Raw genomic sequence first — 274132 nt, 5'->3', positions numbered from 1 at the left:
GATTTTTTGAGGTAGAGTTCCTCCTCTTGCCTCCTGCCCCATTGAACATTTATTGTGGGGATCTCACACCTCACTTCTGCAAGCCAGGGATGAAAGATTCAGTCCCTGAAGAGGCTCCAAGGAGTGCTAACACCTGACTGCTCAGATGGGAAGCCTGGATGCCAAGAGCTGCCTGTGACAGCAGCCTTGCTGCCCTGCACAGGTTCTCCATAGGACCAGGTTGGCCTGGCCAGGTGAGCTTGGGCAGTCTTCATGAGTCTTATTTCATTTGTCTCTTCTGGTGTCAGGCTGGAGCCAGAAGAATCCTGTGGGCTCGCAGACTGCTAGAAGCAGGGCTGCCTGACCCAGCTTTTTGCGCTCAGGCAGAACCCTTTCTCTCTGAGGCCTACAATTCACATCCAAGGCCAAGAGAGTATCCACTTAGGTTGTATCTTGGAGGCTCTGAGGTGAGCCAAAGGCTGCAGGAGAGATAAGCTGTTTGCAGTTCTTCCTGGAAGGCTAAGGGACTCTTGGATCCGCCTGTCTTCAATTCCCCTCTCCAACCACTGAGGTGGATTCCACATCTCTCGTTCCATGGTTCTCTACTCCATCTAAGACTCTTTATATGAAGGTGTTAAGGAGACAGGATCAGCCAGATTCCAGATCTGTCCCTGTACCATACGAAAGTCAGGTAGGGAACAAGAACTAGGGAGTCCAAGCAATTCAGAGATGGATTCCAGTTCTGGTTCCTTTCTCTCTATATTCACCTAAATTTTAGTCTAAAGTAAAATATAGTACCTAAGCCTTTTATGACTCCTGCATAGAGATTGTTATGCCCCTAAAACTGAAATAGAGTCTTTTCAAATGGAATTTGGGGTTCACAAGTTACTAAGAAACTATGTGTGAGTTCCTTGGTTAGTTACCACTAATGCCCAGATCCTTTCACCAAGCTTAGACAAGGAGGCTCAAGTTAAATCATTGCACATCAGGCAATTCCAGAATAACCCTAGGACATGACTTGGTGGCAGGTGAGCAATGAATCATGGCATCTCAGAGCTGGAAGGAGCCTCAGAAAACATCTAGTCTGTTTTATTCTAGAAAAAGTCCCCTTCTCCCCACAATATCCTCAACAAGTGGGCATTCAGTCATTGACTTAATTTCTCAAAGCAGTTAATTCTACTGTTGGTTAGCTCAAGTGATTAAAAAGATAGTTTTGGGGTTCCCCCCCTTAAACTGAATCTAAATTTATTTCTCTGAAATTTCCAGGCATTAATTCTGATTTTGCCCCAGGGCTCAGAATAACTAATCCTTTTTTTTCCATACAGTCCTTCAGATAAGTTGGAAAGAACTATTATGTCTGTCCTTCCCACCCTCTACCACCATCCTTCTCTTCTCCAAGCTAAACGATCTTCATTCCTGCACCCAAATCTTCAAATGATCATTGAGACCCTTCACCATTCTTGTTGCCTTCTGGGTGTTCTTCAGCTTGTTATCTATGTCTCTTGTAAAATACAGCATGCAGAATACCAAATGAAGTCTAGCCACAGCAGAGTGTATACAGCCAGACTAGATTATCACCTCTTTCTTTCTATAGATTGTTTCTCTTCATGGAGCTCAACGGCACATTCCCTTTTTTGACTGTCATTAACTCCTATGGCTTGAAGACCACTAAAATCCTCAATTTTTAGATATACTGTGATCTATACATGCCTCCTCCATCTTGTACCTTTGAAATAGATATTTTTAATCTACATGTAAAACTTGACATTTACACCTCTTCAATTTTTATCTCATTAGAGACTAGCCCATCAGATCTTGATGCCATCATACATGCTAACTAGTCCCTTCAGCTTTTTGCTATTTGCAAATGTGATAAATGTCATCTATGCTTTTGTTCAAAACATTTTTAAAGGATAGCTAAATTAAGGGGCACTGGGATAGAGACTCCCCTCCAAGCTGACATAAAACTCTTTCTGATGATTCTTAGAAATGGTCTTTTAACCAGTTCTTAAACTTCCTAGTCATACTTTCACCTAAACCATAGCTGCTCACCATCTTCTCCAATAAAAAGAGCATAAAAGAATTTGTTCAATAGAAAAACTTTCTTTCTGATAAGTCTCACATATTCACCCTGCTGCCCACATGCCCCACAACTCTTCTCTCTCTCTCTTACCTGGGTATTTGTCTGTGAAACTGAGTACTTCACCCAAGTTTGTCTGGCTTTTACTGAGGAGGAAAAAATAAGACTTCATATGTTTCTTGTCTGTTTGACTTTAATTACCGTGGAATGAATCCCAGATACTCAGGTCTGGACTTCCAGGAGTTAAGGCAAAAAAAATTATAGACACAGGGTATGGTAGAAATCTGCTACTACATTCAGCTCAACTTCCTTCAAATAAACATGTATTTGTTGGCAGCTCCCAGGGTCTGAGTTCCAAAGTCCCGCTCCCTCAGAGATCCAAGCAGCCAGTCTGAGAGGTTTCCTCCATGACACTGCTTTGCTTTCTGGGTTTAGACAGCCCTAAAAGCCATGCATAAGATGAGAACTGGCTGATATAGTAAGAGTGCCCCCAAAAGACAGAGCACCTTTTTATATCCATTCTACCCAGTGGGGTGGGATTTGCAAACATTTACTGTGGCCTTGAGCAGGACCACCTCTTGTCTTCAGAAATGGGAAGATAGAGCATAGCCAGTGATGCTCCCTAAATATACTAACTTCCCAATTCCTCAATTCTTCCTCTAAGGCCAGCAGGGGACAGCAATAACCTTGTTCCCCAAAGTCACAGATTGATGGAAAGGATATGAGGAGGATGCCTATGTATTTGTTCAGTTGATTTTTTAGTTTGGGGTATTTTTTTTGGTGAGGCAATCAGGGTTAAGTGACTTGTTCAGGGTCACACAGCAAATGTCAAATGTCTGAGACCAGACTGAATTCGGGTCCTCCTGACTCCAGGGCCAGTGCTTTTTTAACTGTGCTATCTAGGTGCTCCATATAGTCAGCTAGGTTCACAACTGGCTGTCATCCTTTTTTTTTTTTTTTTTTAAAGGCAATTGGGATTAAGTGATTTGATTTGTCCAGGGTCACACAACTGACAAGTGTCTGAGGCAGGATTTGAATTTGGATTCTCCTGACTCTAGAGCCAATGTTCTGTCCACTGTGCCACCTACCTGCCTTTAGATGGTTTTGCTATTGCCTAAAGATCTCTTTCACTCCCCAAAAAAATTTTTACTAAGAATAATAAATATTAACAATTTATTGTTAATAGTAACTCATCTGTGGCCTATCAAAGGTTGTTATAAAGCACTGTCCTTAAAACAACCCTATGAGGTGAATACCACAAGTATTCTCCACATTTTACAAATAAAGAAATTGAGGCTCAAAGAAATGATTTATCTAGTCATAGACATTGTGTTGTAAAACCTCAATTAGAATCAATCAACAAACACGAATGCACTTACTATACACCTGGCATCATACTAAACACTGAAGATACAAAGATAAAAATGAAACAATTCTTGTCCTCAATGTGCTTATATATGTATATGTATGCAAAATATATACCCCCAAAATCCATAAAGACAAGGTAAGTGAGGGATCCTAGCAATTGCAGGGATCAGGAAAAGCCTCCCATAGAAGATAGTACTTAAAACTGAACTGAACAGAAAATAGGAATTCTAAGAGTTACAGGTGAGGAAAGAATGCGTATGTGGCATTCCTAATGAAAAGCATGGAGTTGGGATATGGAATGTCAGGTATGAGGAACAGCAAGTTTGAATGGATTGTAGTACATGTAAAAGGAAGTAATGTACAGCAGGGCTTCTTAAACTTTTTCCATTCTCAACCCCCTTTTACCTAACAAACTTTTACACAACCTCAGGTATACAGATATACAAATCAAGAATTTACTGATATAAATCATAATTTCACAACCCCCCCCTTCAGTTACCTGATGTTATATGGGGTTACATGTATGGTAAGCCTAATAAAAGGTAGTTTGGAGCCAGATGGAAAAGAATTTTAATTGATAGATGAGTTTGGTTTTGATTCCAAAGGTATTAGAAAGCTATTCCAGTTTGTTAAGAAAGGAAGTGATGTGGGCTTTCTCCAGCATTCCAGAGACCAGACCCCAAACCAGATCCACCTCACGTGGCCCACCTGCCCCAGGACATACCTAGTCCTCCATACTGTGAGTCAGGCTTCCTGGGCCTTATAAAGTACATGAGGCTGAACCTAGAAGGGAAAACTTTTTATAATGTAACCAGCTTCCTCTTTCAAATGGGCCTTTCTCCAGCTATTCTCTAAGCCTAGATTCATTTCTCAGTAGTTAGCATACTTTCAATCCCCCCCTTTCCCCATACCAGTGATTTTGAACTCCAGCTGCCTTTCTCATCCTTCCATCTTCTGGCATTCTCTAAGACCTGGCGACCCTCCTGTTGACCATTCATCCCTGGCCACCCTTTCCAGTACTGGTTGAGCTTTCATTCAAGTTTGCCAACTGACAAGAAGACTCCTTGCTTCCTACCGTCACTTCCAGATTCTCTGCCCACCTTCACTCAGCAATCTCTTCCCTTGAAGTTCACTAACCAATGCAGATCTTGGTGGCAGATCTATTGACCACCACACACACCTCCCTTCCCACCTGCTTCAGGACATTCTTATTCCTTCCTTAGTGAGTTCAATGTCTGGCTCATACGTTCTTTTCACCCCAACTCCTCTTTCATAAAAGGGAACTTCAACATACAGAGTGATGTTCCCTAAATACACTAACTTTTCAATTCCTCAGTCTATTAAATTCCCATGACCTAATCCTCCATTCCATTTTGGCTACACACAGAGATTGTTATACCATTGATCTCACCATCACCCACAAGTCTTGAATTCTGATGTGTCTTCCACCTTATATAATTTCAGGCCCTCATCACTTCTCACCTGGAGACCTGGAGACAAGAACCTTCTAAGTGACCTCCCTGCATCATTTCTCCTCATTCTAAGCTATTCTCCACTGAGCTGCCAAAATGTTTTTTCTAAATCACAGGTCTAACCATGTCATCACTTCCTCAATAAGCTCCAGTAGCCCCTATTTCCTCCAAGATCAAAGACAGACTCTTCTGTTTACATTTAAAACTCTTTATAACCTAGTCCCTTTTCTTCCTTTCTAGTATTCCCATACTTTACCTCTCTCCTCTCACTCAACAATCCAGTTCCAACAGCCTATTTTCAGCTCCTGGAAAATGGCATGTCATCTAAGTTCTTTATGCATGGGAAGCTCTTCTCTCCTTACTTCTGCCTCCTAGCTTACCAGCCAAGGAGACACAGCTCAAATACAAGAGACATTCCCAGGCATCCTTCCCATCCCAACCCATTCCAACTCCTTCCAGTGTTTTCCCTCTGTTTACATCCCACTAATGTTGTATATATTTTTACATACAAAAATTGTTTGCACATTGCCTCCCCAATCAGACTGCAAGCTCCTCAAGGACAGAGTTTAGCCTTTGCCTTTCTCTGTATTCTGCAGTGTTTAGCAAAGTACCTGGCATAGAGGAGGTGCTTATTAAGCACATAAGTGGTTGACTGACTGACCAAAGCATCTCCTTCCAAATCCTGTGTTCAGAACTTCCTGCTTACCATGCCCATTTGCCTATTGGACTCCAGAAAACTCTGAACAACTTGAAGAATTATGAGTTTAAGTTTCTTCTGTTTCCATTTCCTAATTCTTGAGATCTCTAGGTTTGTATCTAAACTCTGTGAACAATTCCCAGAACAGTATTGCTAAGTACATAATGAAACCCAATTTTCTTCAGATTTATAAAGCTCCATTTCTTAACTTAGACATGGAATTCCAGTCTCTACCACCACTGCCAGAAAGTCTCACTCCAGAGAAGGTCAGGGATGGTGCATCTTTGTTCTGGACAAAAACTAAGTGTAGGTGGAATTCAGACCAGGCAACACAAAAAAGATCTCATTTCATTAATGCTGACACTGGCCACCACCCTGAAGAAAAGCTAGAGGGGGGAGAAGGAAAATGCCATCTAGAGAGACCATGGCCAGCCTGTGGCTTTGTGATTCTGAACAGTATTATATGTGTGTGAGTAAGGGTACAGAGAAAGTCGGGTTTGGGAACAGCAAAACAGGGAACTGAGGAAGCCTCTTTCCATCCCATTTTCCAGTCACCTGAATTCCTTTTTCTCTTCTCAGTCTGTCCCAATTTTCCATGGCACTCAATGATCATACATTTTAGTCACTGAATATGACTCAAGATTTACTTTCATTTTGCTTAGCTTCCTGAAACTACCACCCCCCATTCCCCATGAGCAGTTATAACCTTTGGATATACAAAAAAATACTCTTCCTTCCAATTTCATGGGTTTTTTCCTGCATCCCTGGCATCAAATAATTATACTTTAAAAGACCAAGACTTTCTGCATTTCTTGACATTTCTTGACCAAAGACATTTGGTCTTCAGACACCCAACTTCTGAGATCTTTTTCAGGGATAAGAAGAGCCTTTGAAGTATAAGAAGATCATCCATTGTTATATTACTAATAAAACAAAAATTCAAAATTATGAAAGTTTATTTTCCAGGCTCCAGTCCTTGCGGTTAAAGGTAATGGAAGAAATATCGCTTAAGAACTGTAGGTAATGGTGAAAGGATGGTGATTAAAGCACTAAGTGTCTGCAGAGCCTCAACTTTAAGTAATCGGAAGCTGTAGAAACTTTCAATTTCTCAGCAAGGCAGAAGAAAAGTCCTTGTGGCTTTGAGACAAACTGGCATCTATCCCCACATCTTCATGCTTGTCCATGTAACCCAGCAACAGTTTGAGGGGGAGTGAGATACACAAAAGCTCACAGGATGGGGGGCTGTTTGCTCTCCAGCAAAAGGGCACTGAGAATCCTCAAATATTTTAGGGCATCTGCCTAAAGGGGACAGGAACCAACTGACTGAACCAATCTTCTATAATAGTAGAAGGCCTTGGAGTGAAGCCTGAGGCTAAATATCTAGGCTATATGTCCACAAGCCAGCCCTACAGCTGGGCAGGGGAAGGTAACCAACTGCCAGGGTTACAAGGCATTGGGCATCTTGCAGATGAGAAGGGAAAGGAAAGCCTAGACAAGACCTGGGGCTTGAAAGAAGTATTTGGCCCAGCCAAGAGATCCTGTGCCCTTGACAAAGGCATGTGTCAGCTCCTATGGTAGATAGCTAGGAGAGAGCTCCAGAGCTTGGGTCAGTTTTCAGATTCTCAGTCATGAGATTTCACAGTAGCTCAGACTTCACATTCCTTGGCCTGAATGCTGCTACTCTGCCAGGTGAGAGAGCTGGCTCCAACTTCCCTTGCTCAGTGTGTCTTTTCTAACTATTCCAAGGTCTCAAAGGGCTGCGGCTGCTGGTGGAAGTAGCAGTGGTCCTCTTGCCAGGGACTGCTCTTTTTCCAGTGATGTCTGTGGGGACCAGGTGAGAAGCAGAGCTGGTGGACTAGAGGGTGCTCTCCCCAGGGCTCTTGAGCTCTTGGCTATCTCCCAAATCAAAATCAAAGAATCCCGGGATTGGTGAAACTATGTTGGAAGACATCTCTATAATAAACGCTACTAGAATTTCCCCAGAATTGACTCTATTCTCTTCCCATTTTTAACTTCCCTATTAGACTGTGAGCTCTTTGAGAATGAGTACTCTTTTGCCTCCCCAGAAAGGTTTGCAGATTTGACCTGAAAATCAAGACATCTGCCCATCTTCAGTCCTTTGACTTCCCATAATCCTTCAAATATCATCCAGAACAGCTCACCAATCTCTAATAATGTTCATCGTGGGTGACTTGAACTCACTGAGGAAAGCAGTATGTCCTGTTATGGTCCCCTTGCTTCTTAGTCACCTCCTCTGTAAGCTAAAGGCATTGGAGCAATAATCTCTTGAGGTTCTTTTTCAGCTCTAAATCTTTCAAGGCACTGTGGGATCACTGTGTCATGACAAGGTTCCCCAGGGCCAGCTCCCTTCTCTCCTAACTCTGGAGGCCTCCTGAATGATCAGGGCCAGGCTAGGCCTGGAGGTGATTCTGGTGGAGATTCCGAAGGTAGGGAATAAGATTACTGAGCAGTCGGCTGGCAGCACCAATCACAGGAACGGGAGGCAAATGGAGTCTGTGGGTATCCCACTGGGGAGGGGAGAGAAATGACACCACATCTTCCTGCTTAGTTCTACCAGGGGCTCCTACAATCACCTACTTCTTCTCTTGGTGGTCCAGTGTCCCTGGGTAGGGTGGCAGGTATTGCTTTGCCTGTGGACTCTGCCAGTTGAGACCCAGGACCTCCTCATTATCTTTATATTCCCTTCTAGTTCTAAATCCTATGGTCCTACATTGTTCTATGTGTTCACCTAGCTGCAAAAATGCTTCTCCTTGCAGAGACAGTCCTAGTACCTTGGTGAGAGAAAGGATAAATAAAGGTACTTGAAATATCCCTCAATCCACCAAAAATTCCTGGAGATAAATTACGTCTCCTAAAGGTGCTGTCTTTAACCACAGCCAATCCCGGCAATGATGCTAGGAAGAAGATATATAGGGTAAATGATTAGTGGTTTTTTCCTATAAAGCTAGGGAAATAAACAAAGCAGACCCTCAAAGAAGCCTCTCTCTCTACCTTCCCTGCCAGCCAAAACCACTTTTGCATAAGTGTAATGTCCAGGCTAGCTCTCTAGAGGTCCTCGGGATCAGCCTGAGTCCTTGGTCTTAGTGGGGGAGTGAAGGAGGCAGGAGGGCTGTGTGGCTGGTCAAAGATAGAATGAATCATTTCCAGTCCTTCTTAGCCCTTATATACTTTATTGTAATTACATCATTACAGCATACTGATTATGTGTGAACTAGAGAACCATTGCATCACCATACTAAGTATCTATGTGAACTAGAGAACCATCATCTCATTAATTCCACTGAGTTAACACCTTGTTTCAAGTATACTTTTCCAGAGTTCTGGCCCTCTACACATAAGAATAGCTGAGATAGACAGGTTAGAGGCTTATCCAGACTGTAGTTCAGGTTAAATTCAGCTTGGACCTTGCAACTGCCCTCAGCAAGAAGGCTGTCTCTTCTCCCTCTCTCATCACATGTACAAGATGAGGTCCCTCCACACCTGGTCTGTTCTATTCCAGACTTAAAATGGATATTTAGCAACACATCTTAATTAACCTCAGCTGATGGTTTGGTATTTCCTTTCTCTGCCTCAAAACGATGACCAAGGAGGGCTATTCAAGCCATTCTGCTCTAGTAATTCTCTCCTTCAAATGAATTTCACTATGAGTGATCTCTTTGTTACACTCACTCATAGCAACAGAGAGATCACTCATAGTGAAATTCATTTGAAGGAACTGGAAATGTTTAGTCTACAAGAGAAAAGATTTAGGAAAGCACATAATACCTATCTTCAGATATCTGAGGGCGCCTCTAGAATGAAGAGAAATTAAATGAGACTTGTTGAATCCAGGACACTGAACCAAAAGCAATGAGTGGAAGTTGCAAAGAGACAAGCTTAGGCTCCATGTCAGACACAACTTTCTAATAGTTACAGCTGCCTAAAAGTAAGATGGGCTGCTTGGGAGGTGATGGAAGGCTCCCTCTCTACACTGAGGGCTAAATGACCACTCATTTCTTAGGAATGCCATTGTGAAGTTCATTTTCAGGTAGAGGTCAGAATTGATGACTAATGATTTTTTCCAATTCTAAAATCCTGTGATTAACAAGTATTTGGCAAATACCTATTGTGTGCCTATAACCACTTCAAGTGTTCAGGGAACAGAGGTAATGGCAACAATCCCTGTACTCAGGAAACATAATAAATAAGATTTAAAGTTGGAAAACACTTTAGATGTCATTTAAGGCAAAGTCTTTTATATGTGAGGAACCTGAAGCACTGAGGAATGAATTAATTTGCCCAAGGTCACAGAGTCAGTAAGCAGCAAATTCAAAATCATGCCTTTTTTCATTCATTCATATGACAAGTTTTTTTAAAGTGCCTACTGCATGCAAGTATTGTGCCTGGATCTGGGCACAAGAAAAATAATCCTTTCCTTCAAGAAGCTTAAATCAGGAAGAGTTACAACATTTAAGCAACAATTTACACACAGTATAATTTGAGGAGGGACAGAGCACTGGGGAGAGGGGAGCACACAGGAAGAATAGAAAAAGTCTCCAATAAGGGAATTTAATAAGTTAACTCATTTAAGTTAAGCCTTAAAGTCTTAAAGCCTGGGATTTTTAGAGGCAGAAATGCAATGGAAGTGTATTCCTGAGCTTCAGAACAGCCTGTTAAAGATTCAGAGTTAGAAATTGAAATGCCAAGGTCAGGAAACACCAAATAGCTCATCTTGTTCTAAATCTTAAGCTCCAGGACCCTTGCCAATTCAGTCGGAATACAAGCAATACATATGAACCAGTACTATAAAATGACTAATGTTTATACATTCAATAAGCACAGGTACTAGGCACTAAGGGGGATTTCAAGATGATTAAAATTCAATAGATTATTCTTTTCACTTTGGAGTAGAAATGAGCTGGAGGGCACCAAAGTAAGTAGGGAATCGGTGAAACTCTTCCATGTTCACCTCAGGACAACCATAAAATAGGCCTCACGACAGGCACTGGAACAGCAGAAACAGCAGAGTTGGGTGAAGTGATATGGTTATCCAGGAAAGTTAGAAGACCAGCAAGAGGGATTCCTCTCACTCCAATAAAAGTGGAGTCACGGTCTAGGACAGCAAACATCCCAGCAAGCCCCATCTCAGCAGATCAGTGGGAAATCGGGAGCCTAGAATACCAACACTAGGACCCCTCAAAAGCCTTAGCATAGTCAACAGAGCCTGAAGACTCTGATCACAGGCTTCCACATAGCCTGGAGCAAAGAAGTAGAAGCCAACCCTGTGGGTACAAAGAGGCAGTCACCAAAGGCCAGATTTTCCAGAACACCTGCCAGGCCTTATCCCAGCCAGACAGCATCCCCTAGGACTCAGATTAGCACCTTTGGAACTCTACAGCCTCCCCCCACCACCACCCTGAGATCAGATCCAAGGAGTCTCCCATGACCCAACATCAAAACCTGGCACAAGAAATCTGAGCAGTACTTCTTCCACTCTGGGAGCAGGGCTCAAATTTAGAAGGAAAAAGCGGGGGAAGGGGGAGGAAAGGATGAGCAAAAACAACAAAATCTATTATGATGACGAGGAAAACCAAGACACAAACTCAGAAGAAGACCACAAAATACCTATGGACAAAGCTCCAAAGAAAAACAGGAAGTGTTCTCAAGCTCAGAAAGAACTTGTGGAGCAGCTCAAAAAAGAACTAAAAGATCATATGAGAGAAGTAAAAGAAAAATTGGGAAAGGAAATGAGAGGTATGCAAGAGAATTGTGAGAAAAGAGAATTTTAAAAATTGCTTAAAAAGTAGAATCGGCCAAATGGAAAAGAAGATACAAAAATTCACTGAAAACAACTCCTTAATGAGTATAATTAGTCAAATAGAAAAGAAAGTTAATTGAATTAACTTTGAATTGAATTGAATTTGAATTGAAGCTAATTGTAGAATACTATTTTTACTTTTCTTTGCTTTTGTTATTTTCATGGCTTTTTCCTTTTCCACTGTTACTTCTTTTGCAATATATAACAATTAAATAATAATGATAGCAATGTAGAAACATGATTGCACATATACCTGTTTGTTTATATCCATATCAGATTGTTTGCCATCTTAGGGAGGGAGGAGGGAAGGAAGGAAGGAAGAAAAATTTGGAACTCAAAATCATAAAAAAATGAATGCTGAAAACTATCTTTACATGTAATTGGAAAAAAATAAAATACAAATTGCAAAAAAAAAAAAAAAAAGAAATAAAGAACAAGATTCAATATCTCCTTCACCTAGAAAGTTCATAATCTAATAAAGATTCATTCATCTCTTAATAAGAAATAAATCTTAATATGCATTTTAAAAGGTTTTAGAAGAAGGGAAGGGGTCAAATAATATCTAGAACAAGAGTTTTTGATCATTTTTGTGTCGTGATCTCCCCCTGCCTTGGTAGTTTAAAATCTTGGGATCCCTTCTCAGAGCAGTCTTTAAATACATGAAATAAAATACACAAGTGCATAAAGGATACCAATTCCACTGAAATATGATTATCAAAATATTTTTAAACAAGTTCAAGAATTTCAGATTTAGAATCCTTGATCTTGAGTATGATGTTCAGTTCTAGTGGTTATATTAATTTAGGAAGGTCTCTGATAAGCCACAATGTCCACAGGAGATTTGACATATTGATGAGGGGACTAAGATCATGCTACACTAGGACTAGTTGAAGGAACTGAGACATATCCATGAAAAGAAGAGTTTGCAGGAGGACTGATAGCTATCTTCAAGTATGTGAAGGACTATCATGTGGAAGGGGTACCACTATCCATTTCCCTAGATTCACTATTTCAGAGTCATCCTCATTCGACCTCAGCCCCCTGTTTTCAATAAGTTGTCAAGTACTGTTCATTCTTCCTGCCTATCTCTCATAAATATTCTCTCTTCTCTCTCCATACTCTACATTCTTTCCACAGCACATAGCCATAGACACTCATTCTTCTTTCTTTTTTTTTTATTATAGCTTTTTATTTACAAGATATAGGAATGGGTAATTTTTCAGCATTGACAGTTGCAAGACCTTTCGTTCCAACTTTTCCCCTCCTTCCCCCCACCCTCTCCCCCAGATGGCAGGTTGACCAATACATGTTAAAGTATAAGTTAATACAATACATGTATACATGTCCATATAGTTATTTTGCTGTACAAAAAGAACCGAACTTTGAAATAGTGTACAATTAGCCTGTGAAGGAAATCAAAAATGCAGGCAGAAAAAATAGATGGATTGGGAATTCTATGTAGTGGTTCATAGTCATCTCCCAGAGTTCTTTCCCTGGGTGTAGCTGGTTCAGTTCATTACTGCTCTATTGGAACTGATTTGGTTCATCTCATTGTTGAAGAGGATCACGTCCATCAGCATTGATCATCATATAGTATTGTTGTTAAAGTATATAATGATCTCCTGGTCCTGCTCATTTCACTCAGCATCAGTTCGTGTAAGTCTCTCCAGGCCTTTCTGACATCATCCTGCTGGTCATTTCTTATAGAACGATAATATTCCATAATATTCACATACCACAATTTATTCAGCCATTCTCCAATTGATGGGCATCCACTCAGTTTCCAGTTTCTAGCTACTACAAAAAGGGCTGCCACAAATATTCTTGCATATACAGGTCCCTTTCCTTTCTTTAAAATCTTTTTTGGGATACAAGCCCAATAGTAACATTGCTGGGTCAAAGGGTATGCAGTTTGATAATTTTTTGAGCATAGTTCCAAATCACTCTCCAGAATGGCTGTATTCACAATTCTACCAACAATGTATCAGTGTCCCAGTTTTCCCACATCCCCTCCAATATTCCACATTATCTTTCTCTGTCATTTTAGCCAGTCTGACAGGTGTATAGTGGTATCTCAGAGTTGTCTTAATTTGCATTTCTCTGATTAATAATGACTTGGAGCATCTTTTCATATGGCTAGAAATAGTTTCAATTTCTTTGTCTGAGAATTATCTGTTCATATCCTTTGACCATTTATCAATTGGAGAATAGACTCTCGTTCTTCACTAAATTACTATAATGATCTCCTTACTGGTTTCCCTGCATCTTCTATATAACTACTAAACTTATATTCTTAAAACACAGATCTGGAACCAAATCAATTCCAATTGTTCAATAATGAAGAGAACCAGTTACACCCAGCGAAAGAACTATGGGAAATGAGTGTGAACCACAACATAGCATTTCCACTCCTGTTTCTGTCGGCTTGCATTTTTGTTTTATTTCTCAAGTTATTTTTACCTTATTTTTAAGTCCAATTTTTCTTGTGCAGCAAAATAACTGTATGGATAGGTATACATATATTGTGTTTAACATATACTTTAAGATATTTAACATGTATTGGTCTACCTGCCATCTAGGGGAAGGGGTGGGGAGAAGGAGGGGAAAAGTTGGAACAGAAGGTTTTGCAAGGGTCAATGCTGAAAAATTACCCATGCATACATCTTGTAAATAAAAAGCTATTTAAAAAAAAACACAGATCTGACCATGCAACTCTAACTTAAAAATTTTCAATGGCTCTCTATTGCCTCTAAGATAAAATACAAAATCCTCCCTCTAGCACTTAAATCTCCCCACTATATCACTCCCATCTATATTTCTTGGGTCTTAGTTCATATTACTTCTTGTACTTTTTATTTTAGTCAAACTGGCCTTCTAGTTCTATACATGACACTCCATCTCCTGCCTCAGTGCCTTTAAATAACTGGCCCTTAATAGCTGAAAGGCACCCCTCCCTGATCTGGATGCAGGTCACATACATCATGTACAATACTATTCCACCACACAAGACCTCCGAATGATCTCCTTCATGCTCATCTACAACCTCTTCCTCTTGAAATTACTTTATATTACATGTTTTATATTTATTTAACTGTATGTTTTATCTTAAACTAAAGCATCTTAAACTGTGGATCATGATTCCAAATGGGGTCAAGTAACTGAATGTGGGAATTGAAAAATTATTATTTATTATCAATAAATGTTTGACTTGTATACACATTTTACATACCTATATACCTGGGGTAGAGTATAAATTTTTCTGGCAAAAAGGGATTTAGAGTGGGAAAAGTTTTAAAATCCCTGCCTTAAACAAAGTAAATACTTAATAAATGTTGGTTGAATTGAATTAAATTGAAATGAAGAGATATGAGATTAGATTAGCTCTGCTTAGCCCCAGAGGGCAGAACTAGAAAGAATTGGTACAAACTTCAAAAAGGCATATTTGATTCCTCATAAGGAAAAATTATGACAATTTTGGAACTTTCCAAAAGAGGATTAGCTACCTTAGAATATAGTTGGTTTCCTTTCACTGGAATAATAATAACACAAATAATAGCTTTCATCTCTATAGCACAAACTATGTGCCAAGGCTCAGTGTTAAAGCACTAAATCATTATCTCTTTTGAACCTCACAACAACTCAGAGAGTAGGTACAATAGTATCTCGATTCTCATCATTAATTGATCACAAAAGGTATGATGAGTGGTGAAAACAACCAGTATGGAATGAATTTTTCCCCATAAGAAGAACCTATTCAGTCTGCAGCCTAATCATTCCTGCCCATTCAATTCCCCAAAGAAGCAAAGGAGGTTTTCTAGCTTCAGAGAAAACAAGCCAGCCCGGCCCCGGTCAGCCAGGCTCCTCTCTTCTTGACTCACCTTACTTTCTGAGAGGAGCCATGAAACCCCCCACTTCAGTCTGTCCAAGTTTCCTGGGAGGGCAGGTGGGGGAGTGCTGGATGTGAAGGGGCCAGCTATGCTCCCTTCCCAGTCTGCCTTCCAAGAGGTTCCCCCATCCCCACCCCTGCCACCACTACTCCTGCTACTTCTCCTCCAGGGCGCCCCAGCTGCTCTGTGTCCCTTCCATGGGAGAGCCATGTTTTGGGAGCCGTGAGGCTGCAGGAACTGCCGACTTGTACAACTTCATTGTGGGCTCCCAACCTGACAGTCCTGCAAATTACTGCCTTCAATGGGGAGACCAAAAGCAGGTAGGGCTTCTGGGCAGTGTGCCTGGCCAACTTCACATCCCTACTGCTCAACCAAGGCAACAACCAAGTGCTGAGTAGGAGTCAAGGTGATGAAAGCATTTTTTTTCTCCTCAAAATGAGTCAACTACCAAATTTGGGAGTTTTGAAGCAAATGAGTGCCAAGGTACCATTGTACTATTGTTATTCCCATTTTACAGATAGGGAAACTGAGGCAAAGAAGGATTAAATGACCTTCCCTAGGTCACAGAGCTAGCTAGATTCATAAATCCTTTGCTTCTGAAGCTACCAAATTTCAACTCGGATTTTCCTAACTCTGAGTCCAGAACTCTATTCAAACAACTATCCAGCTGCATGTAAGATTAGCTCTTCTCAAGACTATTCTTCAAGCAGAGGTGGAGTGAACTTTTGTTGTGGCTATCATCAAGAGCATTCTGATCAGGCCCTCAGCTGCCCTTTTGACTCTGGGACTCCTTCAAGCAGCTTCCATCTGAGGAGCACTCCACCAAGCACCGGGGAGACTCTCAAGTCTCTTGAGAGTACTCTGAAGTTTAGTCCAAGGGCCTTAAGACCAAATGCCAACAGGAAGGAATGCAGATGGCATAGGAGATGGGACTTAAAGAGGGCAAACCCAACAAACTCTAGAGCCGACACAGGCTAGAAAGTAGCGGTTCAGAGGAAGAAAGATCAGGGTAAGCATCACTGGAAAAAGCCTCCTGAAGGAAGTAAATTGGATCTGCTGTTGAAGGAGGTGTTGGATCTGAATAAGAAAAGAGCAGAAGGAACAAAGAGGTAAAAGTAGTGACAAGAACAAACAAGGACTATTAAAAGAATATATAAGGGAAAAGAGTACTCCTAGTTGTGTGGAGAGAGAGGTTGGCCACAGATGGGGAAGCAGTGAGGTGGGGGGAGTGATGTTAAGTGGAGATAGTTTGACTTCAGAGGGTTTGGTTTAAGATGCCAGTGGTCTATTCCACTGGATACTTCTCCCTGTCAGTCAGGGACCAGAAATCAAGAGATAGAGGTCTCAGGCTTGAATGAGATGTGAAACTCATCTGTATAAAAGTGATTATCATGACTATAGAGACAGGGAAACTCTGAGGTAAATCGAATAATAGTTTAGGAAAATTTGAGGAATACTGGACCCTTTCAGGGAAAGTCAGCAAAATGAAAAGGGGAGGAGTTGGGGGAAGAGAAGAAGCTTGGAAAAGTCACTGAAGGACTACTAGGGACTCAGAGAGATAGTATTACATTCCAGCCTCACATTCTTAAATTATTTTTGAGGAAACTCCTTAAACAATAAAATAAAATATTAAAGATTAAAAAATAAAATAAACAATAAAAACTTTAGCCTCCATACACTTTTCAGCAATTTTCAAGAATAATTTGAAATAACTAGAGCAATTAAAGTCAATAGCACCTCCTAGTGGTCTCCGTGTATTAATTAAAAACACAAACTCCTAACCACTTCTTAAGCATAATCAGAAAAGAGACCCAAGCCTTATTACACTTAGAGAATGGACAAAGTGGTCTTCTATCTTCTGTCTCCTAGGCTTAGATTCAACCTAAGATTTTTAACTTAAGACAATACCTTGGGAATAAGGCAGAGGAAAGGGACCATACTTGCAAAAAGAAATATAATTCTTTTTAATAAAATATGAGAAACTGATGGCAAAAAAGAAAATTTTGATCCAAACTTAATAAAAGTGAGTCACAGTAACAAGAGCATCACATCAATTTGGGCCTGGCCAAGCTTTTTAGGTTAAAAAAGACTGAAGTGGACCAGATATAGATAATTAAACACTGTCAGACCTTTAGACAATTTGTCTGTCACAGACCCTATGACTGGACATAGCCAGAAGAAAAGTAGGATAGTAAAGTGTGGAAAGAGTACTGGATTTACAATCACAGTTGAGTTGACCTGGTTGACAGTGTTCATATCACATACTTTCCTGCAGTATGATTTTTTAAATAAGTGAATCCCTTCCCCTTTCAGGATCTTAACATCTAAATCTAAAAAATCAGATCATCAGATTATCTCTAACTTTTAACTCAATCCTATGATCCTACCTTGAACTTCAATGAGTATCTTTTCTCCAAAGAACAGAAAGCAATAGAAGTCCTGTCTTTTTTAATAGCTATCACATAAGATTGCGGCCTAGATGATAATGCTGTCAGGTAGACAGGTAGTTGAATGAATAATTGTGCCCTGAGAATAATGATGAATGGATTAAATGTCAAGTAGGAGAGAAATGTCTACTTTAGAACTCTATCCTTAATTTTGGTACTGTTCCAATAATTAACTTGGAGTAATCTGAAGGAAGGCAAAAGAGATGCTTAAAAATTTACATATGATACAAAGCTAGAGTGTAATAACTGAGCTGTTGACAAACAGAGTTCAAAAGGATCTTGAAAAGTCAGAACAAGAGAAATGGATAAAGGCAGACACTCGGTTCATTCATAGGTTAGGGAACAGGGCACTCTTTTTGTCTTACCTGCATTCTAGCAAAGAAATCTGTACATAAATATCAATAAACGTTTTTCAAATGAAGCCAATCAGAAAGGAAAGAGTAGATGACAAGCCTTTTCATGGCCTCAAAATGGATTTTATATGGACCTAGAAAGTCTCAAGTCAGTAAGAAAAGATCCCAAGAGCAGGGAAAAACCAAGTGATGTTGCATACCAAGCTGCTTCTAATATGAAGAATAAATAAGAACTTCATCTATTCTTTAATTTCTATAAATGACTAATTTTTGTGAAACCTGGAAATCTTAGGAGAAAGAAAGTAGATCTTTAAAAATAGCTCCAGAACCAAAGTATGCCTAGATGACAGCCCACACGTGCCAGGAAATCTTTATATATGAATAGTGAATTAACAGACCCATGTCTCTGTCTTGTCATTCTTGCTAATGTTTCAGAAATTCTTTCTCCTTTGCTCCCCACCCCCTGAGCTGATTCTATGAGGTTTATTTTTTATTTTTATTATTAAAGCTTTTTATTTTCAAAACATATGCGTAATTTTCAACATTCACCCTTGCAAAACCTTGTTTTCCTTCCCTTTCCTTTATCCCCCAGATAGCAAATAATGCATATACATGTTAAACATGTGAAATTCTTCTATACATATTTCCACAATTTTCATACTGCACAAGAAAAACCAGCTTAAAAAGGGGAAATGAGAAAGAAAACAAAATGTAAGCAAACAGAAAGAGTGAAAATGCTATGCTGTGATTCAAACTCCGTTCCCGCAGTCCTCTCTCTGTAGATGGCTCTCTTCATCACAAACTCATTGGAACTAGTCTGAATCATGTCATTGTTGAAGAAAGCCACATCTATCAGAATTGATCTTCATATAGTCTTCTTGTTGCCATGTATAATGATCTCCTGGTTCTGCTCATTTCACTCAGCATCAGTTCATGTAAGTCTCTCCAGGTCTCTCTGAAATCATGCTGCTGGTCATTTCTTACAAAACAGTAATAATCCATAACATTCATACACCGCAATTTATTCAGTCATTCTCCAACTGATGGGTATCCACTCAATTATCAGTTTCTTGCCACTACAAAGAGGGCTGCCACAAACATTTTTGCACATATGGGTCCCTTTCCCTATTTTAATATCTCTTTGGGATACAGACTCAAACAGTAACACTGCTCGATCAAAGGGTGTGCACAGTTTGATAACCCTTTGGGCATAGTTCCAAACTGCTCTCCAGAATGGCTGGATGTATTCACAATTCTACCAACAATGTATTAGTGTCCCAGTTTTCCCACATCCCCTCTAACATTTGTCATTATCTTTTCCTGTCATCTTAGTCAATCTGAGAGGTGTGTAGTGGTACTATGAGATTTCTTTGTGAATCTGAAGTGGCAATTAAGTGTAGAACTTGACTTGGTACCACAAGATCCTAAAGCATTCTCAAAGGCAATAGTTCCAGTCCTCTAGTTCAAGTTCTAACTAAATAGGAGTTCTCTCAGACACCCTTAATTAAATACTGACTCAGCCAACCGATAGCCTCAGGTCCCTTCCCCCCTCTGAGACTCAGTTCCCTCATCCCCGGTTCTAGAAAACCAGATCAGATTTCTTTTTTTGTTGTTTTGTTTTATTGTATTTTTATTTATTTTGCTGTTTCCCAATTACATTTTATTTTTATCTTTGTAAATAATAATACCTTTAATTTTTTTTAAATATGTGCAAAAATAGTTTCCAGCATTCATACTTGTAAAACCTTGCTTTCCAAATTTTTCTCTTTTTCTCCTTCTCCTTCTCCTTTCCCTTTCCCTCTCCCCTAGCAGCAAGTAATCCAGTATAGGTTAAACACATGGAATTCTTCTAAACATATTTCCACGTTCATCATGCTGTATAAGAAAAATCATGTCCAAAGAGGAAAAATGAGAAAGAAAAAAGCAAGGAAGTAAACAGCAAAAAAGGCAAAAATACTATGTTGTGTTCCACATTCAATCCCAATATTTAGTCCTCTTTCTGAATGCAGATGGTTCTCGCTTATCACAAGACTATTGGAATTGCCTTGAATCACTTCATTCTTGAAAAGAGCCAAATTCATCATAGTTCAGATCAGATTTCTTAGGACTCTTCTGAATCTGAAGTTTATGATCCTATAAATAAAGAGACCCAGGAAGAAAAAATAGTTTTAAAAAAATTTATTACCTGCTGACTTTAGTCAAAATATTGTGAACACTAGAATCAAACCAATAGTTCAGGCAGTAATCTAAGAAGGTCACAGTTTAGTAGGAATACAAACATAATACAAGTAAGGTGTGCTAAGGAAGAAAACCCAGACAAAGGGTTCTAAGACAATTTGAAGAACACACTTTCTGCTGGAGGAAGAGGAAAAAGGGAATAGGAAATGGCTCCTCTCCCAATCAAATCAGCTAAAATCAAGGCAGATTTCAGAGTAGGCCACAGAAAGCTGGCTAGTGAGAGAAAAGCCGGAGCAGACGATGCAGGATTCTCCTCAAGCAAGGCTCGGCCCTCAGGGAAGTCCAGCTACTGCCTCCACCTTGCCTGCCTAAACAACATTAATGCAAGAATGCCACCAGAGGGCTCAGCCAGCCTCAACCCAGCCGTGCCGACACCACCTGTCTGAACTTGCATTCGCTCTTCTTTCTCCACATGACAATGAACCAGGATAATGGAAGCATTCATGCAATCACAGAAGGGGAGTGTTGGAAAGGGACCAGAGGGATCAGTTAGTTCAAACCTTTCATTTTAGTCCAGCAGTGTTACTACTGGGCTTATATCCCAAAGAGATCTTAAGGGAGAAAAAGGGACCCACATGTGCAACAATGTTTGTGGCAGCCCTTTTTGTAGTGGCCAGAAACTGGAAATTGAAAGGATGCCCATCAACTGGAGAATGGCTGAATAAGTTATAGTATATAAATGTTATGGAATATTATTGTTCTATAAGAAACAATCAGCAGGATGATTTCAGAAAGGCCTGGAGAGACTTACATGAACTGATATTGAGTGAAATGAGCAGGACCAGGAGATCATTATATACTTCAACAACAATACTATATGATCAATTCTGATGGACGTAGCTCTCTTCAACAATGAGATGAACCAAATCAATTCCATGTGTTCAATAATAAAGAGAACCAGCTACACTCAGCAAAAGAACTCTGGAAAATGAGTGTAAACCACAACATAGCATTTCTACTCCCTCTGTTTTTGTCTGCTTGCATTTTTTATTGCTTCTCAGGTTATTTTTACCTTATTTCTAAGCCTGATTTTTCTTGTGCAGCAAAATAACTGTATGTTTATGTATACATATATTGTATTTAACATATACTTTAACATATTTAACATGTATTAGTCTACCTGCCATCTAGGGGAGGAGATGGGGAGAAGGAGAGGAAAAGTTGAAACAGAAGGTTTTGCAAGGGTCAATGCTGAAAAATTACCCATGCATATATGTTGTAAATAAAAATCCATAATAAAAAATTAAAAATTAAAAAAAAAGAATTGCACATATTTAACCTATATTGGATTATTTGCTGTCTAAGGGAGGGGGAAAGTGGGGAGAGAGAGAAAAAAATTTGGAACACAAGATTTTGCAAGGATGAATGTTGAAAACTTTATTTGCATGTATTTAAAAAATAAAAAACTATTATTTTAAAAATTGTTTTAAAAGAAAAAAGTCTATTATTTTAAAAAATAAAATTAAACTGCCACCAAAAAAAGAAATGAGGAATTCGAGAGCTAGTCTAAATGACTTGCCCAGAATCTCACAGATGTACAGAGACGGAGTTGGAATTAGAACCCAGATTTCTTGACTCCCAGTTGAATTCAAGACCTTCCACTACCTGTACAAGTTGTAATTCTTACTTCCTCCACATAACCACTATTTTTGTGTCTTCTTCCCTCTCTTCCCTCTCCCCCAACTGATATTCCAATAAATAAATATTAAGGAAGAGAATGCTTCAAAAATCCATTCCAAAATTGAAACTTACCAAAGACAAAACACAAAATGCTGATCAATATAGGGCTGAAAAGAGCCTACAAGGAAAAACTAACCACAGATCTTCCTAGACTATATGGATAAATTAAGAGCTTTTAGAAATGGTCTTATTCCCCTCCCCAAGGCATTTCTTCAGACTGTCAACAAAAAGCAAGTAATGAAAATCACTGTGGAGTACATAGGCCACCATGCAGAAAGCCCCCTTGTCATGTATGCTTCTTTGAGTAATTCCTCTATGATTCAGCTGCACCACAAGCGCCTCGGATCTGATCAGCCTAATTTCTAAGAAAGGATATATAGTTCCTTGTCTAAATACAGAAAGGGGAGGCTATAGAAGAAAAGAAGGGGGGAGTGAAATGGTAATGGAAAAGGAAGAAAAAGGAATTATTTAGTAAGAAAGTATAAGAATCATGAAAAGACTAATAACCAGTTCAGTAGTGCTAGATGACAGCACTGGGCCCCCCTAATATCTGACTGTAAACATCCTGCCTTCAAGGTTACTCCATGGTAATGGAACGTTTTCTTGTTACAGTTAAAGCCTATGCAGTTTACAAACTATCAGGGTGGCCCCTGGGCTCTGGGAAGGCTTTAAGTAGGAAGGGATGACAGGCCATCACAGTCCCAAGATGGGAACCCCCTTGCTCCTCCCCCCACCCCCACATCCGCCTCCCACCCCATCCCATGTAGAACTACAATGAGACAACACTGACTCCTCGGATAGCACATGCTGAAGACTCATATCTACCTAAAACCAAATGCTCAAACCAACATTTCTCAGCAGGGGTACTGACCCAGCATTAAGAAGTGAAACTTTAGAACCATACTTAGAACATTTGTCACCTGAGAAGATAAGGAAATTTCTGAAAATCTACCAAGACACTGGTGGGACCAATATCCTCCTGCAAGAGGTACATGGAATAATATGCCTACTATTAAGTCAGAGGCCTCTTTACCAATTTCAGGGAAAAGTCTATACTCTCTGGCATCAATCATTATCCTAAACTCCCCTTTAGGCCATTATAGTAGCTAACAAATATAAATCGGTTTGGAAATGGAGGAGATAAAAAGGTGCCTGCAGGTCCATACCATTTTACAGGTTTCCCTACTCAACTTCATTTCTGCCCATTAAAAGATTAGTCCTTATCCCCAAACTTCTGATTTTTCCTGCTTCAAAAAAATTGCCAGATCTTTGCATTCCACTTGAAAAGGGGGCAGGATACCTTCTGTGATGTTAGACCTTTACAAGTAGGTGACCTGACTTGCTCCCCATCTTTCAGGCTGGAGCTTGGTACCCGGATGGCTGACCCCCATATACTCTTCCTTTGGCTAAATACATTCCTTACACTGTATTCATTTCCGCCTTCCTGCCCTGGTCTTAATGCCAAGAAAAAAACCTCCCTCCCACCTCCAGTAAGAATCTGTGGAGTTCCTTGGAATGTAGCTTCCAGGACCCTGATCCTCTGAGGGAGAAGGAGAGCATGTGGGGACATGATCCCAACCCCCTGAGCGTGCTTCTCTCCCCAAAGTGCAGCAGTAGCTTCTCATGAACTACCAGGGCGTTACTCCCAATTCCAGGCAACTCCCGGCACCAGGCCAGGATTTCTGAGGGAGGAGGAAGGGAATCACAGGGTGTGGAGAGACCTACTTTGGCCTCTGGTTCCTTGGTTTCTCCACACCCACAAACAAGAGTCTTCAAAAACAAAATCATATACACAGAAGGGAACAGAGACATTATGGGAATCTAAAGCCAGGAAGGTGGTTAGGGGAGTCCCTCCTGAGGGCCTCTAGCTGCAGAGTCCAGAACAAAAGCAAGACTGCTCTCCCATGGCCTTTTCCTTGGCTCACACCTGCCCGAGGAATGTACAGAACAAGGCATCACAACCACTGCTTCACTTCAAGTCTCTAGAGACCAAAGGTCTCACCTGATAAAATGGGGAAGTTGGGTCATGCTTCAGGGTCTTTCCCAGGCCTCGGAAGGAAGAACCCAATGGCAAGAGCCTTTGCAATGACCTTTGGAAATCCTCTCTATGGGTGACTTCTGGCTCTGGATTCATTTTGCTGTTGTATTTGTGAGAGATAACACAGAAAAACACATAGGTTCAATCTACCAGGAAGTTGTTGAGTATCACTATGATCTAAACACAAGGAGATACGGAAATATAAAACATGTCCCAGAGCACAACAGGAATTCAAAAGAATCAGAGAAATAATAACTAACACTTTTGTAGTGCTTTAAGGTTTCCCAGGTGCCTTCTACACATTGCCCCATTTTTATCTTGAAAACACTCTTCTGAGCTAAATATTCTATGAAGCTGAGATAGGCAAAGTGTTTTACCTAGTGTGTTAAAGGCAAGAGTTGAGCCTCGCTTTCTCTCCTGAGCTTATCTCAAAAGATCAGGTGCTCAGAAGTTATTGGACCACAGTGCCAGAGCTTGGTCTTTTAGAGTTGGAAGACCTGAATTCAAATCCAGTCTCAGATACTTACTAGCTATGTGATCCTGGGCAAGTCACTTTACCGCTACCAGTCTCAATTGTCTCATCTGTGAAATGGGCTCATAATATCTACTTCACAGAGTTGTCATGAAGATCAAATGAGATAATATTTATAAAGTGCTTAACACCGTGTCTGTACACAGAAATTTAATAAATGTTTGCTCCCACCCCCCCTCCAAGCCCCGTCTCGTCTGTACTGTGCCATACTACCAAGGGATGACTGTAGGCTATAGGAGTTAAGTAAGGCATGAGGTAAATCTTGAGCTGAAATCTTTAAAATGAGGAAGCACAGAGGAAGAAAGAAGCAGGAGTCAGGGGCATGAAAATGCCTACAGATTGAAGGGAAGGGTGCAGGTAGGGGGAAGGGGAACACAGAATCTATGCCTTCCCTCAACAATCATTTACTGAGCATCCAGGTCTGGTTCTTTGCTGGGCACTCAGTAAGAAAGTTTAGATTAGACAGATGTCTACAGTCATGGAGATTAGAGTCCAGCAGGAAAATAAAACAGGTAACAACATTACTCCTGATCTGCTAAGGGCACTACTGGGCTATCTGACAAAGTGTTTTGTAAGATCCAAGAAGCTTCTGATGGAACTGACATTTAGGATCTAGAGTACACGTAGGAATTCAACAGAAGAGGGGAAAGGAATGCATTCTATAAATGCTGGCACACACCCTGGAGTCCTGATGAGGATTTTTTTCCACCAAAGCTCTAAGGCAGGGGCAAGGTGGCACAGTGGGTAGAGCACCAGCCCTGAAGTCAGGAGGACCTGAATTCAAATTTGACCTCAGACACTTAACACTTCCTAGCTGTGTGAACTTGGGTTCCTTGACTTCACTTAACCCAAATTGCCTCAGCAAAAAACAAAACAAAACAAAACAAAACAAAAAAAACCTCTAAGGCAGCGCCTGAAGTCCAAGCAAAATCAGGCCAAAAGGATCTGAAGAGAAAGAAACACCACAGCCTCTGCATATATAAACCAGAGATACAGCATAATCAACACAAAGCATAGTGGGAAGCAAAGTTATTCAGTATAAAATCAACCTGGAGGCAGGAAAAGGATGACCTCTGAGGGGCCCCTTTATGTAAGTCAAAGAGAACTCAGGTAAGAGCCAAAAATTCTGCCTTGGTCCTTACTCAAGCTCAGAACAAGCTCAATTCTGCCAAGCTCAGAAGGGTCAGTTCACTTCATTCTCAAGACTGAGAAAGAATGAAGAAATGGGCTCTCAAGTCCTCCCTTGGGACTGCTGGCTATAGTCAGAATGCAATTTTTTAGGACACCAAGTAAGCCCACAAACACTTATGGAAAACTGATTTTTAAAAAGGGGGGTCCCCCCTCCACAAAGAAGGAGGGTGAATTACTTCATCTGAGAATGAAGTAATTTCAGATTTTTTTTTCTCAGCCAGAAAAAGTCCATTCTTTTATTTTTTCTTACCAAACAAAACTATAAAAGCTAACAAAAAGCACGTGTCTACAAACTTCCCAATATAGCTTGTGTGCCAAACCAGTCAAGAAGAAGGGTACCTCTCTAGCACTAAGTTCAGCAAAGCATAAACACAGATAGTTAAAACATAGATTATGAGAAGCCTCCTTTAATCCCGCCACCTCCTGGGAGGCCAAGGAACACATGGAGAGGGAAATAGCAATGTAAAGTCACAGTCTCAACCTTTACTAGTTGTATGGCTATTGGAAAGTTAGTTGATCTCCTTCAGTCTCATTTTCCTAATTTGTGAAAATGGAATTACTAATATTTGGAATCACCTAATTGTTAGATTATATCTAATACTAATATCTAAATGCTATCTAAATCTTAAATTATTTTAGAAATAAAAGTTATTAAATAACTTGTAATACACCACCACTTGATTAACCAAAGAAATCAATATATAAGGACCTTCCAAAGCAATCCCAGTAGATTTTGGGCAGAAAATGCCATCTGCATCCAGAAAAAAAACTATGGAAACTAAATCTAAATCAACACATGTTATGTTCACATCTTTATTTTTTTGTTGTTGTTGTTTTGTTTTTCTCTCCCATGGTTTTTCCCTCTTGTTCTGATTTTTCTCTCCCAATATGATTGACAAAGCAATGTGTATTAAAATAAATATTTTTTTAAATATATAAGCACTTTCTCTATCAGACTCATTTTCTCCCCAGGGATCGTTCTATTTCCCCCTCCGCCCCCCCAAAAAAGAGTTCTGCTAACAGAGAACTTACAAGAATTTTTAAAGCATCAAATATCAGAGAAGAAGGAAGCTTTGTTTTGAGCTTCAATTTCCACAGAGGAAAGCTGCACTTTTTCTTTTAAGCTGCACTAAGTGCATATATAATAGTGCCAGGGTGGAATTCTAAGAGCAAAAATGCTTGTACTGATGGATAATCTCAACATTCACTTACTGAAGCCCAACCATCTTCAGGTTCCCAGGGCTTCCTCCCACCCCAGCTATCATTAAAAGAAGACTTGGTGACCACTTGTTTCAGAAACTATAAAGGAAAATTCTTTTCAGATACAAGTGGTAGAATTTATCTAGCCACTAAGGTCTCCTTTAAATCTGAAATTCTGTGATTCCTGCCAGCACCTTGACTAATGATTTGGAAACTGGGAAAAGCTGCCAGTGACCTAGAAGTGAGTAAGAGTGGCTTTGCAGCATTCTCAGACCTGCTGCAGGAAGCCAGGGCAAGGTTCATCCAGGAAGGGTGTGCCTCAGGGAGGGGGCAAGTCTGCCCGGGTTAGGACTTGTCTGCCTAGCACCACAGCCTAGGCTGGCGCCAGGAAGCCAGAGACAGAGCTAAATTCAAACCTCTAATGTTCCCTGAGATGAGTGGTTTGCTCTCTAATACCTAATACTAGCAAGAATCTCAAAATATTCTGTCAACAGTACTTAGTACTCTTGTTAGACTCTTTCTGGCTCTATGAAACAGTTTCTGTACTGTTACTAAAAAATATGAAAGGCAGTATGTATGATAGATTAAAGAACAAAGATCTTCCAGACATTCATGTAGCTTCTTTTTGCACAATAAATAATAACAAAAACACTTTGGTGCTTCTCTAGTATCTGGATTCAGCAAAAATCCCAGAGAGGTTTTGTTATGAGCCAATGAAACAGAGACGGGAAAGATATTCAAAGCCACACAGCCATGAAATAACTGATAAGAAAACCAGGAGTGCCAGCTCTATAGCCACTCCAAACCCCACCAATTTGTGTGATCCTGGAGCCTCATACCTGCCATGTAGTTAACTTAACTAGCTTTTGGTCCAGTGGTTTGCTGTTTGATTTCCATGGGACTTTTAGCATTAAAAATTACTGTTGTTTTCCAAGGTCAGACTCTCTTAAGATGATAATTTGAATCATCCTGGTGAAGACAGGGGAGGAAAATAGATTAAACTTCCACTAATATAGCACCTAAAACAAACATCCCCTCTCCTAAAAGCTGCCCCCAACACAAGCCCTCAAACTTTAAGCCCTCAGAAATCACTAACACATAATTTTGCCTTTATTCTTTTAAGTCATTCATTTAATACTATAATTATTCTTTTTACAATAAGGAAATTGAAGCACAGCTCATGGAAATAATTTTCCTGAATATCTGAATATCTGTCACAGAAATCATAGGATTTAGAACTACAAGGAGCCTTCTAGGTCATCCAGTTCAACCTCTTTATTTATAGATGGAACCTGTGGCCCAGATAAGTGAAGCCCAAGATTACACATAGAATAAACAACATAGTTAGGATTTGAATCCTGGTCCTCCAATTCAAAATCCAACACTCCTGATTTATATAGGAATTCTAAGTCTCTGCTGCCAAAAGTATTGACAAATGGCAGTGATGGTGTCCCTGCATATCAAAAATAAGGCTGGAAATGATACCACGAAGCAGTTCTGACCTTCACCAAAACAAGCACAAGAATGTAAGTGTACAAGTGAAAACTGTTTCCATTTAAAGGTATATTAAGATACCCAGAATTGATTCTCTCCATTGTCTCTTACATTCTTCTCCCCTCAATCTCCAGCCTACGCGACTTGAAGAGATACAATTTACACCAGTGAAAGAAATAGAAGGGTTAACAGGAAAACTTCTTTCTTCGGTACTGTGATACATTGTTCTGAATTCTTACCCTACGTTTCTCTCTCCTCGCTCACCCCCAACCCTCTAGGAAGATGCCCACCCTCCAGGGAGCCCCTTCAAAGCAGCTGTTCCCGTATCTACAAGCTTCAGGCCAAAGGGTGGCTGCTTGGCACAAAGTCAGAAGATAGTACAGGAAAAAGGAAACCCTTGTTCGGCCCCAGGGATGAGGGGAAACGGAGCCGCCACTACCTTTTCTCAGGGTCTCAGAGGAAGGGAGGAGAGCCACATCCATCCTACCCACCCCCACCCTACCCTCCCTCACATACTGCAATAGAAAGCAGACAGCTTCCTGCAGCTAGCTCCCTTTTCCTTTCCACACCATATGGGACCCAGAAGTGCTTTGATCTCAGTTCCATTAAGCACATCCCCAGCTTCTTTATTTCATTATGTTACCTACTCCGCCCCACTATGATGGTTCCAGTCTCCACAGGAAAAAAGAAAAAAAAAAAGACTGGAGGGGTAGGAGTGAGGGGAGGGACCTATGAAAGGTACAGTATTCTCCTGGCCAAAGAAAAAGCATTATCTTTCCTACTAACGTCCTCCCCTCCCCCAAGTCCAATTTCAGAGCCTTCCTCCGGTGTCATAATCGTCGTCTTTTACTATCACGGTCTCCACTCCTATTTCACATCTGCCTCTGCAGTTGCAGCTCGGGGTTGGAAGGGTGTCTCTGTGGTGGGGGCTGGAGGCAGAGCTATTAAAAATTCCCTGAAACCTCCTGGGGGCGGGTGAGGAGGGAGAGCAGCTGGCAGCCAGATGTGGGTGTAGGATGCAAGCGCAGTGGAGGGGATTAATTGATGCCAGTTGGACTAGAGGAGGACGGGAGGGGGTGCGGCTAGCCTTAGCCTCGGCCGGGGGGGAGGGGGAAGGCAGACAATTACCGCGGTGATTATTTTAACATTTACGGAGTGCCAACAATGTGCTAGTTGTGCTTTCGATCCGGAGGCCGGGGGTTGGCTGCAGGAAGGGGCCCGCAGTAAAATGTCGGGGCGGAGAACGAGGAGGAAGAGGGGAGGAGGGAAAGGCAGGAACTAGGGGAGAAAGGATGGGGGAGACCAAAGGGGAAGGACGGGGGAGGGGACCAAGGCGCGGAGAGAGGGAACGAGAAAGGGATCTGGGGAGAAGGGAAGTGGGCCAGGAAGGGGGAGGGGAAGGGGGACTAGGAACGAGGCAGGGGGTGGGCTCTGCAGCGTAGGCAGCCGGACCTCCCGGGTGGTGGCGAAGGCTGGAGAGAGGCCCTAGAGGGGCTATCAGCTGGGCCCCTTTACCTTTTTACTCTCCCCTTTCCTCTAACCACAAGGCCCAGAGGGCCAGACCCAGGCGAGGGGCGGGGGTGTAATAGGCCCCAGACGCCGCCACCGCCGCCACCGCCGCCGCCGCCTCCTCCCCTGCGGAGACTTAAGTCTTAGCTTAATGCCTCCAGCTCCTCGAGGGACGCGGTGGGGGGAGGGAAGCGTCCGCCAGCGGAGCAGATTGAGGCGCATGCGCCAGCTGGAAGCGAGACTCAGGCACGCGAGCCGGACCGGGAGCTACCCTTCCCGCGCATGCGCCAGTTGAGCCAGTTATCCTTAACTAGTACTAGAGGTCGAGCAGGGGACTACCCACAGTTAAACACGGTATTAGTCTAGGCGTGAAATGGCCCGGCCCCTCCCCCTGCACCCCAAAGAACGGAGCACCCCGCCCCTAGTAGGAGCACTCAAGCCAGAGAACCAGCGTTCTAATACCACCTAGGCGGTTCCTTACTTAACCACTACACCTAGACCTCAAATTTCCTCTTCCGTAATTAGCCCCTACCCCCCAGAGTTGTTGAGAATCAAAAGTGCTCAGCATAGTGCCCTGGCATGTTGTAAGCCGCGTAGATAAGTTAGCTAGTATCGTTATCTCTGGGACTCAGTTTCCTCTTCTGTAAAATGAGAGAACTTGGATTAGTTGACTTGAGATGTCTCAAGCCACCAGCAGTAGCACTGCAGAGCCGCCCAGGTGAGGGCCACGGGGAAAGGAGAGGGGCAATGCTGAGGCTCCTTGCCCTCTCTTCCCCTCTCCAAGGGCCGGTGGAGACGTTCACCTTCTCTGACCCAAGGCTGGAGAAAGAATAGGACTCTTTCCCCTTCTTTCTTTTCTTTCTCACTGCCCGCCTACGTCTCCTAGTTTAGAATCTTCCCAAGTAACAAACCCAGACTTTAGGAAATAGGCTGCCTTCCCCCGCCCCCCACAAGAAGGCCCTGAACATTTGGGTTTCATTGGCCGTGTCCCCACCTCCTCCCTCACCAGCGACTTCGTTTGCATACTCCAATTTCCACTTTCCTGGGATTATTTGCATAGTTGAAACCCCACCCACTTCTCCCCCTAATTCGCTTACTTTTACTTCCCCGGTAGTATGCACCCATGGAATTCCCCAAACTTTCTCACGCCTGAGCCCCTTTTCCTGGTCTGGGACCTGGCCCTAGGAGACTGGTCTCCTGACCCAAGGAAAGGGCCCGGGGTATTGAAAACCGGCAAAGCCGGTTTGATGGAGCTGTCATCAAGAGCTCATCCTCCCCCAAACGCCTGGAAGTTCGCCAAGCTTGGGGCCAGTCACTGCCTCCACCTGCGCTTGAAGCAAAGGTGCCTTAGGCCTGGGCTGGAAGAGCATTTAAACTGACCACAGCCCATGAGACTCTTTCCTCAAACTTGCGTTCTGGACACGACTCAAGGGTCAGCAATTTGGCCTTGAGAATCTGGGTTCTCTACGGTAAAGAAAAGTCAGTCGTCCTAGCTTCCCCGTCCCACTAGACTGGAACCGGAGGCAATGCCAAAAATTCATTCAGAAGGCTGTGAGCTCTTTGGAAGCATGGTCATTCATTCAGACTCCTTGTCCAGCAACTGCTTGCTAATTCCTCCCCTTCACTTTCTCCATCCAACTTCCCCATCATTTCTTTCCTCAGCCTCACCCCTCCTAAGAATTATTCTCCAGCTCTTCTAGCGCCACGTGGTCAGTCCCCAGATGACCGCCTCCACTAACTCAGGTGGTGAGCACCACAGCTGGAAAAAACCTGGGAGCCCGAGAGTCCTCCGTATGGAGGGAGCTAGAGCATCAGGGAAGAGGAGTACCTAGGACTGCAGCTAGGCCCAGATAGCAACCCTGAAGGGAAAGGAGCGGAAGGGCACCTGACTGAATCTGGGGGAAAGAAAACCAGGCCTGGGGACGGCTGGCAAAGCATAAGTTTCCTTCCCCCGGAAGGAAAGGACTTGATAGTTCCTGCTACAGGATGTGAAGCCACAGCCGAAAAACTGGGGGCCTCTTTGCTGGAGAGATGCCCCGGCCTCCTCGCTCCCCATCCCCGGAAACGTGAGGCCTTACCCGCCCACGTACCTTCCTCTCCGCCCCCTCGAGCACGGAGTTCCCGGGACTGCAGGGAAAGGGGTGGGGGGTGGGGCCGGAGGAGCAGGGGTTCATTTGCAGCCTATGCTGTCCGACCAGGTGCCTAGCACCAGAAGGGACAAAAACCAAAGATGGAAATCCCTCGCGTCTCCTTCTCAGGAGCTAGAAAAAGGGGAGGGGAAACTAGCACTAAAATCTCAGTAATCCTTCTGACCCCTCCCCCATCTATTCACAGCTCTATTTCTCTGCACAGGATATGTGGGGGCGATCAGCAGGGTTCCTCGGGTAAAGCTGAAATGGATGCGGGGCTCAAAACAGAACTCTTCCCCTCCCCCCACCATGATTCCCAAAGGCAAAGAGAAGGTGGCTGAGACACTAAGAGCACAGGAAGCCTGTTACCGGAGGGGATGGGGGAAGGGACTCGGACTCCAGATGCTGTCCGGTAGGGCTCAGGGGAGGGGACGGAAGTGAAGGATGAGGTATGAGAGGAAAGAGGCTCCCTCCTCCTCCTGCCCTGCTCTTCCTGCTCTTGGGTCACCAAAGGGGCCGGCTTTACCACGCACGGTGAGGGCGGGCCCAGACCGGATAGGATGCCCGAGTGAAAACCCAGACTTAGATCGGTTTTGGCAATTCCCCAACTCCCCGGGCTGTCTCCTCCCCACCCCCACTTCCCACGGCTGCCTACGCTCAACCCCACCTGCGGTTGTGCTGGCGGGGCCGGCGCCGCCCCGGGCCTCCCACGGATGGAGCCGAGGGTTGGGAAGGGAGACTAGTTGGCCCTGGGTCTAGTCTCCTTTATAACCCCACCCTCTCCAGCTCCTTTTGAGCTCAAAGACCCTAGCCTTTCCTGGGGAGATTGGAATATGACTTTCCCGTCCCTCTTCCCCCTCAAGCGAAGGCTTGAGGCACGCTGAGTGTTATTTTCCGTGAAGAAATCTATTTGCTATTAGCTATAGTTGTTTAAATCCGACCCTCTGGCCTTTAGAGGCCCCATTTCAATCAGTCAACTGCCCAGGGAAACTATTTCTTTCTAAAGGGGATGCTGAAGCACACTTCAGAACTTAGATAAAGCTATGGAAGGTAAAGGGAATTTCCAGGAAAGGGAGTGGAGAGTAGTGACTATATTGGTGGAAACTGCCAGTACAGGCTCCCGCCGCCACCCCCACCCCCACCCCCACCCCCCGGGTAAGTAGCCTTTTTCACTCCCTCCCTCAACATAATCCTGCCCAACCAGTTCCTCAGGGCAACCAGCCAGGAGCTATGTGACGGAGCCCCACTCCCGCTCCCATTAATTCTCCCTCCCCAGGGAAAGCAAAGAACAAGGCCTGCAAACAGGAGCTTGAATAGAAAAGATCTTTTTATTTTCAGTTTGGCAATATTACAAAACAAAAAAAAAAAAATTCCTAAGGCTGATTTAAACAAACAAAAAATTCAAGCAAATCTTCAAAGAAAGAGGAGGGTAAACAGTACATGTTTGTAGGAAGACAGTTCTAATGGCTTAATAGAACTAGGAGACCCAAATTGAGTCTCAAGACTAGTGACTATACTCACTGCTCTAGGTCCCAGTTTTCTTGGATAAGAAAAACCAGTGGATTGAGAGTAACCAACAAGCATGTTTTTTGTTGCTTCTCCAGGACCTCAAAAAGCAAGCAGACCAAGTTCTTTTTGTTTTATAAACTCCAACCCTACAGGAACAGGAGCTATAGCTATGTGGGATGCTAACATCTTCATATATTTCTAGTACTTCGTTTCTCCCTCCCACCGACCCCCTTCTTCCAGTATGACTCAGACATAGATGACCAATCTAGTCTGTATCCGACATGGACAAGGGAATGGAATTCCAAATCTCTATTTCCTGACCATCACTAATAAGGAATCTAGTTAGGAATCACTTCCCTTTCTAGGTTAGATGACTCATAAACCCCCTAATAACTCCACACCCACACTTCACTCCTTCAACAGAGCCACTCAACACCCCTGAAGAGCAGTCCCCCACCACTCCCTCCCAACTCACCACCCAACACTCACACTGAGTTCATAAGACAGCAAACAGGAAGTCCCCTGGGCCCATGATGTCAGTGTGACCATATGAACAAGTGTGTCATTGTAGGGGTGGCTGAAATTTTTTTGAAGGGAAAAAAGGAGGCCAGTGATACTCTTGAAACATCAATGAATTTTATATAAAAAGCTTTAATGGGACAGAAGTACCGCCCCCAATTTAAAAAACTTTCAACCCTGAGAAAGGAGATTCTACCCAGCCTCCCCCACCTCACCTCCCACCCCAGCAAACGCCCTCATATCCAGCACTTGCTGCTCCCACCACCGCCTCCACTGGCGGCCAAAAACAAGCATTAAGTTAGGGAAGAGGAAATAACCAAGTCATGTCAATAGCACCATCATATATATATATGTGTGTGTGTCTCTTTCCTATAGAAAGGTCTGAGGCAGATCTCTTAAAGGGAAGACCACCAGGGTCCCCCCGTGAGTCTCTGAAGTCTGGATGAGTGCTGGCTGGTTTCACCCGCATTCAATCCGAGTCGCGGTCCCTTCCACCTCAGCCTGGAGGGTGACTACTCCCGAGGTCAGAAATAGCGTCCCATCTTCTCTCGGACCAGCCTCTTAGCAGCGTTATGGAGCAGATTCTCCAGATCAGCAGCTGCTCTCTTGTTCCCCCACCACCACTCCCCTCTGCCACCAAAGCCGTCACCAGCGCCTGGGGAAGGACAGGAGCGAGGTCAGTCTTCCCTCTCCGGGAGGTGAACAGACCAGAGCCTAAGGCCCCCCCCAGTCGCTCAGGGCTGGACAGCGGCCTCGACTTAGCTCGGGCCAGCTAAAGGTACGGTCACAGTCCGGAGTCCAAGGCTTGTGTTAGAAAGCCACCACCGTCCGCACCAAGATGTTTATCATGTTATCTGCCTGGCGGCACCCCGGCTTGAGTTCACAGGAGGGAGGAGGGGCAGTGGGCTTTGGTGGCCCCCCGGTGTTACTCAGGATGCCGGAGAAGCGCTTTTGTAAAACTCGGGCCAAACTGGGGAAGGGGCCCTCCTCCACCTGAGACTGCCGCTTCTCCAAGTCCTCAGCCTCGACCTCAGCCTTCCCTTCAGCCGGCGCCGTTTCTTCCTCCAACCTAGCTTTCTTGCTGGGGACCAGCCCGGCTTCCCCACCCTGGCCCAAGGTACTGCTCCGGCGCTTGCGGTTGGCTTTCAACGAGCGCTGAGGCACTGGAGGCAGGTGGCTGCAGGCGGGCGCCGACTCGGTTTCCCGAGCTTCCTGCGTCTCCATGGGCTCTGGGGCCGGGATCGTCTCTTCAGCCCTAGGCGGAGAGTCCGCTTCGGCCTCGGCTACGGTCATGGGCTGGGGCAGGCTCGAGGCGGGGGCCAGGGCAGCGGCAGGGAAGGCTAGTTCCGCCTCGTCTGTTTCTACCTTGGCGGAGAGGTAGAGCTCCCTGGCGCTCCGCATGACCAGCGATAGCTGAAGGCTCCGGTGCAACCTCAAGCCGCCGCGCTGCATGCGTGAATGGTACATCTTCCACACCGACATGGTCATAATACGCTGCGCTTCCTTCTGTGCTTCCATGCCGGGGCCGGGACGCAGCAACACAAGAGAAAAGGGAGGGTCGTTTAGAGGTCGGGCCGGGGGACGACTCTTGGGCAAAGGCCTGTAAGAGACGTGGGCAACGAGTGATCACGCCCTCTTCTCCGTTTGTCTTCACCCCCCCAATCGCCCACCTCAAACTGGAGACAAATTCTTCCCTAAACTCAGGAACAAGGTCGAAACGGTTTACACAAATGAGGCAAACCCGGCCCGAAACCGAGCTCTTTATATCTCTAGTTGCGTCACCGAGGAGCCGCCCCACCCAATCAGAAAGCCGTATCCCGGCTTTTCGACCCGCCACCGGAGGGCCTTTAAAGCCACAGGACGGAAATGCCAGACCTAATTCAAAGCTCTAGGGAGAGTGGGGGAGGGGAAGAAGGCTGAAAGAGACTGGACTGGACAGAGTTGGGGGTGGGGAGAAACTCCTCTTCCCCATTCTCCGAAGAATTTCCTTCTGGTTCCCGCAGTTGGGCGCGTATTGTTCCTAAGCTCGAAGTGAGCTAGAGGGAGGGAAGAGCCACTCAAGCGCGTGTTGTGGGATATCTCAAGTCAACCTTTATTTGCAGTCAACGGCTCGGAGACAGACCGCTCGAAAGAACTTCAATCCTTCCAGGGCATACCTCGGTTCCATCGTGGGGCCGAGACAAGCTCCCCATTTGCACCTTGGGCAAAGCGGTCAGTTTTTGTCTAAGCATCGGGAAAAGGCCGGTGTCTGCCTTACAACATTCGCAATTCCTAAAAGCTAGGTAAGCCCCCGCTCGCTTCGAGGCTGAGGGGAAAGGATGGGGAAGGGGACAGTGAACTAGATACAAACATTAAACGTGATATGGCACAGATTCACTCCTGTTTTCCACGCCCGTGACGTCTCATGATATCTGCTTCACTAAAAGGAAAGACTGCGAGTAACTTAAGGAAAAAGGAAGGCGTTTCAACCGTACTCCCAACTTCCCTAAGTCCGGCCCCTTTAAGAGGAAGGCCCCGCCTCTTGCGATGCTTTCGTGCATTCCCGCCACTAGTTCTCGTTTCCATGACTATATTAGGTAACCGTGACGTCCGGCGGCCCGGGGACCGTTCCCCGGTGCAGGCTCTACTTCCTCTTGCCCAAATTAGGGCAGAGGCCCGGAATCATCAGGTCAGTGAATGGGAAGCCTCCTTCCGGAACTCCAACCACGAGCCTCGGAGCGGACCCGCCTCCCGGAGGAAGAAAGGTTATTTAGGAAAGATCGGATTTGGAGCTGGAACTTTTCATATTACTAATAAGAAAGTTGAGAATTAAGAAAGGAAATTGTCCAAAGGTACGGTGCTGTCACCAGCAAGGTTTAAGAGTTTCCTACTCATGTTCTCTGCGTTCGTTCTTCCTTTCTCTCTAGACTCCCTGTAGGTCTCGGGATTTTCTTCCACTTCTCTCTCACGTGGGCATAATTTTCCTACTCCCTTTCAAGCTTTTTTTTTAATGAGTTACCATCCCCATTAGAACAGAAATTCCTTAAAGGCTGGGATTGTCTTTTTCCTTGTTGAGGAAAGATGCCTATTTTAAATGTTTAATAAAAGTTTGTTGACTTGGCTGGTGTTCTCCGGAAATTTCCCTCCACTTTTCTCAGAAATGACTGCCCCCTCTTCCTTCAGCCACCACCCCCTGCCCGGCCTACGTTTTTCTCTTTCACCCCCTTCCCCTCTCCCACACCGTCCCTTTGTATTCTTTTTCCCCACTCTGTGTTCTTCGCGTAGGTGTTCTACTAGTGGTCAGTGAGCAGTGGGTGGCCGCACCCCCGCCCCTTCCTTTCTCCCGCCTTCCCTCGGAAGCCGAGGGCTGGTTTCCATTTACCACCCACTTTTGTTGGGATCCCTGACCCGTAGGGGCGGCGCAAAAGGGAGTCCCCTAGGCAGCTCGTTGTCCTTATACCTAGATTTGCACGGAGGACTTGATTCCAGTTCCTTTCAAAGCGGGCAGCTCAGGGAGATGGCTCATGGCCACGGGCCAGAGACTCGGGGAGTTGCGAGTGGAAGAGTCCGACATGTACTGAGGAGAGCGGCGAGCTGGTACGTGTAGTGGTACTGGTGTCTGAGGATCTGAGAGTTAGGGAAGATTTGGGAAGAAGGGGGAGGGGGTACGGGAAAGGGGTAAAGTTGAAGAGTGTTTAGAGAGTCCTATCCTCTGCCTGCCAGATTTCTGGAGCTTTCTCCGGCAGGAAGAAAGGAAGAGATTTCTTAATCCGGGCTCCTTTGCTTAGCACACCCAGCACAAGGAATACAAAGTACCTTGTTTACACACGGTGGTCTTTCTGATAGCTCTTGCGGTCGTTCTCCGGGAGATTCCTCTCCGCTTTTCCCAGAAGCCACTGCCCCGCCATTCTTGAGGGCAGGAACTAACTTTTGACTTTCTTGTAGCCTCATCCCGGAACACTGCGGCCACTTAAACGTTTTTTGCCTTGGTGTAGGGCCGGGCCGGGGAGGTTAGAAAGCACCGCTTTGCAGCGAAGGGCTGTGCACGCACAGGGACACGCGCACCACGCGTCCCCCCCCCTGCCCGGACTCGGCATCCCGGAAGAGAAGCCCTTTCGGTCCCCGGCCGGGAGTAAGCAGTCCGCCCGAAGCCCATCCGGGAAAGTCAGGTCCCCAATTCCTGGCAAATGCCCAGGGAGCACCTCCTCTGACGGAGCCGCACCCCGTGCCACCGGCTTCTCCGAGACTTTCTGTCCGGGAAATGAGAATGGGGCGCGGACAGCTACCTGGAGGCAAGAAGCCGGCTCTGCCCCTAACCAAGATGGTGGCCCGGATGAGGGGAGGGAGCTGAGGTGCCGGTGAAGCCACAGGGAAGGCGGAAGTCCCTGGGTCCCGGGCTCCCGGGACCTTTAGCTCCTTCCCTCGCGGGGTATGGGACTCGTCTGCTAGGTGCCGGGGGGGCTGCGTGGCGGGGGCGGGGCTCTAGTTCGATCGGGGCAGTAAGTCTCCGGAAGACCCTTTTGCTTTTTGTTTTGTTTTTTGTCGGGGGGAAGGGGCGGGTTACGGTCCGAGGTGGCTGAGCGGGGGCTGGAGGTAGGATTCTTGTCGCCTTAACCCTCCCGGTTCCCTGTGCCTTCCCGGGCCTAGCGAGGGGATGTCCCAGCGGAAAGGAAATGGAGGGACACTGGTGCACCTGCCGCCCCCCGCCCATCCCCGGGTGAATGACGCCCCGTCCTCTGCACACACGGCCTCTGACGCCTTGAGAGTCAATTTAGAAGCCTGAACCCATCCCCGGGGGGCTGTAGTAGAGACCGTGCGAGCGCCTGCGGGACACCAGTCACGGTCAGTAAAGGCGAGTTGCTTTGGGCCGGCTGTGAGCTGCACAGCAGCCTTCGGGCATGGAACGTGACCTGCAGGAGTCCCCCCCTCATCTAGGAGGAGGAAAGTGGGCGGTGGAAGAGGACATACAGGGTGCTGGATTCTGCCTTCGAATCTGAACTTGGACACTTAGCTAGCAGGGTGATCCCGGCAAGTTCTCATCTCTAAGATGGGGATTCCAGCGCTTCAGGGGGTTGTAGCGAAGAACAAATGAGAACATGGAACAAGTTCATGCACACAAATAGTTGTCGCCATGTAGAGAATGGCAGCTAGAAACCGTATGAGTTAAGAAATGCAAACTTTTTGTACACAAAAAAAATTGGTGATTCCCCCCAAAATTATTAGAATGAAATGTTTGTTGTTTCCCAGAAAGATTATCGTATATTTTGAAAACTACTGGTCTAGCTAGATAGGGGTAGTTATAATAGAAGGGAATAGGAGATAATCATCCTGGGGAACTTATGGTCTATATATGGAGTGATAGAGTACCAGAGAGAAATGGGAAGGTAGCAGCCAAGCCCCGTGGGTATCTTACCCTTATTTCCAAAGGAAAATGAAGACTGCCATGAGGGATATCTTATTTCCACTTAACTGGCCCGTGATTCTACCTACCCAGAGTAGAGTTCAATCCTAAAAGATTAATGATTGAAGTTTCAGCCTTGCATACTTGGAAGAGCCTTTGTGGAGAAAATGCACAAATGCGTCCAGATGAATTACCCCTCTCCGGAGCACAGGTGTGCACCCCCCACCCCCCCTGGTTCTGATGCCCTAAAAGGCAGGTTAGAAGGGTGATTTGGAACTTAAAACATGAAGAAGTGCTCATGCATTTCCCTCTCCAGGATGTAAGGGGCAGTACTGCCTACTCAGCTGCTCCACTTTTTTCATTAAGAGGACAACTGAAAAATAACAAATGCACCAGGGATCCCTGTCCTTTCATTAATTACTCATTTCAGTAATGCTTTGTGGTTTACAAAGGCTCTTTCCTGGAAACACCCCTGTTACAATAAGTATTATCTCTCTCTCTCAGTGAGAAAACCACTGTGCTATGTCTCGCCTTACCGCGTTAGAGCCAGGTGTGCAGGGACCTGATTCTCCTGCCTGGATGCCCACCTCTCCATGGGTTTCTCAGGGTGTTTAACCTCCCTCCAGATGCTGAGGTAGGACACTCCCTGCAGACCTGGACACTAGCTACAGTCACACATCTCAGCCAGCCCGACCCGTTCACACGGCTACTCACAAGGCTGAGATGCAGCAGTTAAGGAGCTTGGGCTGGCCCACGAGCTTCAGCCTGCGGAAATGGGCTGCCTGCACCAGTGCCTCCTCACAGCCCTCGGCTGATTCCGGACCCACAGACTCAGTCCAAGGGCCAAGAGCTAGGCGAGCAGACCACGAGGGATGTCTCCTGGGCGAGCAGAGGCCTCTCAGGGCTAACATGGCTTTTGGCTGACAGCACATCGAGCGACTTCGCAAGAAATGGATGGCATCCCAGGAGGATGGCCTCAGTAAATTGGCCAAGGTGTCCCATTGAGCAGCCCTAAAGGGAAGGCAATCCTCAGACCTCTTCAGGGGGTAGCTAGGGGGAAAGACTTGGGCCTAGGTCTCCTTCCCACTCTCCTCAGAAACTAACCCTGTTGTGTGCCATCTTCTTGCTGCTCATTATGATCCCCAAGAGGGGCAGGGAAAAGAGGGGGGGACTTGACCAGAATAATTGGGCCTTACAGAGTTTTGGCTGCCTTGCCACCACTCCCAACTGGCTGTTTAGCTTGGAAGGAAAAGATTAGAGGGGAAAAGGGGTTCAACTTCATCTCCAAGTTTACCCACTTTCTATGCCATGGATAGAGTACCCAAACTTTATGCTGGATGAAAAACCCCAAGAGGACTTAATCAATTTTAAAATAAAAATCCAACTTTTCAAATGATTGCTACAAGCTTATCTCTGGTTTCTGGATTTTTAGAAGAAAATTCAGCCAAAAAGGGAAATACAAGTTACTGAAGTGCTATCTTGAGACTGTCCTTTATGCTTTTTGAATGGTAAGAAACATGGGGTCTATGAGTATAAAGGCAATACCTCCTCCCCCTCAAGTAAATAAATGGAAACTTGAGTTACAAATGCCATTATTTATTATTCAGTATTATTATTCACATTTCTCCAGCTCTGCTCCTCTTTACAGTAGTTAATGTGCAAGCCTCATTACTGGGGTCACGGGGGTGAGGCGGGCTGGGGACTGGGGAGCCTTGTGTGTGTTTTCTGAAGGTCACAAGGTCATTGGCACTTCACACAGACAAATCCTGGCAGCCCCAGGGTCTGGGGAGATTGTTTTTTGTCTTTTTTCTTCCTTTTTTTGTGGAAAACTTGATTTTGGGCCTGACTTCTGAGGGTGGTTGGTGGAGAAGCAGCTGCAGCATCAGCAGAAAGCACCCAGCATTCCTGGGCCATGCAGCTCAGCAGAAAGGCGAATGGGGGGAAGAGGGAAGGGGTAGATGAGGGATGTTTGAGAAAGGAAATTGAAGAGCAGGACCCTGGGGAGGAGGGAGGAGAAGGAAGGGGGCAGCCCCCCTTTGGTAAGGCACAACCCTTGTCTTTGGCTCTCCTGGGAGGAGCTGACTCCCCTCCCCCCCTCCTCAGCCCACTTCAGCACAGTCCCTCAGGCCCCCTCCAAGCTCTGCACCTTTTGGCATCTGGACAAGGTGATTCTAAGTCGTTTTCAGCTCCAAGTCTAGGGTTCTCGGGATCATGGAACAAACATCCGCTTACAACCATGGAATTTGGAAATGCACAAGTCTCCTCTCTCCATATTCCCCTCGCCTTTAGCTGCCTCCTTTATTGCTAAATGACACCTCCTCTCAAGCTTCCAGGTGTATGAAATAGAGGATCCTAGGGAAGCAGAGGCTGCAGCCTAAAGGGAGGAACTTGGGGTCCAATTAAGGGTTGCAGAAGGGAGAGGGGTAGACACTCTGAATAATGATCACACTGGGGGGAGAGCTCAGGCTAGGTGGGGCTGAATCTCAACGCTCTGAGCTAGTGATAGTGTTGGGACAAAAGGCTCCAGGGCCTAAGCTGGAGCAGGGCAGGAATGTGCTGACGCAAGGCTGGCAGACAACCCAATTTTAAATTTTAATGCCGGCCTACCCCCATGATCTGTTCTCCCCCTCCTATCCCTCATTAATGACAGGCAGCTCCACAGGCTACATAATTCACAGCTGGATTTTGGGGACACAATACATAAGGGATACACATACTGTCCTTCCTCTCTTCGCCAGGCACCAAGATGAGAAGGGGCTCTCCCACTCTGCCTCCCTTCCTTACTGATATCTCCTCCCCCAATTTGGTCCCAGAACCTCACAGGTGACTCCAGTTAGAACACCTTGAGGGGCCTTGTGCTTTGGGAGATTTGGGGAAGGGGAATTAGGACAGTTTTAAGGGTGGGAGGGCAGATAAGGTGCTTGTATTTTAGGGCAAGAAAGATCTAGTGTCCCTCTCAGGGGCTTAGGAAAGTGACCGAGAAGTGGACATATAGAATGTGACACAAGAGGGCTCTGGTGCTGTGGGGTACACAACTGGAGGAAAAAAATTCGCTTGTTCCCTCTCTTTCTTAGCTTACACTGAGTAGACTAGTAGGGTCATTTAAAAAGGGTTTTATCCTGAGGAACTAGGAAAGATCAGACAGACAAAACATAGGCTAGCTTCAGGAAACTGGCAAGGGGGGAACATTTTCTTCAAATGGCCTCTTCCAAAGTAATGCAGCCTCAATTAATGAGCGGGGCGGGAGGAGGGAGTGAGAGTGGCTCTCCTAGGTACACTGTGCCAAAGTCTTGAGGTCCTGGGACGGGAGCTCCTTCAAAGTGCATGTGCCCCTCACTACTACTCCTGGTCTTACAGGGCCAGACTCACAGGTGACCCCTCAGCTATCCTTATGGATAGCAGAATAGAGCATGCTGGGCCCAGAGCAAGGTCCTTAGAAAGCAGAAAAAAAGGCCAGAAAATGAGAGGGGAAGGCCTCCTATTATTCTGCCTACAAGTCGACCCCAATCCAGAAAAAACAGACAGATCGGGGCCAGCCCCACCGCTGGCTCCATCCTAAACAGTGACACCGGGCATTTACAAAGAGGACTCCTGGCCAGCAAGTTGGCCAAAGAGGAGAGGAGAGTCCCAGCCATTCAGACTCTCAGGCAGCCCTTGCTTTGCCCCTTCTAAGGAACATAAATAAAGCAGAGAGAAGGCTGGGAATTACTGACATTCAAAAGTAAACTCCTCATGGGGGCAGGGACTGTTTAGTTTCCCCTTTTTTCTTTCTGCAGCACATAGGCCTGTTTCTGGCTTGTAGTCAGCATGTAAATACTTATGACTAGCTAAAGAGCAGAAAGAATGGATGCACCCACCGTGGCAATGGACAGAGCTACTGACAAAGCTAGGATTCTGAGGGGGTCCAACAAGTTTGTGCTCTTCCCCCCAATCCATCCCTGATCCTATGGCACCACTCCAATGAAGTCCGAGGAGGAGGTAGAAGTGACTCTGCAGGTAGCTCAGGTCTGAGCACCTGTGTTGTGCCCAGCCCCAGCAGAGACAGTGGTGGAGAGAAAATAACATGAAAGATAGTCAGCTGCTCGTCCTGGCCCTGCTGGGGGGAGTCATGTAACTTCTGGGGGCCTCAATTAAACCAGATGACCTCTCAGGTCCCTCCCCTCCACCTCTAAATCTCTGAACCAATGAGACATTCAGAAAGAATATAGGATTTGGCCTAAAGGAGCACCCTAACTTTGGGAGAGAGGTCACCCAGGATCTGAGGATGGGGGAGAGAGAAGAGAGGCAAACAAAAATGAAATAAAGATGTCCCCTCCTCCCCTATCCATGTTCACATATAACAAACTAGAAAACATCCTTAATTAAGGAAAGGGAATAGCCACAACTCAGCTTATTTGAAATGAGAACTAACCTTTAGTAGGGCCTGACCAGGCTGGACATGTCAAGAGTCTCAGCGGGAAAGCCATGGATTGGCAGAAATGAGGACCAGAAAAGACAGAAGGGCTAGTTTAAAGAAAAATTGACAAAGCCCATAGAATGTGGATAGATTTCTCTCACACTGTTCCCCAACACCTTCAAGACCCCAGGAACAACTAAGCCCACCAGGCCTACAGGCTTGGGAGGTAAAGAGGATCATGGGAAGTCATATTGGTTGAAAATTCTATAGGTCTTGACATTTCCATAGGACTTGCTACATTTTTAAAGTCTGTCCACAGGGCTTCAGGACGGGTAGAGGAAAGGACTGGACAGGGAGGAGAGCCACAGGGTTGCTACCTCTCAGGAGAGGTTCATGTGACACATAAAGGAGTCCAACTTCAGCCTCACTGCTCCCCTTCCTGCCTGTCCTACTCCACTATCCCTAGGAACACTTCAGATTCCATCTTGTTTTGCCAAAGCAAAACCATTCAAGTCATTCCTACTCTAGTGATGACACACACTCACAATCACACTCTCACAGTCTCTCTCTGTTTCCTCTCTTCCTACATAAGACTCCTGATTCAGCACCTGTTCCTTCCTCCAAAAAGAACAAAAATGAATTAAAGATCCGAGGCTGCTGGAGTCTGGTGGAACAAAGATCACTGGCCCATCAGTTTGGGAACTTGTTCTTGTTCTTCTCGTTTTTGTCCACACCCTGCCACTCCCTTGCTGTGACACTGGGCAGATCACTTTACTTGAGAGGCAAAAATTGGGGGGAAACACTTCAATTTCCTCTCTGTTAAGTGGCATTACTGCCAGTTGCCCTTACCATCCCACAGGATGTCCCAATAATAAAATTAAATAGATGGGAAGATGTTTTGGAAAAGTGGGCTAAGAATGAAGGTGAAAAAAGCCAGAAGCTCTATGAAGGAAGAGGAAGAACGGCAGAAATGCAGACTGGAGGCCTGGAAGAACAAAGTATAAAGAGAGCCAGAGGCCAAGTCTAGCCTCCAAGGGCAATCTTCAGGAAGGGCAGGGAGAAAGTCCAAATCCCTGATACCCACTCCCAAAGGATACTACTGGGGCACTGACTTGGGAGTTTGGGGGTGGGGAGCATTTGCCACTGAAAGGCAATTTGTTACTCATTTTCTCTTGCTTGTAGGACGAACATGCTTTTCCTTTCCTGGTAAATATTTTTATAATATATATATTATTTCTAGGTCTATAGATTTCTCTCTCTTTATATATATATAGTTAGATCATTCTGAGTGTTTGTTTAAAAAAAAAAAAGTAAAGGAAACAAAATCATGTTTGACACTTTCCCAACCACTCTCAGTGCCTTTCAAGAAATGGTAAACAGGGTGGGAAGAGACCGGAGAGATTTCCCACTTCAACCCACCCCACAGGACCACACAATCCACCTGGATTTCTGCTCCTTGGTGCTATGTGCCCCATGGGAAAGAAGTGGTGCTGTTGGGGGGAGGAGGGAGGGAATGGGACAGACAGCATCGTGCAGTGATCACACGTCCATTCTGGCAAACTGGACCAAGGACAGGAGGGGATGTTAACCAAAGAATAACAAAGTCCAAAATGAAAGGCAGAGGGAACCCCTTGCCAAAGGGCAGCCTGCGACTGGGGAAGAGGAGGAGGAGTACAAGCCAGGAAAGGCTAGGTCAGACAGGGCAGAGAGGGGGGGAAGGGTTATTGGAGGGCTTCGGCTGAGGGCCCAGCATCCCCATCATGGCTGGCCGTCTCAAAGCCGTGCTCCACACCCATCATGTCGGGCTCCATCTTGCCTGTGTCATTGATGAAGGTCGTGTACGTATCGCCCTCAGCCATGAGGAGCTTCAGCTTGGGGATCCAGCTCTTACGCACCACCCTTCGGGCATTGGTGCACATGTCCGCTGCGATGGCATTCATCTCGCTCTCCTTAAAGTTCGGGGCGAAGTTCTGGCAGTAGACTTGGGGAGAGACGAAGGGAGAAGAGGGAAGGAAGCCTTAAGAACCATGGCTCGTTCTCTCTTCCTCTCACACAAAATATGCTAAGCACTAGAACGCACGCAGACTATTTTCTCAGTGGGCGAGCGCGGTGGCACCAGCCCCGCGTCCCTCCAGGGGACTGGCTCTGTGCTTCCCGAACCCTGGGCGCCTTCCCTCCCCACCGTGCCCCACGTCCTTACACTTGACAGCATGGAGGACCCGGCTGTCCAAGGGTTTTCGGGTAGGGTCATTGGTGGAAGATCGGATGCCTGTGCCACAACTGTTGGCCAGAGTGTTCCTGGAGGGAGAAGTGGGATCAGAGCTCAGCTGGGCAGGACTCCGGAGGGGCAGCCAGGGACTAAGGGATGCTTAATTTCAGGGGCCCTCGGGCTAGATCCCACAATTGCAGACGCACACAAGGCATGGGGGGGAAGACCGGGCCTCACCTGTCAAAAAAGGAGGCCAGGAGTCGACGAAGGAGGACTTTGTGTCTTGTGCCCGCACTGACGTGACAGTTCATGAGCTGTGCCCTTGTGATGTATACATTGGTGCCTGAGAGGGGAGGGGGAAGATCCACATGCTGAGGAAAGGCCAGGCCGATGCCCAGAGGTTCACCCCAGCAGCCAACCCACAAGCATCCACTTAGCTCCCTTAACCCCACCCACCACAGGCCCTCTGACCCAGGGAGGAGCTTGGACACATTAGGGACACACACAATGAGAGTCAAGGAGCCAAGATAACCAGAAGGAGCTTGAAAAAGTAACCAGGATTGGAAAGAGATTTTGGGAAACATCAAAGGCAGTCAAGCTCCTCCTCAAAGATTTCCACCTAGTCTAGGTGGTTCCCCTAGCTTGGAAAGACTCCCAGCTCCTACCTTTCTTATCTTAAAGGCCCTGCTCAAGTCCCACTTACTCTAGTCTTTCCTGACCCTTCCAGCCCCCCCTCCATCACTTGCCTCAAGAAAGTTCTGAGCACTTGCCGACATTATCACTCCTTTACCACTCAAATAATTTTTCACAGCATATGTCCTCTCTCCAACTAAACCGTGACCTCAAGATCAGGAGACCTGGTGGCCTCGTTCAGCCTTCTAGCTCCCCCACCCCCAGGGACTGAACACACAGCAGGCAGGCCCTCACAGACTCCCGGGCCCACCTGTTACCAGCTCCAGCTTCTCAGCAGGGTCACCCTCGTCGTAGAGCTTTGGATGGCATCGATTGCCAATCTGGTTGATGAGCTCGGCTGGCAGAGAGGCCAGGTCTTGCCGCACCCGGATTCGGTTGCGGGACTCAGAGGCCACTTGCTCCGGCAGGGCCTCCACCTTTTCAGCTGGGGAGAGAGTGGGGAGGGGAGGGGAGGGGAGTGCCGATGGGGGCTGTAGGGCCTCCCCGGGGCTAAGCCCCTCCCTCCCCCGCCCCAGGGGGCTCGCCCGCTCACCTGTCTGGCCTACATTCATCATGCTGTACATCGTATACATGTTGCAGATCTGGCGGTACTGCTCATCAGAGCCCTCCTCCCCTGCATCCTCCTCCTCATCCTCTTCATTATGGTAGGAACTGGGGCTATCACTAGTGTAGGCGCTGGATGTCCCAGGACTGGTCCGTTCTGATGTGCTGGGCCCGCTCCCCATCCCTGCTGCCCCTGCTGGCACTGGGGCGGGTGCCATGCCCTGGGGCACCTGCTGCTGCTGAGGCTGCTGTGCTAGGGGCTGCGGCTGCTGGGATCGGTTCCCTCCCAAGTCTGGGCTCGAGAACTTGGCCATTTTGCGGCTGCCATTGCTACCACCCTCTTTCTGGCCACTGTCCCATAGCCGCTTGGCTACAGGCGTGCATTGAACTGAGTCTGACTCTTGCTGCTCAGTCTTAACTCGAGAGACAAGGGGAAGTGGGGCACTGCAAGCTGGCCAGCTGGAGGTCTGGGCTACGGGACTCTGAGGCTCTGACGAGGGTGTTTCCTCGACGTGGAGGCCCTGTGAGTCACAGCTGGGTGAGCTCACCTTGAGGAAAAATTCTGTACCCTTCTCCATGATCTCCTGGATCTGGAGGAAGCCAGCAGTGTACATGAGGAGGAACTGGTCACCCACATTCATGCTGAGGCGGCCAGTGTAGCAGAAGCTAAGGATCTGTTGGAAGGACTGGGGCTGCACAGCGGCGGGCAGCTCCACCACTGCACTCTTACTGCTGTTGAAAAGGTCCCGGAAGTAGGAGCTGCTGGCAGCCAGGACAGCACGGTGCGCCTTGAAAGCATGGCCTTTTACCACCACTGACACATCGCAGTAGAGACCCTGCAGCCTCTGCTCATTCAAGCATTCCAGGATACTGTTGCCAAAGTTGGGGATCTCCATCTGCAGGGTCTGAGCCATGATGGTAGCAGCTTGAGGAGGGATGGGGGAAGCCCCCCTTCCCTCCACCCAGGATGTCAAAGTCCTCACACAATGAGTCTGAGCAAAGCTCAGGGGCGAACCTCCCTGGATGACAAGAGGGAGAAGCTGAGGCACCAACTGGAAAAACAGGCCTGGAACCTAGGGATTCTAGCCCCAAGTATCCAGGCCTAGGCATTAAAAGATATGCTTGAATGAGAAAGGAAGGATCACAGGAGAGTGGAAGGCCTACATAGGAGAGACCATGGGTATCAAACTAATCCCACTGTTGGGGGAAGGTCATGGCCCTCCCTCTCCACCTTTCCAAAGCTGAGCTGCCACTGCTATCAGAGAAAGGACTTTCCATAATGGGAGGAAATATGAGGCCTGACAGGTCCCCAAAATGGTCCATGTGGGAAGCTATGTACTGACCTTGTTAAACTAGGTCTCTAGACTATACAGTTCCTCTGCCCCAAGGGCCCAGATTTCCCAAAAGGGATTGTGGGCCACATCGAGCCTGGTCTACCAGCTCTTAGAATGCTAAATATTAAGGTAGGAAAAAAACACAGGGTTCTTAACTTGGGGGGACTACTTTAAATATATATATAATAATTAGATTACAATATAATTGTTTTTCTTTGTAATTAATATATTTTTATGCATTTAAAAGACCTTACTCTAAGGAATCCATAGACCCCAGGAGATTCTTAGAAGAGTCAAGGACACAAAAAAAGGTTAAGAGCCTCTGGTCTGATCTAGGCCAAATCTCTTCATTTTACAGAGAAAGAAATTAAGCCCCCAGAAGGCCTTGTTCAAGAATACACATTGTAATCTATAGGTTGGTTCTGGACCCTTGGTCTCTAGTTTCCTCACCATGACTTTGGTGAATGGCGCATTCCACTTAGAAGAAAAGTGGCCAGGATAGCTGAAGTCAGAAGCCTATGGACAGACCCAGATAATAACCACCCTTATGCAGGAGATGCCAGTTGTCCCCAAAGGCGGAGGAGGGCAAGAGCAAGGGTTCAGTGGGTGATACTGAGAAGGGGATGGGGAAAACTAAGGAGGCAACAAGAGTTAGTTAGAAGGAATGATACAAAAACTGACATTTATGTAGCACTTTAAATCAAAGCACTTACATACATTATCTCATTTGATTCACATTGATTTTGAAGACAATCTCATCACCCAACTAGCCTGGAAACACCTGAGGCTATGGGCTGGGCAAAGGAGGGGAGGTTCAGCCTCCAAGGGGCTTTTAAAAAATTCAATTAGCAATTCTTGGGGGGAAAATTATAGCAAATAGCTCTGCTAATCAAGCATACATACCCTTCATACCTGGTTAATTACAAAGCAGTTTTATGGGCTATGGAGACCTAATTGACTAGAGAGAAGAAACCAGAAATGTATACAGCTTAGGTCCCTATGTGACTTCTACTGACTCCCCCACTTCTTCTAGGAGCTTGAGTCTGGGCAGTGCTGATGCTTAAGTAGGGGATGGGACTTTCTGGGTTCAAAGACTCAGTCTGCACCTCCCCCACCCCAATCTGTTTCTCCTGAGTCACTTTCCCAGACTGGCTGACCTTCAAAGGAAGTCAAGCAGTCAGTTTGGGCATTAGCAATGCTACCTAGACCCCCACCCACCCTATTCATCCCTTTCTCAGGCTCCAGATGGAGAATTCTACAAGTAATACAGGAAGTATTAAAGGCTGATGGAAAGGGAGAGATAGGGAAAGCAATAATAATACATAGTATCTTTAAATTCTATTAACATTTTCACATGTAAAAAGCATTTTCTCCCCCACAGCAACCCAGTAGAGGTAGATAGTGTAATTCTTATTTCCATTTTCCAGATAAGCAGTTGTGAGGGGAGGCTCTTAGATGTCCCACAACTTACCCAAAGTCCCTATCTTAGATTCTACATCCAGAGATCTTTCCAAAACACCAGACACTCGTAGTCCATGGAAGACTGAGCATCAGAACCTGAACTACAAACCTCTCACTACAATTTAGCATCATTGTTGGAATGAGCTCATCATAATCCTCTCTCCATTAGCCCTCTGACTGGGGGAAGGGAGGAGGGGATGTGTGTAGGGAAGGCAAGGGAGGTTTCTGCTAGAAAGCTAGCCCTCAATTCCCTCCTAAAGCAGCTCCAGTACTCTCGAGTCCCCTCTGCCCCCAAGATGACACAGGCCCCACAACCTCACCAGGGTAGTGGTACCTCACATTCTTCCAGGTTTGCCTTTGAACACCCTTCTTTTGCCACCCAAAGCAAGTCTTCCTAGTCTGACATTGCTGACCCATGTTCCCTAGGGGCTGGCTCTGTACACTGCTTCTCTCACCAAGTTGCATGCTCCTACTGCTTCTGGCCTCTGCCCAGGCCATCTCAGCTATTTGAGGAACGGGGTTTTTTGGTTTTGTTTTGGGGTGGGGGGTAGCATTGCGCCTCTAGAACCTTCTTTTGGCCTGATGTTCTTCCCAATTTCAGCTCCACAGAACCCAGAGGTTGATGGTCTTTGTTGCAACCACCATTCTTGAGGGCAGGACAAAACCATCCTATAGCATAAACAAAATGAATACATAGAAACCACTGTGACTCTGAACATATCTTGAACCTACAACTTTCCTTCTTTGAAGTAACAGAAATAGATACAATCTTTTTCCTTGACAGTCCTTTCTAATAAGGAAGGAAAGCTTTCTACTTCCCTCTAGCACTCCAATCCTTCAAAAACCCTCATTTAACCCCGTCACCTTTGATGACTAAATGTGTCTCTCTCTACTGCTACTTACTGTCAAAAAGTCCAGCCAATCCAGAGATCCAGTTTTATAATGCATGCAAAATTCTGGACCCATAGTCCCCCACAATTTCCACTTTCTCAAATCAATTACCAACAATGATCACTTTTGAAAGTGGAAAGATCATTAAATTTGGAGTCAGAGGACCTGGTTTCAAAAAGCAACAATCTGTTCCTTACTCCTTATGGGACTTTGGACAAGTCATTGAAATCTTTCTGGCCCCACTCATCCATCTATAAAGAGAGATGGTTCTCCCTCCTAACTCTTAAGGCCTACAATGTAGCTCCTAGTCCAACTCCTGTCAGCTAGGATCTCTCTGTAGCCATGAACACTGGAATCACCTCCTGTACTACTTCTTTAATGTGGGGTCATCTTGCTTTTTTGTCCTGCCTCCCTGACTTGACTGGGCCTTCTCATTCTGTGCTGGCATTTGTGTATAACCATTTTGATAGACTTGGAAAAGCGTGACACCCATTCTCTATCACTTTTCTGAGCAATTTAATAAGAATTCCATGGTGTTACCTTCTGTTATCCTGTCTAGGTCTTAAAAAAAAAAAATGTTATGGAAATCATCTCTCATATTTGTGGTTTTGGAATTCCTTTGTATTTTATAAAAATATCTCTTGCCTCTGGGGTCAGAACCTTGAGGATCAATTCAAGAATTGCCCAGCTACTCTATTCCAAAGTGAGCTCCCCTTTCTCTTAGCACCCATATGGTTGGCATCTTATTCTTGTGTGTCTTTCCCATTTAAGTCAAGAAGCATTATTTATTAAGTATTTTATTATGTGCCAGACACTATACACTGAGCCCAATGAAAAGGACAAAAAAACAAAAGAAACAAATAAGCAAAAAAGTCCCAGCCCCTGCTTTGTAGGAGCTCAGTCTAAGGGAGAGAGAGACTACACAAACTATGTACAAATCAGATATATTATTTATTATTATTATAGCTAACATTTATATAGCACTATTATGTGCCAGGCACTGTGCTAAAACTTTACAATTATTATGTCATTTGATCCTCAAAACAATCCTGGATGGTTTAGTAGGTGCTTTAATTATTCCCATTTCACTGATGGGGAGAGAGAGGCAAACAAGGGTTAAGAGATATGCCCAGAGAAATTTAGAGACACAGATACTTGCTCAGTTAAGTGTTCGAGGCCACATAAGAATTCAGATCTTCCTGACTCCAGGGCCTAGTTCCATCCACTATTCCACTTAACTAATCTAGATCTCAACAGGGAAATTGGAATTAATCTCTGAAGGCTGCCACTAACAATTAGGAGAACTAGGAAAGGTTTCCTACAGAAGGTGGCAACTGAGCAGAGTCTTGAAGGAATCAAGGAAGGCAGAAAAGAAGAGGGAGAATTCCAGGTCAAAGAGATGTCCAATCAGGAGATGGAGCATCTTGTTCAAGAACAGCAAGATAGACACAGTAGTGAATCTAAGTGTGGGGAGGGAATTAAGGCTTAAGAATGGAAGGGCAAGAAGGGGTCAGATTATGAATGGCTTTAAAAGCCAAACAGTGGTTTACATTTGACTCTGGAGCTAACAGGGAACCACTGAAGTTTACTGACCTGACCAGACCTATGATTTAGATTAAAGATCAATGAACAGCGGAGTAGGTAACGGACTAGAGGCATGCAGACCATCCAGCAGGCTACTGTACTAACTAACCCAGGCTGCAGGTGACAAGAGCCTACATCACTGTTATTTATGGCAGTCCCAGGAGAGAAAGGGGTGGACACAACAGAAGGCAGACATGACAACAGATTGGATTTGGGGTGAGAGAACTGAGGAGTCTAGGGTGATCCCTAGGTTGTGAGTAGAAGGGACTGCAAGGATAGCAGTGCTCAACAGTAATAAGAAAGTTAGGGAAAAGGGAGAACTTGTGGGGAAAGGTTATGACTTCCACTTTGAACAGGAGCATGTTCAAACCCCGTGTTTTTTATGCGTCTCTGTGGGCTGGCTTCCTCTCCCTCCATCTAAGCTCTGAGAAAAAGGACCCGTCTTTTCTGTTTTATCTCAATAGAGAGGTTTGCAAAGAATAAGCACTTAATAAAAGCTTTTTCATTCAGTTAACATAATAAATTGGATGGAAGGAAAAACATCCTATCAATTAAAATGATGTAAAAGTAGAACAGGGTTCCCACTTATCAGAGGCTTTCAAGTGAAGACTTGGCACCCATGTGTTGGGAATGTTGTAGGGTATCACCCTGTTCTAAGACAGACAAAAGTACTTCAGAGGTGCTAGACAGCTCTGTGCTTCTCATTAGCTAGTTCTTTTGCCATTACCTTAGAAAAGGACATACCCATATGTACATCTTTCCATACTAATTCCTTTTCTCAATTTCATTCCTACCAATCATGGCAGCAGCACTTTTCCTCTCTCTCCACATCTATTAACTTTTCCTTCACTGCCTCTTACATCTGTTCTTGCCATTTTGCCCCCAATGCTACCAAACATATCCATGACCCCATGGCCTTTGCCTCATTATCACAGCCTCCTAAACAAATGTCTCTGTCCAGGGTCTCCATCCATCCTCCACTAACTGCCAGACAAATCAATCTAAAGCACAGATAGCTCTGATCACGCCACTTCACCCACTAAGAATCATTCAGTGGCTCCCTGCTGTCTGTAGGATAAGCCAATTACGGATGACTTTGAACAGCAGGCGAAGTCATTTTAACTTGATCCTGTAGACAATTGGTAGCCCCGTGAAACTGAATACCTCTGTATGTCTGTCAATAGTCCCCCCACCACTCTCCTATTTGCCCAAGCTCAAAAGTCAGAAATCAAACTGGTTTCTTCTCTTTTCCAAGGTCCCCATATACCATCAATCACCAACTGTTCTTTTTCCTTCTCCAGTAAAACTAGTCTCCACTAACACACACTGATCTCTGGCACTTTCCTCCCTTGTCTTCCCTTTGCTTGGAATATGCTTCCTTATCTCCAAATCCACCACCCTCTTACTTCACTCCACCCCATTCAAAAGCAGCTCAAATATTCCTCAACTTTTCTACTGTCCAGTGCTCTCCTCCCTCCTCTGAGCCCTTCTGTGGTCCAAGCTCTTCCTGGATGTGGCCCCACCACTTACCAAAGTGGTTTGAATCCAGCTCTTCTACTTTATGACAGAGACCTTGAAAAAGGCCCTTTTGACCTCTCTGGGTCTTAATGTCCTCATCTATTAAATAAGGATGTCACACTAACTAATTATAAGACCAAAGAGTTATCTCAATGGGATAAAAGCAAACTGTTGAAGAAAAAAGAATTCTCAGTTCCCTTTCCCAACTTCCTGTGTCTATCAATGGCATCATTTTCCAGGTTGGATGGAAATGTCAGTCACCTTAGACTTCCCCTGCCTGCACCCTAGCATCCAAGATATTCAAGCTGTTCCCAAAACCTGATCATTCTCTCTTCACAAAGTCTCTGGGAATAAATTCAAACAACAGCTTCTCTATGCCAGGTCCTAGATAGTGCTCCCTTGTTGCGATGACAAACATAGCCACAACTCTGTGGTCCCCACCACCTTGGAGCTTACAAATCCAATAAAAGAGCAGAGACCAATAGACAGACACCTCTTCTTTCACCATTACAGGAGTAACCCTTCAGTCTAACCTATCCTCACCTCCTCTTGGGAACCCACAACAGCCTGCCACTTAATTGCCCTCCAAAGTCACCTCCCCAAAGCATTCCAATTCAAATCTTTTCCTTCCTTCATGGGAAGGCCTTTATCACATCCCACCTTCTCTGGACACACCCAGGGAGGTAGCCGCCAAAAAAAACTCCGATTGCCCCTTATTCTGTATTTCAAAACCTTAATCTGAACTTCCCACTCCGGATTTTCTGCCTCTGCCTCACAAATCAACATCATCACTGACTGCAGAAAGGGTCTGTCAATGGACATTGATCCAGTCACCACCCCTGAAAGTTCCTAGAACTCCATCTCTGTGAATGTAATCTGGATCATTAGAACAATGGGGTCCTAGAAGGTGAAGGGCTTTTGTATTTGTATCCCTTCTACCTAGCACCAATGTAAGTGTTTTAAGTTTTCAACTTTAATCTATTGTGATTCCCTTTGAGACAAAAACTCACACAGCTCAGGTCTTCAGAGCACAGCTTGAGAAGGGCCTGCTACTCCAAACTCTGCCATTCACTAGCTGCACATCATTGTGCAAAGTACTGAAGAAGCCTCCATTGCTTTCCCATTAAATGGGGAGACTTAGTCACCCTTAAAAGAAGGAAGGTTGGGAAGGAGGGAGAATTTATTAAGGACCTACTAAGTGCCAGGCACTAAGTTAAGCACTTTACCAATATTATCTCACTTGATCCTAACAACAATATAGAGAAGCAAGTGCTTTTATTATTCTTATTTTACAAGTCAAGGAAATGAAGCAGACGTCCAGCTAGCCAAGGTCATACAGCTAGTCAGACCTGAGGATGAATTTGAATTCAGATCTGCATGACTCCAGGTCTAGGACTCCATCCACTGTATTGCCTGGCTGCCTCACAGGGCGTCTGATTCTATCTCTACTTTACTCAGACTCCCCAAGGCAACTCCACATAGACCTGCTCAAAAGCGTAACATTCATCTACAGGGGAGAATGAAGCAGGAAGGGGAAGATTAGATTCTTTAGGAGGCATCACAACACAGGGAAAGGGGAAAATAGGAATGCTGAATTAGGAATATGATGCAAACTGTCACAGCCAAACTGTATGCTGCTGAGCAAGCCTTTCTCTGAGCCTCCTTTTCCTTATCTATAAAATGGAAACGAACACACTTGCCTCTCTTCTCCAACAGGATAGCTAAGTACTCAGTAAGCAATAACATACTATACACATCTAAGAGAGGATTAAAATCAAACAACTTTGCCCTCGTCATTCAAAGCCCTCTACAATCCGACACCACCCACTTTTCAAATTCTCCAAACATTCCCTTAGTACACAGGCCAAATACAGGAACTCCCACCCAAAACACACCCTGCTGCCCGCGAGTCTGGGCTTCATTTACACTGACCCTTAAACATGAAATGCTGTAGCTTCCCACTATCTTTGCATCCTTGATTTCCATTAAAAAACTCAAATACCATTATCCCTGTGAATTCTTTCCTTTCTGCCCAGTGTGATCGCCTTTCCTCTCTAATCTCATTTTGCTTTGCATCTCTCTTGGGCATATATGTGGTAATGTAACTATCTGAGCTATGTGTGCTTTCATATGTTCTCTCTACTGATTTTTAAGTTGTGTGAGGAAAGCCAGCCCAACCTGGTTGAAAACATTAGGCACTTAAAGTCATTGTTATCACAACTTCAGACAGTCACCCCCTCCCCCGGGACCTAACATCTTAAAAAATCTCTGCCCCCATTGCTCCCGTACATAAAGGTGGAGGGTGACCACCAGAGCTCTGGCAATAGAACAATGCTGCCCTGACCAATTGCACCCTAAGCAGAGACTCTGAGGTCCTAGAGAGGCCACCATACCCCCAAGCTCCAGCTACTCCCTGGCAGTGAAAAGAACAATTCCTCACCTCCTAGAAGGGACTAGATCATCCTAGCCCAGAAACAAGATGAGGGTGAAGACAGATTACAGCTGTTCCTCAACAGGAGAAGAAGTCTCAGGAGAGCCTCCAAAAACAGGCCACTTAGCTGATCATCATGTAGAGGATGCTGGGCATAGGTTTCCAACAATCAGATTTTTTTTTTTTTTTGGGGGGGGGTGGGAGTTCAGGGAGGAAGGGTTCTAACCTTTCATTAAACCTGGAAGAACTGGCCCAACCTGGCATTTTGCTCAGGCCTTGAGGCTCCCAAAGCTCCTTTCTGGATAACAGCCTGAAAAGATCATCAGCCAAAGGAGGAACTAGGAAACAACTAAAAGAAAAAACCCAGTGGATGACTAAAGTTCTGAATGAATTATCCCTAACCAAGCAAATTCATTAGTCTTCTAACCTGAGGCAGTATGGCCATAAGTACAAAAGCCCAGGTACTGATGGATCCCTTCCAGAAGCAAACATAAACACAAACACATACACTAAACCTTATTCCCACATTTCCTCAGGCTACAGCTTCTTACAAAAACCAGAACTTGGAGACAAAAAAAAAAAAAAAAGTTCCAATCACTCAAGTTGGGGCTCTCTGGGCTTTTCAGGCTTCTCTGGGTCAAGAGAAGGCAGAGAAGCCTTCTCTTTGGACCTCTTCTCTCTTCCCAGGACAATTCCTTAGATTTCCAGGGTGACACCTTTACTCTCAGCTGAAAGGCCTAAGTAGATCCCTCCTCTGCTTCCTGATAGACCCTCCCACCCCAGCACAAGTCCAAGGTGAGCAATATTTGGAAGGCTATGGCTTCACAAGGCAAAGGACAAACTATGGTAAAGTGAACCTGCCTGACAGCTTATGCAGTGGAGATGAGACTCAGCTGCTTCTCAAGAGAAACATTCTTTTCTGCTTCCTTCTAAGATGTAGGGAATAGACCTCCATCCCTCTCCTTTGCAGCCCTTCAGCCGCATATCGGCATGGCCCGGAGATCCACTACGAGACACTCACTGATCAGAGAAGGTCTTTCATGTTTTCTATGTATTCTATGGCCCTAGTCTGTGAGCTCCTTAGTTGGTGGTGGTGGAGACGAGAAGGCACAGAAATTAAAAGTACTTGGAAAACTTTCCTTTGGGGAAAGGATCCAGTCTTCTTACTCCTTGGTCATCCCCATTTCTTACACAGCAAATGTAATTTGGTGAGATCTGGGAGAGCTCACTGGGTCTTGGAAAACATGCCAATGGTGATTTCCCTATCTTCAAGCCATGATACAAAACTGTCTAGCTTCATTCCAAGGAAGCTGTGCAGGGAAGAAGAAAACTTAGCACCTTGAATCACTAAAGAAGGCAGAAAGGGGGCACAGTATCCTATGATCTCAGCTAAAATGGAGCTCTGAGATGAGCCAACCAACCCAGACAAGAATTTCTTCTATGATGCTTCCATCCAACACCAAGACAGTTCTCCGGTTAAGAGGAAAACTCAATAGACAATTTTTGTATTCTCTAATCCCTGTATTTTTTCCTTATATCAAACTTAAATCTACCCTTCTGATCATACCACACAGTACTTCCAGTTTTGCTCTTTGGGCCAAGAATAAATCCAATCACTGTTCCTCAAGGTAACCAGAATCAGCCCAAGGTTGATGATGCTCAGTGTCCGAGTGGGCCGTAGCTGAGAGCCAGCCCCAAGCCCTGTTCAGACCCAGGCCAGTTAGGAGAGACTCTCCGGGAGGCAGCTAATACAGCCCGCACACGAAGCTCTTTGCCAATTTCAGAGGGTGACCCTCTGCTGCTTGAGGCGAGACTGTCTCTCTGGGACACAGACTCACTCTACTGGGCGGGAATCAGTCACCACTACTCATAACTAAACAATACATCCATCTCCCCATTTCTTATCCTGCGGTTTCCATGGAAAAGGCTGAAGCTTAGGCTGCAAGGGCAAGCAAATCTACACACACACCCTTCCCCCTGCCCCCAACAAGAAAATTCCAAGAAATCAGAGCTGAGGAAGGAACTGCAAAGCACACAGAACATGCTGAATGTTTGCTGAATGAAACTGAAGGCCCTGACACTGGGCAAAAGATGCCCAAGCAACTGCACTCCAGCCCTCCAATCCCAAGGCGGGCAGGAGGGACAAACTAGCGCTCCTTTGCGGGGAGACCAGGCAGGCCCTCCCAGGAACCTTTTCTATTGGGTGGGGGTTGAGAGAAGGGGAGGGCCAACCACCCTGGGGCCACCCCCTCAGAAAACAAAATGCCTTCCTTAGGTGTTCCAGGCTGTTTCTAAAGCTGCCCACATGCCACCCACCCAACCAGCCGGCACCCGGCAAGGCACAGAAACACAGCTGAGAGCTAGCAGAGCCCCAACCAGAGCCAGACTCAGCACCCAGCCGGGAAGCGGGAAGGGCAGACCCAAGAGGCTACACCTGGGAAAGGGAGTGGAGGAGGAAGAAGAGGTGGGCAAAAAGCCTGCCCCAGTGCCCTGCCACCTGGATTCCAAGGGCTCTTCATCTCTATCAGGGATGTTCCTGCCTCGTCGTCTCCACCACCACCCCTCAGTGCATTCTAGGCTCCCCCCACCCCAAAGGCTTCAGACAATTGGGGGAAGGAGTCTCCAGTGCCTAGAAGGCCTCCCAGCCATCTCTGGAAGCACATGGCCTAGATGGCCCCCACCCCTCCCCTCCACAAACACAGCTGCCCAGCAACTCCCAGAGGGGAAGGGAAAGAGGGATCACCGGGGTGACCCCCCCTCCGGGAAGGCTGCAAGTTTGCTTTAGCAGGCCCCTCCCTTGAACCTTGTTTGTCAGAGGGGGAGGAGAGGACCGAGGAAGAAAGGAGAGGGAGGAGGAGGGATGGATCTCCGGGCCTCCTCCTCGGCTGGGGGGAAGGGAACAGGAAGGGGGGCTGCCCAAGACTGCCGGCCCGGCCAGCTTTCGGAGGGGTGGAGCTGCCGCGTTTGGGGAGGGTCCAGGAGATACCTGGGGACGCGGCCGCCTATCGCATCCCGTTTGCCAGAGGGCAGGGTAGAGGTGTCGGGGAGGAAGGGGAAAGCCCTGGGGCTAGAAAGAGGGGACTCTAGGGCAGCCCCTCCCCCAAGCCCCAGGGAAGAAAGGGGGAGTCGGGGGAAGCACTTTCGAAGGGAGACGGCTCAAGGGGGAGGGGGGAGCTGCAAACACCGGACTAGCAAGGGGGTGGTCATTCCAAGAGGGAGGGGGCAGGGAGAGGAGCTGGGGCTCGGTGGGAGCCGGGTTTACCCGGAGAATTAGGTCGGAGCAGGGGGGCCGGGGATGGCCCGACATAGGGCAGGGCTAAGTGTGGGGCCGGGGCTGGTCGCCAACGGGGGACGAAAGTTGGGCACCGGACCCGCCGGGACGGGTGTGAGGGTCCGGGCCCGGGCCAAGGTCTGGGGCCGGGACTCGGTGCCGCGCTCGCTCGTTCGTTCGCTCACCTGTCCGGGGCCGGGGCCGGGGCCGGGGCCGGGGCCGGGCCGGGGCGGGCGGCGATACGCTGGGCCGGGCCCTGCGCCGGCCTCTCTCGGCTCCCCGGCTCTGGGGCCACGGGCCCGTGCCCGCCTCGCGACCGCGCCTCGGCCCCCGCAGCGGCCGCCGCTGCCTCGGGCTCGGTCCCGGTCCGGGTCTCCTCCTCCTCCTCCTCCGTCTCCTCCTCCTCAGCAGCAGAAGCAGCAGCGGCAGCCGCGGCGGCCATTCATTGTCGGCCCAGGCCGCCTCAGCGGAGCCCAGAGCGCACGATCGCCGCGGCGGCAACGGCCCAAAAAAAAAGAGCCACCCCAAAAAACGGCCGCCGCTGAGACGGCGGATGCGATACCCAGAGGGGCCGAGCGTTCCCGCCCCCTTCTCCCGCCCAGCCAGCGCTCGGCGGAGACCTAAGCAGCCGAGCGCCGAGAACCCGCCGGTGGGGGAGGGGGAGGGGAGGGGAGGGGAGGGGGAGGGGAGGGGCGGGGGAGGGAGGAGCTTGGGGAGCTGCCGCGAGCTAACTCTCCCTCCTCCGAGCTCTGCGTCTGCGACCCCTTCCCGGCGGGAGGGGGATTTTCGGGGAGAGGATGGGAATCGGCCCCTAGGCGCCCGGCCAAAGCGTCCTCTCCGAGGGCAGACAGGGATGGCCGGCCCCGGCGCCCTCCTCCCCGGGGGGAGCGCTGTCCAGCTTCAGTCACAACGAAGGCGCCGGCCCGGTCCGAGCTTAGGTCGCGTCTCCCGCCAAGTGGAGGAAAGCCGGGCACCGGGCAACACGGGAGACACGCGGGGACTCTGGCAGGCGGGCCCTTCCGGAGGACGGCAAACCCGGGCAAGGCGGCGCCCCGTCGGAGAGGGGCGCAGGCTCAGGGACGGCGAGAGGGGCTTGTGCCCCCGGAGCGGCGGCTCCGCCTCCTGCCCCGAGAAACGGGCCACACGCGCCCAACTTAGCCGCCCCCGCCCCTCCCGGGGCCCGGGGCTTCCGCAAGGGCCAAACAAGGCGGCGCGTAAGCGTTCCGCAAACCTGGAAAGCCCTAACAAGTGCTAGCTGTTTCCTCTTGCGGGGCCCGCCGGGACTCCGAGGGAGGGGTTTCAGGTCTGGGCCTCGGGGCCTAACCCCATGAAAAGCAGAAATGAAGCTGCCTGTCCCCGGCGGTCTCCCGGGTTTGCATTTAGCCCCGGGGGGAGGGGGGAGGGGGGAGGGGGAGGGGGTCCGGGAATACTCTTTCCCCATCTTTGTGTCTCCGGTGCCCGGGGATGAGATGCGTTTAATCCGCAAACAGCGCTTGCAGACGGGCATTGATTGCTCCGTAGTGTGAGCGCTGGATGGTCGGAAACTAGCGCGTGAAGGCGGGGCATAACTGGCAAGCAGAAGGGGCTCCCTAAGTTTGCCTGGGCAAGCACAGGGGCGAGAAACTTCGTTTCAAAACTCCCTCTTTCACCAAAACGTCCGTTTCCACACCTGGGAAATAACGCTTGGGGGAACGGGCCTCACACTCCCTTTCGGTTCTGAGAGTCGGCGAAGAGCAGAAGCTCGAGCGGCGGCGCCTGAGGGACACATCAGACACTCGCCAGAGAGCCTCCGCCCCTCCCGGCCCCGCAAAGTCTCCAGGCCTCCGAGCTGTGCAGTTTGTCCCTTCCCTCGGCCCGTAGGCGCCGTTCGGGATTGGCTGATAGGGTCACCTGAGCGTTTCTTCTCCCGGGGCAACATGGCGACGCCCGCGCCGTAACTTCGGAAGCGTGTTCCGCCCCGGGTCCCGGCCGTCGTTGCCCCGGAAAAGGTGAGGCAGGCCCCCGCGCGGAGCGGCGCGCGCGGACGGGGAGCCGCGGCCCATGTCAGGCCCCAAGGTGGCCTCCCGTTTGAGGTGGGCGCCCGCCGGGAGGGAGGTCTCGGGGCCCGCTGCGGGTGTGAGGGGGCCGCCCGGCGGCCAAAGCCCCCCTGCCGCGCTGCGGGAAGCCCGAGCCCCGCCGAGATGTAAGCGATGCAGTTTCCCCTTTTAAATGGGCTGCAGCAGGAGCCGCGGCCCTGCGCGCGGAGGGGGGGCGGGGGGCAGCCGCGGCTACAGCTCCGCGCCTCTCCCTCCTCCCTAGCCAGAGCGCCCGTCGCTGCCCACGGGGATTGCCCCGCGGCCCCGGCTTCCCACCCGCGGCAGCCAGAGCGCCTTGCGCAGCTTCCGAGCCCTCGGGATGGAGGGGACAAGGACCCCGCCCCCCCCGGGCCCCGCCGCCGATCCGGAGAACGGGGCCCGGCCCGAGGCAGAGCCGGGGGAAACGGTGGTCTCGGAGGGAGCGGCCAGCATCGTTTTTCCCAGCAGCAACGAAGTGTTTTACAACCCGGTCCAGGAGTTCAACAGAGACCTAACGTGAGTGTACATCCCAGCAAGGGCGGGGTCAGGGGGAGGGAGGGGGTGAGGTTCCTCGCTCACTGCCCTAACCCATCCCTCAGGTGTGCCGTCATTACAGAGTTCGCCCGCATGAAGCTCGCCACCAAAGGGATTCAGAGTGAGACCCTGCCTGTAACGCTCCCCTCCTCTAGCCCCCCTGCCCGGGGCTGACCAGAGACAGCTCGTTCGTGGGCTTCTCCCATCTCTACCCGGTTCCTTTGTGGGTGGATGTTGAGCGGGTCTGGGGCTCCCATGCCTTCCCCGAGTCTGGAGTCTGGGTATCCGTTGGCAAGCTGGGAAGCCTTCCTGGAAAGTTCTGTGTCGCTGGGAGACAGGTGTCAGGGGGAGGGTTGGAGGACCCTCCCTTGCGGGTGGGCCTCCCTGGGAGGAGAGATGTGGGGACTTCCTTTGGGGGAAGGGGAGGAGGAGCGGGAGGCAGATGGTTCCTTACACCAGGATGGTTTGGGGTGGGTGGCTGTAGTTGAGGTGCCAGGTGAGGAGAAGCTTCAGAAGGTGGTTGTGAACCTGGCTGAATCGGAGAAGGAGAGCATGGAGCCCCCTCCCAGGGACCAGCCTCAGACAGCGGCTGTGGGGAGTGTCTGCGAGGTGGGTCTTTATGGGGGTTGGGAGGGTCTGGTCGGATTGGGAGGGAGAGTTGACCTCCTAATTTGACCTCATTTGTCTCTCCCTAGGGGGGCTTGCGCGTGCTGGAGGGCTTGGCAGCATCGGGCCTGCGCTCCATCCGCTTTGCCAAGGAGGTCCCAGGCCTCCAAGCAGTGATAGCAAATGACGCCTCCGCCCGGGCTGTGGACCTCATACGGTGCAATATCCAGTTGAACAACGTTGGTCACCTGGTGCAGCCTAACCTAGCTGATGCTCGGTATGGATGCCAGAGGGGGGAGGGGAGGGCAGCAGGTCTGGCTCGCCCTAGTAACCCCCGTGTGCTTCTTCCCCCAGCCTGCTGATGTATGAGCACCAAAGGGGAGCTCAGCGATTTGATGTCATTGACCTAGACCCTTATGGAAGCCCAGCCACATTCCTAGATGCTGCAGTGCAGGCTGTGTCTGAAGGAGGTAACAAAGCGGGGAAAGGCCCTTTCTGGTCTAGAAAGTGACGGGGCTGGATTTAAGGGCCTCTAAAGGCCATGTCAGTTTTAGAGCCAGCCTCTAGCTCCTGTCTGTGACCCTGCGCTCTCATTCTCCCCGATACTCTCAAGGCCTGCTATGTGTGACCTGCACTGACATGGCTGTGATGGCAGGAAACAGCAGCGAGACATGTTACAGCAAATACGGAGCCATGTCCATCAAGAGCAAAGCCTGTCATGAAATGGTAAGAACTCCAGGGTTATCCACCTCATGCTGTGCTTCTGGTCCTGGGAATGAATCAAGAGTCGGAGTCAGTAAATATTTACGAAGCACCTACTGTTTGCCGGGTACTGGGTCATAGCTGGGTAAAAAGGAAGACCTGATCAGATGGGAGGGGACAACCCAGAAAGAGAAAACAGAAGTGTCAGCTGAGGGGATGAAGTGGAGTGGGTCCCAAAAAGGCACTGCTATCTAGAAGGAACAGCCTTAGGTTCTGACTGGAGGAGCTGAGTTCAAATTCTTCCTCTGCTCCTTACTTCCCTTCTCCCAGCCTTAGTAGGAGGAGCGTGCATGTAGAATTCAGAAGGCCTCAGCTGGAACGTCAGCTCTGCTAGTTACTACCTATGTGACATTGGACACATCCTCAGCATTCCTGAGGACTTGGTCTCCCCTTCATCCAGTCATCTCATTAAGGGAAAGTGGAAGTCTGCAGAAAGGAGGTTGGCTCAATCCCCTTTCAGCATTTTGTGGTTTTAGGACCCTTGGTATCATAAGAAAGAGTGCTAGGTGGATATTGATGTCTTGGCCTAGAGGACCTGGACTCCAATGCTGACTGCCGTTTGCTTCTTTTTTCGCAAGGCATTTGGGGTTCAGTGACATGCCCAGGTCACCAGGCTAGTGTTCAGTGTCTGAGGTGCTCCTGACTTCAGGCCGGTGCTCCTGACTTCAGGCCGGTGCTCCATCCACCTCACCATCTTGCTGCCCAATGCCATTTTTTCTTGGTGTGATGTGGAAGTCATCCTCCTTCTCTATAGAAGAGAAAGGTTAGGTCCAGTTAGTTTGTGATTTGCTGGCAATCCCACAGTCCTTTTGATAACCTCTCTCCAGGCACTAAGAATTGTGCTGCACAGCCTAGACCTTCGGGCCAACTGCTACCAACGCTACATCGTCCCCGTGCTCAGCGTCAGCGCCGACTTCTACATCCGGGTCTTTGTGCGTGTATACACAGGCCAGGCCAAAGTCAAAGCCTCAGCCAGGTCAGGGGCGGCCTAGAACTCCTGGGGCCACAGGCACCGTCCTCTGTGCAGAAAGTGCAGGGTGGCCCAGTGTGAACCAAAGAGGGCTTCCCAGAAGTGGGCAGTCTGGGCTGGAAAGGGAACTAGAAGGGGCAGGGCGGCCTGGCTGAGAATTCCCCCCCCATACTCCCCCCTTATCTGTTCCTAGTAAGCAGGGATTCGTGTTCCAGTGTGTTGGCTGCGGTTCCTTCCATTTGCAAAGACTGGGCAAGGCAGTGAACAATGGTGGACGGTAAATCAGGAGGCTTTTGTGGAGGGTTGGGGCTAGAGCAGTTAGGGTGTGGAGAAAAAAGCCATGGCCATTGTTAAAGACCAAGTAATTAGGGCTGGGGGGCACATAAAGGCCAGAGTGGGACAGCTGAGCGGGGGCCCACAGGCCCAGAGCAGCCACCAAAGGGAGAGACCCGCCTGGGCGGGTGGAGGAGGGCCAGGAATCTGGCTCAAGGCCAGGGCCAGAGGCAGGTACATCTGGCTCACCACTCTCTCTCGTCTGCTCACATCCCCACAGGGTGAAGTTCTCTGCGGCCACAGGCCCCCCGGTGGGCTCTGAGTGTGAGCACTGTGGGCAGCGCCATCAGGTGAGCGACCGGCTGGGCTGTGCCAAGGGCGAGGGCAAGGCGCCAGAGCGGTCACGGTTCTCATTCCCCACCTGTTTGTGTGTCCACAGCTAGCCGGCCCTCTGTGGGCAGAGCCCATCCATGACCTGGACTTTGTGGCTCAGGTCCTGGCTGCTGTCAGCAGGAACCCGGGGCGTTTCCGGACGTCTGCAAGGATCCGGGGGGTCCTGAGCATGGTCACTGAGGTGGGGGTCCCAGGCCACAGCTGGGGTGCTTAGGGAGAGCTGGAATTCACATCTCCCGCGACCCTCTCCTCTATGTGTCCCCTCTGCTTCCAGGAGCTGCCGGATGTCCCCCTGTACTACACTCTGGACCAGCTGAGCAGTACCATTCACTGCAACACACCCAGTCTTTTACAGCTCCGGTAAGGGGCACAACCCAGCCGTGCCCAGAGGCAGAACCAAGGGGATAGGATGGTGGGCACAGAGCATACACCCAAATGCGTATTTAATCCCAGCTGCCCGTGCAGACAGGCAGAAACAGGCACGCAAAACTTGGGCACCCCCAGAGTCCCCCGTGCGATGCCCATGGGCCCAGGGCTGGGGGTCGGGAGCTTCAGGCGGCTGTACTTCTCCAACTCCCAGCTCTGCCCTCCTACACGCTGGCTTCCGAGTGAGCCTCTCTCACGCCTGTAAAAATGCAGTGAAAACAGACGTCCCGCCCTCGGTGCTCTGGGACATCATGCGCTGCTGGGTGAGTGTTCGGGAGGAGAGCTAGAGGCCGGGACGACCCAGGATCCGCCTGGCCCTCACCTCCCCCTTCTCCCACCCCCTAGGAGAAGGAGAACCCTGTGAAACGAGAGCGCCTCTCAGAGACCAGCCCGGCCTTTCACATCCTCAAAGTTGAGCCCAGGTATGGGGGGCATGTGGGCAGACGAGCACGCAGCACCCAGACATGCCTTCGGCTCGGCACACATCCCATGTCCCCGAGGAGGACATGGGATGACCAGGCAAAACTGAACGAGCCCCCGAGGATCTCGGGTCCTCTGTGAGATGCTGTGGCCACTGACAGACACATGGGCGGAGCCATACACACACTCACACCCCTGACACACCCCCACACCCCACACTGTCCCCAAGACTCCAGGCGAACTTCTCCATCCGGGATGATGCTAACCCCAGCTCCCGGCAGCAGGGACTCCAGCGATTCCAGGCAAATCCTGAAGCCAACTGGGGGCCAAAGGCCCGAGCCCGGTCTGGGTAAGAGGACCTTGGGGGCCAGAGCAGGAGGGGTGGGAACAGGGCTCGGAGTGAAGGGCCCTGCTGAGGAAGTTACTGCCCCTAGGGGGAAGGCCCCCTTCGAGCTGGCGGAGAAGCGGCGACAGCTCCAGAACAAACGGAAGGAGCCCAGTAAGGACCAGGGCACTGAGAAGCTCAAGGCCTTCCCTTGCAAGAAGTTCAAACAGGTGGTGCTTTCCTCCTACCTGTGCTCTCCTTGTTTATAGGCAGCTTCCGTTAATCTTCCTTCTCCCTTTAGTCTCTTCTTCCCTTTGGTATTAGGGTTGGGGAGGCTCTGCCCTGGCTAACCCCATTCCTGTCTCCTGCCAGGGAACCTGCCTTTTGGGGAATGAATGCTGTTACTCGCACAGCCCTGAGGAGCCCCGGCTTGAGCCTGAGCCCAGCCCGGATTCCTTGCCTTGAGGTCCTCTACCTGACCCTACTCTCTTTGGACTCGGATAATAAAGTTAAAGGACTCCCCCCTCCACACAAGCGAGGCGCCAATTGATCTTCCTGGGGGTTTGCCGGGTTTAAAGGGTGGGAGGAGTCTGCTAAAGTTGAGGCTCTGGGATCCGGGGCTGGGGAGGGAGGGCCCTCTGTCAGTGAAGAGATTCTGGAGACTGAGAAATGGGATTATATGAGTCTTAGAATCTTTGTGTCTTAGAGCATAGGGCTGTCTTTGTCTACTTAATAGTAGTTTATTTGTTCCAATTATATGCAAAGATAGTTTTCAACATTTGCTTTTAGGAGATCCTGATTCCAGGTTTTCCTTCCTCCGACCTTCCCCAAGACAACCAATATGATATAGGTTGTACATGCAGAATCACATTTAACATTCTTGGTCAATCTAGCGTCAGCCACCGCTACTGGGCTGACAAGTTCTCTTACAAACAAATCCAGAATTGTTTCAGAGAGCACTGAGCCAGGGGGAAAATTGAGCCTTGAGGAAGCTGGGCTTATTTGTGGGCAGTTGTGAATGATTTAAAAGATGGAGCGAGAAAGAAGATTAGAGAGGTGATTTTGCAGGCAATTTGCGGTAGAAAGAGCCCTGGCTCCTTATAAAATAAGGAGTTTCATGTTTTTGGAAGAGTTCCTGGAAAAACCAGGAGAGGATCTCTTCAGACCTAGTTCAGTCTGCCTCTAGATTCTCCATGGACTTCCAGATGTACAGTCCTTGTGATCTTAGGGGACAAACGGAGGAGGCATCTGGCGAGGCCAAGATAGGAATGGCCTCTTCCTCAGAGATGAGGATGTTGCGGGTTTTCCCTGAGGCAATTGGGGCTAAGTGACTTGCCTTTGCCGGGGGTCACCCAGCCCGGGCAGATTTGAACTCGGGTCCTCCTGACTCAGGGCTGGTGCTTTGTCCACTGTGCCACCTAGCTGCTCCTGAGAACGGGGTTTTTAATGACTTCTTAAGTGTGAAGCTAGGTGAGAGAGAAGACCAGAAAAGGCAGTGTGGGAAATTTGGGTAGACGGGCTGGGGAGGGAGGGAGGGGGCGGTTTACGCCCGTGAGTTTGAGTTGCCAGTTCTGACGGGCCATGGGTGATGCGCCGGGGCGGGCAGGATGGAGGCAGGCTGGAGGGGGCGCTGTTTGAAAGTGTGGCGGGAGAGACCCTTGTGTGCGAGTTGGGCACGGCGAAGAGCTGGGACCCCGGAATCCCTGCCGCGGAGGGTGTCTGAGCCGATTCCCGCGCCGGCCACACGGGGGCAGTGGGGACGCTGAGCCGCAGGCACTTTGGAACTTGGCCGAGCAGCGGCGGCCGGATCGCGAGGCTCGCTCCCGAGGTGCCCCCTACTCTCCCTGCCGCCCCGAGAGGGCGGGCCTCGACCTCCGTTTCTGGGGGGCGTTCAGAGATAAGGGAGGAGCCATTGGAGGCAGCACTGGGCAAGGGGGTTGCCAAGTCCGCGGGCCTTGGACTTAGAGGACCTGGGTTCGAATGCTGCCTTTGACTAGCGGGACCAGCACTTTGCCGGGCACTCTGCAGACCGAGGAGGATGGGCTTAACGGTTCATCTCTGGCTGCTTTAGGGACACCCTTCCAGCACGCAGACTCGGGCACGCGCCACCCCTAGGGGGCCAGGGTTTAGGAAGAGGCTGCACAGCTCCAACCACGTGTTCTCCGGACCTCGCGGCCCGTCTCCTCCAGCCCAGGACCCGGCTTTCAGATTCCGGCCGCCCTGGCCTATCCCCGACGGCCTCTCCCGGCCTGCCCCGTCGGGGGGGGGGGGCCCAAAAGGAGCGGGCAGGGGGGGGGGTGCCTCGCTGTGCTTGGTGCTCTCGCTCTAATCAGGGGCCCCCGAGCGGCTCAGCAGCGGCGGGGGGGAGGGGGTCCCGCTCTGGGCCAAGCCCTGGAGCGGGCGAGCAGGAAACACCTGGCGGGGCCGCGGATGCAGCCTACGCGTGTTTCCTGTCCGGCTTCCGCCCCCGCGGGGAGCAGAGAGATGGGGGGGCGAGGGGGGCGGGGCGGGGCCCAAAAAGGGAGAAAAGCCCCGGAGACCGAGGGGCGGGAGGCGCAGTCTGCACGTGGGCAGCAGCTCCCTTTCCTGCCGGGGCCCTCAGTTTCCCCCTTCCTACAAAGTGAGCAAATTCAGAGCCGAGGACCTCTCCTAAGGGATCTTCCGGGGCCGCCTCCTCGGTTCTGAGTATTTCTGCGAATCTCGGCCCACTCTGTGCGCGCCTAATCGTGGGCGATAAGCCGTGCTCGCCTCCCTTCTAAGGAAGATTGTTCGGAAGGAGACGTTTCGGGGACTTGCGCTCTTGTTTTAGGTTCCGTAGGTAGTCTGCACAAGTAAAGGTTCTGGCCCGACAGAGTCCTCTCCTTTCTGTTACTTTCCCATGTGTAAACAGAGGGCACCGTGTGGTCCCTAAGGACTTCGCTGATTCCGTGGGCACAGGGTAGCCACATACCTGCCTTTGCAAGTTAGTCTCCAAAAAGTGACTTACTCAGGGTCCTACTTCCAGGGGTGGGGGGTGGGGAGTTGCATTTTGTTTACATTTGGGGTCCAGACCTGTGATTTCATGTGTGTATAGAAATCCCACTACGGTGATCATAGGGTGAGACAGAGCTATAGTTTTTCCTATAAACCATGGTCAGAACTGTAACTGTCAGAAACAGAATTTGATTCCAGATCTTCACAATTCCAAGACTTGATGCACAATTCCAGGCTAATTCTGAAGTGTCAATAAAGGCAGGTCCCTCCCCCCCTCCCCACATACATAAATGTATACTTACATGTGACTGTTTGAATAGGCTGGTTGTATAAGTCTGTGTGTGTGTGTGAATTTCTGGGTACACTAATCTATGCAAATACTGTTTGTGATTAGGTATCAGAAGAGGGAATATTCACCCCTTCTCTATTCCCTAACTAGGAGGTGTTGGGGCCTGAAACTCGGTCTCCCCCAAATAAATTTTCCCAAAGTAATTTGAGAGGGTATCAAAACGGGTATGTCTGCCAAGAGGACTGCCCAGTTCCTACTCCTCTGCTTCCATCCTAGCCCTGGACCCTCCCCTCAATCCAGAAAATAGCACAAACACACCCCCTCCAAGTGTGTTTCTGAGGTGCCTTCTTCCATAAGACAAAGTGAGGCCGGACTCTAGTAACTTGGTCATGTGGGAAGATCACCAAATTTGGAGTCTGAAGACTTGGCTCACCTGTAGGAGGGGGCTCATGGGACTTTAGATAAATGTGTGACTCCTTCCCCTCTCAAACTAACCAATGAATTTTGGAAAAGGTCTCAAGTTCCCTTCTAAGAGAACTTAAGCAAGTTCTCTTGCTTGAAGCTTAGGCCTGGGATGGAGGAGGGCAGGGAGAGATCGAAGTCAGAGGTGATGGACAAAAACATCCTGGAAAAACTCATCGGGCTCCTTCCCCATCCACTTCTAACTCTGGGGGGAGGGGGGGGTTGTCGACCCCAGAGGTCTCCATAAGCTTTCACCTTTTATGTACCTATTTATCTAGGGATGTTTTCTGACTCCAAGCTGAGGAAGAAAACAGACATTCTTTTCCAAATTTCCCTGTGGGGAAGGGAATGGAAAGCTAGAAAAGACTTGGTATGGAAATAGTGTAACCTCAAGACCCCAAGTAATTTCTCCCTGTTCTCCTGGGGTGTGGAGATACTGAGGAATGTAATGCTCCCAGAAAGCTCAGACCCCTGTTTCTAAGGCTTCCTGAGTCTCCTGGGACAGCTTCTGGGGTCACTTTGCCTGTCCCCTTCAGACAGGCACAGACAGGACAGAAGATGGGATGGGGGATAAAGAGGGGAGAAACGGATAAAGTCCTGGGAGCCTACAGTGTTCAGAGCCCAAAACCCTGAGGATCTTGGGACACCAGAGAGGAGACATTTACTGGGGGAAAAGGGAGAGTGTTTAAAGAAAGAGGAACAAAGGCTTATGGGGGGGGGGGGGGGGAGAGGTGTCAGAACATACAGTCACAGGATCAGCAATTCAGGAAGGAGTGTGCCCTCCCTCATCCATCTGGACCCACAGCCTAAAATCCATGTCAATCCATCCTAGGGGAAGGGAGAGTTAAGTGGGAATTGAGTGGGGTTGGGAACAAGATTAATAACCAGATAGCCCAGAACTCTCAGCCCTAAAGGGTTCGAATGAAATTGGGAGCTCTTGGGGGAGGGGAGATAGAGACTAGGGAGTGGTAAAGCTTCCTTACACACTTCCCCAAACTGGAAGGGGCCTAGTGAACAGCTCAGAACTTCATACCACACCCACTATCTCCAGCCCAAAAAGGAGTCTAGTGTGGTAGAAAGAACAGTGGATTTAGGGCCAGATGACCCTGATTTGAATCTTGGATCTACCAATTACTGTGTGACCTTGGACAAGATCTCTGGCATTCAGTTTCTCCATCTGTAAAATGAGAAGTCTGGTCTTTTTAAGGTTCATTCAGCTTTAAAATCTGTAATCCTCCCTTCCCCCCCCCCCCCCCCCCCCCCCCTTAATTAGAGAAACTCCTTGTAAAAGCAGGAGGGTTCATTAGGGGAATGGAGTCCAGAGAAGAAAATGACTTGTCTGGTCATATACCCTATACAGTTAGTTATTGGCCCAGTTGCTGCTTGAACCCAGTTCTCTCGACCCCCAGATTGAAGTATTCTATCACAGTGCACATCTTTCCTAACTCTGTTTCACACATATACAGTGTTGCCTCTACTAACTCCAAGTCTTGGGGAACTCTTGACAACTTGTGGGGAACCGAGGGCACGGTCCCCCAAAGGAGATGGGAAATAAGTATTGTCGTGGTCATTCTTCAGCTTCCACCTGAGAGCTCTAGACAGCAGTCCAATGGGCAGGGTCTTGGCGACCTGGTACTTGAAGGTCCCTCCCCATTTCCTCCAGGGTCGGCACCAGCCCAGAATCCTTATCAGCCCTGGCCAGGCAGTCCCCAGGCCTTATCTGCCCCTCCAGAGCATCCTCCGCCTCCGGGGAGGAAACCCGCCAGAGGAGGGGGTGGTGAAGAGGGCGGGCTGGGAGGACTGGGGGCGGGGGCCACGGGAGGCTGCGTTTCCTCTGAGCTGCACACTGAGTCAGGGTGGAGGGAGCCTGGCTGGACCCAGCGGCTGGAGGGGGCAGCCCTGGAGGATCCTGGAGGCAGTGGGGCTTGAGGGTAAGAGTGGGAAGGGGAGAGGGGTGGCACATAGTGGGCGGCAGGTGACTGGGATTTTAGACCCTGTTCTACACAGCCTGGAGCCTTCAGACCCTGGCACACGTGTCCTGGGCTTCTCGGGCCCTGGTACATAATACCCTAGGCCTCTTAGACCCTGATACACATGTCCTGGGGGCTTCAGACCCCAGCCCACATGGCCTAGGTCTCAGACGCTGGCACACACACAGAGAATTTTAACCCAACCTCCTCTGAATTATTATTTTTTTCAATCTCCTTTAGATTCTAACCCAGCCTTCCCCCAGAGTTCTTGATACTTCCTCTAGGCCTGGGGCCTTAAGCCCCATGTTCCCCGCCCCCAGGGAAGTCCCCTTCCCCTACTCAAAGAGTCTGATCAGGTGAAACCTGTCAGAAAGAAACTGCTAAATCTAAACATCAACGCCCCAAATCTCAGAATCAGCCCCCAAGATCAAAAGCTGGAAACCACAGACCAGACAGATTTGCCCAAGAGGGCTTCTTGCTGGGGTTCATGTGGGTTCTTCTGGGAGCCTGGTTGGGGAACAGGGAAAGAAAGGAGCCCCAGAACACAGAAAATACACTACATGTGGCTGGGAACTTCTTTGGTTAGTGGGAAAACTAATGAGCATTGGGGTTTAGGGAATAGGCCTCCCAAGATCACATAGGAAAGATGAACTTCAAGGGCAGACCCCCAACTTCCCGTAACCCTATGATCTCTCCATTCCTCCACGTGTTTACTTCTGGGGTTTGATATCCTTCTGTAATGGACAGAACCCTAACTGATCCTGAGGATTCCTTTCTTCCCTGTCCCCCAGGAGGGAGGGAGGCTGTGTCTAGTTTCTCCCGATCCTCTAAGAATAGCCTCCTAAGAATATGTCCATGTCCTTCCCAGATCCCAGGAAACCCCACTCTCAGTGAAAAGAATCTCATTGTGAAGTCAGAAGATACTAGCTTCATCATTTGAATCTCTGATACAAGTCTGAACTAAGTCTCTTTGAACCTCAGTTTCCTCCTCTGTAAAATAGAGATAATTCTACCTCATAGTCTTATTATTTGAAGGCTCCAATAAGATCATGACTCAAGGCTTTTAGAGATAAATACTATCATTATAATCCTTTCCTCCAGGCTGCTTATCCCAAAGTGCCCCCTTTCCACCTTTTTACTAACTCAACTGATGGGCCACAAAGTTATTAGACCATAACTAGAATCAGAGGAATTCAATCTGGAAGAGCCTGAGATGATCGGGTCCAAACTCCCTCCTTGTTTTGTAAGTGAGGAAATTAGGATGAAAGGAAAGCATCCAATTCCCTAAGGTTGCCCCAACAGTAAGGAGCAGAGGTAGAGTTAGAACTGGCACCCCCTGGTTCCAGGCTGTTTCTATAACTGCCCCTAATACAAGTAGTTTAAAGGATCTCGAACTGGAAGAGAATTTAGAAATCATCTGGTCTGAACTCACTTTTTGTCTGGAGAAACTGAAGCCCAGAAGAGAAAGGACTTGCCAAGTAGCCCAACTAGCATTCAAACACCAACTCCTTCCTTTTCTGCTTTTTCATTTCCGGGGGTCCCCAACTCAGGAATTAACTTGGGAACTGAGTATATCGTGGGCAGGGCATGGGAGGCAATGAAGATGGAGGTCATGAGCCGTCCTTCCCTTCTGCAGGTGAGCACCAGTCCCATTGAGAAGCCATCATCCTCTGGGTCCATGTGCCCTCCAGGGGACTCTGTGAAGCTGGGTCACACCATGATGGAGAAACTAGAGGCTGCGCCTACCCTCCCCTGCTCAGCTCCCTCCCCCGCCCCCAGCAGCTCCTCCCCTTTGTCTGAGCCCGAACCCAGCAGCCCCCAGGACGGGGACAATGGCCGCCCTGCCTCATCCCCATCACCCCCCAAGCTGCCACCCCACGTGCCTGTCATCAGCCTGGGCCACAGCAAGCCGCCGGCCATGGCCACCACTGAGCTCGCCACGCCTCCCCCACTGCCCTCCCTAGTCCCGATTTCTGCCCTGACAACCGGCCCACCCCCACTGGCCTTGGGCGGCCTGCTCCCGACACACTACCACCCACACCCCTTTCTAAGCAGGTCAGTCTTGGGCTGGCCCTATCTCTTAAGGGTTGTAGAGGGGGATCCTAGTTCTGGGGGAGAAGGAATTGAGGGGAAGGGGGCACATCTTGCCTACTCTGAACCTGCTGTCCTGGGCTCCCAGGCCTGGGGAGGGGAGGGGGAGAGGGTCTGGGCGCTCAGTGACCCCATGTCCCTCTCAGCGTCTACATCAGCACCGCTGGCTCCTTCAGCATCTTCCCCAGCAGCAGACTGAAGCGACGGCCCAGCCACTGTGAGCCCGACCTAAATGAGGGTAAGTGTGTGTGTGTGTGTGTGTGTGTGTGTGTGTGTGTGTGATGCAGTCCTAGGAGCTCCTGAGCTCTCGTTATCCAGAGGTTCTGCCAGTATTGTCACCCAGAGAGACACACAGCAGTGGCAGTCATAGTGTCACAGAAGCAGTGTCAACACAGCCACACTCTCACACATAAATAGTCAGACGGTGATAGACATACACAGAGAATTCAGCTATTCTTTTTTAGGCAATAAGTGAAAGGCATCTCTGCTAGGTCCTGTTAACACACAGGCAAAAAGAACATCTCCCTACCTTCAAGGAGTTTCTATTCACTGGAGAATGCAACATGTATGTGGATGATTGATTAGGGGGGAAAAAAGATGATTTGAAGGAGAACTGACAACTGTATAATGTAAATTTTGTGAAGCAGAATAATGTGAAATAGGTCTACCAAAAAAGGCAAGCCTGAATCAGATCAGGGAAGAGTCTGTGTTAGAGGTAATCAGCACTTTGAGGAGGGAATGAATGACCTTTTGTTTTAGGAATATTAGTTTGGCAGCTGTGGAGGGAGGGATGGGAGATGGGAAGAAATTGGAGAAAAGGTAGCCAATTTGGAGGCTATTGCCATAATCTAGTCAATATGGGCCAGTGTGAGAGGCAATATGGACCTGAACTAGGTTAAGAGTGATGAGGAAAGAGAAGAGGACAGACAGCAGGAATGGGAACTGACTGGATAAGGGGCGAGATGGACAGTCCTGGATAATACCTAGTTTGCAGCTGCACAGGGACAGCCATGCCCCCAAGAGTTACTCACATTCAGCTGGGTTGAACAGACTCGCACAGAATTAGTCACACAGTCACAGACATCTCATGTACAGAGCACTGATGACAGAAGAATTTCAGCCCCACTGAGTGACACCAAACCAAGAGCATCCCTGTCCAGGTGCATCCCTGTCCTTTCTAGAGTCCTGATATCACTAAGCCCTTCAAGGATTATCAGTTTCAGGGATTCTTACCTTGGGGAGAGATTTCGGGGAGGTTTTTTCACTGACCTCTAACTGAAATTCAGTTATTCAAAAACCTTCTTCTGAGAAGGGACCCCTGGGCTTCACAATGCAGCCCGAGGTCTGTGACACAAGAATGGATAATGTCTGAATTAGATGTGCCCAGGGCCCCTGTCCTGAGGGGAAGAGGAAGCTGGAACACAGAGACCCAGACAGGAGGGAGGGCTGGCCCATACTCCGGGGTGGGTTGGAAATCACCTACAACCGGGGCCCATCGCAGGAAAAGGGAATTAAGAGGCCTAGTCTAAACCTGGGCTTGCAGGAAGCGGGCCTGCGAGCGGGAGTCACCGGCGAGCTGGAAGGTGCAGGGGGAAGACACTGGCCTCCGACACCGCTCTCGGGCCGTTTCCTTCGCAGGGCATCAGCCTCTAAAGGTGGCTCGCCGCGTGTTCACCAACAGCCGGGAGCGCTGGCGGCAACAGAACGTGAATGGGGCCTTCGCGGAGCTGCGCAAACTGCTGCCCACCCACCCGCCCGACCGGAAGCTGAGCAAAAACGAGGTGCTTCGTCTGGCCCTCAAGTACATCGGCTTCCTGGGCCGGCTGCTTCGGGATCAGGCCGCCGCCCTGGCCCCGGCCCCGGCCCCGGCCCCGGCCCCGGCCCCGGCTCCGGCCCCGGCCGGAGGAGCTCCGCGCAAGCGGGAGCGCAGCGCTGTGGGCGAGGGCACGCGCCGAGGGTCGGGGCGCAGAGCAGAGGCGGGGCGCTCCCCTCCGGCGCTCCCGCCCACGCCCGCTTCCCCTCACCCGGATGGAGCCGAGCCACACGCCAAGGGCAAGTGCTCACTGCGGGACAGGACGGCCGTGGGGTGCCAATCTCGGTGACCCCCGCAGGAGGGGGTAAAGAGGCATCTTTGTGGACCCCCAGAAGCACACCGCCCCAGAGTAGAGAAGGGGCCTCCGGAGAGCATATAGTTCCTGGACTGTCCTGAATATTAGCAGAACCGTCCCGTCCTCCCCGTCAATCCCCAAGATGGAATGGATCTCGTGGGGAGAGGGACGGGCCCGGGAGGCGCAGCCGTCGCCAGTAGGGAGAAATGAGTGTCCTGGCTGCTGGCAGGGGCCCGGCACTGGTCTAGGTTGCCTCCCCCAGGAACACTCGGATGGGCGAGAGGGCATCCAGTGTCACCGGAAATCGGGCTCTGACATTACCTCTCGCCCCCTTGGCAGTCTAAGCCTTCCCCACCATAGCCTGCTTTTTATCTGCTTTGCAGTCAGCCTGGCCCAGAAGCCTAAATGTCCTCTTCTCGAGGACAGTTTTCTCTCGGGGTTGGGGTTCAAAACGAAGAACAAAGTGGACATCGAAATAGTACCTTATTCCCGCTGGGCCAGTGCCTTGGGGGAAAAGCGGGAGGGGGAGAAAAAGAATAAAAAAAAATTTTAAACAGTGTTAGAGCTGGAAAAGGATCTTAGACAACTAGTTTGACGTTCCTAGTTTATAGACCAGAGAGGCAGCGTAGGGAATAGAGAGCTGGACCCGGAGCCAGGAAAGACCTCAAGGTTCGCCTCAGGCACATAATGGTTGGGACGACCAAATGACAACCTTTCGGTTTTTTGGGCGACTCCAAGTCGCTAAGAAGTTGTCGACCTGCACTGATAGAGGAAGTTCTCACACCATGAAAGCTCTCGTCCAGAACCTATGCCATCCTACTACAAAGAGAAACTGGGTCTCCAAGTTGGGATGGGGGGGAGGGAGGAACGAATCTTGAACTAACGGGGATATGACTCTCGCCCTGCGGTTTCTTGTTCAGACCCAGCAGTTTCCCGACCGAGTAGAAGCAGCCCTTTTCTGAGTTCCCCAATTCCCTCTCTCGGTTATTTGTGAAATCACTTTAGAGCTTCAGGGACTTCACCCTAGTAATACTGGAGGAAATGAGCGTCATCTTCACCCCCGGGTCGGTTATTAGAACTCTTTTAAAATGTGAAACAGGGCCCTTTGATCCTTTGGAACAAGTAACCAGGAACGAGAAAAGAGTCCCAGAGTGAAGTAGCCTATAGCTCACAAAGTTGTAATCGGTAGCGGAGCCAGGATCTGGACTATTACTCCAAATCCCACAGCTCGGGTAAAAAAAAAAAAAAAAAAGCCCCAGGAGACATCGAATTTCCCCTGGCTTCAACCCACCTCGCCCCCACCGCCCCCACCCTCCATCCGTTCTCGCGAGGGTTCAAGGGCTCTTCGTCTTTGTTTTTTCTTTATTTCTTTATTTCACATACACATTAGCCATTCAATGGAGAAGCTGGAGAGAGTCAGGCAAAGATGGTGTAACAGAAGCGCAGTGACAGGGGCCAGGGCGGGAGAAGGGGCAGGGCAGGGGATGGGGAACATACGGGCTGGCTGCCTACCTGCATTCCGCTAGGACACTGAAAACCCAGAAAACAAAACAGACAGTAAACTACCCTTGTTTCTTATGTATCTCAGTGCGGAGACGGGGAAGGGAAGGGAGGGGGACCAGGCTGAAGGAGGAGCAAAGGGACAGGGGGATGCTAAGGGGAAGCACACCAAATCCATTAGTACTATATAGAGATACTCATATATACTGCGTTTCTTAGCCTAAGAAGAAACTTGTTTGACGGGACGGGCGGCTTTGCTGTCCGCGATGCTGGTGCTGTCCGGGCGCATGGATCTCCGGGGAAGGGGGCGTGAAAGGAAAGGGGGTAAAGGGCTATAAGTGCGGCTGGCCCAGGCTGGCGTGGGGAGTGGTATCCCGGGGAGCGCCCCGGGGGTAGGATGGGCTGGAGGCCCTTGGATTCTCCATTGGGAGGGAGGGGGACAAAGTCCTCTTGACTTTATTGCTCCTTTTTTGTGTGTGTAATTTTGTTCAGTGTGGTTCGGGGGGTCGGGCGAAGGGTCTGGATTGGGAAAGGGAGTGGGAATTCATCTGATCATCTGGTCCACTCAGCCCCTTTGGGAGCCAGAGCTCGGCGTCCGCTCCACCAGCACGGGGGAGAGGGGTGGGATTGAGGAGAAGGCACTAGGTTGGCCGGCCAGCGCGGGGTGAGGGGGGGGTGTAAGGCAAGTCGATCGGGTTGTGTTGCATGTTGTGTGTGTTGTGTGTGTGTGTGTGTGTGTGGTGTGTTGTGTGTGTGTGTGGGTGCGGTGGGGTTAGGAGGGGGCCGGTGTTATTTGAGTTAGCAGGTTTGGTCCTTCCCTGAAGCGTCAAACCCTTTCCACAGCCTCCGGCGGGCGCTCTGTGCGGCCGGTCTGCCAGGGGTGCTGAGTGGGGCGGAGGGTACGAGGGGGGCGCCGGGGAAGGGAAGGGGAGAGGAAACTAACCAACTTGCAGAGCGCTCCCTGGACAATGCTGGTGTGGGGCAAGTTGGCGTCTGGCTCAAAGAAAGGCGCTCGAGGGGGTGGCGTCGGTGACTGGACACTGACCTCTGCAGGGGGCGGGGACGGGGAGGGGCCTTTGTGTCCGGATGGGGAATGGGGTGGCCCCTGGCCAGGGGTCCCCAGGAGATCCGCGCCAGCCCGGGGCAGCCGCGCCCAGCCGCCGAGCGCAAACCGCTGTCCCGTGCGTTAACATAACAAAGGGCTATGCGTGGTTCCTAACGTGCGGTATGATACTTAACTGGTTCATAAACTGACGTATAATAGAGTTGGGTGGGTTTTTTTTTTTAAATGTACTTTATAATGTACAAAGCACCAGGATTTTTTTTATTTTTTTTTATTTTTAACTTTTTTCTTTTTAAAAATTTTCCTCTCGTCCTTTTCCTCTCTGATTCTGTGATGTTTAAATGTGGTTTAAATGTGGAAATCCTTCCTTCAGCCCTCCCACCGACCCCGAGAACAGACGGCGACGCAGGGCAAGCCCCGGTTCAGCCTCGTCCACGCAGGCAAACGGCTTCAAGAAAGAAAAAAAGAAACAACCGAAAACGAACGAACGAACGAAAAAAAAAAAAAAAAAAAAAACAACGAAAAAAAAAAAAACAAACAAACGGAAAACCCACTTGGGCGTCGGTGCCCGCACATGGCGGGCGGCCCGTTTCTTTAGTGTCCCCAGAGCCGCGAGGACATTGCAACAAAAATAGACTTTTTTCTTCTTCTTAACAATCTCTAACATACAAAGATAGGAAAACTCTCCAATGCATTGCACTTGGTTCAATGAAAAAAAAAAAAGTTCATTCCCCCGTATATATATTTTTGTTTTTTTTTTTAAAAAAAAGGTTTTTGTGTTTTTTCTTTTTTTTTTTTCTAACAGTCCCCGCTTCCTGTCGCCACCGCCGCCTCCTGCCCTCAAACCGAAATGATGGTAATCAGGGAAACAAACGGATTCCATGCAAATCCCCACCCACCCACCCCCCCCCATTGCCGCGGCCCGCTTCTATCTTGCTCTACCATCCCCCCTCCCCCGCCCCCCAACCAAGACGACTCTAAGCCGAGACTGTCCTAATTTGGGGGTTCCCTGTACCCTCCCTTCACCTCAGACTGCCCCCCACCTAGGCTGGGCAAGGAGGTGAGGCACACGCAGCTGGCCTGCAGCTTTATACCTAGTGCGAGGAGGGAGCAGCTGAGGCTCCCCAAAATCCCAAGCCAGGGCCTGGCTCCGTGAGGTTAGGGACACATACAAGGCCCAGGCACGGAGGTTTGTGCGTGGCAACGATTGTCTGGGGGGAAGTCCCCAGGAAAAGAGGTGGGTGGGAGTGGAGACGGGAAGGGGGCTGGCCAGGCCAGCTTTGGGCTCTTCCCTCTCCTCTCCCTGCTGCAGGTCTGACCCTGTTTTGCCGACCGAACTGGAAAATCATTGCACTTTGACCAGGAATCTCCCCTGGCCCCAGCCCGGCCCCAGCCACCCCAAGCCAGCTTCCTAACACCACCCTGAGTCGGGAGAGGAGGCAGCACTTATGGGGAGGCCCAAACCCCCAATTCCACTCCTCCTTTCTCCTCCCCTCTCTTTCCTGGTCCTTTCCCAAGGCTGCAGATAGGGACAGACACACACTCCACTTGAAAAACTAAAAACCTCTTGTGGCTGAGTTTAGGGGGGGAGGTCTCCCACAGCTTTCCTTATGGGTAGGTCTGAGGCTCCTAACTAGCTTTCCCTCCCCCCCTCCCCCCTTAGGGCTGCCTTACCCTTTCCTGATCACACCATCCACAGCCTTTAACCAATGCAAAACCACTAATAGAGTCCATGGCTCCCCCCAACCCGGTGCAATGTTGGACTGAGGCTCCCAACCTGTGCTTTGTGTTTCCATAGAATGTGTGTGTGAGAGAGAAGAGGAGAAGAGAAGAAAAAAGAAGAGAAAGACAAGAGAAAGGAGAGGAGAAATAAACACCACAGAGAAGCTAGGAGGGAGTAAGGCACAGAGAGAGAAGTCACACAGAGTGAGAAGGAAGTCCTGGAGAACCTGGAGCCCATCTATCTAGGGATGTTCAGTGGGCTTGGAGGCCCCCCCGGCCCCTGGCCCTTTGCCCTTGCCCAACCCAGTCTGGAGAGGAGCCGGAAACCAAATGAATGGCTCTGGGCCTCTCTCCTTGGTCTGAGCCCATCCCTGGGATGGGGAAGGGGCAGAGAGGAGCAGCTTTCTAGGACATGTTGATTTCTTTTTGTTCCCAATTTGATAACAATTTCCCAACTACAACAGGAAAAAAAATACAGCTAAAAACTGGCTAGAGGAAAGCAGGGAAGGAAAGAGGGGATGGAAGAGAAAAAGAGGGAGAGAGAGTTACAAGCTCTGGAATACTAAAGGAAGAACACCACCACCCAACCGTTACCTCTAAAGGAACATAAAATTGAGAGCAAGTCTGTGAACACAAAGCCTACCTAGGGTAGAGGCGACTTAGCGTCCCAGCCGAAAAGCTCTCAAGAGGCGGGCAGCCAGCTGTGGACCTGGGGCCGGTGTGACTGGCTCCTCGGCTCCTCCAATCCAGCTTCAGGCTTCGCCAATCCAGCTGATGCCCTGGATGTTGGGTCTTTTGGGCCAGCCCAGGAGGCCAGGGCCAAGGTTATTAAGCCTCTCTGGTGATTTTTCCTGGGAGTTATTTTTGGCGGGGAGGATGGATGGAAGGACTTGCTGGTGTTTTGGAAGAGCTGGGTTAGAGGAAAAGTTTAAGGGGAGAAAAGAGCAGGGGAGATACTTGGGGTGGGGGGGGGGCTGGTTCTCCCTTTGCTCAAACTGTCTTCCTGGAGTCCAAGTTCCAGAATGGGTCTCACTCCTTCCCATCGATTTTGGGCCCTGTCTCTAGGGGGCTAGCAGAGGAGGGAGGCCAATGTAGAACAATGGAGCATCCAAGGAAACAAGGAGGAGGGTCTTGGGAGGGGGGACAGCTGGCTGGTCCTGTTGAGAGCATTTCGACTTGTTCCTATAAGACTGTACATAATGATAAGATGACATGAAAGCTATCATCAAGGCTGGTGTGGGGTAAGAGTGACTCTAGGGAAGAGGGTACAATATTGGGCTAGGTCTATTCCAGGGGCAGACTCTGCCTCTCTTCCAATGGGCTCCAGTGAACTGGCACCCCCCTCCAGGCCAAGTTCATGTCAAAACTCAGCTCTCTCTACCCTGGTGCATAAGAATACAAACATAAAACAACTTCAGAGGTTCCAGGAAGGCATCAAAGGCCTCACTGGATCCCTGGTCAGGCCTAGCTCTCGGGGGTTCTCCTTCCCAGGCCCTTGGGGGTCCTGGGTGCCAGAACAAATGGAAAAGAGCCTTAGAAAGCACCCTGACCCACATACCCCAACCAAGGTCAGATCAGGTTCAACTGCTCTTGCTGGAGGAACGGGACCAAGGCTGGGAGGAGCAAGGGGCAGAAAGGGTTCAAGACCCTTGAGATTTCTATGATGGAAACATCTCACTGAAGCCAGTTCTTCCAGCTCCCAGGGAGCAGCGGGCCTGAGGTGTGCTGGGGAGGGTGCTTTGTCGTTTAGCAAAGAGACAGGGCAGGAGTTGGGACCTCCTAGCCAGGTTGGTTATGCATTGGAAAACTTTTCAACTTTCACTTCTTTCCCCTTGGCTTTTGCCTGGGTTGTAGCCAGGAGGCCCCAGTAGTATAAAGTGTAGTGTAGTGTGTATGTGTGTGTGTGTGTGTCTGTGTGTGTCTGTGTCTGTGTGTAGGGATGTAAAGGTGTAGGGAGTGGACAGGGGACCGCTCCTTGTCACCCTTTTTTGTTTGTGTTTGGTTTTGTTTTTGTTTTTGTTTTTTTTCAAATTTCTGTTTTCCCCAGTTTTCCTTTCCTCCTGGCTGCTGGTGTGTGGCTCCACCCCAGGCCCCTTCTTCTGGGTCCTGACAGCTGGGCTGGGCTCTGTGGGTGCCAGAAGGGATCCCCTGGCAGGAGAGGGTAGAGTGGATGATGACTTTTAAATTTTGCTTTTTGGTGGGGTGGGACTAGTTGGGCTGAGCTGGGCTGGGGGATTTTTCCATGTCTCAAAATCTCTTCTTCCCCCTTTTTCCTCTTCTTTCTTTTTCTTGTAGATCTTGTCAGAGGAACCAGGACTGGAGAGGGATAAGAAAGAACAAGAGAATGAAAATGTGCTGGGGCTCTAGGCCAGATGGCTTCATGACCTGACCGCCTCCGCGAGTGGGCCCTCCTCACAGGAGCCCCGCTCCCCTCCCCTCATCCCAGGGGGCCAGAGCAGTAATGCACCCTAGAAAAGAGTCACCAAATTACCACTCTCTCTGGACCCCCTACCCCCTTCCCAGATGGCCCCCTGCCCCCAGTGCCAGGGAGCCCAGCTGGCCTTCCTGTGGGCACTCTGCCCAGTGGGTAGGACCCCCATAGCTGGAGCTGGCACAGTCCTGGGATTTGGTCACGTTTCCAATTGTTTGGGTTTCTGTGCGAGTTCTGGGGGGCGGGGGGTGGAGAGAAGGAGGATGCCAGGCTGGGGCTTTTGTCCCTAGGGTATGTGTGTGTGTGCCGGTGGGGGGGGAGCTTCTGTTCGATTTTCTCTCACTCTGTCTCCTTGGATTGAAAGCTCGAGCTCCCGTCTGTACATCCCAGAAGCGGCCCCACCAGCTGAAAGGTTAGGGGCACGCGGTGTGCGTGGGGAGGGGGCCTGGGTGAGGCACCACATGGCACTGATACACTCCCTGGCAGTGCCAACCCCAAGGGGAAGGGCCATGTCACAGAGCCTGTTACCATCTGCAGCCTCCTGCTCGCACAAGGGAAGCCGCTCCCCCCCAACTGCTCGGGACCTCTGGGAATCCGCCGAGCGGCGCTTCCCGCCAGCGGCCAGCAGGGAGCACTGTGCTCCCACAGAATCTCGCCTCGTGGGCTCCGGCACCCGAGTGCAAGCCGGATTATCGGTTGAGGCTCAGTGGACAGAGAAGCCCTCTCCCCTCTGCCCGCTCCCCGCTCCTCGGGCCCCAACCGCCCAGAGCTGGTCTCATCTGCTGTGCGAGGGACGGACTGCCCACCACCCCGGGCTCGTTTGTCTGGGGGGGGCTGGGAGAAACAGTGCCCTGGCTGGGGGCAGCCCGACTCCGGGCAGGAGAAACCTCAGCGGAGGCTCTGACACAGTCGTAATTATTCTCGCTAACAGCCGATCCGAATAATTAATAAATTATCATTATGAATAAATAATTAATAGATAAAATAATGGTCACTTATTACCAGTGGTCCGTGTTTCTGCGGTACTATGACGCTTACTAGGGCTTTAAACCTCCCTTTTTATAAATAAGGTAGCAGAGGTCAAGGGCTTGGGAGCGCAGACGGGCGGAGCGGCAGGTCGAGGACCTGAGGGCCACGCTGCCTCCTTCGGAAATGTCCCTCCCCGACCTGTCTGCTCGGCGTAAAAGAGCTCAGAAAGAGGTCCCGAGGTCTTTGGTCCCGGGCAAGAGAGCTTTCTATCGGGGGCTCAGGACTCCTCCCACCGTGCGGGGAACCCTGGAGCGCAGAGGTGGGGAAGGAAGCCGGGGCTGAACGTCTCGTTCCCCTTGCCCCGTTAGGTCGAAAGCTCCTTGAGGTCAGGAAGGATCTTTTTGTCCCCAACTCAGCACAGAGACTGACGAGTAGCGGACACTTACTAAATGTTTAGGGAATTGATTAATTGAATTAGGAGGACAACCTAGGGAGAAGGGAGAGCGCTGATGGGGCTAACCCTAAAGGAGTTCCTCATGTGGAGAAGCAAAAAGCAGCCCGTGGGCCTGACACTATGACTTCTCTTAATGCTAGGATGGAAGAATTTAAGAGTAGAATCTTTCCATGTTGGAAATCATCTAGGGTCCTCATTTTCCCCCAGCCTCCCTGTTCCACTGATAAAAGACCAAAGTCCAGGGAAAGAAAGCCATTTCTTTTTCCACTTTTAAGCCATTGCTTTCCCTTGGCCTAGGAAGCAGCGACTGACGTCCTATTTTACACTGTTCTGGGTTTTGCTTCTGAGATCCCAAAGTCAAGTATCTTTCTAGAATCAGGTTAGATTGGGACCAAATCACTAGTCCCAGAAGGAGACAAAGAAGGCAGCTCTGTAGGATGCAGCTGCTGGTTAAGGAAACAGGTTTCTGCAGAGAGCCAAGAAACCAGCGTCTGCAGAGGTGGGATCTGATGGCCTCTCCTGCACCGTGCACTGGGTGGAGGATGGAGGGAGAGAGGGAGGGATAAAAGGAGAGGTGGATAGTTGGGTGGATGGATACATTTATCCATGAAGGCAGGAGGGAGGCCCCGAGTCTCAGAGCCAGAGACTGAGCGGAGGGCATTTACTCTAATAAGTAGCTCAGGTAGGGGGTCAGACCCCGCCCTCAGAATCTAAGAACCCAAATGGAAGCCTCTTATTGCACACTCCTTCTTGTCTCTTCCCCCAACTGATTAAAACATGGGACAAGGCACTGCCTGGGGAAAGGGAGCAAATTGTTGGAATTCTCTTTTCTTTCCTCACTCTTTTGTTCTATCTCCATCTGGTGCTCTGGGGGATCAGCTAAAGTCACTGGTTACTGTGGTAACAGCACCCCCCCAACTTTAACCAACGGAGCACAGACCCCAAGCCCAAGGGACTTACAGTTTGTCCTGCTCTTTTGGCCCCCTCCCCAAACACAGACACCTATTTGCCAGCTCCCCCTGCCTTGTGTGAATATTTAGGGGGGAAACTTTCCCAAACTTCCCATAACTTTGACTTGCCTAGGAGAACACTTGACCCTAAATAACTAGCAGGAGAGAATTTGGGGTGGGGGTGGGGTACAATGGCAGTCATCCCTGGAGTGCTGTCAGAGCAGCCCAGGCCCCAGGGCTCTGGACAAGCAGGAGGGGGATCCACTCAGCCCTCTGTTTCTGCCTAGCCTAGAGCTATGTGGAAACCCAACTGGCCTCTCTTCCTCTGCCCACCCTCCTCCCCTCCCTCTTTCCCTCCTCTCTCTCTCTCTCCCTCCTCCTCCTCTATGTCTCTCTCCCCCACTTTCTCTCTATGTGTCTCCTCTCTCTGCCTCTGTCTCTGTTTCTCTCTTTCTCTCTCTCTCTCTCTCTCTCTCTCTCTCTCTCTCTCTCTCTCTCTCTCCCTCTCTCTCTCTCTCCCCCTTCTCCTCCCCCCCTCTCCCAGTACTCTGCCAGCAGGGCTCTCTCGGCCTCCCTGGCACAGAGCTGAGGGGGCTGGCTCCAGCCCCTGCTCAGGGCCATTGTTTTTCTTCTCAACACCCCCAAGTTCAAGTTCATCTGGGTGTTACATCATTCTAATTCTCTAGAAACCAGCAGGTGAACTGACTCCGAGAAAGGGTAGGAGAGGCAGAAGGAAGTTTAACTCCCTCCCTCACTTGCCGCTAAGGAACTCTGAAATTCTGAAGATTTAAAATTATTTCTTTTTCCTTTTTCCCCTTTTCTTTTCTTTTCTTTTTTTTCTTTTTTCTTTTTTTTTTGAGAAAAGGAGAAAACAAACCACAAAATTTCCTTCTTTCTCTGAATGCAAGCCTAGTAGCAAAAGCAAACTTTAGAAAAAGAGACAACTTCATTCTTCACCCACTCCTTTTTTCCTCCCTTTGGATTCTACTGTGCGGTCTCTCACAAGGCTCTGGAGGAAGGGTAGACAAATCTGGGGAGGTGGGGGTGGAGCTCCATAGACTTGACTTAAAAAGTCAGAGAGGGTGGTAATATCATAACACTAGTTGTATGTGTGTAGGTATTTTAGGAGGATACTTAAGTAAGAAGACCAGGACATAGAGAAAGTGAAAGTTCTCCTCATTTGCCAAAAGCCTTTCTGAAATTCAGTCCCATCTGAGTATCCGTGGAGAACTGTAGAACTCAGTGTGTTGCTTGTTGTTTTGAGAAGCTTCCTTTCTCCCAAATAGGACTGAGTTGGGGGACTTGGGGAGGGGGCTGTTATCCCAAGAGGGGTAGGCAGCAGTCAAAGAGCTGCCAACCTCAGGGTCCTGAGCCCACCCTGACTTGCTCTGCCCCACTCTCCCTTTCAGGCTCTCAGGCCCATAGCTTCGAAAGTAGGGAGGGTCCCGAACCCCAGCCAGAGCTGAGCCAACTAGTGGAATCAAGTCACCCAGTGCAGTGCCCCATTCGTCCTAGAAGGCCTGGAAGTTCAGACTTCCATGGCCTTCCCAGCCTTACCCATCCAGTCAGCCCAACCCCAGCACTGTGGCCTTGGCTGCCTTCCCCCAGGGCCTGGGCTGCCAGGGCTAATTAGCCAATTAGCTGATTAGCCTGTGAGCCTGGGGGCTGCCTGGGGAGGGAGGCAGGCTCAGCCAGGAGGAGGGAAACCCTGGGCCCAGGCTCCCGTTCTGCCTTCTTCCTGCCCATCGACCCCCTGCTCCTGAGGAGCAGAAAGGGCTCGACACGGGGTGCCTCTGCCTTTCCCCAGAGGAGCCCCTTCCTTTCCCAGTCACAGGCCTGAGAGAAAGGGTGGTAGCCTGGGAGCCAGGAGAAGCCTTAGGGGCCCCACACACACACCCTCACAGGATGCACAATGCCCGGTGTGGTCAGGCCGCAGGTGGAACCAGGGCCCTGGGACCTCAAAGACAGCAGGTTTGGTCTGTTGGCAGGTCCCCCTGCCCGCCTAGATGCCCGTGGCTGATGGGCAGAGCCCTCCTACCTGAGACTGCTGTGGGATGTTTAGAAAGTTGCCGTCCCGGGGTCCGATGCTGACAAACCGGTTGGCAGAGGAGGCGCCTGTCGTTGAGAATGCTGTGGGGGAGGGAAGGGAGGGAGAAAGGGAGACACTTGATAAGTCCAAGTTGGCCCTGTCCCCCCAACCCGGACACTGCCCTCGAGGGCTCTGAGAGAGAGAGGCTTGGTTAGGAAATGTTATCACCACTCCATCCCTTCCAGCTAGGCACTGCCCATAGGGGTCAACTTAGGAGGGGAGGATGTCCTCTGGGCCTTCCCCTGCCCAGATCTTCTCTCTCTCTCTCTCTCTCTCTCTCTCTCTCTCTCTCTCTCTCTCTCTGTCTGCCTCTGTCTCTGTCTCTCTGTCTGTCTCTCTCTGTCTCCTTCTCTCTCTCTGTCTGTCTTTATCTCTCTCTCTGTCTCTGTCTGTTTCTGTCTGTCTCTGTCTGTTTCTGTCTGTCTCTGTCTGTCTGTCTCCCTCCCTTTCCCCCTCCTCTTTCTCTCTTTCTCTCTTTCTCTCTGTCTCTCGTTGTCTCTCTTTCTCTCTGTCTCTCTCTTCTTGTTTTCTCTCTCTTTCTCTTTCTCTTTCCCTCTTTCTCTGTCTTTCTCTGTCTCTCCTCTCTCTCTCCCTCTCTATATCTTTCTCTCTCTCTTTCTCTGTTTCTCTGTCTGTCTTTATCTCTGTCTCTGTCTCTGTCTCTGTCTCCATCTCTCTCTGTTTCTATCTCTGTCTCTGTCTCTGTCTCTGTCTCCATCTCTCTCTGTTTCTATCTCTGTCTCCCTCCCTTTCCCCCTCCTCTCTCTCTCTCTCTCTGTCTCTCTCTTTCTCTGTCTCTCGTTGTCTCTCTTTCTCTCTGTCTCTCTCTTCTTGTTTTCTCTTTCTCTGTCCCTCTCTCTCTCTCTCCCTTTCTATCTCTCCTCTCTCTCCCTCTCTATATCTTTCTCCCTCTCTGTCTCTCCTCTCTGTCTCTCTGTCTTTGTCTCTATCTCTCTGTCTCTCTCACATAGACACTTTTTTTCTCTGTTTCTCTGTCTCTCTCTCCCTCTGTTTCTTTTTCTCTCTCTTTCCCTCTCTGTCTTTCTCATCACACAGATGAACATTTATACTCATATTTAACACAGCCAGACTTGAAATACTTCCCTCCCCACCCCACTGCCAAGCCCCAAATTATACCTCTTCTGAGGGCCCCAGAGTATGAGGTAGAGGGGACTTGGAACACCAGCTCTCTCTCTAGCAGCTCCAATGTCCCCTTATTCCTGCCTCACCCACCAGATGGGCACTAAGGGCAGGCACTCTGCCTAGGGAACCCAGGTGCTCCTCTAGGCCCACAAACAGCTTCTCTCACCGTAATAAACACTATGCTGGCAAAAGGCTTTAGGGCAGCATGAGGCAGGAGGGAAGATTCCCTTGGCACAGACTGAGGCTGTGGTCACTTCCCAGCCTGTTCCACACCAGGGGCTAGTGAGAGAATCTTTGGCCCACCCCAAAAAGGAGACCTTATTTCTCCAAGGTTAGTCCAGGACTGCTCCTCTTTCCGCTCTGGGCAGTTCTGGGCAATGTCAGGGAAAGCCAAGCAGGAAGCTAGCAAAGGTCTGACTGGAGGCCCAGCTCAGCCCAGGCTCCCTACCCCTACAATTCATGTGGACTTTTCCTCTCCCAGGAGGGACTGAGTCAATACAATGGTGCTCCCTGGGATCGACAAGCTGAGTCAGGCCAATGATCCTGACGTCCTAGGGAGCTGAGCTGGAGGCCACTCTTATTGCGAGGGCTCATGATACGGGGGAGCAGGGAATGGGAAAGGAAGAAGGAGGGCCGTGAGGATGTGGGTGGCTGAAACGTGTCGGCTTTTGCCTCCCATCTCTCCAGAAGGGCAAAGAGAAAATGTGCTTGGGGCTGGGTCGCTGGGATGGGGTCCCCACCCACTTTCCGCTGTTGGGCCCGAGCTGGGCCCTTACCAGACACACACCAGAGACCACATGCTCACCAAACTCTTCTCCATCTCTCGCAGTGGAGGCCCTTGCCCTGGCAATTCAGGGTGCACCTCCTCCCCCCCCCCCTCCCAAGGACCAAGCCTGCGTGTCAGATGGTGAATGGAAACGGGGGAAGACATGAAGAAGATGGAGATAAAAGAACCAAACCATGAAAGAGGAAGAGAGAGACATAAAAAAGGCCAACAAGCCAGTGAAAAACATGGAGAAATGAGCCTGCCACTGCCCCCCGCCCCAGTCTAGAAATCTACAGGAAACCGAGAGCTTCAGGCAGAGGCTCCCGGCCCACCTTGGACACTTCCGCACCAAAGCCCCGAGTCCCCTTCCCTGTCTCCGGGCCCGACGTGCCCACTATGCCTTTTGACTTAGATTTCTCTCTTCCCTTTGCCAAAACTTTTTGCTGCTTTGGAAACTGAGGGGAGATGGGGCGAGGCTCGGGGCTCCCCGCCCCTGCCTCTGGATGGGAGGATGAGTGTTGGGAGCTGGAGGGGAGGTGGAGGGGAGAAAAAATAAGAGGAACAACAATGAGAAACCAAATGTAAAACTGAAGGAGTGAGGGGTGGGAGGAGGCGAAGGTACTGCATCTTTAAAGGCCTTACAAAATGAAGGGTGAGGTAAAGAGGGAATGGTGGTAAGGTGATGGTGATTGAGACTAGATTTTGTTTCGTGGGGAGGGGGTTTAAAACTTGTTTTATTTTTTTTTGTTTTTTCGGGGGCTTTGGGTTTGACTTTTGTTTTTTAGGGTTGTATGCAGGGGTGGGAGGAACAAGGAGACAAAAAGAAAAAAAAACAGCAATCACGCATGAGGATGGGATGGCTGACCCACCCCCCATTCCCTCCCCGCCAGCCCCGCCCTGGCCCGTGCCCCCTCCCGCCCCCCGGAGGGGCCCGGAGCAGCAGGCAGTGGGGAGTCTGGTGGGGGTGCTGGCTGGGCGGAGGCCACGGTTGGTCTGGGGCTCTGTGCTGTGTCCTGAAGCTCTCAGATGGGTAATTTGACTGGTGCTGGCGGGCCAGGGATTTTTGGTTTGATTTTGGTTTGTCATCGTCCACTTACAGGGTGATGTAGGAGTCAAGGCGGCGCCGTCTGGGGTAGTGCTGGTGGATTTGGTATCAGGCATAGGAAGGGGCACAGGTCTGGCCACTGGAGGCGGCGGTGGTAGCAAAAATGACCCCGGGACTTTGCCCTGGCCACTACCGTTAGGCTGCGAACAACATAAATAGAGTGACGTATGAACGCACATCACATGGCACACAGACACACGCTCCCTGAGCCGGGGCTGGCGGCTCCCTTAGGAGGCACAGCCTCGCTGACGGAGCACTGGCTCCCTCGTTAAAGATGCAGTATTTGGCTCCTCCACGGGGCAGGGGCTGGGCTGGGCAGGGGGTTAGTTTCTCATTTTGGTCTCTCAGATGTTGCTCTTTTTTTTCCTCCTTTAAGTTTGGGGTTATCAGTCATTCTTGGTGGGAAAATGTTTTAATTATGAATTTTTTCAAAATGCATGTTTTGATTATTGTGTAAAAAAGCGGTAAATGAAGCTGCACCGGGATATATATATGGCTCCTGCACACTGTCTCCTGTGAAAAGAAAAGACGGCGTTGTGTTGTGCCCCCTCCACGACTCACCCTCGCCCCCGAGTCCCTCCCCGAGAGGCTCCTCTGGCCTGGCTGGACCTGGGCCTGTGGGAAAGAGGGGCAAGGGACCTCCGTGCCCAGGGCCCTCAGCGCTTGGTCACGTGAAGCAGAACTTCCTGAGGAGACAGAGCTCTGACACCTGCTCCCCAGCCCTCAGCATCAGAAACCCTCTGGGTAACAGTGCACCTACACTCCCTCCCTGAGAGATCACTCTGCCTCTTATCCTGAAACACTGACCAGAAAAGGAAACCCAGACCTTCCAGTTCCAGGGTCTAAAGCCTCCAAGCTAGCGCTGAGCCCCTCCAGGAGTTGTCCTGGACATCTTGATTTCCTCTGTCCAGAGAGAAGATGGAGAACATTCTGACCATCTCCTCTCCCCCCATCCTTTCTTTCAGCCACATGACCACCAGCTGGAATGAGCATTTCCTCCTCAAAACAACTATTCAAATCCTTGTCCCTCTTCTTCCTCAGGGAATGTAGTGAGTCAGGGGGGATGTTCAGGCTCCATCCTCTCCAACAGCTTTTCCAATTCCAGCATTTGCTGCGCTGCAAACTCCCATGTGGACTGTGGCTAAGGGAGAGCTGCATTTGGGAGGATGTCCTTAGGTCTGGTGGGACCCCTCACCCTTATCCAGCACAGTGGAGCTCTATTCTTTGTACAGGTGAGGGACCCCGGATACTCCAGAAAGGCAGCCTACAGGCTCATACGACTTAACTCTGTCTGTCCATCCCAGGGCGATTGCCAAGCAGCAGCAGTCTCTGACAGATATAACCAATTCATACCCTCTGTTCCACTCTCCAAGTGAAGAACACCGTTGGGAGGTCCTGGACCTGAGCCCCACCGAGGAAGGGGTGGTCATCCCAGAAGTCTGCCTCTCCCACTGATCCCCCCGTTCCCCAGGAAAACAGAAAGAGCCAGAGAGAAAGGGCTTTTAAATGTGAAGGGACAAACACGGAACAGATCATAAATGTTCCTGAGTTACAGCAATAATCGCTTTGCCTTGTCTCCCTGGTCTTGTCCCATTGTGATAAGAGAATAATCGTAACAATAATAATAACTCACATTTTTATAGAGCTTTTAGCACTTAAGAGAGGCCTGACAGCCACAGACCAGTCTGGTTCTTCCACAGAACTGCCTCAATCAGGGCCTAATTCACAGGGACTGAATCCAAGAGCTTCACAGGAATCAGCTGAGTGGCCCCAAGTACACTTTGGGAAGGATGCACATAACATTTGTTCCTTTCTATTCTTACAATGTTTGTCCAAAATGGGACTCTGCACACAGCAGGTACTTAATAAATGTGAGTTGAATTGTCATATAGGATTTCATAGGATATTACAGCTTGAAGGGAACTTTAGGATCATTCAGTAGCTCTATAAAACAACTGACAAGTCTAAATCCCATTGACCTGAGCCTGGCATCCAAGCTCAGTCATTTGAAAACATCCAGATTTGGGAAATAATTTTCAATGGATTTTTTCCTTCTAGAATCACAAACTATGAAAACTTATCCTATTCAATCAACTCATTTTATAGGTGGGAAAGCAGAAATCTAGAAAACAGAAGTCTTGAGATCCAATAGCTAGTAACAACGGAACCCGAGCCTTCTAAGGTCCAGTACCCTTTCCGCTGAGCTCTGCTCATTAATCTAGCCACAATAAGCATCTTTGAGATGGAAGCTTTTCTAGAAACCCTTCTTGTTCTCGCAATTATTTCTTTTTCCCTTCTTCTGTTTGGAGAGAAGTTTTAAATAAAGGGGAAGGGGTCTGGGTGGGAGCGAGGTTTCCTAGGGTCTCTTCCAAGAGCTCTTCCAAGTTGTGTTTCCACTTCAACTTGGGCTTTCTCCATTCTGGCCTTAAGAACTGGGGCTTACCCAAAACTTTCTTCCTCTTTTAGGGTGGTCCTAAGGCCTTGGGCCTTTCACCCATCTCCACCCAGATTGGTTTTATCTTTATGATAATCTTAGCAGGTACCCTTTCCTCTGGGGAGCCTCTGGATGCCATGCCACAGCTGCTTTGGGAAGATTCTTCCCCACTGGGCTTGTCATTGTCAGGGTGGGAAGCTGCTTCTGCTGAAGGGAAAGAATCCTCTACCCCCAAGAGAAAAAACTCAAGATGGGACTGATCAGCAAGAGTCGACGCAGGGTCGAAGTGACTAAGGTGAAGGGCCATTTGCATGATGACCCAAACCTTCTCAGTGGGTCATTCTGGTCTGCAGGACCAGAAAAGTCAGATTAAGCCTAGAAATGACATGGGGAGATAAGGGGGAGCGGGCCCAGAGATTCTGAGAGATTAAACTGAATCTCCAGAGCATCAAGAGCTGCCTTGATGTCAATCTATTCTCAAAGCTTCTTTGTGCTGGGATGTTTCAAGATGTCGGAACTTCTATCCTGGACTCTATTCCTGTCAGCCCTAGGGTTAGGTGTAGGGCTGCACAGCAGCCTCCAATGAGAAGGTTCCCCGTTCTGGAGAGCCATTTCCCTGGCTCTGAGTTCCTCTAGGACTAGAAAATAGGGGGTTGATCCCTATGGCTCTACAGTACAAACAAGTACTGGCAGAAAACATTAGAAGTCATTAGTATTATCTGAACTCTTCCCCAGAAACCTATACTTTGGGGGCTGAGGGTGGAGGGAGAGGTAAATGAAGAGGAGGAGGAAAGCCAAGTGCCAAGAAATGAGCTACACGATCAGCAACGGGTACCCGACGGGATGGAAAGGGAAGAGGGGGAAGGAAAAAGGTCCTAAGAAAGAAAAGAAGATGGGAAGAGAGAGGGTCAAGACCTGAGAGGTAGAGAAGGGCCTGGAAATTGAGTATTAATGACCTTCACTTCCCGTTCTGCCAAACCTGGGAAAAGAGGAGAATTGGATGAAAACTAGAGTTAAACTCTGTGAGAGGAGAGATGGCTTGGCGCTAAATCCCCTGCCCAATAGCCACGTCTGTACTGGAGTAAGTTCTGGGGCATCCTGATGGATATTTCTGAACCTGAAGCCTCCTGGATTTCTCCTTGCCTTCCTTAGATTTCAGGCCCCAAATGGGGCCTCTCTGGTTGGTAGGGGTTAGATTGTAATGGAGAGACATGAAAGGGTATAGTTTGAAGACTCTGCCTCCCTCCCCCAAAAGAACCCTCTTCTTCTTGCTCCATGGCACCATCCATCCGTGGCTCAGGAACCACTGCTTTGGATCCCCAGTGTTCCAGGAAGGAGGCAAGAGCGTGGCTGCCAGAGGAGCTCCTTCGAGAGAAGACCCCTTTGTGGGATCAGATGGTCCCAGAGTCCTAATTCTTTACAGCTGGGCCTGGTTCTCCATGCTATGTCCGAGAAAAAAAGGCTCTATTTCAAATGCTTCCTCTCCGTGCCGTTCTCCCCCAAGTCAAGCTTGAAGGGACTTTGGGCCCTTTCCTGCCCTGCCTCTAAGTGGAATTGGGGGTTCACCAGTCTCTCTACTGGCTCCAAGAGACAGGAAGATAGACAGACAGACAGCAGACAGACAGAAAGACGGGAGGGATGAGATCGCAACCCAGGCTTTCTGGGGCTCCCTCGAAGCTCACCTGCCCTGTGGCCTGGCCTGTGCCATCCGAGCACACGAACTGCACAAACTCCTTCAGTGAGTCCTGGCCATGGTGATGGTGGTAGCGGATCGTCGGGTGGGTGAAGTAAGGGCTCGACTGCTGGATGATGGAGGTCGAGGGAAAATGCAGAGCAGAGGCTGTCGCCCGGGGGCTCCCTGGAGGGACCACAGGAAGAGAAGTCATGGAGGGAGAAGCCTACTGTGGGGTGGCAGGGCTGGGGACCAAGGAGGCGGGCAGAAGGCTCCGCGGGATGGGGCTGGAGCAAGGGGACGGCCAATAAAATGGTCGGCATGGAACTCCACAGCCATCTACCCAGATTTGGGCTCCTTCTCATCCGCGCCCTGTGGCCCCTTGCAGCCCCGTCTCACACAAGACAACCCCGGTCCCAGGATCATGGGTGTGGGGGGGCCAGGCCCCTCCCCAACACAGATGGCACTGAGAGTCCCCATGCTGAACGACTGTCCCGCCTGGGACAAGCCAGCCTTGCCTAGCTGCCAGCCTCTAAGCTGGTCCTCAGACAATAAACAGATCACTGGGTCTCCGCAGGCAAAGTCTCAAGCATGACAAGTCCTGCTAGAACTTAAATTCCTCTTTCGGACACCGAGCTGCCCCCCTGCCCCCGTAAGGCACTGGAGGAGCCCTGGCGGGAGGGGATGAGAGTTTCCCAAGTGCCCCTTTGTGCCAGGCACTGTGCTGAGGGCTCTGCAAGCATCTCGTGCCGCCAGGAGACCATGGATGCTGCCAAGAGTCAACTACATCTCCCCCAGAAATTCAGCCCCACACATGGGGTCCCTGCCCCTCGTCTCAGAGGCTCACACACATGCACTTCAGCCTCCTCTACAAGCCTAAGCATAGGCAGCTGCCCGAGTGTGTACAAAGACCACTCCTCCCAAGGCGAACATGTGTGCAAAGCTCTCCCGGGCCTAAGCACACGCTCCATAGACACAAGTACACACACACACACACACACAGTCTTCCCTGCTCCCCCACCCCCACCTTAACCTTTCCCGCTTCCATTCCTTCCCCCTCCTCCTGCCTGTCTGTTTCCAATCAACTAGCTTTTGCTCTTAGTTTCATTAGGGGGCAAAGGAGATTTGGCTTCTTTCTGGAGTTCATAAAAGCAGAATCTGGAGCCCAGGATGATGGGGAGGGGGCTGCCTGCAGGTCCCCCCACCCCAGACACACTCCCTGCTTTCCTCCCTGAGTCTGAGGGTTGCCTTTCCTGGATTCTCCTGCCTCTGGGCTCCTAGCCAGGGAGCCCTGAACCCTGATGTGGGAGCTAGAAGGAACTCCACTCCCCATCCTTTCTGCTCTTCCTCAGGCTGGGCTTGCAGCTAAGAGACAACTGAAGGTCCTGAAAAGGGCCCTCAAGGGATGTCTCCAGGGTCTAGAGAGAACATGCCGGTGGCGCATAAGAGCAGTGAGAAGTGAGCCGGAGACTGACTGTGAACCCTCTACTCCCCTTCACTTCCTACCAGTCTGCAATCTCCCCAAAAATAGCCCATTTGCCCAGGTCACTGATGTTCCCTTCCCTGGTCTTATCGCTTAGAATGAGAAAAATTGGCCACAAGTTCAGAGTTCATATCCTAATCTAGGATTAGGGTGGGCCTAATAGGGCACTTAGTCCAACCTCTTCAATTTACAGATTTGGAAACCGAGGTCCGGGGACTTGCCCAACATCCCACTGGCCACACCTGGAGAAGTCGTGGAAAGGACTTCGGGCAGCCCTCAGGGGTAGAACTAAGGGGGCCGGCCCGGGGCAACATCCCTTTCTCTAGGAGCATGGCCCTCACCTGGCACACATGCACCCTGCTTGCCTGAGAAGGCTCTGAGCTGCACCAGGAGACGGGAGGGTGAGGGAGCCGTGGGAAATGAAGCAGCTCCCAAATGGGAACAGAGCCCTCCTCCTTAGACAGGAGGGAAGAAGGGGACTTCTGGGGAATGGTCCTGGACCCACAGCTACTGCCCCTTTCCCCTCAGGACCATGACCTGGGAGTCTCCTGGCACAGTTCAGGGGAAAGTGGAGAGAGGGACTTCCTGAATTCCCAGCCCTGACTCCCCAAGAGCCTCACCTATTAGGCAGGAAGATACCCTACATCCTCCCTTCCTTATTGCCCTACTCAGAAAGGGAGAAGGGGGAATGGGCTTCCCCGCCACTTTGGGCTGCTCCACTGACCCCCTGAGAGGGCTGGGGGTGGCCACTACTGTTCAAAGGCTGCTCCTTCCCATAGCCCACCTCTTCTCAACCTCCCCAGCCTCCCTGCCCTGCCCTGGCCTAGGCAAAAACCTGGGGGAGGGGAGAGACACCCCTCCCAGCCTGGGACCACCCCCATGCCATGCCCTGCTGCCCTGGTCTGGCCTACTCGGAGAGCCGGGGCAGAGGGGAGGAGGGAGGAGAGGGAGCTCGCCCCTGCCAGTCCGGGGCTATCCCCCATGCCCCTCCCACCGGCCGCCCCCTCTTCCCCCCCCTTCCCCCCCCTCGGTTCTCACCTGGTCTCACTCCAGCTAGCACGGGCAGCGGGTGGTGGGTGAAAGCCATGCGCGGGGAGCTGGTCTGAGAGGAGAGGGCACTGCAGAAGTCCAGCTTTCCTGACTTCTTTAGAGAAGCCGGGCCTGGGGGGGAGGAACCAGCAACATAGGGTGGGTTTAGCAGAGGCCTGGGGGCAAGGTGAGGGTGAGAGGGGCGCAGTGAAGCATGAGAAGGAGGAGAAAGCCCGGAGGTCTTTGTTAATGCCCTGCTTTCCCCTACCCTCCCCTCTCCTGCCTTCTCTTCCTCCCTCACCTGCAAGGGCGCTCACCTGCCAAGCTACAGGGTTATGGTGCCACCGGGGCACCGGGGAAGAGGCAGGAGAAGGGGGCCCACGTCCGCCCCCTCGGTGAGCCTGTGCCCAGGCTGCAAAAGCTGTGATGTGTCTGCCCCAGTGCAGCAGGGGAATGCGCAGGAGAATCTCCCGAGTCGGGGCAAAAGTCTCACAGGGCTGGCGGGAAGAGGAAGGGGGTGGCGAGAAATCATGGGGCTCCTGGGACAAGGCGTTCGGGGGCTGCTCCCGAGGTCTGCCCCCACCTGCCTCCTGCGTCCCCCCCACTCCCTGTACCCCATTTCCCATTCCTGTCTTCCTGCTGCTCTCTGTCTCCTGGGTGTGAGGAGCGGGCTTGATCTGCCACACATGCTCCAACTGAGCTGCATCCCCCTGGAAGGGGATCAGGGAAACCCCAAAACCAGCTGTCTCTCTTTGTTCTCCCTGAGCACGGATGCAGGACGGGGAGCACTCAGAGGCCTTGAGGCCATGATTCCTCAAGGAAGGGCAGGTTTGGGGTCTACAGGGAACCCTGGACAAGAGCAAAAAAATCATCATCATCATCTGTCTCCCCTGGAAGGAAAAGGCCACTGACACTGAAAGCGCTTGTCCCACTCTCCCCAACGGCCAGATAAGACTGGGGCGAGAACTGCTCCGTCGGGAATGGGAGGTGGGGCAAGGAGACACAGGGCTGGCCATCCCTTCCCCTGAGAGGACACCCTCTGATTCTGGGGCTGCCCCCCAGCTGAAAATGAGGGTGCAGAGGGAGCCCCCGCCCGCCCATGATTCTGGGAGCTCCGGGGCTGGCAATTACAGATGTCCCTGGTAAGGTGTCTGAAAGGCGCCAGGTTAGAGCAGGTGCTGCTCTGCATGGCTTGGGGGCAGTGCCTTCCCCTTGGCAGGAAGGACGCTGGCGTTGGTGGCCAGGGTTACGGGAGGCAGGAGGTGAGTTGGGAGGCGCCAGGGCTGGGAAGGGGAGAAAAGAGGTGCCAGAGGCTCTAAGGCTGATTTCTTGAGGGGACAGCCAAGCTGAGGGATGTGAGAGTCATTCAGACTGCAACTGAGGGGAGGTAGGGGGGTGGGGAGGAGGGGAGGGAAGGGAAGGGAGGAGGAGAGCTCCCAGTCACCAGCAGAAGTGTTATCTGGCGGCAGCTGTGTGCCACCTGATAGCTGGCATGACAGTGGGGGTGGGGGAGCTCCCGCCAGCTGTGCACAGCTGTCCCCACTGCCACACAGCACCTCCCCAGCTGTTCCTGGTCCTGCAGCTGGGCTGCTTAATTGGCGATTTGTCGGCAGCACAGGGAACAACATGAATAGAGTCGATGAGGGAGAAAAGGAGAGGAGGGGGAAAGGAAATAAGGGGAGAAGAGGAGGGACTCGGGAGCTGGGGGGCTAGAGGGCAGCTGTCCACAGAAGTAGGGGCTGCAGGAGGGTGGGGGGCACTGGAGAACCCTCACTCCCAGAGGAATACTGGTACGGGGGAAGCAGAGAGCTACTGGAGAAAAGTCTGGCAGAGGGGGCCCCCACTCCTCACTGCTCCGTAGTCTCATGGGGCTGACTGTCCAATGCCAACTTCATGGCACCGTCACTTGGGCACTGTTGCCCCCGACCCCCTCCCCTTGGGACAATTTCTATAGTCCAGGAAGGAGCAGCTGCTTAGTTGAGCCTGCTGCACTTAATGTTTTTTCATGCATTCATTCATTTATACATTCATTCATTGGCAATGGGGCTGGAAGCCTTCTCTCCTGCCCTCTAGCCTACCCAGCTCATTCTCTGCAATTACTTTCTCACTTCTCCGATCTCATATTCCCTTCATTCACACTCCCACCAACTCTCTCAAGACAAGAACCCAGAACCTCTGTTTTGGCTAGCCCACTTAAGAGATGGCCCCCGGAACCTCTCCAAAGCAGCAGCTGTCTCCCAGGGGGCAAATTTTGGGAAGAACCTGAGGATCTCAAAGCCTCTCTGGGGACACGGAGAAAAGCATTTATCTTCCCATCCTGGACAGCAAAACAAAACTGAGACACAGAGCTAGCTTTTGGGGGGCAAAGAGCAGGAATGAAAGACAAAGCAAAAAAAATCCAGAAAAGCACCCAACTTTCCTCTCCCCATTCATTAATAACTCCCCTCAAAGAAGGGAGACCCCCAACCCAGCCTGCCCAGCCCAGATTAGTTCACAGGGTTTATATTGCCCCCCCTTCTTAAAGATTAAATAATGTTCCAAAGGTAACAGGGCTTTCCACAAGTAGGGTCCCACTCAGAGGCCTGATGTTCCCATGGCTGTGTCCACAGCCATGTATCCCTAGTGTGTCACCCATCCGGGATTATGCACACATACATGAACACTCACACCTACACCCACATGCCCATGTTCATGCATCCAAATACTGTGCAATGATTCTCTTTCCATCTCCACATCCCGTCATCGCGTGACAATGCTCACCTGCCCTGCCCAGGAGCCCTGAGAGCCCTACACTAAGCTCACGCTCTCCAAGATATCAAGCACGGACCTTCCTTCCCAGATACATACATGTCCACACACATGTCCACACAAGGCAGTATAAGCAGGTAGTGTGCCAACATCCCCCGCACACATGCCCTCGTGCAGACCCGTCAGGGCATCCTGAACACACCCCCTAACCTCTCAGCCCGTGAGACAAACATGTGGCTCCCACGCACCAGGGTGTCTCTGTGCCCTCCTTACACACACACAGACCCACTCATGTGCACAGAGATATAACCCGGATTTTAGGGGCATTGTGCACAGAACCTCCTTACACATCACAGAAATCCATAATTCTTCTGTCTGAATGTCACAATGCCAACTGATCTCAGGAGGAAAGAGCTAGGGGTAGGGTGATTCAGGGATAGGGTCTTCCTAGCTTGGAGGGAAATCCCTAAAAGAGGTTTTTTGTTTTTGTTTTTAGAATTAATTCATTTCATGGGTTCTTCATATGACCCTCACTTCTTCCCAAGCTCCTCAGTCAAATCTAAAAATCTCCCCACTCTCGCTCTGCCTTTCTCTTGAGCTCCTTTGCTTTTTCTATGGATGAGCACTTTGCACAGTGAAAAAGCAATCAAAGAATTGGTGGTGATTTAATTGGGGGAAAAAAGCCAGCAAAAGAGAGGCGAAAGAAGAGACTGAAAGAGAAAGAAAAACTCTCACTATATAAATATGGAGGGTTGCCCTCCTTACATCTCAGCCCTCCACGCCATCTTGATCACTGAGCAAAGAGACAACAAAAACTCTCCTCGTACTTTTGGCCTGGCATGGCCTTCACTGGGAAAGGCTGAGGGGAGAGTACCCCAGACTTTGCAATGTGGGGCTTCCTGAGGCACAGCCAGAGGAAGCCTGCAGAGGGGCTGGAAAGGAAAAGAATACCTTGGCTACATATACCTAAGCCTCTTACTGAAGTGGAATTTTTTTTGGCTGAGGCAATTGGGGTTAAGTGACTTGCCCAGGGTCACATAGCCAGGAAGGGTTAAGTGTCTGAGGCCAGATTTGAACTCGGGTCCTCCTGACTCCAGGCTGGTGCTCTCTCCACTGCCCCACCTCGCTGCCCCCTGAAGCGGAACTTTGTAGGGCTGAGAGGCAAAGGGGAGTTAATCCCACTTTAGGACTAGCCCGTATCTCCTAGTTTCTGAATCCCTGCTCTGGGGAGGGCATTGCTGAGGTGACTGTACCTGCATCCACATCATTGGGCCAACCACTGGACTGGCTGCTGCCAGCTGCTGGGGACCGTCCTGTCCCAGGGTAGAACACATCATCCACGGGGCTCTCCATCTCGCTGTCGTCTATGGACTTAGGGCGCTTGGTGGTGCTGACGGAGGAAAGAAACAGGGTCACAACAGGGTAGGAGGGGAAGAAGCCGGGAAACTGCTCTGAGTCCTCCTTGAAAGGCCTCCATTCCCAAAGGGAAGGAGAGAGAAAGGTGGCTAGAGTTGGGGAAGCCCCTAGAATTGGAGGGCTCTGGCCTAGCAGCTTGGCATATAATGGGCAAAGGTGACCCTCCCCAGGCTTTCTGGCCTTTCTGGCCCATCCAGCTCTGGGGCCGGCATCCCTGTGAAGTGAAAGACCCCTCCACCCCCAGCCCTTACTAGGTACCAATGTCTGCCCTCAATCCCGGGGCGGGGGGGTACTAATGGCCTGGGACGATGTGGAACAGAAAGTCCAGTGAGGGCCCAAGGCTACACTTACCTGGTGGAAGGAGGGGACGTGATGGACCGCCGCCCAAGGGTCACCTGGTTTATGTTGTAGTAACTGGGGCTCTCCAAATCCGCCAGGGAGAAGTTAGGCCCTGACGCCGTAGCAACAGGAGCTGGGTGGGTAAGAGCGAAGGCCAGGAGGTCAGAAAGAACAAGGTGGGTCTTCAAGGGGTCAGGGGAGGAGGGTTAGTCGGAGAGGACTGAGGAGGTTCCACCAGCTTGACCACGCTCTCCAGATAATCAATAAGGAAGAGCATCAGACCCATTCTGCAGCTGGAGGGCCAGGATAACCATGGGAGTGGGGCCATGGGAGGAGCATCTCCCTCTTGACAAGCTCTTTAGAGTACAAATTTCCTTTGCCATGGTGCTGGAGACCAAGGCACCAGGCTAGTTTTGTTTTGTTTTTTTGCTGTTTGTATAGCTTTGCTGTGGATCAGCTCCTGTTGAAGGAATAAGCTCTGCCACACCAAGGGCTAGGAGTAACGACCGTGTGGGGTAGAAGAGAGGGGTCTCCATCTGCTCTTTCCCCAAATCTAGCAGAACAAGGACAGCTATGGCTGAATGCCCAATAGGGGAGTAACAGTGGGGTCCCTCCCCACCCAACTTCCTCAACCAGCCTGGGCCTGGGTCTGGGGGGAAGGGGGCTCACTTACTCTGTGATACTCTGACCAGCTCAGTCACATTCCAGACCCCAGAGGTCACAAAGCAGTCTTGGAAACTTAAGTGCCCTACAAGGGAGAAGAAAGCAGGTGAACAAGGTAGGGAGAGAAGGGGGCTTTCTGGCATCTTGTGCCTCCCCTCCCAGTGACATTTCATGGCTCTGCCCATGCCTTGATCTCCAAGTTTGACCTGGAAGGGACAATATTGAGCACATGGAAAGTGGATAACTCAGGGGTCCTTCCAAATGGCCCAGAATGCCCCTAAAATGGGGCACCTATGTGGAAAGGGCAAAGGCAGAACTGGGCAGGTCAGGGGTAAGTGGGAGAGAGCAAGAGGAGAGGGACTCACCATTGGGCAGTGGTTTGATGTCCGCATCTCCTTGCTGGTTGGAACTGTCTGATTGTCCGGATTCTGCCAGGAGATACAAAGGGACAGATGGGGTCAAGGTTCAGGCTTCACCTCAGGGCAGACCATGAAGCCCCAATGCCCTCTTCCCACTCCCCCTCCACCCTCACCAGGGCCCAGATGTCAGCAGAGAGGAAAATGCCAAGAGATTTCAGAAGAAGGAGTTCAGGAGAGAAAAAAAAAGCAGGGGGAGGGGGAAGGGGGGGAGGATTTCAAACCAAGACATAGATGGAGCAAGGGAAAGAATTCAGCTCCCAGACCAGGTTTCCTCCCACAGCTAAAGAGAGGCCTTAGGAATCCCCATCCCCCACATCCTTTTGGCTGGCAGATGAGATGCTCCTTTAATTAATTAACTCCATTCCCAGCCATTCTTTCATGCCCGCCTATCCCCCCCCCCCATATACACCCTACCCCACCCTACCCTTTCACCTTTAAGCTTGCAGGCAGTGCCTGGCAACCCAGAGGGGGGAGGTGTGCCCCCGACGCTGTCGCCCGTTTTGTGCCAGCCAGTCTGGGGCTGTCTCATGCCCCAGTGCCACAGCTGCTCAGAGCTCAGACACAAGGGTCCTATTGTGCAGCTCTCAGAGGCAGGGATGGGATGTGTGTGTGTGTGTGTGTGTGTGTGTGTGTGAATATTTTGCTGAGCTTGGGAAAGCCCCCTTCACATTCCCCAGCCCACTATCCTCCAATGCTTTGTGTGCCAGGGGCACTACAGGGACCTCCAGAGTGCCCGCCTGGGCATGGCAGTTGGCAGGAGGCTAAAGAAGCAGGAGGGGGGCCAGAGGCCAGTTGGAATTGGGGATATAGGAAGAAGCAATGTGGACACCTCTGAAAAGGGAGAAGGATCCCCAAGGGTAGGCAGGCCAATCCCAGTAGCCAGATCAAGGCACGTATGAAGCTGGACTGGTTCTGGGCTGTCAGCAGGTATGGGAGTGTCTCTGGAAGGAGAAGACCACAGAGCCCTTTCTGGTCTGATGTCTGGGAATTTAGGGACTTTCTGATCCTGGAAGGTAGGGAATCCTGGGCCTCAGATTTAGAGCCAGAAGGCACCGTAGAGATCATCTCATCTTATCACCTCATTTTACAAATGAGGAAAACTGTGGTATCAAGAGGTTCAGTGACAAGGTCTTACAGGCAATAAATAAGTGGAAGGCTTTGACTCCAAATTCAATGTTGTCTCTACTACATTTCATAATTTTCCTTCTGGGGAAGTTGGTCTGCAGACTACTGCCCCACCATAGCTCTGTCCTTCAGGGCCCAGGTATCCAGGGTCCAGTAGGAAGCAGGTAAGTGGGCCAGATCCTACATCAACCACAGAAAGGGGAAGCTGTGATTGACAAACCAAAAATGCTCCAGGTTATAGGAAATATGGATCAAGATTCTTAAAGGAAAGGCTCTTCCACATCTTGGATCTGAAGAAGAATATAGCTCTTAGTTTCCTTGACATGATTCAGCCCACACTGAAGGGCTAAGATTATGCCCTGATCCTACCAGTCTGTATTGTGGCAGCCCCGGGCCCCTACCTCCCACATAGCTTTTACTGGGTAGGAAGAGGCAGCTGCCTACCGGACCATTTATTTGCATGCTTTCCTATGCTTGGGAGGGAGCCTATGGGAAAAGTCCTACTTAATGAAGAATCCGACTAAAAGAGCTGCCTAGAAGGGCTAGCTTCTCATCTAGGGAAGTGCAATGCTAAGAGAAAGTAGGAATAAATAGATTTTAGTCACTTTAATTTTCAACTTCTTGAGCTTCCTAACAATTAGAAAGTGAAATTAGAATGAGAAAGTATCCAAAAATAAAATGGGCTGCTTCAAGAAGTAGTGAATTTTTCTATGGTAAGATTTTCAAGGAGAGACTGGATGACCATTTACTGGGGATTTTGAAAAAGGAATTCCTGCTCAGCTTAGATATGGGTTGATCTAGATGAACTGCAAGGTGCCCTTCCAACATGATTCATCCTAAATTAGTTCCAGCCAGCTTAGCTAAAGGACTACTGGTATTGCTAGGTAGATGGAGGACCAAAAAGGGCAGTTTCCTTGCTACCCTTACCTCTGCAACCACCTCCCATTGCAATCCTCAAGGCTGGTTCCCTGACCATTGATTCTATTGCTCATGCTTCCCTTCCCATAAGCTCATGGCTCCATAGGTCTGGATACAAATTGCTCCAAGGATGAAGTCAGATGGGTCTGGGAACACAGGGCCTCCACGGAAGGATGCTTGAATTACAAGAAGCCTCCAAGGCTCATTCTGCCCCCAAAGTCCACCATGGTAGGGGACATGGAGCCTTCACTCACCAACTTGGAGTTGACCTAGTTGTGACTTTGTGGGGAGAGGGGTCAGGTCCATCTCCTGATCTAACTCAGAAGAGTCCTTGAAGTCGGGGACCAAGAAGGTCATACTCCAGCCTCCCAGAACTGGCTTTGAAATCCCCCTTGGAAGACACATATTCCTAGAGCTATTCCCACTCCATTCCAAAATCATCTGACAAAGCGAAAAAGACACATACGCAGGCCCAGAAAGAAGACGACAAAAAGAGAAAGAGTCGGGGAGGGGGACAGGGACTCTAAGAGAGGGAATTTAGGCATGAGAACAGTCAGGAAATCATTTTTCCACCAGGAAATCACCCATAAACGTGATTATTATCCCTATTGTCGTTGTCATTGTTGTTGCTACTTTAATTTAAAGGCAAAGAGTGGAGGTTTGGGCAAGAGATATTTCCTTCCCCCAGACTAAAAGCAGCTCCGACTAGTCTGAAGCCCTCTGCCTCTCTTCCCGTTCGCTCCTGGCAGCCATTTTAAACCTTGGCAGCCATCTTACTGCTGGCGGCTCCGGCCAGAGTCCCCACAATGCTGACAGCCGCCAGCCCCCGAGATGCTGAGCTTAGCCCCAGGACAAAAGACTGAAAATCTGGACATGGGATGGGTCGGGGAGGCTGAAGAGCCAACGGAGGGGCAGCTGGGTCTGGGCCCCTCTGTTAACCGAATGCACCATTTGCAATCTCATGGTCAGCTACGGCTGAGGACGTGGCTCTCACTCTCGGGAAGGCCCCATTAATAGAGCTAGCATACTAATAAGTTAGCATTTATATGGCGCTTTATATTTATAAAGCACTTTACAGATTGTATTTTGTCCTCACAACCACCCTAGGAGAGAGGTGCTATTATTATTTTTGTTTTATCATTGAAGAAACTGAGGCAAACAAATATTAAGTGACTTGCCCAGGATCACACAGCCCATAAATGCCTGAGACCAGATTTGAATTCTGGTCTCTTTGATTCCAGGTCCATTACTCTATCTACTACACTCCCTTGTTGCTCTAATATTCCCCAGGGCTAGAGACCCAAAGTAGCTAAATAGATGAGACCTATTATCCAGTGAAGGAAATTGAGGTTCCAGGGTTGCATGGGATGATAGGAGGGAGAATCTCTGTACCTTCAGGGATGGCTAAAAGGTTAGGGCACAATAGTCCTAGAAACAAGTCCAAGATCCTTCACTGTAAGATTCCAGCAATGCTGTTTTAGCACCCCTTAGGGACTAGATCCCCCAAGTGATGAGATTTCTTCTCCTCCTCAGCTACTCCAGCCTCTCGATTAATAGATCAGACTCGGCTCTGTAACATGGGGACACCATGGGCAAGCTTCCTCCCACACTTACACCTTGCTGAGTGGGCCCAGGGGGACCCAGTATAACATTCTCTAGTTATTCCCTTGCTTTTCAGAAGCAATATCTCTGCTCTCCCCTCTTTGGGGACTGGGCCCGTAGCTAACACTGCTTGAGGGAGAGTACTCTGCTTCCAAGAAGGGGTTCCCAGCCCACCTGCGTCATCCTATTCTCTGTCTCAGCTCCTAGAGGACCCCTTCAGGCCAAGGGCAAAGCAGCCAAGGGAAGAAGAGAAGCCGAGAGGGGAGGAATGGCTCCTTCATTACGCCCCCTCCCCAGCCCTGATCTCAGAGCTCTGGCTTTTATCTGGCAGAATATGGCTTATCGGAGCCACCAGCTGAACAAACACACAAATCCACGGTTAGTGAGAGAAAACACTTTTCCTGAACTCTTTATCTCCTGTTCACAGGCCCTGCTTGCTCCCCACTGCCAATAGCTCAGGAGGGGAACTTTGCTGCTGAACAGCTGTTTCTGCCTTTATTCTCTGCTTCTAAAGGTGGAGAGTTTTTGCTCTGTCTCTGTGTCCCTTCTTCAGTCCCTTTCCCCATCTCTCTCTTTTGGTTGTTCTCTTCCTTCCTTTCTCTCCCCCCAAACCCCAAACACTTCTCACCTCCCAATTCCCTACTGGTGTGTATGGCTGGGCACACACTGATCTCCGTTCCTTCACTTTAGAGGCTGCTTTCTCATTGAGAGACAATAGGCCAGCTGGTGGCCCGTGGGTAAGAGAAGGGGGCAGGGAGGATGTTGGCTGGCATGATGAGGGCAGGTGCCCAGCTTCCTTCTTTATCCTCCACAGCCTAGGCCCTCAGCATCCCCCAACCACCCCCGCCAAAGCCTCTCCCACTTAATTCCCCACCCTGGCACCGTCCACAGGCTCCCAGAGGATATGTTCTCAGCCAGAGGTCTCCCCTACAGCCTTTACCATAGAAACCGGCACCTATCCCATTGCTCTGGGACGTAGCCTATATAGACGCAGCTTAGTAACTTCACCCAGCCAGTCACCTGGGCAGGGAAGAAGGCTCCCTTCTCTATCCAGGAGCTCTTGGATGATCTTATCACATAAAAATACCCCCGATCCATTTATCAATAAAAATATTCCTAGTTGTCTGACTTATCACATAAAAAATATTCCTAATTGTTTGAAAAGGAGATGGCAAAGAAGGAGAGAGGGACAGTGAGCTACCCGGATTTTAGCTTCTCTGTCCACAAGCTCTTAGATGATCTTATCACATAAAAATACTCCTGATCATTTATCACAAAAATATTCCTAATTGTTTGAGAAGGAGATGGCAAAGGAGAGAAAGACAGTGAACTACCTGGATTTTAGTTTCTCTATCTACCAGCTCTTGGATGATCTTATCACATAAAAATACTCCTAATCATTTATCACATAAAAATATTCCTAGTCATCTGACTTATCACATAAAAATATTCCTAACTAGTTGAGAAGGGGATGGCAAAGAAGGAGAGAGGGACAGTGAGCTACCTGGATTTTAGCCACCAAACTAACATTTCTGCCTGGGCTTAGGTTCCTTTTAGCCTTATCATACAATCACAGATTTAGGGCTCCAAAAATGTCAGAGTATTTTTCTATGTCCAGTCCTTTATAGATGAGGAAACTCAGACCTGGAGAGATTAAACAATCTGACTAAGGGTAGTTAAATATCAAAGGAAAGATTTGAACCTGGGTCTTATACCTCAAGAGCTAGTGGATATGCTATAATACTGTCGCATAATGCTTTTCCAGGATCTGTTAGCGTTTAAGAATGGTATTGCTGTATCTAACCTACCATCAGCCTACTTGCCACCATGAGCTGATAAACCAGGCCTGCTAAGGATAAGAGGCCTCAGTCTCTCATTGGGGACAGGGCAAGAATGGCCTCCAGGGCCCTTCAGTGGAATTAGGGAGGGGATAATTCTGCTCCAAAATATTCCATCTCTAGGTCTTACACACTCCTATAGCCAGGGTCCTCCAGCCCAAGGGTCTGAACTGATGGAGAGACTTTCCCACAAGCTCTAGCTTTCAGGTAGGATTCACTGAGAAAGAGAAGGCATCTGTGGCTGATGGATCCTGAGCAGCCTACTAGGGAGTGAGTTCCAAAACAGAATTTGGCAGAGGGCTGCAAGGGGCCCCTTTTAATCACTTGCACACATGTGATCTGTTACTCCTCCACTTTCTGAGTGTATGGCCTATAAGAGCGGAGGCCTCTTATCCCAGAGCCAGGTTTGGCAAGAAGCCACCAGCCCCCGACCCTTCCTCTAACTGGGGCTCACCCCCATTAATAAGAAGTGGGCCCCACCCCCACTCCTCTACCATCCAGACCTTCTTCCATCACAGCCTCCTGGCCTCATTCTGCCTTGTCCCGGTTTAGCCTAGCCTCTTCTCTTTCTTCTCCCCATTACCCTCCCTAATCCCTTGTATGTGTGTGTCTGTCTGTCCGCCTGCCTGCCCGTCTGTCCAAAAAAACCCTCTCTCTGCATTTTATGGGGGTTTCCATCTTTGATAGACGTCTACAGTTGCCAGGAGGAGCCCAGTGCTACACATAAACCCCAGATTGATGGCGTGTTTTTAATATATATATTTTTTGGTTACAGACAGGGAGATATTTATGGCTCCCACTAGGTGAGGAAGGAATGTCCTGCTCACAGCAGCCTCAGCTCCCACCCCTAACAAACTCTGCTCTGTTAAAGGGACAGTCCGTAAATCACCACCCAGCTGCTTCCCACAGACATTGATTGCTCCACCAGCTCTTTATAAAGCAGGAAGAAAACACACACACACACACACACACACTCACACACATACACACATACTCACACTCAGTCAGTCATTCTCGGGAAGACATAGGCACTCACCCATATATGCTTAGACATACATATAAACCCAGACATATATAAGCACATTCAAACACCCTCAAAACACATATACAGACACATACTTGGAGATACACCCGTACACACATAAGCATTCACTCCTATACCTGAGTGCAGATATATACTCATACACACACAGATGCATTCACAGACCCACAATGCACACATTCAGAAGTGCACCTACATATTCACACCCTGGTGCAGACACATACATACAAGGGACCAACACATCTACTCTTGTCAGATTCTGTTTCAGGCGACAAATATATCCTTAGACAAAGACACACAGATTTACACAAATACACTTACACGCTGGTAAGCTCACCAATGCACATATTCACAGGATATATTTAAATATAAACTTTGAAACAAAACGAAACACATGAATATAAATTCTGTGCCAGCACATCTACTCTTGTCTGATTCTGTTTCAGGCAACAATATAACTTTAGACAAACACACACAGGTTTACACAAATACACTTACACAATGGTAAGCTCACCAATGCACATACCCACAAGATACATTTATATATAAACTTTGAAACAAAGTGACACACATGAATATAAATTCTGAGCCAGCTCATCTACTCTTGTCAGATTCTGTTTCAGGCAACAATATACCTTTAGACGAAGACACAAAGGTTTACTACACAAATACACTTACATACTGGTAAGCTCACCAATGGATATGCTCACAGGATACATTTATATATAAACTTTGAAACAAAGTGACCACATGAATATAAATTCTGGATCATACCTAGGGACATAATTGACACTAAAGGGGTATAACACACTCCCATTAACAACTCACAAACAAAAAGTTCTGTAGGAAAGAAGCGCACCCCCATATACTCCATACCTTTCTTGATTAAGAGTTAGAAGATTGGGCTTCAAACCTTGACTTGGCAGCTATGTCACAGCCTCAATTTTCCCCACTCATAAAATGGAACTAATAATCTTTACACTACCAGTCTTTGGCCAATACTGGAATAGGTGTTAAGATGTAAGGAAAATTATGTGTAGACCTTAAATGTCAGCAGTTATTCTCTGCAAGACCAATTGCTCCCTAGGAAGTAGTATGCATGATTTCTGTACCTGTCTCAGCCCATCTCTCCTTAGTTTCTCCTTATAACCAAGTTCCTTCTTATAAACAAGTGGGGTGTGTGCTCTGGAATGTGGGCAGAATCCCAGGGGGTGTGCCCCAGATATGGGACAGGCCGAGGATCTGGAGCATCCCAAGGGGTATCTCTGCACTCCAGACAACACGACAGTACTCGGCTCCATGGAAATAGTGGAGGAACCGGGCTATCCTGGAGCCCCTGCCTTCCCCAACTTTTCTCCTGCAGTGCCAGGGCAAAGGAAACCCAATCTTGGGTCGGGGCAGGAGGAACCGGCCTATGGTAGGCAGAAGGGAAGAATGTGACTATTGTGCGTCCTGAAACTCAAGTCTAGGAACCTGAGCTGTCCCCAAGAAGTGGACAGGTAGAGGGATAGGGCCTGGAAGGGTGGGAGTGGAACACAGAGGCCAGACAAGTCCTTGAGGGCCCAAAGAGGCAAGGATTGATCTGAAGAAATGGTTATCCTGGGTGCCATGCTTCTTCCTCTTACTTTCATATCTCCCTTAGGTTAAATATGATTGAGAGGAGAAAAAGATCAAAGCAAATGACCAAACACCTCATTCACAAGCCCACAGGGGATGAATTAGTGGCTAACAAAGCTGGGGTTTGAACCCCAGATTGTACAGCCAGTGTATCTTTCACCATGCCATGGCACTGTTTGATCCACATGTAGACTCTCCCATCTGAGGGCACCTTAAGGCTTAGAGGAGCTCTGGCCCATACTGGAATAGGTGTTAAGGCTGTTGGGGCCAGGGGTGAAGGTCAAGTGGGTATCCAGAGGCAGGTCTTCGAGCCAAAGGACTTGGGTTCCAATCTGGGCTACCCATGTGGTCCTAGGTAGATATTTAACTTCTCTGGACCCAAATTTCCACCTTTGAAAAGCGAGAGAGTTGGGTCTTGAGATCTTCAGGCGGCCCTCCAGATCTACAGTGGGCATATGATTCTATACTAACCAGTCAGTCAATAAACATTTATTAAGCACCTATTGAGCGCCAGGTACTATGCTAAAATACCATGCTTGCATGCTTTCAAGAACCTTTCTCTCCATCTTCTTGCCTTCTCTTTCCCCCATTACTCCTAAATCCAAAAATTAGCTGTGTAACACATGGGTAAGAGTGAAAGAGTAAAAGAAGAATGGGAAGTAAGGAAATCTGAATAAAGAAGGCTAATGACTGAGGAGGGCGGCAGAGACGCCCACACTGGCTGGCAGTGGGGCTCTGCCCTGGAAATGGGCTTCAGCTAAGTGATAAGTGGAGCAAAAAAGAACTGGGTTACCCTTCTCATCCAATGTTAAAGTTCCTTAAGAATTCTCTATAGGATTCAGACCAGTTCCAATGATCTAGTGATGAAGAGAGCCATCTATACCCAGAGAAAGGACTGTGGGAACTGAGTGTGAACACTACATTGCATTTTCACTCTTTTTGTTGTTTGCTTGCATTTTGTTTTCTTATTTTTTCCCTTTTTGATCTGATTTTTCTTGTGCAACAAGATAACTGTATAAATATGTATATACATATTGGATTCAACATATATATTTTAGCATGTTTAACATATATTGGATTACTTGCCATCTAGGAGAGGGGGTGGGGGGAAGGAGAAGAAAATTTGCAAGACAAGGTTTTGTAAGGGTCAGTCTTGACAAATTATCCTTGCATATGTTTTGAAAATAAAAAAGCTTTAATTTAAAAAAAAATAGGAATTTTCTAGAGCTCAGCTTATTCTGTCTGAGGCACCTGAAGCACCAAAGAACTGATGGTGGGTGTTACCCTGGCTAACTTATTTTATGCTATGAACATATAGCTTCAGTTAGTCTGCTCAATACCCGGGGCACCAAGGAACCAAGCAGAAGCCTGAGAAAGATGGTCCTTAGAGCTTGGGACATGAGCCTAGACAGTTTGCTCAAAAGAATAAAGGGCTTCTTCATAGCAATGATCTCCACACTTCTGACATCCCACCAAGTGTTCTGAACTTATTTTATACTTCAGGAGCACTAGATCTTGCCCCTACTTACCCCAGTGTCATCCATCCCTATGTAAACCCAAAGAAATTGCTGGTAAAGTTAGCTTCTCCTTCTTAAAATTAAATGAGCAGCAAATTTCATTCCCAGAAAAAAAAGAGTACCCTACCCAGTCCCTTGCCTCCCAAGCCCGCCCATGGTGCCACCTTAAGAGAGAGCAGGTGATGTACTATCTAGCTCCTGCTGGAAGGCTTCTTCCACAGCCATCACATGCACCAGTGAGCCAGCCTAGGGAAAACCCCATAAGATGGTGCTGGGGCACTGGGCAGGCATCTTGTGCCAAGGGAGGCAAAGCAACTCCTGTTTGCAAAAGCACCATCTTACTCTACCCTAAAAGACCATAGGAAAGTAAACGGAGTGGGAAAATGCCAGAAAAAGAATGCCAGAAAAAGAAACCAAAGAAACAGGGAGTTAGGAAAGTAAGAACATGAGAAAGACAGAATCTAGAAGGTGAACTGAGCATGATTTTTCCAGCCTGCTCAACCAGACATTCGAAGCTCTCTCTAGCCAGAACACACCCAATTGCTAGTCTAAAGTCAATAAACAAGATCCCTACCAATGGAAGTGGGGGTAGGAATGAGAGAGGATATGGAGATGGACAAGATGACAAGCTAAGGCCGTTCCTACCTAAGACAAGGATCCTATAAAGGACTATTTCCAGTGATACAGTACATGGAAGTAATCAATCAATAACAACTCCCATTTTATAGCCCTTTATGACTAGAGAATAATTTACTCACAACTACTCTCATAAGGTAAATAGAATAAGGAATATTTTCCCATTTTACAGATGAGGAAACTGAAAGTGAGATTGAGAGGGGGGAAAAAAGGATTTTGTGGATGGTCACACAGCTAGAAAGTGTTGGAGTCTCAAGACCTGATCTTCCCTAGTATTCCACATTACTAAATGAATAAATGAAGTAATATGGTCACAAAGGAAGGGACAATCCTCTACTGTTTGAATTGAAATGGACTTCAATGATTATCTACTCCAATTCCTTCAATTTGCAGGTGAGAAAAACTGATTCAGTAATTTGTCCCAGTCACATGAACAAACAAATGAACTAGTATAACACAAGGCATGAAACCATTGCTTGAATCCCTTCAGAGGTGTACACATGCTATGGTCTTTATGTGGGGGAAGGTCTCAAAGTCCGCTCCCCCCACCACCACCCCCCATGAGTTTAAACAGAGAAAAGCAGCAACTAAAAAGAATAAAGCTGGCTAGGATGGAGGGGGGAAAGAGGGGAAACCAGAGAAATAATTCTTGGCTCAGCTGGGCTCCTCTCTGCCCCAGAGTGACTTGGCTTGGCTTGATTTGGCTGATAGGAAAGTGACAGCCATCTCAGAACTAACCATCCATGAGAAGGTGATGACCTTTTATCTCTGAGAGGCAGACACCATTTGGGCCAGGGCTATAGTCTTTGTAGTAGGATGGGATGGAGGCCAGGTCCAGAGCCAAAGAGAAAGGAAGAACCCCATAGGCAAAACAACCAAGCTGAGGATATTACAGGACCCTAGTTTCTGCATCCCCCACTGTGCCTTGGCGAGGTAGGTTTTACAGAAAGTCCGTGGCAGTAATTGTCTTCTGACAACTAAATATGTTTGAAGTGAGGTAGAAAGCACAGTGAGATCAGCAGGGCCCACAGGAATGGAGGCAAGGGGTAAGAAAGTGACCATCAGACCTGTGCTTAGGACCATTAGTTTGGCAGCCCAGTGAAAGATGAATTGGAGAAAGAGAGCTATCAGTCAAAAGTCTAAGAAAATAGTGGAATTAGAGCTGCCTTGGTGTTGCCCCAGGCTAGGCCCATCCCAGCAGGATGGCAGAAGGCCAAGAGGCAGCAAAGGGAGACAGGGCAACCCAGGGAAGGGGATCCAAGGTCAATTCCCCTCCCCACCCTGCCCTTTGCTGCATTTACCGATGTGGGAGTAAGGGACAGCTGAAAGCCTAGTTCCCCAAACCGAAATGCTTATGTTCTCTTGTTGCTGGGCCAGTCCAGGGCTGGGTCTCGTGTAGTACAGTCTTGGGCAGGCTAGTCTCTCCCCCTCCCTCCTCTATTTCCAGCACTGACCTTTGTTGAGTCCCAGCTCCCCCATGAGCCTGCCCAGACCAGGCCAGACCAGGCTTGACCCCTCTTGCCAGCTGTTCTTGGGGCTATTAATAGTGGCCCCCACCTCCCATGGCTGAGCAATCCTGCCCACATTTACCCTTTGTCTAGTTATTTTTAAAGGGGGAGAAGGCTTGCCTAGCACCGGAAATGGGCCTTGCTGAGGCAGCCAGACCCAGGCTCAGACCCCTAGTCCTGAAGCAAGAAGGAAACAGGAATCTCTAGAAGGTCGCTGGGAATAAATGCACCTGGGAAGGGACAGGAACTTGAGAGAGAGCTGCTGTGACACAAGAAGCAAGAAGCACACACCGAGTAAGAGAGACCCAGAAATGAAAAAGCTGCTGAAAAGAAGGAGAAAGAAAGGATAAGAATACAATGAAAACCTAATGAACATTAAAATGAAAGTCTGAAAGTGAGAAGCAGAAAGTTGAGGGGGGGAAGGGAGGAAAACACAAGAGAAATAAAAGGAGGAAATTACTCCTTTAAAAAAACAGAAGGAAAAAAACTTTCCTAAAAATACTTGGTGGCAGCGGCTGAGTTGTGTTGAGCCGGTTGGGCCCCATCCAGCTGCCTGCATCTGTTTGGCAGGCTTTCAGCAGCAGCAGCAGCAGCAGGGCAGGTTACCCTGTGAGTAGAGGGGGAGGTAGGGTGGGATGGGGGGGACAGTTCCAGGGAAGAGAGAGAAAGAGGACTCAGTTCCTACTCTCTGGGATTCAGGGGGAGTAGGAAGGGAACAGAGACTGGACGAGTGAACAAGAACAGACAAAGGAGCACAGACCAAGAGGAGGGAGTCTCTAGGGAGGAAGGAAAGCACCCCCGGTGGTTGTCTGGAAGAGGTATGGGGAAAATCGAGTCAGCCCATCAGCCCCTCCCATACCTAAACAGAGGGAAGGAACCAGCCTTCCCAGAGCCTGGGCCTGGAGAGAGAGGGAAAAAGCAATAGACAGCTCCCCAGCCTGCTCTCCCACCACCACTAAGACTACTGCATAGTCTTCTCCCCCGATGTCTCTCACTCTCCAATTCCCTGGGAAGGGGCTGTCAAGAAAACTAGGAGAGCTCTGGGAAGAGGAGCCCAGCACAGCTGGCAAGACAGCTGGCCCATGCCTGCCCCATGACCTGGTACCCCTGAGCCCCAGCTTCTGCCTCCTGGGCTGGTGAACATATGGACCCTGAGGCCAGGGGCCATCATGCCCTCTGTCGATGACAAATGGCCATTGACCAGGACCTTACAACTCTGTGGCCCCCTGCTTGTCATAGAATTTATAGCTAGAAGGGACCTTAGGGTTCATCTAACTCCCTTATTTCGGCTATAGGAAAACTGAGATCCAGAGAAGGAAAAGGACGGGTCACACCATAAGTGGCCAAGACATTTTGGTGCTTTTTCTGCTAAACTACCCATCCTATCCAGTCCATGTAAAGTACCTACTATGTGCCTGGCTCTAGACAAGGTACTGTGAGGAACCCAGAAAAAAATAGCTGGTCTTCAAGAAGTTTGCAACTCCACATGGGGAAACAAGATTCACATAATAAACACAATTTAAAAAAAAAAAAAAAACACCATAATCCAGATGTGGCTCCCCTCTCTTGCTTTGTGGCTGGGATCAGAGCAATCCCTTCAGGAAGGGAACCCCTTAGCTAATTGGGGCCTGAGGGAGGCTGGGGGAGGCCAGACAACTTGTAGGATGGGGCAGGCAATCAAAAGCTTGACAAGCAAGATGCACTTGAGAAGCCAGTGAATGCATTTTCAAAAACCCAGGCCATAAGTGGAAGAAAATTCACCCAAAGGGCCAGAAAGAGAAGCTGGCTGGCACCCTCACTCCAGCTGAGGCTAAACTGACCATTTCTGCAAGCCCTTTCCCCAGACAGACACAGATACTCCCAGACGTGGGCTCAGTACCAATCAAAGAATCTGCATTAAAACAATGGCTCAGGCTAATCCTCTCACAAAGGCTGGATGTGGGACAGCCGGGCCGCAGAAGAAGAGGGAGCCATAGAGTACCACCCTGCTCTCCCAAAGGGGGTAGAGAAGGGTATAAGAGATTGAGGTAAGGAAAGAGAAATTTCTTGCCGTGGGTTCCCTTCTGAGCAAGAACTGAAGTACTGAACAGGACAGGGAGGGGAGCAAAGATAGAATCCTGACGATCTCCTCCTCTTGGGGGGAGGCAAGGCCAGGCTAATTAGGTTCTTTCTGCCTTCTCCTAGTACTGACGGCCTGAGCACCCAAGAATTCTCCCTGACCTCAGAGCCCCAGCTCAGTGGCCCGGCCAGTCAGCAGTAAGAGATTTCCCAAAATGGCCGGGGCAGCGATGGGAAGAAGTCCGAGTCTGGCTAGTGCTTTCCAACCCTCAAAGAAGCTATAATGGCCCACCAGGAGCCCAGATGGGTAGCATCAGGTTGGCAAAGCAGACCGAGTGACACTGGGCACAGCTGGGCATCTGGCAAGGCAATGGCTGTATCCATTGTTGGTGCTGCAGAGGAGGGATGGTCAGCCAGGAAAGGGCAGAGCTGGGCCAGGCCTGGGGCGGGGGTGAGAGGCTGCCATGCTTGGGGTTTGGATGACCAGTTACTGAGTTCAGTTTCCCACTCGGGGCAGCACAAGTTCACCCAGAAAGGAAACCGTGGCCAGCCCGGGCTGCCCCTCTCAGGTGCCTGGCCCACCTCTGTCCCAGGGAAGAGGCACCAGATGTACTTCCAGGATGCCATTGCTAGGTGGCGCAGTGAGTTAATACAAGCTATGCCCTCCACTGTCCGTGGAAAGCCAAGGGGCAAAGCTAAGGGTGGCTGCAGACCCTGGCAAAGCTGCGGGCCCTCCCCCAGTCCCCAGAGCCCCGAGGCCACTGGAGAGCAGGAATATTCCCTGCCGAAGGCAGGGATCCAGGTCGGGGAAGCGGCACTGCTTCAGGGCCTGGTAAGGGCAGAGCAGGCAGGGCACCAGACTGCGCCCTGGAGAAGGCAGCCCAGGCTGAGGCAGGGCAAGACAGCCGCTGCAGCTCCTCTGCCAAATCCCATGATGTGATGTGAGGGGCTGAGCCTCCCCTGCTCACTGATTAGGAACAGCTTGCAGTGCGGGGGCTGGAGGAAGGGGAGCTGGGGGGGGGGGTGCCAAGGAGAGGTGGGAGAGCCAGGCTTGCCAGGTGCCTGGACTGATCTGATGGGGAAGAGCAGAGGTGGGGTGAGGTAGGGTGGGGGCCAGCCTGACAGCCAGGCTTCCCACATGTGCTTCCCGGGTCTGACCCTGCCCAGCCTGGAAGAGGCTTTGTATGCTGGGTCAGGAGTGCAATCAGTGAGCCCCAGAGGCCCACTTTTCTGGCCCCAGGGGCCCCACCCTTGTAGTGTGTCCAGTGTCTGTATAAGCTCCAGCTGTGAACGACTTGCCCACTAATCACCCACTGCCTACCTTCGTATACAAAAAGCTAGGGGTCTAGTTCATGCATCTATGTGGTAGGGAGAAAGCTGGTAGCCCAGTGTGGACCTCAGGGTGGTGGAGGTGGGGTCAGAGGTACAGTCTAATTGCCCCTGCTTCCATATGTATCCCGAGGGCCCTCTACATGAGTTCATTCCATTTCTGATCTTCCACGGACTCAGAAATGCTTCTGCCCTTGTGAATACCTGGAAAAGAAGATGCCTCTCGTTTCTCACAAAGGAACAAAGGAAAAGTGGGAGCCAGTGACCCAAAGTTGGAGATAGAGACCCAAAGACAGGGTGAGCAAAGAAGAATCAGGAGAAGGAAAAAGCTCCCGGCATTGGCGGCAGTGGCCTGGACCCGGCACACCCTCTCTGGGGCGGTAGAGAAAGGCTCCTTTGTTCAGTGGGGAGGTTAGTCGAGGTGAGCCCAGCCCCCCTCCTTCCTCTCCCCCAAACCCTGGGTAATACAGTTCACTGCACAGGCCTAGTCTGGTCTGGCCTATTTCCTGAGCCCCCTTATAATGACCCCTCAAAACTTCCCTGCTTGGTGTAGGTTGGCCCTCCTAATGCTTGATAGTAGAACCCTGCCAGGTGTAGGGCCCGGCCTGTTTGCCAACCGGAGCAGGGCATGCGGCCCGAAGGTAAAGGTGGCCCATCACTCTCTAAGCTCCGTTCCTCAGCACCAGAAATCAGACATGAGTCTCCAGTCAAGTGGGACCTCTGGAGCTGAATGTTTGGCTGCCCAAATCTTTCCTTTATTGAGCTAACATCTACCTTTTGCCTCATCCTCCCAACACTCCAATTTCTGCCTTCTGGGGCCATGGAAAACAAGCTTAATCCCTCTTCACATGACAGCCCTTCAAAAGCTTGAAGACATCGATTGTGTTCCCTCCTGCCCAACTCTTTTGTAGACTAATCATCCCTAGTTCCTAGAGCTCCCGCCTCTTGCACTTTTACCTGAATGTCCAAAAAGGCAAACTTCTACTTTTTTCCCTAAAACAGTCAATCCTTACTTTCATATTTCTTCCTGAGCTGCCACCAGCTGCCATTCACCTTGTCACCTGTATTTGAAGTCTTTCACTCTTTTCTCTTCTTCACATCACTCCCAACACCCACTCAGTTGTCAAGTCTCATATTTATCATCAAAACTCACAGTTTCATTTTCCTCGATCTGTAAAATGAGGATAATAATATTTGCTACAACTACAAATTAATCAAAAGTGAATGTTGCAAAATTGCAAAGAACAAGCATGGCCCCAAAGAAGAGATAGGAGTAGATACTTCCCTCCACTCCTTTGTTGGAGGTCAATGCATATGATGCAATGCAGAGATTTCCCCCCCCCCCCCATCTGTTCTATTGATGTTGCTTGTCATTCTTCCTGTTCCCCTTTTCTTTCTTTTTCCTTTATTATATGAACTATTTCTTTCAACTCTCATTATCACTGCCCAGATGCCTTTCTCCTGTATTATTATAAAGGCCTCCCAACTGGTTTTCCTGCATCTGTTCTCTCCTTGTACATCACATAGTTACCAGATTAATTTTTCTTATACACAGATCTATGTCACTCCTCTACTCAAAACCTTTCAGTGGAACCCTTTTGGCTACCAAGTCAAATTCAAACTCCTTGGGCTAACAGTTAGGACCCTGCACAATCTGACACCTCCTTGCCTTTCTTTGCTACTAATCTTCACACCAAACTGTTGTACCACTTGCTATTCCCCTATACACATACCATTTTTGTGCCTTTGTTCACAATCTCCCTGTTGCCTGAAATGACTTCTTGTATCCATTTATTAAAAGCCTGATCATCCTTTAGTTCTCAACTCAGATCATTACTTCTTTAAAGAAGCTTTCCTGACTGTGGGAACTAAGTGTGGTTTACAACATAACATTTTCACTCTTTTTGTTGATTGCTTGCATTTTATTTTGCTTCTCTTTTTTTTTTTTCTGGTTTGATCTGATTTTTCTTGTGTGGCAAAATAATTGTATAAATATGTATGTATATATTGGTTTTAACATATATTTTTACCATGTTTAACATATATTGGACTACTTGCCATCTAGGGGAGGGGCTGAGGGAAGGGGAGAAAAATTGGAACACAAGGTTTTGCAAGGACTAATGTTGAATAATTTTCCACGCATATGTTTTGAAAAATAAAAAGCTTTAATAAAGGAAAAAAAATTTTAAAAGAAGTCTTTCCTAGCATGATAGACAATGAAAAAGACTCAGTTGAAAAAGACATAGGGATTTTTAGTGGACTGAATGCTCAAATCTAAGTTAACAGCATGACATGGCAGCCAAAAATATTAATGGCATCTTGGGCTATAGTGTCCAAAAGACAGAAGGTGATCCTACTTGCCCTTGCTCAGAACATCCCAGAAACATAATTTTGATTCTATGTACTACGTTTTAGGGAGGACATCAGCAAGGTAAAACACATATAGAGGAAAGTAATTCTGATTGGGGGGGGGGGGGGGAAACAGAGGATTATGCAAGAATAAGGGTATTTAGAGGATTAATTGAAGAAATTAGCTGTACTCTGTGCCAGACCATGTGCTAGATGCTTTACAAAAATTATCTCATTTGATCCTCATAATAATATAGCTAGGTGTTATTACTATCCCCATTTTACAGCTGAGGAAAAAGACAGACAGAGGCTAAATTACTTGCTCAGGGTCACACAGCTAATGAAGGAGATCAGATATTAAATTTAGGTGTTCCTAACTCAAGTCTCAGCACTGTATCCACTGTGCCACTTAGCAGGATGGAACTAGGAATGTTTACTCTGCAGAAGAGAAAACTTGGGAGAGGTGAGGTAAAAAAAAAAAAAAAAAAAAAAAGGAAAAACACAATAGAGGTCTTCAAGCATTTGAAGCACTTTCATGTGAAAATCTGGATTGTGCATCATCTTTGAAGACAGCAGTAGGAGTAATTGGGAGGATGATCCAGAAAGATAGATTTCAGTTCAATATAAGGAAAAATTTCCCAATAGAGCCTGGAGTAGTGGATAGAACAATGGACCTGGAGTCAGGAAGCCCTGCCTTCAAATTTCACTTCACATCCTTAACTATCCCTGTCTGCAACATCTCTCAAGACTCACTACCATCTCCTCTCTGACACTGTCACCATTCTAGTGCAATCCCTTATTAACTGGATTATTTCAAAAGCCTACTGTTGGATCTGCCTGCCTCTATGCAATCCATCCTTCAATCAACAAAATGATTTTCCTAAAAGACAGGTCTTAATATATTACCTTTCTATTTCATAAATTCCAGTGACTTCCTATGACTGTTAGGATCAGAAAAAAATGCTCACTTTGGTATTCAAAGTCCTTCATAATCCAGCTCCCTCCGACCTTTCCAATCTTCTCACACCTTGCTCAAAGCCATATATCCTTTGATCTTTGGCTTTCTATCTACTCCACACAAGACACTTATCTCTCAGCTTGAAGTATTTTCTCTAGCTGTCATCTGTGCCTGGAATGTTCTGCCCTTTTCAATTCTGCCTACTTAACTGGGTTTTCTTGAAGTCCCAACTAAAATCCCATATTTTACAGGAAGTCTTTCTCAGACCCTCTTAATTCTAGTGTCTTCCTTCAGTTAATTATTTCCTATTTATCTTGTGTATAGTTTGCTTTGTATATCATTGTTTGCATGTTTTCTTTCCCAATCAAATGTAAGCGCTATTGAGGGCAGGGACTATCTTTTGTCCCTTTTTGTATCCTCAGCACTTAGCACAGTCCCTGGCATATATTAGGTACTTAATAAATGTATATTGATTGGTTTGTGACCCTACATTTTCTTATCTACAAAATTAGAGGTCAGATTAAAGGGCCTTTAAATTCTCTTAGTTTTAAATCTATGATGTCATTCATGACAGACTATAGTAGGTGACTATAAGAAATGAAGAAACTGAATGATTCTTTGTAGGGGTTGCTATAGGGAGTGATGTAGGTAAAACTAGGGTATCCTAACTTTGAGATAATATGATTCTATGCTGAATTAAACTTTCCCTCTCATGCCTCAATGGAAACTTGGTATATCTCATGTGTTTATATAATTTTGTAGTAAGGTTATAGATGTAGTTGGGAATATAATATGTGTTTTCCCTTAGGGGAAAAGGAAGAGAAAAATATAATGTATAATGTATGTTCCTTGAGGGCAAGAACTGTTTCGTTTTTCTCTTTAAATTCTGAGCGCCTGGTATATAGTAGGTATTTAATAAATGTTTGAAGTAAAAGGAACTGTATGTATAATGTATTGCTAGTGTCTGTGAACCATATGAGGGTAGAGACATGCTATCTTTGTATCTCCTCCAGTACTAATCAGAGTACATTCATTCTTTGTAATAGGTGCTTAAGAATTGTTCATTGAAATTGTCATTGAAGGAAATTGCCAGCCTGTACTATTTGCTACAGGAGCTTGCTGCCTATGAGACATCATGGATTGAACATTTGTTCCATGTATGCCAAAAGTAACCACAGTTCTTCCCTCAAATGGCTAGGCAATCTGGGATCCTCTCCTGTTGCCCCATCCTGGATAAGGGTTCCAAAGAGGTCTAAGGGGGGAAAAAATATCCTCCTTTCCTTGGTTTGGAGAAGCCAGAGACATGGTAATAGCTGCCCTGTGGTACCATGTGGGCTGAGAATTCCTGTCACCAAGCAGTGAGGCTGGATACCCCCTGGGGCATCCATTAAAAGGAACAGAGAGTTAGCCAGACCCAGGCTATGCTCTCCCTTCCCAGGGGACCCAGGCATCCTCTATACATGGGGAAGTTGAGAGGTGGGTTCATCTGTCACTAGCCAGGGTGAGCTCGAGGAAAGGAACCCATGGCCCAGCAGACAATTCTTGCCAAGGATAAGGCTGTTGTGGGGGTGGGCAGGGGGTGTGGGGGAGATATTTTTAAATCCGTCACCTTTGCTCGATGCTATTTCTGTCCCTGAAAAGCAGAGAAGCGCCAAGAAGCTCCCTCTTCTGACAGCTGGGGGAGGGGGGAGGAGAGGAGAGGGGAGAGGGAGAGGGAGAGGGAGAGGGAGAGGGAGAGAGAGAGAGAGAGAGAGAGAGAGAGAGAGAGAGAGAGAGAAGCTGGAAAGGCAGCTGGCTCAGGTTAAGGGAGGTCACTATCTACCCACAAGAAGCACCCTAAAGGCTCCCTCTGTCCCCTGGAGCTAGGCTTTCCCAAATCTCTGAGACATAAACCAGATTTGGTTTCCTTCTGTCTTTCCTCCTTGGAGTTAGATCCTTATCCTTTGGGGATGGGGGGTTGGGGTAGAATCCTTCCCCAGGGTCTATAAGTATTTTCATCTCCTGACCTTCTTCTGTAACCCGTCAAGGCCAACAGGCAACAAGGAAATCCAAAGGAAGAAGACTATTGGACTATTCATCCTGACACCTGCTCACTCTCTTGATGGGGTTCTCCAGAGCCCCCACGAAACCCCCAGGAAGCCTAGCTACTAGGACCCACCCAACCAGAGGCAGAATAACAACACATGGCAGCAGAAGGTGGGGGAGGGAATGCCTGGCTCAGACAGTAAAATAGGACCCTAGACCACCTCCCCAACCCCCACTACAGACCTCAGGCCTGGCCTAACCTGGCCTGTTGCCCAGAGGCCACTGGGGCCTGGCAAATAGGGAAGAGGGAGGAGAAGGGGTTCTGGCTGGGCTGCCCCACAGGGAGCAGCAGCAGCTGGAATTGCATTCGGGCCTGAAAATCCCCCTGAAATTGTCTGCAAAGAGGCTGAAGCTCAGATACACAATGTCCTGCCAAACTGTAGCCCTTTTAATTCAATTAAGCAAGGAATAGACTTCCCAGATCTGTGTGTACATGTGTATATATGTGAGTGCATGTGCTAATTGTGATGTGTGTGAAACTTAGGGGAATGGGTAACTCCTGGGGAGGGTATGTAGATAAGTGTGAATTCTAGAGGGTATGCGAGCATACCTTGTGTGTGAGAAAATCCTAGAGAGGTATGTGGATGAATGGGGGTAGGAGGAGGGAGTCTGGTTCAGATAAAACCTTGGGGACAGGATATATAAGACTGATATCGCAGAAGGGGGCAGCTCACATCACTGGAAGCAGGATACACACATCTTGGGGAGTAAAGGGTATGGATGTCTCCTTTTCCTCCCTTCTCTACTCTCATACTTTGGTCTTAAACCCTGGAGTAATGACATCATGGCCTTCAACTATTTATGGATTTGGCTCCCTTTCTCTAAACAGCCCCCTGTTCCCTGGCTTTGTAAAGGGAAGGCTGGAAGGATGCAGCCCTGGGGACTGAAGAGAAAAGTCAGCAAAAGAATTGGGGAAGGAAGCAAGAGCACTCTGATCGGCTGGCTAGTAGAAATCTACTAGAGCAGGCTGAGGGCACTCTGTTGCATATGGACCTTTCAGAAACTAAAAACCCAGAAGAAAGGCCTGGAGAAAATTGGAAACACAAGTGAAGTCAACTTCAGCTTCCACTTCCAGCCTTTCAGGAGGAGTTCAGTTAGTGCCCTCCTCTGTTCAGCTCCTAAGGACAGTTGGGGGTGGGGGGAGACAAGGGAAAGTACATTATTCTTGATTCCCTTCCGTGGCCTCTCTGTTTCTTCCCATCGTCTCCTCTGAAATGCTGAGGTTTTAGCATCATGTCCCCCTTCCTATATTTGCTAACCCCGTTCACTAGATAGTCAATAGCTCCCTTTTCCACTCTTCCTGATTCCTAAAGGTAACCCCCCCCCGCACCCCCAATATTTAAAAAAGCAAACAAACAAACAAACAAAACAGGGTTTCCTTAATTCCAGTTGCTTCCAGGCTGAATCCTCCAGGGAAGACCTGAGCTACTCTCTCGGCTGGCCCTCCAACCCTATGGTCCTCTCTCCTCCTTTCCTAGGAGCCCTAGGGCTACCGTGGCTAACGTCTCCCACTCCCTTCAGTCCTCCCACCCCACATCCAGTAGGCCCTCTCTTCTCCATGCAACACGACAGGGAGCTCATCTTTCCAACGGGCCCTCCAGAAGCCTCCGACAGCCCGGATCCGGGAGCGGAGCCAAGAAGAGAAAGGAGGAGGATTTTTATAAGCAGCGGAAGGATTGAGGGGGGGGTGGGGGGGGAGGGGAGGGGAGGAAAGGGGAAAGGCATTGAATCTCCAGGTAGTTAGGGGATCGAGCAAGCCAGAAGCAGAGGGTGGAGAGGTCCCGAACGTGGAAGGAGGCGTTCTCTTCTATCTAAATCACTAGTTTTCGGAGATAAATGGATATAGAACCCTTCTCTTCTTCCCCGCCCCGACCGGCCTCGGGACTACACTGAAAATATCCCTTTTCTCTCCCTCCGCCACGTGAACGCCGCAGCAGTTTCAATGCGCCTGTGGCGTCCAGTCCAATGGCGGTTTCTGGCCCTACTCCTCGCCCCCTCCGCGCCCGTCCTGCAGTGGGCAGGAGCCCGAGGCTAGGATCTGTTCCGCCTCGCAGGCCGCAGAAAGGTGCAGACTGTGCCCGGCACCTCAATGCCGCCTCGCTCCGGGCGAAGAGCTAAGGGGCCCGGCCGCGCCGAGGAGTGCTACGCTTAGCTGCGATGCTCTGCCGGAGGGGACCCGGGCTCCGGCAGGCGGGCGCGGCAGGAGCGCGAGCCGAGTCCCCCAGCTCACAGGGCTCGGCGCGCACTAATGGGAGGCTGGCAGCGGCAAATTGTTGTTTACTTTTAATTAAGTAAACAATGTCGGCTTTCCCGCCTCCTCCCCTGCCAGCCCAGCCAGTAATTTGGGGGATGACAATGGGGTTGTTTCCTTCCTTCCTCCTGCCTTCCCCCCCACCCCCCCTTTGCCGCACTCGCTCCGCTACGCTCCGCGCTCTGCGCCGCCGTCTCAGCCGCTTCGGAGAAGAGCCAGGGAAGGGCTGGGCTCGAGGTTGGGGTGGGTGAAGGGGTTCCGGGCTTCTGGACCGAGAAAGAGAGAGAGTAGGGAGGAGACGGAAGGGCTGGCTTGGCCCTTCCCAGGCGGGAAGGAACGGACTGGCCGGGATGCTGACCACAGTGCCGCAAGTGCGGTCACCAAGACCATCAATTACCATCACACTACGGCGATGAAGAGGGAGGGGTCACTTTCCTTTCAGAATCTCCAGGCTCTTTAGATAGCGATTGTGGTCAGTTTAAGACTCCCTCCAGGAGGGGCAGCCCAGGAGCTTTCTCCACAAAAAATAGTGGGAGAAAGTGATAGGGAAGTGTGGTGTAGTAGCAAGAGCCCTGGATTTGGAACTGGGAGACCGGGATTCCCATTGGTTTTATTCATTACAGGTGGGAGATAGAGCAGATCATTTACTGTCTCTAAAACTCAGTTTCTTTTTCTGCAGAGGAAGTTGAACCTTCTAAATCCTACGAAACTGAAGCCCTAACTAAGGACATTTTTTTTTCTGCAGAGCATCGTGTTAGAACTGAGGAAGGCCCAAGCTCACTCAGTTATTTACAGATCTGAGATTCAAAGCCAAGAAAGGATTCTGAGAGGAAATCCAATACTCTCCTTTCTTGCATCTCACTGACCCTCAAGTAATTTACCGACTAGTTAGTGGACAGGAAACACAAATAACTGAATTCAAGATGATACATAAGTACATTAGAATAGCAGAGGTATGGTATTATGAGGGTGGGGCAGGGTGGGGGTAGGAGAAAAGAAGGATAGCTAACTGAAGGGATCAGACTTCCTGAAGGAAGGGGCACTGGAGCTGTATTTTAAAAATTGAGTAAGATTTCAACAACTGAACTGGGAGGGGTAGAAGGAAGGAATGTTAAAAAGGTATTTCCAGGCATTAGAAACAGCACATCTAAAGGCAACAATAAGAACCTCTAATGAGATAGGGAACCTTTCCTCTTTCATATCATGCTTTACCAAAAAAAACAAACAAACAAACAAACAAACAAACCAAAAAAAAAAAAACAAAAAACAACCCACAACCTTCTTGTGACAACTCAATTAAATTAGCAAATTCAAATACTATTATACCCATTTTATAGATAAGAAAACAGGCTCAGAGAGTTTAGGTAATTTGTCCATTATCAAGGTTAAAAATGATAGTCAAGCACTTGAACCCTTGACTGGAAAAAGTCCATTGCTTTTCCCCCTAGGTCAACATAACCTCTCTAGGTTCTCAGGTACTTTCTGGATCAATATGCTTGCAGATAAACTTTCTGGGAAAAATGTGAGTGTTGGAAATTGTTACATCCAACTCTTTATGACCCCATTTGAGGTTTTCTGGGCACAGATGCTGGAATGGTTTTGCCATTTCCTTCTTCAGCTCATTTTACAGATGAGGAAACTGAGACAAACAGGATTAAGTGATTTGCCCAGGATAAAACAACTAGTAAATGACTGAGGCTGGATTTGAACTCAGGTCTTCTTGACTCCAGGCTTGGACTAACATCTTAGCTACTCCTAGAGTGCCTGAAGGACAGAGACCTAGAGGTATATGAACATTAAACAGAAAAAGCATGGACCAACTGTCCTGGAGAGGGGAGAGAGGCTTTAAAATAGTTGGAGAAAAGTATTAACTTAGCTCCTTAGTCCTGAAGTTCTTGGGGGAGGAGGGCAATAGCTTTATCACTTCTAGAGAGTTTCTCTGAATGGAGGAATAAGCTCTGCTTCAGAGAGCTTCAGAGAAATCTAACCCCTATTCCACGTCTTGGAGCAAAACAGATTTCAAATGAGGCACTCTGGCATTGGTGAGAAATCCACAACTAGTAGTTAGTCTGTCCTAAAGGAAGTCTGGTCAAAGTCACTGGTATCTCCCTGACTATTTCAAATGAGGGGATCAAGTCACTTAATCAGGTGTGTTTCAGGAGCTACTACAATTTCCTAGCTCTGAATCATTTTTGATCTTCTCCATCGACACTCCCCACACATACACACACACAAACGAATCACACACACAAACCAATCCTTTCCCCTATCCTGCTCACAACCCTTTCCTGAAGGCAGGAGACTGGCAGCAAGGAAAGCTAGGGATGGTTGCAATTTCAGTGGAAGAGTAGGCCCCCCTGGCTGGAAACAATTTTTTCATTAGGACCCCAGGGCCTCCCACCCCTGGGTTTTCATCCTTCACTACCCTCCTGCAAAACTGCATTCCCCAAGCTTCCCCAGTTGGCTTATATATACAAACAAGGCAACACACGCCTGCACTGAGCCATCTCCATCATAGGGCCGGCCTGCATGAGCCAGGGGGCAGGAAGGACACTACTACAAACCTTCCATGGTGAAACAGCTAGCCTCAAGGATGAGTGGAGGACAGGGCAAAGCACAGGGAAGGGGAGGAAGAGGCTCGGCAACACCACTTTCAATAGACAGGGCTGCTCTTCTGGTTCCAAAGAGCTCTAGAACCACAAAGAGCTAGATCAGATCCCAAACTCCAGAGTCTCTTCCCAGCCCCTTGAGGACAAGGAGAGTGATCTGTGAGGGCTGCCCCTCCTTACTCACCCTCACAAAACGCCAAGGGCCTACCTACTCCGAGTTCCACCCTTCAACCTCACAAGAAGTCGGGAGCCACAAGGGCTCCTTAGCCTCAAGGAAGGTTTCCCTGCTTGGGGCTCCTTCGGGACCGGGAAAGAGCAGATGAGTTCTCCAAGGGGTAAATACTCCCTCTCCCCAGCCCAGGGTCTCCCGATAGGGGGCAGATGCTACAAGGGTGCGGGAGGGTGGTCTGGGTGGAGGGCGGGAGGCCCAGTGAGGGGCGGCTCCGCTCTCGGCAGACACATGTGGTTGGACTTAAAAAGCTATTAGGGGAAAGAGGCGGCTGGCGGAGTGACGGCCGGCCTCACACCGAGGGGGGGCGGGGCGGGGGCAGGCGGGGAGATGCCGAGGCGGTGAGCTCAGCACCTCCTTCGCTCCCTCCCTGTTAGAGGCCCCTGGACACGCGGACTCCAGGGACCCTACTTCCAAGCACGAAGACAGATCGAGGGCTCCGGGAGGGGGAGACAGATATGTCTAGTCTCGGGGTCTGCGTTTCACCTTAGGGGCAGGAATGGAGTCACCAGTCATGTGGGGATGCCGGACGGAGGCTAAGCCAGAGCAGGCCCTCGGGCTCCGCTTGCTCCCCCGCCTTCCCTGGGGTGGGGAATCTCCTTCAGCGGGTGCCTAGGGCTGGAAGGCGAGGAGGGAGGGGAAGTGGGGGAGCGGGCCCCACCCATCACGGGGCCAGAGAGAACCGACGGAAAGTTCCCTAGAGCCGCCAGCTTGTAAAATGCGCTTTTTCTTTCCAAATTATGAACATTTTTTAACGAGGGGGAAAAAAGGCAGAGCAGCCATCCAGGTTTTCATTAGGACCGTGTGTTTGTGTGACTTTCTGAGACTGTAACTGGGTTGGATTGGGACTGTGTGACTGTGACTGTAGGTGAAGGGGTGTGTGGGGGGTGGGATGCGGTGCATTTGCTGACTTTTCAGTATTCCTTTTGGAAAGAAGTTTTCCCATCCCATCACCGCCTCTCCCTTCCTTTTAGCCCCGACAACCAAAAGACTCCACATCCTCGATTGGCTTCTGTCCCTTCTTTGGAAGCACTTTATGAGCCCCCACAGACTCCCCTCCAAGCCCGGGAAAATCAGCCCCCTGCTCATTACTACCATCGACTCCAGAGGAAGGCTGGGGCTGGGATTGTTTCCTAAAGCACTTCAGTGAACACCCACGAGGCAATCCACTCGAGGGGGCCAGGAACCCCCACCGGTCCTGCCTTCTTCCTAACCGACTATAGCTGGGCAGGGATGCTCTGGGAAGCAGCGCTGTCACAGAGGCTTAGAGGCAGTGCGGGAGGGGCACTGGAAGTGGAGGAAGGGGACCTCGTTTGACCCCTCACTAGCTCTGTGACCTCTGACAAATCATTTAAGCTGTCTGGGCCTTAGTTACTTCAACTATAAAATGAGGGAACTTGGGAAACCAGGAACAGCTAATTATCCTAGAAGAGAAAGCATGGCTGTGGAGTCAGGAAAATCTGCATTTAAACTCTGCCGGTCTCTTACTAGATGTGTGATCTCAGGCAAGTCACTGAACTGCTCTCAATCTTAGTTTCCTCATCTATACTAGAGAGATTATAATAGTGTAAAGTCCCCAGGTCTATTGTGGAGATAAAATAAGATAATTTCTGTAACATGCTTTGCAAACCTTTAAAGAGTTATATTTAAAAAAAAAAAAAAAGAAAGAAAGAAAAGAAAAGAAAAAGAAAACTACCTTTACATGTATTTGGAAAAAGTTTCCTAATCTATACTAGCGAGATTATAATAGTGCAAAGCCCCCAAGTCGATTGTGGGGATAAAATAAGATAATTTCTGTAACATGTTTTGCAAACCTTTGAAGAGCTATATTAAAAAAAAAAAAAAAACTATCTTAAATGTGTTTGGAAAAATAAAATACCATTGAGGAAAACAAAAAATAACTATAAAAGTTACTATTATTTTAATTGATTTTATTATCATTCCCAACTCTAAATCTTATAATGCACATTCCAGAAAACCAAGTCTTGGACCCTTTTGCCCTTCTTGGAAAATGTTTTTCAGTAAGGATATAAAACCCTTTTGGGGAAGGAAATGGGAAAATGACCCATTCCAGTTATGGTATTTTATGAGCTCCCCAAGTCAGTCTCACTGACCCTTATGTGGGCCCCCTCAATCCATCATCACCCAAAAGAAAGCCCTGAGGACAGCTAGAGCATGTGGGGTTCTTCGAAAGCTGAATATTCTTGGTGGGTGACAGGAAGGAAAAATGTGTGGATGTCATGTCAGAGGGACATAGGGACTACCAGGCCAGAGGCCCAAGCCTCATGAAAGGAGTCAGGCTGGGCGGCAGGAGATCCTAGTGTAAGAAACATTTGAAGAATGTGGCTGGCAGCTGGCCAGTGGACCAGGACCACAAAGAGCCCTTTGTTTGTGTAGTGTGTCCGGGGATGGGGGGACAGAGTATGGAGAGAGGGGCGGGAACTAAATGGAAAAGTGCCCCCTTAGTATATGGGGGGTGTGTGTGATAGGGGATGTCTGTCTTTTCTCCCACTATATTCTCCCATGTCTAATTTCCCTAATCAAAATAATGAACTTTCTTTCCTTCACTCTAGAAGCTGCTTTCACTTCTAAAAGGCAGGTTTTGTGGAAATGGGTGGATAGGAGATATCAGCTCTCCCCTCCCCAAAACTCTGTTCCTTCAGGCTGAACTGCTCTGTTGTAGTAATGAACCTTTTTTTTTTTTTTTTTTTTTTTTTTTTTTTTTTTTTTTTTTTTTTTTTTTAACAAAGGAAGCCTCTTCCCTATGTAATATGCAAGGTTTGCTAAGTGTGACACTGAAGTAGTTCACAGTTGCCCAGAAGTAACTCAAAGTATCCTTTCCCAGCTCCCTTTTGCCAGGGGGGAGTGATAGGGATTGGGGTAGGTCAGCAGACACACATCATCCCTTTATATTCCCCCTCCCCCCCCCCCCAAACTAGGGAGACAGAGCACTGAGCAGGCAGTCCCAAGTGACCCTTGTCACCTCTGGACTGAACTCTATCGGAGGAGCCGGGGTAATCCCTGACCACCTGGTTCTCCCTATGTGCCCAGTTGTATCTCCTTCCCTGTAAAAGGAAAAAGAGAAGCCTTAGAAAGGATTTCCCTTCCCCCTTCTCAACAGAGTCCCAGGGCCTCTCTGGCCTCTTCCTGGCATCTGGAAAAGTTTGGGAAATGAAAAAAAATGTTTGGAAACTTTGTTGCTCCCCAGCCCTGCCAGAGAGCCAAAGCCAGGAAGGGGAGGGAAGAAGAGGGAGTCAGGAGAGAAGCAAAGCACCCAGAATAGGAGGGAGGTATCCCAAGGTGCCCAGCTAGATAGCCTTCCCTGGAACCTGCCAACTCCACCACAGCCAACAGCGGGACTGAAAACCACCCATCACACACATGCCTGTGGTTGCTTTTTCCCTGCTTCATTCAGCCCAGAACCCTCCCCGTACTGCCTTCTTTTGCCCATGGATACAAACTGTCAAGCAGATGTATGCCTCCCTGAACAAGCTGGGTTCTAACGTGGACAAGCAGGCAAAATGCAGGCCTAAAAGCAGGGCCTGGGGCTAGCCGGGACACGGCACACTCAGCTGCTGGGTGGAAGGGGGAGGCTTATCTCAAGAGCCAAAGCCTAGGGATAGAGAATGAAAGACCCTGACTTTGTAAGAAATAGCTTAGAATTGGGAGAGAGGGTGTGGATCTGGACCTCCTACTAGCCAAGAGTCTCTGAGCAGGAGGCAGGGAATGTAGGGGAAATGAGACTGACAAGTTTATCGTCCAGGATCGGGGCATCCAGGCTCAGAGGGGGAATAGAACTCTGGGAGAAGGAAGAAGGTCTGAGGAGCTCTTCTCTCACTGCCCCTTTCACTAGCCTCAAGAGAGTGTGTCCAGCATGAGTTTTATTCCTGGAGGTCTCAGGTCCTCTGCTATGGCTAATTTGAATTTGTTCACAGTTTGTTCTCCTGCTGGGGGGAACTGGTGTAGAATGAGAAAAGAACAGGGCCCCAGCTCTGAAGTGTAGAGAAACAAGTATCCAGATCTGGAGGGGGCCTCTGCTTTCCCCGAGGGATGGGCAAGGAATACTACTTACTGGGCAAGTTATATTTGGGGAAGGAACAAGGCAGCAAGATAGGCAAATGGGGAAAGGGAAAGGGCGGCTTTCCCCTAGCTCCAACTCTGAACTCAACATACATATAATACTACTCCCAAAAGAAGGGGAAATAAAGGATCCATCACTTTCTTTGGATGGCCAAGGACTGCCCTGCCTGAAGGCAGAGAGAGTTGGTCTAGACACCATCTGGACTTCTTCACCAGGCCCAGAAGTCTAATAACCCAGTCCCAACCCCAGCTTAATGTGGTTCAGCCTGCTAAGGTCTCTCTCAGAGAGAGAAGTAATCTTTAGTTGCCAATAGATACCCCTTACCAGGAGAACTAGCAGGGGAAACCTACTTTGTTAGCAACTAAAGTTACACTACTTATTTCTGTAAGATTTCAGCATACCAGGCCATCTGAAAAGAGAGTTAGCACTTTCTCTAATGGTCCCAGAGGTTCCCTGCTCCAGTCAGTGGTTAGTGGCCCTGAGCCTGCTCGGCTGATATCCACTCATCCTTCAGAAGACCACTGAGGAGCTTGGAGAATTGCCCCTAACTCTAGATCTGAAAGGGACCTTGGCCACCATCTAGTTGGAAGGCTCTGTGTAAGGAAAAGGAGCAGGGCCTTTCCTGGGGTGAACCTCAAAAGGACCGCCAAGTAAGAAATTAAAGTTGACCTGTCAAGTTTCTTGTCTCACCTATTTCTGATATAGGAAAGGCAAAAGGAAGCCTCACCAACCCTCTTCCTTCAATACTAGTAGCAATCAGAAAGGATATCTGGGCCCCAAGTTTCCACAGAGATGGAAGACAAAAAAAAAAAAAAAAAAAATGTAAGGAGGAAGAAAATAATAAAAGACACTTGCAGAAATTGAGAGAAAACTTAAAAGTGAGACCAAGAAAAATTCAATAGAATTTCAAAGAAGCAGGGAGGGCTTTTGCCATACTAGGAAGGGAAATTGTCAATGAATTACCTATCTACTATGCTGAGAAGCTATCTGGGTTATTCTCCTTTCCAAGGGCTCATCTGAAAAGCCTGTTTTGCCCGATTATTCCCACAAGCCCCACAGGCTGGGCAGGCAACAGTCAACTCTCTTCCCCTTGCAAGTGTTTGATCCCCTCCTCCTGATCCCCTTCCCCCACCTAGCATTCACACCTGCCAAGGCAGAGCTGGGGTTTGTGTTTCTCTAACCCATGGGGCCTGTTGACACAGATTAGTATCTGCTGGTCAGAGGTCAAGAGGGAAGGATCTTGGGGTCAGGACCTGAACAACTGGAGCTGTAATGAGCCACGTGGGGAAGAGGCCCTGACTGAGGGAAAGGGAGGGGAGGAGAAGGGAGGGAAGGGGATGCATGGACCTACATCTCTGCCTGCATTCTCCACAGTTTTAAAGCTGTATGGACTTCCTAAAAACAGAGGCCAAAGGTCTGTACCCCTTTCCCCATTACCTCTGAATGTCTTGTTCTCTCTGTAGACCTTGGCTGGTGGTCTGAAAATAATAAAGTTGCCTGTGGCTGACTTCCCAGCTCCCCAGTACCTCAATGCACTACCCTAGCTAGTTCAGGAACTGGAAAAGGAAACCCGAGTCACACTGAAGTTTCAGCCCTCAATAAAGCAGAGGAACTTCATTTATAGCTCATGTTATAGAGTATTTTCAGGCTTGCAAGGTGGACCTGACAATTCTGTGAGGTAGGTAAAGGAAAGCTGGATATATGTACAAGAGCCACCGACCCCTCTCCCATCCAATGGAAAGCTTACTGGGACCCTCCTCAATAATGGTACAAAGGTATCTGCCATTTGCTGGGCCAGGCAGCTGCACCTGAGCAGTGGGCACCTGCACCCTCCTCTCTCTGCTTCCCCAGTAGCCAAAGCAAGAATCATATCCGGCTGGCTCCTGTGCGCAAAGACATGGACTCTGCTTCCTCCCCCAGGTCTGGCATTGCTTCTGGCTCTACCTGAGCACCCAGCCTGGCCTGGGTGCTCCTTCTTCTGGGACACCTGGCAGCAGGCAGTCTGGCTGACTCACTTGCAGTCCTCTGGACTCTGGCAAGGCTGGTGTGAGGAGTTGGGCAAAGCCCCAAACACCTGGCAGTGCCGCCCTAGCCCCACCTCATGAGACTGGGTCCCGACCCAAGAGCTTCTCCTGCCTCACACTCCCGCTGCTGCTTCCTGCCTTTCTCCCACTCCTCCTGCCCCAGAACTTTCTCTTTGCTTCAGTCTGATTAAGATGAGGGCAGAAGTGTGAGGGCTATGCCCACTGAGCCACGAGTTCCCTGCAGACTCCATTACTAATGACAATGAATTTGCGACCACGTTCTTTACTCCAGTGGCCTACAAGCTGCTCTTCCTCTGGGCTTCCTCCAACCCTGGAAGCTTATGTGCAGTTAGGTGATGAGCAGTGGAGCTGGTGAAGAGACATTCTTCTTGATGGGTGAAACAGCACCTGAAGACAGACTCAAGCAAGGATGAGAAGGAGGGGGAATGAAAAAGAACATGACTGAAGTCTATGTAAATGTAAGTGATAGACATAGGGAGGCACACCCACACTTCTAAAGTCCAGTGAACACTAGAACTAAATTAGCTGAAGAAACGGACCATTTGAGACAAATAAAAAAGCATTCCTGCTTAACATGATAGCCCCTTAGAACTCGCTTTCCTGACAGGTAGTGGAGGCTGAAAATAGAAACAGCTCCAAGAAAAGCTGGGATAAATTAATGGACGACAGAACCATCCATAATGGATTAATGAAGGGAATTCTTCAGGGTTGTTTATGTCTATTCTTAAATTTTGGAATCTAATCTCAGAAAAGAGAACATGTTCTTTTCAAATGCACTTTTTGATGTCCTGAAGGGACTACAGGCCACTCCTAGATGGACAATTCTACTGGGTTTAAGTCTGGATGACAGTCCCTGTCTCCTCCCAGATGCCCTTGCCAAGGTCATCCATTCCCCCAATTATCAGGCTAAAGATGCTAGCCCTCCAAAAAGATCAGGGACAGCTGCTATACCTCTGGGCCACCCTTTTAATTTAATTGCCCTCTTACTGGCCCTTTAAGAGCTAGCCCTGGTCTGCTTCTTAGCCCCCTCCTGTTTTGGGTTAAGAAGATAAAAATCTCTATTTGTGTGGGCAAGTTAAGCCAGTGGGTCCCAGGAGGAACAGATGAGAAAGGAGAAGGAAACCTCGGGAATTCACATAGAAACCATCATGAACACTACATGCCCGTGTTCACCAGTTTCTTTCTATCTGTCTCACATGAGCTCAAACACACACACACACACACACACACGTGCGCGTGTGCGCACACATGCCAGTAAACACACAAAGCACACTCCAAGAGTCACAAAGCCTTACATGAAAACACAAGTCCTACAACCCATTTGCAGAAAATTTACAAAACAAAAAAATCAACTCCCAATGTTTGACAGTTATCTCTCCTCCCATCTTGTCAGAAGCAATCCTTCCTGAACAGGGCTCTCAGTGATGAGCAGCACAAATCCCAGGAAGAAAAAAAAAGGGGGGGGGGGGAGAAAGGAGAGAGAGAAGAGAAGAGAAGAGAAGAGAAGAGAAGAGAAGAGAAGAGAAGAGAAGAGAAGAGAAGAGAAGAGAAGAGAAGAGAAGAGAAGAGAAGAGAAGAGAAAAGGTAAAAATTATAAGGTTGGAGCTGTCAAGGCAAAAAAAAAAAAAAAAAAAAAAAAGGAAAGAAAGCAATTCCACTATTAGGTTTTGGTGTGAAATCCTGAATTCATAGTAGCTGAAAACCTTAGGCTTTGTCTGGAGTAAACACAAAATATAGACACCTAAGGCCTGGGAAAGAAGGTAGAAACCACACATGGATTAAAATACATATTCTCAAACTCTCACAAGCATCCCACAATAAATGGTATAGTGGAAAACACGCTGATTCTGGGGCAAAGAGGTACTGGGTTCAAATCCTATCTCTGGACCCTGAATGAAGCATTTAACTCCGTGAAGCCTCAATTTCCTTATCTGTCAAAATGAGAATTGGACTATGTGGTCTCTGAGGTACCTTTTAGCTCTAAATTTATAATTCTCAGTATATTTAACATCACAATCCCAACCAAATACAAATATCCAGACACATAGAAGTCCCTTCCTCTCTTTACCACATCCCAAGGTATCCTCTATAGCTATGCTCTTCCCTCTAGGGGTAACTAGATTATGTCAAAGCCAGAAACAAACCCCTGGAGTTGGGCTGGGGCTGGAGGGGACCAACACGGGTTCCACATGGACCTTCCATCTAGCGTATAGTGGATAAATACTTGAACACTGAATGATAGAGACTTTGAATCCAGTCAGGACAGCTGAGCAGAAGCCAGCTCTCCAGGGATTTTTCTTCTGTATCCTCTGACCTGCCTCTGCTGTAGCATTAAGATGAGCAACATAACTGAGAAAAGATGTCCAGTAGCCTTGGGGTGGATGTGAATGTGTAAGATGGGAATTTCCCTGTAGATCTGGTTGTCTCCTGGGGGGTCTGGGGAATGACAGTGATACTCACGGATTCCTCTTTCTCTCTCTACCACAGTGGGTCCTCCAAATCTTCCCTTCCTTCAACCCCCTCCCCCCCATATCAGAGAGCCCTGTAATCCTGGACATTATTGAGTGGGAATGAAAGCTTTGGTAGGGGCGGGAAAGAAACAGCTGAGAGACAGGGAGAGCAGCAAGGGGCTCAAAGAGCTCAAAGATTAGACCAACTCTGTCTTCTGGGGTCAATCCCTATCTTTAGCTGCATCTGCCAAAGGCTATAAGAGAGAATTTTTCTGGGAAGAGAGAACCCAGTCACACAGGAATATAAACACTCCCATCATTCAGTCCCCTTACCTCAGTGACTGACTATCTCTACCAGAAGCACTCAGAAAACCTACTTTTTTGGGCATAGACAGAGTGGGGAAGACCAAAGAACCTGTCAGTCTTTTTGTGCCCCTCTTTCCACTGCCCCCTATACTTTCTTCTCCATCATTATCCATATCTAGAAAATCATTCTTCCCATTCTTATTTTGCATAGGCACAGAACCCCCTTAAGGGGAACTGGCAGCTCCTGAATGAGCATTAGCCATATATAAGCATTAAAAAAAAATGAACCTCATGGGCATGAGCACTGGGCACTAAGCCTTTTTGCAAGTATTGACTTATAGGGTTCTGGACCACTCTTGCCCTGGGCTTCCCAATTCTCCCACTAGCTGATATCTTGTTCCGATCCTCCAGAAGACATGTCCTGACATCCCAGAAGCCCTTGGCCCAGTCTCTCCAGTTTTGAAAAAAACCCTTCAATCAGGAAAGAGTCCCATGTCTCTGCCCCCGTTCCCTGTCCTGGCTCCACTCGGCTCAGCTCCCGGGAGGGGCTGTTGTCCCTGTGCCACATCAAAACACAAGGCTTTTAATAGCAGCTTCCCGTGGGGCCAGGCTCCCCCCTCCCCAACCTCACTCAGCCCTACTCCTGACGGCAGAGACTCAGCGCCCTGTAATTACGGCAATTGTAATCTCTTTTACTAACAGGTAGATTAATAGCAAGGCAGGTTCACAAAGAACTCAAGAAGGAAACTGCTCAGCTGCTGAATAGGCTGGAGGGAACCTGACACATCACAGCGAGCAGGATCACAGACACACACACACACACACACACACACACACACACAGAATAAGATAATGGGAAGAAACTGAATTAGGATTAATGAAAACTGGATTCTAGTTTTAAGACTGCCCCCTTGAGACTTCTGTGTGACCTTAGGCCAGTTGCCCCAAATCTCAAGGGTTCAGATTCCTGTGAAATGAGAGGTTTAGACTAAAATCTTTCCCAGGCCTTTTCTGACTCCAGAATTCTATACTATAGATATATACATTAACACTTGCACACCTTCATATTGATCCAGACACATTCTGCTGATGCTGAAAGTCCCCTGAATGAATTAAAGATTATATACATTGTTTATATGAATTGTAGATACAAAGTTCTATTTTTTTGTTGTTGAAAAGAATTAATTAAGGCCTAGGAAACATGGAGTGAACAGATAGATACACTATCTCAAGGTGCCCATACAGCCTCACCATACCCACTGGCATACCCTATTCTTGGAAGATGAAAAGGCAGAAAGTCTCCTGGGGAGCAGAGCTGAATCTGAAGTCAGGCAAAGGACCTGGGTGCAAACCTTGGTTCTGCCAATTATGTAGCACCTTTATGTCCTTGGACAAATTTCTCCAGGCTCAGTTTCCTGGTCTCTGAAATAGAGAAAGGTTGGACTTGAGCTCTTTGTTATGTTCTAGCTTTCCCTATTTCACACTAGCCCAGGACCACCCCACAGGCTACACATCTGGCTGAGGCCTACAAAGACTGGCACTGGATCTGGTGTCAATGAATTTGAACTTTAATCCCAGCTCTGATATTTTTTATTTTCCTTCTTTCTCTAAGATTCAGTTTCCTTATCTATATAGCCTGGATTCAATGATCTACCTTCTAGGGCTTATTACAGATACTTACTGCCCTTCACACACTTTCCAACCAAATAGCTATTTTTATTTTTCTTTCTTTTTTACTTTCTTTTCTTTTTTCTTTTCTTTTTTTTTTGCTGAGGCAATTGGGGTTAAGTGACTTGCCCAGGGTCACACAGGTCTGGTGCTCTATCCACTGCACCACCTTGCTGCCCCAAATGACTGTTTTTCACACATGACATCCTATATGTCATCTTCATGCCTTTGCCCAGGCAGTGCCTTATATCTAAAAGATCCTCCCCTTCTACCTCCCTCTCTTAGTTCCCTTAAAAGCTTTTCTTCAATGCCTTCTCCTAGATGAGGCCATCTCCCAGTCATTCTAACAACCAGCACCTCCCGCAAAAAGCTACTTAGCATTTATTTTTCCATAGATCCCATAGATCCCTATTGTCTTTTCTCATAAAATGTAAACTGGGGGCAGGGATGTTTCATTTTCTGTCTTTGCATCCCTAGCACAGAACCCAGGCATTTAGGACTCAATGAATGTTTAATGATGACTGAAAGGAGGACAATGAGAAATACTGGCTCTTTTAGGGACCAGGAACAAAGTTGGAGTTAACTCCAGCTATAATGGGCCAGAGAAGCTTAAGAAAGCTAAGTGCCCCCTTCACAGCATGTTACTCTTAAGTGTGCAGTATCTGCCTATACACACAAACATATAACAGTGCTGTTTCCCATATGCGACATGGGCATATGTGTGAAGCAACTAAGCCCACTTCTATTTAGCCACATGAGGTCTGGATATGTGGGGTCAAGGACTCTGGATTATTCTGTGTCCATGATGTCTACCCATGTCTGGGAGGGGGGAATGGAAGGGTCTGAATCCTGATGGATCTCTGTATTTATAATGACTGGCAGCCCAGAGAGAGGGGCTCTCCCCTCCCTTCCCTAACCTCCCCCTGCCTGCCATGGGGAAAATATGTGTGGCGGGTGGCCCAGACTCCTAGTAGTAGACCATGCAACCCAGCAAAGCCTCAGGTGTTGGTGGCAGCTGTTTCCCCATTAGCTCTCAGGGGGCATGTGCTGGCCGCCACTGTGGGCTCACACCTCCAGCAGCAGCGTTGGGGGGAAAGGCTGCCATGAAGAAGCCACAGCCGGCACCTGCTCATGCCAGACAGCTGTACCAGCCACTTCTGCAGCCGCAGGGCTCCCCCGACAGCCTTTGGCAAAGGGGGGGTACTGCCATGCCTGGCACACTGTGGCCACAAGGCCCTCTTCTTCTCGGAAAGCTAACAAGGAAGGAGCAGACTGTGAATGTTGAAGATCAGCCCTTAGCCTCCATCTCCACACAGGGTATTTATTATCTACTACCGGAATGTCTTTCTCAAATATGCATATGGCTTTGGAGTGGATGTATGCTGAATATCTGGGTGGGTGTGGTTTTTACAGTGGGAGAAGGAATGTGTGGATCTGTGATTATCAAGGGATATGTGTATAAATGAACAGAGGATAAATAAGAAAATGTATTTATCCTATGTCTGTTTATCAGGGGAGGGGAGGATGTATACATAGGAAGAGCATATCAATTATATCCATAGTCTCATCCCCCAGTGAAGTACAGAGGCATGTGAATCACTGAATATATATGACTATAAGTATATCAACAGCGGATTAATATGCTGTTGTATACACATATATCTATGAGGGATATGTGTGTACATGTACATACATGTGTATGATGAGAGGAAATGAGACCTGGGTGTGTCTGTCATCAAACAGCCCCTCACAAAGCAGTGAAGGCCGGCTACCAGACCCAAACATGAAAACATTTGCCATCCCAAAACAAAGTTAGGCAGAAATAGTCCCTCCCCCAGAAAGTATCACACTAAAGTAACAGAGACCAAAGCTGACCTTGGTCTGTGTAATACAATCTTGACTATATGCTACATTTAATAAGGACAAGGTGGTTTTGGCCAGAACAGAAATACATTCTGAATAAATAGCTATCTTATTGTGCTCTAACGGGGTTGCACTGTGGCTCGGTGCCCATGCGGTCCTTGGTATGAAGCAGACTTAGAGACTGTGGTCAAGCCTCCCCTTTCATTGGGCCAAGTAGGATTGGAAAGGAAGGTGGATTATAAGGAGAAAGTAAGAAGTCAAATTAACAAAGTAAATAAGACAAAGAATTTGGTGATTTCTACTGTGAGGTAGAGAGAACAGGTGGAAGACTAAATGAAAAAAAATTAAAGGGCTAACTAGATGGATGATACAAAGATAGGAGCCTGTAGCAAAAGGTACAGGACTTGAAGGAGAGTGTGGGAGGCAACAAAAATGAGTTGGTTTAATTCTCCAAAGAAAAAATCTCCAAGAGAGATTATATATAAACTACACTTTTTAAAAAATTACCATTTTAAAGTCATTAATAATTTATTTATCAATAACCGAATTCAGTAGACCGAACTGCTAGTGATGTCCAGCTAAAGGATCACAATAAATCTCAGGCCCAGAAAAAAAGAGATCGTGAAAATACATGCTGTGTATGATAACTAGATCAGAGCCTCTTGAAAGACATGATACCTCTTTTCCTCTCATCCCAAGACATTAGGATGAAAAAAAAAAAAAAAGGAATTAATTTTTGTTAGCTTTTATTCTTTATTGTTATTCTCTTTTTATATTATATCATCTTAATACCAATGTATTTTTTCCCTTTCTCTTCCCCTCCCTTTGGGTCATCCCACATAACAAATAACATTTTTTTTAAAAGGAAGGAGGAGTCAGCACAACAAATCAATACATTGAGAAAGTCCAAAAACATATGCAATATGTAACACCTGTGAAACTCCCACTGTCAGGAAGGAGTAGACTGGAGTGTGGTTGAAGAGAAGGAAACATTTTCAGATTAACGGCAAACAATTCCAACGGAGCACAAGACTGTCCTTGCCAATATGTGCCAAAGGGTATCTACCAAGGAAGAATGATCTGGCAATAGAAAAAATCCTGTGTAGGGATGAGTTCAGCATCCTCATGGGACGGATCTGTAAAACACCAGGGAGAGAGAGAGAGAGAGAGAGAGAGTGTGTGTGTGTGTGTGTGTGTGTGTGTACGTGTACATAGGAAGTCTTCAAGGGTAGCTCCCATTCAGAGAGTTCTAAACCAAGGTCTTCAGAGAAAGAGCCAAGAATCTGATTGTCCTCTCAATCCTCATCTCTCTGACACCACCCACGTTTTCTTTCACAGAAAAAAAAAAAAAAATAACATTTAGGGAACTATTATTCCAATTTATTCCGGCAAAGAACCAAATAGCTTTTTCCTTATTGCCCACAATCCTCAGGGACTTCCCTCGTTTCAGCTTTCCTAATCCATCAAAATATTTCCTACTCAAATCAGGGGCTCAGCTTTCCCCACTATTTTCCCCCATGTCTCAATCTCCCTCACCTCTTATTTCTAAAACAAAATAAGAACCTTGAAACTTTCCAAACTGAGAAGGATTAGCTCCTTTCTACCTGAATCCGGTAACAACTTTCCTTTCCCAGAAAGAGTAAGCAACCTTGGCCTGATGGCCCCTACTGCAACCCCGGCCAAGGGATCCTTGGTGATGGAACCCCTAACACACAGAAGCCCTGGACAGCACTTGACAGCAGGTGGCAGATTAGCAGCTTCTGCTGCAGGGAGAGGATATCTGTTGCTGTTTTTCCTGCAGGGAACAAGACATATAAAAGCCTTTCCATGCTGTGAGAAGCAAGAGCCGCTGGGATGGAAAGCCAACCCTATCCAAAGAAAGAGGTATCGAGCTGGCCAACTAATGTGCTCTGCCCGCTCTCTGAGAACAAGGTAGACCAAGGGTGATCCTGACAAGCTCTTTGCGTTTAAGAAGGTCCCCTGCCAAGCCAGGCTAGTATTTGAGTAATTATATTAATGAATCTCTGGGTTGCAAAATCTAATATTAGACAGCAAGTCTCAGTGTTGTCTTCCTTGGTCATCGCCCCACGTGGGACCAGGTCATTCCTGCCCAGCAGCATCACACTAACAAGACTAGCTGGAAGTAACTTAAAAGAAATGGCTGATTTTGAAACTGTGCCCAGAGATCCATAAGCCGGTTCTACTTTATAAACCATGACACTATAAATAAAATGTCTTGCCCCATCCCCTGGGCCCAGAGTCTCTCCCTTGGATACATCTCATGAGCTGGCTAATATCCCGAGGACTGTTGCTCCATTGAGCACTGGCCTTTTGTGTTTGAAGGTACAGCTGCTCTCTCCTTGGGACTGCTCTTGGCCTGGGCAGGCAGGGCCCTGCTGGAAATCCCCAATCCATGCTCACTAGTGGTACCACTCCACTAGAATAAAAACTGGGCTAAACACAGAAAATAAAAGACCTGCAGCTCTGCTGATCCCCTGGCTCCTGCCAATTTCTTAGTCAAGGCAGATCCCCGCATTGTCAACCTGAAGCCAGTCTTGAGGACAGTGATCATTTCATCAGAGATGTCATGCTTCATATCCCAAGGGTCAGCATTTTGCCTCTGTACCTACAGATAAAAGCCTAAGGAAGCCCTGACACAGGGAAAACAAAATGTTTCTTATATTATAATGAAAAGTTTATTGCATAAAATGTGAAATAACAATACCCTGTGATCTAAACCCTAGCTTCTTAAACTGTGGGTCACTGTAACTGAATGTGGGCATCATGAAATTAAGATTTATTACTAGTAAATGTTTGATTTGTATACTTGTTTTATATATCTATTTACCTGGGAACAAGTAAATATTTCATGGGCAAAAAGGGTCGAGTGAAAAAGTTTAAAAAGAGCTGATCTAAAACTATTCAGATAATTTAGTTGATTTTTTTTAAGGGTGGGGAGGATGGGTGAAAGGAAAGGTAAATGGACCTTTGATTTCATCTACATGAACTTCCAGTGTGAAAACACTCTTCACTGATTTTAATCATCTACTTTCCTGTAACTTTATGGTCTTACAATTATCTAGGGCCATTGAGAGGTTAAGTAACTTGTCCATATTGGGATTACAAAGCTAATATGTATCAGAAGATGAATTTGAATCCAGGTCTTCTTGATTCCAAACCTAGCACTCTTGCCATTATGGCATAAGCAAGTGCATAGATTTCTGGTAGACAAATGCAAAAATCACAAATCAGCCAATTAAACAGTAACACTATGGGGGGGGAGGGGTGATGGAGAGGAGAGGGCAAAATCCTAATTGCCATGTCAAGGAAAGAGTTGAATTTGGATTTTTTTTATGACAACATGTTCCTGCTTCCTGCCCAGTCTGTGTCATGCCCTGACCCAGCTGGGCCAAGGGCCCTATTTTCGGTAACTGGCCGGATTCTCTACATACTCCAATAAGTAGGGCCTTTCCTTAGTAGCCCAATAGGAAGAGATACTCCAAAAGACCAAAGAATAGGGGTTCAACTTTGATTTTGGTCCTTGGTGAATTACTGGGGAAAATAACAGGGAAAAAGATTCATCCAAGGGCAATAAACACCCTGTCCAAAGCCACTCTGTTGAGGTTCATCTTCAGTCCAGTCAAATTATAATTTGAAGTCTGTTTCTCCAGGGGATTCTATTCTTCCATTGAGCTGTTACAGTCCTTGTCTTCGAAGCAGCCTTTAGCTTTCTATGGATCTAGATATCAAAGCAAAGGGATGCTCATCCTTACTGACAGACTTGTTCCAGGGCTCTCTTCTTCCTCCTCAGGGCTAACTTTAATCCTTCCAACTGCTTGAGAAGTTTATATCCTCTCCTAGTCTCAGGAGATATTCATAGTTACCTATCATCTTACATGAATAATATTTCATACATTTGAAAAATAATTGTTAATTTCCTCCACCTACTCTTCTATATGTTAAATTATCTTAATTATTTTCTTCTTTCTTTCTGTACCTAGTCTCCTAAGGCTTTAATTTTATTTCCTCGATTCTCCGGGAACACTACATGAAGTCTATTCTACATCTTTCTTGCAGCTTAGAAACCAAAATGGGGTCAAGGACTTTAGAAGGGATCAGTTTAATTGGTGGGATTCCTCGTCTGAGAAAGGGGAACATAAAGACACAGGAAAGTGGGAAGAACAGGGGGAGAATGAGGAATTGTAACTGCCCAAGATCGCTGTCCTAACCCCAAGTAGAGAAGATACTATAGGACTTCTGTTCTCTCAACTCACAGACATTTGGGTAGGGGCTTCATCATTTCCTCATTTGGGTTTTTATCTATATCCCCCTTCTTCTAAAGTCTTCTCTTCGCTTTGTCCCCCTTGGGAGCACACGGTTGCTAAGGAAACCATGATGTCATAAGAGATAGGTGGGGCCAAATATTCTCACCCTCCCTTCCCCCCTCCGCCTCCAAACGCAGTAAGGAGCCTGTTGACGTCACTCTTCGGAAATTTATAGCCCAGCTAAGGGAAGTATTTACATGATGGTTATGATATGACCACATATCCAGTGTGAGGAAGGTGTCTATACATAGACACACACACATATAATATCCCTACTGTCTGTATCTCCGGCTGAGCGTTATATAACGGACATTATGTAATAACGCCCATTATACAATAATTATACACTAATGGTGATATAATCTGCAGGAATAATAAGGGTATACTCCCAGAAGGCTACACCCGCCACAGTCTCTTGGAGATCGCCTCAGGGGAGTCTCTATGGTACGGGCCGCCCAGTCTACAACAATCACCAGGTGTCTGTCCCCTCTCCCCTGGGAGGTTTTGATACCCACAGGGGCCTACGTAGCCCCCCCAAGAGATTCTCTGCGGAGTACGGAGATTCTCTGCCTCACTCTTTCCGAGTTTCAGATTTCCACAGGCTGAAGCTCTAGTTCCCGACCCCGACCCCTGCGGGCGGCTCTCCCACAGCCCCACAGCTGGGCTGAAGCAGGAGCGCCATCCCCCGGCCCCACCCCCCTCTTTCCGTTAAGAGTTTTGCTGCCAAAAACAAAGAATTAGAATAAAATAAGCCCCAGAAGGCGAAGCCTTGCCGTTGCTTTGGACTGGGTTTGGAGAGGGAAATGGGAGAAGGAGGAGCCGTTTCAGTGACCCTGCAAATCCCTAGTGGGAACGAAAGGATGGAGGATGGGAGGTGGGGGGCGGGAGAGCGGGGGAGCCGGGGAGCGCAGGAGCGGGAGGGCAGTTCCGACGCCTTGGGTGGAAGCAAGGCAATCTTCCAGCCTTGGGAACAGCTCGGACCTTCCCGCTGCCCCAACCCTCCAGCCTCCTTCTATCAAGGGAAACCTTTGCCCTCCTGGGAAAGGTTGGGGAGCCCGGCTCTTCCGCCAGCTAAGCTGGAGCAACAAGAAACTGCCAAGCAGGACACTTCTCGGCCAGCAATCCCGCCTCATCCCCTGGGGAAGGCTGAAGGAGCACACTGATGCTCCCAGGCCGCCTCTGTGTGGGGCTGGGGAGCTGGCCAGGCCCGACACGCCACCGGGTGCTTGGCTCTGGGGCTGCCAGCTCGCCTCCGTCCCTCTAGCCTGCAGACCCGCCCAGGCTTTTCATAATTCAGTATCCAAACCAGTCCCAGGGCAAGTCTAGCAGAAAAAGGCTGAAATTCCCGGGGGGTGGGAGGGGAAAAAAGGGGAAAAGGGTAGGGCCAGGCTCACCACAGGCAGGGACCTAACCTTAAATACTAATGTGTAGACTAAGGTCTGAGATGACCAATCTGGGATGATTTTTAAGTACTCAATGTGTAGGCTAAGGTCTAAAATGACCAATCTGGGATGATCTTTACCGTCCCTTCTGGCTCTAAATCCTATGATTCCGTGATTCTACCTCCCCACATAGCTCTAGATGAATGGCACAGGTAATGCCTAAAGGAAAAGAGCCTGGGATCTGCCTACTACTGCTCCTGGTTATGGAGACTCGTTCCTCTTCCTCAGCAAGTGACCCAGTACAGGACACTGACCACCACATACTGAGCTACCTCTGCAAAGCAGGAACTTCCTCACATCTGCTAGCAGGAGAATGTGGAGCTGAGAGAGAGGCATGTTATTCCAGCCTGCAAAAGGCTCCTTGGGGAAGGCTCCCGGAGAGAGAAAGGGAGGGAGAACCAAGTCAGACACCATAGGTCTCACTCATCCTTTGCCGATCCATTTCCTTGTTCCAGTAGGTCAAAAGGGAGTTAAAAATATAGAGTAAAAGATGGAAATTCATTTGACTTTAAATCCCTCCATTTACTCGCAGAGCCATCCCCCTGTTCCCAGAGCTCAAGTTCTATCAGGCAGCGCGTACATGGGACCTGGTACCCTCTCCCCATACACCTTCAGAGTCTCAAAATTAGATGAGAAGAGAAGGGACTTCAAGAAAAAGAACAATAGTGAGCCAAGAAGGGAAAGACTCCAAAATGCAATCTGGTCAACTAATATTCTTATTTATTTTCAAATTAAATTCCAAACTCTTAGCACAACAACGTGGAGTTAGTGCCAGCCAGCTCTTGCCACATGCCCTGCGATATTTCAGGTATTGGTACACTAAGAAGCTGGGGTTCTCAGACACTGAAGACCTCACCTGCATTTCTAAGTCTGGATCAAAACTCTCCCTCTGCCAAGAATTGGGTATGTTCCTATTCAACTGGGTCTGTTAGTGAAAAGGGTGAGATGAACATCACATAATGTCTGTCTCTCTCTGTACACCCTGTGTGCTTGGCAGAGGGGGGAGCTCTAGAGCTGAGTGTTAATCCAGGTTAGGGGAGAGGGACTGAGGGTGAAAGTAGGCCCTTGCTTCCAACCTGAAGTTCAACTTGGATTTGTCAGCAACAGACACTTCCCATGTTGGGAGCCATCACAGCAGTCTTGTCTAGTGGCTTTTTTCAAGATGGTAGTACCAGAGAATTTTAATGTACTACCCCTAGTGATGCTAGTGGAAAAAGCCTGGGACTTGTATCAGGAGACCAAGATTGTAATCCCAACTCTGCTATGAATTTGCTGGCTGACCTCAATTACACAATCTCTCTGCACCTCAATTTCTTCAATTCCATCTCGAGAGAGGGATAATACTTGCCCTGCCTACTTCACAGGACTAACCTGAGGAGAAAATAAGAGATATGAAAGCAGTTTCAAAAGGCTTGGCCATCTAGCAAAGCCCTATTCAACAGACATCTCAACAACCTTCCCTCCCCCTGGTTTTCCTCACCCTACAACCAAAGAGGAAAGTTTCCTTCCCTTAAAAGAGAGCGCTATTTCTATTTACCATGCTTGAGTCTGTCCACACCAAATCATATGAGCCAAGAATTCTATGACAAATTGAGAGATTATTTCTTATAAATTTAATAGTAATTATAATTATTCATTTATAGTGTGAAATAATTTATAAACCTGGTAGTTAAACCCCCCCCCCCCAATTTTTACTTAACTAAAAAGAAATTTGTGTTTACCACCTTGCTATAGATGTAGCTGGGTCAGGATACCTAATTACGTACTAGAATGCTTCTGTTAATATGAACGCCCCTTGAGTAAAATATCCAAGAACTTGTTCAACACCTAAGGAATAAGCTGGAGTATTGGTTCTGGAACACTGGTTCTAATAATGTTAGTCCAACGCTGTCAAGCCTGGAATTACCAAGATATCTTAAATGTCAAGGCCTACAGTGATTTCCACCAGAAACCATATGATAAATTGAGTCGATTCAATGATGCTTAGGGCTAGGAAAAAAGGTGAAGCCTACTCAAAGCTCCTATTGAGATCAGGCCAATAAATGACATGTTACCACTTAGAAAAATACAATTCTTCTCTGACAAAAGCAACACAAAATTTCCAAAGGAAAAGCCTGGAAATATTTGGCTAAAAGATTAAACTTCAACTCTCCCAACAGTATAATAACAATGGACTTGTTTCTCAACAGCCTTTCCAACTCAGGTGATTACTTGTATAACTTTAAAGAAGCTAACCTCTTCAGACCTCAGTTTCTTCGTCTAAAAATGAAGGAGGGGTGGGACTGAACTAGATGATCTCTAAAAAAATCTCTTCTGATTCTTAATCCTGTAATGATCCTGTAATCTTTCCTCATCTTTGTCATTTTAATGGGTGTAAAGTATAATTTCAGAGTTGTTTTAAAATAACTTTCTTATTAGCAACTAATGGTTTGCATGTCTTCTTTTCAGAACATTATATCTTTTGACCACTTATCAGAGTATAGGTCTTAGCCATACATTTATATCAGTTTCCTACAAATCTTGGCTATCAGATTTTTATCAGAGATATTTGATGTAAAGATTTTTCCCAGCCAAAGATTTCTCTTCTAAATCTAATTACACTGACTTTGTTAATGCAAAAGCTTTTCAATTTTTGCAATCAAAATTGTTTGTCTTTTATAATCACCTTTATCCCTTGTTTATTTATGAATTCCCTCCCCCGTCTAAAATTTTTGAAAGGTAACTCCTTTTGTTCTTGACTAATTTTTTAATGACCTGAGCTCTTGTATGTAGGTCACATCCATTTGAAGCTTTCTTCGGTATGAGATGTAAGATGTCTTTCTAAATTATTTTCTGCCATATTACTTTCCATTTTCCCCAAACAGTTATTGTTGAAAAATGTTTTCTTGAGGACTTTGAGTTCTTCAATTTATTGAATAATTCTAAAATTTTATATCTTCCTAATCAAATTGTTAAAGATGACAAAAGGTGGAAATAATGTTAGAAGAACTGCAGGAAAATTAAGTACAATGTTCCATTAGTGGAGGTGAGAATTAGTACAAACGTTATGGAAACCATTTTGGGTATGCAAGAAAAATTACCGCTAATCCCATTCTGGGGCATTTGTCTAATAGCTGATATTTATGTAATATTTTAAAGTTTGGAAAGCATTTTACACATATTATTTATTTGAATCTCCTAACAACCTTGTGAGATATGTACTTTAGGTATTATTTACACCCATTTTACAAGGAAAGAAACCAAAATACATACGGGTTAAGTGAATTAACCATGGTCATAAAGCTAATAAGTGTCCAAAGCAAAGGCCAGCAATTCTATCCATTACAGCACAATGACTTTGCTACCACAAGAAGATCAATAACAAAAAAGAAATGTCCCGTATATAACAAAATATAACAACACTGTTATTTGTGGTTGCAAAACATAACAAAAACTGAAAACCAAGTAGGGGCCCATTAGTTAGGGATGGTTGAACAAACCGTGGTATAGGATTGTAATAAAATATTATAATTCTGTAAGGAATGACAAATATGAGAAATTCAGAGAAACATAGAAAGACTTCTATAAATTGATACAGAATGAGAAGAGTAGCACCAAAAGAACAATATATAAAACGATTCTAATAATATAAAGGAAAACAATGCTAAAACACTGTTGAACCCAGAGTAATTGTAATAATGACCAGTCTTGGTCCCAGAGAAAAGAGGAGGAAACTTACCTCCCTCTTCTCGGTAGAGAGGTAGGAGACCATGCATGTGGAATGATGCATGTACAGTTACAGTCAGACGCAGGTTCTTTGGTAGTTGGGTTTTGTTCAATTTTTTCTTTGTTATAAGGGAGGATTCAGTGGGGGGAGTATATTGGAAAATCATTCTAATGTTTAAAAAAAGCATAAATAACAGTTATTAATTAGAAAAATTAAATTAAAGCACTAAAAAAAAGAAGAAAAAGAAAACCCAGAGAATAGGCCACAGATTAGTGGAACGAGGTAAAGGCAGGTCCAGTAAAGCATCCCCCCCATGCTCCGAACATTCTCCCTGCTTACTGGAACCCCCTTCTTGCCTAGCTAACTCCACAGCTCCAATGTCCTTAAGATGGCGACAGCGGCCTACAGGGCTGGGCATTTGTCATAATGATTTCCATGGTGCCCTCAGTGCCAAGAAAACTAGTCTTCAGAAATGCCAGCATCTAAATTTACCCATCTCTCAGCCCCCCAGCCTCCCCCTCCCATCTGCCAATGAGGCCCTGCTAAAACCCCTTCCCCCCACCAATATATTCTCCCTGCTGTTGATGCCCATAGTGACCAATCCAAGAATTAAGGTCTTGTGATGTATGTATCTCCATATCTGTCTGTGTATCTTAATATATCTGTCTCTTATTTGTGTGTCAGGACATGTGCCTGGCTGTGCTATAATGTTCATTGGGGATTCTCATTCAACCTCGCCTTGTTCATTTTAGTCCGAGATACCTTATCCAACACATTCAACATTGGATGCAGGATAGATTAGATTAGACATTGAGAATTTAGGGGAAAGGCCCAGGCTTAAGTGAACTCCCCCCCTGTTGCTCCTAACTTATTCAAGAACTCTAGGATACCTCCCCCCTGTGGTTAGAGTAACGATCAAACATATAGGACAAGAAAATAGGGGCCAGAGTCACTCCACCTCTGCCCTAAGTAACTGCTCGCTAAGGACACGGATAATCAGAGGACAGGGGTCTCCCTCTCTAACGCCAAATGGTGGGAAGGGTCCAGGACAAGCTCCAAGCTCCACTTCTCACCACAGTCAGATCCTTTGATGGCAAAGGCTCAACCCTTCCTAAATCCATCTCTACCTTCCCTTACACTGGGGCAATTCCACATCCTGCTCTCCCCAGAAAGTTGTTGATCTTTCTCCTACCCCCAACTCTGGACTGAGGTTCCAAGGAGCCAAGTCCTCTGGGAATGAAGCAAGCAACCCAAATAAAAAAAAATTTTAAACCCAGAAGCTCTTTCTCCATTCCCCCTCCCCCTTCCACTGGCAAATGAAAACAAACAACAAATCAAAGAGGCCTTTTGTGTGAGCACCGGGCTGACACGGCTGGGGCCTTTGAAAAGACCTCTGAATTGGACACTAAAGGATAAAATAACTGAAGCGTGGCAGGTCCTGAGACAGAGAGGAGAGGAGAGGGAGAAAAGGAGAACCACCTCCCCTGGGCAGAGAGGGCAGCCGAGTGTTACCCTCTCTGCCCAGCTGCTCCAGGACACCTGAGTGGGGAGAGGGAAAAATGATACTTCCCTCTCATTTCTATTCTTTCCAATTCCCCCTTCTAATCACATATCCTCGGCAGTGCCCTTTTCCTTGGCACCCTAAGTTTCTCCATCTCTGAATTTGGAGGTCCTAGACTCCCTAACTTTATGGCCTTAAACTCCCAAAGCGACAATATTCTTTATAAAAATCCATTGGGACCCTTTCTCACCTTAAAATGTATTAATAACATAGAGTCAGAGAGCCACAAAAAATGCCAAGGAAACAGAATCTGCACAATATTATGGAACGCAAATTAGATTTGGAGTCGAACTAATTTTGAATCCTGGCTTACTATTTGTGAGATATTAGGTACTAGAAGCTCTGTGAGCCTCAGTTTCCTCATCTGTAAAGTGAGGGGCTTAAAAGAGATGATTTTAGATCATAGTTCTTCTCCTGCTCTATCCTACCAACTCGCAGACCCTAGTTCTGTGTATTTCAGAAGGGTGTTATGATATAGTAGATGGTGCTAGAGCCTATGTCAGGAGATCAATCAGCTAATCACCATTATCTCCTGGTAAAAATGATCTTTAAAAAGGATTTTCTTAATTGCACATGCTTAACTTGTATTGGCTTACTTGCTGTCTAGGGGAGAGGGGAGGTAGGGAAGGAGGGAGAAAAATTTAGAACACACGATTTTGCAAGGGTGAATGTTGAAAACTATCTTTGCATGTATTTTGAAAAATAAAAAGCTATTTTTTAAATGGTCTTCTGTTCCTGCTCTTTTATATTTATCCCATATCTTACCCCAATCAAAACAAAATTGGGATTTTAAAAAATTTTTGCTCTTGCTTCCAATTCAAATTCAGAAATAAAAACTTCAGCAAATTAGCTACTCTCGACAGGTAGCAAAAGTAGGTAGCTCCAAGGACAAAATATAAAATAGCAGGTAAGCAAGACATCAGGGTAAGAGGCAACAAGAAAAAAGCTATAATGAGTGAAGCCAAGTCTGGTTTCCCTTCTTGAATTTTTCCAGGGAAATCTCACTATAGGAAAAATCAACCAGGATCCCAGGTTTGAGTCCCTTTTCTGTTACTTATAAGCTATATAAATATGAATAAGTTATTTAATCTGAATCTCAGTTTCCCTATCCATAAAATGTGAATAACACTTGCCTTACTTAAGTAGGCAGGTCTTTTAAAAGAAAAATGCTCTGTAAATGGTAACACACTATATGAATAGAGCTGCTTTTATTTTTATTACCTACCACCCACTGCTGAGATCATCTGTGTCCCCTATGCACCTGTACCCAGTGATCCTTCTATATTGCCACCTTGTGATGGGCACCTCCTTGAAGTAGCTCCTGTTGCCAACTTTACACAAGGTGGAACTATCTCAGAGGATACATAAACATGTCATTTTGAGGAGTGGCAAAGTCATTTATCTATTTCTCTTGGGTATGAGTTGTGAAGAAAGCAGGGAAAATGAAATTCCCATTATGGATATCCCTCCTTATTTCATCTTTTATTAGGAACCCTCTGAACCCAGCAAGAGGCAGACCTGGAGCAAGGACAAAATCTTGGCTTAAGAATATTAGAAATTCAGGGTGGGGGGTGCAAAACCAACAGGTCAGTGGACAGCCACTTTATTATCCCCAAAAGAACCCTTAAGTCAGGAGAAAAGCAGAATTCTCCTCAGCCTCTAAACAAAACCTGAAAGCAAAGCTCCAACATCTGGAAAGGGAAAAAAAGAAGGCTCTTGTGCCAGTGAACCTGCCTAGATCCTGGACAAAGTTCAACTAAAGTCCGAGGTAAAATGGGATATCTACAAAGTAAGGAGTAGGGAACTATACAAGCATCCAAGGCAAGGGACGGCATATCCATTATTCAAGACTTTTCATTCCAGTATTTTATATTCCCAAGGCTGCCACCCTATGCAGGTTGCAAGATTGACAGGAGGTGAGAGTGGGGTGGGAAATCATATAGCACAGATTCTGGTCATTGATATGTCTTATATTTTCAGTTTGCTTCTGCCTTTCTAAAGACCAGTTCCCAAGGCAAGGAAGGCTTGATATTTCCTACCTCCTCCTTAAAATCCCCCACTGGAACTTGGGACAGTAGCCTCAGGACTTTTGTACTCAGAAAAGATGGAAAGATTTTGGTCTTGCCCCTTAACCTGATCTATCACTTCAGACCCTGTCTTCTTGTAGCAAAAACCCATATGTCCCACCCCCCCAATCAATAGACTTTTACATCAAGAAAGAGTGTTCTTTGCCTGAGAATGAATATTTGGGGAACAAATGGTCATTCTAATACCATACTTTCAAGTGGCTCTTGAAATTGCTAGGGTCATTCCGTCCCTCTTCAAGCAAACTATGTCCTTAAGCTCCATCTAAGGGTTAACTAGTGGCCTAAATGCACTGCAAGGGCCCAAACACGTTTGTCAACGACACAACATTCCTTCAAACTCACCTTTATTCTACCCCAGATGAAATCAGCTCACTTTGGGACATGGTATTGTATTCACAGATGAAAAATCAAATTTCTCCTTCCTAAGCTCAAAACAATTCCCTCAGTGACCACCATCTTATAGTTAGAGAGAGTGTTGAAGAGACTAGTAGAAGAGATAGGGGAGGATAGTGAAGACAATCTAGAGCCCTTCCCAAACTGTCATTGTTCAGGGCTGGGCACAAGCTGCCAAATCATCCAATGTGTTAAGAGAAGAAGGTGATAATTCAGCTCACTGAATGAACAAATGGAGAAGAGTTCTAGTCAGATCAGACAGGAAGGCATAGACACTGCTACTACATTCAACCTCCCAAATACCTCTCTCCTAAAGGAAAAAACAAAGAATATCACTTGTGGCCCAATTTTCCCAATGTATACCTCAATCCCCCAAATTTCTCTAGATGATACGCCATTCAGCTCAGCCAAAGAACTGAGTTATTTAAATAATTTGAACAAAAAAAATCTATTTTCATCTATTTTAATTATCTAGAGTTTAAGGGCCTAAATGACTTAATAAACTGCCTTAATTCTCTGCTTTTTAATTTTATTTTTATTTTTACTATGGAAGCTGAGCCTTAGCAGAATTTGCCTAGAGTAGAACATAGTGAGAACTGTGTAATTTGACAAGGCCATTGATCTCCTTAAGTCAGCAGGTCATCACCCCTTTCCCCAAGAAGTCTGACTGTTAATTTATGGGCCAGAGACGAAACAGTGAAATGGTCTCTTGTGACATTCACTTCATCCCAACTCTGCTACATGTTGACGGAAGTCAAGAATGTGGCCTAAAATGTGAGGACTGATTCAGCTGTAAAAATTCAAGTGGAAAGCTGGACAAGGCTGGGTCAAGGTATATCTGGTCTAAAATTCCGAGTCTTCCTCTATCCCCATCACTTAATCAGAGGGTTCTTAAGACATCTCCAGGTTAACCTGGGTCAAGGCTGTCCCACTGGCTCTGCTAATGGAATGATAAAATTCCAAGTCTCCCCTGTGTCACTTCAAACCAAAAATAAATAAAAAGACTCTGTCTCAGTCAGCAGGCATGAGAATGGAGAGCTAACCATTTTTGTTGTAATAGTTTTATCTTTCAAAAAAAGAAAAGTCTCCTGATTTGATGGTTCACTCTCTCTTTGCCAGCAACGGTCATATTCACCCAGCGCCAACAAGGCCAGCTATGGACCAAGAGAGGAGTAAGCAGTCAGTGCCCACCGGCAAGTGCCCATGGCCACCCTCCTAAGAAAACTGTTCTCTACACACAAAAAAGCAGATGAAAGAGAAAGCAAAAAAAAATTTCTTTTTCCCCCATAGCTCTTTTCCAACAAAAAACCAACTATACCAATCTCTATTGAGTTTCTATAAAACCAAAACTGAGGGTGCCTGAAATTTTATTTATGTATGGATATCCCTCTTGATTCCCCAAATAGATAGAATGTTAACAGCAATTTTTCCTTTTTTTCTTTCTTAAATGAAAAGAGGACACATAAACACACATTTATATAGACATACACACACACACAAACCCCATGATATAGAAAAGAACATTTGAAACAGTCCATTAAGTTGAGCTACGTCCTCCTATGATCGCCTGATCAGAGAAGGAAGAACTGAGATGAGAAAGAGAAAGCTAGAATACAGGAAAGGGGAAGGGAAAAAAAAAAAAAAAAAACAAGAAAAAGGTTTGGTAGCCCTCTCATTACAAGTTGGTTGGGCATAATGTAAACACACTTCTGCTTTGCTTAATCACAGAGTGCCGGCTCGTTTGGGTTTCAAAGGCGGCAGTAAATTGGGCGTAGCTGAGTGGAGGCTAAAAATTAACCAGCCATCTCTGTTTCAATTTGTAAGAAAACAAAAGCAGAAAGAAATTATAAAAGGGACAGGAGGGGAAAAAATAGAAGAGGAATTAAAGCCCCTAAACCTCAAAAGTAGAGTAAGAAAAGAGAAAGGAGAAAAAAGTACTAAGAAAATTCTCATGGAGCAAAGATCTTTAAAAATAAAAATAAAAAGCTTTTCCAAGGAGGGAGAAAATATTCTCTGCCGAAGAGAGTGGGCATGAGAAATATATAATTTTAAAAATTGCCATGCCATCACCACTGGGCCACACAAATGTGCCCCACTTTTATTTATCTGCCATGCCTTAAGTATATCCAGAGTATAGATCTGGCCTGTTTAATCTCAAAAAGGCAGAGTAAGAAGTCAGAGCTTTGGACAGGGAAAGCAGAGTCTTCCTAATTTGTTTGTTGTTTTGTTTTTTTTTCCTTCCCCCCACCCCCCAGCTTTCCCAGTGAAATCACTGCCCAATTCTTCTCTAGCAACCGCTAGGCCTAGCCAGAACAACTCCCTTCTCCATCCTTACCCAATTCATCTTCAGTTAGAGTATCTCAAGCGGGCTACCTGAATGTTGGACATATTCTTTCATTTTTATTAATTCACAGAGGGGAGACTTCAGCCTGAGACCCATAGAACATCCCAGTTTCAGTTCCCCCCTGACGTTGGCACTGCCCAGTCCCATGCCAAAAGCATGTTCAGCAACAACCTAAGGGGCAGCCCTGCGGTGCCCCAGCACCTCTTTCATTTCATTTTAAAATAAAACAACAAATTGGATTTTTCCCCATCTCAAACACTCATCAACACAGGACAAATCCTGGGACATTACAGTCCCAACCAAAGAGCCATGAAGCTTATTTGGAACAAGCGAGTGCTTCAAAATAGGAAATGTGGTAAGGGCACCTAACAGAATAAAAATAAAGAGGAAAGAAAGGAAAAAAGCGAGAAAAGAAAAAGTGAACTGGAGAACAAGTGAAGGCCCCTGCTAGAATGCCCACTGAGGCCTACTACACTTTGATCTTTTTTAAAATACTAAAGACAAATAGGAATTTAGTCAAAATCCAAATAAATAAAATGAAATAAAACAGTGTTCAGAATGACCTACCAGGAGTGTGGACAAAGTAAGCCAGGTAAAGATCCAGTTCTTTGATTGTGACTCCAATGTGGTGAGGCTGGACACACAGGCCGGGGTTGGAGCACTGGGGAGACTTGTAGAGCCGCTCCCCATCAGTACTTTCCAGGGGGATCCCCTTAAACAAAATCACCATGACCAGGTCGAGCCGCCACACCTTGTCGGCCTGGCGCAGGCAGTCAATCCGGCGGATCTTGCCCTTCTGGTCAGGGTTGGAGAGGACACAGCAAGGGGCCTTCTTGCCGGTGATGGTCAGCACAAAGTCCTCACGGAACTCGGGCCGGATGTCCTTGCGCAGCTTGGCCAGGAGCCGGGACGCCCACTTCTGCTTGATCTCGGGCTTCTCCCCCAGCAGCTCATCCTTCACTGCCCGCTCCTCGTCCTTCGACATGCGCTTCTCATGTTTCTTGAAGTACTTGCGCTTCCGCGCCTGCAGATTGAACCAGGTGTAGGAGAAGGCACGGACATGAGGCAGCAAGGCCTCGATGAACGGGTGGAATTCATCCTGCAGGCGGCAAGACGGGAGCATGCGGGGCGAGGCGGGAGCCGGCAGGAAGGGAGGGAGGGAAAGATGGGGAGGAAAAAAAGAGGAGGAAAAGAAAACAAAAAGTGTTAGAAGAGGGATGCTACGAACACATAGACTCCCTCCTCCCCCCAATTTTTTTTTTCCTTCTAGTCACCCTAGGAAACTAGGGTTAGCTAGCTTAGCCAGGCACTTGCTCCCATCTCACTCCCAGCAACCAAAGGAGAGAGAGCCACTGAGTGCCTATATACACACCTATTCTCTCTCTCTCTTTCTCTCTCTCTCTCTCTCTCTCTCTCTCTCTCTCTCTCTCTCTCTCTCTCTCTCTCTCTCTCCACACACACACACACACCCCAGACACACACCCATATACAATATCTCCGTTCACACACACAAGCAGCTGATATCCCCATTGCGCTCTGTTGCGCCCATGCAATATCCATGTTATATTGCAGGGAGGATCTCTGTATTATCTCATGGAGGTACAGTATCTATACACATATGTCTGTACACTCATGCACAAGGACTCATGCATGCAGAAACCCCCATGAGCCCAGATACTATTCAATTTTGGCAACCCCCAAAAAAAGAAAATGACACCCACAAGAGGCGAAAGAGATTTGGATCCCCACCCCCAGGTGCTTTTTCATTTTCTTCCTTCCAAATCAGTTTCAGCATCTATTCTAGAATTTCTATAAATCAAACATAAATCTTAACTATGTAAGCATGACATTATTAATAACATCAATAATAATGTTAATCACAGTAATAATAAACGAGACATTTATTATTCAGATAAACAAACAAACAAGGTGGCTCGCCTTGGTCACATCAGGGTTAAAAGCTACTGGGTCCTTTTCCACCCCCTTCTCTATCTTCCCACTGACCCCTTTACCCTCTTTTTTCCACTCAGTCAGGTAGGTGTAAAGGGGGCTAAGATTTCTTTTTTGTTTGTTTGTTTGGGGGTTAAATAATATTTGACTCCTGTTTGCTAAATACAAAATCTGGGAAAAAAAATAAATAATTACCATTCCTCCGAAGCATCCCGGCAAAGCCCAACACCAGATTCTGAAATTCTGGACTCAACAGAGTTGTGAGTTGGGGGTGGGGGTGGGGGGTGTGGAAAGGAGGGAGTGGGAGGAGGAGGAGAAAGGATAGGATGAAGGTAAAATTTTTTAAAAAAGAAGGGGGTATTATTGGTTTTCTACAGAAGGGGGGCAGGGCTTGGTTGGATTCTCAGATTCCCCCCCAATTCCCCCTTAACCCTTCATGCACATGGGGGGTAAGAATTATCCCCCCCCCCTTGGAAAGAAGAGAAAGGAAAGAAAGAAAGGTCAGAGATGGCAGGCAGTGAGAAAGCCCGTTGCCACACACGCCAGGTAAACAAAAGCCAACAAATTTTTTTTTCAATTTCCCCTCCTGTGCATCCCTCCAATTAAAAAAAAAGATATATGCTGAAAGAAAACCCAAATCCAGCTCCCCACCCCTATCCCTACCCCCACACACACCCCCCCACACACACCCCCCGCCAAAAACCCAGGAGAGAAAAAGCAGCAGCTGAAGAAAAAGGCTTTCGGCTTTGGCAACGGCACAGGGATGTAAACTTAGATCTGCCTCTCTCTCCGCCTGTTTGGAGGAAAAGGGGGAGATCGCAGATTCCCGGGGAAAAGGACGAGTTCTGACCGGCTGCAGACCGTCGCTGGCAGAGGCGCGTGAGAGAGAGAGAGAGAGAGAGAGAGAGAGAGAGAGAGAGAGAGAGAGGGGTGGGTTTTTTTTTTTTTTTTTTTTGCTTCTTTTCTCTCTCAAACTCCCTCTCTCTCCTTTCATGCTCAATCCCCATCCATTTGCTTGTGCCAAAGCCAGAAAAAAAAAGGGGGGGAAGAGAGAGAAAGAGAGAGAGAAGGATCCACCTATTTGGCAAAGAGACATCTACTGAACAGCCAATGGCTGCATCAAAGGGGAGGAGGGAAAGGAGGAGAGCCTGGGAGGGTGGGGAGGGACCGGGCGGTTAGAGACCAAAAACAATTTGCCAAATCGACAAGTTCATATCTAATGAACAAGCAAAGTCCAGCAGTTATGAATTTTTTATTCCGTGCTCCCACTCTGGTAGATTTGGCAGCAACGACACAGCAAATTTAAGTGGGGGGGGGGGGGGGGGAGGCAAGAGGCGGCTGCGGAAATTATATTTTTTAGCCAGAAAAATAAATAAATAAAGGAATGCATATAACCGGGAGCCCCAGAAGGCCTTGGAGAAAGCAGCTGCGCCTTCTTTCTGTATTTTGGTTTCAGTCTCTCTCCCATACATGCACGAGCTCTTTTTCTGTCTCTTGCTTCCTTTTTTTTTTTTTTTTTTTTTTTTTAAATTTAGGGAGGAAACAGAGAAAAGTAGATGTTACCGTCTCAGCTATACAGGTTTGCATTTCTAAGAGGAGGAGGAGAAAAAGAAAAAAAGGAGAGACAGAGCAAGAGAAAGGATATGTGTAAACAACTCCTCCTAGTCTCTTAACTAGAAAACTCAGTTGGTTACTACAACTAGAAATCTTACTCCCAAATCCCTAGGTTTGAGAAAAAAGGAAAGAAGGAAAGAAGGAAGGAAGGAAGGAAGGATGAAGGAAGGGAGAAAGGAAGGGAGGAAAGAAGGAAGGATGAAGCAAGAAAAGGGGTAAAATCAAAGAAAAAAAAAACAACTAAATCCGCTCTTTTCCTGCCTTTTCCCCAGCCTCTATCAACATGCAGTTCTCTACCATTCAAGTTTCCCTTAAATTCTCTGAAAAATATTCACACAGTTTAGCTTGCTACATTGCAACAACGTATTTATTACCAGTTTATAGCCCCCATCCCAGTTCTACAGGAATAAGCACTGCAACCATGAAAGCAAACCATCAGAAATGATAGCAATAGAGATTCACACCCAATTTCAGAAGTTATTTCCTGTCTTTTGTCTACTGCTCTTCTTTCTCAGATTTTATATTCTATTCTCATTCATAGTCTTTTCCTTTTTCCACTTCTTTTTAAAAGTAATTTTCTTTTTTGAAAAACCTTCTTTTCTTGGCAAACTATCCTACCCCACCAAATTTACTCAGTCTGAGCTGAGAAGTCTGACTTGCACAGCACAAGGCATCCATGGCAAGAGAGCAAACAATAACAACAAATTAAATGAAAGGAAGTGAGAGAAAGAAAGGGGGAAAAAGGAGGGGGGAATGGCAAGGAAGGCAAGGACTTTGATCCAGAAGATATGGATAAATCAAGAGAAGTGGGATAAAGAGAACAGATCAGTGCTTAACCCTGAGAGAATTCTTGGTGGTTATTCCTGATGGTGAATAGTTCTTACTCAAGATCCTCACGATAGGGCCAATATTTGAATACTGTGAAAAGAGGCAGGGACTTAAGGAACAGTGAATCTATCTGAGAAAAGAGATTTTGGAAGTTTCATATTTCTTTCTAACTATTCCCTCCAAAGGAAATCTATAGAGAAGTCACTGCATTAGGACCTAAGAAGCAGATGAAGTTAGTGAAGGGTTAAAAACAAAAAGAAGAAGAAGAAGAAGAAGAAGAAGAAGAAGAAGAAGAAGAAGAAGAAGAAGAAGAAGAAGAAGAAGAAGAAGAAGAAGAAGAAGAAGAAGAAGAAAAAAAAAAAAAGAAGAAGAGAAAGAGAGATAAAATAGAAATGGACAGATGAGACAAATGCCCTTGTCTTAGATCTAATCTATCCATGGGGGGAGGAGGGGATTATCTGAAATATCTCACATTGTTGCTTTATTTTCAGCAAAAGAGTCTCATGTGTTGTAGTCTTATATAGATAATATATAATCAACAATCAACAATGGAGCAAGAAGACTGAAGGTAACCTGTTCTTTTCCACAAATAGCACACATACATACATACATATAGGACTAGGGAGAGGAGAGTGGTTTATGTAGGCATTTATAGCTACTTTTCAAAAATTTGATTATGTCAGATAAATAACTGGCTAATATTGTACCTTAGCCAAAGTGTGTGTGGGTGTGGGTGGGGGGAGAGTAATAGAATGTCTGATGTAAACCAAAATAACAAGAACAATTTTCCCCCTTGAGATACTTGAGATATAAATAGTTTACAGCAAAGTCAATGAGGGAAAATATCATCATGTTCTCAAACATGCATGTATAGAGTAAGTATACATTTCTAGTAATCCAGTTTACACTGAACATTAATTACTACCCACAAAAATATTCAGCCTTAGACAGTTGTTAAGCATTAGCTGTAGCATCTCTGTTTTTATGCAAGCACACAATCCAATGGTGTCACTGAGAAAAGGGAGGTCAAAGTTCTAAGATGCGTAACCTAGAGATCATCAGGTAGATAGAGAGCCACAGCTAGGCATTTATTTATAGGCAGTGAGAGACCCATGCTTCTATAATGGGCCCAGGCAGATGGATAAAAAGGTTGATTCAGAGTTGGAAAGAACTAATACCAAAATTGATTATGTCTCTAACAACACACACACATGCGCGCGCGCACACGCACACACACACACACACACACACACACACACACAATCTTCAAATCTCAGAAAGATCTAACATTTACAGACCCTTCTCAAGTCAAGGAACCTAAAGAGAGAACAAGAGTCAATTTCTGATTTGCCCAGTGGTCAGTTTCCAATGACTTCAAAGGTGAGCAGAAGAGGGTTATTAGGAAAGGGGGCAACGCCCCAGATTCCCAGTCTACTTTAGCTATCTAACCTCACCCCTTTCCATCAAGAAGAAGCTAAAGACTAAGTTCCTTAGGAACACAAAATGAGAAAGTTATTTCTGGAAGACAGTTGGGTATACCCAAATACCAAATGAGGAAGTAAAAGTCATTTTGCCCAACAAATCAGAAGAAATTAAATCAATCAACTCTCAAGCAGTACTCTCTGCCCTCCTGTCACCCCGCTCCACCTGTGTTCCATTTGTGGCAGACAGTAGCTCTGGGAATACGCCCCTCAGGAGCCCCAGACAAAAGGGGACTGTCCCCCTTTTGTTAGCAGAGTGAAAGCTCCTGTTAGAAAACTACCTGTGCCCTGTATCTGCTTCTTTTCGTCCTTTCCTCCCTCCTTTCGTTCATTAGAGAGTTTAGGCGGCTCTATACTAAGCGGACCAGGGCCAAGACAAAAACTTTTCGACTATTAAAGGTTTCTCTACGTTTGAGTTACCCAGAAAGTGCAAGGGTTTAGGAGATGAGAGAAAATAAAAGACAGGTAGGTAGCTGGAGACAGAAAAGACAGAGAAAAGGGAAGGAGACAGAAAAGGTAAGAGAAAAGACAACAAAAGTTTTAAAAAAAAGACTAGAGAGGAAAAATGAGCATATTAAAGAGACAAAAGTAAATAAAGCAAAAAAAAAAAAAAGAAATGTCAAAATAAAAAATATCAACAAAAATGATAGAAAAAGGGAGAAGGTATTTCCTTTATTTTAAAAAAAAATTTCAGAAGTCAAAGTACTTTTAGAATTTACTTGGGTTTTTATGTTCTGGAATAGCTTGTCTGTGTGATGGAGAAATCCTTGTTGCTACTGTACAGAATCTGAGAAAACAGCAACAGTTTGTTCTGAAATATAAAAAGTATATATGCTGGTTTCAGTGGGCACTAAAAATAAAGTACCCAAGAGAGAGACACAGAGGGAAAAAAAAAAAACCAGGGAAGAGGGAGAGAAGAAGAAAGAAAGAAAAAAGAAATGGGTCATCAAAAAAAGAACAAAAAAAGTTCTAGAAATATATACCCCAAAGGGCGGTATTGTGAGATTGGCAAAAAGAAAAAAGGAGAGGTTAAGGCAAAGATGAAAGAAAAGAAGAATAGATCATAGACAAGCTAGAGAAAGGCTTATTAAAGGTGTGGGAGAGATGGAATCATCAAGTCAAGAAAAAAGAAAAATAGCTATTTCTATATTGGTTTTTAAAATATGCTATTCTAGAAAATAAAACGTGTTCTTCAGAGGCCCAGTGAGTTATTTGAAAGAAAGCTGAAGGACATATTTCCACTATCTTGTAAGCAGTCTTAATTCTCTAAGCCAATAAAAACATTGTCTTAGTCCTCTCACGTATGCCCATAGTTTTGTGACCATAAATGATTTGGTGGTCATAAGAACCATGACCCACCATTGGGAAATCAATTTTCCTTTAAAGAAGAAGAAGAAGAAAAGAAGAAGAAGAAGAAGAAGAAGAAGAAGAAGAAGAAGAAGAAGAAGAAGAAGAAGAAGAAGAAGAAGAAGAAGAAGAAGAAGAAGAAGAAGAAGAAGAAGAAGAAGAAGAAGAAGCACCTATTTGCACATAGCCTGATTTCTTTAAGGCCCAGCTTTAATTCCTCCAGACCTTGGCAGTCTAGCGGGCCCAGGATAATTTAATTTGCATAGCTATACTAGAGTTAATGTAAATAATCCACAAGCCTGGATAGAAAGCACCAGATATACTAGTTAGCACAAATAATCCACTTTACTTTATTAGCAGCCTGTGGAAAAGGGCAAAGAAGAAGAGAGGTAAAAAATGTAGTCTCAGTTAATTCTTCCCCTTCCTGTGGTTTTACAATTCAATCCAGCACCTGTAGTTGTTCAACGGGATTCAACCACTCACTATAGCCTTGGTCAGCACTTTTAGCTTCCCCCTCCCCCAGTTTTACCATCAATTTCCCCCAAATACCTGCCTGAAGAATGAGCGATCAGTCAATGGAAAAGCATCCATACTATATAGGGAGCCACGCAATGGGGCAGGAGGGGATCAGGGCAAAGATCAGGATCATGGAATAAAAGGAAAAGAGGGAAAATCAAGAAGCACACTGTTGCCGATGCTTGCCCAGAGGAGGAAAGTCCTAAATAACCAAAGCAAACCTAATAAGATAGTTACCTGGAAATCAAACAAAAGCTGATTTTGCTTGAATGATCAAGTAATTTGGTCAAAGCGGGTTTGGGTTCCGAATTAGTATGATAATTGCCTAAGACTTCCATTTTGCTTTGCTCATCAATATCAAATCAGTGAGGTCTTATCTTCAACATTTTGCACTGGAAGCAAGTAGCATTTTTTTATTTCTGAATATTTTCTCCATCCCTACTCCATGCCTATTTCCCCTTCCCGGCATTCACCCAACCAGTAATAGGTGCAAGACAGAGCAAAAATAAGAAACAGGAGGCCCAATTGCATATACCTTTGAAAACTGGAGGGCTTCCCCCTCCTTTTTTCCCCCTCTTTTCTTTCTTTTCTTTTTTTTTAAATTTTGTTTTTCCAGACTACATGCTGGGTTTCTTTGGACTGAGTTTTGGCCAGGCAGTCAGCCTCCTACCTTCCCTCCCTTTTCTCTGGCTTCCAAGCATCTCCCACTCCTCTAAGCACATGCTTCCCCCCCCCCCACCTTTGGCACTGAGCTAAATGAAGGAGGGGGAAGAGTTTGGGGGAGAAAGGATTTGGGGAAACAAGCAATCCAAGCTCTTCCCTCTTATGAAAATAGAAATTATTTTTCCCTCGAGTTCCACATCTATAGTGAAACAAACAAAAAAAGAATTAGTAAGTTTTTTTTTTAACTTTTTATAAAAGTGAATCAAAAAACCTAATTCTTTCTTCAAACAGCAATGTCTCACCAAAAAGGGCAATAAGAAATTCTCTAGCAAAAATAATAATAATAATAATTTTTTAAAAAAACCTCTTCTTCAGACCATTGAGCATTTTGTATTATCTACATATTAGGCCTCCTCTACAGAGGATTATGTATTTATTCACATATGTATAGCCGAATATACTAGTATTTTATAGGATAATAAAGAAAATGGATCTTTGTGGTATTAGACCCTGTTCTGTCTGAAAAGTATAAATTCATCCTGAGGTGTGAGTCTATCTAGTTTTCTAGGCAAAGATGGCAATTAGCTCAGGTGCTTTAAATGAATAATCCCTAAACCAAAGTATTCTCCCAAACTCAACACGTTATAAAAGAAAGAAAAATTCCAAGTTTGGCAGGATGGGGAAAGTGGGGAGAAGGTCTAGTTCATAGCCAGGTTTTCTGTTAAGACTGGCTTATGTGTCTAGGCCTGTGTCTAAGGGAATTTAAAAGGGGAGAGAAGGTCCAGGAAAGCCCAGAAGAGGCAACTCAGAAGTCTCAGTATGCCCCACAGCCAGCAAACCCCCAATCCCTGAAAAAGGATGTGCCATTCTCTTGGGGGAGGGGGGGTTCCTTCCTAAACTCAGTCACTTCGGACTGCTGGTTTTCTCAGGAGCTCCGCAGCCATAGGCACTGCAGCTAAATTCCAGAGGCGAACTCTCTCAGTCTAACCCATTCCTTATACTCCGGAGCCGAGTCCCAATTCTCTATATTAGCTCCGCTCGCTACTCATGAAGTTGGAGAAGGTGGGCAGGAAGGGCTTGCAGGAGCCAGAGAAACATTCTGTTTAGGAGAATTTGAAATCTAACTTGTGGAGTTTTCTAGTTTTGGACCTGCGCGCACAGACACACACACACACACACGCGCGCGCGCGCGTGCACACACACACACACACACACACACACACACACACAGAATCTCCCTACCCTTCTCGCCTTCGGGAGCAGCTTTCTGCAGGTTGCCCCGGCAACAGGAGGTGCCCACAGTCTTCGGCAGAGAGAGGGGGGGGTCCCAGGATTTCACTATGGTCTCGAGAAAAGTCGGGGCAACACTACTGTGGGGTGCAGTTTTCTTAGGTCTACTCCGGACCTAAATGATTTAGGTAGAGAAGAATAACTCCCCCCCACCTTAAAAAAAAAAATGTTTTTGTTACTAAAAGATTACTAAAATAAATAAATAAATGCTTCGATATTGTTATTGCCAAAGCATCGGATAATACCTATTCGCATAATATCAGGAGCCAGTGAATAGGAGCACAAACGTAAGTGCCACATTTAACTACACCAGCAATGTGTTTAGTTAGTCTGACAGACACTGCAGGCTGAGCTTTTCCCTCTCTCTCTCTTGATCTCTTTCCCTTTTTTCCCCCCACTCCCTTTCTCCTCCTCCGAGTTCTCCTGCTCTAACACAAACTGTTTGCACGGGAAGTTTCCCTCTATGACCCGATTCAACACACACAAGAGAAAACTGTGTGACAGACTCAACGTCCTAACGAACTGGAGTTAATTAATGCTAAGAAAGAAAAGAGGCTCTCAGGCTGTTGAATCATGGTTCACTAGCCCTTTCAGTTTGCTGTGGGTAGAGGGGGAAAAAAAGGCTTTTTGGTTCAAATATTTTGGGGGGGCGAATAGAAAACAAAAACATTGGGGAAGGGCCGGAAAGGAGAAAATGGTCAATACCTGCCTTGAAGAGTAGGCAACATGAAGTCAGGAAAGTAATAGATAAGAAAGGAGGGTTTTTCTATACTTGAATGATTACTGAAAGAGTAGATAGAAAATTACATAGGAATGTAGGGAAAGGATTTATCAAAATAGTTATTTTAAAAATCAAACCATTTTTAAAAAATCGATCTGATTTGAATAGAGAGGGAAAATATTTAAGTTGTGTATAAAACTGACTCAGAAATGGCAAGATGACAAAAAAAAATTTAAGTGGGGGGGGAGAGGAAGGCAGTATTTGGGAGGGTCAAGGAGAACAGCTGTAATTTTGTTTTCCAGATGTTGATAACAAAATATTATTGGCAAAGAAAGAGCTTCCTCTTCAGCACTTTTACTCTTTGGTCCCAAGTTCTAATTGTAGAGATAGATAAATAGGCAGACAGACAGACAATCATGGCCATGTATTTCAAAATGAGACTCCAAAATCCTTGCAACAAAGTCAGATCAGTCCATAAGCATTGTCATAGCCCCAGGATTTTTACAGTCCTGGAGCATTCTTCCCTGGGAGACCAGAGCCATGCAGCTGGTGCCCCTGGAGAAGGCAAAGGCAAGCTAAAATGGCACGCTTTTATTAAAATCTTTATCCAGATCTGACTTGTTTTAGGCCAGGCCTTATATCTCTCAGAGTTTGTCCCAGCTCCAAATATTTACAATGTTCCCCTTGCCCATCCTCCCCCCCCCCAAAAAAAAAAAAAAAGAAAAAATGGCTTAGAAATATCCACATGCAGGCAGCAGCACTATTGCTATGGATTTTCAGGCTCACATAGTAAGTATATAATATATATTTACCTGGAGAATATATTATACAGGACTCTAGTTTTCTGTGATAAGAACCAAATGTTTAGTTACAAGCCCCAGAGAAAAGTACTGCTGAGGGAACTTAATGTTAATCTAATGTCTACCCAGTGAAACCACGGTGTAACCTCCTGCTTGAGATTGGACTGTGTGTATATTGGGTTGCTAGTGTCTGCCGAACTGAAAGCAAAGTTAAGGGAGGCAGAAGTATACTCCCTACCCCTGCTTTCTGATGGTGTATAGGTCTGGCAATATTTTGGGTCAATCGGAAAAGCGAATTCAAAAGGGGGTCCATATTCCTTCATGTTTGGAGAAAAAAAAGCACCAAGCTGATACATGTCTGTGCCAGTTCCTCCCTTCCTGGCCTGAGGTAAGAGGGAAGAGAGGGTAGCAGATAATAAGGGTCCCAGGAATGGGAGGGAGCACGAGGAGGTGGACCTAAGGTGGGGTTCAAGGGCCTTTTGAATTGGCTTCCAAAACTGAGAAAAAGCCGGTCCTGGCTGTCCGAAACATGCCAGGCACCTACTCACTCAACCTTACCTCTCACTTTCACTACCACTAGTTTGACTTTATAATTTTGAAATTTTTTTTTTAAAGGAAAGAGAAAGCACCCAAGAACACCTCCAAAACATTTCTCCATTTAAGAAAAAAATATATATTTTGCACTTATTTAAAGGACAAATGTAAGGAATTGCGGGGGAAGGAGGGACGGAAGACGGGAGACTAAATAACTAGGGGGAAAAGGAAGCAGGTTTAATTAAAAACGCCTGAGATAGATAGATAGATAAATAGACAGACAAACAGACAGATACGTGTTCTCATTGGAAAGCAGATATCTTTGAATAGTACCAGCCCGCAAGGTCTTTGGGTATTGTCCCCTGCGGAAGGTTTCTCTCCACTTTTTTTTTTTTCTGTTCTTTTTTAGAGAAGAGGAAAAGTCCTCAAAAGTCTCTATTTTGCTTTTTCTACCCAAATGCATGGGCTACGCTGGCAGTCACGACCCCTTTCTTAGTCCCACTTCCCACTCACCTCAGTGCAAGGTACAAGTCCTTACCCTTACCCTGCCTTTGGAAACCTTCCCCAGAGCCCGAAAGGTACCCAAAACCTTTGACTTTCCTCCTATCCCCCAATTCTTTCTCAGGACCAGGTATATTATCTGTCTCTTCCTTCCGTTCCTCTTCTGCTCTCAGACCATCTCCACTACTCTAAATCTCCCACCCCACCATGCGGGCTAACAGAGACTGTCCCGGGTGAGGCTGCTCCTGGGATTTGCCGTAGGTGGAGTGGGGAACTGAGGACCAAGGACCTTAGGCTTGAGACCCCTAAACGTCTGTGACAGCCTTATTTTCGGTTTTAATTTGCAATGTGTCTTTTTCTTTTTTTGTGGGGGGGGGAGGAGGTTTTCAGGAAGAAATGGAGGTGTGGGGCTTGTTTTTTAAAAACAACACGAGCTCTAAGGAACCCGAGCCGGGAAGCCATTAAAAAGAAAGCTTGATTTTTTTTTTCCCTCGGGGGTAGGGACTGGCAGGAGAGGCAGTGGGGGTCTACGTTCAACAACCGCCCCTCCCCACCCCCGACTCCGAGTGCCGCCTGGAAAACGAGCCCTCGCCTGGCACAGGGTATAGGAACCCGGCTCTTTCTTTCTTTTCTTTCTTTCCTCTTTCTTTCTTTCATCGCTGTATTCGGTCTCCACTGCAAAACAGCCAGTGGGTCAGGGCCCTCGGGGGTGGGAGGGAAGGGGTGAGTGCTGTCTCTGGGAGAAGAAAAAAAGACTCCAACTCGGGCGAAGAACCGCCGCAAGTTTCCTGGCGTTTGCCAGTTTAGGGATTTGCGAATCAGACCGGAGCGAAGGGAAAGAAGGAAAGAGAAAAGCTCCTATTAAACCACACAGCCCTGCCGAAAAGCTCGGTTTCCAATCTTAAATAAGACAATGCGGAGCGGAGAGGGGACGAGTTATTTCTAGTTCTTTAATTATTCCGACGTTTAGCTTTTACTGAAACACCACACACATCCGCCAATTCAATCCCTAAAACACTAGCATTTTCCCCGATCGAGGTTTTGCAAAGGCAAACTCTGGCTCCAGGCTTCAGAGGTAGTGTGAAATTCCTCTCCCCAATGAGGCATTTTTTATTAAAATAATAACAATTCTTTGCATTTCTCTCTTGCATTTTCAAACCCTCCAGGGCTTCCAAACACTTTCCTACGGTATCGGCGCGGCACTTTCACCGCGGAGTCTGACAACGCGGAGCCTCAGTTAAAAGGAAAGGGTTTTACAATTCCAAGGCGCTTTGTAAATAAGAGAGATTTCTCCTTTTATTTAAAAAGAGAGAAAGAAAAGATTTATTTCCATAATATAACCTCTTTCTACCTCAACTGTTAATTTAAAAAAAAAAATAAAACCATTGGGAAGTTTTTTTGGTGATTTTTTTTAAGGAAAAAAAAAAAAAAAAAGACAAACTAAAAGGAGCCAAAAGCTGCCAAAAAGCTCCGGGCTCAGGCTTTGCTGAGCTAGGCTGATCCGCCTCTGGGATCTTGGGGCCAAGTGTGCGGTAGGCCAATAACCTTGCTCCTGGCCCCTGAGCTCACTGAACCGGGTTGAGCTCGCTGTCTGCACAGCGATGGAAGAGTCCTCAGCGTTTAAGAGAAACGGGCGAATACCGCCTTCGAAGTGGAGATGTTTGATGTTCAGGTGGTTAAGAATTGGGGTGTCTGACTGCCTTCCAGGTGCTGGGATTACCACCTGTGAGCTGATCTAGACAGAATCTGGGACTATCAGGAGGCTTCTACAGGCGCTGGGCCGCACCTTGGGGGCTGAAGCCCGTGGGGGAAGCTTCTTGCAGTTGGCTACTTCGCCTACTTCCCAACAGGTATCTCCTCTCTGTGGCTGTTCAAAATTGCTTGCCTTTTAAAAAAAAAAAAAGAAAAAGAAAAAGAAAAGAAAAGAAAAAGAAAAAAAAAAAAAAGTCAAACAGCCTTTGGCCGACAAATCGTCCCCCGGATTTACCAGGAATCCGGATCTCAAGTAGAGATAGGGAGAATCGAGAGAAGAGCGAGAGATTCCTGGATTCCTTGGCACTGCCTGAGACTCAGTGAAAACATCTGCACCAAAAAGGGCAAGGTTCTTGTAAGTCTCTTCTCAACAGCCGCGGCCGCCCTCCCGGGAGCGGCCTAAAGCGCAAAAGTAGAGGGCCAACCTTCCCGCCAGTAAAAAGGAACTTATATTTAGTTCCTTGACCACCGGACTGGAAATCAGTGGAAAACTAGCTCCAAACTCCTAGATCCTTGGACCCTCATCCAAAGTGGTCAACAATTAATTCAAATGCCCCCAATGAAATATCGACGCAGCAAAGAAAAAGACTCCAAGGCCGTGCACCTAAGCTACCGTATAGCAACAACTTCGTCACCGGGACAGGACAATCCTTCGAGTCTGCGGCGTATCCCTCTCATTCCCCAGTTGCAGAGCTGTCCCTACTTGTCAGATAATTCTGGGACTGTTATAGAACCCTAGTCAGCAAAGAAAGAATAAGTAGAAACCACCACTATTCACAGGGCTTAAGAAGGGTTTTTCATCTTCAAAGTCTTCAGAAAACATCAACTAATTAACCTCCTCCCAACATTATCTCTACAGTTTTCATTATTCTGGCTTTATTTGCCACGATGAGAAGGGGGAAACTGAGGTAGAGGGTGTCTTTTCCCTAAGAATAGAAGTCTATGATTTTGCCAGGGCTTCTTCCATGGGGAGCCAAACTCAGAGGAAGGGATGATGAAAAGAAAAAAGAGAAAATAAGAAAAATAGAAAGAATGAAGGAATAATAGAGAAGGGGGGAAAAAAGGAAGGAGAAGAGGAAAAGCTGGCTGGCTCAGAAATCTGGAGTCTGCACTCAAAAAGGCATCTTTTGGACTGTTTGGGGATTGAGAGCAGTGTCCAAGCAGGATGTATAGGCGAAGGCCAGCCCAGGAAACCCACAGACTCAGAGCAGAGGCCTTTATGTGGGAGGACCAAGAGTCCTGGCATCTCTAAGGCGGGTGAGCCTGGGAGGGTGCTGAGCTCCGGCTTGGGTAGGGGCGGCAGCGCCAGCTCTATTCCCTGTGGCCTGGCCCTCAGGCAGCAGAAGGCGAAGTGGGCAACTTTAGCTTGCAGCCTGAGTCAAAAGGATAAACTCTCAGCTGCCCTCAGCCTGGAGTGGACAGCTTGCCTATGAGGCCCACTGTATTGGGGGAAGGAGAAGAAAGGGGCGGGAAGGGAACAAGGGGAAGCCCAGTGAAGAAGGCACTGCTATGAGAGAGGACACCGGGACAAAAAGGGACAAAGAGATAAGAGGAGGATGGGAGAGGTACAGGGTGGAGATGGGACAGGAGTATAAGAGAGGTACAAGAGGGGACACCAAGACGAAAGGGGGCAGGAGGAGCAGGGGGCAAAGAAACAGAGGCACAGAATCGAAAAGGTGCACGGGTATGAGGGAAGTATAAGAGGGGAAACTGGGACAAGCCGGGACTAAAGCAAAAGCAAAAGAGGAGGACGAGAGTGAACCGAGGAGAATGAGAACGGGCGACAGGGCCACGAGGACTCATAGGGGTCCCAAAGGAAAAAAAGGACCGGGGAGGCACGCGGGACGTGAGGGCACCTGAGAGAACCCGCGGAACTGGAGGGGCCGAGAGGCCAAGAAAGGACACGACCATGTCAGGCGGGAGCCCGAGGGAGAAGGAGACACAGACCTAGCTAGAGGCACTCGGGCCTGGAGGGAGACGATGCAGCCCACGAGGAACCCGACAGCTCTCTCGGTGAAAAGCCGCGGGCCCGCGGGGGTGGGGAGGTGGGGAGAGGGAGGGAACCTACGGCGGCACCCCCGCCCCTACTTAACCTCTCCCTCACCTGCGGGTCTCGGGGAGGGTCAGAGCTTCAGTCTCCCGCAGCCCTCCGGGCGGGGCTGCGACTCGTGTCGCCGTCCCCAGCTCCAGGGCTCAACCGCGCTTCTGGCCAAGGGTGGGTGCACCTGGCGTAGGGGGCACCGGGACCTTTCCCGCCTTTTCCCACTGCGCAGGCGCCTCGACAGGGCTCCGGGCCCTGGGCTCCCACGCACCGCTTGCCCCGCCGGCCTCGAGTATGATGAGAGAGAGCCCCTTACCCAGCCTCGCCCCGGGGTTCTGTCAGCCCGTGAAGCCCAAGCGGACCCCTAGGAAGGGTCAGCCGCAGCGCTGGGGCAGTGGCCATCCGGGGCCAGAAAGTAGGCCAGCCTACAGCCTGAGGCAAGGAAAGGTCAAACACATTATTTTGCTGAGAGAAAGAAAAAGAAGAAAAAATACAACCAAAGAAATTATTCCTTACGAGGGCACGTATTCAGGTGGAGTGGCAATCAGGCGGGACCCACAGGGCTCACACCTCCTCAAGAGCAGGACCCAGTCACAGGGGTCAGTCACAGGACCTCTGTGCCCCTCATGTACCAGGGGTTGGAGGATCCAGGTTAAGTGTCTGAAATGAGGGAGACAGAGAGACAGGCAGAGACAGAGAGACAGGGAAGGAGGGAGAGAGGAAGAAAGAAAAAGAGAGAAGAAAGGAAGGAAAGAGGAAGAAGGGAAGAAAGGAAGGAAAGAGGGAGGAAAAGAAGGAAAGAAAGAGAAAAGGAGGGAGGGAGGGAGGAAGGAAGGAAGGATTCTCAAACAGATTACAAAAGATCCAAGGGTGGCACAGAAAGGAGAGAAAGAATGCCAGGCACTGACCGACCCCAGTGTGGCCTATTGTGAATATGTATAATTTGCATTCCAAATTAGGGTGCACCTGTCCTGGGAGGGGGGTGAGGCACTGGTAATGGGCAGGTAGACAGAAGCAATAGGAAGGGGAGCAAAATGACTGTGGAGCCCCCATCACCAGCCAACCCCAGCCTGAGGACTCTAGATGGAGCCTCTCCACTCTGCTCAGCTCAGAGCTACTGGTGAATAAATGGTTCTTTGTGGAGAGGAGTTAAGGGCTGTCTGTCAGTCAGGATTAATTTAAGCAACAACAGCAAACACCAAAAATTAAAGTCCTCCATTCTTACACACACACACACACACACACACACACACTCTCTCTCTCTCTCTCTCTCTCAATACCCTCCTCAAAAAGCACAACGTCAGGGGATGGGGAGGGGGGCACAGAAAGGTGACTATTAACCAGTCAGGCTAAGTCACCTATCCCTTCCCTAAGCAGAACCAGCTGGTTCACCTGGGTTAGCCCTTGCCCTGGGGATAAGCAGAACTATAAGTACTTCTGCGGGAGGAGGAAAATAGATGCTACCCCTAATCTCTTAGGGCCACCTCAGAGAGAGTATCTAGGCAAGGGGACTTGGGGGGGGGAGTATAAGTGAGGAGCAGATGGTAAAAGGAAGGGAGAAGAGTAAGTTTGAGGTCCAGGTATAAGGAGAGGGGAATCAGAGTGTGAGTGTAAACAAGGGGGGGGGTCATAAATAGGCATCTTCAGGGGATGGGGGGGGGGTGTTGTGTGTGCGTTTGCTTCACTCAGAGACAATTCTGGGCTCCAGGTAAGGGTTTTCCATCCTGGTTCAAGAGGAATTTGTTAGTTTTACCGTATTGAAAATGGAGGAAGGGGGAAAGGAATAGATTCAGTAATGAACGTGATGTAACAACAGCAGATATTAATAAAGGATTAGATAATTTTAATGAAGAAACAAAGCCAAATTTTACCCCACTTTAAGCTTTCCCCCCCAAGTATGGAGTGCATAGACCCTAGCTCCAGACTAGTTTGGAGTGAAAGTTTGACTTGAAGGACTACATATCTCGGGAAATCTCTCTTTCAGGGTTCTTGTCAAGCATCTATGTATGTTCCCATGCTTGTGTGTGCCTATGTGTAAATACCCACGAGAAATCCAGGCACTTTTTAAAACCCTTAGAGGTCATCTCAGCCAGCGAGTGCCTTCCCCTTCACATTTTCCATGGTGTAGTTGTGAGTAGCCTACAGTCATGCATGCTCCAGTCTGCTCAGAAGACTCATTTTCTAACCCAGAGCCAGGATCTCACCCCAGAAGCTGGGCCAAAGGGGAAAGGCCTCGCCAGGGTCTAACCGGGATGTCATTAGTGACTATTATTTTTGGCTGAGGAAGGTCCAATGAGGGAAGCCCACGGGGAGCAGGAATAGGCAAGGCAGGGGGAGGGGTGGTGGAGGGTGGAACAAAGAAAGGGAAAGGGGGAAACAAAAAAAAAATCAGATTGAGGAGGAGGAAGCACCCAAGAATCCAGGAATCTGAAGAGCCCACCTGGTGTGTGCCAGGCCCTAGCTCCCAGAACTAAGCTGCCCGGGGGCTGGCACCTGGGCAATGCCTGCTCTCCCAGTTTGGTGGGAAGAGAGGGCCCTAGCCAGGAGATACACAAAAATATACGCACTCACGCCACACACACAGGGAGCACACTCACACACATCCCCACCTACACATGCACACACACAGAGCACACTCACACACATCCCCACCTACACACACACACACACACACACACACAAAGGATATGACTGCCAAACAACCTGGCACAGTGAGAGAGGGGAGGGGAGAGGGGCCACTGTGCCAGGGGAGCCCACCGCATGCCAGGCCTGCCCCCGCATTATCCGCCCCGCTTGGCTTGTACCTCTGCGGCCTCTCTCCCCCGCCTCCCACACTGAAGCCTGAGCCAGAGAGAGAGCAGAAGTGAGCCCTGAGCACAGTGGCTAGAGCTAGTTTGCAGGGGAGGGGAGAGAAGGGCACTAGGATTTCAGCAGATAATGTGGGGTGGGATGGAGCCCTTACTCAGGCCAGGGAAGGACCAGTACTGCCCCTGGATAGCCTATGACCACCCCAAGGCACAGGGGTCATGAGAGATGAGGGCAACTCTTGCCCTTATGTCCCAGAATTCAATGTTATTCTAACCTCTGAGTTTTAATTTTTCTCCGTATCATTTCAGATACCCCATTCCCCAATTTTCTGCAGTTTCCAAGGCCAATATAGCCTCCTGCTCAGAGCCATTTGTAAACATATCCAGTTCTTTATCCCTCTGCTCAGACTCACAGTTTTACATTTACTCCAAGACACAAGCAAACCATACACAACCAGATACCATAACATACAGCCCCAACATATATCAGCCCACACCCTCACACACTCCTAGACCCACATATCCATCCCCAGCCACACGCCAACCATGTAACAGACACACACACCTCTCACCCTATACCCCTAAACAGAAACCAGGGGGGCTCAGTCTGCAGATTGAGTCAGGTGGAACCGAAGGCAAAAAACTGAACTCGGAGGATTTGGAGTAAATTCATATGTGGGGACAGGTCTCTGAACATTCTGGGAAGCCAAGTTTTCTCCTCTCCACTCACCTGAAATCTTACCAATCAGCCCATGCACTCCCCCCATCTTTCTCTGAGCTTCACCTATTAGAAAAGGTATACCCAGCCAAGGTGAGTGGAGTCAAAGGGCAAGAGGGGAGATAGTGAATAGGAAGGGGTAATGAAGGAAGAAGAAACAACTGAAGAAGCTCTAGGTCTCTCAAGCTCAGGGGAGCTAAGGGAAGCGGCTTAGGGTCCAAGAGTGGAACATCAAGCCAAAGGGATCTAATCTTAGGACTCCCTCCGACAGCTGGCTCAGCTTCCTTATGGGTGCCTGCTCTGAGCCTCTCCAGGCCGTCCTGCAAAGGGCCTGAGCCTCTCTCTGTTCAAAGCTGCTATCTTTTGGAGTGCCCTGAAAGATCCTTCTGCTCAGGCCTAAATCCCATTTTGATGCAGGAACCCTGATCTTTTTAGCACATCCAGTTTCAGGTTGTCCCCCTTCCCCTGGAAATCAAACACACGCAGAAAAAATCTTCTAGGACCTGGCTGCCCATTAGGCCAGAGTTATCAGAAACTGGGTGGAGGGTTGGGAAGAGACAGTCCTAACATGGCGAGAGAAAAGACTCTGGGGAGAGGTCTCAAATTCCTGTGCTCTGTAAGCACATGAAGAACTCATGGCTTCCTTGAAACCTCCCTGAGGACAGGGACTATACTGTATTATGTTCTATATACCCCACAGCCTATAACAAAGCAGGTATTCAAATGATTGCTGAATGAACCAGTTAAATGTGTAAAGGGGATATGTGATTTAAAGTATGGGATATTGACTGGAAAAATATTTATGACCATAACTTCTGTGTGTGTGTGTCTATGTGTGTACTTCTCATTTTGAGACTGTGTATAGGTCTAATGGGGGGAAAAGTTGCCACCTTATTCATTTCTAAGGTTATAGAATCATAGAATTTAGAACTGGCCAAGATCTTAAAGATCATGTAGTCTTATCTCCTCTTCTCATTCCTCATATCCAGGGGAGATATAGAGGGAGGTCCAAACCAGGATGGGGACTTTGAATGCCCCTCCCGTCTGGCAGATGAGGGAAAACAGAGTAAGGGGCTAGGGTCATACTGTCCATCTGATTCTAAGCCCAGCTGGGGGACCCACGCAGCCTTCCCCTCAGCAAAAGTCCTGGGACTTCTGCTTCAAGACGGACAATGACCAGCCTCTAAACTGATTTCATTCTACCTACTTTGACCCCTGAAAGATATAGCAACAGTGGTTCTGGGCCAGAGATAGGAAGAAATGACACACAACTTTGAAGTAGTCTGAGCCCAACATCAGGAGAGAGACCAGATACAGCAAGGGCAATGGGGATGAAACCAAGTGTAAAATGTTCATTTTCCCTTCCCCCCCTCCCTTAAATTCTTATTTGTCCCTCCCTATTCCTTCAGCTTATGATTCATCTTCTCCCCCTCTACTCCGTTCTGTGCCCCAACCTTCCTGTCTCTCTCCTGCCCTCAATTCTTTTCTTCCCTCCTTCCATCACCCCCCCCCCCCTCCTCTCCTCCTACTTCTTTCTCCGGCTCCTTTCCCTTCTCCTCCTTTCCGAGTACCCTCCCCTTTCCCCGTTTCTTCAGAGGTGTTGGGGGGGGGGGGCTGAGGTGGAAGGGGGTTGCTGCTTGGCCTCCCTCCCTCCCTCTAGGGTTTGGAATTTCAAACGGGGCCGGGGCTCTTGGGTTGGGAGTTTGCTGCCTCTGGGCGGAGCCAGGGGGCTGGAGGGAGGAACCTCTCTGGGACGGGAAGAAGTCTCCCCCCACCAACCCCCAGCTGCTGTGAGTTCAGTGTGAAGGAATCAGAGACATATGGATCCCATTTCCCACCACCACCACCCCTACCCCACCCCTCCAAGGGGGAGGGGAGAACTCAGGCAGAGGGAGATCACTGGGAAGGGGGGCAGGGGGTAGACAGAAAGGAGAGAGACCTTGGAAAAAGACGAGGAAGGTGGGGAAGCGGTGGGGCTAACAGCAAGGGAAGCTGGCCTAAGTGCCCTGAGTACTTGGAACTTCCCACCTTCCATCACCCTAAGCCCAGAGACCAGTGAGTGTGTGTGTGTGTGTGTAAAACCATGGATCTGAGTGTGTGCTCCAGTGTGTTGGTTAAGTGTAAATGTGGCAGGACAGTTGGCCCACCCTGTTCTGGGCCAAAGCTGAGTGAATATAAGGTAGCCAAAGAAGGACCCTGGTTACTGCCTCCCGCCCCCCAGAAAAAGCCCTGGCAGACCAGGGACCCTTACGCAAGTGGCCCCCACCCAGGCACAAGCCTCCAGACCAACCCACCCTCCCCAAAATGCCACTTTCTATGTCATGTGTCCGTACCTGTGTGCTCAGGACCACCACCACCCCCAACATAACAGGGCATGAGGGGAAGCAGTGTCGGGAGCACCCACCCCTCCACCCCCCTCAGATAGTGTGTCTTTAATACTCCACAGCAACGGCGGCGAAAAACAAGTTTCCACAGCCCGCTCTGGGCTCACGCCAGCCCGTCCTCAAATAACATTGTAAGTAACTTAGCAAACTTTGTTTTGTGCAGAAGAGCAGGGAGCTGGTGGGGGTTGGGGAGGGCAGTAAACCGGTTCTTCCAATGCCCCTCACCCCATGGGGGCATAGCTGGCTTTGGGGCATTGCCTGACGACCACCCCCCACTTCCTTCTGCATCTAACCCGGCCCCCTCCCAGGTCCCAGCCCTCTTCTCCCCTGTCTCCTTGCCCCTCAGCCCACAGGACTAGCCCAGTCCTCCTCAAGATCAAGGTCAGGGCCAGTCTCAGTGCAGGACTGGGGGAGGGATTGGGCATGTGTGCCCAGGTTAAGGTTGGGAACTTCACTAACCCCCCCACAAGCTCCAGGGCAGGGCAACCCCCTTGACCTTGGAAGCTGGGGGAATGGGGAGGACACTCCCAAATACCAGTGGTTGATCCCCTTTGGTGTCTCAGTTAATCCCTTCCCCCTCCCTTATCTCCCCACTTGCTTCATACCGCCCTCAGACCTTTGGCATAGGCAGAACCCAGCAAAAGCCTGAAGTGCTCAACCTGGTCCCTGTGTTCTCTGAAAGCTAAAGCCCTGGTCATTGTAAGAGTCAGTCACTAAACCCTCCAACCTAATTCTTATTCCACATTCATTCTACAAACATTCTACAGAGCCTATAGTGCCTGTGGCCTATGTACAAAGCACAGAACTAGGCACTGTGCCTTCGGGCTCACACTTAGGTAGAGGGGGTGACTGTGAATAAATATAAAGAGTGGAGGATGAGGAAAAGAGAGGGGTCCTAAAACTAGGGGAGGGAGGGAAGAGCCTCCCCCTGATGTGGGCAGCACCCTTGTATGCAGACTCAGCTGAAAGGAAGAATGGAGAAGGGTCGGGGGTACTACCATGCCAGTTACTGGGGATCTCTCTTCTCATTTTCCCCCTCTTCCTTCTCTTCTCCCTTCCCTTCTTCCTTTCTCTCCTCTTATTCCTCATCTCTCTCTCTTTCCTTTTCTTTCTCTATTCTCTTCCTCCTCCTTTCTCTGTCTCTGTCTCTGTCTCTCTTCCTCCTCCTCTCTCTCTATCTCTGTCTCTCTTTCTTTCTCTCTCTCTTTCTCCTCCCTCTGTCTCTCTCTGTCTCTCTCTTTCTCTTCCCTTTCTCTCTCTCTCTCTCTCTCTCTCTCTCTCTCTCTCTCTCTGTCTCTCTCTCTCTCTGTGTCTCTGTCTCCGTCTCTCTTTCTCTCTGTCTCTCTCTCTGTCTCTCCCTCTCTTTCTCTGTGTCTCTCTCTGTCTCTGTCTCTGTCTCTCTTTCTCTCTGCCTCTCTCTCTCTCTCTCTCTCTGTCTCTCTCTCTCTTCTTTCTCTCTCTCTCTCTCTCTCTCTCTCTCTCTCTGTCTCTCTCTCTCTCTTTCTCTCTGTCTCTCTGTCTCTCTCACCTCCCCCCAATCTAGAGGTTCACTAACCAATGCTTGTTAGCTGCCCCTCACAATAGTCCTGCAGACAAGGCGGGGGACAGACTATTAGTTGGTCCAGCTTTTCCACAGCAGAACCTGGAACTCCCTCCCTCAGAGACCCCTTTTTGGGGAACACAGAGCCCAGAGCAACACAAAAAGCCAAAAAGCCAGGGAAGAGAATGGCTTGGAAGCAGAGCCAGAGCTGTGGGCCAGCGGGGAGTGGGGGAGGGGGAGGGTAGAGGAGATGCCAAAAACCCAGCCATTACAGAACGAAAGGAGAGACAGACTCCGAGGGAGTGAGGGAGAGTCAGAGATGGAGGGGAAGAAAGATGGCAGAGGGAGAAGGAGCAGGATCTCCTTATTTATATAAGGCAGTGATGAAGGGAGAGGTGTTGTTGTGTTTCAGAGAACACTTCTGCATGAGAGGGGAGAAATCTGGCGCCCCGTGGCGCAGAATGGAGGGCAGGGAGGAAAAGGGAAGAGGCATCAGGTCCTGATCTTCCCGGTGCCCACTCCCCTCCACCCAACCCCCAACGCCACAAAAAGCAGACTGGCAGCAGCAGCCGCTTGGTCTTCTCCCTGGGTACTGTGTGGGGGATGGGGCAGGCACTGTGCCAGGCCAAATGCCACCATGCCCACTGCTGCTGCCCATCTTACCCCTCCCTCCATTATGGGGAGGGAGGGCGGCCTGGGCATCCTCTGAGACCCCACCCTTACAGTCAGATTCCCATCCTGCACCCAGCAGGAGCCCACAAAGATGGGCGCCAGCAAGCCGTGGGCCCTATAAGGCAGAAAGAAGGCTACCGAATCGCCACGAGCTGACCTCCTGGGCAAGGCCCTGGCATGGGGCTGACCGCTGGACCAAGGGTAAAAATAAATCTGCCGGTGGGGGTGGGGCGGGACGGCTAAATCTAGGTGCCCAGGTGGACATGCCACTCCTGGGCACGTCAGCTGCCCCAGTGTGTGCAGAAGGGCACGCTTCCCCCACCGCCAGCCCAGCAGCGGCCTGTGCTCAGAGACAGCCTCCTTGGGCCAGGGAAGGGAGGCCGGCAGGGCCTGGATTTACATTTCTAAAATGAATCTATATCACGATGAGCTAATCTATATCATGATGAGCTAATCTGTCACCATGAGTCAATAAATATCATAATGAGCTAATCTATATCATAGTGAACCAATCTATGTCACATCTAGACTGGGACCAAAGACAGGAAGGTTCTGCCTCCTGCAGTGTGACCTCTTCAGACCATTTTACCTGAGCAGATCTCCTCACACTTCTTCAGTGTTTTAGGGGATCTATGATTTTAGCAACCTTCACATTTCAGTAGATGGCCCATGTCTAAAAACTTCATTCCCCTGAAAGTGGATCCATAGGTGTCTCTGAACTTCCTTTGGTCGTCCTCCCGGCAAAAGGCATGAAGCCTGCTGTCCTTCTCTCAATGAAACGGGCCCCACACCTGTCCCGCGTGTGTCGCAGGGCTGCTGGGTGTTCCCAGTGAGGAAGGTGAAAATGCTTTGTAAACTGTTAAAAACGCACAGGAGCACTTATCATTATTCCTGCCCCTCAAGGATTCAGGGATTTCACTCCCCAGCTAACCACACGCTGGGAAAATCCTACCCAAAGAGCAAGAGCCCCCACCCTCATCCAGGTTAAGAGATAAGAGTGTCTCCCTCAGGGAATCACCCCGTAATAAAATTTCAGGGCCTGAGAGATTATCTCATTCAGGGCCCTCATTTTATAGGTGAGAGAGAAGGGACTTCCCCAAGATTACACAGCCAGGTAGGGTCAAAGCCTAGACTGAGTTCCCGATCTGAGTCATAATCCAAGAGACTTCACAAATTTAGTTTTGACCAGGAATGAAGGACTTGCCTGAAAGAAATGGGATGTGTTGGGAATGGGAGTGAATCTAAAGGAGGAGAGGGAACAATAAAGGCCCAAACTCCCTGGATACTAAATCCTTTTGGATTTGGCCTCCTAGGCAAAGACCATCCAGGATGGAGATAGGAAGCCATTCCAGAGAGAAACAAATCACTGGGAAGAACCTAATCCTGAGCTGTGACTTCTCCCTGCAAATCATCTCTGAAGGATCTGAAGGTCAGCGTAGACCCCATAATGAGCCCATTCCTCCTTTGTTTAAACCATCAGAAAGGTTAGAAGATCAAAACCAGGACTTAAGGTCATAAGTCTAAACAGGAAAAGAGGAGAGAATTTGGTTTTGAGGTCCTAATAGTACAGAGAGAAGACAAGAAAGCACACTGGTTCTGGAATCAGGATCTGAACTCAAATAATGGCTCTGCTGTGAGACCTTCAAAAAAATTCCTTAGATTCTCTGGGATTCAGTTTCTTCATTTGTATAATGAAGAGTTTAGAGATGATTCCAGGGTCCTTTTCAACTCCATGATCCTATGCCTTATGAAATAGACCTCTTTCACATGCCTCTAGATTCTCTAGAATCATCCCCCTTTCTCCTCCAACACTGCACTGGTACAGACCCTCTTGACCTCACACTAGCATTACTGCAATAGTTTCTGGTAGGTCTATAGTCTCAAATCTCTCTCCACTTCAATCCATTCTTCATTCAACCATTAAAGTGATTTTCATGAAATGTAGACATGATTATGTTACACCCCCACACACTCAATAAACTCCAGTGACTCCCTATTACCTCCAGGAGCAAATACAAAATGTTCTGTTTGGCACTTAAAGCCCTCCATAACCTAACCCTCTCCTTCCTTTCTGTCTTCTTATCCCTGAACTCATATCCTTTGACAATGATACTGGCCTGCAGGGTTTTCCACGAACAAGGTACTCTTGGATGTGGACATTTTCTCTGACTGTCCCTCATATGTGAAATGCTCTCCCTCCTCCACTCTGACTACTGATCTCTCTGGTTTCCTTTAAGTCACAACTAAAATCCCACCTTTATTAGGAAGCCTTCCCTACTCCTTTTTAATTTTAATGCCTTCTCTCTGCTAATAATTTTCTATTTATCACTTGCTTTGTATATAACTCTTTGCCTGTTGTCTCCCCCAGTAAATTGTAAGATCCTTTAGAGCTTACAAAGACAGGGACTATCTTTTGCCTTCCTTTTTTTTTTTTTTTTTTTTAATGATCTGCAGAGCTTAGCACTTAAGAAATGTTTATTGAATTGAATTATTATCTTATGATCTTTAGCAGATTTAAGGTAGATGATGAGAATGCCATTTCTGTTAGAGGGGGGCTCCATTCAACAAAAGTTTTCATCCCGGGAGAAGCTGTGGGGGAATCTCATCTTTGACATCAATTGTAGAGTTGGGCAACATTTATTAAGCTGTCGGGGACTGTACAATTCTGGGGTTAAAAAGAAAGGCAAAAAACAGTACCTGTTCTTCAAGTACTTAGATTCTATTGGAGGATGCAACTTGTAAATAACCAGGTACATACAAGATATATAGGAAGTAGATGGAAGGTAATCTCAGAGGGAAAGATTCTAGCCAGCAACTGGGAGAACTGGGAAAGACCCGGGTGCCAAAGGCAGAATTGGAGCTGAAGGCATCTCTGGTCCTCTCCTACCCTTTCTCAGGACAAGGAATTGGAGCCCAGTTTTAAGTTCAAAGGAACCCTTCTTTCCCCAACCTTAGGACAAAGAGAGAAAGGGGCAATTGGCATGGGTAGATGGATGAGATTTGAATCCTGTCCCATATTCGCCACAGCCCAGATGTTCTTTAGGCCTAATGGAACACCAAGGAATAGAAGCATTTACTAACTCAATAAGTGTCTACCCGTCATTGTGCTAAGCAAAGCCAACATAATCAGAGGCCCTCATCTCCTTATTGGGTGGTAGCTCGCTCCTGGGGACCCAAATCCCTTCCTTCTACCATCAGACAAGCTGAAGGAGTAGAGAAAAAGGACAGTTAGAACAGAGGTGCTTTGAACCTGAAACTCCCCTATAATCAATCTAGAGACTAAAGCCTCCTAATAAAGCCATAGTGGCTTGTATGTAGTTCTGTTCTTGAGTACATGTTTTTTTTCTGTATGTGCATTTTAATATGTCTATGTGGGTCTGAGCAGGTAAGCCCTGCTGTAAGATTTTTTATGTGTATATGTGTATAAATATAGATAGATAGATACACACACACATATATATATAGATACACAGTCACATACATATTATATATATATGGTTAGCCTCTCAGTTGTAGATACTTTTGACTTGGGGTTCTTAACCTGGGATTCATGAACTTGTTTTTAAATATTTTGTTGTTATTCAGTATAATTGATTTCCTTTGCCAATTAAATGCACAAATATAAAATCCAGTGTATTTTGTATTGTGTTTTATTTAAAAGTGTTGTTTTTTTTTTTTTTTTTTGAGAAAAGGGCCAAAGATTACATAGAAGTTTAGACACACAAAAAAAAAGGTTAAAAATCCCAATGTACACTGAAGAGTCCTTTTGACTAAAACTCTGTATTATTTGGCTTCCACTTTTCCCTTTTTCTAGCTGTGTAGATCAGACCCAAGAGACAGTTTGTAAAGGCCTTGTTCTAGTCTGAAGTCTATCTGGCGTCTCTGGTCCTCTGACTCCCTCTCCATACTTCACTACCTTCCTCCCATGGGCCTGAGAGATCCTGCTGAAAGCCTCCCTAATATCAAGTCTTTGGGGGCCCAATCAACCTGGTTTTCCTTGTTTGTAGAAGGGAAAGAAACATTTTAGAGTAAGATGTCTCTCCCTGGTCTGTGCCTAGAGAGTTGGCATTATACCTTAGGAAAAGGGGGTTCAAGGCAGCCTTGGTCCAGTCCTTGGGGGGGATGTTTTCCATTGCTTACCTCAACCCCTTTTGGTGATTTGAGTCTGGAGGGGTACCCAGTCCCACCCACCCACTGGCTGCCTCCCAGCTCAGCTCCCCCTGGGGTGGGGCCTTTAGGGGGGGGTGTAATCCCTGGCGAAACCCAGGCCTCTGATTGGCTGTGGCAGGCCGCAGTGCTGCCTGCTTCCCTCTCTGCCGGTGGTAGTGACTGCGGCAGCTCAGAGCTCAGCACACAGCTGCAGCCCCACGGCTCTCTGCCAGCCCAATGAGCAACCAGACTTTACTTTGGGAAGAGACATTCCTCCCCCCATTACCCCCCTACTCCCTTGCCTAGCCCTAGCCAGTCCCTAAGCCTTGCCCTATTCACTGGATACTGCCAGCCTGTTCTCTGCTGCCACTGGGACAAGGAGGGAGGTGGGAGTACCTTAGCCCTTCCCAAGCACTGGCACCCCCCCACCTGTAACTTTCTTCAAAGGATTATGGTGGTGATATTGCTCAGATAGCAAGACTGTTTGCTTTACCCTTCCCCCACCCCACCCCATAATGCCTTACCTTCTCTCCCATTCCTAAAAGAATAAACGATAGTTATCTGCCCTGCCTAGCTTCCCCTCCAAAGCCCTTCCACCCCTCTATCTACAGATGCTCCAGTCCCCCAAACAGAATTCATTTCCCAGCTCTAAAGAGTCTCCTGATGGCTGGCAAGAGCAGAGGTGGAGGCTGAGGGGAATGGGGGACTGCAAGACCATCTCTTCTTAGTGCTTGGGGCTGGAGCCAAAAATGGGGAAGGAGAGATATTCAGCCAGGGCCAAGATGCATTTGGCAGTAGGGGGGAAAAGCCAGTGAGAGAAAGAGAAAAAAAAAGGAGGGGGAAAGAAAAAGATAGAAGAGAGAGAGAGAGAGAGAGAGAGAGAGAGAGAGAGAGAGAGAGAGAGAGAGAGAAGAGAGAGAGGAAGAAAGGAAGAAAAAAGGAAGAAAGAAAAAGAAAGAATTTTCAAATTCCTTTCACTTAAAACCTTTCCTGCAAATATGCTTCTGGTAAAGGTCTTGCACCCACCCAAGCAGTTCTTGGCTTCTGAGATCCCACAGATAGAACAGCCTTGATCTAGACACAGAGAGGAGAATACTAAAGCTGGATGGACAGACAGCCACGGCAGTCCCAGGACAGATTCAGACAAGCAGCCAAAATCAATCTTAAATGGGCAGAAGGAGCCACAGGGTAGACAGAGAGAGGTCTGTCCAACTGCTTTCCACCTCTCCCCTAGCCCTGCCGCTTGTCTTCCCCAAATACATACACACACACACATACACACACACACACATACACACACACACATACACACACAACAGTGTCTCTGTCCCAGACCGAGTTGGGGCCGACTTCTGGCGGGGTGGGGGAAGCATAGGCAGAAGGAGGCTCTGAGCCACCTGGCCCAGGTCGGGATGTCCAGGGAAGGGCTGAGCTCAGCAGGGAATGGGACCAGACTAGACTAAGGCTTCTCCAGCTTTGGTCCAGCCTTCATGGAGGTAGCTCCTCTGGACCTAGAACAAACCTGGCATCAGTTGTAGGTCCCTCCCCCTCATGGAAAAAGCTAGTGAGCGCAGGCCACCCGCCTGTCAAGCTCACCTCTATGCACTGAACTGCCAGTGGGCCCTGCTAAGATCCGGCGCCAAGGCCCAGCAGAGGGAGGGGCCGTGAAATTACCAGCACATGTAGATGGGACACAATGACAGGGAAGGACAGCTAAGAGCAAAACCTGTCTGTCATTCCTCCCTTGTGTGGAGCACTTCCCCAAACAAGTTTGCATCCTTTATAGATCTCCTTAGATCTTTGCAATCATCCATGAGTCGGGCTAGGCTGATGGAGATAATTGTCCCCATCTTACAAAGGGAAGGGGAGCCCCGGCCAGATGAAGTGAGTTACCTACAGTCATTTAGAACGTGATAGAATGAAAGCCCAAGGCCTCCTGACTCCAAACCCGGCTCTTTCCACTGTACCCTCTTACCACCATGTGCCCAGAAAGACACAAGAGTGACAGAGACATGAGTCAGAGGTATACCCACTGCCACCATTACAGTCGCCAGATAGACCAACGAGCTCCGAGGAAAAGAGACACAGAGAAATCACCAGCGAACAGCACAAGGATGCCCAGGAGAATCAGGATGTGGCATTTATTATATATAATCCATATATGATTATATATAATATAAAACATATGTGATATATAATAAATTATATATAATAAATATTTATTTGTTATTTGATGTACATTCATATGCTAAATTACCTGCTCGCCCAACCATTCCATCTCACTTTTCCCTCCCTTCCTGCCACCCCCACCAAGCTCAGACTCTGTTACCATAAGCTACAATGCAATGATTTCAGGGACTGGGATTGTAGAGGAATTCTCTGTTCTATTCCTGTGTCTCACTCTCCCAGAGAAGACTAACACAATCCCCTGCCCCAGAAACTCAGACCCTTCGCCCTATATGTGGGGAGGAAACTGAACAAGAAAGGAGCAGCAGACGAGATAAGAGAATGGCAGCAGAGAAAGTAGAGAATCAGAGAAACATTGGCTAAGACCTTCCCAGAGTCTCATCACAGAATTAATATATGTACATGGACACATTCATCCTCACCCATAGGGAAGAGAAACTAATAGACATTGGAGCCTATGGGTCTTAACTCAGATTTGGGGTGAGAAGTGAAATATGGGGCCAGCTTAGCTCTACAAGGGCAGGCAATCAAAGGGCCTTATTCCAGATCCTGACATAGCAGGGTACTATGTATTGGCTAACTGGGTCTTCTGATGGGCTTTCTTCCTCTTTTTGGCCAATATATGCAGTAGCTATCTGAACACCAGAATCCACAGTTCTTGACTTTATCTGATTACCTTTCTACTTTTGTAAATCCCTAAACTTGATTTTCTCCTATGTGGGCCAAGAAGCTATCCCCCATTCCTTTGGACCCTAAGTGCCTTTTCTTCCATCTTTCCCCTCACCTCATTATAACTGTAAGGCCCTTTTTGTATATGTGTCTGTGAGGTTTTCCCACCCATAGTCCTGCCCCACCTTTCTCATGATTTCCTTGTCCCCCTCCTCGATTAGGGTCCCCCTGTCTTATGCCAACACCCCCTTTCATGTCCTTCTTTGTTCAGATGACTCCTATCTGTCCCAGTGGAGCTTTACACATGCCTTTCTTTCATTTCTATCCAATGTAGCCTGCACAGTCTCACATCTGAAGGCTTCCTAGATTTACCCTTTTGGTCCCTGCTCAGGATGGTTTCTTCCCAGCCCTTCCTGAACTCCACTCTCTTCCCCATTCTAGTCCCTATTTTTAAAGCTTCTCTCTCTGCCCTTCTCCACCTGGCTACTTGGATTCCTATTTCTGTATACCCTGTGAACATGGTTTTCTGGAGATCAGCTCTCTTACCCTGCCCCTAGATGATACCCTAGATAGCTTCTCTGGGCCACTTCTTTCCCATCCAGAATGAAGGCCTCTGGTTCAGAACCCCAATTCTGCAACTCCATACCCACAGGTCAGAGGTGAACATCATATACCTCCAGGTTGTCCTCCAGTTTCTCCTGCATCGTCCATCCCACTCTCCCCTTTCCAATAAAACAGGGTGCTAAGCCCAGTGCCCTAAGACACAATAGGCAGTAGATCAGATTGAACTGAAATAATCAAGTGTGTGCCCCCCAACCACGACTTTCCCAAGGATTAATACAGCTTAATCATATCAGCCCAGGTCACTTTGAGGAGCACCCCTAAAGTCTTTTGGCTTTATAATTAAAATGAGAAGGTGGGGGAAGGATGGCTGTGGGGAAGGCACCTAGGGTCAAAAGAAATGGGGGAGAACTATTGACATAGGAACCATCCCATATAGGAAGAACTCAAGTTCAAACATTTACAAAAGTAGAAAGATAATCAGATGATTTGTGAATATCATGAAGACACTGAAGCAGGAGATGTGGGAAAGAAGTCTCAACGTTATTCATTCCTACTAGGGGCATAAACCAGTTTAAGAATGTAACTAAATGCATATTTTTAGGTGGATGCCTGTATGTGATAACACTGCTGTATTTATGTTCGTATATGGGGCAGCCTGATTGATATAGAATATTGAACATAGAGTCACAAGATCTGGGTTCATGTTCTAGCTGGAATGCATTTGACCCTGAGTAAATTCCTTCACTTCTTTGAACCTCAGTTTCCTTATCTGTAAAATAAGGATATTATTACTTTATAGTGAGATAAGTAGCTCAAATGAATCTTATAGCTATTGGTGAGCTATTATTTTTTTTCTGTGCGTAAGCATTTAACTGTGTTTGTATCTACATATGTTTGTGAGCATGTGTCTCTGTATCTGTATGATTCCCCATTCATCTCTATGTGTGTTTCTTTGTATGCTGGTGTGAAAATATATCTATGTACATGTGCCTCTCTTTTTCTTATCTCTGTGGGTGCATGCATGTTTTTGTGTATGTGACATGGGGTTTCCCATCCATCTCTGTCTTGTCTGGGTGACAGGGGGTACCCCTCTAGATCCTAGCTCCACTATTCCTGCCCTAGATTTCTCTGCTTTTTCCAAGAAATTATTTTCCCTTTCCTCCTCCCATATTTCATCCCTTCCTTTTTATTCTCTTTATTCCCTGCCTCTCCTGTCTCCTTTCTCCTCATTTATTTCTTCTTTCCTCTCTTCACCCAATTCTCTTCTTCTGTCATTTTCTGCTTCTCATCCCCTGACTTTCAGCTCTCTTCCCTCATCACTTTCTCCTCTTTTATCACTCTCTCCTTTCTCCCTTTCTTCTCCCTTTTATCTCTCCTCCTCCTCTTTATCTTTCCCTTTCTCCATTCTTTTCAGCTCCGATTCACCTTTTCTCTCATTCTTTCTATCTATATTCTCTTTTCTCCCTCTCTCAATATCTTCGCTTATCTTCTCCTATCTCTTTCTTTCTTTCTCCATTCCTTCTTTACCCTCCTCCATCTTTCTTTCTCTTTTCTCTTTTCCCCCTTTCCCTCTCTTTTTCTACGTCCCTTTCTCCTCCTCCTTTTCCTCTTCCCCCTCTCTCCCTCTGCCTTCTTTCCCCACTAGGGCCCCTGCTCTGCTCTGCTCCTGCTCATTTATTGACTTTAAAATCAAAGCCAATTTTGGTTTTAGAGAAAGAGAGTGACAGAGATGGAGAAGGAGACAGAGACAGAGAGAGACAGCACAGAGGGGGCGAAAAACAAAGGAACACTGTCCCTTATGTCCAGTCCCAGGAACACACAAAAAGCCGAAGGGGCAGGCAACCTGGTATGGGAGCAGGACCCTGAGGGTTTTTTCCACGGGCTACTTACTAGGTTCATCAAAGCCTCTGGTGTTCCATGCGGTATAGAGAAACCTGGCTGGGGAGGGGGTGGGGAAATAGGGAAACAGCCCAGAAATACCCAAGGGCCAGGGCTAAGACTGCTGGATTTAACCTGCACTAGAGTCGAAGAGCTAAGGAACCCCGATTGGAGGCCCAATCTGTTCCCTTTGATCCTCTCTACCCCCAATCCCTTCAGCCTTCCAGTTCTTACTGTTTCCTTATTTTTGAATCATGCTTCTTCATCTCAGCCTATCTGAGCTTTTGGGGTTTTTTATTTTTGTTTGTTTTTTTCTGGGGAGAGGGGATTTTTAAATTTTCTTTTTAAAAATGAAAAATCCCACCCAAACCCAAATCCCAGATAGATTGTTGAATAGCTCCGACTTCTAATCCAGAAAGATCACAAGAAGCCCGAGTCAGCTCAGAGCTTCCCTTCACACATATCCTAATGCCCTCTAAAAGGCATGTGGGGTCTCCTGGAAAGGGGAGGTTCTTCAGTTCCCCACTCCTTCTTGTGGCAGTCTCAGTCCATATCTGCTGTCTCCCTGCCTTTTTCCATCTGCCAGTCAGCAGAAAAATCAATATTTTATGCCCAAAGCAATTTTGAAATCCAAGCAAATGAGAGGTAGTGGCACCAGTCAGGGCTCCCCACCCTGCCACCTCCTAGGTTCAATGTCCTTCACCTCACCTCTGCCCCAGTCGCCCCCTTCCCAATCCTCCAATCTTTCCATGTTCCAAGCAAGAGAGAGAAGAGACAGAGACAGAGACAGAGAGAGGCAGAAACGGGGCAGAGAGAAAAGACGGGAGAAGTTACTTTTTTGTTTAACAGATGGGGAAGAGGAGGAAAGGGGGAAAGGGAAGGAGGAAAGGAAAATTGCAGGTCATTAGAGCGACTTGAAAAGAAAAGTACAGAGTTGGGAAATGGATAATTAGGCAGCGGCTGGGCCGTGCTCGCCCACAAACACCCGAGCTTGTGAGGGAGGGGGGCCGGGGCTCAGGCCCCCTGCCCAGAGATTAGGGAGCTAGTGCATCTTGCGGAGAGGGAGGGTACTGGAAAGAGAACACAAGGTTTCCAGTCGCTGGAGTGGCCTTGGGGACAGTGGACAAGTAGCGGAGTCGGGGAGAACATCGAAGATGGTTAGAAGCTAGAGGAAAACTCGAGCCGAGGGTGTGAAGCATGTTAGCTCTAAACCTCTGGAAGCTTGGGCCTTTTTTCTCCCAAACGGGGATGTTTCCTGACCCAAGTTCTGGCCCTGAGTTTTGACGGCTAATAGTGACTATGCAAAACCCAAGCTCAGACCATGAAAGGTTAATGCACTAAAGGGAAGAACCTGGGGCCACGTTTGGAGAATTAAGCCCCAAAGTTAGGAGACTCAGCCCCGCAGATCTTTTGGGACTGAGGTGTTCGTGTCCCCAATGCTTCAGCTCAAAGGTCAGAGGCAGGAAGGCCTATGGCTCTCACTCTCCCAGATTCTGCCACTCCCCAACAGGAATACCCCAATTCTAGAGTCTGAGTGAAAAAGAAAGGAAGTTCACACATACACACATACATATTTCATACTAATGCACGGGCCTGCAAACATCCACTCACTCTGAAGTCCGCAGATATAAATTTCTAATGCCCACATTCACTCTCACTCTACAATAGACAGGACAGACTGGCAGTTAAACCACTTCATCTTTATACAACCATCCCGTTCTGCCAAGGGAAGGGTCTGCTCAAGGCCCTGACCTGATCTGCCCTCTCCCACTCATCACCCACTAGTCCTTACCCTTCGGAGGTCCCTAAATCACCGCAGTAAGGGTTGTTTTTTTTTGTTTGTTTTTTGTTTTTTTTTAAAGTCGCTTTCACCATCCCCTGAGATAGAAGACCTTCATCAGGAAGCACCTCTTCCCTGAAGACTAAAGGTGAAACTGGTGAAAAGCTTGGACCACCTACTGGGGCTTCGGAACATTCCGAACTTCAAAAAAACGGACACCAGTGCCGACGAGGGAGGAGGGATCCAGCAAGCCCCGAATCTCCTGCCTCTGGTGCTGTTTGCAAGAATCGCTTTCCCTGGGCTGAGCAGAGGGGGCCTGATTGAACGTCGGGCCACAAGGACAGACACGGGGTTGCAGGGCCTCCCGGCAGAGCAGAGGTACACCGTCATTGACACAGAGGTTGATCCTTTCTCTCCCCCGTGAGGTTCACCCTTAGGGAAGCCTCGGAAAAGAGCAGGGGAGCACGATCTGTGCCCCGAGCTCTCACAGCTCAGTCTTAAATCGCGGGGGTCTGTTGAGCTCTATCGCGTCCTATGGCTCGGGGCCTGTTGCGCCTTCTATTCGGGTCTGAGACAGCCTGCCACCTAATTGAGTAAAGCTCTGGCTTAGTGTTCGGTGTCCCAAGTTCGCCCCCCTTCCCTCCTTTTCACCCCAGACTCCGAGCTAGGGGTCAGGAGGCACGAGGATTTCCTGTCCTGCGGGAATCGGGCCGCGAGAAGATTCGACCGAGGCTCGGCCTCTTTACCCCAAGCCGCACATAGCTTGTGCTGGCTAGAAAGTTTGCGGCGGAAAAAGTTTATGGAGCGAGCGGGGGGCGGGGAGAGAGGCCCGGGAGGGGAGGCAGCGGGCGCGGGAGTTAGCGGGAAGGGAGGCCCACCGCGCTGTCAGACTCTCTGCCTGCCTGAGTCCCAGACTGGGATCGGAACCGGAGGTTGAGCGCCGGGAGATCGCGGGCCCGGCACAGGCGAGACCTAGACGGAGTCAGAGAGGAAGACTTGTGGAGGGATTGACGGAGAAAGGAGCCACGGTGCCCGAGGGGGCCGTCAGCGCCGCCCGCCGGAGCCCGAGCCGGGGCTGGAGGCCGAGCGCCCCCCGCAGCTAGCAGCTCGCCGGCCCCGTAGGGCTGCTCCCGGTCTGTGCCTCACGGCGACTCTGGCTCTTTTTTATTCCCGAAATAAATTTGGGAGACGCGCCATTTTCTGAACTCTGCGCCCATGTGCGGGGAGGAAAACAAAGGCCCTGGAGAGAGTGCGGCCCGCCCCGCGGCCGCCGAGCCGAGCCTGGCAGGGCCCTGTGCAGGGGGGTAGAGGGGGGAGCGGTGGGGAGCGGGGAGCAGAGCCCCGCGCTAAGGCGGGCAGCGCCAGGCCCTGCTGAGAGGGCTTCCCCGGCCCCCCTCCCCCTGGCAGTCACACCCTCCACACGCACTCCCACCCCCACCCCGACACTGACACTGACACTGACACACACTCACGCTCACACTCACACTCATTCGCAGCCTGACACTCTCGCAGACACACACGCAGCCTGGCACACGCGCGCCTACAGCCTCCGTTCCACACCGTCTCGCACACACCACCCTCGCGCAGACTGACTGACACGACACGCAGTCTCTCGGAGGCAGCCGGACCCACTCGCAGACAGCTTCGCAGGGAGACACGCGCGCTCGCACACACACACACCCTCCCAGCCCCGGGGCGGGGGCGGCGGCGCCCGGTTACCTGGGTGAGGCAGTACGGGGAGTACATCGCTCGCTGTCCGAGGAGCCGCGCGGCTGGCGCGGCGAGGCGCGACTCGGCTCAGCTCGGCTTGGGCCGGGCAGTGGGGAAGCCGCGCTCCGGCTCCGGGAGAGCCTGCCCCGGACGCCGCTGCCGCCGCTGCAGCCGCCGCCGCTACCGCCGCCGCTACCGCCGCCGCCGCCGCTGCCGCTGCCTCCGCTGCCGCCGCTGCCGCTGCCGCCGCCGCTCTGGCTGCCTCCTCGCTCGCCCTGCTCGCTCGCTCGCTCCCTCTCCTCTCCAACTCTCCTCCTCTCTCGCTCTCTACTCCATGCCGCTCGGTAACCCCGCCTCGCAGTGCTCTCTGAAAGTGAAAGTTTAGACAAAGTTTGGAACCGAGCGCACTTTAGAGAGAGAGAGAGAGAGAAAGAGAGAGAGAGAGAGAGGGAGAGAGAGAGGGAGAGCGAGAGAGGGAGGGAGGGAAAAAGGGAGGGAGGGAGGCAGCCCGGCCCTCCCGCCCCGACCGCGCCCGCTCCCACCCCCGCTGCACAACACACGGACACACACTCACACCCACCCCGACACATACTTTCTCTCACACACTTACCCTAACGAACAGTCACACATGGATCTACTGACACACACGCAGATACACACTGACATCCAAGGGCACACAGTGACACATCGGCATGCTTTAATGGCACGCCTCCTCTCTCCCAAACACACAGACAAGCCCACTACCCCTAGGTCGTACTGACACACTGTTGCACCCCAGACACATTGTGCATGTGTGTGTGCTCCTGTCACCTTCTCCTTTGTGAGTGACAGGAGGCATGTCTTTCCAGAGCCTCCTCCAGCCTGTGGGTGCCCCTTGCCCCCTCCCGCACTCAGGGACACCCTTTGACATTGCACTTCCCCTCCTACATTACTGCTGGCTCCAGGATCCCCTGAATGACTGCCCTTTCCTGGCTCAATCCCAGTCTCAGGTGAGCCCTCCCCCTTCCTGGGCAGCAGGGAATGGAGGGGTTTAGAGGAGCTCAAAGTTGGAGGTGGGGGACAAAGGAGAGCTAGAGGTGCCTACGGAGAAAGGGAACAAGGAGAGAGAGAGAGAGAGAGAGAGAGAGAGAGAGAGAGAGAGAGAGAGAGAGAGAGAGAGAGAATGTCCTGATTCTGGCTCAGGAATATTTTTGCTGAGTCCCAGTTCAGCACCAGGCCCACAACTGCTTACTCTGAGTCAGGGGGAGAAAGGAGACAAGAGTAGGGTTCTGTGGGTGTGGCACCCATTCTGAGACCCAAAAAATTGGGGAATGTGGGTGAAATAATCCCCTTCGCTCCTCCAGCCCACAAGGTAGGTCTTCTGGAAAAGCCTGGATATTCCTGCTATTTTCATCTTCATTTAGCCTGGGAGGGATAAGGGTTTCAGCATGTGTGTTTGGGAGGGTGGGTGTTGGGTGTATTCTTGAGCCCCAATGTGTCTCAGTGTGCTAAGGCTCACCCCCAGAGGATTTCAGAGCACTCCATCCTCTCGCTCCTCTTTTCCTCAGCAGCTGCCGATGAAAAGACTTGGGCAGAGAGGGAATTGATACGTCCTTAAAAATTCAAGGGCTCCTCGTAAACAGAAACTTTTAACACCGTTTAAAGTTTCAATACTGCTGAGGAGGGGGATGGGAAGACTGGGAGGGGTACACTGGGCAGGGGGCCTGGCTTCTTTTGGGGTAATTTCAAAGGGGACAGCTTCCTCCCTTAGCCTAGGGGGACCTGCAAAGCAAGCAGTCAAAATCAAGCATGGTACCTCTCCTTACCCAGGTCCCCGCCCCCATTCTATTATCTGGAACACTGGTGGACATTAACCCAGCCCCCCCAATAAGGAGTCACCCAATTAACTTCAGTTAATGGACCCACAAAACCGAGGAGTAGAGAGTGTGAGGCAATGGATCCTTTCAGATCCCCAATTCATTCTGCTGCCGCATCTCAGCAACCACAGACCTCCAGGACTGCTATCTCCTCCCGCCCCCCACTAAAAAAAAAATAAATTACCTGTGGCAAATTGACCTGCTATGGAAATGGAATGGAGTCAAGAGTGTCTAGCTGGAGGCATGAATAAGCCATCTCTAGACCTACCTACCAAAATATCTTTTGTGGGCCTTTTGCTGAGTGAGTCTAGGTGGCTGAGCCGTAAAAGAAAGAGAAGGCAGTTCCACATTTAGCCTGACCACAGATTAGATAGGAAGAAATGGAGGTCCAGGATGAAATGCCCCCAGAATTACCTGTGAACCTTGCTCTTCCTGGCCTTCCCATCTGTGCCCCTAAGGAGACTTCTCTCCTGGGCCAGTTTAGGAGAACACGGAGGAAAGAAATCATTCATCAACTAGAAACATAATAGCATGTATACAGAACATATCTTCCCCTGTTTTTTTTTTTTTTTTTTTTTTTTTTTACTTCTAGTAATTCATCTGAACATAGGACAGATCTAGATTCCATGTATAGGAATGAGATTTCATTTGTATAAGGAACTTGTAGGTGAAGAAGCTCCCTAGCAATTCAGGGCCACACCTTCTGCAATTTAGTTTTGAGAGAATTGCCTGGAGCACTTAGAGGTTAAGTGGCTTGCCGTAAGTCATGAGGGCCGGGGTCTGGGACAGAACTCAAATCCAGGTCTTTCAAGTTCCAAAACCAGCTCTCTATACAGGATATGTAAAACATTTCTTAAATTGCAAAGCACAATGGGTACAAAATCTTAGAGATGCAGTTGTGATGCAATAATGGAAAATTGTTTTCCCCTCCCATCATTCCCTTACAAACTTCACTGACGACCTCAATGTGTATGAACATATGCACAAGTAGAAAAAAAAAAAAACAAAAAAAAAAAAACCATATTTTCATCCTATTCATTTACAACTGGTCTGGGGAAGGTGGGAGCAGGGCATTAATAGGAGAAAGTAGGCAGTAGGGATGGCCCTTCAAGCCCAGTGGGTACACACACACACACACACACACTCCACCAGGTACCCAGACATACCTGGCCAATAAGAAATCAACCAGGAGATAGGGGAGGGTGAGAGGGGATTCCCTGGAGCAAGCCTCCAGCAGGTAGGTTGGGCACAGCTGGAATGTCACAGCTGGAATGCCCCAATGTTCCTCCTGGCTAAGGCTGCCCACCTGGCCCCAGTTGGCAGCAGGTGCGGCCCTTTCACAATGCAGGTGTGTGCAGGGGGGAGGTGGGGAGGACTGAAAACATCTAGGGGCCCAGCTGGCAACTTCCAGGGCTTTGGAATGTTTGGAACAGGTGAGTTCCAGGCAGGAGTGGGGTGTGGGAGAAACTGTTGAAGAAGTCTATCCTGCCCCAGTAGGCTAGGCTAAACTGGGAAAGGGGAGCCCGGAAACTCCTGGAAATTTCATTAGGACAGCAGCTGTATTTGGGTCCTACCTGGGGGACAAATGGGAGGAGGATAAACTGGGAATGGTATGTGGAGATGCTATTTATATTGCAGAGCAAAGACAGTGGATGCTTGTGGTCTTGGGGGAGGATTACAGGTTTGTACAGTGTTTGACACCTTTCCTTACCTCAGCCCCCTCTTCTCCACCCTACCACTTCTCTTAACTCCCCCTTTCTCCTCTCCCTCTCCCTTACTTCTCTTTACCATAGGTCACTCTTCCAAAACCTCCTCCCTCTCTCACTCCCTCCTTTTCAATTTCCTTTCTTTGCTACTTCCCATCTCTTCCCATTCCCTTTTTCCTTCATCCCCTTCTTTCCATCCTAGATTACTCTCTCCCTTCAAGCCTTTCATTTCCATACTACACTCATTCCCAAGCTATTCCTTCCTATCCATTCTTTTTCTTCAGCCCTCAGACTCCCTCTAAACTCGCTCTCTCTCCCTCCTTGTCCAACCTCTCCCTCTTTTCTTCTCTCCCCCCTCCAGCCATCAGCCTCTTGTCTTTCCCCATCCAAATTTTCCTTTTCCTTACCCTATTAGGCTAGGGTACAGAAGCTCACTGGTTTCTTACTCTGACATTCTTGCCTACTCAGACCTGATGATGGAACCTATGGGTAGGATTAGCTGTGAATGGGGATAAATCATGTCCTTGAGATTTCCCAAAAGCATTCCAGAGCCTCCAGAATCCCCAAATTCAAGAGCAAGATCTTCAATGACAAAATTTGTCTCATTTTTGTCTTTGTACTCCCTACATCTAGCATAATACCTGGGCCACTTAATATTTCCCTAATTAAAAGCAGCTTTGGGTTGGGGAACTGTAAAATTGGGGTGTGGTACAAAGCTAATGGACTAAGTTAAGAAACTTAGTGGTGTCTCTGTTCCTGATTAATTTGCAAAGACAAATCATTTTACTTCTCAGTTTATTCATCTGTTACACTGGGATATTAGTTAGTACCTTACCAACCCAATTCATGATGCTATGTTAAGGATCAAATGAGAAAAAGAAAGGGAAAGATTCCATATAAATTACTACTGCTGCTGCTGCTGCTGCTGCTGCTGCTGCTGCTGTTATAATAATCTCCAGAGACAGGATGGCAGGATCAATAAAGTGTGGGACTTGAAGTCAGAAGATCTGGCTCCGAGTCTCGTTTCCATACCATGTGACCCTGGCCATGTCATTTAATTTCTTGTCTCAGTTGACTTTTTAGTAAAACGAGGCTGATAAAAACCCACAAGGGCTGTTGTAAGGCTTGAAAAAGATCAATTACATGAATTGCTTTGAAAACTTTAAAGTGCTATATAAATGCTAGTTATTACTGTTATCTTTAGGATTTTTCATATTGCCCAGAGGGTTTTAGTACTCTGCCCACTTAAGTCAACTAAGGTTCTTTCTTAGTGCTTTGGAAGTTTAGAATGATTGATTCAGCCACCCTTCAAGATTCCTACATACACAGACCCAATCACAATTCCACTGCACACCTGGTAGGAAAGAGGAACCTGTGGATTTTCCCTAAGGGAAATGGAGAAACAGTTTGGGGAAACTTTTCATTTGTAGCCAAGAGACTCCAGAAGACCCCAACAGAAACTTGGAAATGTAATCTGAATAAGACTTCTGTTTGAGGAAGGGTAGGGCTGGGAAGACTGTTGGATGAACCTCTGTGGTTGTGCATGTGTGTGTGTGTGTGTGTGTGTGTGTGTGTGTGTGTATCTGTCTGTATCTGGGAATGGGTGCTTGTGTATTTATGCGAATGTGCAAACAAATCTTTGCATTTGCAAAGTGAGGCTGTTAGACTAGATAATTCCTAAGATCCTTTCCTTCTCAGAGTTGTATTTCATGAGCTTGTTTTTGTCTCTGTATTTGTTTGTGAGTGTGAAAATGTGTATTTGTATATATCTATGTGCGAGCACATAAACATTATATAAGTTCCCCTTAGTCTCCATGATTGTGAGTATATAGCTATACATAATTGGTTACATGAGTCTGTGGGATTATGTCTGAGTCTTTGTGATTATATGCTTATATTTGTATGAGTGTGAGTGAATCTGAGTGTGCCATATGACTGCACAGGTAAGTGTGAGTATATAGATGAATGTTTGTATAAGTTGTATATACAGCCTATGTCTAAGAATAGGTGTATGAGTCTGTATCATGTGTCGTCTATTTGTAGTCTTTTTTGTGTGTGTATGAGCGTCTGTGGGGGGTATAAATCTGGATAGGTGTATGTCCCTGTGTGCTTGAATCCTTCCCAGACATTCTCCCATTTCGGGGTCAAGGTTGAATAATTCTCTTCCCCCTGCTCCTCACTCCACTCACCCACACAAGTCTGTGACCAAAGACAAGTGTTCCTCTAGCCCCCTCAATGCCGCCCCTCCCCCTGCAAAGGCACACACTCAGACTAGAATAGTCCAGCTCTTTGATCCTCCCGCCTTAAACCAAAATTCAAGGCTTCCATTGCTACCCCCTTCTCCTCTGACAAAGAACGAGAACTGCAGAGTCCAGTGCACTGGAAACCGCCTCTACTGTTCAGACGTACTGCTGCCGTCTCGGGGGCACCAAGCACTGCTTAAAAACAGAGACCAGGCGGGGGAAAGACAGGAGACAGAACCCACCCCGGGGCAAAGACAGCTGGGGGTGGGGAGGGGCAGCTGGCATCTCGCGGGAGAGGCTGCATTCCAGCCCCACTGGGTCCGCAGCTGTGCCCAGAAACGAGGGCCAGGCCCGGGCTTGGCTGGCACTGGCAGAATTCCGGTCCTGTGCCCATTTGGTGGGGCGGGGGTCGGCAGGGAGACCAAGGTCCAGGGAGGGGCAGAATTCGAGAGCTGGGGGGGAAGCAAGAAGTCAGGAGTCCTGACGCCATCGCTTTCCTGGCTCCCCCCTGAAAGTGATTTGATCCGACTGACGGACAAACCGTGACCTTGCTCTGTTTCTCTCCTCTTCTCCGGGTCTCTGGATTTCTTTGGCTCTCAGTCTCTCCCTCGGGGCCGCAGATAACCAGAACTGTTAGGACTAGGGAAATGGAAAGAGCAGTGCCCGATCTTCTCTCAGGTGCGGGGACCCTGCCCCGCCCTGCCGGTCAGACCCAGCCCAACTCTGTCCCGCCCCGCCTCTCACCCCCCACTGGGGGACCCTGGGCGCCTCGCCTACTTCCCCAGGTGCGCGAAGCTGCCCCGGGCCGCCCTCGCTGCTCTACCTGCCCAACTTTCCACGGGGGAGGGACCTGCCCCGACGTGCCCTGGCCCGGCTGGAGCGGGGGCCCACACGTGCCTGGCACGGGCACCTGTGCCACATCCCCACCTTCCAGATCACCGAGGGAACTGGAGCCTTCTCCGCAGCGGCGCCAAACAGGCCCTGAGCTACACCCACAGGGACACACCCTCCCACCGCCCCACGGACACACTCCCAGCTTCCAAGAACACCCCCCCCCCCCGATACAGCCCCGAGGACGCTTTGTCCTGCATTGCAGCCCTCGAACCCACAGCTTCGTGCGGACACACGAGCACCGCCGCAGGACAGCATATGGAGCCACCACCCCGTACCGCGCACTGACAACGGCCTCTGGCTGTCTGTCTGTCTGTCTGTCTGTCTCCCTCCCTCTCCCCCACCTCCTTCTCGGTCGGGATAAGCTGGGAGCCCCGAAGGGGGGTTGGGGGGGATGCGCAGCTGTCTGCAGTGGGTGCCAGCCCCACTCCAATCCCCAAATAATGAATATTCATTAGCGCATCGGGCCTCCCCGCGCGCAAGCCTTTGGGGAGCGCGCGGTCTCCAGACAGCGACGTGCGCGCTCTTCCAAGTCCGTGCACGCGCGCGAGCCCTGGCACTCACCGTCCCACCCCCGCCCTATCCCCCGGCTTTAGCCTGCAGGCCCAAGTCCCCTGAGGGGTCACTGCTCCGGGTCGGAGATCCGCTGCGCCAAAATTCCCAGACTGAAAATGGGGCGGGAGGGATCCCGGTACTGGAAGGGCAGAAAGCAGATACAGCAAAATAACCTTGTCCCATTTAAGGGGCAGCCGGGGGCATGCGGAAGGAAGGCTGCCGGTGGGCGGCAGGAAGCGCTGGACCGAGGAGAGCGGGCGCCAGAGCCACGGTCCCGAGTTCCGCTGCGTGAGCCTCGGAACCTCGGTCCTCTAAAGCCACACGTAGCTGCGAAGAGGGACTCCATATCAATGGGGGACCTTACCGCTCGGTGCCCTCCTCCCCGCTACCGCCCCTTTCCCCCGTTCTAGATCAAGAGCCGGAGGGAACGCCGGCGAAGTCCACAGCTTAGATGAGACGGTGCTGTTCCCATGAAGTCCAGTCTAATAGGCCAAATCAAGCAACTCCGCTCCTCTGCCTGTGGCCTCCTCCGCAGGCTCTCGGTCAGGAGCTCCTCCGCTGCGCCTGCTGGGCAGCGCGGGGTGGCCCCCGCGGTGTCCATCCGCCTCCATCCCAGAAAGGTCTCTGCATTGGTGAGAGGGGGGCCTCGCTCTTTTCCACCAGCGGATCTGACCCTTCTTCCTTAGAAGCAGCTAGGTGGTGCGGTGGTTAGAGCGACCGGCCTAGACTCAAGAGGACCCGTCTTCCGATCGCAATCTCAGAAGCTTAACTAGCAGTGTGATCCTTAGCAATTCACTTAACTTCTGCCTGACTCAGTTTCCTCATCTGTAAAATGGACTTAATATCTCTTCACAGAATCGTTGTGAGGATCAAGTGCCATATTTGATACGCTGGCACATCATAGGTGTTTTTCGTGGATGCTTATTCCCTTTCTCTTCCCTAAAGACAGGAAGTAGACACTAGTCCTTTGGGGGACCTAGGACAGGAGGGGCTGGCAGCTTCAATAAAACAAAGCCATGCATAACCAGCCCTAATACAGAACATTTGCAAAGCGACCCCGGAGTTAAATCCTAGCTTTGCCGTTTAAGGACCCTTCCAATTGGAGCCCATGATCCCATAATCGAGGGGATCATTTCTAATAGCCCTTCCCCTCCCAAGTCCTATGATTCTCAGTGTGTTATATTAGTCCCCTAAGAACGAGCAATCCGGGGCCATTAGTGATGATTCTAGGAGACGGTATATACAGAATACAGGGGCACTGATTGCTCCTTCCATCTCACACTTCAAACGGAAGGAAAAAGCATACTAGACTTAGTATAAAAAAAAAAAAAAAGAAGAATTCCCTCCCCCAGCACTTTTTTTATCAGTGGGAAGTTCTTCCGTTCCCCCAACAGCAATAATAGCTGATACCTGACCCTCCCCTTTTTTTCTTTACAAAGTGCTTTACATAATCTTCATCACAGGGACCCTGCAAAAAGGTGACTCAAACGTTATGTTCCGTTTCACAGGCAGCTAAGTCTGTAGGTGGGCAGGGCTTAACTCAAGTTTAATCTTTCTGGATCCACATCCCTGACACTCTGAACCGCCGCTAAAACGGGGAGAGTGGTCACTGCGCTTCCCAGGGCGTTCACGGGATTCACAACTGGCCCTCACTTACAGATGAGAAAACTGAGCTCTCTCTCCGCGGAGCAGGAGAGCCTGTGGCACGGCCAAGCAAGCGGGAGAGTAAAGACTGAACCTTTAGCTTTACGTTTTCCCGCTACACCACGCTAGTGCCCGCGAGGAAGGGCCCGAAAGAGTAGCCCCGGCGCGTGCACGCGCGCATAAACGTACCCACACGTACCCCACCCGCGCCCGCGGCGGGGCGCAGAGCCTGCCTCCACGTGTCACGTGGGCAGGGACCCACGCTCGCCGCCGGGGGCGGGCGCGCAGCCTGGACCTGCCCCCTCGCCCTTTCTTTCGTGCCCCCCCCCTTAGCCCCTCGGCTCCCTCTGCTGGCGGGTGTGTGCGGAGCATCCCCTCCAGCCGCCCGTGCCCGCGGAGCTGGGCTCCTTTAAGAGTGCGCGCCCGGGGCTCGCGGCTCCCCTTTGACGTAACCATGGCATCTTCTTGGCACGCGCTGTCCGCGCGCGGGGGAAGGGAGGGAGGGAGTGGGGGCGTTGCCATGGCGCCGGCGGGCACCGCGTGAATCGGGCCATTGTTAGGAGCGGCGCCCGGAGGAGGAGCTGGAGTTTCGCCACAGAGACCCGGAGAGATCCAGAGACACCGAGAGACGGGACAGGGATGCAGGGAGGGAGGGTCGGGCCTGCGGGTCCCCGGGGATAAGCCAGCCCGGGCCGACGGGCCCGGAGGCGCGCGCGCGCTGGCGCGCTCCCGGGGATTCCTGGAAGCGGCGCGCGCCCATGCGCTCGGGGCGGAGGAGCGCGCCCCCGCGTCTCTAAGTCACCATCTGCTTCCGCTCTCCATCCCGCGTGGGCGGGTCTCGCTGCCCTCCTCTGCGTCGTCTCCCAGGCTCCGTCCCCCCCCCCCCCCCCCCCCCCCCCCCCCCATCCCCGAGCACCGGCCAGCCCGGCCCACGGAAGGCTCAGTAGATGTTGGCAGGATGAATATTCCCCTCTGTCTCTCCCTTGCCTCTACTTCTTGACACTGTCCCCAAGAGCCCCCAGCCCAGGCTTGGCCGGCCCAGATCAGCAGGCACTGGGTGTCTCTCTCTGCCTCTATTTTTGTCCCAACGAGACCCCCGCCACAGCGATTTCCGATATTTGTTGGATAAATGTTTCTTTGTCTCTTTCTAACTCAGTCCATGGCTCTGTTTCACTGAATCCCTATCAGGGTCTGGCCCCCAGGAGGCTTAAGCCGGTGTGAGCTGTGATAGAATGTCTTTCGATCTGCCTCTACTCTGCTTTTCTCTGCCCCATCTCGTTCTGTCTGTGTCTCTATCTCCTCGAAAATTCCTAATTCTGTGGGCTTGGCCAACAGAGGATTTCACCTCTCTGACTCTCTGTCTCTGTTTCTGTCTCTCTGTCTCTCTCTGTCTCTCTGTCTCTCTCTCCTGTCTCTCTCTGTCTCTGTCTCTGTCTCTCTCTGTTTCTCTCTCTGTCTCTGTCTGTCTCTGTCTCTCTCTGTCTCTCTCTCTGTGTCTCTGTCTCTGTCTCTGTTTCTCTCTCTGTCTCTGTTTCTGTTTCTCTCTCTGTCTCTCTGTCTCTGTCTCTCTCTGTTTCTCTCTGTCTCTTCTCTCTTTCTTTCTCTTTCCTTCTCTCTTTTCTTCTCTATCTCTTTCTCTATTTCTTCCCCCATTTCATTTCCCCACCCTTTTCCCTTTCCCCTTTTCCCTTTCCTTTTCCTCCCTGTCCCTTTTTTTTCCTCTCCCCACTTAGACGAAACCCACCCCCCCGGTCCCCCCCAACCACCATGGGGCCCGTGGGCCCAACGCCCGGCCCGCAGGCTCCAGATTGGGGCTCCCCCTCGGGCCCGGGGCTTTGGAGGGACGCCAGGTAGCCAGATGGGGGCGGCGGGAAACGGCGGGCCCGGGGGGGCAGGCCCCGGTCCCTGTCGGGCGTGGGCAGGGGTGAAGGTCGTGGGGCAGGTTCCCCTGGAGTGGCCCCGAGAGGCCGGCCCGGGGGGCCCCTCCCCCGGGGCGAGGGGTTTGGGGTTTGTGGAGAAGGACTGCGCACAGCCCGGGCCCCCAGGGTTTGGGGTGCGCCCGGGACGGGAGCCACTCGGCCGGCCGCCCTGGGTGGGCGGGCCTGGGCTGCGGGTGCATTCCGGCGTTGCCATCCGTTTGTGAAGGTGGCCGTTTGGCCAGCGTTCCTAACAGCGCTCTGGAGCGTTCGGGGGCCACACCCAGCCGGGGGCGTTCGGAGGGGGCCCCGGGGGCTCCACTCGCCCACGGGAGGGACGGAGATAGGTGACGGAGACAGTGCGGCCGTCGGCCACACGGCCCCCGACTGCGCCTGGCTTAACCAGCGGCCGGCCCCAGGTCCCTGGGCTCCCGGGACGCCCTAGACCGCCGAGGTCGGGAGCAAATCTCGGACAATGGCGGCCCCTGGTGTCCGCAGCGTGTCCCTGCAGCAGCCTCCGGAGCTCAGCCCTGCCCTGCCCAGGGTCCTCCCGAGCGGGAAGGCTGGAGCCCCGCAGTCAAGCTCCCACAAATCCAACACAGCAGCCGGCTCAGCTTAGACTCTGGGATTTAGCTTACCATCGAGTCCAGGGACTAGGCCTAGAGCCGGCCGGGAGACCCTCCGATCGTTGTGTGCACGCTCAGAGAGGCAGGGCGGAGAGAAAATAGACACCAAAGCCGAACGTTTAAATTAAGCAGCAGGGAGAAATGGAAAGTTTTAGAGGAGAAATAATTGTTAGGAGGCAAGAGAAAGGGGGGAGGGGGGGGAAGGATGCAGTTCTCAGGTGCATCGGTCCCCTGACTTGCAGTCACCCACCTGTTCCTTCCCCCAGGACACGCACACTCAGACATGTACATACCCCCACACGTGTGCGACACGCGCGTGCCCCCGTGCAGGCAGTCCCGAGCGGGGCCATGCCCCACGCTCCAGCGGGCACCTTCCCACGCAGGCACAGCCCGGGACCCCCTGACGCCCAGGACGCGTGAACTCATGGCATTCCGCTCTGGAAATGAATGAGATCCACCGAACTCAGGTCCACGTGGAATCGATGTCTGCGGGCGCCCACCAAGCTGCGTCCCCACCTCTCTGCGTCCCTCTGGGCCCGGTCCTAGGCTCCACTGCATCCCCCAGGCCCGGCAGCCTCGGCTGGTGGAGGTTTAATACAGATGCCAAACTGGTAATTGTAACCAGGGGTGACAGGGTCACCTTGAGTCCCAGATGCTCCACCGTGACAGATGGTGTTGGCAAAGCTGATTAGCAGCCGCGGTGCCAGCTCCCGTGCCACCTGCACCGCCCCTCCCCCGCTCCCCAAGCAGCCATTACAAACCCATTATTCCAAGGCCCCGGAACTGCGGGCCTCCCATGCTGGCAGCACCCGGGGAAGGGGCGCCGATGCCCTTACACCCCCAGATACAATGTTTTCCAGCTGGTACGGAGGGTGGGCCCAGCAAGCAACATCCTCCCCAACTCTGGAGGAGGGGTCATGGGCAGTGCCCGCCCAGGTAGCTGGGAGGCAGCCACCAGGCCACTGTCCTACATGTGGGCACCCTGCTGGGGGCAGGGTCACCCACAAGAGGCCCACACTGAGCAGAGGGCGGGAAGGACATCTCCCACCTACCTGGCACCTGCTGAGCCCCTGAGGACCCCGGTCCTCCCCGCCATGGGAAGGAAATGTGGCCTACAACCCCAGGCCCCGGAATCACAGGCTGTCAGAGCCGGAAAGGTCTCCAAGCTGCTCCCAAGCGCATCCCAACAAGTGGTCATCCAGGCTGTTTAGAGACCTCACTATCTCCTGGGGCAGTTGTTTTTGGACAGTTGTGATAGTTAGGAAGTTTTTCTTTACCTTGAGTCAGGAAGCAAAATGGGAGGTTGAGGGCCAAGGACAGCTGAATCCCGGAGGTCAAAGGGCCAGAGGAATGGAGAGATTGGCTTTAGGCCCGCGGGGGAGCGCCGCCATGAGGCAGTTTTCCGGGTGTCCAGTTCTGAATCCCCAACCTCCCACCTCCATCAACACATCAACCCTGGGAACTGACTCAGGCTCCCCGCCCCCCAGCGCTGTGAGCTCCCTGCAAACCCTATTCCCACCCCACCTCTGTCTGCTGCCCGGCTCCCTGGCCTTTCAGCCTGGCCCCACCAGACCAAGAGAAGCTGCTGCCAAAGTCCATCAGCCCTTACTTGCCCGGGAGCAAGGTTAGAGTCTCCAAGGGAAGCTAAGAGAGGGGAGGCTGGTAATAAAGGCTGGAGTGGGGATGACTGAAGGGTAGAAGGCTGGGATGGGGGGTGAGAAAGTGAAGGCTAGGGGTTCTTGAAAGGGGAGCAGAACCTTTTCCTCCTCCCCTTCAGGCAGCTCCCAGGTCCTCATTTTGGACCTGGCCCATCCATCTGTTTCCTCAGGTAGTGCTGCCCCCACCCCCATCCTGCTTCCCTCACCTGGGAGGCTCCCTTCCTGAGGAAAGGAGAAAGCTAAGGGGGGTACAGAGCAGCCCCCACCCCCACTCCTGGGGGGGTGAGGAGGCGGGGCCGACAGGGGAGGGGAGTGAGGAGGCAGAGTCACCACATGTCCCCGCGCCTGTGCCAGACGTCCGCCATCTGCTTGGGGGCCCTGTTCCAGCTCCTGCACAGCTCCCGGCTCCCTCCACCTTCTCCCCCACACTGATGGGTGGGCGGGGGTGGCCTGGAGCCCCAGACAGGGGAGGGGACTGCCTCAAGGGCAACATCCCCACTTTCCCCCCACACCTCCCCATAACCAAGAACCCAAGGCTTCCAAGCCCCAGTGGCTCCCTCCAAAGTCCCAGACAGGGAGGGCTGGTAAAAGAACACAATGCTTACTCATCCACCATCTCTTGGCCCAGAGCCCAGCTTTCTAGGTCAGTTTGACCCTGATACCCCCTACTCAAGACCCCTATGGAGGCCTGGAATTTTCCCCAAAGGCCTGGCATCCACAGCTCAGCCCAGCATCCCTCCTCTCCCTCATTGTGCCCAGGGTGGAGAATAAGCAGACATAGGCAAGGATAGTTTCGAGCAGGCAGATCCTTTATGTTTTACAGACAACCTAAATTTCAATAAATATCCACTGTCTGGGCCCAAGGTTCCTAGAACCATTGGGCCTACTGGTCTGGATTATATCAGGCCGGGGACCGTCATAAGTAGGCTGGGAGAAGAGGAAACCCTGGAGGGTCAGCACAGGCCAGAGAATGCTATTAGGGGTCATCTGGAAAGCACGTCTGCTAATGGGAGCATCCAGTAGGCGTCAACTTGTTCTTGAGGCGTTCCTGCTCACACATGTGTCTGGCACTGACAGGCCTCCACTACCAAGGTGGACACTTTCCGCCGCTTGTACGAGAAGGGCCTGCCAACCCCCCGGCACCAGAGGACCACCGGCACTCGGCGACGGCGAGAGGGCAGGCAGCTGTTGCAGAGGTGGGGCCTGCCGAGCCCCGCGCTGGGGATGTAGAAGGAGCTGCATCGGCCAAAGCAAAACTTGTTCTGGAGGCGGATGGAGGTGCAGCCGGGCCGGGAGACCACCTGATGGGCAGGAGCGGAGGCAGGGACCCGGATGGGGAGAGACAGACATGGAAACGATGGAGAGACAGAGGCGGAGGCGGAGAGAGGCGGAGGACAAGCAAGAGACACACACAGAGTCAGAGCCAGGGGAGGCCATTAGGCCCAGCCCCAGGCCCGGCTGTCTCCTCTCTCCACGCTGAAGGCTTACCTGGGTGAAGGGCACAGCCTTGCATGTCTCCCGAACCACTTCCTGGGCACTGAGGGGAAGGGACACAGCAGACATCTCTTCCTCTTCCTGTGGCCTCCCCAGCTGGGGGCTCAGGCCTGAAGCATCTTGAAACTCCTGCATGCCAGGATGGAGCGGCTCCCATGATTCTCCTCCCACTTGCAAGCCCAGAAAGGTCTCCCAGCTGTGGGAAATGGTGGCAGGGGAGGGGGAGATCTGGGCATTTTCCACCAGCATCTCTGGTCCATCTCCAGAGCCCATCCCTGGAGATGGGAAGTAAATGCTGGACTCCTGGGAAACCTTGGAAGGTAAGGGCCCAAGCACTAGAGCCGGCATCTCGGATGCTGGGGGGCTGGACCAGACCCCAGTCATCAGGCTGAGGAAAGCTGTGAGCTGTCTAACCAACATCTTCCCAGTCATCAGACCTGGGCTTCTATAGATGGCTTCTGCTGCTATCGTTTGGCCTGGGACCTGGGCTCAGGGTTCAAAGCAACTGACCCTGCTGTCTAGGTGTTTCTGCTGTTTGAGGCCCAGAAACCTGCTCTAAATAGACCTCTCTCCATGGGAAGCCCCACAGGAGGGGAGAAGAACAAATTAGCTTGTGCCCACTCCCACACCTTGCTCCCCACCGAGTTCTTTCTTATTCCCAGACCCACTTCTAGGTGTGTGGTCTGAAACTACAGAACATGAGAGGCGTAGGGAGCGTAGGGTATAGTGGAAAGGGCTCTGGCTTTGGGGTCTAAGGTCCTGGGTCCAAATCTGGGTTCTGTCACTTTCTCCTGATAAGACCTTGGGCGAAGCCCAAAGCCAAGACTCTGGCCAGTGGCTGGTAGGTAGTCAGAGGCAGGGATGCTGGTGGAGGGCCCGGTGAGATCCTGGGCTGCTGGGTTTGACCCGCTACCCTCCCCCATTTCACACTCAGGTGAGGATCCCAGAGGCCGTGAGAACACTGTTATCCCGGTGCTCCCAGCCTCCCCATTTCCCCAAACTCCCGGGGCCCTGTTCCCAGCTGTGAGGATAGCAACGGTGAAGGCTGCCCTCTGGTGGCCTCTTTCATCCACAGGGACCATAGCCCGCTCAACCTTCCTACAGTTGATTCCCCTAAATCCTCCCCATATCCTTATCTAGTCATAGAAATCCACTAAAGTTGGAGAGGGCAGACTCCCCCCCAGATGGGAACACCAAGGAACCAGAACCCCCTCCCCAACTGCTTCCAAGGCCTTGGGTACCAAGGAGAAGTGGAGAGCAAAGGAAGGAAAGGCAGGCCTTGTGTAATCAGAACTGCCTCAGCACTGAACCGGTTTCTTCATAAGGTAATGCCCCATTTCTGTAAGGCTTAAGAGCTTAGATGATTTGTACCCCTCAGGGTTTGGGACTCCTGTCCTGGAGGGGCTCAAGAAAAGGGAAGCTTTCTTCCTGCAGAATCCTAGGATAGTGTTGAATCCAACCTCTCACCCTGTTCAGCAATCCCATCTAGTCCAGGGTCATCTAAGCTTTCTCAGAATACCTCTGAGCCTCAGATTCTTTACCTGTAAAATGGGAAGCTGGCTAGAGTAAGGATCTAGAGTCCCTTCCACCTTTAATGAAATAGTGACTGACTAATGATTGATCAATGACAGAGGAACTCACTCTCTTTGGACATATTCCATTTTCAGGTGGCTTGGTTAAAAACCAAAATTTGCCTTTGAATTCTTCCTGTTAGTCCTAGTTCTGTTGTCTTAAATCAAATTTTCTCCCTTTTCGGTGTAGTAAGAGCAATATAATAGGATTGGGGCAGAAAAGTCTAGAAGATGGACACCTCAAGATTACCTCTATGTACTCTATAACCCAGCCGCTGCAACCATTTTATGAAGGAGTGTGGCCTGAGCTACTCGCCTCTGGAAGTTTCTTGCAAGATCCCAGCAGTGCTGCCTACCTGTCCAAGTCTGAATTTGCCTCCCAGTTCATGGTGACCAAGAGGGAAGAATGATTAAACCCCAAAAGGACTTTACTGCCCATCATACCAAGCCCTCCCTTGGCTTCCTGAACCTCTAGGTTGGAGCAGACTTGCTAATTCTTTCCCCTTGAAAGTATAGCCAGTGCTAGAGGCAAGGAGGCCCAGGAACTCTGGAGTTTGGATTCAGCAGGACCCAAGATTTGGGAAGACATCAGATCTAGAAAAAACAATCTGTTTAGAAAGGCCTGGAGAGACTAATATGAGCTGATGCTAAGTGAACTGAGAATTAAGAGAACATTGTACACAAGAAGATTATTCCATGATCAATTCTAATGGACTTGGCTCTCTTCAACAATGAGGTGATTTATTGACCAATTCCAATAGACTTGTGATAGAGAGCCATCTGCATTCAGAGAGAAGACTATGGGAACTGAATGTGGATCACAACATAGTATTTTCACCTTTTGTTGTCATTGTTATTCACTTGGTTTTTTTTTCTTTTATTTTTTCCATTTTGATCTATTTTTTCTTGTGTAGCATGATAAATGTAGAAATATGTTTAAAAGTGTTGCACATGTTTATCCTATATTGGATTATTTGCTGTCTAGGCAAAGGGGGAGGTGGTGAAGGGGATAGAAAATATGAAACACAAGGTTTCGTAAAGGTGAATGTTGAAAATTATCTTTACATGTATTTTGAAAAATAAAAATCTATTATGAAAATAAACCAACAACAAACAGAATCTGAAATGGCTTGAGACAAGGCCTAAGGAGACCAGGATTTCAAGGCTGTGAGCTGTGTGGGAAGGTTGGGAACACACATACACACCCAAGAGTTGAAATCTCAAGCCCAGAGTCCCCAGTAGAGGAAAACAGTTTTTAGTCCTTCCCTGTTTATTCTCCAGCTTAGCTGTGAGATTTGGACACGGGTTCCAAACAGAATGAAAGTCTCCCAGAAAGAGCTCCAAAGTTCATCACTGGCTGCCTCATCTGAATGGCAAATGAAGGGTCAATGGAGCACTGTCTTAATTTTTCCTCTTTTTTTCTGAGGTCCTACTACTAGAATTTTGTCCTATATCACAGGCCATTGAGTCTCTCAACCTTCCCTGACCCTACACCTCCAGAAGTTCCCTTCCTTCATTGTCCCTCCACCCTTCTTCCCTCCATTTCATCTTTCCTCTTCCAAATGTCTTTCCCTCCCTTGGTCCCCCTTTATCCCATCTCCTTCACTTTTGGGGTGGTGGGGTGGGAGGTGGGACAAGGCAATCAGGATTAAATGCCATGCCCAAGGTCACACAGCTAATTAGTGACAAGTGTCTAACTCTAGATTTGAACTCAGGTCCTGGTTGTCCCTCCTCTTTCTTTCCACTAAGTCTTCTTCCCTCTCTCTATTAACTAATTATAATGTGAGTAAATCCCTTTCTTATTCTAGGCCTCATAGTTACCATCCAGAAAATAACTCCCCAAGCTCTAACAATAAAGAAACCTCCCTACTTAAGGGGCAAACGGGGAATCAGAAACCCTACTCCCTCAAAAACAAAGTGTTGTTCCCATTCTAAAGTCCAGAAGCTGGTTTTCCAAGGAACCCCCTGCAGCTTTTGAGTCCCAGAGTCGTCTGCCCTGAAACTTGAGGTGGAGTCCTGAACTTAGTAGGGTTGTTTGATGCTGAGCAAGATGGAAAAATTGAGCTGATAATAGTCATTGTGCTATCTGCCTCAGTGCCTGGAACAGAGGAGGTCTTTACAAACACTTGTGGCCTTGACTCATCAATCAAGAAGTTTGGGGCACTCTGTTAAACACTTGAGATAAAAAGGCAGACAATCAGTACCTATCCTCAAGGGGGTTACAATCTATTGAGACAACTTGTAGACAACTATTTCCCAGAATTAGAAATAATCATTAGAGGATAGAGTTGACTAACAGGGCTAAATAGATCAAGAAATGGTGTCTGAAAATGGAGGCCATGTTTTTGTAGACAAGAGGAGCCAGTAGACAAGATTGGGGGAAGCTAGAGGTGGAAATAGATAGAGCACCACCCCTGGCCTCAGGAGAATTTGAGTTCAAATCCAGCCTCACAGCAGTTAACACTGTGACTTTGGGCAAGTCACTTAACTCCAGTTCCCTCAAGGGAAAAAAAATAAGGAAAGACAAGATTGAAGGTAAGTAAGAAGAAGGAAGGATGGAACTGGGAATATTTCTTCATGTATCTATATGTTTGCCCTAATAAGGAGAAGAATCACCTTTTCAAATGAAACAAATGGAGAGCTATTAGTAGGAGGCACCTAGAGGACAGGAGAGAAAAAGGAAAGAACAGGAGCTCTCAGCAAATGGCCTCTTTTTTTTTTTTTTTTTTTTTTTGCAGTAATAAATGAGGCAAGATTCTTTTTGGGGGGCTGAATTTTTTTTTCATTTTAATAATATTTTATTTTTCAAAATACATGCAATGATAGTTATCAACATTCACTTCTGCAAAACCTCATATTCCAAATTTTTCTCCCTCTCTCCTCCCTTCCTCCCTCCCCAAGGCAGCAAGCAATCTGATATAGGTTAAATATGTGCATTTTTCTAAACATATTTCCATATTTGTCATGCTGCATGGGAAAAAATCAGATCAAAAGGGGAAAAAACACAAGCAAACAACAAAAAACAAAGACCAAAACAACAACAAAAAAAAGAAAATACTATGTTTTGATCCCCATAGTTTTCTCTCACTGCAGATGGCTCTTTCCATCACAAGTCTATTGGAACTGTCTTGAATCACCTCATCGTTGAAAAGAGCCAAGTCCATCATCATACAATGTTGCTGTTGCAATGTACAATGTTTTCTTAGTTCTTATTCACTTCACTTAGCATCAGCTAGCTTATGTAAGTCTGTCCAGGAGAGACTGGAGAGACTCTTTGAAATCAGCCTGCTCATTTCTTACAGAACATTAATATTCCTTTACATTCATATACCAGAATTTTTTCAGCCATTCTCCAATTGATGAGCGTCCGCACAATTTCCAGTTCCTTGCCACTAGAAAAAGGGCTGCTACAAACATTTTTGCACATGTGGGTCATGAAGCAAGATTCTTAAGCATGAGAGTGGGGGGGAAGGGGGAGCCATGGGATATTTGAGAAGGGATGAAAAGAACTTACATGTGAGCTCATTAGGGAGGTGTAAAAAGCCCTGCCATGGTGAGGACCCAGTTGAGGTTATATAACAAATATGTAGTGGACCCAGTCAGCTCAGTTTGGAGATTTTTGCCAGCTTTGTTTAGCAGTTCATTACTAGAAGTGAAGGCAATGGATTGGAGAAAGGGATCCAAGGCTAAGGCTCAACAGGGCAAAATGATATGGTAAGGGGACAAGGGACGTAAGAGAAGAGGATGATATAAAATTAAACTGGTTCACTAAAGCACCAAGATGATGAAGGGAAGAGAGAGTAGCCAATGCAAGAATGATGGCCTGGTAAAGAACCAAGGGGTAATAGGAGGAGGGAGGAGGCAGCCAGGTGAATCAGTGGAGAGAGCACTAGCACTGAAGTCAGCCCTGAGTTCAAATTTGACCTCAGGCATTTATTAGCTGTGTGATCCTGGGCAAGTCACTTAACTCTGCCTTTAAAAAAATTGTAGGGTGGTATTAAAGGTCACAATGTGGAAGAACAGGGTTTGGGGTTTCATGGCAGAATGAAGAGAGGTGGAATGATAATAGATTATAGTAAGGGAATTTCAGCATTCATGCAAGATCAATAGGTCTGATCATCTTTATGTGTAGCTGAGGTGGGATGCAAACTAGGTCACGTGGAATTGTTTGTTCTTCATTCTCAAAAAGGATCATGATATCAGAAAGGTAATGTCATGACTTGCAAGTGAACTGGATTTAAATGAAGGAGGGCTGTGCGAACTCTCTCTTACAGAGTCATTTGGATCCACTGTCAAGATATAGATAAGCATGACTAGAGAGGGGATATAATGAGAGAGCTTGGCCTTTTTTAAACTGAAGTCTTACCTGTGTCTCAGTTTGTCTGAAACAACACCCATTCAATGATTAAGATTAGATCAGAAATGAGGCAATCAAAAGGCCTCTTTTACCTAGTTACCAAAAAAAAAAAAAAAAAAAATCAGTCCAGGAGGGGAAGACCCTCAGGATTTCTGGCCAAAATAGAAATAATTGGTATCTACACTCACTCTGAACAATCAGAACCCAAACAATGACGAAATGAGTCTTGAGCTGATCCTATTATTGGCCAATGAGGACCAGAGTGTTTGGGTTTAAGGCATGATCCTAAGGAAAGAAGGGAGGGAGGGAGGGAGGAAAGACAGGAGCATTGTGCACGATACCAGCAAGATTGTGTGAGGACCAGCTATGACAGACTTTGCTCTTCTCAGCAATACGGTGATAGATCATCCCAATAGACTTGGGATGGAAAATGTCATCACCCCCATCCAGAGGAAGAACTAGGGAGACTAAATGCGAACGAAACATACTATTTTCCTCTTTCTTTTCTTTCGTTCTTGTGGCTTTCCCTTTTGTTCCGGTTGTGCTTTCACAACAACTTATGGAAAGTGTTTACAGTGATTGATTATATAACCTATATCAGACTGCTTGTTATATTTTTTTTTTGGGGGGGGAGACAAGGAGAAAAAATCTGGACCTCAAAATCCTACAAAAATGAATGTTGAAAACTAGCTTTAAAATAATGCTAAAAAAAATACAAAGCTTCATTTATTTCAACACGCATATATTAAATATCTACGCCAGGCTCTGCCCTGGGCATGCTGCTATTTTTTTAAGTGTCTGCCCTCAAGAAGCCTGCACTCTCTAGGAATCACTCGCGCAGGCTTTGGGGATACATCCCGATAAGAAAGGAGCTAGCCAGTCAAGTTTAGGCAACCAGAGGCACCTGGACTTAGAGCCTGAGGCCGAGAAAAGCTATCGGCCGCAGTCGGAGCTTCCAGCCAATCACCAACGACGCGGCACGCTCCGCCCAGCTCCTGCCCCTCCCGGTTGCACACGCTCTGACGCAGGCAGCGCATCAGACACCCCGGAACCGGTCGGCTAGGACCCCGGCCGGCTGCCAAGATGGCGGCGCCCATGTTGCGAGCGTGTGGCGTCCGGACGCTGCGGGCTCCCCCGGGGGCTCCGGCCTCCCGCGCTTACCGGGCCCGACCGCCCCCGCTCCGGCCGCCCAAGCCCTTCACCCCGGACCCGGAGGACCCGATGACCCCGCGCTGGCAGCTGCAGCCCCGCTTCGCCGCTAAGCAGTTCGGGCGGTTCGGGGCCGCGTCCGGGGTGGCCCCGGGCTCGTTGTGGCCCACGGTCCCGCAGCTCCGGGAGATGGAGGCCGAGGAGCGCGAGTGGCAGCCAAGTCTGGGCGCCATGCAGGAGGCGCTGAGGGCCCGCGCCGAGGCCCAGGAGCGAGCGCGCCGGGAGAGGTGGGCGCGCGCACGGGGCTGCGGAGGGAGGGGGACCAGCGCCTTTGGCCCCTAGGCTGTGGTCTGGTTTGTAAAAGGCTGAGGCTAAGTCTGCAGCTGATTTAAAATCTAGCATCCGTAGCGTGGGCCCTTGTGGCACCTTGGCCAAGCCCTTAACTCTTTCTGAACCCCACGATTCCCCATTTAGAGTCGAGAGGGACCTCAGATCATCCGGGGTGTAGTCCTGCCTTCTTACTGTACAGAGGAAAAAACTGAGACGCAAAAGGAGGGAAGGGTGACTTGACCCACCAGCCATATAACTAGTAAATGGCAAAGCAGGATTGGAACCCAGGGCTTCTACTTTTCAATCCAATTTTCCCACCACACTAACCGCTTCACTGTGCGGAAAGGGCATTGGATTCGAGTAGTCTGATCTATCTGATCCAGAGGTGTCAAACGTTAAAGTGCAACTGGGAAATGTTTAACGGAGTACAATACAACCTAAGCGGTATTAACATGCGATTTCCAGGTCAGTATTGGGCCTGTAGGGATCTTGCTTCCTGTTTCTGCTTTGCATCTCTGGATTAGAAGATGCTCATACACCTCTGGTGTGCTACATCTAGAAGCTAAGGGTCCTAAATCATGTCCCTGTGGAAGGATCTGGCTACTACTCCCAAGGGGTCAGTGGGAAGTGCTGAATCAGGATTTTATGAGATTTAGAACTGGAAAGGCCTTGAGAGGGGTCTTCATCTATCTTATTTTTCAGGTGAGAGAACACCCAAAACCCAAGAAAGGGAAAGGACATAAAGTGGTCTAGGGTAGCTGGGTGGTTTAGTGGATAAGAGTGTGGAGGCTGGAATCTTGTTTTGTGGCTCTGGGCAAGTCATTGAACCTTTGCTTCAGTTTATCTGTAAAATGGGGGTGTAAATAACACCTGCCTCCTAGGATTCGACTGAGGTGGTAATTGTAAAGCTCTTAGGCCAATGCCTTGGCACCCTGTAAATGTTAGTTATTAACTAGTTCAACTCCCAGTTTCATCATTGAGCTGCTTTGCAGAATAAGACCGCTTGGACGTTGGGATTTGGAGACAGGAAGTACAGGTTCAGATCACAGATTCTTCATTTGCTAGCCTGTATGATATTAATAGGGCCCCTCCTTTTTTGTCGTTTTTTTGTTTGTCTTAAAGAACAGGTAGGAATGAAAGGGGCCAAGAGAGGGAGAGGGGGCAAGCCTAGGGAACAGAATGACAGCAAAGACAGAGGTGGCAGGGATGGGATTCTGGAGGCAGACTGCTGTGGTTGAGCAGTTGACTTGAGAGGACTTGCAGGGGCAGAAGGGGGCCAGTGAAGGCCAGGACTGTCCTTGGTGAGTATGGGTTAGAGAAATTCTAGCAGTGGAGTGTTCCTTCAAAGCCAGGTCTTCCCTGGGCAGTCTTATTGGTGTCCTCAGTTTTAGCATCTTCTATTATTATTTCCTTGTCTCCCCATTTTCTCTTCCTAGAAGCCTCATTCCCCCCTAGAACCTATAACTTAAGTGATTGGGTTTTGTATCTCCAGTGCTCAGCAGAATGCCTTGCACATAGTAGGCACTAGGTGGCGCAGTGGACAGTGCCCAGTCTAGATTGAAGTTCAAGTCCTAGCTTCAGAGGCTTAACTTATTGTTGTGTGGCCCTGTCCAAATCACTTAACCCCGTTTATTTCCACTTCCTCATCTATAAAATGGACTGAAGAAAGAAATGACAGATTATTTCAAGATTATTGCTTAGAAAACCCCAATTGGGATCACTTAAGAGTTGGGACATCATTATAAACGTTCCTTGTCCCTGTTTCCTTATCTGTAAATTGATAATGAAATAATCACTAATAATTAAAATCCCTTTCAGTTCTGACAGACTATTAAGTGAAACCCAAAGCTGGATGGATCTTGGAGGTTACAGTAGTGGTCCAGACTTTCAGAGTTGAGGACCTACACAGTGGGGCAGAGATATCAGTAGAGAAAGGGGCAGAAGTCCCATGCCCCACACCAAGCCTGGAGCACTGAAGCTAATGGGACCCTCTATCCTACTAGGGAAGTTAGTAAGTGGGGGAGGGTTTAGAGGGAAAGATAACGAGTTGTTTTAGACCCATCTATGGGACATAGTTTGCAATGTTTGAATCAAAGTTTGGAAATGTGAGACTGAAGGTCTGCTGAGAGGTTGCCCCGGAATAGGTAGATTTGAGAATCATCTTTATCTAGGTGATAATTGAGTCCATAAGCTGATGAACTTACCAAGTGAGGTAAAGAGAAGGGAGAAGAGGGCTCTGGACACAGCCTTGTGGAACCCATGGTTGGCAAAACTTGACTTGGAGGAGGAACCAACAAAGAATTCAAATAGGTAGGAGAACCAGGAGAAGAATATCCCAAAACCCCTCAAGGGGGTGATCACCAGTGTCAAGCTGCTAGGTCAGGACAAATGAGTATTAAGAAAAGGCCGTTGGATTTGGTGATTAAAATTATAATTTTGTTGGAATAACGGGTTGGAAGTCCAGGTTAAAAGAAGAAAATGTGGAGGAACTTACAGATGGCATGTCCCAAGAAGTTTGGCCACAAAGGTCAGAAGCGATTTAGGACTGTAGTTAGCAAGGACAGAAGGATCAAGGGAAGCATTTTTGAGGAGAATGGAGGCAGAGATTGAAGATAAGTGAGTGAGGATGACAGAGGGGCAATCTGCTGGAGATGGGATAGGATTGCTTGGGTAAGCTTTGGGCAGGAATAGACCAGCCAAGGACCTCATTTTCTTATCATCCTCTTGGAAGGACAGGCCCAAGGCAAAACCCAGAGAAAACGGAGTAAATTCATTGTCCATTCTTGTTAAATGGTGAGGAGAAAGTTCAGGTGACCCTGGAAAACTGGGCGAAATGGGCCTGGAAGCAGTGAATTGGGAGTCAGAGGGTCTGGGTCCAGATCTACCTTGCCATTTCCATCCAAGATGTTGGGCAATCACTTAATTCCTGGGGGGGGAGGGGAGGGGAGGGCTCAATTTCCGTTCCCTAAAATAGGTGATCACTGTGGGCCCTGCCAGCTCTATGCCTGTGCTTCTTTGTCATGGATGTAGAGCCAGAGTTTGAGTCCTAGTTTTGACATTAGCTGTGACACCCAAGCCTGTTTCCTCAGCCACAAAATAAGGACCATATTCCTTTCATAGCACTCATGTAAGAAGTGATTTCTAAGTCATAAAGGACTAGAGCAAAGGAAGCTATCATTATTAGTAACTGGAGCCTTGGGGGCGGGAGGCGGGCCTAGCCATTCTGAAAAGCAGGGCCAAAGCACAAGAGGAAACAGGCCCAGAACCCTGGAGTAGCTTTGCCAGTCCCCACTCATCCCGCTTCCCTGCCCTCCAGGGAGCAGCTCATCGAGGCCAAAATGGCCCAGATGCCACAAATGATCATGGCCTGGAGGCAGCAACAGCGGGAACGCTGGGAGAAGGTCCAGGCAGAGAAGGCCCGGAGGGCTCGGCTGCAGGCTGAAGCACAGGAGAAGCTGGGCTATGATGTGGACCCAAGAAGCTCTCGCTTCCAGGAGTTGCTACAAGAGCTGGAAAAGCAGGACCGCAAGCGTCTCAAGCAGCAGAAGAAGCAGCAGAAAGAGGCAGCAAGAATGGAGGCCCTGCAAAAGGCTGCAGAGGCCCCCAAGAGCCCTGTAAGCACTGAGCCGGAAGAGCATCGTGACCCAGAGCAGGGAAGCCCAGACAGTGAGCACATTCAAAACTCTTCCAATAAAGCGTAGTGCCCACTAGATTTGTCTTTGCAGACTTCTCTTCCTCTGCTCCAAGAGCTGGATATAGCCCACCTAGTATGGATTTGAAGGAACACTTTTGGGAGTCATTTTGAATCTGTGTCTTGAACAAGTCCCTTCCTCTCTGAGATCATTTCTTCACCTGTAAAATGAGGGGTTGAAGTCCCTGCCAGCTCCAAGCCTTAGACCCACTGTAGGTAGAAAGGACTTGGTCCCTGCTAGTGCCTGGGGAATCCCCAGGTCCCATCCCACCCCACCCCCAGGTTCTCAGCTGCTGGCTCCCTGCCCACACAGGGGGCTTTCAGCTTTGCCAACCACTGGGGGAAGGGGCAGGGGGAGACGATGGGGAAATAATGGAGGAGCAGATGGTGGAGGGGGAGAAGGCTTCTGTTTACCAACATTAATCTCCGGTAATTAGCCAATTACCAAGGGGGAAAGTAGCCAAAACAGACAGCAGTATGTGTGTTGGAGGGAGGGCTTCACCCATCCAGTATTTCTAACTTTGGGGGGGAGGGGGGGTGGGAGGCTCCCTCCAGGGCCAGAGCATCACAGGGTTTGGCTCTGCAAAACTCACCAAGGCAGCTGACGGTGAGGAGGGCCAAGCCCTGAGCAGCTGGGGCAAACGAAGGACCCGGTTACCCATCCCCAAGAACAAGGGTTTCTATTTTTCCTATTTCCCCATGGCTTAGGAACCTGTCTGCATAGCCCTCATCCCTTCTGTAGCCATATCTCTTAGTGAATAGGGCCTGGCCCCTCCCAGGACAGAACACAGGCACTAAACCAGCTGCCCCTAGCTCATTTCTAAAACTTTATTCACTTCAAAACCTTTATCAGAGACACATTTCTGGGGGGAGGGCAGGGTAAAGAAGACAAGAGGGAAGGAGTCAGGACACCCTGGCTCTGGGGTTAGTCTCTGCCCAGATATTCTCTCTAGTGAACACCCTACCCAGAGCTCCTGCCCTCCAACCCTCTTATAATGCTGCTCTTTGAACAGCCAAACAAGAGGCTACAGAAAGAGGCAGGGGTGCTTAACGCCCTCAAGTTGTCTACTTAGTTTATGCTTTAACCCCAACACCCCCTCCTCTCCCTCCCCAACACTCAAACTGGTGATAATGCAATTAGTCCTAGCTATCCTTCATCTGACTTTCCTCAAAAAAAGCCAGATGGAAGAATTTGGACAGTTTCATTCCAAGGGAAGATCAGGTTCTTCCCACCCCCAGCCCTACCCCAAGTCAGAAAGGGGGCAGAAGGGGTGGAGCTGGGCCACCTCAGACTCCTCCTTGGAGAGGATGGGGACATCAGCAGTTTCAGGGGGAGGGAGGGAAGAGAGACCTGCTTGCTAGGAGCTGGGGCCAAGGCTCCATCTGTCTCAGCAGCAAGCTGGGCCACAGGCCAGGAGGGGCCCATCTGTCTCCAAATCCCCTGGCCAGGCCGCCAGCTCCAGCGAGCTTGATCTCTCTCACACACATACACACACACTCTCACACACATGCACACGTGCACACTCAGAAATGGGGGAGGAGGGATGCTGGGTCAAGGAGGACAGCCTTATTACAGCTGTGTGGCCCCGACTTCCCTGGGGGAGGGGAGCTAAAAGGGCACTCGGGTTGTCTTTTTGTGTTTTCTTTTTTTCCCACTTAAATAAACATGAATATATATATATAGATATATATATTTGTTTTCTTCTATAAAACTTTTTTGCCGGCAGTGGGGGGATAAGGGTGGGGTGAGCTCAGTTTCCCTCCCTCTCTCCCTGCATCACTCGTCATCAAAGTTCTGACTCAGGAGAAAATTCGCTGCCAGGTTCTCATTCTTCTCACAAGCGAAGTAGGCCTGGATTACCAAGCTCTCGGGAAACCCCAGGGCCTTCAACTGCAGGAGATGGACCAAAACACGAGGGTAAGGGGTAGAGGTCACAGGGTTCCCAGCAGTTACCAGAAGCCCAGAGAAGCAACACTGACTTGCCCTAGTCACCCAGGGAGGAATCAAACATGGAATTGAACCTGGGTCTTCTTTAGAGATGTCATCCCTGTTGCAAGCAGCCAGCTCTCCTGCCCCACTTCCCACCTCCCACCATTGCCGGTCCCTTACCCTCTCTATGGCTTCTTTTTCCTGTGGCGTGACCTGGATGTAGTTCATCTGAGGGGATTCCTCACCAATGGCCCCAACCTCCCCCTCTACATCCGACATGTCTGCCAGCTCCCCCGTGGGTTCATTCAACATCTGGATGAACTGTTCCTGGTGCCTGCTGATTTGCTGGGGACCACAACAGAATAAGCCAGGTCACTGATGGGATCACCCCCTTGCCCTCAACGGCAGTCAGGAAACCCAGCCCAATCCCAAAAGCCTGTGCCCACCTGCAGTAACTGGGGGTTCTCCTGGCCTAGCTGCTGCAGCAGGGCTGGCAACAAGGCTGGGTTCTGCTGAATCACTTGTCGCATGTTCTGGAACTGAGGCTGGTCACGGAGGAATTCCAGGGGGTTCTCGCCTATCAAGGCAGATATGGGAAGGAACCCCCTTTATACTCAGGCAAAAAGGCTTCTCCTGCCTGACCAGCTACCCACTACTTACCTCCTTCTGGGGCGGGCTGCTCAGGGGCTTGGCTCTCTTGCACAGGGCCACTCTCAGGCTCTGGACTCCCTGGGATCCCCTGCAGGGCCAAAGGGGGGAATAAGATGCCTGTCCTACCCCACGAGCACAAGTTGGGCCCCCTTTCCCATGTACCCAATCTTCCACCAGATAGGGAGCAGAGAAAAAGGATTATGTACATAACAGAAGGTAGCAAGGAGTGACCCAAGACAACATTAATAATGATCACAAAAAACTCTATCTTTTTTTTTTTTTGGAGGGGAGGGGAAAAGGGAAACCCAGGAAAGGTCTATTAATCACAAAATTGGATCCAAAAGAACCTTAGAAATTCTTCAAGCCAAAAAAGGAAAAAACAAGCATGAAGGTTACATAGGCAAGCAAAGATCGGCTAAGAAGAATCCAACCCAGGGCCTCTTTCTACAAGCCAAGCTGTCTATTTTTCCTTCAAAGTCAAGTTGAACTTCTACCTCCTCCATTCCCAGGGAAGATTAGGGGAGAAGCCCAGGGAGAGGCCTGAGAGCCAGCTCACCGTCAGCAAGTACTCCACAGCCCGATGGGGGTTGTTGTAACTGGCCCTCAGGGCAGCTACCACCCGCTCCCGCTCATAGCCCATGGACATGATTTCTGTCAGCATCGTCTCATACTCAGAACCTGTCACTGAAGGAAGAAACAGAAACGAAGGCTCTGGAGGGACTGGGGTCACTTCCAGCCCCCTTCCCTCAACCAGAAACCTTTCCTCCTTTTACCCATCCCCTGCCCCAAGACCCTCATTTTGGTACACAACCAAAAACATGGCCCACCACCCAGCCACCCACCTAGTGTAGAGGCTGCGTCATCCTCCTGCCCGCTGCTCCCTGAAGAGGGAAGAGAGCTGTAGAGTTGACAGAAACATTTTTATCAATGACTTGGATGAAACCACTGAAAGCAAACTTGTCAAATTTGTGGAAGATGCCAAGTTGGGAGAGTGAGCTAAAATGCTGGATAATAAGTCAGAATCCAAAAAGAGCTTGGCTAGAAGCAAGGACCCAAATTGAATAAGGTCAAATTTAATAGGGAGTGATGTTAAATTATATACTTGGGTTCAAAAATTCAGCTGATTAGACAGCACAATCCCATGGTGATAATCTGGGAATTTTCACAGACGACAAACACAATACAATTCTATGTATGATAAAACAGTGAACAAAGGAGAGACAGAACAAGCCAAGGCTGCCATGAGAGTCAAATGCTGTACAAAGCAAGGGAAGGCCAAAGTTCTGCTCTATTCTGCTGTGATCAAGCCACATGAGGGGCACCATCTTCAGTTCTGGGCACTACAAGTGAGCAGGATGCTAAGAGGATGGGAGAGTAGGGCCCAGGAGGATCAGCTGAAGGAACTGAGAAAGTTTATGGAGTAAAAAAGAGAAAATATGAAGCTACAGGAGAGCAATTTAGTATCTGAAGGGCTATTGCATAGATGACTACTTCTGCTTGATCTAAGGACAGAAATAAAAGCAATGGAAAGTTGCTAAGAAGCAAATCAAGGCTTAATACAAGAAAAATTTCCTAACAAAGAGAGCTGTCTCAGAGTAGCATGAGGCTACCTTGGCAGGTAGTGAGCTCCCCTCCCTAGGAATCTCCAGTAGAAGCCCAATGACCATAATGTTGTTAGAAAAGATTCTTGATTAGGAACAGACTGGACTCAGTTGGCCTCTGAGGTCCCGTTCCAACCTTTAGATTCTGTGCCCTCATTTGGGCTCCTCATAGTGCTACTCCCCTCCCTATTGCCTTGAATCTCTTGCTAGGGCCCTGGGTCTCTCAGAGAGGAATGGGAGCAAACTCATACGTGAGACTTGGATCAGATTGGTTCTGCTGGGCTCCAAAGGGTAAAATTTGGACCACAAAATCATTTAATTCAAGCTGGAGAGAGCTTTGGAAACCATCTAGCCAATCCTCTCATTTTACTGATGAGGAAACTGAGCCCTAGGGAACATTTAAGTAACGTGTGCCAAGTTCACAACACAGTGTCAGCCATGAAACCATATCCAGAGCCAATGCCCCGGGAGTACTGTACAGAACACTGAGTGGAATGGGTCAAGTAGAAGACAAGCAGATCTTAACTCAGTTTAAGGAAAAACATCTAAAAACTTAAGAGATGTTCAAGAACAAAACAAGCCTCAGAAATCAGTCCCCTATGACAGAAGTCTTGAAGCAGAGACTAGATGACAAGTAATCAGCAATGACACAGAAGGAATAAGGCTTTTAACCCCTTTAGGCCTATTTATCCAAACAAATGAAGGAACTGGAACTGATGCTCTCTAAGGTCTCTTTCTAGAACAGAGATCCTGGGAAAGCATGAGGAGCTCAGAACCCAGGAGGCCCCCAGCCCCACCGTGGGAAGCCCTTACCCAGACCCAGCCTCGGGAGGCGTCCCAGCAGCTGGCTCCTCTGCAGGCTTCTGCTCCTCACTGGGGGCTGGCGGGGGTAGAGGCATGGCAACAATGGCGGGAGCTGGTGGGGTGGGTGTGGAGGGCTCCAGGGTGTTGGCAGCAGCAGGGGCAGAGGGCTCCGAAGGTGCCGAAGTGGCAAGCCCAGCTTTGGCCTGGAAGAGCCAAAGAGAAGATTATGTCAGAGCCTGGCTTTTATCATCCCCACCATAGCTGGGGGCCAGACCCCACCCAGGCCAGACCTAATCTATCTAGGACACAGTTGGTGACTCTGGGTAGTTGGAGTGTCATCTAGTCTGCTTCCCACTACTCCAAGGTCCTGCCTGGCCTTACCTTGGTCACCATGACGACCACAAAGTTTTTCTCATCAATCTTATAGTCTCGGATTGGGACATCGTCACTCAGGATCTTTCCTGCATAGATAAGCTTCTGTCCAGACACAGGGAAGGCATCCCGGCCCTTCTCTGCCTCAATCTTCTCCTTGAGCACCTTCACCTGAGGAGGAAAGCATAGAATTTAGGTCAGGAAAGACCCTTAGGAAAAGATTTCTCCTTTTACAGAAAGGGAAACTGAGGCCCAGAGGGACAGGCCCAGGTTACACAGTGAGAGTACAAAGGGCCTGAGCCCCTTGGGGCCCGGGGCGGAAAGGAAACAAGGGTCCAGACCGGAGAAGAACAGCTTGGCAGGCCCCTTTTTTCTGGGCTTTGGTTTCCTCCTCTTTCCTATCAGCAGAGGATTTAGAGATCAGAGGATTTAGCAAGGACCTTAGAGTCCATTTAGTCCAGCAGGGTCCGGACAAGGAGGGATAATCCCTTGCCTGCCTCAGCCCAAAGTCCCCCTCCAACTGAAGCTGGTGCCCAGGCCATGCGGAGCTCCCCGGGGCAGGCTTGCCCCGGCCGGACCTCCCTGACTGAGGGGACGCTCGGGCCCCCATTAGCCGGGGTGCTGTCCGAGCGGGGGACGCCGCGGCTGCTCTCCAAGTGTGAACTACTGCTGTCGTCATCACCACCACCCTGGCCTCGCACTGCTGGGGCCTCCCCGGGCCGGCCCGCGGCTCTGCCAGCAGGCTTCCCCGGCCCACAAAGCGGCTTTGGGGGCGGCCTGCCAGCCCCACAGGCCCAGAAAGACTGGCAGACAGGGGCCGCCGGAGGAGGGCACAGAAGGGAGAGTGTGGGGCGGGAATGATGCGGGGAGAGGGGATTGGGGTCAGGGGCCAGGAGAGGAAAGCGGACCAGGATGGATTAGAGGTGAGGGGAAAGAAAGGGGAGAGAGAGCGGGGTTGGGGGGGGGGGGGGGGAATGGGAAAGAGGGGGAGGGGTGGGCAGGGGCTGCATCTGGCCCGTCCCGCGGGGAGAAGGGCGAAGGCGATCGGACTTGTGCTGTCCCGTCCCGGCCTCCGTCCCCGGCCTCACCGTCTCCCCCGGCTCCATGCGGATCTTAAACGTTTGTTGCTGCAGCGTCTTCAAGGTGACGGTGACGGCCATGGCTGGGGCCGGGCGGGCGGCGGCGGCTGCAGCTTCCGTCCGTCCGGTCCGTCCCTCACTCCGTCCGACGCGGCGGCCCGGGGACAGTAGACACACGGGAACATGCAACTCACGCCGCCGCCATCTTAGCGCCCTGAGCCACGCCGGGAACTGCTTCCCGGTCATGCGCGCCTCGTGACGAGACGGAGAAGGGAGAGGCGCGAGCGCAGCGACCCCAATCACGTGACAGGGGACGATGAACGGAAAAAAAAAAGAACTTTCTCTGCCGGTCATGCGTACTCAAGAACCACCTTGCAGCTATTTCAATGGCAGCACACCTTCCCCCTTCCCCCTTCCCCCTCCCTCCCTCTTCCCCCCCCCCGTCTCTTTCCCCCTCCTTCACCCACCGTTCTCCCTTGGAGCTTGCGCACTAGAGGCTTCTCGTGTGTTGACGTCATTGTTTTGGGGTGTCGTCATGGTGTCACAAAATAGCCCCAGGAGATCATAGTGAAATAAATTGAGCTGCAAGTAAAGTCCCTTGCAGCTCTAAATCCAAGTCCAACTCTTTTTACAGATGAGGACACTGAGGCCCAGAGTTGTTTCAGTGACTTGGCCAAGGTCACACGTATAGCAAATAGAAGGACAGGTACTCAAAGCCGGTGCTGTCACCTTTCAGCCTCATTCATAAGAGGTTGGGGGGGGGGGGGGGGGGGGGGTGAGTGGAGCCAGGATGTCTTCCGGTTCCCAATCTCCCTTCTTCCCTATCCCCTCCATCAAGTTCTTTTTTTCCCCAGCAAAGCCTATATATATACCCTAAGCTTTCAAGAAAATTCCAGTTCTTTCAGGAAAAAACCCTTTCTTGGATTTCCCCTCTACTTTGCACTGCCCTTGAACGAATGAATAAATGAATGATAAAATGTTTATCAATTACTTATTCTGCAAAGCGCCGGAGATAAAACAGAAAATGAAGATTTTCACTGCTCTGAGTTAGCATCCTACCAGAGAAACAACTCACATGGGACATTTACTATCATTTCCATCATCGTTGAACCATTTGGGAGTGCCCAGCACTTTGGTGGCAAGAAGCTTCACCCCTCGGTCTCCAGTGGCTTCAAACAGTGGCCAGTTCAGATCTCCACAAGATCTCCCTAGCTGATGGCTACGGGGCCTGAGCTGTCAAGCTTGGCTTCAGGCCATGCTACTTCCTAAGCTCCTTCCCACCTCTGTGATGCCTCTCAATTTTTGTCTATCCAGGACCTAGTTCAGCATATTGTAAATATTAGTCACTTCATGTTGGTTGAATTCCATTGACAGTCTTAAATATTAATGGAGGGAAGGGGAGAGAAATGTCTCCAACTAGTGGAACTTCTAAGATCAGGGGTACCACCTCCAAAAAAGGCCTTTCTTGTTTCTTCCCAATTGTTAGTTCTCTCTAGGGATTTCTCCTATTTACTTATCCAGGTATGTGCTAGTAAATTTTTAACAGGATATTCTGGGGGGAAAAACAGTGTAACACTTTTAAGTGTAATTTGTGTTAACATTTTCTTCATTTTTTTAAAGTTTAGAATAGTGATCTCATACTCAAGATAAATGATGGTCACTGAACTATGTAAGAATCCCTGCAGATTGCGTGATGACTTAGAAAAACATATTATCTATGTTTTGTTGTAATTATTTTATTTTACTAAGTATGTCCCAATTACATGTTACCCTGGCTCAGGCTGCACTCAGGAGGAGTGTTGTAGGCTGCAAGTTATGTGTTTGATACTTCTGGTCTAGAGTATAATTTACAAAATAATAAATGTTTGCCAATTTTCATGGCATAAATGCACACACTGAAAATTGAATAATCAGCTTGATTTGCTCAATAGGTGCAGTACATCCCTGCTTACAAATGAACATGTGTACTCAATAGAATGTAAGCTTTCTGACAGTTTCTGGCATCTAAAACAGTACATTGTCTTTGTTGAAGAACTGTTTTGGTCACATCCTACTCTTTGTGATGCTGTTTGGGATTTTCTTGGCAAAAATACTGCAGTAGTTGGCTATTTTTCTGCAGCTTATGTTACAGATGAGAAAACAGGCGTACAGGATTAAGTGACTTGCCCAGGGTCATACAGGTAGTGTCTGAGGCCAGAACTGAAATCAGGAAGAGTCTTCCTAACTTAAGGCCAGACATTTCATCCCACTGTGCCACCTTGTAGGTCTTAACATATTTGTCAAATCTCAATCTAGTTCATCTCTTTTTCATCCACCAGCTTGCTAAATTCAACGAGTAAATATCTTAATTAACAACACTTTGTTAAACACAAGTTATTTTGTTAATAATTGGCAGTATATTAAGCACTAAGGATACAAATACAGTCCTGCTAGATTGTAGTAAGTGGAGATATAGGGGATTTGTGGCCAGGGAGGGACACTTTGTTTTAGAAAGTATAGGAATGATGAGGCCCTAGGGGAATAGTATCCTAGAGGCCGCCAATTATCATCACTCATATTTTCAAACACCATATTCCCAACTTTAGGATGGATACAATGTAGTTACACGATAGTGCTATTGTAGCAAAAAGGGTAATGATTATAGAGTTAGAGGACTTGAATGTTTCTTCTGTAGGGCCACTGGGTGGACAGTGATGACCCTTCTCATCTCTGGGACAATTTGGTCATCTACAAAGAAGACTGGGAGTGGGACCAAAGGACTTTAAATGCATTACAAGAATGGAAAGCAGCTCTGAGGTCACCTCCTGTATCTCTGATCAGGGATCCCTATAAAAAGCTGCTCAAAGGGCCCAGCGAAACCCACCCAATCACCCATTTTAGACAATTCTTATTCGTCAGGAAATAACATCCATCCAGTGATTTTAGTTCTGGGCCCAAGGGCCAAGCTCAAGTCCTCTTCTAATTCTTCAGCAGCTTCTTTAAGGTAACATATGCCCCACCCATCTCCTCATCCAGGCTAATAAACAGCTTTAGTTCTTCCCCCAGTCTTTGTATTGTGGCAGATCCCTCCCCTGGATGAAGTCTGGCTTGCCTCCTTTTCCACAATGTCCCACCTCTTCAGGCAGCCAGGTGGCAGTGGATACAGAGCGGGGCCTGGAGTCAAGACCCAAGTTCAAATCTCATCTCAGGTTCTGTCTAGCAAGTCACTTAACCTGTTTGTATCTGTTACCTCTTCTACAAAATGAGGAGCACCACCTACCTTCCAGGGTTGTGAGGATCGAATGAGATCATTGTGAAGCACTTAGCATAGTGCTTGGAACATAGTAAACACTATATAAATGTTAGCTTTGGAGAGATTGTCTGCCACGTCATATCCTTGGTCTCCCCTCCTCTCTGGTACTTGCATTCTGCATAGCTCAGGACCCAATAGTTCCCTCCAACCCAATCCCAGAACCGAATTCTATCAACCCCTCTATTTGAAAATGGCCACACCCTCCCTAAGACCCTCATGCAGGAACCCAGCCTAGGTACAGCTCCACTTTCATTTCCTCCATTTGAGCAACTTAAAAGCTTACCATGCACAAAGCAATCTATGCTGGACCTTGACCATATAAACAGTTACTATGAGGAGCTCTCAAATTAGCCTTAACCCCTTATTTCTTGAACATGACACAAACTTTACAAAAAAAAAAAAAAAAAAAAAATTTTTTTTCACAACAGCCCTTTCCATAACAAAAGATTTCAAATAAAGTAAGGATTAGAGTATGATGCTACATACTGCAGTATATGGACTTAATGGACTATTTTTGCAGATGATTCCGATTCCGTGGGAAACTTGTATATGGTAATGCATAGCACAGAGCTAGAATTTACATGCTGACAATAAAGAAAAATAAATGGGAGATTTAAAACATTTTTATCAATGAAATGACCAGTGATAACTGTAGAAAACTTGGAAACAGGCCTCCCTTGGCAGAGTAGTCAGACTGTGGTACAGAACAAATACATATTTTCATACATTGCTTTGGTGTGATTTTCCTCGACTATGTTACTAGGAAAAGTCGAAGAGTTTTGTTTTAGGAAGTGGTGACTAGTGATTCTGATGCTCTCATTTCATATATCAATAAAAAATAAGTTATCTAGACATTTGCAAAGGAACCCAGTGTTATTACCAAATTAAATCTTACACTTATGAACACTAATTAAACTTTCAGTACCTTCTGTTTTACATATTAAAAGTTATATTTGTTAAGCTTATAGTAGGCAAGTTTTGTTAAGAAGTCCTCCCAAAAAGTTTTCCTTCATAACCTAGGCTTCAGGCTCCAGGAGGGAAGCCCTGGACAAGATCTTTTCAATGTTCAGAACTCGGAGACCTACCACACAGATGGTAAAATTAACAGACCAGAGAGAACAAAATTGTTCCATCTTCTCTGGGTAGAGCAGCCCCCAGACAGAGCAGAACAAATCTAGGAATCTCTGTGTTCCTCTCCATCAGCTCCCATCCCTTCCCTTCCACCAGAGCTGGGCAGCAACTCAGAGAACTAAGAAACTTACCTACTGCTTTTCCCCCACCCCCAAGAAATTAAAACACATGAGGGAGACACAAAACTTAATTTAATAGAAATTTCTTTTTTTGTTGTTCTTACATTCTCAATGTGACCAAGCAAGAACTGACACCCCCTCCCTACCTCCCCACCAACAGGGGCTCTGCCCCCACCCCTGCCCTCAGCCCTGGCAGAGGGGAAAAAGGGAGCAAAGAGTTTGGCTTAGGCGCTATTGGCCAAACCCTAGCCCCCCTCAGTGCTATGGGATACCTAAGGGCAGGGCCAGGCTGACAGACCTCTCCCCTTCTCTCTGGCTCCTGAGGATGGGGAAGAAAAAAAAAACCAAAAACGGTGGAGCCGGGACTTGAGGCAAATTGGGGAAAGGAGGCAGCTTAGGATCAGAAGTCTCTATCCCTGGGCTGTCAACAGGGAGGCTGAGCATCCATATAGAGTGACGCCCCGGATCCCCATGCCCCCGGGCCCATGGCTAAAGGGTGCCCCACACTACCTGCTCTCCCCAAGAAGCTGATAGGGACAGAGGGACCTGAGGGAGAGTGAAGACAGACACCAGTTTAAAAAACAACAAAAACAAACAAAACACCCAACCCCAAACAAACAACCCCACCCATTGGAAACAGTTCTCCAGTCTCATAGAGACATTAGTTGGCTCCAGGCCTGGCCCCCCGGGGTGCTCCCAGCCTCAGTCCTGGCCCTGGCCAGGTAGGCAGCAGCCCCCTACAGCTCATCTTTGGGCTGGGCACCATCCTCATCATCCTCTTCCTCCTTCTCCTCATCCTCCTCATCTTCTTTGTCATCATCATCTCTGTCCTCGTCATCCTTCTCTCCTGCCTCCTCTTCCTCCTTCAGTTTTTTCTCCTCCTCTTCCTCACGCTGTCGCTCTGCCTCGTCCTGCTGCTCCTTCATCTTCTTCTCGGCCTCCTGCCAAACGCACACACCTCAGACCCTGCTCTCCACCTCCCATCCTCATCCCAATCCCTTTGACCCCAAGACTTCCATGCGGTCTGAAAGCAGTGCTAGGGTTAGTTAGCCCCCCCCACTCCTGAAGGGGCAGCTAGTTTACCTTTGTGGCTCCCCAGGTCTCTTCACCAAACTCTTCTGCATATGACTCATCATTGGTGACGAGGAAGTTATCAAAGATGGTACCGGACTTCACCTATAAACAGAGAAGGGTCACTCTCCCTTCAGCACTGGCGGGCACCAAGCAGCACCCCCGATCAGTGACACTCCACTCACCTGCCACAGGTCCAGACCCAGCACGCCAAAGCTATCATATGCATAAAGGTTGGGGTCAGGGGTGTACTCAGGGTTGTCGATCTCAGGATGCAACCACTTGCCTTTGTAGTCAGGATTGTCGATCTGCCGGGGCTTCCATTCTCCCTAAGAGGAGTGGGGAAAATGGGAAAGGTTAGCTCCAGGCTGCCATTGCTCTCACTGCCCAGCCCCATCAGACAAGAAAGCCTCCCAGCCTCACCTTGTACTCTGGGTTCTGGATCACAGGTGGTTCCCATTCCCCATCCATCTCTTCATCCCAATCCTCAGGTTTCTGAGCATCTGGGTCAGGAATGTGTTCAGGTTTCTCCCAGTCCTTGCAGTCAATAAGTACATACCATTAGGCCCTAGAAACCCTTTTTTCTCACAGTTAGGGGAAGGGGCAAGAAGGGAATGGACAGAGATGATGGCCAGCAGACAGGCATTAGCCAGGAGAGTTCCCAAACACAAACAGCCTACCTCTGGCTTTGTGTCTGTGGGGTCATCAATCTTGGCTCGCTCATCCCAGTCCTCAGGCTTCTTGGCCTCAGGATCCTTGATTTTCTTGGGAGGTAGGAAGTCCCAGTCATCTTCCATGTTACCCGATTCCACTTGAACATTGTCTATCTTCACTTCGTATGTGTTGTCTGGCCGTACAATCAGGGTGTATAAGTGGGTGAATTCATCATCCTAGGCAAAGTAGGAGGACAATAAATTATGAAAGGACAAGGTCTCACAGGGCCCAGCCCATTCCCTCTGCCTCCCCGTTGTCAGGTAACCAACCTTGCAGCGAATGTCCTTGTTAATCAGCATGTTCTTGCCTTTGTAGTTAAAGATAACGTGCACCTTCTTGGTCCCTGGGCCACAGATGTCAGGGCCTGAAGAAGAGCCAAGGGGGAAACTGAGCAGAGAATCCAGACTCCCCTCTCCCACTTAGCCAGAATGAAGGGAAAGAGCCTGGGGCCAAGTCACACTTTCCCTCCCCAATCCTCCACTTCCTATTTTTAAGAAGACCAACGACAGCTTCTCTTTCAGACCATCAAAGGTGGGAATGGGCCTATGGATCCTTACCAAACATGATGTTGTATTCTGAGTCTCCATGCATGCTGGCCTGGTCTAGGTTGGCAGGGAACAGCTTCACATAACCACCTCCACAGTCAATGTTCTGCTCATGTTTCACAGTGAACTGCACCACCAGCGTCTGGCCCTTGTTGCTGAAGGGCTCCATGCGCGAAGACAAGGCATAGAATCGAGCATCCTGACTTGTCTGAAGTCCTACAGGCATGGTGAAAAAGTTGCCCACAGTGTAAGGAAGGGGTCCCCCGTCCCACTGCTCCCCTCTCTCCTTCCAAAACCCAGACAGCAGCCAGTCATCCTAGGTCTTCTGTCCCAGGCCCAATCCCCTTGGATGGGCACAGCCTCACTGTAATCCGGAGTAACTTTCACAGTTGGTAGGGACCTTAAAGAGATCTAAACCTAAGCTTCTCACTTTATAGATGAGGAAATTGAGACCTATGTTAAAAAGCAATAACTTCTCCCATAGTACACTACCAGAACGAGCAGAACTGCAGCCCCTTACCTTTGTCCTTCTCTTCATCACCAAAGAACTTCCCAGAGGACAGCTTAAACTTGCCGTAGTCATTCTTGTGCTTAGATTCCACCCAACGATCCTCCCAAGCATCTGAGGAGATAAGTAAGTTAGTGTCCTCATGTTCCCCAACACTGGGCAAATGGAACATGTGAGATGTGTGACCATCTTCCTGTCCACCCCAACTTAGCCTCCCACAAGAAGCTTCAGAGAGCAGAGCCTTCCCAAGGGACCCCACCACTTCAGCTGCTAAGGAGCAGCCCCTCCAACAATCCTCTCCAGCTACACGGCCCCCAAAATGTCAGAAAGGGAAAGCACCTTCTACGTGCCAATTGGCCTAACCTCCTTCATTTGCTGAATGGGCAAAGTAAATCAAAGAAGAGTTTGCACAAGGTCAACAAAGCCGGGAGGCAGATTCCAGGTTAACATGCCCCTTTGGCCCCCTTCTGGCCCCTCCGAGATCTGGGATCTGCCCGGCGCCTCTCTATGCACGTCCACAAAGGCATGCTTTAACTCCCGGGGAACCAACCTCGCCCTCCTCTCCCTCCACAGACAGAAGGGTTCTAAGCCTCATGCTCCGGGGTCTCTGCCCTGCGGCCCCTCTCATTTCCGCCTCCCTTCCCCCCACCCCCAGCCCAAGCAGCAAGCTCAGGCCAGGCTTGGGAAAGCGTGGAGGAAGAGAGGAAGCCCGTGGCCAGCGGCAGGTGGCTGCAGACCAGGGAGGGATGGCCCGGGGGACCTCATGTTGGGCACCTTCGGGGCTAATGGAGGAAGATGGGCCCCCGGGGAGGGCCGCAGCCACCACACCGGAGAGGGGCGGGGATGCAGCGCCGTCCCATGGGGAGCCGACTCCGGTGGCGCTAAGCGTCTCCAACACTCCTGCGATGACAAGAGTGGTCCGGGCGCGACCCTCTCCATTCCCCTCCCCCCCTCCGTGTCAGCGGCCGCTGCGGGTGCGCGCGGCCCCTTCAACGTCCCTCCACCTCGACGGGAGGCACCCTAGCCAGGAAAGCCGCTGGGCCGGGCTGGGCCGGGCCGTGCGGGCGAGGCGCTCGGGAGGGTCGGGGCGTCCGGGACGGGGCGGGGCCGCAGGCCCGGGCGCCCCTCATTTACCTCCGTCGAGGAACTGCTCCTTGAAATAGATCACGGGCCCCGCGGCCTCGGCCAGGCCTAGTAGGCCCAGCAGCAAGAGAGGCAGCATGACAGGAAGGGTCAGGTAGGGGCGGCGGGGATCGGTCCGGACACAGGATCCGCAGAAGAGAGCAGGACTCCGGCTCTGCAGTAGGGACAGCGGCCGCCGACCACCGACCGCCTTTATAGCCGGCCCCCCTCAAACCAACGCCGCCCGGCCCGAGGGCCCGCCCCCTGAGCCCGCCCATTGGCCCCAAGACCTGCAAGGCCCCTCCCGATTGGCCCCAAGCCGGCGCAGCACTTTAGGCTGCGCCTCGGAACGCTGGGTTCCCAGATGGCTGCTTTCTATTGGCTGTAGCCACGAGCCAATGAGGAACGACCACGCGTTGTGGGGGACGCCCACAGCTCCTCTTGAAGGGGGAGGGAAGCTCACGGACTCGATTCGAGTCACGTGATGAGGTGGCCAGGCCCACCCCCCTCCAGTGCCCCCCAAATCTCCCCTTTTCAGTTTACCCTCCCTTTTTACTTACCGGTTTCTTAAAGGGCGAGGTGGGCATGTGTAGAAGAAAAGCAATCAAGGTCTGCCCCTCCTCCAACCCCAGGCCCCTCTGCAGAGCCCCCCGGCTACCTCCAGATCAGGAAGAGGGCTCTCTTTGTGCCAGAGCTCCACAACGGCCTCCCAACCTCTACCTCTAGCCCTCCTGGCCACCAGTACTTTCCCATGGGACCTCGGATGTGGCAGCATCCTCATGCCCCCCGGGGTCCTGTCTCCTCATCTCAGCCTCGCACTGCTGGACTGGAAGCCCCACAACAGGAGATTCCCCTGCCTGCCTGGCCGAAGTTCCAAAGGCTTCCTCCACCCACAAGGGGGAATGGTGTCGGGTCAGATCCGGGTGGGCAAAGGCACAGGACCACCATAAGGGACAAAATGGGTGCTTGCTCAGAGGCAAAACACCTGTTTAAAGACCACCACACAGAAAGTAATGGAGGTGAAATCCAAGACCTTGTCTGGATTGAAAATGCCCCACTCTTTCTAGACCAGACCAGTTCTGTCCCAGATGACCTTGGGGAAATTCTCCACCCTCTTTGCAGCTTAATTTCCTCATATATAAAATGAAGATTTGGATTAGCTGTTTTCACAGTTGGCAGAGTCCCCTCAGAGGGGATCTCATCCAATCCAATTTAAATAAGAATATTCTGGACAATATTTTTGACTAGTAATCACCTAATCTCCAATTGAAGCCCACTCCCCAGCTTTTGATGCACTACTTTTATGTCCTGGCCCCTTCAATAACCAGATGCCTTCCAGAGAAATTGACCAAAGGATCTTCCACCTTTACACTCTGTGTGGCTCTTCGACCATTATGCAAGAAGCCTTTGTCCTTGGGGTGATAGGGGCAGATGGGCACTGTGGTCTTCCACAAACTGCTGAGGTTTTGTAACCCAAACGGCTTGGTCGGGTTGAGTGGGGAGCAGGGGGAGCTGGGGAGCCAGAGAAGGAAAGAGAGGCAGACTGTGTCAGCAAGATAAGGTATGGGAAGGGAATGAAAGAGACTCAACTGCCAGGAGGGACCCCTTCTGGCAACAGATATAATCCCTTTCCTCAAGTTCTGGGCTGAGCCCTTAGGAATCAACCAATCAATATTTATTAATTGTCTACTGTTTGATTGGCACTAGGCACAGGCAGAATGAAACAATCCCTCAACACAGTAAATAGGAAGAAAAGAGGCCCAGTGCCAGACATACGTGTTCCTCCAAGACACATGGTCCTTTGGAGCCTTGTCAGGACCTAAGGCTGGGAATCAGGCAATAAGACAGTTGGCAGAGTGTGCCATTTTGGTTTAAAGGGCTCAGTGTGCTAGTCCAGTCTCAACAGGATTTAATATCGGAAGGAACTACTTAGCCCATCTCATAAATGAGGAAATTAAGGCTGACAGGGCAATGAATTGTCCGAGGTTATACAGGTAACAGGTACAGCAGGATCTGTTTCCAGCTAGGTCTTCTAAATCCAGATGCAGCATTCTACTGCACATAGTTTCCTATGATTCGAGCTAGGGCTGGAAACTGAAGGGGGTTGTGTGTGGGAAAATTCACTCTCAGTTTTCAAAGGGTTGTGCCAGAATAAATTACAATAATTTACAGTAAATTAATTACAAGTGAGGAATAACTTGGGGGGGGGGGGGAACGACGACTTAGTGTAAGAGGAACATTGATCGGGACCCAGAGAGAGCAGATATGATGAGGTAGGACCAAGAGTCTTCTCCAGACCAAGATTAGGTTAGGAGAACAGAAAGGAATTTTTAAAGTAAGGAAAAGAGGAAAGAGTAGCTTGGACTAGTGAGTGCCAGGATCTCTTTGGTAAAAGCCAAAACTAAAAAAGTCACTAGGTAGGGGGAGGTGGCCCCAGGGCCCAAGGGCCTCTTATTCTGGCTGTATTCCCACACAACCAGTTGGTTCTGCAGGATAGCTGTGAGAGCTAAAGTCAGGAGTTTCAAAGCAAGAGGTGCAATAACTCTTCCTCAGACCTTCCCAGGGCTTCTAGCAGTGTCCACCCAAAGGCAGTATCGTCTGAAGAACAGAATTTTAACACTGGCTCTGCCATTTGCTATTTTTTGTGATCTTCAGTCTCCTAACAGCTCTGGGCCTCTATTTCCTCATCAGTCATAATTGAGCATTCCTCATCCAGATAATTAATAACTGCACTAACTACTTCCCAAGCTTGTTCTACAGAAAGTGCTTTGTAAACCTTAAAGTATTATAGAAATGTAAGTTGTCGTTATTGTAAATATTAAGATAGTAAGAATTAGGTAGATTTGTGCATGGATTCTGTTTCCTTAGTGAAATGGGGAATAAAGGAGAAGGGATGAGAAGTGAAAGGTGGGGGGAGTTTATAATAAAAAGAGCCAATCTGAGCATGAGCACACCTCAGTTCTGGTGCTAGCTCTGCTGTCTGACCTTGTTACTTGACTCCTTACTCTCTGGGCCTGTTTCTCCACCTGTCAAATTAAACCCAACAATTCAACAAACATTATACAAATGCTTACAATATGTAAGGCACTGGATATAAATAAACTTTGAACCCCATTAACCCAACATTATTACTGTAGTTTTTAAGTGAGATTACAAGGACTTTAGTTGCTCAACTATAAAAGAACAGAGTTGGATTCCACGGCCTGAGAGATCCCTTCCAGCTGTGATCTTTGTGGAAAAGTATTTTGGAAAGTACAAAATACCGTGACCATCATAATTCTCTCCTCCCCTCAACCCACCAGGTACCGACACAGGGCCAGGCACATGGCACAGACAATTCTTGCTTTAGTGTAGTTAAGTGAATTCTTTTGAAGAACTCTATGTAAATCAATGTTTACATAGTATGAATTTGCCCTCCCCAAGTCTACCTACTTCAGCTAGCCTCGATGACAAAGGCACACACAAAATACCTTTACGTGTCAAAAAATATGCTCAAATGCAGCTACATTAAGAAAATGTACTGTGTTAATAAACAGAAGTATGAAATGAAAGAAAAAGTTAATGATAAAGTAAGCAGAGTGCTATACAGTCAGGTTAGCATAGATGGGTAGTATGTTGTCCCTTCTCCACTCTATCCTTTATCACTTATTCTCCCCTACAGGAGGGGGTTGCCTGAGCAACTTTTTTTTTTTAATGGAACTATGAAAAGATGTTTAGACAGTGGCTCTCCTCCCCCCGCCCCCCTCGCCCCGTGCCTGATTATATAGTAAGCAATGTGTTCTCAAACAGTTGCTGAAATTTAAAAAATCTCCAAGTAGTTGGATCCAGCTTTTCAAGGGGGAGGGGAATCACTCAAATGACGAAATGCTTCTGCTAACGGTTTCAGGCTCGGGTTCCAAAGTTTCCCTTTCTTTTTCTGCAGCCTTTGCAGCTAGCAGCTCAGTCACATCTTCAGGCAAACGTCAAAATCCTTGACTGACGTTGAATTTCCAGTGTGAATATGCATAAAGCAAGAATGATCTTTAATCACTTTGAAAGGCCCTCCGAGCGGAGAATCCTGCCCCCTCATTTAGGTGCTTCAAAGCTGACAAAGCGCCAGGACCCGGAGACGAGGAGGGCAGAGGAAGACCCGGGGTCCTTAAGGCGCTCGGGGGCCGCGCTAGGCCAGGCCACACCTACGGCCTCCCCCCGGCCCCGGGCCGGGCCGGCGCTGGCGGGGGTGGGGGTGGGGGTGGGGGGAGGGTCTCTGCTCCCACGTCCCGATCTGTTTCTTCATGACACCCCGGGGTCTCCCAGGCTCTCTGCCCCGCCAGGCGCGGGCGTCCCAGCTCCGCCACCTGGGACCTCGTGAACTACCCGGGGGCGTGTCTCCGGTCAGAGACGGGCCCTGGATTGGGGGTCAGCGCGAGGGGCCGCCGCACGAAGAGACCCCCGGGGAAAGGCCGCCCGCGCCCTCTCCGCCGCTGTTCCACTCTTAACTGCGCGGCCCCTCTGCCCCGTCCTTCTCTTTGCCCTTCGTCCGAGCGCGGCGAAGGCGGGTCAGCCTCACTCAAGATGGCGGCCCGCGGCGAAGGCCGCGCCACACCCAAAATGGCGGCCTTGCTCTTCCGGACCGCGGGGCTTCCGGTTCCGAGGTGGCTTTTCCCCTCTGCCAGACTCAGCCATGGCTGACGGGCCGGTTGCTCAGTTGCTCTTGCAGCGGCTGGAAGGCGGCGACGGGGGTCTGGACAGCTTGGAGCTGGCGAGCGCGCTGGGCCTAGATCACCAAGTTGTGGTGGGCGCCGTCAAAAGCCTGCAGGCTCTGGGGGAGGTAAGGCGGCGCGGGGACTACGGATCGGGGCCGGCTGATGCAACCGGGCTGGGGCCGGCGGGGCGAAGGGAATGGCCCCACGTGAGGCCGGGGCCGGCCAAGCGGCGCGGAGGGGGCGCTGGGCCCGGGAGCAGGCACGCCCTGCTGATGTAGGGCCGCGTCCTGGGCGGGAGGGGCAGGGGATGGGGCAGGGGGAGGGGCCGCACCTGGGCATGGAGGGGCGGGGGGGGGCCGCACCTGGGCATGGAGGGGCGGGGGGGGGCCGCACCTGGGCATGGAGGGGCAGGGGATGGAGCAGGGGGCGGGGCCGCACCTGGGCATGGAGGGGCAGGGGAGGGGCCGCACCTGGGCATGGAGGGGCAGGGGGAGGGGCCGCACCTGGGCATGGAGGGGCGGGGGGAGGGGCCGCACCTGGGCATGGAGGGGCAGGGGGAGGGGCCGCACCTGGGCATGGAGGGGCGGGGGGAGGGGCCGCACCTGGGCATGGAGGGGCGGGGGGAGGGGCCGCACCTGGGCATGGAGGGGCAGGGGATGGAGCAGGGGGCGGGGCCGCACCTGGGCATGGAGGGGCAGGGGGAGGGGCCGCGCCTGGGCATGGAGGGGCTCCGGATGCGGCAGGAGGAGGGATCAGGGGCCACATCTAGGTACAATGCAAAGACTGGGGAAATGGAGCTAAGGAGGAAGACTTGGACCTGACAACCATATTCTTCTGGGCCTAGGTCATTGAAGCTGAGCTCCGATCCACGCAGCGATGGGAGCTTACGCCCGAGGGCCAGGAGACAGCCCAGGATGGCAGCCACGAGGCGAGGGTCTTCCACAGCCTCCCTCCCGAGGGTCTGGTGCAGAGTGAGCTCATGGTACTGAGTGGCTCAGGAAGCCTGGGGAGGATGGTTCTGGATGATGGTTTGGCTCCGTAGAGATTTGTTCATGGTCTCGCTAGTCTGGAAATGTTATGGAGGTTAAAAGCCTTGAGAAGTTGTCACAGGGGAGTAAAGGATGGGAGAGAAGGCCGTGTGCATGCAGATATGTGGGGTACAGAGTGTGGTGTGAGGAAAGGGGACAATGATCGGCTGGTTAGCGTCTGTTAGGTGCTTAGTATGTGCCGGGCATTGCACTAAGTGTGGGACATGCAGAAAGAGGCAAAGGACAGCCCCGAGCTCACACTCTAATGTTCTGAGGATTGTTTCCTCACAGCAGTGCAGTAAGGGGCAGATGGGATAGGAAGTTCAGAAATAGGCAGGGTAGAGTTGGTCCAGATGGTGTAATGCTGGAAACAAATTAATTCTGTGGTACTGGAAATGTGACCAGATCTTGAAGAATCTTAGATGTTAGGTTTGTACGTGATCTTAGAGATCTGCTGCTGGCAGGAAAATGACATGATTATTTTGGAAGATGATTTTGGGGGTTGGGTGAAGAAAAAAGGGAATGAGGAGGAGACCCCAGACCTTGAGGTCAGCTGGAAGCTATGGTGGTGGTCCCAGGCAAGGTGGTGAGGGCACCACCTGGGCATCTGCCGGGAGAAGTGTCATGGTCAGAGGACTGGACTTGGGTTTGAATTTTGCTGGAAACACTGATCTCTGCCCTGCCTTTTGATCTTCAGTTTCCTCATCTATAATGAAGGAGTTGGGTTTGATCCTCTCTCAGGTCCTCTCTCACTTCTAGATCTATGGTTCTCTGTCTCCTAGGAAGGAGCAGTGGGATATGTCTCTGTCCTGTGGGATAGGGAGAGTCTGGGTGGCCTCTGGGCCCATTCCTGAACCCCTGGGGTCCTTTCATGCCTTAGCTCAGCCTCTTGTTCCCATTGGGTTTTGCTTTCTCTCTTCTCTTAGACAACCTTATTTTTAGCTTTCTGTTCACATGATGTATCTCAATGTAAGTTTAGTGAAGACTGGGGTTCTTTTTGTCCTTGGACTCCCCAACATCTAGCACGGTGCCTTACTCATTGGGGTCCCTTACTAAAAGCTTATTGAACACCATCTTCTTACTGTTTTCTCCCAGAAACTGCCCAGTGGCAAGGTGGGCTTCAGCAAGGCCATGTCCAACAAATGGATCCGTGTAGAGAAAAATGCACCTGGTGGGCCCCGGGTGTTCCGTGCTGTAAGTGAGGCTGGAACCATACAGTGGTTCGGGGGAAGGAGGTGGGTTGTGTGACTTCCTGTGGGGAGGGGAGACATGTCCCTTTGGGTAGCAAAGGAGGGAGATATACCTTTCTCTTGGTAGAAGACCCCTCTCTAACTCCGGCTCCATGTGGTTTGGGTAGAATAGGAATTAGATTCTCTTTGAAATCTGCTTTTTGCTTCTTCCTATCCTGCTGTGCTTCCTCCTGCCTATCCTTGGAACCCCTGCGGTTTCATTTATCTATTTAACAAACATTAATGCCTGCTGTGAGCCGGACCCCATGCTGGCTCTCTGAGGGGATATCTAGCTCAGATAAGACACAGTCCTTGCTCTTATAGAGTTGGAGACACCCCTCAAACACTCTAATAACTGGCATAGGTGGACAGCGTGCAGGACTTGGTGCAGGCAAAGCTGCGGCTGGTACAGGAAGGGGAAGCCGAGCATCTGAGTGAAAAGGAGAGGAATGAACTGAAGAAGAGGAAGCTGCTGTCCGAAATGTGAGTCCTTTCCCAATGGCCTCCCCATCCCCATTCCAGCAGCTGTATCCCTGTCAGACTGGCTCCCTCTCTTAGCTCCCTTCCCGTGCCCTCCTCATGCTTACATGGCATTCAGTTTCCCCACCAGGGGGCAGCTCTGTGTGCTAACCAGGTCATCCCACCAAACCATCTCCTCTGTGGCTTCAGGACCCTGAAGACCTACTGGGTGAGCAAGGGCAGTGCCTTCAGCACCAGCATCTCCAAGCAGGAGGCTGAGCTCAGTCCTGAAATGATTTCCAGGTGTGTGCAGTAGGCTGGGGAGTGGCAGAGCTCACAGTGGAAATCAGGGGCCCATAGTCAACTGTTGTTCTGCTTCCAGTGGCTCCTGGCGGGATGTGAAATTCAAAGCATACAACTTCTCATCAAAAGGTATCTTACCTGAGGGTGGTCACCTGCACCCATTGATGAAAGTTCGCACCCAGTTCCGACAGATCTTTCTGGAGATGGGGTAAGCAGGGGAAAGGGAGAGATCTAGCTTATCTGGTGGGTTCTGAGGTGAAGCTAACAGCAATCATGCATGACTCTTGGCCCTCCCTCTAGCTTCACAGAAATGCCAACTGACAACTTCATCGAGAGCTCCTTCTGGAACTTTGACGCCCTCTTCCAGCCCCAGCAGCACCCAGCCCGGGACCAGCATGATACTTTCTTCCTCAAGGGTCAGTCCTTGACCCTCTTGATACCACTCTCTAGCCCCCACTCTGTCTTGTCTCCAGCCTTTCATTGTCCCCTTTCGGGCCCATTTATGTCATTCTCTCCAGCAGCCACCTTTCTTTTCCTTTCTGGTCCTTCTAGCTTCCCTCTGAGAAGCCACACGGCATAGAGCCAGGGTGGAAGCTCCAGCCCTGTCTCTGACACTTCCTGTCTGGATGCCCAGTCACTCAACTTTCTGGGCCTTCATTTCCTTCTCTGCAAAACAGAGATAGCATTCAGATATTGTGGATGAAGTGTTTTGTATGCCTGAAAGCATCATGTAGTGCACTCTTCCTTTGGCAAGCCTGCTTCCTCCGACTTCTTCATCACTTTGTCTCCCTCTCCCCTAGACCCAGCAGAGGCTCTGGATTTCCCCATGGATTACGTGGAGCGTGTAAAGCGGATTCACTCCCAGGGTGGCTACGGCTCTCAGGGGTGAGAGCCTGAATGGTGTGGGGAGTTCAGAGGCGGAGGGAGGGACAGAGGAAGAAAAGGTGGACCTCTCACTTCCATTTTCCCTCAGATACAAATATGACTGGAAAATGGAGGAGGCCCAGAAAAACCTCCTCCGGACACACACCACAGCTGCCAGTGCTCGGGCACTCTATCGCCTTGCCCAGAAGGTAGGCAAGGATATTCCATTCCTCACATTAGCTCACTTCTCTTTAAATATCTTTGTCTTAAATCTTAGGTTTCTGATATAAAAAGTAACAAATGAGCTTGATTTTAATTCTTAGCAGCATTTATTAGGACTCAGAAAATTCCAAATTGAGCCCACTCGTGTGTAGGTACATACAGGGGCACATGAACAGGTGTGTGCACATGCACACAGAATAGATATTGATTAAATGGCACTGGAAAGTTATCAGTATGGTAAGGTTATAGTGTTTGTGCATCGATCTGAGATGGCTGCTCTCACCTCTAGGCCATCTGCCTAAAACGGCAGCTTTGCCGAGAGTTGATTTCATCTCAGTTAGCTCCCCGGGCCATTGCCACACAAGCCAACGAGCCAGGGACACTGGCAGAGTGTCTTCGGTGGCCTGTTGTAGAGACGCTGTGGCAATACCCATTTGGTTATTTTAAAGCCCAGCACCACCTTACCCTGTTGGTGTCTGGTTCCTTTGTACTTGGGGACTTCCCAGGCCTGGTCACTGAAGTTGAGGCATTTGGAGGGAATGCCCGCATAGTGTTTCCCTCAGGAGCCAGTTTGACCGTTTGAATATAAGCACAGCAGGAACAGAATGTGTGAAATAGTCCTTGCCAGAGTTAAAACTGCCTCTAGTGTATGTGCCCAGCACAGCCTCTCCTGGGGCTGCTCCATCTGACCCTGTCTTGTCTGTCTCCATCTCTCCGTCCCTGTGTCTTGACCAGTTTCTTTCTGGCTGTCCAGCAGCTTTCTTAAGTGCTGCCCCATCCATTCATCATTCCCACTGACCGAGTTGAATTTTTCCCCTGCCTCTAGAAGCCCTTCTCCCCAGCCAAGTACTTCTCCATCGACCGCGTTTTCCGCAACGAGACGTTGGACGCCACCCACCTGGCTGAGTTCCATCAGATCGAAGGGGTGGTAGCTGATTATGGCCTCACCCTGGGCCACCTCATGGGCATCCTCAAAGAGTTCTTCACCAAACTCGGTGAGGGCAGTTCCCAGCAGGGGAAGAGAGCCCCTCCCCTCCCCCCCCCCCCCCCCCCCCCCCCCACACACAGAAAGGCCGGCCTTTGTGGGAGGGGCTGGGAAACGAGTAACCCCTCCTTTCCCCTCCTCAGGCATTACGAACCTGCGCTTCAAGCCAGCCTACAACCCCTACACCGAGCCCAGCATGGAGGTCTTCAACTATCATCAAGGTAAGCAGGTTTGGAGGGGGAATTGGACTGTGTTTCTGGTAGCCATGAGGGGAAGAACGGAGCGGAGACAAGAGAAAGGATGGACAGATGGAAGGACAGGTGCTGGGACAGAATGAAAGGATGAGAGCAGAGACAGATGGGCAGCAGTTGGCGCAGAGAGCTCCCCACACATCTGCTGGGGGAGGCAGGGCAGACCCAGGGACTGGACACACTCCTAGCACGGCCCAGACCTAGGCTGTCTGTCTGTTCAGGAAGGCGTCTTGTAGGCCTCTAGTGCTGGAGAGGTTGGTTACTCCCCTGCAGTCACCCAGGGGCCCAAACCTCCCCTTCTGTCTCCTCTTCACAGGTCTGAAGAAGTGGGTGGAGGTGGGGAACTCAGGGGTCTTCCGGCCTGAGATGCTGCTGCCCATGGGGCTGCCTGAGGGCATATCTGTCATTGCCTGGGGCCTTTCTCTGGAGAGGTAAGAGTGTGAGCCAAGATGCAGATGGGGGCTTGGGGAGAGCATCTGGGGAGTGTGTGTGTGTCTTTGTGTGCATGTGTGTGTGTGTGAGTGCACATGTGTGTGTGTGTTGCGTGCATGTCTTTGTGTGTTTCTGTGTATGCATGTGTGTGCACATGCACGACTCAGAGCCACAGGGGCCCCGTTAACCCCTAACCTTCCTCCTTGCTCCTCTAGGCCCACAATGATCAAATATGGTATCAACAACATCCGAGAATTGGTGGGGCACAAAGTGAACCTGCAGATGGTGTACGACAACCCGCTGTGTCGCCTGGACACCTAGTGCTGGTCTCCTGGCCCGCCGGACCCCCTGCCTGGGGGGTCACCAGTGCTCCTTCAGTCTCTGCCTGGACCCTCGGACTCCTAGAGCCAAGCTGGCCCCTCCTAGCCTTGGGTAGCGTTCCTTTCACCGCCTGGAGCCTCAGTATCTGGGACTTAGCGGGGTCTGCACCCTCTGTCTGCCCACCCCTCCCCTGCATATTTATCTTCTGAAAGCCAAGCCTGGGCGGCGGCCCTCCTCCTGGTCTACTTCCCAGGCGTCCTTCCTCCTCCTCGTAGGGCTGGGTCCCAGAGCATGTGCACCTGAACCAGGCTATGGCAGACTTTCACCTGAGCCAGTGTCCGCCCCCTTTCCGGGTCTCGAACAACCACACATCTGTTCATAATAAAGTAGTTGTGATTCCTTTACCTGATGGACTCCCTCCTGTGAGTGGGCGTGGGCAGGGTGGTCTGTAGCCAGGTTTAAGCCATCTCAGGAAGAGCAAGTGCACATAGTCGGCTGACCCAGCCTCTACCCCAGTCATTTGGACCTTTGCTTGCCCCCCACCCACCCCCCAAAAAAAGTGCTGAAGGTCATTTGTTCCTCTGTTCTTTTTTCTTGACCTGATACTCCAGTTGCTGTTCCGGAGATCTTTGGGAACCTGTTTTAGGTCTGAGGAGAAGCAGCCTATCTTTTGTGGAACCTCTTTAGTGGCAGGGGGCAGCAGGGAGAAGGGGAGCAGAGCAAAGGGATGGTGTACCCCCACAGGATGGGAAAGTTAAGGCCCCTGGAGGATGGCTACCAAGTTTTATAATTTTCAGGGGAAAAAAATAAGGTTGGGTAGAGCTTTCTTACTAAAGGCATTAGCATTTGATCGTAATCCTTGGTCTTCTCCCACTAGCATCTGGGGATCCTGTCACATAGAATACCAAAAAAAAATTAATAATAATCCTAAATGGGATAGTAGAAATCAATTGACCTGGGATTTATTGCTAAAAGAGATGTCCAAGATCATCTCCTCTAATACCCACATTTATAGATATTAAAGCTGAGTCCCAGAGATAAAGTGCCTACCTAAAAATTCATTAAAGGGAACCTAGTTAGATCTACTGCAATCTCCTTTAATTCTGGAATCTGGGATGAACGAGAGGCTGAGAATAGCACATCTCTTGATTCTCTCTGTTTTTCCTATTCATTGCTTCTTATGGTATACTTGGAGATTACACAAATGTTCTAAAATTTATTTTGCAATTCTCCAATCAATGGCCGTTTGCTTTGTTTCCAGTTCTTCACTACTGTAAACAGCACTACTATAAATATTTGTATTAGATTTCTTCTTTGATCTTGAAATCCTATGGCAAGCATTGGAGTTTTTAGATAAAGAGGTCTGAACGTTGTAGTTGCTTTCTTCACATAGTTCCAAATTGTTTTCCATAATGGTCAGATCCACTTGGAGCTCCACCAAAAAAATACGAGTGTGCCTATTGTCCCATGATCTCTCCAACAGTGACTTCCTATATTTTCTCATCCTTGCCAATTTTCTGGTGGGAACCTGAACAGAAACATTTTGATTTGCATTTCTCATCGTGATTTGGAGTCATCTTTCATGTGGTTATCAATAATTGGAGTTCTTTTAGAATTGTTGATAGCCTTTGCCAAAAGGACAATAAATAGTGAAAGTGGTGAGTTAGGAGTCTGGTCAGAGAGTTGTTGGAGAGGAACGGGTGAGGTCAAAGAATCTTTAGTAAAGACTGGAAGTGGCTAATTAGTCATGATGATTATTAAGTTATGTTCCCCATCCCCCCACCTCCATAAATGAGAAGGACTAAATTTTAGGATCCCCTCTACAGGTCTAGTTGAGCACTCGCTTTAGGAGGAAGCATGAGGAAGGTTCCAGATAACAATGTGAACTTGAGGGAGCTGCTTCTGGAGGCTATTCTGTTTAACAAATGCTTTATTTTTTTCATTTCATCAGATCTTGACTGATCATAAAGCTTCTAGCACACAGTAGGCATTTTTTTTTTTCTCTCGATCTGTCAGCGTGGCATGTAGCCTTCAAGTTGTCCATCCATTTTTTCTTACTCTTGATAAGTGGCCAACCCACCATTTTTTTTGATAATTTCCTAGATAATAACCTTTTATACTATATGCTAAGTTAAAATCACATTCTTCTGAATATGCTGTATTCTCCTCAAACTTATTTTACTTCTTCCTGTTGCTCTTTTGATTGTCCAGGAATTATCTTGTTTCCCACCATGTAACCTCACCAAGGGAATATCATCAGTTCTGGGTGTTTGTTTTTAAAGGGGGGATGGAGGGGTGTACATTTCAAGGAGGAATTAAGAATCATTGAAGGAGTGCTATGCAATTTCTCACAGTCCAGCTCCAGTTCCTTTTCAGTTGTGAGGCTCACTTTTTGTATGTTGGTACTGTACAGATAGCAGGGTTGGTGGCCTAAGTCAGTAGATAAATTGACCAACTATGGCTGTTTTTATCCATTTGGTTTTCCCCCAAGGATTGATAGGTTTCTTTATTTTGAGTAGTTGTTGAGCTCATAGAGGAGATTTTTGAAATTTTCTAAGGACTTAATACCATCAGCCTGGTGTCTTCTGCAAACAAATGTATAATAGGCACATAAAGGCAATTAACAAGTTGACACTAATCATACCAGCTGGTATTTATATAGCACTTTGCATATATAGTTCATTTTATATTTTCAATAAAGTATAATGATTATATGTCATTTTTACTTATTAAGGAAGAAAAAAAGGAAACAAGCTTTTGTTAAAGCACCTAATGGCCAGGTACTGTGCTAAGTGAGTATCTCATTTTATCCTCACAATCCTGGGACTTAGGTTCCATTATTCCCATTTTATAGTTAAGAAAATTGAGGGAGAAAGAATTTGAGTGACTTGCCCATGGTCATACATAAAAGTGTTTGAGACTGTATTTAAACAAATGCCCTTACTCTAGGCCCAATGCTGTATCCAGAGAAATTAAATAATTTGCTCATGGACCTACTCTCAGAGACAATATTCAAAACCATGTCTCTCCTTCCCTGAAATATAGCATATTCCTTACTAAACTGAGCTGTCTATGTGTCTATGAAATACACCATTGGGCACAAACTTCTAACATCTGCCTTCGTGCCCTGAAATTCTTCCTCTCTAAGATCTGGGCCAGTGTGTGCCAGGAGGGGCAGTCTTAATTGGGCCAGTGACAAGCAGCTTGTTCCCCCCTGGTTGTCAGATAAAATAGACCTCTGGATTTCTTGTATCTCTGCTGCTGTAACCCAGCCTTCTTTATCCCTGAGATCCCTAGCCCCTCCTCATATCTGGCGCCAGTCTCAAGTCCGAATATCCAGGCAAGCCCCTGGGAACCACACTCTTCCCCAGCTGTGGCAGAAAGCCAAATATGATGCTAACCAGACAGTGCAGTTCAAGCACCTGGCCAGCTTTCATGGATTGGGTGGCAGAGCCCTCCCTGCATTGCCAGAGGATCACGTTTTCTCTGCAAAGTGCTGGCTGCCTGGAGCAGAATCCCCAGAGAAGGAGAGGGAAAGGCAAGCTGGAGAATCCTCAGTACCAAAGTGGCCAAGTCCTGCAAAATCAGGGGACTAGACCAGTCACTGACACTGGGAGGCATGGGGGCTCCCGTCCTCCCACCCCCCACTGGATCCTCAGGCAGGGCTTTAGGTGAGGCTGGAATGAGCTTGGCCCAGTGCAGAAATAGAGTTTCTTGCCTAGGGCTGCTAAAGGTGGGACAGCTGAGCAGAGAGAGAGAGTCAGAACATCTGACCTGGTCCTTCCACTGTTCAATTCTGCTGTCTGGGGCCGATCACTTTTTTCTTTTTTCTGTAAAACAAGGGGGTTGGATTATGATGTCTTGAAAGCCCCTTTCAGCACCAGATTCTGTGACCTCAAACTTATGGGGACAGGGCAGTTAGGGTCAATGAATTATGAAATGCCTGTTATGTACAATAAGAGGGAATAAATGATAAAGGTCCAATTATTTTATTAAGAAATTCCCAGTTGGTCAGAGACAGGTGAGGAGGAAACAAAGGAGGGGAAGAGAGAGAGAGAGGGAGGAGAGACTGAAATACTCCTAAGATTACTCCTTAAGGCAGGCAGGGAAGGACACGAGGGAGATCAGTTCAAGCTTATAGTTCCACTCTGTGGAGGTTTTGGGTAGTCCCACCGTGCTGGTCCAATCAGAAATGCAAGCTATGGCAAACCCTCAAGGTTAAATTTCCCCTATAAATCTATCCATGGCTGAATCCCTTTTGGGTTAGTTCTGCCTCCTGGTGCCTTTCTTCCCATTCCCTCCCCTGTGCCTCAGGGTGTCTAACCATATGCTCTCCCAACTCTTTCTTGTTTACCACTTCTGGTGTCTGTTGTACCTCTTCAGTTTGTCTGTGCCCCTTCTGGTAAATAAACCCACTTATCTTTTGCCAAGGAGAATGAATGGCCATTGTGAATCCCTCACGTTACCAAACCCCAGCTCTGTCCTCAGTCTCAACATCAGCCTCATGCACGGATGCTGAACCTCAATCAGATCACTACTATGTGCCAGGCACTAAGAGGCAAAGCCGGATGTGCCCTCAGGAAGCTTACAGTCCAGTGGGGAAAGAGAGACAAGCAAACAAATAGGTATAAACTAGCTATGTGGAGAATTTAAAAAGAATCAGAAAAGATCTTACATAGAACCTGATGCAGGAAACATACACATCTCATCAGATCAGCCTCACAACTCTTTAAGTAGAGGCAATTATTATTATTATTATTAATCCCCATTTTGCTGAAGCTTAGTGATTTGGCCAGGGTAATTCTATGAAATATCCAAGGCAAGTTATGAACCCAAGTCATCCTGGATAATAGATTCTAGAGCAGATATATTGTTCTAGTAGACAAAGGATAATAATAGATTCTAAAACAGGCCAGCTAGTCTGACTTTCTCTTGTTGTACATAAGGAAACTTAGCTATAGGGAAGTAAGTCACCTGGCCACCATCATCCAGGGTTAACTTAAGAAAGGTTTTCTCTGAATCTCAATCTATTGTTCTCACTTGAACCACACTGCCTCTCCCCCCAAGGCTTATATTCTACCCAACATGCAACTAAGGACATTACAATGTGTAAAAATGCCACCTGGGGAGACTTACACGAACGGACGCTAAGTGAAGTGAGTAGAAGCAAGAGAGCATTTTATACAGTCATAACAAGATTATGTGATGATCAATTTTGATGGATGCGGCTCTTTTCAACAATGAGGTGATTCAGGCCAATTCCCATAGTCTTGGGATGGAGAGAGCCATCCACACCCAGAGAGAGGACTGTGGGAACCGAATGTGGATCACAACATAGTATCTTTGCCTTTTTTGTTGTTTGCCTGCTTTTTCTTTTATTTATCATGCTTTTTTTCCCCCCTTTTTGATCCGATTTTTCTTGTGCAGCATAATAAATATGGAAATATGTATAGAAGGACTGCACATTTTTAACCTATATTGGATTACTTGTCTAGGGAAGGGTGTGAGGGGAAGGGGAGGAGAAAAATTGGAACACAAGATTTTGCAAGGATGAATGTTGAAAATAATTTTCATGTCTTTGAAAAAAAAAGCTATTATTTAAAATAAAAGACTTGCCACATTTTAATAAACTTGTTGACACTGAAATTATTTTGGAGTTATGCATAGATGCACACATCCCTTATGTGCCTTACATCTTTAATTAAAAGGCATTATCATCTACTCCAAAAGCAAAGCTCCTCTCCCCAGTTTCCAAAGAAAAATTACCACTCCAACTTTCAAGTTCACGGTCAAGGGTCAAGATCACGTGTAATATGTCTATTTTGCCAGTTAGAATCATAGTCTTCTTCCAAATTATGGCCCAACATTGGCCAAAGCAATTTTGGCTTTCAACGATTCTTCCCGACCCAGTTGTTAAGGTTGGTTTTGTCTTTTAATTCATCTTCAGGCCTGCATTTCTTTTAAAATCTTGTTGTATGTGGAGAGGAATTAAATTATTTTCTAACAGACTTTTTTTTGGTGTCTCTAAACAAGCAAACCGCGGTGGCTCATGAATATAATATGTAAAAGATAATTTGATCACAAAATACATATTAAAGTCCATACAAAGAGACACAAAGTTGAGAGGCAGCTCGGTTTCAGATGCAGACAGAGGGATGGCTTCTAAGTCAAGAAGATGTGGTTTCAATCCCGAGCCTGACAGATACTGGCTGCTTAACTAAGGGTACATCATGTAAGCTCTGGCAGCTCCCTAACACTGTCAGTTGCAGAGCAGATGTTGGTCTGCAAGAGAAAAGAGAGTTTCCTCACTGGATTGGAAGAGCAGGTCCAGTCCAAAAGATCTAAAAAATAAAAATAAAACCTGAAGAAGAGCAGGAAGGGGCTGGGGGGGGGATGAGGAAAGGCCTTGTGCTTGGGGAAGATGGAGGGACCCGAGTCGGTTCTTCAGACGCCAGGTGGGGAAGGGCTGGGGTTAGACCCGTCTCACAAAGGTGCTTGCTTGGGAAATGGGGTTGGGGCACTCGGTGTCGCCGGGAGGGAGGGAGGGAGGGAGGCCGGCTCTTCCCACTGCAGCGGCTGGGGCCCCCTCGGTGGGGCTCGCGACGCGGCTGGGGGGTCCCCGGCCCTGCAACCGATAGCCCGGCGCTGTCCCGTCCCCGGCCCCCGTTTCCCCCCCGTTTCCCGGGACGCGTGGCTCTATCAATCAGCTCAGACAGCCAACCCCTCTCCTCTTTCCCTCTCTATTTCTTCTTCCCATCTGTCACCCTGCGAAGACGGGCTGGGGGGCTGGGGAGGGAATCAATCGCTGACGGCAGCAGCAGACGGGGCGAGAGCCGAGAAGTGTGAAATACTCGCTCAAGAGAGCGGCTGGTGTTAATGAGGAGGCTTCGCTTCCCAGCCGGGGAAGGGGGCGGCGGCGGCGGCGGCGCTCTGGCTGGAGGCAGGGGCTGGGGTGGGGGCGGCCCGCGGAGCCCCCGGAGGGAAGCCCTCCGAGGGGAAGCGCCCCGGACTTAGGGGCCGGTCTCCTGAGGGGAAAGGTGGACTCGGAGGAGGGGCGGACAAGGTTTAACAATCGGACTTTCCCCGGGAGAAAAGTGGGCGCGCACGTGCTTTTGAGTGTAATTTGTATTGCGGGCACTTTCTTAAAGCTAGAAATCAACCAAACAATAAATCGAAGCCGTAGCTGGTCCTGATTGCCTGTTTCGGAGGTAAAAGTAACACTGGGCTCTGGAAGGCGAGGGGCGGCTCCCGTAGGTACGCCCCTGCGCGCCCCGCAATGACAGGCTCTCTTGCCATCAAAGGAGGCCAGTTTGGGACAGCTGGATGGCACCGTGGATGGAGCACCGGCCCTGAAATCAGGAGGGCCCGAGTTCCAATTCGACCTCAGACACTGAACCCCAATTGCCTTGCAAAAAAAAAAAAGTCATTCCATCAAAGGAAGTGCACATGGAAGAGTGTTTCCATTAAAAAAAAAAAAGCCCCTCTCCCCAAGCACAGTCATTTGGTCCCCAGTGGCCAGATTCCGTTTCTGCCTCCCCCGTCCCACAGCTACAAAACCTTTCCCCTGACCCCATCCTACCCCCAGGCTACACCCGGGAGGATTAGAGAAGTCTCAGCATTAGCCTGCAGTTCTCTTGACCAACTGCCAATTCTGCCCTGCCCCCCCATACGGTAGGGATAGGGAACAGGGCAGAATTGGCAGTTGGTCAATAGTAACAGCGGTTGTGTCTTGCTCCTCGAGTCTCCTTTATCTCCTCTCAGCTTCCGCTCCTTGACCCCCTGCTCTGCTTGTGGGCTAGCATCAAACTCCCCTTTTCCACGCTTTCCATCAGCAGCCGGTCTGCCGGGGTCCTCACTTACGGTCCCCTAATAATTCTCCTGACACTATTCTACCCACCCAATTAAGCACTGCTGGAGGTGGTTGCCAGCCTGCCAGAGATTATCTCTCTCCTCCTCCCTTCTTCCCATTTTTCATATCTGTCTGTTGTTTTATTATCACCTTCCCTTCAGAATATGCCCCTCCTGTCTCCTCTGCCTGATGAGCCATCCCTTGTAACAAAGAATTAAAAAAAAGAAAGAAATCAGTTCAGTAAAAATAACCAGCACAATGAATCAAATCTAAATATGTTCCCTGTCTATAGAACCCACCTCTGCAAAGGAAAGACGGAGGTGGATTTTTAAATTTTCCTTTCAGGGACGAGTTTAGTCATTTTGATTATATTGTGGTCATTTTAGATAGATGTGGAGCAAGGCCCTATATATTTAAAGGGCTGTTTCTTTAGCATGGAAGGTACATGTATGTGTACATGTGGGTTATGTGACTAAAAGGGAAGTAGAATAGACATCTCCCTAACCCCTTATCAAAAGGAAATTTGTTGAAAGATGGGGAGGTGCAAGGAGAGAGAGAGAGAGAGGAGTTCTAGATCTCACCCAAGGGAAAGTTCTCTGAAATCTCTAGTGTGGCAAGCTGGGTCCCTGTCGGACCAGATGGAGATGCCAGTTCCTCTCATGTCAGCTTCTTCCCAGTCTTTTCCTTCGGCAGCCTGAAGTAGAATTGGCCTGGTCCACCTTTTCTCTTGAAGTTGGAAACTGAAGCAACTCAAAGCTTGAAGACAACTTGGAACTTAAAAGAGACTGAAGAGACTCTCTCCTGCTCTCAAAAACTCTCTTAACAAGTATAGGGCATTGATCACTAATCAGGAGAGAGTCCCATACCAGTGGACTTTGGGACTGGGATTATATTCTGTGATAGATTGATTGATAGGTAGATAGATAGAAATTGAGTGCTTTCTATGTTCCAGGCACTGTGCCAACTGCTAGGAATATAAATATAAGCAAAAAGCAAGATACTCTTTGACCTCAAGCTGCTTAAATTCTAATGGGAGAAGATAACACTTAAGGGCAGTGGTTCTCAAACTTTTGTTTTCAGTATCTTTATCCTATTAACATTTATTGAGGATCTCTCCAAAGAGTTTTTGTTTATCTGGATTATATTTACAGACATTTACCATATTGGAAATAAAAACCATTTTTGAATTTGTAGACCCTCTAAAAGGATTTCAGAGATCCCCAGGATTCTGTAAACCATACTTTGAGAACCACTTCTTAAGGGGAACTGAAAGGGGAAGAGAATCAATGGATGGATTAAGGTCCAGAAAGAATCCATGCTGTCATGGACTGAAATAAGTCTAGATTAAGCATGGCTCCACCTTTTCAAATGGAAATTCAGGGACAAACTCACTGTGGAGACTGTAAAGAGAGAGGCATTCCTCGAATAAGAGACACTGGGGTGGGGAGATAAAGGAGTACATATTATATTTAACATCTACTGGTCATCCTGACATTTAGGGGAGGGGGTGGGGGGGTAAGAGGTGAAAAATTGGAACAAGAGGTTTGGCAATTGTTAATGCTGTAAAGTTACCCATGTATATATCCTGTAAATAAAAGGCTATTAAATTAAAAAAAAAAAAAAAAAAGAGTACATATTATTTTCCCTGTTCTATTTATTTAACTCTACATCAACTCATAGAAGTTTTCCCATATTTTTCTAAAGTCGTCATATTTATTGTTGCTCCAATGCACTAATCTAGTGTTATGGGCTTGTTCCACAATGGGTTTAGTTTTTTCCTCAACATTCATTCATTCATTTTGTTTCCAATTCTTTATGAAGACAAAAAGCGCTGCTATTAATATTCTCTACTTGTTGCCTGATTTCTGCCCTCCATGTCATTGCATTTAGACTGTCTTCTGGGACACACCCTGATGCCAAATGCCTGTCTCCTGATATCCCTGTTTTGGGCTTTGGCAGCAATTTCGTGCGTGACGAGGCATTCTGCCTAGACACTGGGACATCTTCTGATGCTGACAGTAAACCTGCTGGAACTCTGATTATTTATGATATCCTTAGCCCTGACTTCAAAACTCTGACTTCTTCCCAGTACCCATAGCCTGGGCTTTCCTGGATCACTTGCCTTGTCCTGCTATCATATATAGTGGCCTCGATGAGCAGGACCCCAAATTACATGAATCAACAGGACCCAACAACTATCTCCAGAGCCCAGAGAATCCTCCAACACAATGGGATCCTTGTGGAGCGAGGCTAGACCCAATATGGTGAAGTCAGAAGACCTAGCTCAGGTTGTTATTATCTAAATGGTTGTGAGTTAGTCCTTTGTCCTATCAAAATCTCTATTTCCAATTTGTAAAATAAAGGAGGAAAAAGTGGGACAAATTATCAAATTCCATCTATTAGATTACAAACTCCTTAAGGGCAAGGATTGTTTTTTGACTTTTTTTATCCCCAGCATTTACCACAGTGCCTGGCTTATAGTAAGTGCTTAATAATTGTTTACTGATTGACTCTAAAGTGCCTTCAAATTCCAAATCCTATCATGCTAAGAATATCACTTAGAAGCAGAAAGCTGGGAAACAATTTTTGCAGCCAGTGTTTCTGATAAAGTCCTCATTTCTCAAATACATAGAGAACTGACTCATTTAAAAGAATACAAGTCCATTCCTCAATTGACAAATGGTCAAAGGATATGAACAATTTTCAGATGAAGAAATTAAAGCCATTTCTAGTCATATGAAAAAGCCCTCTAAATCATTGCAAATCAAGACAGCTTTGAGTTACCACTTCACACCTCTCAAATTGGCTAAAATGACAAGATGATGATAAATGTTGGAGGGGATGTGGGAAAACTGGGACACTGATACATTGTTGGTGGAGTTGTGAACAGAACCAGCCATTCTGGAGAGCAATTTGGAACTATGACTAAAGAGTTATCAAACTGTGCATACCCTTTGATCCAGCAGTTTTTACTGGGCTTGTATCCCAAAGAGATCTTTTTTCTTTACCTCACTGAGGCAATTGGGATTAAGTGACTTGCCCAGGGTCACACAACTAGGAAGTGTTAAGTATCTGAAATCACATTTGAACTTGGGTTTCCTCCTGAATTCAGGGTTGGTGCTCTATCCACTCCCCCCCCCCCTTAGCTGCCCCCTCAAAGAGATCTTAAAGGAGGAAAAGGGACCCACACGTGCAAAAATGTTTGTGGCAGCCCTTTTCATAGTGACTAGAAACTGGGAACTGAGTGGATGCCCATCAATTGGAGAATTGAACTTAAAAAGTTATGGTATATGAATGTGATAGAATGTTATTGTTCTATAAGAAATGACCAGCAGGTTGATTTCAGAAAAACCTGGAAAGACTTACATGAACTGATGCTGAGTGAAGTGAGCAGAACTAGAACATTGTACACATTAACAGCAAGATTATGTGATGAGCAATTGTGATGAATTTAGCTCTTCTCAACAATGCAGTGATCCAAAACAATTGCAATAGAAGTAGGATGGAAAGTGCTATCTGTATCCAGAGAGAGAACTATAGAGACTGAATGTGGATCGAAGCATAGCATTTTCACCTTTTTATTTTGTTTCTTTGTTTGCTTTTTCTTTCTTGTGGTTTTTTCCCTTTTGTTCTGATTTTTTTTTTTTTTTGCACAATTTGACAAATACAGAAATATTTTTAAAAGGATTGCATGTGTTTAACCTATATTGGATTACTTGCTATCTAGGGAAAAGGGAAGGTAAGGGAGGGAGGGAGAAAAATTTGGAACACAGTCTTACAAAAATGAATGCTGAGAACTGTTTTTGTATGTATTTGGAAAAAATAAAGTACTACTGAGAAAAAATTAAAAATTTTTTAAATTAAAAAAAATACTCCATAAAGTCCATTTTTTTCCAGAGACAAGAAGAATTTTCCTTGGGCTTTTTTTTTTCCTTTTTCACTTCCCACCCCTTGGGGTACTTCCTGGGACAACTTCCTGACCCAATCTAATTTCCCACTCTGCTGTCTCTTAGCACCTTGGCAGAAGGATCAGTGAATGCCATTCAGGGAGGCTTATTCCTCAGCAAATCAAGTCTTTATGCCAAGGCTCTAGTCTACTAAATCTAAGCACGTGTCTGGAGTGGGAAGGACTAGTGCCACAGAATAGGACTTAAGGATTCAAATCCTGGCTTTCCAAGATCTTTGGGCAAAAAAATCTTTTCTCCCTAAACTTCAGTTTCTTTATGGCATAGTACAAAATAAGTAGTCGTCCTCTTTCTACCACCCACCCTCATGCCCTTACAAGAATTCTCCTTATTTTATTCCTTATCTCAATGACTCTTCTAGACAGATATTCCCTTCTTTGTCTACCATTCCCCAACAATCTTAGTTTCCTGAAGTGAGGATTTAAGCTCCTTAAACATAAAGACTATGTCACTTTTGTATTTGTGTAATTTAGTGACTGTTACATCTTTAGTGCTTAATAAGCACTAGTGCTTTTCATTCTTTCATTGGCATGCTCTAACATTCTTTAGGGAAAGTCAGTCAAGGGATGACCAGAAACTCTCAAGAGTTAATAATAATAGTAATAAAAAGTAATAATTTTACATAGCACTTACTATACCAGACACCATACTAAGTGCTTTACAATTCTGATGACAAAAATTTCAGTATAGGGGGAAAAAAAGAGGGAGACTGATGTGGATATAGAGAGAACTATGTATAGTTTAAAAAAGATTTGTATAACAAGGTTATACAAGGTCAGGACTTCAAAGAAACTGGGTGGAAAAGATATAAATGAAGTAGGTTCAGCAATATTAGACCTTAAACTATATTGGAAGATGAGAACATAGTTGAAGTATAAAAAGAATAATTTCTATTCTTTTAAATCAAAATCCCTGTATAAATAAAACTTACATATCCAAGAAGAGAAGAAATATAGACAATTGTGGGGGGAAAAAAACTTTCATAGACAATCTATCTTTCAGATAGGATATGATTGGGTTGGAATATTGCTTATGAAGGAAAGTGTTATCTGCTTTCAGAGAAACTGATGATAGGAGAAAATAAGCATAGTATAGCAGGGCATAGTATAGAATTAATATTAGTGCATCAGATATTATTAATTAATTGGACATTTTATAGAACATCATAATCTTACATGCGCATGGCTATGTACATATATATGTATATATACACATATATGTTTATCAATGTGATATATGTATATATTCACTTCTTATCCACTGTTAATTGTAGCCTTTTTAGAATTGGGGGGAGGGAAGGAGGTGAAAAAGAAAAGTAAAAAGTACACAGCAAAAAGAAAATTAACAGTGCAGTGGATAGAGCACCAGCCCTGAAGTCAGGAGGTCCTGAATTCAAATTTGACCTCGGACATTTAACATTTCCTAGTTGTATGATCCTGGGCAAGTCACTTAACTCCTATTGCCACAGCAAAAAAATAAATAAATAAATAAATAAATAGAATAAAAAAAGAAAAGAAAACCAACAAAGAAAAAGCTGGGCTGCTTTGAAAACAATCTACCGTATTTATTATGTAGGTGTTCTTGAATTGGAGATGTGTTGTTTTATATTGAATCCTCTTGTGGTCTGCTGTGTACATGGCAAAGTTTTTGTTTTTGTTTTCTCCTTTTGTATTTCAGTTTAAAATTTTAAAAATTTACAAAAACAAAAAGACATGATGAGAAGATGAATGGTGAGCAGAGAACTTGGTATAATGGAGTAAAAATCTGACCTTATAAATAAGAAAATCTAAGTTCAAGTCTTCCTTCTGATACCTACAGACTGATCTGTAGAGGATCTCAGGATCCCATAGGGAATAATGGTGATCTGCACTGATAAAGGAAGCTCCCTTGATGAGTGGAATCACAGGTCCATTAATAAATATAAGCATTTACACATGCACAAACATGTGTATAATCATATAGTATATAGAGGTAATAGAAACAAAAGTAGGGTATGAGAGAACTCCCCAAAATATAATATAGATATATGAATGCATATATAAAGCTTTATATATAATATACATATACTATATATAGAATAATATGTATATGTGTTGTATGTATGTATTTTTATATAAATGCACATATTAATTTATTAAATATAATTGATAGTATAGAATTAATATTAGTGCATCAGATATTATTAATTATACAATTACTAATAGATTGTAAAAAGCGTGGGGACCACTAAATCAGATGATTTGAGATTGATAATGAAAGCTAAAAACAACAATAAGGAATTTTCTATGTTGGGAAACCATAGTCAGGATCTGGATCTGCACCTAGGTTTACATCTGTGGGAGCCAAAGGGCCCTGAGGGTTACCACTGAAGAAAATGAGTTAGTAGGACTTTGAAAATGAGATTTGTCCAAGTATAATCTTGGTTGGAACAGGAATGAAAGCCTAGTGGGAGCCTAGGGGACCAAATATATGCACACAAGACATATGAGTAAAACACAAGACAAGTAAGAGTTTTGCAGCCCCTGAAAAGTCAAGAGAGGCGAGGGTAGGACCATTCAGCTGCTGCTGTTACTGTTGGTTTGAGACACTACTTAATGTGTCGGGGACTAGCCAGAGATGGACCTGGAGTGGAGATGCAAGCTGCCAGTCAAGAATGGGGCACTGCCAGGGGTGAAGTCAGTTTCCTGGAACTGCCAACTACTACAAAGAAAATGAAAGTTTCAAGCAGGAAGGTCAGGAAATGAATGTTGCTCCCTATGCTACCCTTGCCCCCACCAAGGCCCCAAACATAAAATTCTTTCCTCAGATACTTTGCCAGCCCCATTTAGTGGAGACTGATCAGTGGAACGCTTTACTTTGTGTGTGGGTAACTTTAAGGTGATCAGACAAAACCATTTCTGTATGTTGTAGAGTCCTGTGTCCCCCACTTGTAGCTGGAAAGGGGCAAAAGACAGCTTCCACCCTTATCTTCTCTAAAGACTTTATTCCTTCCAAAAGGGGAAGTAGGAGGTGGGGTCACAGGCCAGTCTGCTCTCCTCAGAGAGAGGTGGTTTCAGACTAGAATTCTACTTATCCCCTCCTTTCAATCGTATTATTCTAGGGATCGGGAGCAGTTTCACTTTAACTGAGGCAAAAGAACCATCCATGCTTTATGTATCCCTTTCCCACCATTTCTGTAATGAACACCCATCGCATTTAGCCAAGCAATCCATTTCTCTAAATCAGTAGCAAAATAGAAATCAGTGAAAATATACGTAGGATAATATATTCCAGACAATTCAGAGTGAAGGAGCTTTCTCATTGGAATTAAGGTAACTCAGCTCGGCCAAAATGCTAAAATTCTAGAGCTCACCCAAGGGAGATTTGCCCAAAGGCTTAAAGAATAGCTGAAGAAAATTTTACTCACTGCCTCTCCCCTATCCCTCACAAAGGACAAAGCACTCGTCTCCACCAACAAGGAGACGGCTTCATATCAATGGGTTTGGGGGCAAAAGATGGAATAATTTTACTTTACCATGTTCAATGAAATGTGTGTGGGACTACAATATGCATTGTCTGTGTGATGTAAAGGTAAAAAAGGTCATTTGCATTGAAGGAAATTTCCCAGATACAAGGTAGAAATTAAAGATTCCCATAATTCAAAGGGATATTTCATTCTCTAATTCTCATTAGAATTTTTAATTGGGGTCAGCACTGCCCAGTGAGTTGGCTGAGCCCATGGTGGTCAGAGGCAGATGAAGGCTGAGTTTGTGGACGAAGGTTCCAGGATGAGCAGTAGGAATACTGAAGAGACAGGCTCAGGCAATATATACAATGGTCTATATACTGGGAGAAAACCTCTTGGCTCAGGGTTTGAGTGTAGCACCACTTAGTGGCCAGATCACATACCACAGCCTCTGGCTGATTGGTTAATTAATTACTTAAGAAAGTGCTTTACAACACTGCTTTTCTGAAGGCGAGGTATAAGCTGCATACTAGTATTTCTACTTCAGCGGTTCAAATGTCTCCCAGGATCTCCACCAAGTATATAGAGAGCATCCTCTCACCACTGTAAAAGAGTTGGAGCTGATGATTTAAAGGAGTACCCAGCTGGCCTGGGTCTGGACAAACGACATTCAGATCCAGGGCACTGAAAGAACTGATTGGTCTTTGTCAGTGATCTCTGAAAGTTTTAAAAGAAATGCCACAGAATTAGAGATGGACAAATGTCTCAATTCTTTAAAAAAAAAAAATAAGGATTTTTAAAGAGTGAGGTCTATAAACTAGAGGCTAGTGAGTTAAATTTAAATTTCTGACAAAATTATAAAATGAATCATTGGGATGATTTGTAAATACCAAGAGAAGTAAGCAGTGATCACAAAGAACCAATATGTTTTTGGGTTTTTTTGTTTTGTTTTGTTTTGTTTTTACCAAGAATGGATTATACCAAATTAACCTCATTGCCATTTGTGGTAGAGACTTCACAAATCTCCCTTTCTCTTAGTACCCTCCTTCTTGGTGCAGATTTCCATACTAGGAAATTATGACTTTACCCTTTCCCCTTTCTTCTGGGGATATATCTCAAGTTAACTCTGGGAGTAATTTAAATACCTGCCAATCCTGTGAAAGATGGGGGATAGAAAGATGCTATAGCTTATGAGCCCCCATGGGTATAGTTTCCCCCATGATTATCAGTCGATATAAATTAGTCAACCAGACTTAATTAACTTTTAGAAAAAGGTATTTGCTAAAGTGGTATATTAAGGACAGATGGCACAAAATATCTCTACCCCCTCCCAAGAGTCTGTGATACAATCTTTTCACCAATACATAGAAAGTTCAGGGGAAAGTAGGTTTCAGCTTAGGGAATACATGTGGCACAACTCCTGGAAATTCTCTTATTAGAGTCTTTAAGATGTTCCCCTTAGGTGTAATGTAGCTTTTCAGCTGGGCTCCCTCTGGAACCTTGAATTTACCTTCTTCATCCTGTCTGCATTCTTCCTGATTTCAAATGCAGGCATTACTGTCACCTGTTCCTAGGTACCAATGGGAAGGTCCAAAATTTTTGTGGGACTTTTGAAGTTTGGAAGATCCTCTTTTGGCTAAAGAGGCAAAGAAGGGGTTGAGACAGACCTGGACTGAAGTCGGAGTCAGAGGTCTTGTCCTGTGGCACAAAACAGTTCCCTCTCAGGTGCTTGTCTGGGGGCTTTTATTGGATATCCAGATGCTCAAATCCCTGTTGCCTCTGGTTTCCAAACTAGTCTGCTACTTTACTGATGACTTATAAACCAAATCATAATTCATTTTACGTGTACATCTTGTGTACAATGGAAATGTCCTTTCAAGGATATTGAAATTGATCAAGAACTTTAATCTAAAGCCTATGATTGATTAATTCAATAGAAAAGATTTTTTATTTGACAAATGAATGAGGGGTAACATCTTGAGATTTAGTTTGTTTTGGGTAGGGATGGCTTTATTGCAGTAGATGGCATAATGGATAGAGCAAGTCAACAAGACCAGAAATCAAATCTGACCTTGAATATTTACTATCTACATGGCCTTTATAAATCACGTAACTTCTTTTTGTTTATTTGTTTTTGCTAAGCCAATTGGGGTTAAGTGACTTGTCCAGGGTCACACAGCTAGGAAGTGTTAAGTGTCTGAGGTCACATTTGAACTCAGGTTCTCCTGACTTCAGGGTTGGTGAGTCACTTAACTTCTATCTCATTTTCCTCAATTATAGAATGGAAATAATAATAACATATATCTCCAGTTGTTATGTGATCAAATGGCATAAAATTTGTAAAACCCTTATCACAGTGTCTGGCACATAGTAGGTCACATAAATGTTATTATTATCACTCATTCAATTGATCCCCACCCATATAATGCAGGGAGATAGTGGAAGTAGCCTGGGCTCACAAACCCTAATATTCCGTGGAAGTTGCTGATAGAGGTACACTGTGTAAGCCCAAACAAAAAATGAAATCTAATCAAAGAAATGCAAACAAATATATAAAAAGCAAGCTACATTCAAGACTCTGGAAGAGCAATTGGGGAAGACTTCTAGTAAAACAGTGGGATTTCAGTGTAGCCTTCCTGGCTTCGTTTAAGCCCCAACTGAAATTTCATCTTCTGCAAGAAATCTTTCCCAACGCCTCTTAATTCTAGCTGGTATAGCTTGCTTTGTATATATTTGTTTGAATGTTTTCTCCTCTATCAGATTATAAGCTCCTTCAGGGAAGGGATAGGCTTTTGCTTCTTTTTGTATCACTAGCACTTAATAGATGCTTAATAAATAATTTATTGATTAATTATTAATAAGTGGGACTTGACAGGAAGGTCAGTGGTTGGAGCAGAGGAGGGAGAATATTTTAGGCATAGGGGATAGCCAGAGAAAATGCTGGGAATTGGAAGATGAAGTGCCTACAGGTAGAAGAATAGTGCCACTGGATGTTAGAGTATATGTCAGAGAGTAAGGTGTAATTCTGGAAAGATAGGAGGGGATTGGTTTATGAAAAGCTTTGAATGCCAAACAGAGCATTTTGTATTTGCTCCTGGAGACAAAAGGGGGACAAAAGGGAGTTTCTTGAATGTAGGGGTGACGTGACAGGACCTGAGTTTTCAGAAAATCACTTAAATGGCTTAATGGAGGATGTATCGGAGTGGAGAGAGACTTGAGGCAGGTGAATTCAAAAGCAGGCTACTGTAATAATACAAGCCTGAGATGATGAGGGCCTGCATTATAGTGGAGGTGATGAGGTCCTAAATAGTATCATGAGTTCTACTCGGTAATCATGAGGATTACCACTGAGGAACTTGTCTTTCATATACTCACCCACTCTGTTTCATATTCACCGTTCTTTGTGTGGGGGATGAGGTACTAGACCCCCTTAGCCAAATTGACTATTCAGAAGCATCTTCAGATACAAAACAGAAAGCATTTACTTGGTCCTTGCACAGAGCAATCCAAGCGCATCAATGGATGGTCCAGCATGTTGTGTGGGCCATGGGAGAAAGCAGAGAATGGATTATATAGGGGGAAAAAAGTGGATACATGCCCCCCTTCCTGTTGATTTTTTAATTCATTGGATGGACCGAAAAGGAAGTAACCATTAATCAATAGTCAACAATGCTGTCTATTTTGTTATGTCACTTCCTGACCTAGGGTCTGACTTTTTCTGCCCTACAGGCCTGTGAGAACAGGGATTATGTGACTTCCTGAAATTTAGGCCTAAAATCCTACAGCCTCCTTCCTTCCAATTCTTCCTTCCATGTGAATTCTTCACATGACCGAACCCGACTTTTGTTGCCTCACATCATCTGGTGTCTACATCACTTTGGGGCTCAAATCACATCAGTGGCAATGCCAGAGGAAATAAAGGGGCACATTCAAGAGATATCGCAAAGGGGAAATCAACAGACCTTGGCAACAGGATGAGAGGCAGTGAGGAAGCTAAGATGATCCCGAGTGACCAAGAGGATGGACACCCTGAGCTTAAAATATCCCACTGGACTTCCAGTTTGAGACATCTGAAAGGCAATTGGAAAGGTGAGACTGGGACCAAGATAGGTAGATCTGAGAATCACCCACATAGACATGGCAATCAAAACCATGGCAGCCCTAAATCAGGGATACAAAGAAAGGCAAAAATAGGGCCTGCTCTCAAGGAATGCATAATTTAATGGAGGAAGCAATATTCAAACAACTAAGGGTAAACAAGGTTTAAACTGGCAGTTTAAATTGGAGATAATCTCAGAGGAGGAAATTAAAATTAATTTTAAATTAATTGAAAAATAAAGAGAAAAGTTTCTTGTAGAAAGTGGGAGTTTTAATGAAGATCTTCCTTAAGGAAGTCTAGAAGCCAGGGGGACGAGGTGAGGAAGGGTGACCTTCACTTTTCACACTAAGCTGCTTGGGGCAGGCAATGATCTTGTTCTATGGTCTTGGTACACACCTAGGAAATGCCCAGCATAGAAGGATCCATGGTCGGAGCTGAGATTTTAGACCTCACTACGAACACTGTTTTCCTTTAGGGACTTTAAAATCCACCACTGCTCATTTTGTTTAGAGATTCCATTTGCTTTATATATGAATGAGTAATCATTTTAGGTCATACAAAATTGGAAAAGAGATTCAAATTCGTTATGAATGGAGACATATGCTGACTTAATCAAACAGTTATGATAATGTAAGAATGATTTCCGTTTTATGTAGCCTAGTCTGGCTTCCCTTGAAGGGGTCAGGAAGAAGGTCCTGGGAATTTGGTGGGCTTGGGGCACTAGAATATGAATTATTTTTAGTCTGGCTTCATTTCCCCTGAGGCATAAAAAGCCCAGCCTTTGAGGAATCAGTACTAGGGAGGTTTTAATGGACACCCTGTTGCCTCACTGGGATAACTTCTGGTCTATTCCATAGTAAACCACAAAGAAGGAAAGGACATTTTATTTGAATTTAATTAAGAATTTTAACCCTTTAAATACAATAATAAAAATAATAGCATTTTTATAGGACTTTAAGATTTGTCAAGCCCTTTATAAATAAATCCTTCCTAAGAGCAATTGTCTTACTTGCTTGAATTTGTGTCCCAAGCACTGAGCATAGAGTTTGTAATGTAGTAAGCACTTAATATATTTTTTATCTAGCTGTCTAGCTGTCTTTCTAGGGCTAAAATCTGTATATTTACAGATGAATTTCCTTTGCTTCTAGTTCTCTGACTGATATATTCAGGGTAGCAATTCTTTATTCCAAAAGATGTGTTTGGGATTTAGCACCAAATATTAAGATTGATGTAGGTATCAAATGTTGGGATTGAGTCATGTGAAGAATTCACAATGGCTATTCTCTTTGGCAAAAGTTAGGTTTATTTAAGAGAAGGGGTTATAGGCAAAATGAAGATGTACAATAGACACCAGGAGTGGTAAATATGAAATAGAGTTGGGAGAGCATATAGTGAGACATCAAAGTAGTTTTAATAATTAACAATGGAAATGACTGAGGTAGCTAGGTGGCTCAGTGCATAGGGCACCAGCCCTGAAGTCGGGAGGACTTGAGCTCAAAATTGACCTCAGACACTTAACACTTCCTGGCTATGTGACCCTGGGCAAGTCACTTAACCCCAATTGCCTCAGCAAATAAAACAAAAACAAAAACAAAAAAAATGGAAATGATATTGGAACTTGTATTAACTCATATTAATTAATAGTGGAATTTACAATTAACTAGGAGGAAAAAGTATACTCCATAAGGTGGGAGTATGCCCTTAATTTATAGGCTAAATACATAGAGAAGTTAAGCACCTTAAAAGAGTCAATTAGCCATAAGAAGAAAGACAGCATGAGGTACATTGGGGGTGGGAGGGGAGAAAGACACCTCAAGGTAGAGTGCTGAGATGGGCTAAAGCTCCAAAAGGGATTCAGCAAATATGGTGTGGGTCATGGATAGATTTACAGGGGAAATTTAATCTCAGGGGTTAGACTAACTTGGATTTCTGATTGGAGATTGCAATGTCCTCCACAGAGGGTGGAACTGGTTTTGTTTGTGCAAACTCTCATTAATTCAATATAATCAAAATTATCCATTTTATATCTTATAATGCTCTTTATCTTTTGTTTGGTCATTAATTCTTTTCTTTTCCACAAATCTGACAGGTTAACAATTCCTTGCTCTCCTAATTTGCTTATGGTATTACTTTTTGTGTCTAAATCATGAACCCATTTTGAATTTATCTTGGTATACTGTGTAAGATGTTGGTCTATACCTACTTTCTGTTATACTGTTTTCCAGTTTTCCAGCAGTTTTTGTCAAATAATGAGTTTCTATCTCAGAAGCTAGGATTTTAATTTATCAAATAGTAGATTACTAAGATCATTTACTACTGTGTCTTGTGTACCTAATTTCTCCCACTGATCCACCACTCTACTAGCCAGTACCAGATAATATAAATTATATATAAAATATAAATATAGTTTTACATCTGGTATGGCCAGGCCATATTCTTTTGCATATCCCCCTATTAATTCCCTTGATATACTTTTTTGTTCTGCCAGATGAATTTTCTAGAACAAGGGATCTTAACTTCTTTTGTATAATAGATTCCTTTGCCAATATATGGACTCTTTCTTAGATGATGTTTTCAAATACATAGGACATATAGGACTATAAAGGAAACAAATTATTTTGAAATGCAGTTATCGAAATATTTTAAAAATACAAGTTTTGAATCCCAGATTAAGAACTACTATCCTAGTGGTATTCATCCCAAATTAATAGTCGTTCTAATCTGATTTAGCAAATTTGAACGGTGGAGGGGGAAGTGATGTGGGAATATTTGGGTTGTCCTAAATTGACATAAAGCATAAGAACCTTTATTGTCTTTCCTGAATAACATTTTGCTAAAACTTCTTTAGGTTAATCATCAATCATTTTCTTATTGACTTCATGTTTCCTTATGGGAAAATATTGTTACCCTCAACATTGTCTTGATCTTATTCCCTCTCCCTTTTATTGAGAAAGCAACACAAGGAAAACTGATTACAAAAATGTGTTGTCAAGCAAAACAAATCTTCACACTGACTATATTCAAATGTGTCTGTATCTATGTTTGCACACACATATATGTATATCTGCATTGATATATAGATGATTGATAGATATAGGTGATAGATAGATGGATGATATATGCATAGAGATATAAATGATAGATAGATATAGATGACATAGATATACTAAGCTCTGATCTACCATCCTTCTCTCAAGAAGTGGATAACATGTTTTATCATGAATTTTATGATTGCTTTTGATTCCATTGTGTTCATTAGAGTTCCTAAATCATTCTAAGCTATTTGTCTTTATAATATTGTTGTCATTGTATAAATTGTTCTCCTGATTCTGCTCACTTTACTTTGCATCAGTTCATACAAATCTTCCCAGGTTCCTCTAATATAAATTTCTTAAAGCACAATAATATTTCATCATATTCACAAACCACAATTTTTTTTAGCCATTCACCAATTAATGAGCACTCTCCTCATTTTCCAATTAATTTCTCCATAAATAGCTCCTTTAAATATTTTTTGTATATCTGGGACTTTTCCCCCTTTCTTTGATCTCTTTGGTGTATAGATTTAGCAATGCTATTGATGGGTCAAAGAATATGAATAGTGCCATGTTTCCTTTCCCCCATTTATTGGGAGCTGCTTTTCTTTTTAGTGATAGGAGAAGTGAAAATTTTTTTATAATAATGGTGAATAGGAAATATATCACTGACAGCAGTGTCTGCATTGGGAGGCAAAAACAAATTAGCCATACTAAAGAAACAGAACTCTTCAGGTATTCCAGCCCAAAGTTACACAATGCTCAAGGGCAACTAAGGAAAACTTAAAGAAGGCCCCATGAAGGAAAGAAAAGGACTTCTGGGACTGATGAGTTGTTCTCTCTTGTGGAGGAACTTAGGATAGTGATTAATTGTGGCAAGTGAGTGAACCATACTAACTTCATCTTGTGACTCAATTCTGGCACTAGCTCAGTTCCCTTTCTATTTGATTATGGATCTAGTCCAACTTCTGTCTTGTGAGAAAACTTTATTCAATTGTGGGAACTGGAAGAAAACCTTATTGCATTGTTTGAACCTAGCAATGTTTGGCTGGGAAATTAGACCACCTCTACCTGTTGCTTAGAGACCCTTAGAGACCTCCTATAATTTAGGTTAAGCTGACCAGATACTCAGTCAGACCAAAAGACAGATTCAAGGAGTTTTCTCACAACTGCACATCTCAAGCAAATTTCAATTGGCCCCACACTGATCAATCAGTGATTGTTTCCATATTCCCTCAACTATTTACAAACACTAAGCGAGTAGGACACCTTCCTTTCTGAATTCAGGGAATTCCCTTTTTCCTCTCCCCTCTCAACTTGAAAAGTCCCTAATCTTTCATCTAATTAAAAATGAGCTTACCTAATGTATTGTTGCCTTTTAATTAATTAGCCTTATTTAGTTAATTGTTTTTAATGTATAAACGTGTCTCCCCCTATATTCAGGGTCCATGCCTTAGCTGAGGAAGTTTGGTCCCATTTTCTTAGGCAGTTGGCGGGCATTGTTTAATGAATCATTATGCCTAGATCAAGTCTTTTTTCCCTTCAATTATTTCATTTTTCACCTATGATATTTGTTTCATAAGGTCCTCCAATTTTCGCCCCTTTGCTTGTGGGAGAGTCCCCAGCTTGGGGAAATGCTTTATACCAAATGTTTCTATATCACCTTAGTAAATTACCTCTTCCAAACAGCTAATTAAAGTTGGCTGATTAATGTATATCAAATGATAATTATAAGGGGGAAAACACATGAGTGGGAGTTCATGAGCTAGAGCATTAAAAAACCACCCCTAAGTCTTAGAACTTTTAAGAGAGATATAATAGCCACTCTTTGGTGATCCCACCTGCAAGTGTAAATGAAGGGCAGGAGAGTGGTTCCGGAACATTTTCTAAATGCATATATAATTTTTTTGGGGTAATAATAGCTTTTTATTTTCAAAATACTTTCAAAGATAGTTTTCAACAATCACCCTTGCAAAATCTTGTGTTCCAAATTTTTTCTCCCTCTCTTCCCCTCACCCCTTCCCTGGACAACAAGTAATCCAAAATAGGTTAAAAATGTGCACTTTTTCTAAACATATTTCCACAGTTATCATGCTGCACAAGAAAAATCAGATCAAAAAAGGAAAAAAGAAAAAGAAAAAACAAGCAAGCAAACAACAACAAAAAAGTTGAAAGTACTATGTTGTGATCCACATTCAGCCTCAACAATCCTCTCTCAGATTGCAGATGGCTCTTTCCATCACAAGTCTATTGGAATTGACCTGAATCACCAAGTTCTTGAAAAGAGCCAAGTGCATCATAGATGATCATCACATAATCTTGTTACTCTGTACAATGTTCTCTGGGTTCTACTCACTTTACTTAGCATCAGGTCATATAAGTTTCTCCAGGCCTCTCTGAAATCATCCTGTTGATCATTTCTTATAGAACAATAATATTACTTCACATTCATATACCATAACTTATTTAACCATTCCCCAACTGATGGGCATGTGTTCAGTTTCCAGTTCCTTTCCATTACAAAAAGGGCTGCTACAAAATTTTTGCTCATGTGGGTCCCTTTCCCTTCTTTAATATCTCTTTGGGATACAGACCCAGTAGAGACACTGCTGGATCAGGGTATGCACAGTTTGATAGTCCTTTGGTCAAAGTTCCAAATTACTCTCCAGGATGATTGGATCAGTTCACAACTCCACCAACAATGTATTAGTGTCCTAGTTTTCCCACATCCCCTCCAACATCATTATCTTTTCTTGTCATCTTAGCCAATCTGAGAGGTATGTAGTGGTACCTCAGAGTTGTCTTAATATGTGTTTCTCTTAATTATGATTTAGAATATTTTTTCATAATGCATATAATTTTTTAAAATAATTTTTGTTTTTTACATTACTGTAATTTCCTTATCATCTCTTCTCTTCCTTCTCCCAGAGAGCCAACTCATGTAAAAATACTATTTTTAAATACCAAAAAAGAAATGGAGGAAAAAAATCAACATTACTGATCAATACATTGAACAAATCTGGAAATATGTGCAGTGTACCACACCATCTCTGCCATGGGTGGCACTGAATTATCTTCTCATGTCTCTTCTTTCAATTTACTTTGTTGTAATCGGTGTGTCCCACTTCTCAACACCATTCTCGATGTCCCAGAGAACAAGATCCAGAATTAGAAAGAAGTTTATTAAATTGTCCAGTGAAGGAGAAAACCAAAATGAGGGGAGGCTTACTCCCCTCCTACCTCAGTATCTGAAAGTTACAAATTTTATACAATTCAAACAAAGGGGAAAAAACAGTAGCTGAGGGTCAGTGCAGTGGATAGAGCACCAGCCCTGAAGTCAGGAGGACCTGAGTTCAAATCTGACCTTAGATACTTAACACTTCCCAGCTGTGTGACCTTGGGCAAGTCACTTAACCCCAATTACCTCAAGGGGAAACACACACACACACACACAAAAGCAAACAAAAAACAGTAGCTGATTTGGCCATTACAAAAGCAGTTTCCAGTAAAGACACATGGATTATTTGAGAAATATAGAGATAGAAAACTCCTTATGTCAGTCATCAGTCTTCAGACCTGAAAACTTTATGGTTAGTATAACCTAGGTCCTGAGTTAAACATTAAACAAATCTGGCCTCTCAGCAACAGGTCTTAGCCAGGCAGGGTGAGGTTCATATAATGCGATGAAGTGTTCCCACATAGCCATTGTGTATATTGTTTTCTTGGTTCTGCTTACTTCACTCTGCATCAGTTCATGGAGAACTTTCCATGCTTCTCTATATTCATCACACACATAATTTCTTATAGAGCAAAAATAACAGGTGACATTCATTACTACATTTGTTTAGCCTTTCCCTAACTGGTAGACATCAATTTTGCTTTTAATTCTTTGCTAACACAAAAAGACTTATTATTAAAATTTTTGTGTATTCGATCATTTTCTTCTTATCAACGTCCTCTTCGGGGATGTAAGCCTAGTAGCAGACTCCCTGGGTCAAGAAAATAGACAATTTAGTCACTTTATTTGTATAATTCCAAATTGCTTTCTAAAACGGTTGTGATGAGTCACAACTGCACTATATAATTGTGTGCCTAAAAATGTTCATTGCTATTGTAATAGTCACAGTGTGTTGGAGTGAAGAATTGAAAGTAGGGTAACTGAAGTTTGAAGATTTCATTATTTTCATTCAAATGGGGGAGACAACAGATTTGAAAGATAGGCTCCTGATCTTCAGAGTGGCAGAAGCAACAGCAGGGGTAGCAGGGGCAGGAGCAGGAGTTAATATTTATTGTGCTTACTGTGTGCCAGGCCTTGTGCTTAGCACTTTAAAATTCTTGTCCCATTTGATCCTTAAGACAACCCTGAGAGGTAGGTGCTATTACTATCCCATTCTACAGATGAGGAAGCTGAGGCAAACAAAGGTTAAGTGATTGATTTTTGCTCAGTGTTATACACTTAGTAAATCTCTGACACCAGATGGAAATCAAGTCAACCTGATTCCACAGGTTACACTATCCACCACACCAAAGCAAATGGCAAATGCATCTATTTTTTTCCATGCAATTTCCGTTTCTGATGTGGAACTATTTGACAATGTCAAGCACTTTGGTGGTTCAGTGAGAACTTTCTTTTCCACCTTTTCAGTAGCTGTGGCTCCTGGGTAGGAGCAATACCAACAGAGGGCCAGTTTGCAGCTTCATCAGGGTCAGTTCCCTGGTTAGTTGCTTTAAGGGTCTGGGAAGCAGGTGATGCTGTTCCCAGGACTTTGGGCTCAGGGTCTTGGACTATCTCCATTTGGGTATGAGGGGAAGTGGTGATCAAGATGGAAACAGTCTTCTGACGGACCTGACACACACCTTTCCCTTGGAGTGCCTGGTTGCTTTATTTCAGCGGGCATGTCTGTCCTGAGAGGGCAGCTGCTCGAAATGATTAAGTCTTTCCTTACTTTCTCTGTCTCCATCTCTGCAGGGTGATGTCCCACTGTATCTCTTTTCATAGCATCTTATATCCTGAGGTCTGGTCCTCTCCCCAACATCTCTGTAGCCCCCCTCCACGCCAGCTGAATTTGTCTTGATAAGTTTCCTTCCATCAAGTGGAGAATGGCTAAGTAAGTTATAACTCATGAATATAATGGAATATGATTGTTCTATGAAAAACAATCAGCAGGCTGATTTCAGACAGGCCTGAAAAGACTTAGATGAACTGATGCTGAGCGAAGTTAGCAGAACCAAAATATTGTACACATTAACAGGGAGATTATGTGATGATCATCTTAGCTCTTCTCATTCCAATAGACTTGGGATAGAAAATGTCATCCACATCCAGAGAGAACTTTGGAAACTGAATGTGGATGGAAATATACAGTATTTTCACTTTTTTTGTTTGCTTTTTCTGTCTTGTGTTTTTTCCCCCTTTTGGTCTGATTTTTCTTGTCCAACATGAAAAATATGGAAATAGGTTTAGAAGAATTTTTGACCTATATCAGATTGCTTGTTATCTTGGGTGGGGGAGGGTAAATTTTTTTTTTTTTTTACAATCTTACAGAAATGAATGTTGAAAACTATCTTTGCATATATTTGGAAAAATAAAATACTATTTTTAAAAGTTGCCTTCATGGTTCCTTTTATGTTACTTTTCCTAAGCACTATAATTACTAGTTACAGTTCTGATTCATCTTCTGTTCAAAGACCTCCATGATAGAGAACTCACTACCTTTCAAAGGTAATCCAATCTATCTTAGGGCAACTTTAATTATAAGAAATTTGTTCCTTACACTAAGCTAAAATTTGCTTCTCTTATTTCTACCCATTGATTCTAGCCTGGGTCAAAGAGAATAAACTTAATTTCTCTTTTACAAGATAACCTTTCATATCCTTAATAACAGCAATATTACTTACAGTGAGGCAGCCTTTTTTTTCCATTAAATTTTGGCAAAATCCCATATTCCACAAGCAGTACCCCAGAAATCATAGCTTTACCCTGAAGTTTAGACTCTCCTAAGAAGGGAAATTATTCCACAGAAAACACCCTGGGATTTTGGAAATGACCATTTCTATCCCCTGGTAGTGCAGTGCTTTGGGGTATGGGTCATAAGTCAACCTTCCCGTCATCTCAGTTCTACCAGGGAAAGAGTGAAGACATGCAGAATAAATGGGGGGAGGGAATCTCTTTCCTCTTTGATCTTCCAGCAGGGAATTAAATTCCTTAGAGCCACAAACCTACCATACCTTCATCACTTATAATCCTGTTCCTGGTGTTCAAAAGATAATCAGTCCTACTACAAATTTTAAACCTTGTCACATTGGATTAGCAAACACCTCACTCAGGGTTTGTATTCAGCTCAACAAACTTTTATTAAATTCTCTTTAAATGTAAAAGCAGGAAGCTAGGTGG

At 47.8% G+C, this 274132-nt stretch overlaps 10 protein-coding genes and 2 long non-coding RNA genes across 19 annotated transcripts; 5 read left to right on the top strand and 7 right to left on the bottom strand.

The window, feature by feature from the left end:
• Positions 1-34252: 34252 nt before the first annotated feature.
• On the bottom strand, positions 34253-37327 carry IER2 (immediate early response 2). The gene has a single exon (XM_003760667.4). It carries the CDS (start codon positions 35656-35658, stop codon positions 34951-34953), a length of 708 nt encoding a protein of 235 aa, XP_003760715.1. The 5' UTR covers positions 35659-37327; the 3' UTR covers positions 34253-34950.
• A 158-nt stretch (positions 37328-37485) lies between these two features.
• Positions 37486-40945, top strand: LOC116420757. Its single transcript, XR_004231177.1, has 2 exons — positions 37486-37716; positions 38115-40945. It is a non-coding gene; the product is annotated as an uncharacterized LOC116420757 (long non-coding RNA).
• A 155-nt stretch (positions 40946-41100) lies between these two features.
• Positions 41101-60204, bottom strand: NACC1 (nucleus accumbens associated 1). The gene is made up of 6 exons (XM_031947657.1): positions 60037-60204; positions 47351-48380; positions 47069-47242; positions 46363-46468; positions 46117-46214; positions 41101-45897 (listed from the first exon to the last, which is right to left on the bottom strand). The coding sequence occupies exons 2-6, from the start codon at positions 48273-48275 to the stop codon at positions 45638-45640; spliced, it is 1563 nt and encodes a 520-aa protein (XP_031803517.1). The 5' UTR covers positions 48276-48380; positions 60037-60204; the 3' UTR covers positions 41101-45637.
• Positions 60205-61749: 1545 nt separating this feature from the next.
• On the top strand, positions 61750-67148 carry TRMT1 (tRNA methyltransferase 1). Of its 2 annotated transcripts, XM_031947656.1 has the most exons (17): positions 61750-61839; positions 62150-62421; positions 62505-62560; positions 62924-63048; positions 63135-63322; positions 63400-63515; positions 63659-63771; positions 64635-64783; positions 64971-65054; positions 65331-65400; positions 65490-65624; positions 65718-65803; positions 66024-66132; positions 66215-66291; positions 66519-66638; positions 66724-66844; positions 66987-67148. In XM_031947656.1, the coding sequence occupies exons 2-17, from the start codon at positions 62246-62248 to the stop codon at positions 67077-67079; spliced, it is 1818 nt and encodes a 605-aa protein (XP_031803516.1). In that variant the 5' UTR covers positions 61750-61839; positions 62150-62245; the 3' UTR covers positions 67080-67148. The 2 variants fall into 2 exon arrangements, with proteins under 2 accessions (XP_031803516.1, XP_031803515.1); XM_031947655.1 differs by lacking the exon at positions 61750-61839 and having other exon boundaries at positions 62378-62421; positions 62505-63048.
• A 1047-nt stretch (positions 67149-68195) lies between these two features.
• LYL1 (LYL1 basic helix-loop-helix family member) lies at positions 68196-77961 on the top strand. The gene is given in 7 exon segments (XM_031947777.1): positions 68196-68199; positions 68284-68442; positions 72002-72217; positions 72220-72269; positions 73945-74363; positions 74546-74637; positions 76038-77961. Coding segments are annotated over 7 exon segments (1404 nt in total). The 3' UTR covers positions 76502-77961.
• Positions 77962-79431: 1470 nt separating this feature from the next.
• On the bottom strand, positions 79432-194126 carry NFIX (nuclear factor I X). Of its 7 annotated transcripts, none has more exons than XM_031947649.1 (11): positions 193950-194126; positions 157412-157943; positions 102849-102911; positions 102494-102568; positions 101833-101953; positions 101319-101455; positions 97327-97449; positions 94816-94991; positions 90692-90839; positions 87635-87726; positions 79432-83108 (listed from the first exon to the last, which is right to left on the bottom strand). In XM_031947649.1, the coding sequence occupies exons 1-11, from the start codon at positions 193974-193976 to the stop codon at positions 83094-83096; spliced, it is 1509 nt and encodes a 502-aa protein (XP_031803509.1). In that variant the 5' UTR covers positions 193977-194126; the 3' UTR covers positions 79432-83093. The 7 variants fall into 7 exon arrangements, with proteins under 7 accessions (XP_031803509.1, XP_031803513.1, XP_031803510.1 ...); XM_031947653.1 differs by lacking the exon at positions 193950-194126 and adding an exon at positions 166486-166531; XM_031947650.1 differs by lacking the exon at positions 193950-194126 and adding an exon at positions 158990-159419.
• LOC116420756 lies at positions 130487-148401 on the bottom strand. The gene is made up of 4 exons (XR_004231176.1): positions 145261-148401; positions 141919-142122; positions 138724-138877; positions 130487-135086 (listed from the first exon to the last, which is right to left on the bottom strand). It is a non-coding gene; the product is annotated as an uncharacterized LOC116420756 (long non-coding RNA).
• Positions 194127-207702: 13576 nt separating the features above from the next.
• DAND5 (DAN domain BMP antagonist family member 5) lies at positions 207703-209109 on the bottom strand. The gene is made up of 2 exons (XM_012542108.2): positions 208524-209109; positions 207703-208336 (listed from the first exon to the last, which is right to left on the bottom strand). Exons 1-2 carry the CDS (start codon positions 208959-208961, stop codon positions 208088-208090), a joined length of 687 nt encoding a protein of 228 aa, XP_012397562.2. The 5' UTR covers positions 208962-209109; the 3' UTR covers positions 207703-208087.
• Positions 209110-215468: 6359 nt separating this feature from the next.
• GADD45GIP1 (GADD45G interacting protein 1) lies at positions 215469-219646 on the top strand. The gene is made up of 2 exons (XM_031947647.1): positions 215469-215893; positions 219253-219646. The coding sequence occupies exons 1-2, from the start codon at positions 215541-215543 to the stop codon at positions 219635-219637; spliced, it is 738 nt and encodes a 245-aa protein (XP_031803507.1). The 5' UTR covers positions 215469-215540; the 3' UTR covers positions 219638-219646.
• A 104-nt stretch (positions 219647-219750) lies between these two features.
• Positions 219751-226349, bottom strand: RAD23A (RAD23 homolog A, nucleotide excision repair protein). The gene is made up of 9 exons (XM_031947646.1): positions 226074-226349; positions 224995-225156; positions 224623-224816; positions 223051-223106; positions 222765-222892; positions 222218-222296; positions 222004-222134; positions 221738-221902; positions 219751-221518 (listed from the first exon to the last, which is right to left on the bottom strand). The coding sequence occupies exons 1-9, from the start codon at positions 226308-226310 to the stop codon at positions 221405-221407; spliced, it is 1266 nt and encodes a 421-aa protein (XP_031803506.1). The 5' UTR covers positions 226311-226349; the 3' UTR covers positions 219751-221404.
• A 4310-nt stretch (positions 226350-230659) lies between these two features.
• On the bottom strand, positions 230660-234790 carry CALR (calreticulin). Its single transcript, XM_003760668.4, has 9 exons — positions 234579-234790; positions 233457-233558; positions 232949-233152; positions 232661-232755; positions 232358-232567; positions 232101-232214; positions 231863-232006; positions 231690-231782; positions 230660-231547 (listed from the first exon to the last, which is right to left on the bottom strand). The coding sequence occupies exons 1-9, from the start codon at positions 234664-234666 to the stop codon at positions 231344-231346; spliced, it is 1254 nt and encodes a 417-aa protein (XP_003760716.1). The 5' UTR covers positions 234667-234790; the 3' UTR covers positions 230660-231343.
• A 4389-nt stretch (positions 234791-239179) lies between these two features.
• FARSA (phenylalanyl-tRNA synthetase subunit alpha) lies at positions 239180-245749 on the top strand. Its single transcript, XM_031947644.1, has 13 exons — positions 239180-239376; positions 240096-240233; positions 241375-241473; positions 241873-241991; positions 242178-242270; positions 242350-242478; positions 242571-242686; positions 243071-243155; positions 243244-243343; positions 244183-244351; positions 244485-244562; positions 244909-245023; positions 245240-245749. The coding sequence occupies exons 1-13, from the start codon at positions 239230-239232 to the stop codon at positions 245343-245345; spliced, it is 1494 nt and encodes a 497-aa protein (XP_031803504.1). The 5' UTR covers positions 239180-239229; the 3' UTR covers positions 245346-245749.
• Positions 245750-274132: the final 28383 nt, after the last annotated feature.

Source organism: Sarcophilus harrisii, chromosome 1 (assembly GCF_902635505.1).
Source record: "Sarcophilus harrisii chromosome 1, mSarHar1.11, whole genome shotgun sequence".
Taxonomy (NCBI): domain Eukaryota; kingdom Metazoa; phylum Chordata; class Mammalia; order Dasyuromorphia; family Dasyuridae; genus Sarcophilus; species Sarcophilus harrisii.
The sequence above is the reverse complement of the archived record's forward strand: the minus strand, read 5'-3'. Positions and strand labels throughout refer to the sequence as shown.

Excerpts from the sequence above, each read along its gene's own strand:
- IER2 (XM_003760667.4), bottom strand. The coding sequence starts at position 35,658 with ATGGAAGCACAGAAGGAAGCGCAGCGTATTATGACCATGTCGGTGTGG.
- NACC1 (XM_031947657.1), bottom strand. The coding sequence starts at position 48,275 with ATGGCTCAGACCCTGCAGATGGAGATCCCCAACTTTGGCAACAGTATC. Across the intron at positions 46,215-46,362 it reads CTGGCCTCCTTTTTTGACAG|GAACACTCTGGCCAACAGTT; the intron begins GTGAGGCCCGGT and ends TTCTCCCTCCAG. Across the intron at positions 45,898-46,116 it reads GGTCCTCCATGCTGTCAAGT|TCTACTGCCAGAACTTCGCC; the intron begins GTAAGGACGTGG and ends TCTCTCCCCAAG.
- TRMT1 (XM_031947655.1), top strand. The coding sequence starts at position 62,671 with ATGTTGAGCGGGTCTGGGGCTCCCATGCCTTCCCCGAGTCTGGAGTCT. Across the intron at positions 63,323-63,399 it reads CCTAACCTAGCTGATGCTCG|CCTGCTGATGTATGAGCACC; the intron begins GTATGGATGCCA and ends TTCTTCCCCCAG. Across the intron at positions 64,784-64,970 it reads AAAGTCAAAGCCTCAGCCAG|TAAGCAGGGATTCGTGTTCC; the intron begins GTCAGGGGCGGC and ends ATCTGTTCCTAG.
- NFIX (XM_031947648.1), bottom strand. The coding sequence starts at position 158,404 with ATGGATATTGCATGGGCGCAACAGAGCGCAATGGGGATATCAGCTGCT. Across the intron at positions 157,944-158,353 it reads TGGGGATATCAGCTGCTTGT|GATGAATTCCACCCGTTCAT; the intron begins GTGTGTGAACGG and ends TGCCGCCTGCAG. Across the intron at positions 97,450-101,318 it reads GCCCAATGATGTGGATGCAG|GCCCGGCTTCTCTAAAGAAG; the intron begins GTACAGTCACCT and ends CCTCCCCCCCAG.
- DAND5 (XM_012542108.2), bottom strand. The coding sequence starts at position 208,961 with ATGACTGGGAAGATGTTGGTTAGACAGCTCACAGCTTTCCTCAGCCTG. Across the intron at positions 208,337-208,523 it reads AGGCTGTGCCCTTCACCCAG|GTGGTCTCCCGGCCCGGCTG; the intron begins GTAAGCCTTCAG and ends CCTGCCCATCAG.
- GADD45GIP1 (XM_031947647.1), top strand. The coding sequence starts at position 215,541 with ATGGCGGCGCCCATGTTGCGAGCGTGTGGCGTCCGGACGCTGCGGGCT. Across the intron at positions 215,894-219,252 it reads GAGCGAGCGCGCCGGGAGAG|GGAGCAGCTCATCGAGGCCA; the intron begins GTGGGCGCGCGC and ends CCTGCCCTCCAG.
- RAD23A (XM_031947646.1), bottom strand. The coding sequence starts at position 226,310 with ATGACCGGGAAGCAGTTCCCGGCGTGGCTCAGGGCGCTAAGATGGCGG. Across the intron at positions 223,107-224,622 it reads CCTCCCGAGGCTGGGTCTGG|CTCTCTTCCCTCTTCAGGGA; the intron begins GTAAGGGCTTCC and ends TCAACTCTACAG. Across the intron at positions 222,135-222,217 it reads GCAGCCCGCCCCAGAAGGAG|GCGAGAACCCCCTGGAATTC; the intron begins GTAAGTAGTGGG and ends CTGCCTTGATAG.
- CALR (XM_003760668.4), bottom strand. The coding sequence starts at position 234,666 with ATGCTGCCTCTCTTGCTGCTGGGCCTACTAGGCCTGGCCGAGGCCGCG. Across the intron at positions 232,756-232,948 it reads AGAATACAACATCATGTTTG|GCCCTGACATCTGTGGCCCA; the intron begins GTAAGGATCCAT and ends GCTCTTCTTCAG. Across the intron at positions 232,215-232,357 it reads CCACAGACACAAAGCCAGAG|GACTGGGAGAAACCTGAACA; the intron begins GTAGGCTGTTTG and ends ATTGACTGCAAG.
- FARSA (XM_031947644.1), top strand. The coding sequence starts at position 239,230 with ATGGCTGACGGGCCGGTTGCTCAGTTGCTCTTGCAGCGGCTGGAAGGC. Across the intron at positions 243,156-243,243 it reads GGTGGCTACGGCTCTCAGGG|ATACAAATATGACTGGAAAA; the intron begins GTGAGAGCCTGA and ends ATTTTCCCTCAG. Across the intron at positions 243,344-244,182 it reads TCTATCGCCTTGCCCAGAAG|AAGCCCTTCTCCCCAGCCAA; the intron begins GTAGGCAAGGAT and ends CCCTGCCTCTAG.